Here is a 288,358-nt window from a genome sequence, read left to right on the forward strand (position 1 = left end):
CGCCAGGCATGGATATTGTAGTTGCATTAGTTTGTTAGTACCACGATCTAAGAGGCTTAAACAACAGAAATTTATTTCCTCACATTTCTGAAAGGTAGAAGTGCAAGATTAAGTTGTCAGCAGAGGTAGTTTTTTCTGAGGGCCTCTTTCCTTGGCTTGTAGACTGCCATCTTCTCCCTGTGTCTTCACATGGTCTTTCCTCTGTGCATGTCAGTGTCCTAATCTTCTCTTCTAGGGACACGAGTCGTATCGGACTATGGCCAACCCCAATGATCTCATTTAACCTTAATTACCTCTTTAAAGATGCTATCTCCAAATACAGTCCCATTCATAGTTTCTTCAGTGATGCTTACTTAGTCTAGCAGGTACAGAATGGTAGGGTGGTAAAAGAGGGGCTTAATGAAAGACCTGCTGACTTAAGCAGTTGACAGGAATGTTCTGATTCCTTGAATCCTCTGGAAAGGAAGAGGATTCCAAGCATCTACCTCCTGAAGGAGGTCCAGCATTACTGCATTTGCTGAATGATTAGTATCTCTTTCCAGAGGGTACCACAATCAGGGTAAGACCCTACTGAAGTCCAAGCTGAGTTATGTAGCATGTCAGCATGTCCTTGTGTGTCCTGTGGCTCCCAGGAAACGCTTGCAGTTGACTTACATGGAACTGGCATTCTCCCTCTTACTCAATTCCTGGCTGAAACCCTTTCCCTCTCCTGTGTGGCTGTGGCTCACCTACTTTCAGTGTTTTCAGTGTTCTCTGCAATGCCAACAGCCAGCATTCTGCAAGGTGGCAGCATGGGGGCAGTGGACCCATCTCTGATCTGGGACTCACCTGGCCTTGTTCTACTCCATTCTGACACTGGACATTGGGTGTCTGTGAAAACCACTGCGGGGGAGGCTTTTTTTTTTTTTTTTTTGCGGTACGCGGGCCTCTCACTGCTGTGGCCTCTCCCGTTGCGGAGCACAGGCTCCGGACGCGCAGGCCCAGCGGCCATGGCTCATGGGCCCAGCCGCTCCGCAGCATGTGGGATCTTCCCGGACCGGGGCACGAACCCGCGTCCCCTGCATCGGCAGGCGGACTCTCAACCACTGCGCCACCAGGGAAGCCCCTGGGGGAGGCTTTTTTAAAGCCATCAGTGTGATTCAATATCCACAAATCAATCAACGCAATACACCACATTACCAAAATGAAGGATAAAAATTAGTTGATCAATGCAGTAGATGCAGGGTGGTATGAAAGACATACAGACTGCTAGCAAACACATGAAAAGATTCTCAACATCAGTAATCATCAGGGAAATGCAAATCAAAACCACAATGAGATATCCCCTCACACCTGTTCGAATGGCTATTATCAAAAAGACAAGAAATAACAAGTGCTGGAAAGGGTGTGGAGAAAAGGAAACCCTCATGCACTGTTCATGGGAATGTAAATTGGTGCAGCCACTATGGAGAACAGTATGGTAGCTCCTCAAAAAATTAAAAATAGAACTACCATATAATCCAGCAGTTCCACTTCTGGGTATTTATCTGAAGAAAATGAAAACTAACTAAAATTCAAAAAGATACATGCACCCCTATATTCATAGCAGCGCTATTCACAAGAGTCAAGACATGGAAACAACCTAAATGTCCATCAACAGGTGAACGGATAAAGAAGATGTGGTGTGTACACACAATGGAATATTAGCCACAAAAAAGAATGAAATCTTGCCATTTGCAACGACATGGATGGACCTAGAGGGTATTATGCTAAGTGAAATAATTCAGACATACAAAGACAAATACCGTGTGATTTCACTCACATGTGGAATCTAAAAAACAAATAAACAAACAAAACAAAATAGAAACAGACTCATAGATACAGAGAGCAAACTGGTGGTTGCCAGAGGGGAAGTGGGTAGGGGTTGGGGAAAATAGGTGAAGAGGATTAAGAGGTACAAACTTTCAGTCACAAAATACGTCATAAGGATGTAATTCACAGCAAAAGGAATATAGTCAGTAACACTGTAATGACTTTGTATGGTGACAGATGGTTACTAGACTTATTGTGATCAATTCACAATGTATTTAAATGTCAAAACACTATGTTGTACATCTGAAACTAATATATCATATGTCAACTATACTTTAATCAAAAATTTTAAAATTAATAATAAAAAATCATGAAGGCCAGGCTCCATCCCTGACCAATCAGGTTGGCTCTGGAGGTGGGGCCCAGGCAACCCTATTTTCTAAAGCTCCCAGATAGATTTCATGTGCAGTCAGAGTGGAGAACCACCACTCTGATGCGAGTCTCACTTTCCTCATCTGTAGAAAAAGACGTTGGTAACTGATGAGTCCCAAGACAGTGTGCTATGAGCTACAATCCGAAGTTCTATTTCAAAATTACCAGGACACTTCCTCTTCCAGTATTTCTTCCACTGATGGAGCTACTAAGATTTTCTTCCCCATAGCATGTTTACAGCGTCACTGATGTCTGTCTCACTATTTAAGTTTGGTAGGAAGTAAAGTGATTTTTCCCCTCCAAAGGAACTAAAAATGAAGGGGCAAAAATATAACTCAGTGTTCACTGAATGGAAAGAAAAGCACCATGATCTTTCCCATGCTCACTGAACTTGAACGCTCTCTGGCGTGAATTTCAACGCCATTTCATGTCTCTAATCTCATCCCTTGAGCACAGAGGTCTGAGTTCCATTGCTGCAGCTGGAGAGAGCAGGAGAGACACGGAGTTGAGCCAAACCAGTTTTTCGTTTTTGAAAAAGAACATGTCTGGGACTCAGAAAAACAGTTCAGATCGGAATCTACCAAGTAAGCCTAGAATAGATTTGAGTGGGCCGATGAGCAGAGCAGAGGCCACAAGGTTCTCGCCACAGGCCAAACGCTGAGTGAAGTAACAGGAGCACTTTGGCAGAGTTCTCAACAAATAAGATGCTAAAATTCCATGCTCGAGTTACTGAATAAAACCCTCCTTGGTTGATACATACCAGGTCTTCTTCAGGTAAAAGTAAGTGGTGAGAATAATTTAGATATACCAGTCAGCAGTGGTCTAAAGAGACTCTTTCTAGCTGTCTGATAAATGGAGTTAAAAAAAATGATCCCCTGCTAACTTGATAGGTCCAGGCACTTGGGCCATGGACTGCACGACGGATAAAATATATAGTTGACCTCTACCCGCCAAGATACAATGTTTTCCAAAACTGTCAGTAGTGAAGAGAAAAGCTGATGGAAAGAAGCTCTGACGAAAGTCTGAATTTGGGTCTAGGACCTTCCAGAATGTATGAGAAGTTTGGCAGGACTGACTAGGAAAACAGCCAGCAGTTATTGCAATTTGCATGGACAGCAAGTGACACTGCGTGACATCTTCCCTGATTCCATGAGACCGGATCCCAGAGGGAAAAAAAATCAAGGCTGGATAGAGGGTGTTGTCCACGACAGACAGAAGCAAGCAGACAGAATGCATCTACACAGGTAAGAATCAGAAACCTTGGGGTGAGAAGGCAGAACTGAGAAGGCCGGGCTCAAAGACTGGGCTCCAACAGTTGAAGGACTCATTGAGACTCTAAAGTGAGACAGAAACTTACTCAGGATTCCAGCAACAAAAACAGAGTGATTAGTAAAGAAACATCTGGGAATCAGGGGCTTTCTGATAGGATGACTGAGACTTTCTGAGTTTTAGCAGTCAAAGTCCTACACCTAGGCCAACCTCTCAGACCTGGCAAAACAGGGGCGGTAGAGCACCATACTGCTGTAAAATCCTGAACCAAGACCAGAGGTTTTCCGAGTGAGAGGAAGCCTATTCCAAAGAAGATTATTAAAGTACACAGCTGCTTTCAAGGTCAATGTCATAGAGGGGCTAGGGAATCAAGAATGCTCCTTAGAGCTACCATACCTGGCCATGGGATCTTCTAAATGTCCTCTCATCCCTTTGGATTTCAGTTTCTTTATCTGCAAAATGATTACTTGGCTTTCAATCATTTTTATTTTCCTCTTTTAAGAGTAGCAGAATCCTTTCTTCAAATGATATCTTAACCAGAAAGGAATATATCCAGGAGCTAAAGCAGAGCCACTGGGTTGAAGCCAGGTTGGGGGTGTATAACCCAACCACTTTGCTCTACACTCAACCCTTCCCCATTCTGCCCCAGACAGCCCATGAAACATCTGTGCTGAACCTACACAGCTCTGAAAAGCTGACTTTTAAAAGCACCAACTGGATGAGTTTCAAGATCTCTCTGGGTCAGAAATCCCACGATGCCTTGGCCATCTGCAGCATTATCACTATTTTTCAGAACTGGATTAGCTGCCCCTACTTGCAGAGTCCTGGCCTCAACATCTCTCTTTCTCTCCAACGCACACACTACTCAGAACACAGTCAAGGAACCAGCTTGATTGGGCTTTGCTTACCCTCCAAGTCAAATAACGTATAGAAAACATACTGAAATAAGCATCTCTGGATTGTGGGAACATGGGCGACTGATTTCTTTTGATGTGTGTGTGTGTGTGTGTGTGTCTGTGAGTGCCTTTCTGTATTTTCTATAATTTGAATGGAATACTTATCCCTGGGGCTTGGACACACTTTGGCCTGGTCTATCACATTTGACCTACTACCTCCCCCTGCTCAGAGACTCTCTTTCCTGGGCTCCTCCCTTTGGTCTGGCATCCCTACTTTGACAGTGCACTTTCTTCAGTTTCTCCTATATCACTTTCCGTCTTGCATTTCTTCTTCCCACTTTAGCTGGCAATGTGAGTTTCTATTATTAGCTTCAATGTCCCCTGCTCTCAGGGGACTGATCCAGCCTTAAGACACCACATTTTGTCTCCAGTGGGTCTCCCTAGGTGCTAATTCCCTGGTGAGGTCCTCTTGTTTTCCTGCAAATAGCTTAGTAACCACTCTGTGGCCACCTCCCAGCCTTACGGGGTGATCTCCTCCTAGTTCCATTGTGTTTCTCTGTAAAGCGGATGTTCTGATGAAGAGGAGACAAGTTCTTGAATTTGTTGACCCTGGATAGTACACAATTTGGTCTCCCTGAGGATAAAGACCCTCCAATTGAGCCTCAAGTGGCATCAAAGGATGTTTCCTTCCCTTTGCCATGTAAAGTGTTATGGATAGACGCTGATGACCTTATCGCCTTTAAAGAATCAGGACCACTGAGTTATAGTGAGATCCAGATAGTACATTGGAAGGTGGTAGAAGAATCAGATGACAGCTGTTAATAAGAATATCTTTGGATGCTTTAGGAAAAAAAGGATGCTTAACAAAAGGGAAATCCTTTTTTCCAGTTTTTTTACTGGGGTAGTTGCTTATGAAGAACACTCCATAGCCTGGCAACAAATTCAGTTTCAATCATTCTTATCTTCAATTACCTAGTACCTGACTCATGCCTCAGCTGGTTCTCCTGGTCTTTTGCTTCCAGTATTAATTTATGACCTTGGCCTACTGGACCCGATCCTTCCTGAGGTCATTATCTATCGATAACCCTGCATATTACAAACTATCCAACATTGCTACGTGCCGACCCTTAAGGAAAGATGGTGGTGGACAGATGTGAGTCAGGAAGAAACATTCCACCAGTGATGGATTTTGTGACTTTCAACCTATGACCTAAAGTCTCTAAACCTCATTTTCCATCTGCAAAACAGAAAAGAAGAACTGCCTCACAGGACTGTTGTGAAGACTAAATTATGATATTTATAAAATATTTGCCATAATGTCTGCCCATTAAAAGGTGCTGCTTATTATTTACATAGAACAGGGCTAATCAAAGTGTGGTTCATGGACCAGGGCTACCTTTTCATTACCGGTCTGTGATGAAAAAAAGAGTACAGAAATTGAGAGTTAGCATTCAGAAACTTTTAGACTAGAAATTTCCTTTTTAAAAATAAGTCAATTCCCAACTCTACTTAGAGAAGCACTGATATAAATGGGACCTCAGTCGAGGAAATGTCTGTTGCACAGATTAGCATACGTCACCTGGAAAGACATTCTTAAGAAATATTACATGACCTCTTCCCTTTCTGCTGGCCAGTTACCTTCGTGGTATTGTTGATCCTTGAAAGTCCTCCTGTCACACCATCACATTGGTGAACGACCTTTTTAACCTCTTCTGCTCATCTCTCGGTGTCTGTTAAGAAAACACAAATTAACATTAACATTTGTTCAAAACATAACTCAGAAAATCTGTTTCAAAAGCATGCAGGATGCATTCCAAGGCCAACTGGCACTTCTCATTTGTGTTACCCATGCCATCTCCCAAAGCTGTCAGGGGATAATTAAAAATCAGAGGGGAAAATTTAATTCTTTTCATGTTAAGGTATAGTGGCTGTAGTAGAGAGAAAGCATTAACATTTTCAGGGGAGGAGGGGGAGAGTGCTTGATTAAATCCAAAGAAAACAGTCAATTCTAGGCGTATGCTGTGGTCACTTTATCCATTAGCTTCGGGACAAGAGTGGCATTTGGAGCACAGTCTTTTCAAGGCATTGGCACCAGGCCATTCCTGAAGCACACAGTCATTATGGAGACATTTAATTAGTGCATTTTGCATGACTGCCTATGGACACAGGCGGGCAATGTGCCATCTAGTCCTTTTAGGGTCAACTGACGGCTGGAGAGGAGGCCAGCCTGCAAAGTCATGGTAAATTCGATGAGGTTAGGGACTCCATATTACTTCCATTTTTAATATCCCCCATGCCCATAATAGAGCCTGGAACACAGCAGGCACTCAATAAAATATCTGTTGAATGAATCCATGATTTCAAGGTCACCAAAGCTAGAATCCCTCCAGAAACCTGGTTTCATCCAGCATGCCTGGTTCTAGTAAATGACCGAACCAGGATTCAAACCCAACTCTGGAGTTCAAGGCTCATGCTACTACAGCTTGCTGCAGAGATGATGTCAGAAACAACTGCCATGCCCTCCATAATTGGGGTGGCCCCAGGATGCCCCCTCCCCAGACTCCATGGGGCTTAGTTACCTGCCACTGCTCTCACTCCTCCCTAAAGAGGGGTATAGAGTGGTGCCTCTTAAGCTTATTACCAGGAAAATAGAATTGGACCCTTCTACTGTGAGCAAAGAAGTGCCCCCTCCCTCTATGATCCTCCACCGAATGTGTTCTGGCCATATCTTGAAGAACATAAGCTGGCCCTCGGGGGCACAAAAGGAGACAGTACTGTAATAAACTGAAGTATAAAGCCAAAGTGGAATACGGTTCTAAAAATCCATTCCAGTCTCATCTTCATCATCCCTGGTTCAACAGCCTCATGTACTATGACCTTTGAGCATCTTTCACGTGAATTTTTTAAAATACAGTGTAAGAACTAACAACGGTGTTTAAGTAAACATGAAAGCACTTTCCAAGTAAACCGACCTCCTTTCTTTGACCAGCCCCCCCCCAAAAAAAGTTTAATATGAGCTCCGTGTTGTGCCCTGAAGGGTGAAAAATTCAGACTTTGTTACATTGAGAGAGCAACGGACTTTCAGACTCATAAACTCAGAGTCCTTTGGTTTGTCATCAATAATCCAATTTAGCGGCTTTATAAAGGGATGCTCAGGACTTAGAGGGCTATAAGAATTGGGTCCAGGAGAAAAACAGCGATGAAGGCATGGGTTAAGACTGGAAGAAAATAAGGAAGGCTAGTGTGAAGTAAGTCAGAAAGAGAAAAACAAATACCGTATGCTAACACATATATATGGAATCTAAGAAAAAAAAAAGGTCATGAAGGACCTAGGGGTAAGACGGGAATAAAGACACAGACCTACTAGAGAATGGACTTGAGGATATGGGGAGGGGGAGGGGTAAGCTGGGACAAAGCGAGAGAGAGGCATGGACATATATACACTACCAAACGTAAGGTAGATAGCTAGTGGGAAGCAGCCGCATAGCACAGGGAGATCAGCTCTGTGCTTTGTGACCACCTAGAGGGGTGGGATAGGGAGGGTGGGAGGGAGGGAGATGCAAGAGGGAAGAGATATGGGAATATATGTGTATATGTATAACTGACTCACTTTGTTATAAAGCAGAAACTAACACACCATTGTAAAGCAATTATACTCCAATAAAGATGTTAAAGAAAAAGATGTGGCACATACATACATGGAATATTACTCAGCCATAAAAAGAAATGAAATTGAGTTATCTGTAGTGAGATGGATGGACCTAGAGTCTGTCATACAGAGTGAAGTAAGTCAGAAAGAGAAAAACAAATACCGTATGCTAACACATATATATGGAATCTAAGGAAAAAAACTGTTCTGAAGAACCTAGGGGCAGGACAGGAATAAGGACGCAGATGTAGAGAATGGACACAGGGGACATGGGGATGGGGAAAGGTAAGCTGGGACGAAGTGAGAGAGTGGCATGGACATATATACGCTACCAAACGTAAAATAGACAGCTAGTGGGAAGCAGCCGCATAGCCCAGGGAGATCAGCTCAGTGCTTTGTGTCCACCTAGAGGGGTGGGATAGGGAGGGTGGGGGGGAGACGCAAGAGGGAAGAGATATGGGGATATATGTATAGCTGATTCACTTTGTTATAAAGCAGAAACTCACACACCACCGTAAAGCAATTATACTCCAATAAAGATGTTAAAAAAAAAAAAGGAAAGGTTAGAAAGGAAGAGAAGCAAATCAAGAAATAAGGAGTTGAAATTTCAAATATTGCTGCTAATTAGTGCCTCCTCCTGGACTAAAAGCTATGAGAAGTATAAAGAATGGATTTCTGTGTCATCTTTAGGTGAAATATGTCTTACATTTAACTAAATAATTATATAAGAATTTAAAACCAAGTGCAAAGTCATAACAGAGCATAGAAAACGTGCTAGAGCTGATAAGGAAGAAGAGAAAGTAAAGTTGAGTCACACCTTACAAAACAGAGGTAAAGAAGAAAAGGAAAGGGAGTTAAAGGTCAGAGAGAAGAGTTTGAACTTGATCTCATGGGCAATGGTGGCTTGTATGTGAAAGCGTCCTGGCTGGGAACAGAGGGTGTACTCAAATGAGTTGATAGAAGAGGGTTCACTAAAAGGGCTATTTACAAAGGCCTGTGGTCAGGATTAAAGGAAGTCAATTAGAACAACAACAACAGCAGGGAGCTGTCACCATCTTAGGCCTGAAGGCACAAGAATGGATCCATTACTAAAAACTGGAAAGAACTATAGCTGTAAGAGAGCCCGACCTTCCAGGAACTCTGTGGGGGGTGTGTGTGTGTGTGTGTGTGTCTTTTCTGTCTATATACTTTAATTGATATAAATGATACATTTTTCATTTGTATTTTTTATGTTATGATTTTAGCTTTTAACGTTTCTTTCCTTTTTTGCTCATCCATATTTTTTGTTTTGTGCTACAAAAGTTTGGTTTGCAACTTTTCTATCCATTTTCTATTGAGGTATACTTAACATACAACTATACTAGTTTCAGGTGTCCAACATCACGATTCAATATTTGTATACATTGTGAAATGATGACCACAGTAAGTCTAGTTAACATTTGTTACCATACATAGTCATAATGTTTTTTTCTTGTGATGAGAACTTTTAAGATCTACTCTCTTAGCAACTTGCAATACAGTATTATTGGCAAACATGCAACACGCTATTGTTAACTACAGTCACCATGCTGTACCTTATATCCCCGTGACTTATTTATTTTATAACTGCAAGTTTGTACCTTTTGACCCCCTTCACCCATTTTGCCCCCCTCACCGCCCCCAAACTCTGGCAACCACCAATCTGTTCTCTGTATCCATAAGCTTGTTTTGTTTTAAATTCCACATATAAGTGAGATCATATGGTATGTGTCTTTCTCTGTCTGACTTATTTCACGTAGCATAACGCCCTCGAGGTCCATCCATGTTGTTGCAAGTGATAAGATTTCATTCTTCTTTATGGCCGAATAATATTCCATTGTATATTTTCTATCTGTTTTAAATTGAGGTATAATTCACCCATCATAAAATTCACCCTTTTGATACACACAATTAAATGGTCTTAGTATATGTGTAAGGCTTTCAACTATCACCACTATCCCACTCAAGAATATTTTTATCACTCACCAAAGCCCCATATGCATTAGCAATCATTCCCCATTTTCCTCTGTCCCAAGTTGCTGTAAACCACCCATCTATTTTCTGTCTCTTTGAATTTGGCTTTCAATAGAAAAAAAAAAGCCCCTAGCAAATTTCTGCTCAGCTGGGAGGGAGGTGATGGAATAAATATTCCAACTCTCTTTCCTTCCCAACTCTGATCTCCTGCTGGTGCCTCCTATTGGCTGAAATCGACTGGAAATCAACTGGTCAATAAAGCCTAATTTGTGTAACCCACTGACCAGTCTCCAGAGGCTGGAGGGACGTACAGGGAAAAGAGAGTGCCCAAGGGCCCTATAGATTCTTGAGAAGATGCTAGGAAGAGAATGGATTGCCCGACAGAACTGGAAAGTAGAAGGGGTATGCAATCCTGGTGCAAGAAGCTGTGACTCCACGGTGAACCGACATGCCCCTGGGGATAATGGGTCTAGTCAACATAATGGAATCAAGGGGTCTGAAGTCCACACTAAGATTGTTTTCAATGTCCTTATGTAACAGAAGATTAACAATGGCATCGTTTCACCTTAATTTTTAAGTGGCTTCTGGAGACCCAAGAAAATGATTCATCATCCATTATTCATATTTCATTTTCATTCTTATCTGTATCAGTGTGACTTTGTATACATGACATTGAGAATTGCATTTACCATTTCTTTATGGTATCCTATAAATAAATAGAAAAGCTTATTTTCTAATTATATGATGGGAGCCTGTGCAACTAGATTTGTCTAGTATTTACTTAAAACCTGATTTAGTTTTACAATATAATTTAGCCTTATCTTGAAAGCATTGCAAACCCTAACAAAACTAGATTTCCTTAAAAGGAGAAAGATGAATGGTTACTCAATTGTTTCCATCTCTTTAGTTGATTACATTTCTTGGTGCCCTGGTCAAGAAGCAAACACAATATTTTCCACAAAGTCGGTCTAATGTTTACGTTAAAGTATCTGCGAGGATTGAAGCCATGCTAAAAGGGAAGATTACATTTTTAGCATGTCTTCAATCCGTGCTAATCTTCCCTTTTAATAAAGAGGGAGTGTAAAAAACTATACCTCAATTTAAAAAAAAAAGAAAAAGACGGAAGCATTTTCTTCCTTTTTCTAGGAAAAAAAAATAAAGAGGGAGTGGGCAACAGTTTACAGCTAGATTTTAATCATATTGCTGTTCATTGCATTTATTTTTATTTATTGGTAGTAGTAGTATAGGTTTTCCATTTATGGTAAGGACAACAATGATTTCATTTTCAAACCTATGTCTTTTAGTAAATAAAAAGAATCAGTTTTAAGAATAAAAAAATAAATAATCTCCAGCTCCCTTCAAAAATTTTTCTCTGCCAAGAAACCCTTTCCTTTGTGTCAATTTAATTCTCCCCTCAATTCATATTTAGCAATTTATCCAAGTCATTTGGCATGATTACTCAACATACTTTATATTACTAAAGTTAAGAACATAAAAGTTGAATTAGGTTTTCTTTCCAGAAGCTCATATGATAATTTCCCATCTGAAAAATAAAAGGATCTTGTTTTCTTCATCCATATGTTTTGCATATACTATCCAGCATCACTGAAAAATACATCTCTCTCTTTTTCTATTTTCCTAAATTAATGTGAAATGTTGACTACAAATTATAATCCTCTCCTTAGAATTAAATGATTAAGGACGCTATTACATAAATGGCCTCATGTGACTGTGATAATGAAAGCATTTATTCAAGAATAACAATAGCTTACATTTATTGGAGTCCTCGAAGTTGATACAGCCCTCTAACCCATGTCATTGGATCCTTGCTACCACCAGTGGGGGTAGACAAGGAAGGTGATACATCTCTCATTTTACTGAAGGGAAGCTGGAGCTCAGAGAGCTAGTAATCTGTCTATACTGTAGAGCTAGTAAGCAGGAACTAGAACTTGGACATACATCTTCTCAGTTCTCAATATCGTGTACCATAGATGCACAAGCCTGGAGGGAAATATGCAGGTGTATGACAGACCCACACTTTTTTTTTTAAAGGCTCTGTTAATAGAGATTCCATCCATTTTTCCTTGCCTGGTACAACAGTCAACCATTTGGCAGGAATAACCACCATTTATGTATCCTAGACCCATGGCCCCCATACGGCTGTCCTGAAAGATGGAGATACGCATCTTTGGCATATTTTAGAAAACGGGACTTTATACTCTTGAAGGGCAACAATTACATTGTCCTTTAACGTTCTTATATGAAGTGAACTAATTCTAGCATCTTGGTCTCTGAGAACCTGGAGTTAAGAGAGGGAGGGGGAGGAAGAGAGGGAGGAGAAGAAGAAAGAGGAAGAGGGGAAAGGGGGGGGAAGGGGAAGGATGAGGAAGACGAGGAGGAGAGAAACCTTTGATGAATATGTTAAACCTATTAACATAGTTAACTATGTTAATCCTATTTAACTTTTTTCTTGGCATTTAACAACTTGTCAGAATGCCCCTCTGACCTTCTACTTCTTCTATTATTCTCTCTGCTCATCTTCATCCTCCTTAAGTTTTCTTTCTGCTCTATTCCAACGCAAAAACAAAAACCAACTTATTTTGTCTGAAATTAATATATACCATTATTATTTATTCATATTTACCCATTTGTATAGCAATTTCTATGTTCACTACTTTTACTTGCTTCTTATACCTTCCTTCTGGAGTCATTTTCTTTTTTCTTGAAATAGTCTTTCACTCTAAATTGTATTTCTCTTTTATTCCTCTCTTGACATTTCCATTGTCAGTAAACAGTCTCAGTTTTGTTTGGAAATATATTTATTTCACTCTTGCTTTTGTGTCTAAAAGAATGATGCAGATATATAATTCTAGATTGGCAGCTATATTCCCTCAGTATATTGAACAGTTTCATTATCTTCTTGTCCTCTTATTATTGCTGAGAATTCAGCTGTTAGTCTAATCGTGGCCACTTAGTAATTTTTTTTTTTTTTTCGTTTTTTTGCGGTACGCGGGCCTCTCACTGTTGTGGCCTCTCCCGCTGCGGAGCACAGGCTCCGGACGCGCAGGCCCAGCGGCCATGGCTCACGGGCCCAGCCGCTCCGCGGCATGTGGGATCTTCCCGGACCGGGGCACGAACCCGCGTCCCCTGCATCGGCAGGCGGACTCTCAACCACTGCGCCACCAGGGAAGCCCGAATTCTAAAATAAATTGATTTCTGACTGATTTCAAGGTCTCTTCTTTGTCTTGAGTGCCTTCAGGTTCACTTTCACTACAATTTATTTAGGTGTCATAGATTTTTCATTTATTCTGCTTGGATTTCATTTGAATTTCTGATTCTGATGCTTCAAGTTTTTCATCAATTCTGAAAAATTTTAGTCATTGCTTCTTCACAAATCACCACTCCTGAAATCTATTATTTCTTTGAAACACCTACTTGTCATGTGTTAGATCTACTCTCTCTATCCTCTATGTTTCTTTTTTTTTTTTTTTTTTTTTTTTTAAACATCTTTATTGGGGTATAATTGCTTTACAATGGTGTGTTAGTTTCTGATTCACAACAAAGTGAATCAGCTATACATATACATATGTTCCCATATGTCTTCCCTCTTGCGTCTCCCTCCCTCCCACTCTCCCCTTCCCACCCTTCCAGGCTGTCACAAAGCACCGAGCTAATATCCCTGTGCCTTGCGGCTGCTTCCCCCCAGCTATCTACCTTACTACGTTTGTTAGTGTGTATATGTCCATGACTCTCTCTCGCCCTGTCAAAACTCACCCTTCCCCCTCCCCATATCCTTAAGTCCGTTCTCCAGTAGGTCTGCATCTTTATTCCTATCTTACCCCTAGGTTCTTCATGACATTTTTTTCCCTTAAATTCCATATATATGTGTTAGCATACGGTATTTGTCTTTTTCTTTCTGACTTACTTCACTCTGTATGACAGATTCTAGGTCTATCCATCTCATTACAAATAGCTCAATTTCATTTCTTTTTAAGGCTGAGTAATATTCCATTGTGTATATGTGCCACATCTTCTTTATCCATTCATCCGATGATGGGCGCTTAGGTTGTTTCCATGTCCTGGCTATTGTAAATAGAGCTGCAATGAACATTTTGGTACATGACTCTCTTTGAATTTTGGTTTTCTCAGGGTATATGCCAAGTAGTGGGATTGCTGGGTCATATGGTAATTCTATTTGTAGTTTTTTAAGGAACCTCCATACTGTTCTCCACAGTGGCTGAACCAATTCACATTTCCACCAGCAGTGCAAGAGTGTCCCCTTTTCTCCACACCCTCTCCAGCATTTATTGTTTCTTGATTTTTTGATGATGGCCATTCTGACTGGTGTGAGATGATATCTCATTGTAGTTTTGATTTGCATTTCTCTAATGATTAATGATGTTGAGCATTCTTTCATGTGTTTGTTGGCATTCTGTATATCTTCTTTGGAGAAATGTCTATTTAGGTCTTCTGCCCATTTTTGGATGGGGTTGTTTGTATTTTTGTTATTGAGCTGCATGAGCTGCTTGTAAATTTTGGAGATTAATCCTTTGTCAGTTGCTTCATTTGCAAATGTTTTCTCCCATTCTGAGGGTTGTCTTTTGGTCTTGGTTATGGTTTCCTTTGCTGTGCAAAAGCTTTGAAGTTTCATTAGGTCCCATTTGTTTATTTTTGTTTTTATTTCCATTACTCTAGGAGGTGGGTCAGAAAGGATCTTGCTGTGATTTATGTCATAGAGTGTTCTTCCTATGTTTTCTTCTAAGAGTTTGATAGTTTCTGGCCTTACATTTAGGTCTTTAATCCATTTTGAGCTTATTTTTGTGTATGGTGTTAGGGAGTGATCTAATCTCATACTTTTACATGTACCTGTCCAGTTTTCCCAGCACCATTTATTGAAGAGGCTGTCCTTTCTCCACTGTACATTCCTGCCTCCTTTATCAAAGATAAGGTGTCCATATGTGCGTGGGTTTATCTCTGGGCTTTCTATCCTGTTCCACTGATCTATCTTTCTGTTTTTGTGCCAGTACCATACTGTCTTGATTACTGTTGCTTTGTAATATAGTCTGAAGTCAGGGAGCCTTATTCCTCCAGCTCCTTTTTTCGTTCTAAAGATTGCTTTGGCTATTCGGGGTCTTTTGTGTTTCCATACAAATTGCAAAATTTTTTGTTCTAGTTCTGTGAAAAATGCCAGTGGTAGTTTGATAGGGATTGCATTGAATCTGTAGATTGCTTTGGGTAGTAGAGTCATTTTCACAATGTTGATTCTTCCCATCCAAGAACATGGTATATCTCTCCATCTATTTGTATCATCTTTAATTTCTTTCATCAGTGTCTTATAATTTTCTGCATACAGGTCTTTCGTATCCTTAGGTAGGTTTATTCCTAGATATTTTATTCTTTTTGTTGCAATGGTAAATGGGAGTGTTTTCTTGATTTCACTTTCAGATTTTTCATCATTAGTATATAGGAATGCCAGAGATTTCTGTGCATTAATTTTGTATCCTGCTACTTTACCAAATTCATTGATTAGCTCTAGTAGTTTTCTGGTAGCATCTTTAGGATTCTCTATGTATAGTATCATGTCATCTGCAAACAGTGACAGCTTTACTTCTTCTTTTCCAATTTGGATTCCTTTTATTTCCTTTTCTTCTCTGATTGCTGTGGCTAAAACTTCCAAAACTATGTTGAATAAGAGTGGTGAGAGTGGGCAACCTTGTCTTGTTCCTGATTTTAGTGGAAATGCTTTCAGTTTTTCACCATTGAGGATGATGTTTGCTGTGGGCTTGTCATATATGGCTTTTATTATGTTTAGGAAAGTTCCCTCTATGCCTACTTTCTGGAGGGTTTTTATCATAAATGGGTGTTGAATTTTGTCGAAAGCTTTCTCTGCATCTATTGAGATGATCATATGGTTTTTCTCCTTCAATTTGTTAATATAGTTTATCACATTGATAGATTTGCGTATATTGAAGAATCCTTGCATTCCTGGAATAAACCCCACTTGATCATGGTGTATGACCCTTTTAATGTGCTGTTGGATTCTGTTTGCTAGTATTTTGTTGAGGATTTTTGCATCTATGTTCATCAGTGATATTGGCCTGTAGTTTTCTTTCTTTGTGACATCCTTGTCTGGTTTTGGTATCAAGGTGATGGTGGCTTCGTAGAAGGAATTTGGGAGTGTTCCTCCCTCTGCTATATTTTGGAAGAGTTTGAGAAGGATAGGTGTTAGCTCTTCTCTAAACGTTTGATAGAATTCACCTGTGAAGCCATCTGGTCCTGGGCTTTTGTTTGTTGGAAGGTTTTTAATCACAGTTTCAATTTCAGTGCTTGTGATTGGTCTGTTAATATTTTCTATTTCTTCCTGATTCAGTCTTGGCAGGTTGTGCATTTCTAAAAATTTGTCCATTTCTTCCAGATTGTCCATTTTATTGGCATAGAGTTGCTTGTAGTAATCTCTCATGATTTTTTTTATTTCTGCAGTGTCAGTTGTTACTTCTCCTTTTTCATTTCTAATTCTATTGATTTGAGTCTTCTCCCTTTTTTTCTTGATGAGTCTGGCTAGTGGTTTATCTATTTTGTTTATCTTCTCAAAGAACCAGCTTTTAGTTTTATTGATCTTTGCTATTGTTTCCTTCATTTCTTTTTCATTTATTTCTGATCTGATTTTTATGATTTCTTTCCTTCTGCTAGCTTTGGGGTTTTTTTGTTCTTCTTTCTCTAATTGCTTGAGGTGCAAGGTTAGGTTGTTTATTCGAGATGTTTCCTGCTTCTTAAGGTGGGCTTGTATTGCTATAAACTTCCCCCTTAGAACTGCTTTTGCTGCATCCCATAGGTTTTGGGTCGTTGTGTCTCCATTGTCATTTGTTTCTAGGTATTTTTTTATTTCCTCTTTGATTTCTTCAGTGATCACTTCATTATTAAGTAGTGTATTGTTTAGCCTCCATGTGTTTGTATTTTTTACAGATCTTTTCCTGTAATTGATATCTAGTCTCATGGCGTTGTGGTCGGAAAAGATACTTGATACATTTTCAGTTTTCTTAAATTTACCAAGGCTTGATTTGTGACCCAAGATATGATCTATCCTGGAGAATGTTCCATGAGCACTTGAGAAAAATGTGTATTCTGTTGTTTTTGGATGGAGTGTCCTATAAATATCAATTAAGTCCATCTTGTTTAATGTATCATTTAAAGCTTGTGTTTCCTTATTTATTTTCATTTTGGATGATCTGTCCATGGGTGAAAGTGGGGTGTTAAAGTCCCCTACTATGAATGTGTTACTGTCGATCTCCCCTTTTATGGTTGTTAGTATTTGCCTTATGTATTGAGGTGCTCCTATGTTGGGTGCATAAATATTTACAATTGTTATATCTTCTTCTTGGATCGATCCCTTGATCATTATGTAGTGTCCTTCTTCGTCCCTTTTAATAGTCCTTATTTTAAAGTCTATTTTGTCTGATATGAGAATTGCTACTCCAGCTTTCTTTTGGTTTCCATTTGCATGGAATATCTTTTTCCATCCCCTTACTTTCAGTCTGTATGTGTCTCTAGTTCTGAAGTGGGTCTCTTGTAGACAGCATATATAAGGGTCTTGTTTTTGTATCCATTCAGCCAATCTGTGTCTTTTGGTGGGAGCATTTAGTCCATTTACATTTAAGGTAATTATTGATATGTATGTTCCTATTTCCATTTTATATATTGTTTTGGGTTCGCTACTATAGGTCATTTCCTTCTCTTGTGTTTCGTGTCTAGAGAAGTTCCTTTAGCATTTGTTGTAAAGCTGGTTTGGTGGTGCTGAACTCTCTCAGCTTTTGCTTGTCTGTAAAGGTTTTAATTTCTCCATCAAATGTGAATGAGATCCTTGCTGGGTAGAGTAGTCTTGGTTTCAGGCTATTCTCCTTCATCACTTTCAGTATGTCCTGCCACTCCCTTCTGGCTTGTAGGGTTTCTGCTGAGAGGTCCGCTGTTAACCTTATGGGGATTCCCTTGTGTGTTATTTGTTGTTTTTCCCTTGCTGCTTTTAATATGCTTTCTTTGTATTTAATTTTTGACAGTTTGATTAATATGTGTCTTGGCGTGTTTCTCCTTGTATTTATCCTGTATGGGACCCTCTGTGCTTCCTGGACTTGATTAACTATTTCCTTTCCCATATTAGGGAAGTTTTCAACTATAATCTCTTCAAATATTTTCTCAGTCCCTTTCTTTCTTTCTTCTTCTTCTGGAACCCCTATAATTCGAATGTTGGTGCGTTTCATGTTGTCCCAGAGGTCTCTGAGACTGTCCTCAGTTCTTTTCATTCTTTTTTCTTTATTCTGCTCTGCAGTAGTTATTTCCACTACTTTATCTTCCAGGTCACTTATCCGTTCTTCTGCCTCAGTTATTCTGCTATTGATCCTATCTAGAGTGATTTTAATTTCATTTATTGCATTGTTCATCGTTGCTTGTTTCATCTTTAGTTCTTGTAGGTCCTTGTTAACTGTTTCTTGCATTTTGTCCATTCTACTTCCAAGATTTCGGATCATCCTTACTATCATTATTCTGAATTCTTTTTCAGGTAGATTGCCTATTTCCTCTTCATTTGTTAGGTCTGGTGGGTTTTTATCTTGCTCCTTCATCTGCTGTGTGTTTTTCTGTCTTCTCATTTTGCTTATCTTACTGTGTTTGGGGTCTCCTTTTTGCAGGCTGCAGGTTCGTAGTTCCCGTTGTTTTTGATGTCTGTCTCCAGTGGCTAAGGTTGTTTCAGTGGGTTGTGTAGGCTTCCTGGTGGAGGGGACTAGTGCCTGTGTTGTGCTGGATGAGGCTGGATCTTGTCTCTCTAGTGGGCAGGTTCACGTCTGGTGGTGTGTTTTGGGGTGTCTGTGGCCTTATTATGATTTTAGGCAGCCTCTCTGCTAATGGGTGGGGTTGTGTTCCTGTTTTGCTAGTTGTTTGGCATAGGTTGTCCAGCACTGTGGCTTGCTGGTCGTTGAGTGAAGCTGGGTGCTGGTGTTAAGATGGAGGTCTCTGGGAGATTTCCGCTGTTTAATATTATGTGGAGCTGGGAGGTCTCTTGTTGACCAGTGACCTGAAGTTGGCTCTCCTACCTCAGAGGCAGAGCCCTGACTCCTGGCTGGAGCACCAAGAGCCTTTCATCCACACGGCTCAGAATAAAAGGGAGAAAAAGTAGAGAGAATTAGTAGAAGTATGAGGAAAGAAAGAAGGAAAGGAGGAAAGGAAGGAAGGAAGAAAGAAGCAAAGAAGGAAAGAAAGGGAGGGAGGGAGGGAGGGAGGAAGGAAGGAAGGAGGGAAAGAAGGAAAAAAAGACAGAAAGAAAGATGATACAGTAAAAATAAAATAAAGTATAATATAGTTATTGAATTAAAAAATATTTAGAAAAAAAAAAAAGGGACGGATAGAACCTTAGGACAAATGTTGGAAGCAAAGCTATACAGAGAAAATCTTACACAGAAGCATACACATACACCTTCACAAAAAGAGGTAAAGGGGGAAAAATCATAAATCCTGCTCCCTGAGACCACCTCCTCAATTTGGGGTGATTCGTTGTCTAAAGGAGGGAGGGAAGGAAGGAAAGAAAGAAAGAACGAAGGTAAAGTATAATAAAGTTATTACAATTAAACTTAATTATTAAGAAAAAGAATTTTTAAAAAAAAGTCATGGACGGATAGAGCCCTAGGACAAATGGTGGAAGCTAGAGTATACAGACTAGATGTCACACAGGAGCATACACGTACACCTTCACAAAAAGAGGAAAAGGGAAAAAAATCATAGATTTCGCTCCTAAATTCCACCTCTTCAATTTGGGATCATTCCTTGTCTATTCAGGTATTCCACAGATGCAGGGTATATCAAGTTGATTGTGGAGCTTTAATCCGCTGCTTCTGTGGCTGCTGGGAGAGATTTCCCTTTCTCTTCTTTGTTTTCACAGCTCACAGGAGCTCAGCTTTGGATTTGGCCCTGCCTCTGCGTGTAGGTCGCTGGAGGGCGTCTGTTTTTTCGCTCAGCCAGGACGGGGTTAAAGGAGCCGCTGATTCGGGGCCTCCGGCTCACTCAGGCCGGGGGTTGGGGGATGGGGGTAGGAGGGGCACTACGTGCGGGGCGGGCCTGCAGCTGCAGAGGCAGCGTGACGTTGCGGCAGAGGCCGGCGTGACGTTGCACCAGCCTGAGACCCGCCGTGCGTACTCCCGGGGAAGTTGTCCCTGGATCCCGGGAACCTGGCAGTGGCGGGCTGCACAGGCTCCGCGGAAGAGGGGTGTGGAGAGTGACCTGTGCTCGCACACAGGCCCCTTGGTGGCGGCAGCAGCAGCCTTAGCGTCTCCCGCCCGTCTCTGGGGTCCGCGGTTTTAGCCGCGGCTCGCGCCCGTCTCTGGGGTTTGCGCTTTCAGCCGCGGCTTGCGCCCGTCTCGGGGGCTCGCGCCCTCAGCCGCGGCTCGCGCCCGTCTCTGGGGTTTGCGCTTTCAGCCGCGGCTCGCGCCCGTCTCGGGGGCTCGCGCCCTCAGCCGCGGCTCGCGCCCGTCTCTGGAGTTCCTTTAAGCAGCGCTCTTAAACCCCTCTCCTCGCGCACCAGGAGACAAAGAGGGAAGAAAAAGTCTCTTGCCTCTTCGGCCGGTGCAGGCTTTTCCCCGAACTCCCTTCCGGCTAGTCGTGGTGCACTAACCCCTTCAGGCTATGTTCAAGCCGCCAACCCCAGTCCTCTCCCTGAGCTCCGTCCAAAACCAAAACCCGAGCCTCAGCTCGCAGCCCCGCCCGCCCCGGTGGGTGAGCAGCAAGCCTCTCGGGTTGGTGAGTGCTGGTCGGCACCGATCGTCTGTGCAGGAATCTCCCCGCTTTGCCCTCCGCACCCGTCGCTGTGCACTACTCCGCGGTCCCGAAACAACCCCCTCTGCCTCCCGCAGTCTCCGCCCGCGGAGGGGCTTCCTAGTGTGTGGAAACTTTTCCTCCTTCACAGCTCCCTCCCACTGGTGCAGGTGCCGTCCTTATTCTTTTGTCTCTGTTTTTTCTTTTGCCCTACCCAGTTACGTGGGGAGTTTCTTGCCTTTTGGGAGGTCTGAGGTCTTCTGCCAGCCTTCAGTAGGAGTTCTGTAGGAGTTGTTCCACGTGTGGATGTATTTCTGGTGTATCCGTGGGGAGGAAGGCGATCTCCGCGTCTTACTCTTCCGCCATCTTCAAGGTCCCCCCTCCTCTATGTTTCTTAACCTCTCTTCCATGTTTTCAAATTCTTTGTCTCTTTGTGTTATTTTTCCAGATAATATCTTTGGTCTCCCTTCCAGTAATCTTTGGTTTTCTTTTTCTTTTTTTACATCTTTATTGGGGTTTAATTGCTTTACAATGGTGTGCTAGTTTCTGCTTTATAACAAAGTGAATCAGTTATACATATACATATGTTCCCATATCTCTTCCCTCTTGCATCTCCCTCCCTCCAAGCGTCCCTATCCCAACCCTCTAGGTGGTCTCAAAGCACCAAGCTGATCTCCCTGTGCTATGCGGCTGCTTCCCACTAGCTATCTATTTTACGTTTGGTAGTGTATATATGTCCATGCCACTCTCTTGCTTCGTCACAGCTTATCCTTCCCCCTCCCCATGTCCTCAAGTCCATTTTCTAGTAGGTCTGTGTCTTTATTCCTGTCTTACCCCTAGGTCCTTCATGACCTTTTTTTCCCTTAAATTCCATATATATGTTTTAGCATACGGTATTTGTCTTTCTCTTTCGGACTTACTTCACTCTGTATGACAGACTCTAGGTCCATCTACCTCATTACAAATATCTCAATTTCGTTTCTTTTTATGGCGAGTAATATTCCATCATATATATGAGCCACATCTTCTTTATCCATTCATCCGATGACGGGCACTTAGGTTGTTTCCATCTCCGGGCTATTGTAAATAGAGCTGCAATGAACATTGTGGTACATGACTCTTTTTGAATTATGGTTTTCTCAGGCTATATGCCCAGTAGTGGGATTGCTGGGTCATATGATAGTTCTATTTGTAGTTTTTTAAGGAACCTCCATACTGTTCTCCATAGTGGCTGTACCAATTTACATTCCCACCAGCAGTGCAAGCGTGTTCCCTTTTCTCCACACCCTCTCCAGCATTTATTGTTTCTAGATTTTTTGATGATGGCCATTATGACTGGTGTGAGATGATATCTCATTGTAGTTTTGATTTGAATTTCTCTAATGATTAATGATGTTGAACATTCTTTCATGTGTTTGTTGGCAGTCTGTATATCTTCTTTGGAGAAATGTCTACTTAGGTCTTCTGCCCATTTTTGGATTGGGTTGTTTGTTTGTTTTTTTTTTTTTTTGGTATGCGGGCCTCTCACTGTTGTGGCCTCTCCCGTTGCGGAGCACAGGCTCCGGACGCGCAGGCTCAGCGGCCATGGCTCACGGGCCCAGCCGCTCCGCGGCACGTGGGATCCTCCCAGACCGGGGCACGAACCCGTGTCCTCTGCATCGGCAGGCGGACTCTCAACCACTGCGCCACCGCGGAAGCCCCTGTTTGTTTTTTTGTTACTGAGCTGCTTGTAAATTTTGGAGATTAATCCTTTGTCACTTGCTTCATTTGCAAATATTTTCTCCCATTCTGAGGGTTGTCTTTTGGTCTTCTTTATGGTTTCCTTTGCTGTGCAAAAGCTTTGAAGTTTCATTAGGTCCCATTTGTTTATTTTTGTTTTTATTTCCATTTCTCTGGGAGGTGGGTCAAAAAGGATCTTGCTGTGATTTATGTCATAGAGTGTTCTGCCCATGTTTTCCTCTAAGACTTTGATAGTTTCTGGCCTTATATTTAGGTCTTTAATCCATTTTGAGCTTATTTTTGTGCATGGTGTTAGGGACTGATCTAATCTCATACTTTTACGTGTACCTGTCCAGTTTGCCCAGCACCACTTACTGAAGAGGCTGTCCTTTCTCCACTGTACATTCCTGCCTCCTTTATCAAAGATAAGGTGACCATATGTGCGTGGGTTTATCTCTGGGCTTTCGATCCTGTTCCATTGATCTATATTTCTGTTTTTGTGCCAGTACCATACTGTCTTCATTACTGTAGCTTTGTAGTATAGTCTGAAGTCAGGAAGCCTGATTCCTCCAGTTCCGTTTTTCGTTCTCAAGATTGCTTTGCCTATTCGGGGTCTTTTGTGTTTCCATACAAATTGTGAAATTTTTGGTTCTAGTTCTGTGAAAAATGCCAGTAGTAGTTTGATAGGGATTGCATCGAATCTGTAGATTGCTTTGGGTAGTACAGTCATTTTCACAATGTTGATTCTTCCAATCCAAGAACATGGTATATCGCTCCATCTATTTGTATCATCTTTAATTTCTTTCATCAGTGTCTTATAATGTTCTGCATACAGGTCTTTTGTCTCCTTAGGTAGGTTTATTCCTAGATATTTTATTCTTCTTGTTGCAATGGTAAATGGGAGTGTTTTCTTGATTTCACTTTCAGATTTTTCATCATTAGTGTAGAGGAATGCCAGAGATTTCTGTGCATTAATTTTGTATCCTGCTACTTTACCAAATTCATTGATTAGCTCTAGTAGTTTTCTGGTAGCATCTTTAGGATCTCTATGTATAGTATCATGTCATCTGCGAACAGTAACAGCTTTACTTCTTCTTTTCCGATTTGGATTCCTTTTATTTCCTTTCCTTCTCTGATTGCTGTGGCTAAAACTTCCAAAACTATGTTGAATAAGAGTGGTGAGACTGGGCAACCTTGTCTTGTTCCTGATCTTAGTGGAAATGCCTTCAGTTTTTCACCATTGAGGACGATGTTGGCTGTGGGTTTGTCATATATGGCCATTATTATGTTGAGGAAAGTTCCCTCTATGCCTACTTTCTAAATGGTTTTTATCATAAATGGGTGTTGAATTTCGTCGAAATCTTTCTCTGCATCTATTGAGATGACCACATGGCTTTTCTCCTTCAATTTGTTAATATGGTGTATCACATTGATTGATTTGTGTATATTGAAGAATCCTTGCATTCCTGGAATAAACCCCACTTGATCATGGTGTATGATCCTTTTAATGTGCTGTTGGATTCTGTTTGCTAGTATCTTGTTGAGGATTTTTGCATTTATGTTCATCAGTGATATTGGCCTTTAGTTTTCTTACTTTGTGAGATCCTTGTCTGGTTTTGGTATCAGGGTGATGGTGGCCTCGTAGAATGAGTTTGGGAGTGTTCCTCCCTCTGCTATATTTTGGAAGACTTTGAGAAGGATAGGTGTTAGCTCTTCTCTAAATGTTTGATAGACTCGCCTTGAAGCCATCTGCTCCTGGGCTTTTGTTTGTTGGAAGACTTTTTTTTTTTTTTTTTGTGGTATGTGGGTCTCTCACTGTTGTGGCCTCTCCCGTTGCGGAGCACAGGCTCCGGACGCGCAGGCTCAGTGGCCGTGGCTCATGGGCCCAGCCGCTCCGCGGCATGTGGGATCTTCCCGGACCGGGGCACGAACCCGTGTCCCCTGCATTGGCAAGCGGACTCTCAACCACTGCGCCACCAGGGAAGCCCGTGTTGGACGATTTTTAATCACAGTTTAAATTTCAGTGCTTGTGATTGGTCTGTTCATATTTTCTATTTCTTCCTGATTCAGTCTTGGCAGGTTCTGCTTTTCTAAGAATTTGTCCATTTCTTCCAGGTTATCGATTTTATTGGCATAGAGTTGCTTGTAGTAATCTCTCATGAGCTTTTGTATTTCTGCAGTGTCAGTTGTTACTTCTCCTTTTTCATTTCCACTTCTATTGATTTGAGTCTTCTCCCTTTTTTTCTTGATGAGTCTGGCTAATGGTTTATCAATTTTCTTTATCTTCTCAAAGAACCGGCTTTTAGTTTTATTGATCTTTGCTATCGTTTCCTTCATTTCTTTTTCATTTCTTTCTGATCTGATCTTTATGATTTATTTCCTTCTGCTAACTTTGGGGGTTTTCTTGTTCTTCTTTCTCTAATTGCTTTAGGTGCAAGGTTAGGTTGTTTATTCAATATGTTTCCTGTTTCTTAAGGTAGGATTGTATTGCTATAAACTTCCCTCTTAGAACTGCTTTTGCTGCTTCCCATAGTTTTTGGGTCATCATGTCTCCATTGTCAGTTGCTTCTAGGTATTTTTTCATTTCCTCTTTGATTTCTTCAGTGATCGCTTGATTAAGTAGTGTATTGTTTAGGCTCCATGTGTTTGTATTTTTTACAGATCTTTTCCTGTAATTGATATCTAGTCTCATAGCATTGTGGTTGGAAAAGATACTTGATACGATTTCAATTTTCGTAAATTTACCGAGGCTTGACATGTGACCCAAGATATGATCTATCCTGGAGAATGTTCCATGAGCACTGGAGAAAAATGAGTATTCTGTTATTTTTGGATGGAATGTCCTATAAATATCAGTTAAGCCCATCTTGTTTAATGTATCATTTAAAGCTTGTGTTTCCTTATTTATTTTCATTTTGGATGATCTGTCCATTGGTGAAAGTGGGGTGTTAAAGTCCTCTACTATGAATGTGTTACTGTCGATTTCCCCTTTTATGGCTGTTAGTATTTGCCTTATGTATTGAGGTGCTCCTATGTTGGGTGCAGAAATATTTACAATTGTTACATCTTCTTGGATCGATCCCTTGATCATTATGTAGTGTCCTCCTTTGTCTCTTGTAACAGTCTTTATTTTAAAGTCTATTTTGTGTGGTATGAGAATTGCTACTCCAGCTTTCTTTTGATTTCCATTTGCATGGAATATCTTCTTCCATCCTCTCACTTTCAGTCTGTACGTGTCTCTAGGTCTGAAGTGGGTCTCTTGTAGACAGCATATATATGGGTCTTGTTTTTGTATACATTCAGCCAGTCTGCGTCTTTTGGTGGGAGCATTTATTCCATTTACATTTAAGGTAATTATCGATATGTATGTTCCTATTCCCATTTTCTTAATTGTTTTGGGTTTGTTTTTGTAGGTCTTTTTCTTCTCTTGTGTTTGTTGCCTACAGAAGGTCCTTTAGCATTTGTTGTAAAGCTGGTTTGGTGGTACTGAACTCTCTCAGCTTTTGCTTGTCTGTAAAGGTTTTAATTTCTCCATCAAATCTGAATGAGATCCTTGCTGGGTAGAGTAATCTTGGCTGTAGGTTTTTCTCCTTCATCACCTTAAGTATATCCTGCCAGTCCCTTCTGGCTTGCAGAGTTTCTGCTGAAATCAGCTGTTAATCTTATAGGGATTCCCTTGTATGTTATTTGTTGTTTTTCCCTTGTTGCTTTTAATATGTTTTCTTTGTATTTAATTTTTGACAGTTTGATTAATATGTGTTTTGGCGTGTTTCTCCTTGGATTTAGCCTGTATGGGACTCTCTGTGCTTCCTGGACTTGATTAACTATTTCCTTTCCCATATTAGGGAAGTTTTCAACTATAATCTCTTCAAATATTTTCTCAGTCCCTTTCTTTTTCTCTTCTTCTTCTGAAACCCCTATAATTCGAATGTTGGTGCGTATAATGTTGTCCCAGAGGTCTCTGAAACTGTCCTCAGTTCTTTTCATTCTTTTTTCTTTATTATGCTCTGCAGTAGTTATTTCCACTATTTTATCTTCCAGGTCACTTATCCATTCTTCCGCCTCAGTTATTCTGCTATTGATCCCATCTAGAGTATTTTTAACTTCATTTATTGTGTTGTTCATCATTTCTTGTTTCATCTCTAGTTCTTCTAGGTCCTTGTTAAATGTTTCTTGCATTTTCTTTATTCTGTTTCCAAGATTTTGGATCATCTTTACTATCATTATTCTAAATTCTTTTTCAGGTAGACTGCCTATTTCCTCTTCATTTATTAGGTCTGGTGGCTTTTTGCCTTGCTCCTTCATCTGCTGTGTGTTTTTCTGTCTTCCCATTTTGCTTATCTTACTGTGTTTGGGGTCTCCTTTTTGCAGGCTGCAGGTTCCTAGTTCCCACTGTTTTTGGTGTCTGTCCCCAGTGGCTAAAGTTGGTTCAGTGGGTTGTGTAGGCTTCCTGGTGGAGGGGACTAGTGCCTGTGTTCTGGTGGATGAGGTTGGATCTTGTCTTTCTGGTGGGCAGGTCCACGTCTGCTGTTGTGTTTTGGGGTGTCTGTGGCCTTAGTATGATTTTAGGCAGCCTCTCTGCTAATGGGTGGGGTTGTGTTCCTGTCTTGCTAGTTGTTTGGCATAGGGTGTCCAGCACTGTAGCTTGCTGGTTGTTGAGTGAAGCTGGGTGCTGGTGTTGAGATGGAGATCCCTGGGAGAGTTTCGCCGTTTGACATTATGTGCAGCTGGGAGGTCTCTTGTGGACCAGTGTCTTGAAGTTGGCTCTCCCACCTCAGAGGCACAGCACTGACTCCTCGCTGCAGCACCAAGAGCCTTTCATCCACACGGCTCAGAATAAAAGGGAGAAAATGTAGAAAGAAAGAAAGAGAGAGAGAGAGTGAGAGAGAGGGCGAGCGAGAGAGAGAGAGAGAGAGAAAGAAAGAAAGAAAGAAAGAAAGAAAGAAAGAAAGAAAGAAAGGAAGGAAGGAAGGAAGGAAGGAGGAAAGGAAGGAAGGAGGGAGGGAGGGAAGGAAGGAAGGAAGGAGGGAAGGAGGGAAGAAAGAAAGAAAGAGGAAAGAGGATAAAATAAAATAAAGCAAGATAAAATAAAATACAGTTATTAAAATAAAAAATAATTATTAAGAAAAATATTTTTTTAGAAAGAAAAAAGAACGGCCGGATAGAACCGTAGGACGAATGGTGACAGCAAAGCTATACAGACAACATCTCACACAGAAGTATACACATACACACTTATAAGAAGAGGAAAAGGGGAAAAAATAGTAAATCTTGCTCTCAAAGTCCACCTCCTCAATTTGGGATGATTCATTGTGTATTCATGTATTCCACAGATGCAAGTACATCAAGTTGATTGTGGAGCTTTAATCCGTTGCTCCTAAGGCTGCTGGGAGAGATTTCCCTTTCTCTTCTTTGTTTGCACAGCTCCCGGGGGTCGGCTTTGGATTTGGCCCTGCCTCTAAGTGTAGGTCGCCGGAGGGCATCTGTTCTTCGCTCGTAGAGGATGGGGTTGAAGGAGCAGCTGATTCAGGGGCTCTGGCTCACTCAGGCTGGGGGGAGAGAGGGGTGTGGATGCGGGGCGAGCCTGCGGTGGCAGAGGCCAGCGGGACGTTGCACCAGCCACAGGCGCACCGTGCGTTCTCCTGGGGAAGCTGTCCCTGGATCCCGGGAACCTGGCAGTGGCGGGCTGCACAGGCTCCCCGGAAGCGGGGTGTGGATAGTGACTTGTGCTCGCACACAGACTTCTTGGTGGCGGCAGCAGCAGCCTTTAGCGTCTCATGCCCGTCTCTGGGGTCCACGCTTTTAGCCGCGGCTCGCACCCGTCTGTGGAGCTCCTTTAAGCAGCGCTCTTAATCCCCACTCCTCGCGCACCAGGAAACAAAGAGGGAAGAAAAAGTCTCTTGCCTCTTTGGCAGTTCCAGACTTTTTCCCGGAATCCCTCCCAGCTAGCCGTGGTGCACTAACCCCCTTCAGGCTTTGTTCACTCCGCCAACCCCAGTCCTCTCCCTGCACTGCGACCGAAGCCTGAGCCTCTGCTCCCAGCCCCGCCCGCCCCGGCACGTGAGCAGACAAGCCTCTCGGGCTGGTGAGTGCCAGTTGGCACCGATCCTGTGTGCGGGAATCTCGCCACTTTGCCCCCCGCACCCCTGTAGCTGCGCTCTCCTCCTCGGCTCTGAAGCTTCCCCCCTCCGCCACCCACAGTCTCCGCCCGCGAGAGGGCTCCTAGTGTGTGGAAACCTTTCCTCCTTCACGGCTCCCTCCCACCGGTGCAGGTCCCGTCCCTATTCTTTTGTCTCTGTTTTTTCTTTTTTCTTTTGCCCTACCCAGGTACGTGGTGGTGGGGGTTCTTGCCTTTTGGGAGGTCTGAGGTCTCCTGCCAGCGTTCAGTAGGTGTTCTGTAGGAGTTGTTCCACATGTAGATGTATTTCTGGAGTATCTGTGGGGAGGAAGGTGATCTCCGCATCTTACTCTTTCACCATCTTCCCGATTCCCCCTCTTCCAGTAATCTTACATGCTACATCTAATATAATATTTAAATAGCTCATTGACTTGTAAATGTAAATTACTATACTTTTAATTTCCAGGTACTGTATCTGGTTCTTTTTGAGTCACTTATTTCTCACTCATTCTTTGCTTCTGTAATTGTTAAACATAATTAATATATTTATTCTAAGTCTGATAATTTTAATATCTGAAGTGTTTGAGTATCTTCCTTTATTATTCATTGCTTCTGCCGGCTCTTACTTTTGGAGGCCTCGTTTTGTCATATGTTCTGTGATTTATATTTGCAAATCATACCCATTATAACTTTAGCTGAAAGAAAACTTTGAAGTGTGTGTTGAAATTTGTTTCTCCCAAGTGCATGAGCATTGCTTCCACCAGAGATACTTGAAGTCACCAACTCAGAACAACTTTAAATACATTCTTGGTTTGAGGTATTTGCATTATAGATTTAGGATCACAAGCCCATATGATGTTTTCCTGTGGTTACAAATTCTCAGATATGTTTTAGTTCCATTTAGAGTCACGTTTTGGGTAGGCAAATGCTTCTGTGTTATCTCTCCTTTTCTGTGATTTATACAGAGGGTCTCCAAATAGACCACCCAGCTTGTCTGGGCTCTAGGCCTTCTCTCTCACTCTCCCTCTCCCGTCCCACCAAGCTGCCATTAAAACCGAAGTCATAAATCTTGGGGGATAAAGAGATGCTCTAGGATAACTCCTGTCTTTAGCATTTGAATTTTAGTTCGGATTCATGCTCTCATGTTTCGGGTCTCTGAGAATTTCTCTTAATTCATGGCCAGTTCATCTTTGTTTTTAAAAACATATTTTATCCACAAATTTTAGGTGTTTTGTCTTGAGAGGTTTTTTTCAGTCTATCCACTCTTCTTTATTGCTTGAACTGGAAGATGACACAACAGTCTCTGTAAACATTAATACTGACAATCCTTTGACATGGTTGCTATAGTTAATCTTCAAAGACAACTGCCCAAAGAACCATACCCTCTAGTATTCACACCCTAGAGAACTTCCCTTCCACATTGAAACGGAGCTGGCCATGTGTAACCAGTAAAATGCAGAAGTGACGCAGCATGACTCCCAAGACTGGGTCATAAGAATCCTTGCAGCAGTATTTTCCTTACTCTCTTGGAATGCTCACTGTTGAGACACACCTTCTCAGAACCCAAGGCACCATGTTGTATGAAGCCCAAGTCCCAGGGAAAGGCCATGTGTAGGTCCGCTGGTTGACTGTTCCAGCTGAGTTCACATCCAATACCCAACAAGTAATATCAATACCAGTCAGGCAAGTAAGCCATCTGGAAGTCTGACCCAATTGAGCCCTCAGATGACTCAAGCCTCAGCTTCCATACAACAGCTTGAGGGACCCCAAACAGGAATGTCCAGATGAACCCACTCCACGTACAGACCTTGAGAGACAAATAGTTGTTTTAAACCATAAAAGTTTGGGGGTACTTTATTATACAGCCACACATTACCAGAAGAACACTTAGGTCTTTTTGGATTAGGAGCCATTTTATCTCTTTGAAGCGCCTTTGCAAAATTAGGCTCTAATGTGTTGTGCTGATATTATAGGGCATTTTAATTTCCAAATTCTTAGAAGGACAGCACCTGGTTCCTGTTTTCATATATGATCTACACCTATCAATTAACAACTAAAAGTGCATGACACTCACACAGACAATTAAAATAGACAACATTTGCTCTAGGTATTAATCATTTAAATGTGAACGATATTAAAAACTTTGAAGATAACAGAAGAACACATCTTCACAATTGCAATACTGATACTTATATTACAAGACAAAATAGCAAAAATCTTAAGGGAAAAATTAATAAATTTATATTAATAATACGATAAAGAAAGTGAAAAGCCACAAACTGGGAATAGATATTTGTAACATATATGACTAGCAAAAGATTGCTATAAAATAGTTTTACACAAAAATAAGGAAAAGGAAAAACCTAATTGAATAGTTTTCAAGAGAAATAAACAGATGTTTCACAGACATAACACAAATGGTCAGTAAACATATTGAAAAGGTACTCAGGCTCATTAGTAATTAGATAAATACAAACTGAAACCACGACATGCTATTTAACATTCTCTAGATTGGCAAAAATTAAGAAGTCTGACAATGCCAACTTTTGGTGAGTATATAAAGAAACTAGAACCTTTCTCCACTATGGGGAGAGTGTAAATTATTAGTACACTGTAAGAGACAACTTGGCATCATCTAATAAAATGAAGCTTTGCATACCTTAGGATTCAGTAATTCTTCCTCTAAATATGCACATGTACAGGAGAAGAAAGGTACAAGAATACTATGCAGCATTATTTATCATAGCAAAAAACCTGGAAACAACTCAAAAGCCCATCAATCAACAGTGAAATGGATGAATAAATTGTGGCATGCTCAGAGAACAGAGCAACACAGTATGAAAATGAATGACTTCTTGCTACATGGCAATAATATAATATGGACCAAACAAAACAAGTCACAGAAGAATACAAACAATCTCACTCAATTTAGGTACAGGTTAAAACATGAGAAACTAAACAATATGTGTGTATTGTGAGTGTCAGAATAATAAAGCAAAGCAAGAAAATGATGAGATTAGTAGATTAGCATTTAGGGGGCTTCAGAAGTGTGGGTTATTTTCTATGTCTTATGCTATGTGTGGTTACATAGAAATTTGTTTTATCATTATTATGTATATTTTATAAATATTCCAGATATATGTTTTTATAAATACCCAATACTTCATAATACACCATTTTCCAAAAGCAATTTAAGGTAATAATTAGCGGTGAAGTTTAATTAGAAATAGAGCATCAAAGAGAGAGGTCTGAGAGCTAACTCAAACTCCAATCCAAGGAGTGAATAATAACAGATAATATAAATGTTCATAATGGGTATCATGAAGCTGGAGATGGCTCTATCAGTCTATTTGAGATAGGTTCTACTCAACTTTTTCACATTTCAACCATATGGTCAGATGGTTGACTACAGCTCTGTAACTCTAACTTCAAGTTTATCATGAAACCTTCCTAGGCAGAATGCACCCAAGAAGCTTACACATCATTCAATCCACATGGGTTACTTGGCAGCCTGATAGCTACATTTTCATTCTGGTTTATATGTCAGGTTTATATGACATATAGTTAGTATGTCACATCCTTGATTAGTAACATATTTGGGGCACAGACAAGATTAATTTTGTGAACCTGCCAAGCTAAGAACCAGAGCTTAAACGGTGAAGAATCCATAGGTGAATGCCACATTTTCAAGCTCTTGGGTGTCAGTAAGCTGACCTCCCCAGATGATACCCTGACCTAGAGTCCTGATCCCATAATATTTATTTTTCTTACCTTCACACACAGATCATAAGTCCCTAGAGGGCAGAAATAATGTCTTATATTACTTTGCCTCATCTTCAGAGAAATACACAGTACTTTGTAGTAAATGCTCAATCAATATTTGTTGACTGGTTGATTGACAGGACTGTTGATTACCTACGTCCTTTCCCATTAGTATCTATGCTATGCTTTACAACAACAATAAAAATGTTGTCATTGAATATAATGAGTGGAACTCCACTTCAACTGCCAAGGGCTAGCTTACTTGCAAATATAAAACTATTGCTATTGTCCAACTTAAAATAATTCACTCTTTCAAAATCAGCTTCTTTTTAGTCTTCTGTGAACCAAGAAGAGGCATTTTATATGGGGGGGGGGGGACAAACATTATCAAGTCAATAATAAAAATTTAAAATCTGAGAACTCTCCAAAAGAAAATTTCAGCAAGAGTATCATGATATTTCAGGTGATGTCGAGGCGGTTTTTGTGTCAGTTGTAGAACCAAACCTAGGAGATTCTAAGACAAGTGGTACTGCAGCAGTCAATCTTCCTGTTATTCGTTATTTTCAGTTTGAGAATTGTGGCAAAGAAGGAACCTTTCCAATACATTCGAGTAGGATTATATTTGATTTATCCTCCAAATTATTGTTTGCCTACTTGGTGTTTATGAAAAAGAAATGCTGCATTTCTCACGTTAGCCAACAGAGAAGCAATCACTTGTATGAATCATCACTGGAAGTAGAAATTGTTTCAAGTGCTGGACACATTTGTGGTCTATGAACATTGAGCACTAATAAGCAGAAGAATTCCAATCCTAAAATGATTTTTCTGACATCTAAGTCATTTAATCCAGAAATGCTCTGGACAGACATCCAATTGTCTGCATGGAACCTGGAAGAGCAGTGATTTCACATTTACACTTCACGGCCTTGAAGCTTGCCTCTCTGCGTGCTGAGCATCTTTATTCATTCCACAAGATAAAGAAGAGAGAAGCAAGCTAGATTTCTAAAAGTTAGAGAATAAATGCAGGGTGACAGCAGCTCTTTAGGCATCCTTGCTCTGTAGACAATGCTGGCCATTGAAAACTGCTTTAAATTCATCAGCACTAGTGCTTGCAGCAGCCTGCACAAATCAAAATGTGGGAACTACAGTTTTTTACCTCCCTTCAAAAATTCCTGTCCTGGGGCTTCCCTGGTGGTGCAGTGGTTAAGAATCTGCCTGCCAATGAAGGGGACACAGGTTCGAGCCCTGGTCCGGGAAGATCCCACATGCCACGGAGCAACTAAGCCTGTGCGCCACAACTACTGAGCCTGTGCCCTAGAGCCTGTGAGCCATAACTATTGAGTCTGCGCTCTAGAGCCCGCGTGCCACAACTACTGAGCCCATGAGCCACAACTACTGAAGCCCATGCGCCTAGAGCCCATGTTCTGCGACAAGAGAAGCCACCGCAATGAGAAGCCCTGGCGCCACAACAAAGAGTAGCCCCCGCTCATCGCAACTAGAGAAAGCCTGCGCACAGCAGCAAAGACCCAACACAGCCAAAAATAAATAAATAAATTTATAAAAAACAAATGGGGCTTCCATTTGTCATTTGTGTGTATGAATTTAATGGAGACCAAAATTCCATCAACAAAGGGGCACTTACTACAATGGACTCATAAACATAGTTATTAAAAATAGTGTGGGTATATAGTAGTTTCTCCGTGACTTGAAAAAATCAGTCATACATATGATGAGAAATAAGTCTGTTCCCTGGATAGGAAATATAGAAAGTGTGACTTTGTCACTTAATAACCATGTGGACTTGGGAGAATTGATCAACTTGCATGAGCCTTAAATTCCTCACTGGAAAAAATATAGTGATTAATCATTGTTCTGCCTACTACATGGTATGGGCATTTTGAAAACTACAAAGCATTACGTATGTGTTAGAGATTTATCAGTGTCAGTAAATGATACTGATGTTCAAACGATTCTGATGTTCATAAGAAATGTCTATTTGTTTACATCTACTTAGAATTCTTTAATATGTGGCATCATATAGACCAAATATTGTGTATTGATCCTTATGATGTTACAGGATGGGTCAGAAACTTCTCATTTTTCTGATAAGAGTACAAAACGAGGGTGCCGCATGCCTCAACCAGCTGTGAACTAGAAGCTTAGGTGGATTCACCTTCAGGATTCTATTGCATTGCAAATAAGAGCTTTTCCAAGCTTCTGAGACTTACTGTCTTTGAAAGTGGAATTGTCCAAGGGACAGTGAAAACATGAATTGTAGCAGTCAATAGAGGCTCAGAACTGAGATTACCAGCCTAAAACACACAGTCCGCTATGATGTGATAAGACTTTCAAGAGTATTCCGTATTTTTTGTAGCAATAACATCATCTGTCTTTTACATATTATGACAGTGAGGCTCAGTGGTACTAAATGACTTGCCCATGGTCATATAACTGATCAGTGTTAGACAGAGGTGGTACCTGGATTAAGGACATCAGATTAATAGTCTCCTAGTTGTATTTTCATCTCATGCTACAGAGTCCTGAGCCACTGAGCTAGGTTTCCTTTCAAATCATCATAGTTCTCAACTTGGTAATTCCCTAACAAGTCATTTTTTTTAAGATTTAAAATGATTAACAAGTAATTTTTGACAGAACGATACATATGTAAGTATACTGGGTTTTTTAAGCAGCACTGCTGGGTGCATTAAAAAAACTACATTCTCATCACCATCAATACCATTATGATTCCTGTCATTAACACTGAATGGATGGATATACCATGGTAGACAAAACCAGATGCTGCCCCTGTCCATTACAAAGCTCATTATCTAAGCAATTAATCATACACATGTATATGTGCAATGGTGACAAGCTCTTTGAATCAAAGTTGCTGAGTAGTAAGGGAGCCTGTAATAGATAGAGGTGTGCAGGTCAGGAAAGTCCTTCTTGAGAAAATAACACTTGAGAAGAGATTTGAAAAATAAGCTGAGGTTAACAAGACAAGATGGGAGGCACGAGCGCTCTCTGGGATTAAGCAAGATGGCAAGCACAAGGGACTAAAAACAGGCCGGTATGGATAGAGGAGAAGGAATGAGATGAGTAGCAAATGAGATAAGAGACAATGTAGGCACAGGCCAGACCACGTGGAACTTTTATTTTTTATTTATTTTTTTTTTTTTTAAACATCTTTATTGGTGTATAATTGCTTTACAATGGTGTGTTAGTTTCTGCTTTACAACAAAGTGAATCAGCTATACATATACATATGTTCCCATATGTCTTCCCTCTTGCGTCTCCCTCCCTCCCACTCTCCCCATCCCACCCTTCCAGGCTGTCACAAAGCACCGAGCTAATATCCCTGTGCCTTGCGGCTGCTTCCCCCCAGCTATCTACCTTACTACGTTTGTTAGTGTGTATATGTCCATGACTCTCTCTCGCCCTGAACTTTTAGATCATGTTAAGTAGTTTTCTTGTTCTACCTAAAGATCAGCGGCAAGTCATCACGTTACTCAGAGGGTATGACGTGATCAGATTTTGATTTCTGAACAGTCGTTGTGGATGCAGTGTGATCATGAGGTGGAGGGGGATCTGCTGTTGGCACAGGTAGAGGAGCTGGGTAACTACTGCCGCAGTACGAGCAAGAGATCAGGGTAGCTCAACTAGGGTCATGGAGGCTGAGAGGGAGAGAAGTGGACAGACTTGGTAAATATGTGAGAGAAAATCAACAGAGCTTCGTAGAGAACTGAATATGGTAGGCGATGGAGAGGGAGTCTTAGCGTTGATGCCTTGGCTTTTGGTTGGTGATAATGAAACAGGCACAGCAGAAAAGAAACAGGATTTGAAGGAAGTATTAAAAGTTTGGTTTTGATCTGTGGACTTTGTGGAGCCTTTGAGACATTCAACAGGAATTGTTTAGGATGTGCAGGTCTGGACAGAAATATATATTTGTGTGTCATCTGCACAAAAGGAAAATGCAAGTTACAGATGTGTATAATATTGTCTAAGAGAGTGTAGTATGAGAAGATAAGAGGACCTCGAATACAGACTTTAGAAAATCCAACTTTTCCAAGCCAGGTAGAGGAGGATATGGCTGCCAAGGAGACAAGACAGGAGGCAAGCCAGGAGTGTACTGTGTCACAGCGTCGAGGGAAGAAAGCCCTTCAAGAGAGCAGAATGGTGGCTCTTAGGGACAGAAGAGAGGGGGAAATGAGGAGCTGCTCATCAGCGGGTATAGTTTCAGTGATGCAAGATGAGTAAGTTCTAGAGATGCACTGTACAATATTGAGCCTATAGTTAACAACACTGTATTTTACACTTAAAAGTCTGTTGAGAGAGTAGATTTCAAGTTAAGTGTTCTTTCCACAATAAAATAAAAATAAATTTAAATAAAAGAAGGGAAAAGAGCTCGATGATGCTAAGTGCCATGTAAATGTCAAGTAAGATGACAACAGCAAAAATATCTTTCGGCCTTAGTTCCAAGGAATTCATTGGCAGACTTAGTGAGATCTGTTTCTGTAGATTGACGGAGCTGGAATCCAAACTGAGGAGAGCTGAGAAGTAAAATGAGGAGGTTACACTAGATCCTCTCTAAAGTTCCTTCCAACTCTAAAATAATACGTGCTTTGATCTCATGCTGCTAGCCAGAGTCTCCCTTTGTCACAGGTTTCCCTACTCACCCTACTCTTGTTTAATAACAAAACTCTGCTACTGAAAGAAATGACTTGCAAAGACTGTATTACTTTAAGCATCATTACAACCTCAAAAAATTTAGAACAAATCATTTTCATATACTTTTACATATACATTTTCTCTTTTGGAAAGAATCTTGAGCACAAAAAAATCTTGTATGAGTTTTCCATAGCACCAGTTGAAGAAATGTATTTCCAAGAATTGATTTTATTTTTTGGGTCAGGACTGCAGGGATAAAATCAGGCCTAGAGTTTCCATGTGGATGAATTCGGAAGTGAACAGATTCAAAGCTGCAGTCCAGGGATGTCTCACCCTACACCGTACTGTTTTCCTTTTAAATTGAATCACTTTTTCTGGGCTTTGGGAGTTAAGAGAACACTTCCAAAGAATTGATTTTGTATGTAAGCAGAATGCTTGGGCACTGCTGCTTTTCATCTAAAGAAAGGTCCTATATTCTCACTGTCTTGGTGGGATACATCTCTGATAAAAGGGCATACAGACCATTGCTACTTGACGTGTGATCGGTGGACCAGCAGAAACGACCTCAGCTAGGAACTTGTTAGAAATGCAGAATCTCTGGCACCACATCAGACCTAAATGCAGATTAGAATCTGCATTTCAACAAGCTCTTCAGGTGATTTATGTTAAGATTAAAAGGTGAAAAGAACACGCATTTTTTCTCAGAATCTACTTTTTAAAAACACAGAATTCTTTGTTACTCTGCCATAATATTTAAACTTATCCATGGGCATATTAGTCATTTATGGACTGAAAATTAATCATTTTATTTTGTTTTAAAATTAAGATCTGCAGTGGAGTGCCAAGGTGACGAACAAGGTACATTTTACAGACAAAAAGTAGGTTACACACCCAGCTCATGGCAGAACATGCATTTTTCATTCCCCCTTGCCAGAGCTGATAATTACTTACACTGAACTTATCTACCCTTCCTCTTTTTTATTAATAACAACATTTGTAAGTTTAATTTGAAATAGCAAGGTTACCTCTCATGCTTTTGTACAGGATTTATAAACTTTCACTATTTTCTGTCTCTTTAGCCGATTTAGGAGAACATTTACACTTTATTACCTGACTCCTCCCTGGTGATTAACATCTGGAATGGGCAGATGAAACTCCACCCGCAGTCTCACCCTTCCTTGCTCCAGCTCTTACTCCGAGCCCTACTCTCTAACCTTTAACCAGGTCAAGTAAAGATTGCTACTGCCCCCTGCCGGCCCATTGTATTCTTCCTCCTCTACAAATCCGTGACTTGAAGAGGATGCCCAAGGATTTTGAGCCGCTGAAGAAAGCTCAGAGAAGGGGCTTTCCCTAGTAAAAAAGTAGAGAGATCCTTTGGGAACCGGCAGCTAAAATCAAACGAAAACACTCAAGGGGCGAGGAAGGTATAAAGGGCTTCTAAATTAAATTATCGATCCTCATGAACCATTCTCCGCATATGGGCTTCTCTATGCCAATGAAATGTCCCCTCCTCTTCAGCACAGGATTTCTCTTTTGCCTCTAGCTTTCACTGATAACGAGTAGACTACCCACTCCCCTATTATAATTTCAGTACTCTAGATCCTGTTCTCTGCTTCGCCCAATTTTCTTTTCCCACGCCTAGACCTTATTTCCCTTCTCTTTTCTGCTTCAAACTCCCGTCCCGCCCACTCACTGACAGACTCGCATTTCCAGGAGCTCAGACCCTAGCCTTCTTCACCCTCTCCATCTACCCTGACCTCTGCTCTTCCCTGGTCATCACCGCGCCCCTTCAGCACCCCTTCGCGCGGAACGGCCAGTCACTCTTTGCCTTGGAATAGCAGGAACGTCCCCTCTGGAATGCCTCTCCCCGACCCCCGCCCCAAGCGACTGAAAAAGGAAACATGCGCACTTCAGAGCTAGGAGCTGTCCGAGTGCTGAAATTTATAGGCTCGGTAAGATCACGTCTCCGTCTTTCTGTAGCCCTCATTCCAGCACAGGATTTCAGCAATTTTGCCCTCTTCTTCCTACCCACTCCAGCACGCAGAGTCCTTTCTTCTCCCTCGTTTACAACTTCTTTTAAAAAGAGAACATTTTCTAGAGAAAAGGGATTTGCTAAATAGAAAGGACATAAAACAAAAGCTACAGCAACCCGACTTCCAGCATGGCATTGTCACCAGCCCCCTTTGCATGGTGATGCGATTAAGGTAGCAGCATTTTTATTATTCAGGAAAAGCGGCTGGGGGATCCATCAGTTCTAAGGCTTTGTCTTTCCTAGGTTAACTGATGGTCCTAAGCCCCCGTCTGACCTGACCATGATGCCCAGTACTGGCACTTTTTGTTTTTTCTCAGCAAACTGTACAAACCCAAATCTCTTTTTGATTTTCAAGGAAACTAGATTCCTGCCAGATTTTGAGTCTGGACAATAAATAGATACTTTGTCCTAGCTTCTTTCTGGAATCATTTCGGGAATATTTTCCACAAGCATCACAGACACAGGAATGAACCGGCAGCTAGTGAACATTTTGACAGCCTTGTTTGCATTTTTCTTAGAGACAAACCACTTCAGGTAGGTGAAACGACTTTGCATGCTGGTATTTTCCACATGAAAACTGCTTGAAAGAGAACGTGTCATGCAATTTTTATCTATTTCTCTATGTCCCGGACCACATTATGTTATTTTTATAAAGGAGAGTTAAGAGTTCTTTTGTTCTTTTAAAAAGCTTAATTATGGTGGGAAGGTGGTAAATTTTCACAAAGGCAAGTTTTATGATGCGTAATCCCACTCTGTGCATTTCAACGTATTTTCACAGCCAATGTGATATTAAGATACTCTGATGAGTTGCATGCTCTTTACATTTCTATATAACGGTGATTTGTTTTTTCTTTTTTGCTTTCCAATTCTTCTGTAAGTCATTTAAAGGGATTACTGAATGCAGTGCTTTTCATATGGTGGAAGTGACTGAATTAATTTGCCAGGAGCATGCTCATTTTATGTAAAATATAAAAGAACCCGAATTCTTAGCTAACTTGGGACTTCTATTGTATTTCAGCAACCAGATGCATACTATGAGAACTACAATTCAGGAAATTTCTTGAAGTACCAAAAACATTTAAAATCTCATTTTACCATTCAGTATATTTAGAAATGTACTGCCTATGAAAACTGAATTAATATGACATCTCTGTGTTCATGCATGCATGAGAAATGGATTATGCATAATTTTAAAAAGTGAGAAATCATTATTTGCACGCTTGCATTTTCTACTTAATTTACAAATCGTCTAATCAATTGATACCTCAAAATACCAGATTATTACCAGTAAGTGAAATAGCCATCCTAATGGCTAAGAGGTTCTAAGACAAGATAGAGACAAGAGATGTCCATACAACAAAGTGTAGGACTCTTCATTTGATTTTCACCACATTTTATGGTATTTTTTCACAGAACCAAGAGAAATGGAACATATAGCAATAATCCTATGAGTACTGGGAAAACCCACTATGTTCCTTTCAGGTTCACACCTCCTACTATGATTAAGAAAAACTGTAGGCTGGGTTTTATTAGAATCATCATCATCATCTTCATCACCACCACCATCACCATTATAATCAAATAATACTTGATTAATCAGATGAATCTGCATATGGGAATGTGAGTATTTCTAGGTGACTGTATCAATTCTTAACTCTTACCAAATGTTTATATCATCTTTGTACTTATATTTAATATTACTTCTTTGAAAAACCGGCAAGAATGTGGTATTTTCCTAGTGATAAGAATTAACAATATTATTTGTCAAAATACTGAAAAGAAAGCTTGTAAAATATATACTTTATGGAAGAAATCAACGTTCAGTCAACCACTATGTATTGTCAAAGAATTCATTTCACTATAAACCATATATGCTCTTTTTATAAGCCTTTTAAGGAAAATGGAAGTCTGAGAAATTTTCCAATTACCATTTAGTGTTTTTGATAATGCAAAAGACAAAATGCTTTAGAAGTTCTTTTTCACGAATACTAGAGAGTCAACAATTTAAATGCTAATATATAAATAACAGCTGATAAAATGATATTAGTACAGACATGCTCATTGTTGACCTATTTCTTTTAGAAAACACATTGGGAATTATTAATAGCTGAAAGCTGGAACAGAATCTAGCAGGTGACAAAATAAGCAATGGGATGCTTAGTTCATGATTTACTTTGTTCTGCCCATCTTATTATGTATTTTTTATAAAAAGTAGAGGACATATTAAGGGCCGAAATGCTGGAAGAATGTTTTGGAAGTCATGGGGAAATAATTTAACACAATCACATAAATTTTAGAAATTATCTTATTTCTCTGATGACACTAGAAAGAAACAGCTTTGTATATCTGTAAAACCTACAACCTAAAGCTATGCATGTTGTATCATCTTAAACATCTTACGGCAAAGTTTGGTAACTTAGGAGATATGACTCAGGATTTATACCTTTCATCACTTAAAGTTAACTCTAGACCGTGTACAAGTTAGGAAGTTGACCAAAGAGTTTATAATTTTCCTTTTCTTCTTCTTAACATATCAAATATATTTACAAAACATGATGTCAAACATTCTGTGAGCATTAGTTCTCAGGTGATAAGAATGTAATTGTTGCTAAAAGAGTTAATGATGTGTTTAGGGCAGCTTTCTGCAAAGACCATGACTCCAGGTCTGGAAAACAACCTTCGCAGACCCTATCTCCTTCAGATTTCTTGGACAAATTAATGGGAAGGACATCGGGATATGACGCAAGAATCAGGCCAAATTTTAAAGGTAGGTTTCACTGAAACTTACCTTAATTAAGCCTGTGGGAAATCTAGATGTTTGAATACTCTGAAAAATTTTTTTCAGGGCTTTTTATTACAAAATGAAAACAACAAGCATAGTATTCATTTCATTTTGGCATTCTTTGCAACTAGTTGATTTAATAGCTTAAATTTTACATGTTGCTTGCCACTTTCAAAGACTTTCCTCATTTGTGTTACGCTGCACAAAGAAAACTAACGTCAGAGATTATTGCCACATTTCCTATGTTATCTAAAGTGGGAGTGGGACTGGAAATGAATACAAGAACAAATGATGCACTTGATTTGTATGAATCGTTCCACCAAAATCTTTGGTTTGGGTTTTAAATACGTACTCCCAAAATGAAGTTTACATCTCAGTATATAACATGCCCTTTTATACACTTTCAGGCCTCTCTCATTTTTAAACCTTGTGAGAAAAGGCTCTAACTGAATATATTACAAAGTTTTGGTTTCCTCTTGTTTAAACATTCTAATTCTTTATTTGAAATTATTTATCTGAAGTTAACAAAGAAGATCATAGAATTGTAAAGTGCGTATGTCAAAGATGGTGGATACTTTCTTTGTTCAATTAGAAACAAACCAAAAAGTTTGGTGTCTTTGTATGTTTAACATTACAAAAATGTAATTAATAGAAATTACTTTTTAGAAATTACCTTTTATCTATTTGATTTATTTTTACTCTGAATCAGAAAAATACTGAAATAAGAAAGAACCTACTAATTGAATTGTTTTTGATGTTTTAATTTTTAGATACATATTTTAAATAAATGCATTTTATCTTGTAATTTAACTTAAAATAATGCATTGTGAAGTGCTTATATTTTATAAAAGGATAAATCTATAATATTCTAGGTATTATGTCATAATTCATGCATCGCTTTGGTTTTGCTTATTAGCTATTTAATTGGATTGCTTTCCTTGAGGTTTGATTAATTTTTATTATTGGCAAATATGAGCATGAAAACTAAATTCAAAATTCTTTTCTTCTTTAAATGCTGCACCTCTGAATATACCCAGCTAAGGGCACATTTCATAAAGAAACATGTCAGAATTTTGACCAAACAGATGTTTTTGACTTATAGAGTATTTCCAAAAGAGACAACAGAACTTAGTTCAAAAGCTAATTGCTGAAAACAATTTTCATGTTTGCCCAATTTCATATTAATTTTGTGGTCAATGGAAGTCAATATTTGAAATAAAATCCTATGAGCAAGTATTCGAGAGTCAGCTTTTTCAATGGGCCTGCTCACTTGTACATTTATTCACTGAGGCATTCAATAACTTTTGAGTCTGAACTACATAAAGCATACTAACTACTGCATGCTTTGAAAACTTGAGAGTTGAAACAGGTTTCGATGCTACCACCAAAAATTTCATTGGACAGAGTAGATGTTACATGAATACTTATACAATAATATATAATACTAGATAGAAATAGTTAAGTAGTTAATGGTTAAGTAACATTAGGAAGTACAGATAAAATACTACAGGACTCCAACAAAAGCAGAGACGTTTTCCTATTAAGCTATTCATGGAAAGCTTCATAGAGAAGGACCAGAGATGGAAAATTGTTTCAAGTTTATGAGCATCTTGTTTAATAGCAGCTATTATTCATTATTTTCTAGAAATAAGTTTTTTAAGGGGAAGAAAAGTGCAAAGAGTAATAAAACAAACACCCATGTTGCCAATGCTACTTTAAGTGACCACATAGGATGAGCAATAATTTCCACACACAGCTTTTTTTTCTGGTTCTTCTGGGGATGTCACCCTTTGGAAATAACATCTCTCATGATTCTGAAGAATAAATAAATGAGGAGAATATCAAGCATAGCAAAGCATGGCCATGTTTTTGAGATCTGTCCTAAAGACCTGAGTACAGGATGTTTTAAAGACTTATAAAAGGGAAATGGGTGAATATAATTTAAGACTCTAACGTTAATGAACTGTACTGACTTTTGGCTCCCTCTTCCCTTAACTCTCCGATTCAATGAACCCTGATATTCTTTCATAACTTTTACTTACATGGACCATTTATAGCAGATCAATTATCTAACAGCTCTCACAATTCTCTTTACTGTGAGGATCTTGGCTTTTCCTAGATGTAAAACATTCCCCATTATTTTAGACTAAAACGATTTTTCCTCCTTGGTGTTCCCATGAAACTTTCTAAGTCTAATATAGTTCTTTTGCATATTTATGTTTTATCAACTCACCCCCGCACCACATCTGAGAGGGCAGGGAGGTACCTTATTTATATATATATAATATTATATATATATAGTTTATATATATATAATATTATATATAGTTTCAGGTGTACAGCATACTGACTCAGGGTTTTGGTTTTTTTTTTGCAGATTATATTCCATTAGAGGTTATTACGACACATTGGGAAGGGGTGGGAACTTTTGAGGGATGAACCAGTGGTCGTAGTGGCTGGCTAGCAAAGATGATTTTAGCTGAGCTGAGGAGAAAGAAATAAAAGAAAGAGATAACAGGGAACTTGTAACAGCAAAGAGACTAGGAAGACTACAGTACTTACTGCAGTTGATTAGCAATGTATCGATGAGAAATTTTATAGAGTAGGTAGAAATGGAAGGTGATTAGGAAATGTGATTGTATCTGGAATAGTGATAGGCTCCCTGTAAATGCCAAAAACCAAACTGACGATGATAACAATAAACATGGTGATGATGATGACAATGATATTGAAAATAACAATAATGGTGATTGATAAGAAGACAAAAGGGCAAAATTTGACAAGTATATAAGCAAGAGCCCAATATGGGCTGTTGAGATAAAGGCTATGGCTTTTCTTGAAGTCTTATTAAATATTAGCACATTTCTCTGTTTTCCTTGCTGCCATGCATTGGCAAGGGAAAAGAAATGTATATGCACAATTTTTCTTACTGGAAGGAATTTTTCCTGCATCCTTTCAAGTCAGTAAAGTATTTCATGTCTATTCCATATCCCTGATGGGCTCTGAAAAATGTCATAATGGGCATATATACAAGAAGGAAGATGGATGTAAGCTAGAAAAGGGAACCAGAAATGATTCAGACTTAGACTCTAATTGAGAGTCATTCTTAGAAGCTATAGGGAAACAATGGCTTTTCTGATGTGCTGGAGCACAAGCGTATAAACAAAGTCGTGAGTCAGAGTTGCCAGTTGCATTCCATCTATGAGAGCCATGGAGACTTGGATCAGACCTCGTCAAAACATAAGTTTTCAAAATCCTCAGTTCAGATAAAAACACGAGCTATGTCCATTCACAATTACCTGTTTCTGAAACCATGGTAAATGTTGATTCTGTGTCAACAGGGAAGCCTCCTTCCCCACTTGGGTGATTTGTCTCGTTGTCGGTTGATTCCTCATGGTGTTATTCCATCGTCCTAACAGATATTCCTTTGTCAGTATTATTGTATCTTGAAAATGCCACTTTAAACATTAAGCTTTTAAAGAAGCCAAATGAAATGCTCAAACCTGGGCAAAATGCACTAGTTCTGATTCTCTCTCTTTGAAACAAAGCCTTTATCTATTTTAATGAAATTTTCTTTGAAAAGAAAATTAACTTAGAGTTATATCCTAAGTTTCATCCCAATGTGAATAAATACATTTCACCAGAACATTCATTTTGGGATAGGATCTGGAATAGATAATGTGATGTGTGATATTAAAACCTACATTTGCATGCAGTATGGTTTCCTTTATTTTCCAAGGAGTTATCAGCTCAGAAGGTGTTTCAGATATAAGTAAGAAACAGATGCACTTCCAAAAAACTAGAGGTCTTCACGTTTCTCCCCTTGGAAAGTTTCTTGTCTGTAGCCAAGTGGAGCTCAAGCTCATGTGTTGTGCTTACCAATCCCTGGAGGGGTGACTTGAGCACAAATGTCCAGCAGAGACACTTGGAAAGAGTGATTCTCTCAGTTGGTGATAGTGTAGCCCTAGCGTGATCATTTCTTTGATAACTCTGGCAGATGCGGGCATCAGATATTACCATGGGTTCTGAGAAAAAGAACAGAATGCTTACAAGTCTCAGAAGTTGTTTTTTTTTTTTTTTTTTGCAGAAGTATTTGACTTGAGTGCAGAAAGTAGTGGAAACCTTCAGGCACCTGAAAGGGTACAGTCATTTTATATAGAATAAGACAATAGGAGATAAAAGGGGGGAAGTGATTATTGAAAGAAAAAGCTGAGTGCATCAAAGAGAAATTTATATATGACAGCTTTGCTCAGGGATGATGTTGATGAAGATTTTTGAATTTCCAAAATCCACTGGCTGTGTCACAATTTATTTTAGCTTTTGTGTACTGTATGTATACCAATCAACACATTTGTATATACTAGGCTGCTACGATGGGCCTGCAAGTTGCTTGTCAGGGATTTGAGGTAACATCGAGAAGGAGGCACCTACAGCATTCTAACACACTCTGGTAAAGTCTATTCCAAAGGATAAGTTCATTTATTGGAGTACGTCTTCCATTCCATGGTGACAGAGCAGTAGAGTGGGAGGGGCCTTGGACTTGGATCCAGAAAACCCAGGTTCATGTCCTGGTTCAGCCACTTTGGAGAAAAGATGTGTCCACCTCTCCATGACTCAGGTTTTCTTCTGACTTTGCCCACCTCATTTGGGTTGTTCTGAGCATCAAATGAGATCATACGTCTGAATGATTTGTTTCCAACTATTAAAATTATTAAAAATAATTTGAATTATTATTACTAGTCTTCTATTTCTCTTTGATAACTGACACTGACTACGTATTCTCTTAGCCTTCATGGTGATTGGGTCCTTAAAGTTGTTTGAATGTTTTTTAATGGAAAAAAACGAGTCAAAGAAGTTCTAGCATTTTAGAGTCCTACCACAGTAACCAGGATGTAGATGTCACATGTCTCAGTGGGTTCTCCTTTATTAGTCTGGTGGGAAGATTTCCAACCTGAAAGGGCTATTTCGTATTTCTAAATATGAGACAAAAAGGGAGCCGTGTGTGGGAAGGAATTATCTATATCCATTCAAATCTTACCCCTGATTATTTTCTTAGACTCATTTTTTAAGTGAACCAAGTAAAAGACATAGAACCAATTTCGCTTGGTCCTAGAAAGGGCTCTAAATTTAATGGAAGATATATGACTGTCATTTCTGATGTATTTTCTTGTCCAGTTACTGCAGTTGCAAGGGTCACTGCACAAACGTGAATTGATTTTCTATTTTAGAATAAGAATTTTAAGGAGAACATTTTGTCTCTACAACATGGCAGGTTAAGAGCACTGGAAATGGAAGCCCATAATTTAGTTTTTGAGAATGTATTGTTCCTTGGTTGATTCTGGGTGAGTTCATATCCTTAATTTTCATTATTAAAAGAGCCTAAACATTTTATCCTGAGTTCTGTAGTGCTTTCTGTTACTCCCCATGCTGAAGAACAGTTCAGTCCCTTTTGCTGATAATCTGAGACTTCATTTAAAAAAATAATGGCATATGTATCAGGGTATCTCGGTACTTAGAGAGTGGACATTATAATGTGTCCAGTTGGCACTGTCAGGCTCGGAGAAAAAAATAGTTATTAGCTCGTTCTTGGTGGTGTTGGGTATTTTTCTTGGTGTGTTGGATCAGACACGTTTGGAACAGGGTCTTAGAAATGAAAATATGGTTGATTAAGCCTCATAACAAGGTCTTTGGAAGCATGCTGTGTTCTCCTTGGAGTTAACACCTAAGAGGCTGTCTCGACTGCAGGATGCAGCATATCCCTCATTGACTCCTTTCTTGAGAGGGCTACTCTGAACACTTGTGACTGACTGCAGACACTTTTAGCCATGTGAAGCCCATTAAAGGAAGGACCTGAGCAAAAGGAATAGGTCTCTAACTGGTATTCCTAAGTGTGAAGGACCTGTAAGAATAAAGTCACTAGATTTCCATTTTGGAGTCTAGCCTGGCTAGCCAACCAAACGTGGTCATGGGGCAAGTATGAGAGGGAAACTGGACACTCTCTCTGACTCATGCCCTGGTTTATGCACTCAGCACTCCTTTAGGAAGTATAATACATGAGTACACCAAATGACGGCTCTGTTTTATTAACATGTCCATCCAAGAGGGAAAAAGAAAATCCTGGATCGAGTCAAAATGTGGAAACTCAATAGGCAATTATCATGAATGTGACTGGATAAGTCTTGTTTTCTATTTTTCTATTTCTTCTTTTTTTTCTATCAGGAGGTGGCACATACTTTCTTGAGGACAAATAAGCTACACTTGCCCATGCGTTGTCAAAGCAATAGAATAAATTTGCAGCAAGGGAGCACATATGTGAGCACAAAAAAATTACATGTAAAGGTTTTCCATCTTTATATTTGAGTCTAAACACACAATTCGTTTGTTTATTCTTTAATAAATAAGTAGTGAGCAGTATCTATATGCCAGGCACCATGTTCTTGCTAAGTATACAGTGGTAAACAGAAATTTAAGCTTTTAAATGTCAGTTCTCACTTCAGTAAAAACCGGAACATAATTTGTAAGTTTAATGCTGTACCATCCAGGATCTTTGCAGGAAAGAAATGACACACTCCAACAGGTTGTGGGAGGGTTTGGAAAAAACCAATCCCTAAAGGGAGAATGTAGTACTCTGGGACTGCCAGCAATAGACCTGAAGAGGCAAGGGAGGGGGTAGCTGCCAGAACCTAGAGAAAGTGGCTCTACCGAGAGGCCACCTAATGAGATCTATGGAGCAATGGAGTCAATCTGTGCTGGCCTAGCGGGGGGGAAGCTAGGGAATAAATATTCTGACCTCACTCTCCTCCTGCATTCCACTTCCTTGCGGGAACCTCTCGTTGGCCAAATCCAGCTCGAAGTCTGAGGGCAAGGGAGCGCAATGACGCAAACCCGGAAGGTCAGCTTCCCAGAGCACAGAGAAGAACAGAAAAGAGGAGAGTCTCTGGGGGCAAATGGAAGATAATCAGCACAAAGTCAGCATACGAGCAAAGCCACCCTTCAACCTGGTGGAGCAGAAGCTCCCAAGCTGATAATCCGTTTAGTAAGTCTTCCTTTATCAGTCTTGGGAAAGCAGGGAAGTGAGAACGGGATATCATCTGGATATACTATCCCAATAGATAAATGATACCTCCAGATGCAGAGAAGAGAGAGGAAGATAGTGGAACGTGGTAGTTCTGTTTCCTAAGCAGACAACTGAAAGATGTGCAACCAATGGACGGGGGTGGGGCGGGGAGGGAGGGCGGGAAGGGAGGAGGGAGAGATCTTCCTGCAGAATATACGAAAATAATTAATATAGCTTCCTTTCTATCTGATTTAATATGTTAATATGTTTGCTAATATTGTCGTGTTTGCCCCACAGTCAATCCCCTCCAGGCTCTCCATGCTGGGATGGGTTGTGGACTTAGATTTGAGCGCAAGACTTAATGCCAAGTCTCTTGGGGCAGCATTTCTGAGACACAGTCTTTCCTCCGTGCTCTTCTGTCTATACAGAGCTGAAGTAGACGTGTTAGAAGAAAAAAGGACTGGGTGGGAGGGTTAGAAGAACAGGAAGCCCAGGGGCAGAGTACTGTGCATTGTGAGGAAATGGCAGGTCTAAGGGAGAGTTGCTTGTTTCCCACTCCTTGGTTGGTTTGATTACGCCACCTGAAATACAGCTACTACTCGTGGCAATTCTGCTACTTTAGGAAAACCTCAGAACCACTTTACCACCTAATTTTTCTTTCACTTTTAAAACCCAAGTATACGTAGACGATAATATAATCTATCTTCTTCTGATTTATTTACATCTAAATACTTCAAGATGTTGATTTCTAAGAACCAATTCATGCCCAGCAAGGCAGCTGGGATTTCTTTTATCAGGCTTTCTCTTAGAAATAGCATTCTTTGCGCCCCTCCGCCTCAAATGTATTCAGAAAACAAGGGGTCTGTTTATTTAGCTTTGAACGTCCGAGTCTCTGAAAAGTGAAGGATACACACATTTGGCAAACCACACTGTAACAACCCCAGTTAGAACATACAATTCAGGATAATTTACACACATACTGCAGTGCTCACGATGGACTTCTCATATTCTACTTTCTCCTTTGAATTAATTGTGTCTTTCATACTTGAACGTTGTATAGAGCACGCCAAGTCAAAGGACTTGGGATTTAATGCTAAACTAAACTGGCAACCAAACAGATGTGTTTCTCAAACCACGCTTTTCGGAATACCTGCTTTAGAGCCTGAGTCCTGTTAAAAAGGCACAGAGCTGGGCCCTGCATTTCTCCAGCTCTACCTCTCCAGAAACACTGAATGGTGGGATCTGAAAATACTGGCTTTAACGATTTCATTACTCCCTATAGTTTAAGAACTACAGGACTAGAATGAGACGTTTTTGCTCCTGTATCTGAAGAATAATATCTTGCTTATAGTATTTTTCCCAAGGTAGTGTGGGCCAGCATTGCCTTACCAAATAAAGGCGGGGGGCGATCCTACAAGAAAAAAAAAATCTAAACTGAGACTCACGAGGCCTTGTTTTAACTACACTTTTGCCAGCTGTGACCTAGAGCATGCCACCTAACCTCTCTGGGATTAATTCTTATCATCTCCAAAATAAAGGACTTGGACCAAGATGTCTAGGTCCAACTTTGATGGTCCCTAGTCTTTACAGTCTAACATCTTTGAGCTTGGATGCATCCAATCTTCCTAGAGAATTGGTCTCTGAGAAATTATTAATTCTATCCAGAATTCTTAGCAGTTGCTGATATCTTATTTCGACTCCCAATATTTCAAGGGTGATCATTATTCTCTGGAAGACTCTGGAAACTCATGAGAGGATTACTGAAGAAATCAGCCATTCACAATTTTTGCCTTGTTTTTGAAAGGTTCGGAGGTAGCAAATTCATGTACAGAGGTTGCTTCTAGGGAAAGTAGCTACCATGTTTCTTTACTTCAGCATCTGGCCAAAGATGTTTCTCGAAATGCTAGTCCCATGAGATGTTCTCAGATATAAGGTTTAAAATGTGAAATAAGAATGGAAATTCTGGCCTTCCCTGGTGGCGCAGTGGTTGAGAGTCCGCCTGCCGATGCAGAGGGGACACGGGCTCGTGCCCCGGTCCGGGAAGATCCCACGTGCCGCGGAGCGGCTGGGCCCGCGAGCCACGGCCGCTGAGCCTGCGCGTCCGGAAGCCTGTGTTCCGCAACGAGAGAGGCCACGACAGTGAGAAGCCCGCATACCGCAAAAAAAAAAAAAAAAAAGAAAAAACAAAACAGAATGGAAATTCTGCAAAACAGCCTCCAAGAGACTCCCAATATTCATTAGCATATAAAAATGTTTTGAGAAAACCTGCAGTAAAAATATACAAATAAATAGATATTTTAAAAACTTCTTTTACCCAGGGGCTTATCCTCTACTTATTAGATCATAGATTCCTTAAATGAGTAACATTCTGGGGAACTGGTGTTTCATGGAATACACTTCGGAAAATGTGGTCTTGGTAAAATCCATAAATCTAAAAGAAATTTTTTGCCATGAAAACAGGTGATGATGATGGGAAACCTACATACATATAAAATACGATGATCTGCTAGAAAGATAACATTCCTGAGAGTGGGAAGGCCCCAGCGTTCGTAAATGTGGCTTTCATTTTGATACATGGTCAACATTAGCATTCTGATGCCACAAGAGAATTACTCCACAAGTTAGATTATTATTACAGGCTATTTATCTCCTGCTTCATTTACATGAATAAATAAGCAAACAGTGGCATTTTGAAAAAACAAACATTGAAGGCAAAAGAAAAAACGTGTCAGTACAGCAAAACACTTTGATCTGATAATCACCTTCTGTTTTAGTCTTTATGATTCTTGAATGCTGGGTGACAAATACGCACTTAAACAAGTGACCTTTAACCCTGAACTAAAGACATTTTTTAGCAGAATATGACAACGTTGCATGCCTGTATGGAAAATTTCCTTTTGGACTGCCGTTCTCTTTTGGGCAGTTTTCCAGGAAATGGTTTCTCATACCATTTCCATTCAACTGTTTGTTGAGAATGTTTTTCCCCACCACTTCCTTGAAATTTTAAAAAATTTGAATCCATACTAAAAAAAACTTCATTTAATAATTGAAAGTATGCAATATTTATCTCAAATAACGTGTGTAGATTTAAGGTTAAGGTCTTCACTTATTAGTATTTTTTTATAAATTTATTTTATTTATTTATTTTTGGCTGCGTTTGGTCTTCGTTGCTGCACGTGGGCTTTCTCTAGTTGCATCGAGCGGGGGCTACTCTTCGTTGGGGTGCACGGGCTTCTCACTGCAGTGGCTTCTCTTGCTGCGGAGCATGGGCTCTAGGTGCACAGGCTTCAGTAGTTGTGGCACATGGGCTCAGTAGCTGTGGCTCACGGGCTCTAGAGCGCAGGCTCAGTAGTTGTGGTGCACGGGCTTAGTTGCTCCGCGACATGTGGGATCTTCCCAGACCGGGGCTCGAACCCACGTCCCCTGCATTGGCAGGCGGACTCTCAACCACTGCGCCACCAGGGAACTCCCCACTTATTAGTATTAAAATATATTCTAAGTTGGTCTGCTCAAAATTGATGTTTCATATAGTCAGATATATAAATTCCCAGGAAAAACTATTGAAAATTGTTTTCAATGAAGATGGATGCAGAAAGAGAAATGTCTTTGAAATATCATGAAATGTCTTGGGAAAAGAGTTATCTATATATAAAACTTGTTTATTACTAGTTCTTCCTTCATACTTTCTCTGAGTTTGTTAAATAAGCAAGTACGATTTTTTCTTCCTGTTTCTTACTCTAGGGTCCCAGTAAAATATAGAGAACAAAGTAGGGGGTGGGGAAATACTAAAGCTACCTTAGCCTTAATGGCTTCTGATCCACGTCATTTATAGTTGACCCTTGAACAATGTGGGTGTTGGGGCACCGAATCCCAGCAATTGAAAACGCATGTATAAGTTTACGACGGGCCCTCTGGTATTCACAGTTCTGCATGGGTGCATTCAACCAAACATGGAGCGGATTGTATAGTACTAGCAGGTATTTACTGAAAAAAATTTGCCTGTAAGTGGAGCTGTATAGTTCAAACCCACATTGTTCAAGGGTCAGCTATATCTCACACAGTAGATGAAGACACATTGATGATGGGGCCGCTACACATTCTGTATCAAACAAGTCCTTTATTTGAAACATTGCTTCAAGGTATCCATGTGATGGCACTGGCGTTGCTGATATTCCACAGTACTACCCACAGATAATGGAATACCGATGTTTAAGCTTTTCTGGTAGTTGAGGGTTGGCATATACTGGACCTTGAAGAGGAACTGAGTGAAGATTAACTATAAAGAAGTGATTTAGCACGCACTCTGTCTTGAGACTTTGTATCATATAGCCTGGGTGCCTGACTCAGATTCCTTGTTATCATTTGCTTCCAGTATCACTGAGGCTTCTGCATTTCTAGGAGGCAGACAGTGGCATCATAGTGGCAGATGGGGAGATGGCTTTGCTGAATCCTTAGTTATAGCAGTCATGGAATATGAATAAGAGGGTAACAGTTTCCCCAGCATTTTCTGAGATTTGATTTTAAAAAGAAGTATATAATGTCTCCTCAAAATATAAAAACTTAAGAAGAGATCATCTCTGTTTAAAAAGAAATGTCACACAGGCCCAATGCCATGCCTTGTAAATAGGAAACCCTGGCACCAAATTTCTTTTCAGGAAGATTTTTTTATAGATAAAATGCCACTCTGCTCGTTCTCTCTAAAACTTGAGGTCATAGCTTGTTACCAACAAGGTTGCTATGCTCTGCAGTATTTATTTTCTCTGGAATATTCCTATTATATTTTCTGGAGTTAGTGACCTCTCTGTGACCAGTGGCATACATGACCTGACCCTTGCCAGACTAATCCTATATTATCAGACATGTTTTCTCTAGTTCTCCAAAACTAGGAGGAATTACCCGCAGTCTGGGATACATATTCCTTTTATCTCCCCCAAGCACCGACATTTCCAACATTCACATTTGTTTATCGGGCACATATGCCTCATTTAAGCTCATCCTTTATTCACATCTTCTGAGCAGATATTCCCACTCAAAACTCAGCAGGCGGCTTCCTGTTCCATACATCTCATGATGCCAGCCGAGTCTGTAACATGCAGGGCTTTCAGCAAAATGTGTAAATTTCTGACTTGGGGCAAATATCCCAAAGCCCATTAAAAAAAGGATTTCCTCAGCAAGAGAATACACTTATCTCAAAGAAAAAATTCCGCATTTCTACTTGTCAACAAGACTCTGCAAAAAGCATAATCACAGGCACATTTTGTATTTTCCTCCTACGGGAAACTGGGCTTCTGTGAGCCCCTGGGTGGAAAGTCTGCTACAGTACCCAGATGCCCCAACTGAGTTCATTTAAGAGATGTCAGTGTACAGTTAACAGCAATATAGCTTGCGCGAAGGAGTCTTTGCAGAACTCAGTAGAAGTGGATGAACATGTGAAGCGTCCATGATTGTTATGAGTCCTTCACCACGGGACCTTTCTCACTCCTCCATACATTGAGAGGGCATAATTATTATATAAGAATCTGGAAGCAGGTGCTAATAATGTGCCATAATAACTGCATATGTAAAGTCCCAAGAAAGCAGGTATCCCCTCAGTGTCTGATCTTCCATACAAATGTCAGAATAAATTATGTGCTTCAGTGATGAAGCAAAGCAGTTGAGGGTATTAACAAAAAGCGTCCATCAGTGACATCGTGCAAAATGCCACGTAAACTGCAGAACAACGCCTCTGAAAAGTTACTGACTTCTGAGGGGGGATGTGGCAGGTGGAAAGAAAGCAAAGAAATACAGAGTGGATAATAAATAGATCCTTCAGGAAAGCTGAGATCAGAAATAAACTCCTATGCTTTTTTTTTAGAAAATCCATAGTGCAGCTGCTCCGGGTGCCTGATTGGTTATGCCTTTATCTGAACGCACAGGAAAATCAAGCTGAGCTGTCACCCAAGGGAGTGAAGAGCTCGGATACTAGTATCCTTACATTTCTAGGCCCCTCATGACTCTTGAAACTCTCCTGGGACTCCTCATCACTTCCGGATAAAGTCTATACACCTGTACATGGCTTGCCGGGGTTTTCACGGTTAGGCTTTTGACTACATCTGTCTGAGGTTGGGTTTCTGAGAAGCAGATGCTGTGTGGAAGTGATTTATTAAGGATAAGTGAGCAAGGGAGACATAAGAGAGTGATGAAATCAGAGAAGGACGTGGGGGGAAAGCCCAGTAAGGGTGTGATCTCAAGCAAAGTCCAACAGTGGATGAATTCGACCTGACCCCTCCGGGGAACTCTGGAGGGTAAGACACACCCCAGAGCTGTCTGAATGGAGGCAAGAGAGCTGACTTTTCATACCCCCTCTGTTAGTTATTGGGTAAAGACGGCCCTCAAGGTATGCATGGGGGGCACGGTAGGGAGAGTAAATTCCCACATGCTTCTATCTCTTCTCAGGTGGGTAAAGTGAGCTCCAATAGCTCTGGGACAGTCCTCTGTGAAAAAACACATGTTCTGGCTACTGGAAGCAAAAGCATGGAATTTTGCCATCTGCAGCAACATGGATGGACCTGGAGGGTATTGTGCTAACTGAGATAAGTCAGAGAGGGAAAGGCAAATACTATTTGGTATCACTTATATGTGGAATCTAAGAAATACAACAAACTAGGGAATATAACAAAAAAAGAAGCAGACTTACAGACCTAGAGAACAAATTCGTGGTTGCCAGCAGGAGGAGGGAAGTGGGGAGGGGCAATATAGGGGCAGGGGATTAAGCAGTACAAACTACTATATATAAAATAAATAAGCTACAAGGATATACTGTACAACACGAGGAATACAGCCAGCATTTTCTAATGACTATAAACAGAGTATAACCTTTAAAAATTGTGGATCCCTATATTGTACACCTGTAACTTATATAATATTTTACATCAACTATATGTCAATTAAAAAGAAAAAAGCATACTGAGGTGAGAGGCACAAAATGGTAAAGTGGGATCCAAGGAACTTGAGGGGGGAGCATCAATGTCGTCTTCTTCAACATCACCATTCCACGTGCCCAGCCATGCCCTCCCACTCTGTTCCAACCTCAGTGCCCTTTTTCCCTGTTCTCAAACCTTTTATTCCAGCGCTTTGCACTTTCATTTCCCTTCACCATGCCTTCCTTTTCACCAGACTAATTCCTCCTCATCCTACAGACTTCAGCATCAATACCATTTCCTCTAGAAAGCTTCCCTTACACTACTAAGTCCATCCTCTCCTACATGCTCAGTCTTCAAGCTCTCTTGTGATTGGCTGCTTCCCTGTCCCTTTCCCTCCTAGACGAGTTCAAGGAGGCCAGAGATTGGGCTTATCTCATTCTAACACCTGACAGTAGGTAGAAGCCAATAAACACGTATCAGGTGAATATAAAAATGTATAACACCAATCATTAATCACAGAATCTGTACTAATGCAAAGGTGGGTGTGAGCAATTGAACTAAAATAATAAATTATTATCTAATATCTGTGATTCTTTCAAAATGCACAAAGTCTTTTGCCATGTATGATCTCATTTCACCCCTTACACATTTCTCATGATGGAAAACAGCTGTAATTTTGTTTACCATTCTTGTTATTTAGGGGGGAGAAAAAGTTATCTTGTTACCCGACAGGACTTAGACCGACACTAGCTCTCCAGATACATAAAGCCTAAGATGGGGAGGAATGTAGGCCATCATTTAGAGAACGATGACAATGACACTCATTCTCGATCTGCAATACTTTATTGAAGGTATTTTTAACATAGATGTCCCCCCTTTTATTTCCAGGATGATTCTAATTTATCTTCAAAGTCGCAGGGTTTTGTGTACTTCCTGTCTTTGTAGGAGTTTAATAAATGTTTAATGTTGAATGAGATGAGTGGATTCATTCACATATAGACACATATCAAGCAGTTATTATGCGTATGTCACTGTGCTAGGCACCAAGTAGAGGAGAATTAAAAGGCAAATTGTTAACGTACCAGCTTTCTAACCTCCAGCCTTTCCATCCCAGCCCCTCTACTTTGCTACTATTTCAGGACCAACATCCCATGTCTAAAAAGCTTTATTTTCCATGCCCAATACTGAACAGGGATTATGGTGGCATTAAGGTTACCCAGATGGAATCCACTGGCCTGAGGCAACTCTCAGTGCATGAAATCTTTAGTGAATAAAATCAATACACCCAAATGTTAATTTTGGATATACCTGAATTACCAGTAATTTCCAACTGCTAAAGTAATATCAGATTTACTTCATGGTTATAGCATTTAACTCCTTCCAACCAGCAAGCCTGTGGTTGATTCTCCTCTAGAATTGTCCTTCCTTTTGAGCCTTATCTTCCATCTTCATCAAAACTTGCAAAGTGGTTCTCAAGTTACAGGATTCTCCCAGGTTATGAAACAATGGACCAAAAATCTTTATAAAGCCTGGAAGGCCCAACTAAGGTAGCTACTACTAATGACAACGTTTATATTTCTCTGGAGCCTTAAACATGTGAGAGCTCAATCTGCAGAAGAGAAGAAGAAGTAGCTCTAGGCTTCATATAGAAGATGACGCTTCAATTGGGTCTTGAGAGATGCACAGGTGTTCAAGGAATGGAAAGGGGGACTTCAGGTAGGGAACTCTCATGTCTGGGAAGAATTGGATTATTTGGGGGGGATAACAAAACATGAGTATAACTGAAGGAAGTAAAAGGACGGAAGTCATAGAAAATGGGGCTAGAGAATAAAGTTAGTCAGGGCTAGAGTGTTAAGCTGATTAAGGCATTAAGATCTAACCACAGGTAACGGGAAGTCAAATCAAGGTTTTTAAGCAGAGAAAGGGCATGATTAGATGTGGATTCTAAGTAGATAACTCAAGATGCCTTTAGAAGGGTATGCTAGAAAGATGGGGAATCATGACATTCACCCACAAGAGAGAAATGATGACAGTTCAGGCTTAGGCTGTGGGATTAGAAAGGAGAGGCTAAATTAACAAGATAAGTTCAAGCCATATTGCATCAGGCAAGATCTAGAGGGTACAAGAGAAAGAGTCATGTTTGACTCAAGGTTCCAGGTTAAGCAACTGAGCAGACGGTGTTCTCATTTACTCAAAGAGGAGACGTTAGAGGAAGAAGATGCTAAGGAAGATACGAGTTCAGCTTTGAGCATGTTTTTGAGATGACCGCCACAGATCCACATAGCGATGTCTCACCTGCTGTTGAAAATATTAATCTGGAGCCAAAAAGAGGTATCAAGGCTGGACATGTACGAATGGGAGTCATCAGATCATGAGAGTATTAACTAAGATCACTCAGTGCACATGTGCAGAATGAAGAGAGAGGATTAAGGATGAGACTCCCATGAACATGAACGCTGATGGAACGCGGGGAGAGAAGGACTCGACAAGGAGTATGAAGGAGTGGTCGCAACATCTGGAAGAGAAGCAGGAAAAAGATGTAGCCATTGATGTCAAGGGAAGAGAGAGCTTTGGGGATGAGGAAATCAAACCTGCCAAGTGCAGCAGGGATGTTGAATAGAAAGAGGCAAGGAAGTGGGCAGTTGGGTTTGGTCAGTGGGACGTTTTTGACCTTAGCGAGGGCGATATCTCTAGAGCACTGAGACCAAAGCCCAGATTGTAGCTCGTTGTAGAGTGAATGAGATTGGAGAAAGTAGGGGAAAGTGAGTGTGTAGACTTCTCATTTAAAAGACTAATGCCAGCATATGGTATTTGTTTTTCTCTTTCTGACCTACTTCACTCTGTATGACAGACTCTAGGTCCATCCACCTCACTGCAAATACCGTATGCTAACACATATATATGGAATCTAAAAAAGACAAAAAGGTTCTGATGAATCTAGGGGCAGGACGGGAGTAGAGACGCAGACCTAGAGAATGGACTTGAGGATACGGGGAGGGGGAAGGGTAAGCTGGGACGAAGTGACAGAGTGGCATGGACATATATACACTACCAAACGTAAGGTAGATAGCTAGTGGGAAGCAGCCGCATAGCACGGGGAGATCAGCTCGGTGCTTTGTGACCACCTAGAGGGGTGGGACAGGGAGGGTGGGAGGGAGGGAGACGCAAGAGGGAGGGGATATGGGGATATATGTATACATACAGCTAATTCACTTTGTTATACAGCAGAAACTAACACACCACTGTAAAGCAATTATACTCCAATAAAGATGGTAAAAAAAAAAAAAAAAAAAAAAAAAAGACTAATGCCAGGGAGAAAAAGGGAGAGATCAGATATCAGTTCACAAAGTTTGAGGGAAGAAAGGTTTTTGGTTTGGGTTTTGGTTTTGTATGAAATGGCCTCCATTTTCTTGGTGAAGAAGTGCCCTGTCGTCTGCCGCAGAGGGGCCACCACCACCGCCTAGGCTGGCTGGTCCTGAGTATAGTCAGCATGAAGCTGAAAAAGGGCACTAGGCTCTTGATGTTTTGTCTCGATGCCCTTCTTTACCATCAGGACAGATCGCCCAGACATTCAGGAAACATTTGTAAAATTTAAACACATTATAAAACAGAGTTTTCTACTAAAATACACTTCTCAGTAGGCTTATTGAGTAGGGAGAATTTTTAAAATATGAGACCCAGAAGATGAAGCCGGAAGGTATTAATTAGATGTAATACTCAAACAGATGAGGGGAAGAAAAGGGGCTCAGGGTCCAAGTTATCCATCATTCGCCTTCTTGGCCAACTCTTTATTCCTCACCGCATCCATCCGTATATTTCACACCATTTTAACTGTAGCAACTCAGAAAGCGTTAATAACGATAACATTATTTGTTTATATTATTTGAGTCCTTACCACGTGTCAAGCGTTCTTCTAAGTACTTTGCGTATTCATTCATTTACTCCTCCCAATAACCTTACAGAGAAGTGCATGCATGTTATTATTATCCCTGCTTTATAGATAAAGAAACTGAGAAAAGAGAGCTGATGTGTTTGCTCGTGGTTATATGGGTAGTAAGGACCCAGTGCTAGCTTTCAATCCCAGGCAGTCTGGCAGGCATCCAGCCTGTTACCAAGAGTAAAGGCCTGGAAGATTTGTGTTGTTGTACACCAAGTTCATGAGTTAGACTTGTATCTGTTTCTTAATTACAGAGCTATGCTAGGGGCTGTGAGTCTGGAGGCCTGCAAGAGCCTTTGGAGCATTTTGCCTCAAAATCTGTTTATTATTATTCAAATTTGCGTCCTCAGACTCGAGCACATCATTAATCCTCCACAAATGTTTGATGAATAATTAAATGAATGAGCCAAGCTGATTTCTCTCCAATCACCCAACAGCTTTCTGCTTGGAATGTATTGGAACCAGCTTGTAGATCGTTTTGGAGGGGGGGGGTTCCGGGGGGCGTCTGGTGTGTGGGGAGGCAGTCAGTGGCTGAGGAAAGGAGATGGGATACAGCAACTGCTACCTTCATGGGTTACACATTCTGTGATTTTGTCTCTGACTAATGGCATTTTCTAGTCATTTTTTTACATCTTCTTTCAGAACAAATGTGTGGTGCATTTAAATATATTCCAGGAAAATGCTGACTATGACATACCCAAAGCATGCCCTTCCATCTGGCATTTTCTCTAGTCCTATAGTCTGCTTCCTAGTGTACTTTATTATCTGGGCTCCAGGAAATGTTTTCATTTAATAATCTCCGTCAGTTAGGCATAGTGGGAGAACACGCTAAGTCTGAAACCTGAAGTTTGCAATTTGATTCTCCTTATGATTACTTTCCAACATATATGAGGAGTCCAAGCCTGCCAAGGGAACAGAGGAGGAAAGGTTTTGAGTGCTGCGTGCTTGCTGGGGTAGCATTCTTTAAGAATTGAGACTGCTCTCTCAAATAATGGAGGTGGTTGTTTCTTAAGCACAGGAAGTACTTAGTGCTTATGAACAATGTCAAGCTTACTTTGTAGCAAGGTACAAATGGATCACAAAGTATTTGGGAGAAACACTTAGGACGTGCCTAACTTATAGGGGCTTTGGGAACTTGCTGAAAGCAATAGCAGACAACCCCTGTCCTTCAGCAATGTGACATCTTGCAGAGCAAATGAAGTAGCACACAGAAAACAAGTCTGCGCAACACAAGCCAGCTCTTGTCTATGTAAACACGCAGCTACGTAGGGAATGATGTCACGGAAACTAGGATTTCTGAGTAAGGGGAGTTGATGATGGCTAAAGCATAAGGAGGAGCTAGAAAATGAGTGAGGACATGAAGTATAGGTGGGGTTTACAGGGAGAATGCGTGCCTCGTGATGTGGCAAGCAACATGTGAGGTGTGTTCCATGCATGATCTCATTCATTCCCGACAGAATTGATAAGCACTCCTGCTACCAATTCCCTTTCTCTAAATCTACGAACTCATATTCAGAATCTTTACAGTCGGCACAGCTGTGAGAGGCAGAGCAGCTGGCCAAATCCAGGCTATCTGGGGCTGGAGCCTGCACACGTACCCACCGCACTCTTCCTTGCAGTGGTCTAGGCGGGCTACCGGTGTCCAGTAGGGAACATGTGGAGAGGTATGCGTTGACCCAGGCTAATCCCCAGAAAGAAGACTCTCTTGGAAAGATGCTTGCCTTTTAACTTGAGGGACACGCTCCCTCCATTTCCTGAGAGTTTGAGAATGGGGCCATTTCTCCTCAAAGGATTTTCTTTGCTACAACGCTGCTCTATTGTGTTTGGTGCTACACACAAAATTAGAACCTTTTAAAAGCCTCAACAAATCTTCTCTCTAGTATGAAAGGGTTATGAGTACAAACCCCATTCTGTTTCTTTAGCAAAGCATTCACACTCCCATGTCTTCAAACTGTAAGCCTCTCGAGGTCCCAAGGTGATGACGCTGTGCCCACTGTCATGAGCCCACAGGAAGTGATGGCGTCTCCTAGGAGAAGGGCATTCTCCACTTTAAGTGTAGACTCAGCAGTGCTAAATGCGAGGAGGCCACTTAGCTTCCTGACTCTTGGAAGGACAGTCCTACTCAGCTCAGCATCAGAGATCCTGTCACACTGAGATGGAGGTGGAAATATATGATATTAAAATCCAGGGATAGGAATGTTTCTCCACAGCTTTAAAAAAATCTCGAACAATGCAAACTTGGGGGGACCTTCGAATTTCAAGGAAGATATACAATACAAAGATAAAATATGCAGGTAAAACTTTCAACTGCTGGTTACACTTTGCCTAGTGGTATGTACTTTTTATAAAATAGAGCCATCTCTCTCCCTCCCCTCCTCTGTATGTAAAGAAATTCATCAACATCCCTACAAAGAATCTCTCCTCTCCTTTCCCTTTCTCCTTTTCCCATGCCCGATTCATTGCTTCCTCTGCTACATTCCCTTAAAATGTTAGGCTTATTATCATGTTACATCGTAATTAGTCTAATCCATGTCTTTCTGCCATGGCAAATTGTGAGTTTATTGAATTCAAGGATCGGCTACATTTTGGTATTCCCAGCACCACAGAGACACCACTGTCGGCACCCAACCCATATCCCCAATCCCTTACCACATCACTGCACCATCTGACTTCCAAACACTAGCACTTGCATTTCTTTGCTTGAGGGCTTTCTCTGACCTAAGCCACTTTGCCCACCCTTGTGGCCGACTAGAAGTGAAGATGAATTAATGCCCCCTGAGAATACTCCCATCTAATGACAGCTGGGTGTAGATATAAAATACCCCAGCTCCTTCTCCCCTTGGGCAGAATAGCTCAGAAGAGTGTGTCTTCCAGAGTTACTTATGGGATAAATCTTCATGTGCTTTTTGGGATGGATAATAGACTTGCTACAGCACCTTTTCTTGGCTTCCTTCCCTACCCTGTATCTCCTCCCCACTTCCCAACTGGTGTATTATTCCCCTCCTTAATAAACTACCTTCACCTGAATTCTTGATTCGACGGTAGCCCAAACTAAGTAAGCACCTAATAAACAGAAGAAGTCCAGTAAATGTCCTTTTAATTAAACTGAGTTACAAAGCTGGCTAGTGTAGCATGAGATAAGAGAGATGGAAGCCTGTGCTACATAAACGCAAGGGGCCTATCCGTCAGGTGTGAGCGCACGAAAACGCAACAAGCACCATGATTTCAGGGTTTCCCTCTGCAGTAGGCAAGTGGCTGTCCTAGCTGTGAGCAGAGAATAATGCATGTTAGGAACTCTGGTTTCTATTTTAGATACCTTGCTGACATAGAAAACTTCTGTTTCCTCCCAGTGCAATGGTGACCTTCCTACCCTCTGAGAAATGGTGCAGAATGCCTAATGAGGAAACAGGTTCCCATTTGTGGAAGCCACAGACGAACAGAGCAGGGATGTGAGAGCTTAGGTACTATTCACTGGCAGACATGGTGCTGTAATATCTCTTTTGACTGTGGAACTGGAAGTGCTGGGCTGCCCAGCACTGTCATGGCCTTGAACAGGTTTAGGTCTTTAAGCTTCCACAGCCTGGCTCCGAATCTAACAGTTCCAAAGGGTAATAATTTCTTCTAACAACTCACATTAAAAGATAATTTTCAAAAAAGAAAGATAGGGCTTCCCTGGTGGTGCAGAGGTTGGGGGTCCGCCTGCCGATGCGGGGGGCACGGGATCGTGCCCCTGTCTGGGAGGGTCCCACGTGCCGCGGAGCAGCTAGGCCCGTAAGCCATGGCCGCTGGGCCTGCGTGTCCGGAGCCTGTGCTCAGTGGCGGGAGGGGCAGCAGCGGTGAGAGGCCCGCGTACCGCAAAAAAAAAAAAAAAAAAAAAAAGATAAAATCACGACTCTCATGCAGACATAAAATGAATACGTGTTAAATTTTCTTTAACTCATTCATCAATGAGGGAACCAGGCAGATGGCATAACCAGTTCAAAAGAAAATCTAAGAAACAGACACATTTATAGATCAAAACTATTGGCCTGAATGTGCAAATAGAGGCATAGAGGCAAAACCAGCCTCTTCACGGTGGGGGAGGGCAGTCACTTGAACCTCTGTGGGACAGGACACAGCAGGATTTGCATGACTCTAAGCAAGAGATATTTGCCATTGCTATGAGTTATACAATTTAAAGAGTTATAAAATAGCTCCCATAGAATGAGAGTCAGATGACCTGGAGGCGTGTACTATAGACAATCCAGAGTTTTCCCTTGAAGCACAATTTTTCCCTATACTCATGATTGCTAGATTCAATAATACACTCCTTCTCCAATAAGGAGAGCTCTTCTTTTTTGCTAGAGCCTATTTAAAATCCAGGTATTTTTCTCAACACGCGAGTAAGGGTGAGTATAATAAAATGTAGAGCAGAGATATGATGCTTGAGAAAAGTACATCTAATGGTTAAATAAAGGGAAAATCTCAAGGTTTAGGAGGAAGATCCTTCCTTGATAGGGGAAGGAGATGGTAAGAGAAAAGAAATAGGTGGCATTTCACACACATTGTCACACTCTGTCCTCCCAATGAACCTGTGAATTAGACGAAGATATTTCTTCTTTTATAGATGAGGAAGCTGGAGCCCAGAGTGATTAAATAGCCTACAGAGAGTTATACAAATAGTACAAAGCAGAGACAGCTTTTAAATCCAGTCCTAGCTCTGAAGTTTATGAGTTTTCCCTCTATTCTATGCTGCACTGGTGAGGGATAATGGCAGGAGGGAGGGCCACAGTCAAGAAGTTTCCCGATCCCCACCTCAAACATGGCAGTTCAGTAGTAGTTTCAGAGGGCCATTGGTGCTCATTGGTGACTGTCATGTTTTTGTCAGAATTTTATCATTCTTGTCGAGCGCTTTGCAGAGAGAGCAAACAGAATGCACTTTCTATTTCACAGGCTGAGATGAAATAATTGATTTAAATGAAGGACTTTTTGAATGAACTCCTCTTTGAAGCTGAAGGGATAGAGGCAACTGATGAGCTTAAAATGCCTTGTATTGAAAGTTGCTCTGAAATAGAATGGAAATGCACAGATTTCTTGGCATGCCACTGGCATTTACTTACACAAAAAGGCTTATATTCTGATCAACAGCATTCATGGAGCATTTATTGAATGCCTACTATGTGCTTAGTACTATATAAATGCCTTAGGAAACGCTACAGGGAATCAGATCTGAGCATACTGTCTAGGACATACTAGATAGAATTAGACAAACATGAAAAAAAATGACTATACTACAACATGGCAAGGATTATAGGGCTCTGGAAGTTCCAAGAAAGATGACATTCAAGTAGGAAGAATCATGGGAAAATTCACTGTATATGTGTGTGAATTGCACCCATCAATTTCATTATTATAACCTCAAAACCAGCATAGTTCCCTCTTTAAAAATTACTAATGCAAAACAAATCTATTTTCAATTTGTCAGGCCCTAACAAGTTGATGAACTTGCTATTCATTTTGTAAAGTAGTAGAGGGTTCAATTAACATGAGAGAAAGTCATCTTTAATCCTATTTTTGTTACTTGCTAAAATGAAAGGAAAGATCATTTGGGTTCATGAGAAATTCTCAGATCTCTTCATTTCAAAACTAATTCCAAATGGCATTTAAAGTCGTCTTCTTCTAAGGCTAAATGGGCCTTTATTTATTATCCACCCCAATCCCAAGATGGCAAGAATCTCACCTTTTCCAGCAATTCTCCATCTGATGACATTTTATTATAGCATAAATAGAAATATATGTCAATTACACTTACAAATTATTCCCAACATGAAGGTTTCCACTTAGTCTCTGAGATCTTTAAAATAGGAAATGAATTTTTTCACCACAAACAAAGAGCCCTAAATCTCCCAGAACATAAACTGCTCACTAAGGTCACTATGACTCTGCAAACAACAAAAAAGCAGCAGTTTGCTTGTATTAGAAAGAGGCTTAACAAAAATGCCCTCTCTGTGGTGCTTGGCTGGGCACACACTTTTTGTTTCATCTGACATTTCTTGCAGAATGAGTGAAGGGCTTTCCAGCAAATTGTTTCTGACTTGTCCTTAATGCCTGATTTTCTTATATCTTGTCCCACAATTCACCATCTAATTGTAAATGATAATTAGTACAAGACCAGGCACATAATGGGTACTCAATAAATGTTTGCTGACTGACTGAATGACTGAAGAGATATAAGACGGAAATGCACAGAATTCAGCAAGTGCCTGCAAAGAGGCACCGAATTTAATTTCTTGATGAACAAACCAAACAAAGGAGTACAAATTCCATAATACTGCCACTTACTCATCCAAAGTATGTTTATATATTTTTTAAAATCCACATTCTTTGTTGAAATACATAAGAGAGATGACTTCCTTATCAGAAATTCATATGACCAAAAATATTTGAACATGACCCTAGCATTTGCTTGGCTAAGCAGAAGAAAACTCTGAAGCGCATTTCATTGTTACATAACATGTAATCCTTGTTAAATTGCCTTTCCACTCATCCTGCACTTTTACCTGCTATTTATAATTTAGTAGTTCTCAACCAGGAGTGATTTTTGTCCCCCAGGGGGCATTTGGCAATGTCTGGACATGTTTTTGGTTGTCACAGCAGGGGCTGTGGGAGGTGGGGTGCTATTGGTATCTAGTGACTAGAGACCAAGGATGCTGCGCCACATCCTACAACTCAAAAGACAAACTCCCACGATAAAGAATGATCTGGCCCCAAATGCCAATAGTCCTTAGGTTGAGAAACCCTATTTTATTTTATTTTTTATTTATTTATTTTTTAAATTTTTATTTATTTATTTATTTATGGCTGCCTTGGGTCTTCGTTGCTGCGCGCGGGATTTCTCCAGCTGCAGCAAGCGGGGGCTACTGTTCCTTGCGGTGCACAGGCTTCAGTAGTTGTGGCATGCGGGCTCAGGAGTTGTGGCTTGCGGGCTCTAGAGCGCAGGCTCGGTAGTTGTGGGATCTTCCTGGACCAGGGCTCGAACCCGTGTCCCCTGCATTGGCAGGTGGATTCTTAACCACTGAGCCACCAGGGAAGTCCCTGAGAAACCCTATTTTAAATAAAGAAGCTAGCAGCAATGATCTCAAACCCATGGTGCTACATGGTTGTCCAGACATGAAGAATGTTTATGCATAAATCCTGAACGCAAGTTATACAAGGTGGTTGGATCCTGCTAAAAATTTCTACAGAGCTGAGAAAAAACAACTTATGGAGAGAAGAGAGGGGAAACTGGATGAGATGGGCATTATTTCAGGTAGAGCTTAGCATAGAAAAAGTTGGGAAATCTAAGTTGTAGTCTCAACATTTCAGTTTACTCTATATTAAAATGGGTTTAATGATGTACCTCCTGCAGAGGCATACTTTGACAATCCAATGAACTTGTAATAATGATAGTAATACTACTACTATTACTATGAATAAGCTTCCATTTATTTTACTGTCATGGGCTTTCCATACATTACTACCAATTCTCACAATTAACATCAAGGCAACCATCATTATTCCCATTTTACAGAAGAATTAACAGACCCAGAGAGTTTCTATAATCTGTTTAAAATTCACAGGTAATAATAAGCAGAGCTAGTGGCAAAAATAAGACAGACTGGTAGTTACCATACTGCAAATATAGCTTTGAGTAGTATGACCCAAAGTCCAGGTTTCTCAGGACAGTACTGACTTATGCCTGGCGTTCTTGTGTAATTATTAATAGCACCCAGTTTCAGCTCGGTGTTTTGTGACCGCCTGGAGGGGTGGCATAGGGAGGGTGGGAGGGAGGGAGACGCAAGAGGGAAGAGATATGGGAACATATGTATAAATGATTCACTTTGTTATAAAGCAGAAACTAACACACAATTGTAAAGCAATTATACTCCAATAAAGATGTTTAAAAAACAAAGTGATCATCTTGCATAAGATAATGGCCCCTGTCTTATCCCTTCTTTTTAAATCATGGAGAAATCCACAGTATGCAAAGATAGAAACTTGCCAGCATCCTCAAAGCCCTCTGACATGGATCTGAGCCGCGTGCACATCTGTCCATTCACTCATCCTTGTGTGAGAGCAGCTACCAAGTGGCAACCATTAGTGGAAGGACTCACAGAATCTGCCATTTGGTTCTCTGTATTCAAGCTACCTAAGCTTCTAATTAATTGCTTTGTCTGGCAGTTTTATCATTTCATCAGCATGGCTGGTCCAAAGTGAATGGTTTGCTGCATCAGGCTGTGGGAATCAGTAAATATCCAACCTTTTTTACTTATCTGAATAGTTTGCCCTCTGCACAGACCTGGATGTCAGCAACTAAACTGAATGTAGTAGGACTGATAAAATCGTTTTGACCGTGTGTTGGGCAGAAGAATCAATAATATATAACTCATTAGTGGTGAATTTTCAAGAAGATTTAAAAAATGCAATGGGTTAGTTTCTGTGACCATTTCTAATTAATATCATGACATTAAAAAACAACAACAACTTTCTCCATTCTTTGGGATTAGATGCTTCAAATCACCCCTCACAAAGGGAGTGCCACCATGAAAAGCCATTCCCTCCCTTTACAGCCCTCTCATCCTCCAAGACTCTCTCTTTCATGGGCATCAAATCAAAGTACCACGCAACACAGGAAGCCATCACAAGAAACAGTGCTTCGCCGTGTTCAAACGGCAAGTCTCTGACCGTTAACTATACATCTTCTTGATTTCTCTATGTGCTTTATTTTCTCCCTCTATCTCTTGAGCTAATGGTGAGAATCTTCCTGCGAGATAAAAATCTTCTTATTCCAAAAGAAATTGAATTTCTGTATAAATCAAGCACATATAGTTACTATTCCATTCCCATCCAGGGGCCCCACACTCAATCAGTTGTGATACTTGAGGACTCATTAAATTATTTACAAGGAATAAAATGCAAAATCAAAATGTCATTCTTGTCTATTCGTGACAAGAGAGAAAAAATAATTTTCATCTTAGTAAAATGCCCTCTGCTCTCAAGTCTTTTGCCCTAAAATGATGTTGGAAAATAACATAACTGAGGCAAAACTAATGAACAGTGACTAGTTGTTTTGCTGTTACACAGATTCTCTACTCTCTCCTAGTGCTTATTTTTTTTTTATCTTTGCTGCAGCCCTCATTTAAATGTTTTCAAGCTTTATTGAGATATAATTGACATATAACAATGTCAAATGTGTAAATTTAAGGTGTACAATGTGTTCAGCTACACACTTACATATTACAAAATCATTACCATGTAGCATTACCTAACACCTCTATCATATCACATAATTACAAATTCTTTTTTGTGGTAAGAACATTTATGATTCACTCACTTAGCAACTTCCAAGTATATAATATAGCATTGAGAACTATAGCCACCACGCTGTACATTAGATCCCCAGAACTTATTCATCTTATAACTGTGTGTACCCTTTGACCACCATCTCCCCATTTCCCCCACCCCCCAGCCCCTGGTCACCACCATTCTAATCTCTGTTCCTATTAGTCTGGCTCTTTTCGATTCCACAAATAAGTGACGTCATACGGTATTTGTCTCTGGTGATTATTTTTAAATAGAATCCATCACAAAGCTTTAAAAAATAGTATTTATTGCTAATTTAGAAAGCTTTGGTCAATACAAATATATATACGCTTATTTTAATTCAGTCACTATGAATAATAGATAAAATTTTCATTACCATGGTAGAAGTTATAAACATCAGTTCCAGGTTTTAAATATGCAAGATACAGAATGCTCTTACCATTGATTCATTTTTATGAGCAAGCCTGAGTCATATTAAATATAATTACTGAGTCAAATATTTGTCGTCCACATTATCTGTCCTGGCCCCATTTCTCTTCCATACTGCCTCCTAGCTCTTGTGATAGCATATTGGTCTGACTGGAAATTCATGGTTTTCACCTGGGCCCACCACAGTGCAGCTGGCCCAAAGGATATCACTTCCCATCCGCCCTTTCTGCTAAAGTGGATTTTATTCATGCCACAAAGCACAATATCAAGCTCATTGTAGACAGACCTACAGACAGTCCCTATGCTCCTCCATGGCCATGGCCAGTCCTCACTTCAAGATATGGAAAGATTATGGAATTCCAAAACCGTTTCTGTGGTTCTCCAACCTCCGACTCTAAGAGTCCAGAGCAGGGCCCAGCAAACTTGACCCATGGCCAAATCTAGTCCACCACCAGTTTTGTAAATAAAGTTTTACAGTAACACAGCCACGCTCATTTATTTATATACTGTCTATGGCTACTTTCACTACAAAGACAGAATTGAGTAATTGTAACAGAGACCTTATGGTCCACAAAGCCTAAAATATTTACCATCTGGCTCTTTACAAAACAATTTTGCTGACCTGTCATCTAGGCCACTGAGTTTTTAAGAGAACTCATCTAGGAATTAATACACTTACCAAATCTGATTACAAGCAGAGTTTGTGACTTGCATCCCTGCATTACATTCCTAGACCACAGGATCATTACGTAAGTTGAGAGTCTTAGATAGATAACTGGGAAAGGTTAAGCTGACCTTCACTGATTCTTTGTTCCTCTTCCATTACCTCCTCATCCCAGGCACCTACCCTGCAGCCCCCAATAAAACATTCCCTCCTTGGCAGGATCACAGGGTATGATAATACCTCTATAATAGCCTTTAGTTCTTATAGTTATATTACTATCATCTAATATATTTATTGTTCAACAAGAATTTGTTAATTGAATTAATAAATGAAGTAATGTAGATCAGCATTTTCAAAACTATGTTTTGAAGAATGCCTGCCATCTTTGAAATGTGCTCCATGAAAAGGATGGTCTATTTTACACAGAGAACAGACTTGTGGTTGCCAAAGAGGAAGGGGGGCAGGGGAGGGTTGGATTAGGAGTTTGGGACTAGCAGATGCAAACTATCATATAGAGAATGGATAAACAACAAGATGCTATTGTATAGCACCGGGAACTATATTCAATATCCTGTAATAAACCGTATGGAAAAGAATATGAAAAAGAATATATATGTATAACTGAATCACTTTGCTGCACACCAGAAACTAACACAACATTGTAAATCAACTATACTTCAATTTTTTTTTTTAACAAAAAGGATGGTCTATTTCAAAAAAACAAAAAATCTCCTATGGTCAAATAAAGTTGGGAAACAACAACACATACTTTATTCTCCTTTAGAAGCACCGTAATTCACATGACTGTGTTCAAGTTTTGCAGAGGAAAAGGTTGGCATCAACAAAATGGCAGAGTAGGCATCTCCAAGCTCTTGTTCCCCACACAGAAACATCAGAAAGTAAGTATAAACTGTCAGAAATAACTTGGTCAGAATTCCGGGAAATAGTCAGAGGTCTACAGCAAGCAAGAAAGTACTGAATCAAGAAAAATCTAACTTCAAAATGGCAGGAAAGCTTTGTGGTGTCTTTACTTGTCCTTGCCCCATCCCCTCCTCAGTAGTGGTTTTGGTTTTGAATCACTGGCAGCCTACATTCCCAGTGTGGAACCCCGGTCCCTCGTTCTGGAGGAGGCAAGGCAAACATTATTCACAAATTATTTTGTCTGTCTATTCTAACCTGTCTGTGTGCTACCAGAAGGACAGATGCAAAGCACTTGTATTAGTTTGCTAGGACTGTCATAACAAAATACCACAGACTAGGTGACTTAAACAATAGAAATTTACTTTCTCACAACTCTTTAGGCTAGAAGTCCAAGATCTATGTGATAGCAGTATTGGTTTCTCCCAAGGACTCTCTCCCTGGCTTGCGGGTGGCCACCTTCTCACTGTGTCCTCTTACGGTCTTTCCTCTGTGCACACACATCCCTGATGTCTCTTTTCTCCTCTTCTTTTAAGGACCCTATTTGTGTCAGATTAGGAACTACATTTATGACCTCATTTAACCTTAATTACCTCTTTAAAGACCTTCTCTCCAAATGCAGTTACATTCTGAGGTACTGGTGGTTAGCACTCCAACATATAAATTTCTTGAAGGGACACAATTCAGCCCATAACAGTGCTCAGCTTTGTTCCACCTAACGTGGTGGAACTCAGGATAGAAAAGCAGTAGGTATTGATCAAAAACACTGCAAGAAACACTAAAAACCTTCAGATGCCTGGGTAAAAGATTACAGTTGAAACATACAACAGACCATCTAAGGCCTGAGAGCAAAAGCTGAGGAGAGTTTCTTAGGGAAATTACAAAATTCAAAATCAGCCATGGATGCAGGCAGGAAAATTTAGAAAGCCATATGCATTCTCAGGGCAAGATGCATGCTCAGAAAAGACCTGAGAAGATTTCACCTTGGGCTGATCGCTAGGTTCAGTTCAAGAATGGCTATGTATTGAAGGCATGCCCCAGAACAGAAACGATCCATGAAAACTGGGAAAGGTATTTTTGTTTGTTTGTTTGGTAGATTTTTTTTAGCCCTTGGCATTCAAGAAAATTTCTTGAGAAACCCTAGTTGAATACAAGCTGAGAAACAGAGACTATAAAGGCCATACACAAGAAGGAACATAGTCTTTCCAAAAATAGTGTAGGAAAGTCACCAAATAGATGGCCTACAATAGCTATCAACAATAAAAACATCCAGCAAACCCTGGGCAAAGGGGGAGAATCTAATTTCCCCATTTTCCCTTACTTTCCTCTTGAGTTATCAGCTATAACAGCCAAATATCTAATTATCAACAAATATCACAAAGCATATAAAGAAACAGGAAAGTATGTCCTATTTGAAGATAAAAAATAAATTGACAGAAATCATCCCTGAGGAAGTCCAGACATTGGACTTTCTAGATAAATCCTTTAAAATGACTGTCTTAAATATGCTTAAAGTTCTAAAGGAAAACAAGGACAAACAATAAAAGGAAATCAGGAAATTGATGTAAGAATAAAATGAGAATATCAATAAAGAGCTAGAAATTATAAAAAGGAACCAAACAGAAGTTCTGGAGCTGAAAAGTGAAAAAACAGAAATGGAAAATTCACTAGAGGAGTTTAACAGTAGATTTGAGCAGGAAGAAGAACCAGTGAATGCAAAGATGGGGCAAGTGAATTACTGAGTCTGAGGAGCATAAAAGAAAAAGAATAAAGAAAACTGAACAGAGTCTAAAGGACCAATGGGATACCATCAAACAGACCAACATACACATTCTGAGAGTGAGAAAGAGGTGGGAAGAATCTTTGACTATTTGAATAGAATATTTGAAGAAATAATGGATTCTCAAATTTGATGATATATATAAATCTACAAATCCAAAACCTTCAATGAACTCCAAGTAGGAAAACCCAAAGAGATTCACACTGAGTAACTTTACAATCAAACTGTTGAACGCCAAAGACAATGAAAGAATTTTTAAAACAGCTAGACAAAAGCAATTCATTACTTACATGGGATGCCCAATAAAATCATCAGCCAATCTCTCAGAAGAAGCCTTGGAGACCAGGAGGCAAAGGATGATATATTTAAAGTGCTGAAAGAAAAAAAATGTAGCTGAGAATTTATATCCAGCAAAACTATCTTTCACAAATGAAAGATAAATTAAGACATTCCCAGATAAACAAAAGCTGAAAGAGTTCATTACAACTAGACTTGCCCTACAGGAAATGATAGAGGGAATCTTTCAGGTTGAGATGCAAGGATGCTAGACAGTAACTCAAAGCCTAATGAAGAAATAAAGGTCTCTGCTAAAGGTAAATACACCAGCAAATATAAAAACAGTATTATGGTATTTTTGGTTTGTGACTCCACTTTTTATCTCCTACAGGATTTATAAGACAAATTCATTAAAAAGTTATTAATTTATGTTACTGGATGTACAATAAATAAAGATATTATTTGTGACAAGAAAAACATAAAGGGAGGAGGATGTAGCTGTACAGGAGTAGAGGTTTTGTATGTTAGACGTTAAGTTGATATCATTTCAAACTAGACTGTTATAAATTTAGGGTGTTAAATGTAATCCCCAGAGTAACCACAAAAAAAAAAATTCTAAAAAGTATACCTCTGAAATAAAAGAGAATCAAAATGGTTCACTACAAAAAAATAAAAATCAACTAAATACGAAAGAGGGTTGTAATAGACAAAAGGAAAAACAAAAAAGCTGTAAAATATACAGAGATCAAATACCAAATGGCAGAAGTCATTCCTTAACAGTAATTATTTTAAATGTAAATGTACTAAACTCTTCAATCAAAAGACATAGATAGGAAGAATGGATAAAACAAACTATGATCCAACTATATGCTCTCTACAAGAGACTCACTTTAGATCCAAAGACACAAGTAAACTGACTGTGAAAGGATGGAAAAAGATATTCTATGCAAATAGTAACCAAAAGACAGCTGAGGTGGCTATACTAACATAAGTCAAAATCTCTTAAAAGAGGCAAAGAATGACAATATATATTGATAAAAGAGTCAAGTCATCATGATGATATAACAATCCTAAAAATACATGCACCAAACAACGGAGCCCCAAAATATATGAAGCAAACCTTGATAAAATTGATGGAAGAAATAATACTTTTACAGTAATAGTTGGAGACTTTAATACACCAGTTTCAGTAATAGATGGAACATCAATACAGAGATCAGTAAGGAAATATAGGATATGAACAACACTATAAACCAACTAGACCTAACAAACATAAAGAATACTCCACACAACAACAGCAGAATACACATTCTTCTCAAGTGTACATGCAACATTCTCTAGGACAGACCATATATTGGGCTACAAAATAAATCTTAATAAAATTTAAAAGATAAAAATTATAAAAAGTATTGTATCTTTTCCAAACATAGTAGAATGAAGCTAAAAATCAATAATAAAAGGAAAATCAGAAAATTCACAGATATCTGGAAAATAACACACTCTTATACAACCAATGGGTCAAAGAAGAAATCACAAGGGAAATTAAAGAAGAATGAAAACAAAAACACAACATACCAAAACTTATGGGATGCAGTGATAGCAGTGTTCAGAGGGAAATTTATAACGTAAATGCCTGCATTAAAAAAGAAGAAAGATCTCAAATCAGTAACCTAATATTACACCTTGAGGAACTCGAAAAAGAAGAGCAAACTAAACCCAAAGCTAGCAGAGGAAATAAATAATAAAGATCAAAGTGGACAAAAATAAAATAGAAAAGCAATTAGAGAATCAACAAAACCAAAAGTTGGCTCTCTTAAAAGATCAACAAAAATTACAAAACTTTAGCTAGACTGACAAAGAAAATAAAGAAGACTCCAATAATAAAAATCAGAAATGAAAGTGGGGGCATTACTACTGCCCTTACAGAAGTAAAAAAGAATTATAAGAGAAGATTGTAAACAAATTAGGTAACCTAGATAAAATGGACAAATACCTAGAAATACAGAAATTACCTAAACTGACTCAAGATGAAATAGAAAAATCTCGGACTTATAACAAGTAAAGAAATTGACTGAATAATCAAAAACCTTCCAATAAAGTTCAGGACCAGACGGCTTCACTGGTGAATTCTTACAAACATGTAAAGAAGAATTAACACCAATCCTTCTCGAACTCTTCCAAGAAATAAAAGAAGAAAGAATACTTCCGAATGAGGTCAACATTACCTTGACACCAAAGGCAGATAAATACACCACAAGAAAATAAAAACACAGACAAATAACCTTTGTGGATATAGATGCAAAAATCCACAACAAAATAGTATCAGAACAAATCCAACAGTGAAGTAAAAGGATTATACATCATGGCCAAAGGAGATTTATCCCAGGAATGCAAAGCCCTTTTCAATATAATGAAATTGATCAAAGCAATACACTACATTAATAGAATGAAGGAAAGAAAACATGTTATCATCTCATTTGATGCTGAAGAGGCAGCTGACAAAGTCCAACAACTTTTAACAGTAAAAAAGGAAAACCACTCAGAAAACTAGGAATAGAAGAGAATTTCTTCTACACAACAAAGAGCATTTATGAAAAATTCCCAGCTAACAACATAACTCAACTATATGCCTTCTACAAGAGGCATACTAAATGGTGAAAGACAAAGCTTTCTCCCTAAGATCAGGAACAAGACAAGGATGCCTGCTTCCACCACTGCTATTCAGCACTTTATTGGCAGTTTTTTCCAGAGCAATTAGATAAGAAAAGGAAATAAAAGGCATTTAAATTTGAAAGGAAGAAGTCAAACTATCTCTGTTTGCAGAGGACACGGTCCTATACATTTAAAACCCCAAATAATCCAAAAGAAAACTGCTAGAGCTAATAAATGAATTCAGTAAAACTGCAGCATACAAGATCAACACACAACAATCAGTTGTGTATTGATACAACTGCAATAAACAATCTGAAAAGGAAGTGAAGAAAACAATTCGATTTACAATAGCATCTAAAAGAATAAAATACGTAGGAATAAATTAAACCAAGGAGTGAAAGATTTGTACAAAGCAAATCACAAAACATGGCTGAAATAAATTAAAGAAGACTTTAAAAAATGGAAAGACACACCATGTTCATGGGAAGAAATACTTAATATTGACAAGGTGTAAATACTATGCAAAGCAACCTATAATTCAATATGACTCCTATAAAAATTCCAACAGCCTTTTTTTTTTTAAGAATTGAAAAAGCCAATCCTCAAACTCATATGAAATTGCAAGAGGCCCTGAATAGCCAAAACAATCTTGAAAGAGAAGAACAAAGTAGAAGGGTTCACAATTCCTGATTTCAAAAATTACGGCAAAGCTACAGTGATCAAAACAGTGTGGTACTTACATCAGCATAAACATCAGTTCTATCCAATGGAATAGAACTGAGAGTCCATACATCTATAGCCAACTGATTTTGACAAGGGGTAGCAAGTTCATTCAGTGAGGGAAATACCAGTTGTCAACAAATGGGGCTGGGACACCTGGATTTCTGCATGCAAAAGAATGAAATTGGACCTCTATCTCACATCATATACAAAAATTATTTCAAGATAAATCAACGGCTTAAATATAGGGCCTCAAGCCATAAATCTCTTAAAAGAAAACAGGAGTCAATTTTTATGACCATGGATTTGGCAACTGAATGTCTGTTTGTTTTTGATGACACCGAAGCATGAGCAACAAAAGAAAAAATAGGTAAGTTGGACTTCATCAAAACTAAAAACTTTTGGGTATCAAATGACATTACAAGGAAAGAGTAGAGACAATCTACAGAATGCGAGAAAATACTTACAAATTACATGTTTGATAAGGGTTTAATATCCAGAATATATAAAGAACTCCTGCAATTCAGCAACAGAAAGACAACCCACCCAATACAAAAATAGACTTTTCTCCAAAGAAGATAGCAAATAATCACATGAAATGATGCTCAATGTCATCAGTCGTTAGGGAAATGAAATTCAAAGCCACTTCACACCTACTAGGATACCAATTATCAAAAAATGGAAAGTAAGCACTGGTTAAGATGTGGAAAAATTAGAAGTCTTATACATTACTTGTGGCAATATAAAATGGTGTAGCCAATGTGGAAAACAGCATGGCAGTTCCTTAAAAAGTTAAACATAGAATTACCATATGACCCAGCAATTTCACTCCTAGATATATACTCAAAAGAACTGAAAGCAGAAACTCAAACAATTCATTGCAGCATTACTGACAATAGCCAAAAGTTGAAAACAGCCCAAGTGTCCACCAACAGAAAAATTTTTTAAATGTAGTATATACATACAATGGATTATTACCGAGCCATAAAAAAAGAAGTTCTGATACATGCTACAACATGGATGAACCCTGAAATCATTATGTTAAGTGAAAGAAGCCAGACACAAAGGACAAATATTGTATGATTCTACTTATATGAAATATCTTGAATAGACAAATTTATAGAGACACAGAGTAGATTAAAAGTTGCCGGGGGGCTGGACAGAGAGAAGTATGGGGCACTATTGCTTAACGGTTACAAAGTTTCTGTTTGAAGTGATGGAAAAGTTTTACAAATAGATAATGGTGACGGTTGCACAACTTTGGGTTTGACCTAAGAAGTTTTATTAATGGACTAGAGTTGACATTTCAAGGAACACTCATGAAAGACTGAACGAAACAAAGAAATGATTTTGATCTTGAAAGGGAGAAAAAATTGATCTGCAGGAACAAATCCCCTTTGTTAAAGTGAAGACCACTTCAGCAGGACTTGAGCGGGGCCTGAGTTTCTGGGACCAACAAGGTCCCAGGTGGTACTGATTCTGCTGATCTTCCAACTCTGGTGTGAGTAGCAGGGGACACAATAGTTAGGATGCACTATTCACAGTGATCCTATTCCCTCTTACAGCGAATTTGATCAATTGACCCAAAACTGAAGATGTTAACGAGCAATAATCAATAACTCTATTATCCCTCTCAAGTAGCATAACTAATTTTACTTGGGTTACCAAAACAAATGCCTTACTCCAAAGAAGACAGCCTGAGAGAGATATTTAGCAACAAAGAGGATCAGTATGGGATGAGGCTTGTTATACCTTGTGCTGGGGGTCAGGGAGGGGAGCCATCTTTCCAAATCCCTATGAAGTATTCTAAATATATTTTTTACTTCCATTTATACTTGAGTTATGGCAAGGTTGTTCTTTCTCATAAGAATAAGGCAAAAAATAAAGGAAGAGAGTGAGAAAGAAAGGAAAAGAGGGAGGGAGAGAGGGTAGACGGGAGAGAGGAGACAAGGAAGGAAGGGAGGGAGGGGAGGATAGGGATATGAGAGATTAGATGTCTACATAATTCTTCTTCCCAGTCAAAGTCTCATCCAATTCACTTTGGACTATCTTTGCTGATAAACCAATTAGATGAGGTTAACTAGTGTTAACTCTTTCTGCAGTTTATAGAACACATTCATTCGCTGGGGATCACATCTAAGAATGTGTTCTTGTTAATTAGAACACCTTAGCAGATTATTGGGCTAAAACAGAGGAAAGGTGGTGCTGGCACATGTCAGGATAACTCTTAAAAGTGAAAAATGATTCTATCATTCAACCCGAAAAATTTGCAGGCATATTCCCATATTTAGGTAACTTCTATCCTTAGAATGAGTCTATTGGCCTCAGGCATTTTATCCCTGTAGTTTAAAAAGGTATCCCTAAAGTTAGGCAGTTTCTGCCTCTTACAAACTCTGTGGCCTTTGGAAAATTAATGAATTTCCTTTATGCCTCAGTTTCCTCATCCGTAAAATGGGGGACATGGAAGCATGTAATTGCTGAAGAATGAAATAAGGCACTCATTGGCATGCAGCGAGGTTTTAATATATGTGGGCTCTTATTACACGCATGTGCTAATCCCTTATCCAAAAAAAGTTATTTTTTTTCTTCCCAAGGTTTTATACCCAAATGCAAATGAACCTTAAGGCAATGCCCAAGATTGAAGTGATCAGATGTGAAGGATTAAATTATCCCAGAAATGTACAAACCAATGGGAAATACCATGGTTGGCAGGTCAGAGGATATTATGCAATGAATCCAGCGCAGCAAAGGGGTTTAAAGTTCAGGTTTTTGGAATCAGAACGATGAGACATTGAGTCTCAGCTTCTCTAATTACTGTGGCATGACTTTAAGCAAGTCACTTAACCTCTCTAACTCCCAGTTTCCTCATCTGAAAATATTTATTGGAGCAGTAAAACAATTCCTCTTTTGTGAGGATTAAACTAGGTAATTTTTTTAATGTGCTTATAGTACAGTGTGTCAATATGTGGTGGCTTAAAAAATATTTTGAATTCTAGCAATATGCTCACACTGTCATTTACTGGGAACGTTAGAAACAGATATATGATGGTAGGACCCAGCCTTCTAATTGGTTTCAAGCCAGGTGGGGAGTCCAGACAATCAGATAATGTACAGTACGAGACAAACTACATTTGGATTTTCAAATTCTTCCTGTTAAGATGACATTTCTCTCTTTCCTGTTTCTTTTCCCACATCATTCATTTTCTACCTTGCATATAAAAATTCATGAAAGTTTTCCATCCTAAATTGGACCATCTAAAAGGAAATATTTTCTTGTGAACAGAGGAAAAAAAAGCAAAGATACATAATTTCTCATGACGTGCCTCTACCTTGTCTAATGTATTTCTTATTAGCAGAAGAATATATTTGTTATAGAATAAAATTCTATGGCCAAGAAAGAGACTCTTTTTGGTTTTCGTTTTGCTTTGTTTTGTTTGTTTTGAGTAACCGAAACAGAAAAACAAAATCAAGTAGAGTAGGAAGTGACCATGGAGAGGAAGTCAAGTTGGCAGATGCTGAATAACAGAGGGATGAACTAAAAGATGGAATATTTCAAAGATGCAGGCTGAAAATGCTTTGGTAATATGGTGGTGCCTATGATTCCACGCCTGCAAACACTTCTTAAAAAATAAACACATTGTTTTTTCATTAAAAACAGAAAAGTTAGTTATGTTAAAAAGAAAAACAGCTCAATACATCTCTTCTACCCAAACTCCTTGCTCCTTCTTTTACCAAAACTCCTTGCCTGGGGGAGTACATTAGCTGTTGAGTCCTTTTCCTTTCCTCATTTTGAGAACTCAACGTGGACTTGTACAAGTAAAAACATGGCGCTCAAGTGTGGCCACAGCTGTGTTTTACTACCAGCCTTTGAGGGAGGCCTCAAGTCAAACTCCTCCTCGTTCAGATCCTACTGGCTTGTTGGGTACTGAGCCAACTGGGGTGTACCTTGCACCAGGTTGCTGAGCCTTTGTCAAGTGAAAAGAGACAAATTTCCACAGGGGAAAGCAGTGAGTTCATGGCAGTATGAGCCATTTCTTATCTCAGAAAGCATTATGGGGAAACTACATGAGGGCAATAAACATATTGCTCAGCATAACATGAAACCGGAAGTCATCAGGAAGTGATTTATCTGTTGTCAAAGGGCAAAGAGTCTGTGGCCATACCCCTTGAACACGCCTGATTATACCTGATCTCTGAAGCTAAGCAGAGTCAGGCCTGGTTAGTGCTTGGATGAGAGACAAAGGGCAAGAGGAAAGAGAGTTAGTCCCTCCGTCTCTGGAGGAAAAAGTAGGCTCTTTGTTTATAGCACATTTAGGATTAATAAATCTTTCTTTACAGTATATTTACTGAGGCGACAATCTGGACATTAAGTGACACTGCTGTGTTTGGTTCTTAATAATGAGCTAATTTTCTTTGATTTTGTATTTCTGTGCATCATTTTTCATTGGGGGGGGTCACAGTATATAAAGAAGGAATAGGGTAAATTCAGAGGTATCAAGAGAATCAAACTAGATCCACTGATTTAAAGGGTATCGCATGAAAGGAGGTGGATATTCCTGACCCATCCACAGTTCAAAACACAGCTCCATTTGAACTCATAAACGTGGGCTATTTCATCACCATGGGCACCTACCGTTGACATCTACAATGTTGATGAGCCTAAGGTCAAAGAAAGCCACCCACCCAAAAGGCAATTTTGATAGCAACTACTGACAATGAATTCCGTTTAATAGTCTTCAGCTTATATTTTCCAAATCCAAAACTCTTCAGGGTAAGTTACTGCATAACTGTCGTTATTGGAAATGCTAGTGGGAATGCTATCACTGTTAAGCTCTCTGGGTAAAACTTTTTTTTTTTTTGCAATCTCACCATCATTTTAATTTTGTTTACATCTCTAGTCATTTGCACAGATGTTGATGGAGCTGTATTTTTGCTTCAATGTCTATTGCAACGTTCTTATTGCGTTCTGCAGGTCCTCCAGTAAACGTTACTTGCAATATTTTTATCAACAGTTTTGGATCAGTCACAGAAACCACCATGGTAAGTGCTACAACGCCACCGGCAAGAGAAAAACGTGACTTGATTATGCCATGAACACAACCTGTCAAATTTTCTATTTATTGTTCAACTTGCAGGGCCTCCTGTAAATGTTACCTGCAACATATTTATCAACAGCTTTGGGTCAATAGCAGAAACTACAATGGTGAGTGGGACTGAGCACTGAAGCCATCGTGTGAAGGAATGGGATATGCGATCAAAGAGTACTGTTGTATATTTGTAGGACATTTACTGAGTGCCAATTTCCAAGTTCACTCACCTCTAGAAAACAATTAGTTATTTACTTAAAATTCAATAATCTTTTATCCATCATGCCAGAGAAATTTTGGAAACACGTGATGTTCGGTTAGATTTAGGTAGAATTATCAGTATTAAGCATGGTTTACAGTTAAGGATATTTAAATATTTGCATCTCCAATGTTTCAGAAATACAAATTTCAAAGTTTGGGAGATATTTTTCATATAATAGGAAGTTTTAACATAAGCCTCAGACATGCTACATTTAAGACAGGGGTCCCCCACCCCACCCCACCCGGGCCTCACACTGTTACCGGTCCGAGGCCCGTTAGGAACCGGTCCGCACCGCAGGAGGTGAGTGGCGGGCTAGCGAGCGAAGCTTCATCTGCCGCTCCCCATCGCCCGCATTACCACCTGAACCACCCAACCATCCCCCTCCCCCCCGCCCCACCCCCGCTCCATGGAAAAATTGTCTTCCACGAAACTGGTCCCTGGCGCCAAAAAGGTTGGGGACCACTGATTTAAGATATACGCCAAGGAGCTGACCTTACAATGAACACACACACACACACACACACACACACACACACACACACACACACACAATTTGGTGGCAATAGAAAGTTGTTCCAAGTCCAAAGCAATTACATCACATGCATGGCTTTTCGAAAAAAAAAAAAAAACATAAACATAAAAAACTAATAAAAAACCATCACACTCTAAGTGCAGACATGTTTCACATACATGAAAAAGATCTCAGATACTGTAAAATCCACCAAGATTCCTTATCAATGTCAAGATGGTGTTGTTGCCTGTGACACAGCCTATTAGATAAGTAGGCTTACAGTGCTAGGCTACTGTGTGGAGATTACATTTTGGGTAAAACATTTTCTTGGCCCCCATACAATTTAAGTCCTAAGTCAATTGGCCGGTTTAAATTTTCACTACTACGTAAAGTATACAGTCATATTATTGAATGAGATCGAAAAAAACTATAGTTGAGCGTGACTATACTACTATGGTGGCCGATGTCCTAGAAACACTCAAGAAGTGAAATAATGAGCATAATGCCATTGAGAAGTAAAAAATAGCATTCCCCTGTGTTTATGAATTCTCTCTTTTAGGCTACCAGGATTGTGTTTAACAAATTACTGTACTTTTTGGTGTCCTTAATGTTATAAAAGAATAATTTACCTCTTATCACTCCTTTCTACTGGCAAGTCAGACATAATGCAACTCCACTACCCGTTTTAATATTATTCTGACACAGCATTGTCCAGAAACGAGACTTTTGGGGCTTTGACAGTATGTAGTGCATTAAGAATTTTACCCAACCAGGATAGTTTTGATGGGGTTATTAAATGACTCATAAGAAAAGCTGAACATGGAAAGGAGACTCCAACTCTGTACTTGGCATTCAGTTTCTGTCTCTCCCCTCCTGGTTTTATCCTGGTAACAGAGGGGCAAATCTTCCAGCCGCCCAAATCACTATCACCAGCTTTACACGATGGCATTCAATGACAATATGTGCACGACCTAACGCTGATTGCATTAATTAGACCCTTAAGTTGCTTTGATTAAATCTCCTTATTGCATTTTACCCTCAGTCAAAAATGTAAATGTGCACCTTTTCAGTGTGCATTAATGCAAGAAAAAGCTAAATATTTAAGGAGATGAAAATGGAAACGATGGATATCCTTGTTCTCCTGTGTCTTTAAGAGCTACTGAAGGTGTTTAATAAATGGGCTGCTTAGGGGCTTCTTGGCCACTTAGTAAGGTGTCCTTTGTCATGTTTCCTATGCAAAACTTTGGAAATCATTGTCCAAGCGTAATATCAACGGCCTGTCTATTCTGCTGTATGAGACGCACTGAATCGCATGATCAGAAGAATGATCAGTGTGCTGTGCTTCTTTTATTTATTTCTTGGCTTCTGATGTAATGACAAACTGAATTTGGCTTTTAAAAATATCTTTTATTTTCTTCAATTATGGCTTTTGTGTGAAACTAAAAAAAAATGTTTTTTGCAACTCCACCATGCTTAAATCAAAGAATAAATCATGTCATGTAGGGTAGGGACTGGCAAACATTTTTCTCTAAAAAGCCAGACGGTAAATACCTAAGACTTTGAGGACCAGACAGTCTCTGTCACAACTACTTAATTCTGCCCTTTTGGCATAAAAGAAGCCATAAACAATAGTAAGCAAATGGGTGTGGCTATACTCCAACAAAAACTACTTATAAACACAGGCTATGGCCAAATTTGGCCCACAGGCCATAGGTTGCCAACTCCGGGATCTAAGGCATCGCTATTTAAAATGGACATTATTCAGGGGCTCATGAGAACATGAGAATTGCTCCACCTTGAAAAGGTCTTACTTTCCCAGACCCCTTAGGCCCTGCCTGGGGACCTACCTGATGTACCCACAGGGTGTCATCACAGCCTGAGCTTCCCTTACCAAAACCCTGAGATTCTACCATCCACGAACATTCTCACAAAATGTGACTCAAAAGAATGGTCAAAAAAGTTAAACAGAAACAGATTCTTCCTTGAACTGTCTTTAGTTGGAGTCAAGACATCAGACCTTTAGGTTTTATGCACAGTAATATACGTAGTCATTGAGGACGTTGATTAGTGCTATGGGGGGGGATAATAGTTTTGCTTTCTCTATGTTTTCTGGAATGATTTTTTTCCAAGAATGTCTCAGAATTTTGAGTTTCTGAGCATGTTGATTTCCCTCTCTTCCCTCATGTCCCACTCTTACCCCACAACCCTTGATAGCATTATTGAAGGATTTAGTTTGGATGTTTGTTTCTAAATAAGAGGCAATCATTATCTGTTTTAAGAATGTGATATGACTTTCTTTTGGTTCTATCCAGTCTGCCCTCTTATGTTTGATGAAATCCCACTAAATTACTGTTGGTACTAACTGCCCACAAAGATTAGGCTCACTTACAGACACAGTATTGCCTCTTACTCCTTTGGTATGTCAGTGTTTAAAGACTGCTCACAGGACAATATATTTGTGTTATTCTAAGGAGTATTTCTATGGATCATTATGATCATGTACATTATTTCAAAACATGTACTTCTGTTCATTAAGAGTCACAGGGATCTGGTGATGTTCATTACTAGCTGACCCTGTGTTAAAAGTATTCAGTGGAACAGTTTTTTTTTTTCCTTATGATTCCAAAAGACTCAGAAGACCAGTAAGGGCTGTATGATGAGACAGGTTATCTTTCGGTTTCGGAACGTCAGTTTACCATTGCCTTTTCTTTCTTTCCCCTTTTCCTTTAGCTAGTGATGGCAAGTGAATTTACAGGATGAGGAGTGTATTTGCAACAGCCTCCTTCCTACTATAAGGGCATAGTTTGGGAATATCGATAATGTCAGTAAAGGTCAAGAGTATTTGCATGCCATCTGCATACAGCTGTCCCCAAGGTTGGGCCATTAGAGAATGGAGAAGAGATAGTCTCCTCAAAGCTTCCAAATGACTGCCTGGAAGGATGTGGGTGAATAGAGTGTGATTTGGACCTATGGGTGCTGGAACACTCCCCACGCTACGGCAGCAGACTCAGACCCTTTCCTCATTTAATATTGAGAGACTGCAATAGGGGGAAGGGGGTAGAAAGAGCTGAAGGTGTACAAAACGTGTCCACTTGGAGAGCATCTCCAGAATATGATTCCAGCTCCCCAAACTCTTCCCCAAATTCCACATGCTCTGCTGGTTACCGCTACAGGGTGAAGAGTTGTTTTATCTCCGATCTGAAATCACTTTCCTAAAGAACTGGATAAGGTGTAGACAGCCCCTTAGGAGAATGCACGCTACGCTGTAACTGCTGGAATGACATTACAGACCTTTCATTCTATAGGTGCATAAGCAACTCATAAGGAGATGCTAACTTACCAGGAATAGCAGGTAGCTACATTCCTTATTTCTGAATTTTTAAGGGAGAACCAAGAATCTACCTAACATTTTGTTAATCTGAGATATAAGGTGTCCTTGGTCTCTAAATTAACAATGCAATGTTAAAACCTGGATTCATCATAAAGCGACTGCCCCCCCTCCCATAATTTCCAATTCAAAGCTAACTTCCCATATTCAAAGCTAGCACAGACTCAAGATGATGAAAACTTCACTGCAGTGTAGCTAGAAGCTAAAACTAAAGTGCCATATAGGTCTGTGGGAAATCCACAAAGCATATCTTTGTCTATAATAACTTTATAACATAACTGGATTGAAAAATATATACCTATAAAAATAAAAAGAGAGCAGTAAAGTTTAATAATATTTATGAGACAGAGTGGCAATCTCTATGTACAAATGCTACACTAAATATAATAGTAACAAAATAATTCAATTTAAGGAAACAATCTTTGTGGCAATGGGCATAGAATTAGAAGGTACCAAGAAAAGTAAAACTTTAGAAATTCTAAATTTGGTATGAAATAATAGTATGGAATATAGGTACTTGTATTAACTGTGCTAAGAATATAATAAAGATTCTATGACTTACACATAGCTTTTGAAAAAATAAAAGATATGTGTATGTATTTACACACATACACATGTGCACACATACATATATATATATACACAATATATATACATACACACACACTTTTTAATTTGAATTTTTCTATTACCTAATCTAGTACCCAGAGAGTCAACCACAGGAAAACAAATTTTAATACAAGGAAATACGTCATTTATTTGAAGTAGAATCTGTCTCTGGAGAGAGAAGGCAGTATAAAAGAAAATTCAGTCTACACTTAAGCATGTCTCTTAATATTTACTTCTTTAATATTTCATTAAACCTAGAAGCAAAAATAAAGACAAAGAAAGGCTACAGAACAATATAACTATCTCCTGTGGTTTGGAATATCTTGAGAGAATAAACCTATCTGTAAATAAACAGAGGTGATACATAGATAAATCATGCATCAAATTTGTACCCTACATTGAAAATGATAGTGAACTGAAAGAATTACAGGGGCACAGCCCCGGAAAATCTTTGCTTTGGCTATCTACTTCTCTATATCCTTGGGCGTCCTTTTCTATTCTTAAAGGTTTTAAGGGTTGCCATTTATTTTGGAATAATGTATAGCATCATGGAAAAAATTATGGAAAATTTTAATTCCTATACATTATAAAGAACAAACACTCCCAAAATATCTAATAAAAGTCTTGTTTCATATAATTCCTGTCATTGTGGAGTAAAATGTATTTTCTCCTCTAACTTTTCCACTTATTCTTGCTTATGAATAGGCTAATTAATTTATTTTAAATTAACTGTTAGATATTTAATGGTTCTATTGTGATAAGATAGATTCAGTGCTCTTTTTAAAGTTCTGATATTGGGAGAACCTATTTTATTATTTTAAATAGATAAAATTCAAAATAGAAAAGCAGGAAACACTGGAGAAGAATACTTGTGGGAAAGACTTTTTAAAAAGACGTATTAATACATTAGCTGGGAAATTTTATATTGAGATTTTTTTTTAAAAGGTCAATGTTTTCATATTGTATGTCACCAAAGTAATATTCTCTAGAGTCTCTCAAAATGCATCTTTAAATCATTCTCAGGTTCAAAGGAGGACTGCAATGATGTTGTCCTGGTGATTCTGCCCCCCAGTGCTCGCTATCTGGCGTCTCATGGCCTCTCCCATTCTATGTTTCCTTCCTGGGTGGGGGGCCTCAATGGCCTCCCAAAGGCCTAAGAAATTTAACCCATTCACCTCTGTTATTTCCAGCTGTCATTACTTCTTGTACTTAGAGTTCTTCTACCTCCAGAATTGGCTAAGAGATGATGTCCTCTTCTTTCCTACTGAAACAAGCTCATAGACCCCCACACACAAAATTTTATGAAGGATAATTGGTTCCCACCCTAAGGGAAATAAAAGGGGTAGATGTCACACAGTGAAGACACTGCATTTTTTTCCTTCAGGAAACCTTAAGAAAATCTCACAGTTGATCTATCCAGTGCCTATTTATACGCAAATTGGATTATTATATTTTCAATAGCCCCTGTTTTGATTTTCTACAAATCACACATTCCCACTCTTTACTCACACAAAACTCCAAAGGTTCCAGTCACTCCTGTTGCCAATGAAACACTGAACTGGTAATCTCTTTCCAGTTACTACCCTCTGGTCCCTTTGGACAATCCCCAAAATGCAAAATATGTGATGGGGAGAACTTTGAGGTTCTGCCATCCTCTTGGCTCACTCATGGAAGGAGGGGGCAACCAGTGAGCAAACAGAATGGGGTGGAAGCCTGGCTGGCCTCACAAGAGCACCCTCTTAGGTCTGGGAATTTGCTGTGCGAGCCTGGTATAATCCCAAATAAAAGTCAGCTGATAAAATTTTCCAAGTCAGAAAGTCCTTATGTTGTACAACAAGGAAACGTACAGTTATTTCTTTTAATATTTCAGCTTTTCCTAATAAGCTGGGTTCTGATGACTGATTTTCAGAAGTTAGTAACTACTTGATTATTAGCATTCTTTAAACCCACAGTGGGCACTCTTTCTAAGAACTGCCATTTCCAAAATACTCTACCAGCCTGATCATCAGGATGGCTGTATTTGGGGGGCAAAGTCATGGGAATTTGGAGAGTTTGGTAATAAGCAGAAGGAACTGGATTTGAAGCTCTCTTGCATACACCCTGATCTTTATAACTTACTTACAGATTTTCTTTTGGCTCTAAAGGGATTGACCAAAACCGACCAACCCGAGGTGGTCTCCATTGTACCTTATAAAGTAACCAACCATCTGAGTTTTGCCTAGGACTGAGTGGGTTCCCTGAAAATTTCATGTTTACCTGAGGCTAAAATGGGAAAGTTCTCAGGCAAACCAAGGACATGTTTGGTCACTGTTAGAGAAAAGTAAACAATGACTCAAAATCCAGGTGCCCAAACAAAGATGTGGAAACAAAGCAAATGAAGGTGAAAAAGGTAAAGGAAAGAGAGTAAAATGGGATGAGTATATATCACCCTAAATGACCACAGTGGCAGATGTGGACCACTGTTAGCTCTGAACCATAGTCCTGCTTGACTAGGGAATACTGTTGAAGCCTTTATTGGGTCTGCTCTGTCAAGCGAAGCAACAGTTTCCATGAACCTAAAGACCTTTGAGTAGAAATCCTCTGAAGAGAAGTTACTGATTCATTAGCACAGAAGAAAATTCCCATGCCAAGTGGGAATGACAGGGTGTACCTGAGGCTCCCACAGGGAGGAACACCTTTATCAAAAGGTGCTCAGCTTAGGGAAACATGAAAAAGATTTCTGTTTTGAAATCTCCAGTTGACTACTGTAGATACAACCCATTCAGAGAAATGATAAAATATTTAAGAATTTCAAAAGTAGCTGTAAGGGAATTATCTTGTCAACATGAACCATCTTAATATTTATGTTGATGAATTTAAAAAATATTGGCCCATCATGTCAGAGTTTTATGATAAGATTTCTACTACCAAAATTACAGAGTGGGTTTTCTTCTGCCCAGAGCATCTGAGCAGATTGAAAATAGAGATCATGTCATTTCTGATTTGGAAAATGAATAGGTTTTATTTGACAATCTGCTATCACAGACTGACTCCTGTACTTATCATTACCTTTTTCTACAGCAAAATCAGATTGAGTTAGTATTATTTCCTTCCAGAACGATTAAGTGAAACAAAAATTCAACCAGCTCAACTTGTTCCATTAGTGTTCTGCTTTGGTCAAGTCTTCTTTCCTTCTCGTCTCTGTTCCCACTCCTAACAGAACTGAGTGGTTTATTTTGACCAAGATATACACAGCTGGGTTTACTCAGATACCAACACTGCATGCATTGAATCAGGCAGAAGAGTGAGGGGAAAATACGCCAGAGTGGGCAAGAAGTAACGCTTCTGCATGGCGTTTCTGTAGGACTACCGAGTGAATATTTTTCTGAGACAACAGTGGAATGATTCACGGCTGGCTTATAGCGAGTACCCTGATGATTCTCTGGACTTGGACCCATCGATGCTGGACTCCATTTGGAAACCAGATTTGTTCTTTGCCAATGAGAAGGGGGCCAACTTCCATGATGTCACCACCGACAACAAGTTGCTTCGCATTTCAAAAAATGGCAAAGTCCTCTACAGTATCAGGTAAGCTTCCTTCGGCTGCCCCCTGCTCCCTTCTCCATTTTTCTCCTGACCTAGAGCTGCACGGTTCTGCAGGGCAAGATGTATATGAATATTATCCTTTGTGGTCTCTTGTTTATTATTTAAACTTAAAGTTGGTGAGAGTGCCAGTGGTTCCCATGGTCTCAGAAGTGTAATTCTCCATAACCAAAATATATTAGGTAGGATGGTGGGTAGGTGATGGTATCATATAAATATCTGCACAAATATGTTTTTATTTATTTGTTTGTTTTATTTATTTATTTTTGGCCGTGTTGGGTCTTCGGTGCTGTGCACGGGCTTTCTCTAGTTGCGGTGAGCCGGGGGTACTCTTCTTTGCGGTGTGCGGACTTCTCATTGCGGTGGCTTCTCTTGTTGCAAAGCACGGCCTCTAGGTGTGCAGGCTCAGTAGTTGTGGCTTGCGGGCTCTAGAACGCAGGCTCAGTAGTTGTGGCTCACGGGCTTAGTTGCTCCATGGCATGTGGGATCTTCCCGGACCAGGGATCGAACCTGTGTCCCTTGCATTGGCAGGCAGGTTCTCAATCACTGCGCCACCAGGGAAGCCCCATAAATATGTTTTTGATTGGTTCAATAAAGGAAGTGCAGGCCCTTTAGTTCAATTACTGAGCATAACATACAAATTCTCATTTCAAATAATTATGCCATTCTATAGCATTTAAACACACACACACACATACACACACAAAGATTCAATGGCTCAGTATCGTCACTGACCGCATACTTTGAGCTCAGTGAACGGAAAACTGGTTCTAATCCCAGATCTACTTCTAACTAAACATGTGATCTTGATCTGTTAACATTTCTTGGGCTTGAGCTTGGGATAGAAAATTTCTCAGATGCATTTTTGCTTTTTTATTCAGATATGATCTTCACCAGAATATTCTCCAGAATATCACCCTACAATCAAAATAATCACTCCCTTTTAGGAACTCTCATAATAGTTTCTCTGTGAATCTGTAAGTCTCTGACTTCTTCCTATCCCATATTTTGGCTACTTCTGTACACAAATATAGCATAAGAACACAGACTTTTGGAATCAGACAAACCTAGAATTAAACCGAAGCTTTGCCACTTACTAAGTTACATAAGCTATAACCTTCAGTTACCTTAATTGGAAAAATGGGAAACACCATATTTAACTCAGAGTATTCTTGTGAGAATGAATTATATACAGCAGAGGTCAGCAAATATTTTCTGTAAAGGGCAGATGGAAAGTATTTTAGCTTTGCCAGTCAGACTGTCTCAACTCTGTCAGAGCTACTCAACTCTGCCATTATAGCACAAAACAGCCATAAACAATACTCAAACGATTAGGTGTGGCCATGTTTCAATAAAACTTTGTTTACAAAGACAGGTGGTGGACTAGATTTAGCTCTTTGGCCATAGTTTGCCAACCCCTGATATAGAGTAAATAAAAATACTTGCCACAGTTCATGACACAGAGTATGCTCTCAATAAATGAAATGATGGCTGTTTGCATTTTTTTTTGCATTTTTAAGTTAACATTCTTTCTAAATAATAAGCTCTTTAAAGCCAAGATATTCGGATTTTTCATCTTTTGTAACCCCTCCCAAAGGGCCAAGACAGTGTATTGTATATGAGAGAAATCGAATACATTGAATAAATATTGACATGTTAAAGATTCTTTAGAGAATTCCCCTTCTCTCCAATCTTATTACCAACAACAAAAAAAAGAGGCAGCTAGTGTCTTTGCAAATGATTTTCACAAGTTTGCAGACTCACCACCACCAAAAAACTGCATTTCACAACTCTATATACAATTTAGGTCTGTACTGTAGATTCCATTCTTAACCTAGTAATTTCACAGCTTGCTGGTTGCAGATAGCTGCAATGTCTTTTGGAAGGAAAGAGGCTGCTCATTTGTAAAAAGTGGCAAAGTCACCGCTTCCACAAAGAACCAGGGAAATTTCCCCCTTATTTTTAAGAAACTTTACACTTATTTTTATAAAAATTTTTAAGGAAACACAGAATATTCCACATGGTGATGCATTTGGTGTAAGATGCGGTATTGGGCACAACCTAAGTTGATGTGACCTGATGAAATGGGACATATATAGAGCATGGTGCTGGGAAGGAGAGTTATAAAAAGCAGCACAGGGTATCAGCTGCTCCAGCTAACCCTCTGGGCCTTGGGTGGCAGTTGCTCTAGTAAATACCTGGCATCATGCACTGCCGAAATAAAACCAGGGTTTTTTTTTTTTTTCCTTCTGTTCTATAAAGGCCCTTCCATTCTAGAACCATGAAGAATACAATGTCCCCGAGACTCGATCCAGAGGCAATTCTTCTATCTCTGGTTCCCAGTAGGCTCTGAAATACCCCACGACTGTTTTGGGATGGGTGGAGTTTGTCCTGTGGCAGGCTGGTTTAGACTTTTCCTTCACTGTGGGTATTCTATGAAATCAGGGGAAAGACCCTTGGTGCAGGAGAACTGGGCATGCCATTTTAGGGAAACACAGCTCTTGGCAGATTTGAATTGCAGGAATCTAATTGCTTGCCTGGAAGGGTTTTCAATGAGCCAGACACGGTGCTGGGCCTAGAGATCCAGAGGTGAGTAAAATGTGGTCTCTGTCCTGGAAGGGCTCCAGTCTAACCAGGCAGGCAGACATAAGATAAACTGAGTAGTAGGAATAAATAGGGAACAAGGAAAAGAAAAGTGGCTCTAACTTTGCAAATGAATTCTGTGACTCAAATATCGTTAGAATTTTGGGGTCGGCACCCACACTCCTGTTTACTTGAGTCACTGGACTCAATTTAACTAGAGGGTAAGGAGGAATTAGCGCTAATATAGGCCCAGCTGCAGGTCCAACTCAAGTTTAAAGTACAGTTTTTGGTGTCTTAAAGGTGCTGGAAAGTCCTTGCTGACATTCCATTAGGAAGGACTTTCCCTCAACTCTAAGGTTCACAATGCAAATACCCCCAGGAGAGGGAAAACCCTATCCTCAATTCATACTAAGCCATAAAGAGCTGATACGAAATTTTCTTTCTGATAGTAGGTTTAATGTCTGTGAAGAATAGTGACAGAGAGCATGTTGGATGCCTGAGAGGAAAAATCAGATAGGACGAAGAGAGTTAAGAAAGATAGAAGGGAGGCATACAACGGAAGTACCAAAGATAAACTCATGAATTGCCTCCACCTGACACATTTTAATACTTACTTCAACACTGGGCCACGTGAGAAAAATAATGTTCTATGGCTATGTTTTGTATTTGAATTTTCCTAAAACCTAAAGCAAATGGATGGTAGCGTTTCAGCCAGGAAAAGTTCTATGCTTTCTTAGCTTTGTAGGAGCAGAGGTAGAATTAACTCTGCATGGAAACCAAAGCCCAAGGCTTTGATGGCCAAGCAGAACACAGAGAACTCTGCAGCCCACTGACTTCATAACAAGCAAGGTCACACTTCCCAAGAGGTAATATATCTGTTTGCCCGAAGACCAAGATTTTTAAAAGGGAGTGACAATAGACCGGAAATCCATACATGTCCTGCAGATTCAAACACCTGAGGCACCTGAGTAAAACTTAAACAAATCTTTTAAATAGGAACCAAAGGTCTTAGCTCAGTGTTAGAAAATTTCCATCCAGTGATGCAGGACATAGTCTCTGATGATGATGTCAAGCCTATTTCTGTCCACTTATCCTCTGATTACTTTTTAAATTATTCACTTCCGTCATATGTTTGATCTTACTCTGTTTTCATGTTTTTTGTTGACCCACCCCATTAAGTGTTGACCATTTTTGACCAAAGTGTAAACAAGGACACACATCTTGCTTTGTATACCCTCTTCAGAGACAGTCAAATTCTAAATTCATATTACTTTAAAAGGCCTGAATCCACAGTGGAATAACGAGGTGAGCCTTGGGTATAATACATATTAGTGCTCAAACAATATTTACTGAATTGAATATAATGAATTGTAGTAGAAGTCAGGGCATCATGACCTATGGTATGCGATATGAAAGAGAAAAGGAGAGGGTGAGCATTTTTGTTTTTTTGTGTTTTTTTTAATTTTGTTTTTTGTCTTTTGCGGTACGTGGGCCTCTCACTGTTGTGGCCTCTCCCGTTGCGGAGCACAGGCTCCGGACGCGCAGGCTCAGCGGCCATGGCTCACGGGCCCAGCCGCTCCGCGGCATGTGGGATCCTCCCGGACAGGGGCACGAACCCGCGTCCCCTGCATCGGCAGGCAGACTCTCAACCACTGCGCCACCAGGGAAGCTCGAGGGTAAGCATTTTTAAAGAGGAGCAGCTGGTCTCATATGTCCACAATGTCTTTGCTAATATTTGTTTTCTTCCCTTACTTCCCACTGCTTCTGAGACTTTTCTGCCAAAACTCTGACTTTTATAGAAGCATAGGATTTTTTTTTAATTGAAGGTATTACAGGGCAAAATATCCTTGTTTTACTGATGAGGAAGTGACTTCTTTAAAAAGTTAAATGAGCTAAAATAATGGAGCCCATAAATAGGAAAGCTAGGACAAGAATCAAAGCTCTTGACTTCTATTTCAGAGCTATCATCTCCTACCCCACATTAATTCTTCATTTACTCCAACTCAAATCCAAAGACACAAACAAATACAATACCAAACACATGTCATTTTCGAACCAACCTTTTGGGGACTCAATTTTCAAAGGACTAGTGGAGGAAGAAGGTAAGATTTAAGATGAGAATACAAAGTATCTTAAAATTTCGCAAATGTCTAAAAAGACTTTAAATTCAAGATGCCACAGTTGACCTTCAAATAGGAAGCTCATTTGATAAGTTTTATACAGCATGTATAGCTTATATAGCATATCTACTTTCTGAAAACTTACTATCCCAGGGATCAAAGGGCTGAAAAGACCCACTAAAGTCATTAAGTCAACTCCTTACCTTCAGACAACCTGTTGAGAACTTATTCTATTTTTAAAGACCTTCAGAGAAGGAGATTTTATATTCTCTCCTTGGATCTTATAATAAGTTACTCGAACATTGTGCAGAAACTCCTCCTTATATAACTTAAATCATATTTGCTACAACTTAAATCAGTCGCTTTTTCCCACATTTGTTAACATGATAAACAAATGGCTACCATTTTTAGGAGGATGGAGGGATTACCTCACTGTTTTTGTTTCATTTTTGAAAATGAAATACATTTTCATCCCACCAGAGTTAGTGGACATATGTTTAGTCACCAAAACTATGTTGCCGGTTTAATTTTACAGTGTGTAAAATCAGCACCAAGATGTTCTTCATCTTGCAGTTTTCAGTTTGCTGTATGGTTCAGAGCGCCTACTCTGAACCTTATGATGTTGAATGCTATCCTGGTTCCTTCTGATACTATAGTAGACTGGGGTTTTTTTTTTTTTTTTTTTTTTGCGGTACACGGGCCTCTCACTGCCATGGCCTCTCCCATTGCGGAGCACAGGCTCCGGACGCGCAGGCTCAGCGGCCATGGCTCACGGGCCCAGCCACTCCACGGCATGTGGGATCTTCCCAGACCGGAGCACGAACCCGTGTCCCCTGCATCGGCAGGCGGACTCTCAACCGCTGCACCACCAGAGAAGCCCTAGACTGGGGTTTTAGAGTCAAACACCCTTGGGCTAGTGTCTCTGGCCTCAGAACTAGCTGTGTGACCTAGGGAAAATTTGTTCTCTCCCTGAACCTCTATTGCCTCAGCTTTCAAAAAGAGATGATTTGGTTAAGAGCTTTAGCAGAATACACTATATGCTATATGCATAGACAGTCAAAAGTGGCGTTGCCCTGTACTCTAGGGCCCTTGGTATTTTCTTGTAATTTCATGATTGTGCTTTCTGTCCCAGTCTCTAAGACGAAGAGTAAACTGACCAGGATAGATCCCCACGATCTCTGGACATTATTGTTTGCCTTCAGTGTCTTTTATTTTACCGACCCGGTACCTAGGGGCCCTATGCTACCTGCCAACTGCATAGAGTTCTCCAAACAATAAACAGTTATGGGACTGATCCTCCACAACAGCACCCTGCATCATCAAGACATCTGAGCCCCTCATCATCAAACTTTATCTGACCTGAAACTTATTCCTTTATGGTGTTAGAGGTGATTTACTTGTTAATTCCTTTTGATTCAATTCATAATTGCAGGTGTTGATGATTCAGTGTTCCACCATCCCAGTAGTATCTGAGTTGTCATAGAGAACTCTTGGGGATTGACATGCCTTCTACCTCTGATGATAGATTACAGGCACCACTGAGAGTAGGTGGGGTGTAGATTTCTAGACAGACATCCAACAGAGCTCCCCAAATAATCCTGTCTAATGACCAACTCCATCCACACACATAAAAGGCCAACTTTTCTAACAAAGCCTCCCACCCTTGACTCATCCTACAGCCTGATGCAAGAACTTCACAGATTCTAACTTTGGCTATAGAATGATTTTTATGGCATAGGAAAAAAGGACATTCTTTATTTAGACGTCAGAGCTGAAAACAGAATGCACAGTGAACTAAGACCTGCCTAAATGTCACCAATGGTGATACTTTGATTATCTTACTCTCAATTGTGATGAGACATGTAAGCCCATATTTTCTATTAGAAGGCAGCTATGCAAAGCTGTGATTTCTTCTCTCTGTGCATATTTGGACCATGTTTATCTTTATATCCTATAATCCAGGCAAAATTACATTCTCATCTTCCAAATCTGTGTCCAAATCCTCATTAGTTTTGGGACTTGACTTAATGCGGTAATTAATGACTGTAACATAAGCGCCCACATCAGAATTAAGCAATGAGGCTTCAGAGAAGTGCTGGAAAATGCCATGGAAACCACGATTCCCTTCTCCCTAGGGCAAGCAAGGTTGGGAGGGTGGGACGTGCTGGCACGCATATATGCCGGTGGCTTCAGCAGGAGCTGAGCTAAGTGGTGCAGAGGGGGCACTTTTGGACAGTGGTCCTCAAAAAAGATGCATCTGAAGGCAGAAGCATTAAAGTCTAGAAAGTGTGTTCTGTACATGACAGACTCTCTTAAAGTGCTGGAAAGCTCTGCTGAGCTCCTGATTGGGTTCCGAAAGACACATACACTCAAGGGCATAATACTGGTTCAAACACAACAGAGTAAGGATTTTACCCTTGTTTGAAGGGAAAAAAAGGGGGTTATGCAATGAAATACATGGCAGGCAGCATGACCACTTTTCCTTGACTGTTTGCCTGACTGGACTAGCAATAGCAACCAGCAGGTTTTTCTCCATTTGGAGGTAACTTTCCACTGCATTAACATTCATTAGAGTTTGCTCTGAAGGTGATGGTGCAAAGAACAGAATACCAAGAAGGTAGCTTAGGGCATCAGGAGCACCACACCTCCTTCCATCATTTACTGTATCCCCTAGGCTCAAAGACCAGCCTCTCTAACTCCATCAGTTTATTATTCTGAGTCTCGGTTTCCTTACTATAAAATGAGATTGAACCAGGAGATGAGATCAAGTCTGAGGCTCCTTCTAGCTCCGTCATAAGTCTCTAATAAGTCTCAAAATGATCTCCTCTTTCCCAAACCGCAAAATTCCTTCTGGATGAGGAAATAAGAGTGGGTCCTTCATGTCCCTTAGGGTTTGGGAGCCAGCAAGAGGGGATTCTGAATTGTAAGGTGCCTATCTCAAACTACTTTGGGATCTTTGAACCGTTTCCTCCCAAACTGAACATCTGAGGAGAGGAACTGATTTTGGAGTGGGCTAGGGAAGGTTGGACTACCTGTTGTTTAAGAGGCAGCCTTCTACTCAACGTATAGTTTACACCGTGACAAATACTTAACACTGAGCTCCCTATTGAGAAATTTCCCAATCGCAAATTAGATCATTTGTACCCTCTGATTCAACCAGCAGGAGCATCCGTGAGATATTATTTTAGAATGTGTTCATGAATTATGGGTTTATATACTTTCAGACAACTATACAAAGATGGTTGGCTAGGATAATTATTAACTGGATATATAAGACTAAAGGAAATCACCTGGTAGCTTGGAGCCAACAGAGTTCGAGGGCTAGTCTGCCATTATTAATCACCTGACTTTTCCTGTGGCAGGAAGCCAAAGGAAATTCAGAGGTCCTGGTGAACCTGCTCAACTTATGTTGACGTGGGCTTCTGCCTGGTCCACAGTGCTGCTTTTCAAAGGCTCCCTCGATGACGTTAATCTCAAAATAAACACAAATAATATCACCATGGCTCTTATGAAACGCATGAATTGCTTTAGTGCATTCTCATAGCACATAATTCAAAGGAAAGACACTCTGTTTTAAAATGGGAAAAAATCGTCTATCCTCAAAGCTCAACAGTCTTTCCAATAAGTCTATCCTTGCTCGTGGCATTTAAAATTACAAACCAACATCTGATACAACATTTATCACTGGACAGTCATTGAAAGACAATTAAGGACATATATAATTATGTGAAGTTCTACAACGTGACACACACTCAGAGGAAGGCCGTCCCATATGGGATTGATCATCCCTTTCCAAGGACAACAGAATAATTGTTTATCCGATGTTTCGTTTTAGTGGGGATATTTTGCTAAATATGAATAGTTAGATGAAAGAAAGCAACAAGTGAGCTAAGGGATTAAAGACAACACTAAGGGGGTGGGGCAGATGTCAGTTCTGAAGTTCAGGAGGCGGGGCTTCCCTGGTGGCGCAGTGGTTGAGAGTCCACCTGCCGATGCAGGGGACACGGGTTCGTGCCCCGGTCCGGGAAGGTCCCACATGCCGCGGAGCGGCTGGGCCCGTGAGCCATGGCCGCTGAGCCTGCGCGTCTGGAGACTGTGCTCCGCAACGGGAGAGGCCACAACAGTGAGAGGCCCGTGTACCGCAAAAAAAAAAAAAAAAAAAAAAATTGAAAAAAAAAATGAAGTTCAGGAGGACTTGGGTTCAAATCCAGTCTCACTAAGTGACCATGAGAAGTCACTTAATTTTTCTTTGATCTGCAGTTTTTCTCAGTCCCCGATAAATGTTCAGTGAATGTCATAATCACCCTGGGTTGGCTGTAGAATAAGGGGAGGGGAGTGGCGAGACAGTTCTCCCCATTCTTCCTAATCCATACACACGGACATTTCCTTACTCAGTACCTGTTACACTCAGGCTCCACTCACCTTCCATGAGTCCCAAGCAGATGACTACTCTCTGTGCCTTGGGTTTCCTTCCTTTGGGAGGTATATCGTTCCTAGCAGAAGTGACAGTTGCATCTTTTTTCAGCTAAGGGCTTGGGCCCCCTCTTCAGCCGCTTGTTAAGAGTCAACTAAGGAATTGTGCTTGGTTTCAAAGTGTTATCTAATCAAGAATGGACCATCCTACCATCTGACCAAGACTCCGTTCTTTCTCTCTCCAACCTTTGCCACCAGAAACAGTGGCCAGCAAGTCTCCGCCAGTTACCACAGCAGAAGTCTTAGTGCGGCAAAATACCAGCAAAGTAGCACAATTTTGCTCTCAGCTGTCAGCAGATGAAAAGTTACTTTGGTTTTCTTAAAACCATATCTGCAGTTCACAAGCACTTGTTCTTTTTCTCTTTCACCAAAAGTAAAAGGATCCCAAATAAGACACTGCTATACAGTGCTACTCCCTCTTTTTTCACCTCAGTGTCACCATTAAATAGCTGTGAACTGAGGCAACAGAGTGACTGTGGACAAGTCAGTTGTCATTATTTTAATGTGCAGGCTAATAACATTTTATCTTCATGAACATTTGGTTGTATAAATAAATACTAGCCGTGAAATGACTGAAATTTAAAATGTAACTAAACTGTGGGCAGAATTGGTTACATGAATCTTTGATAATTTGAGCTCTTCTTTCTGATGGTGTTCCATTTAGCCCTCTCCCATTTACCACCTTCAAAACATTTTCGTTCAGGAAATATCAAAACATTTGGAAAAGTTTTAGCTGCAGATTTATCAGTCGCTCTCCAAGTTGAATCCAATCCATATTTGGACTTAATTAACACGGGCCCACCATATGTGTGCACATTTTCTGAAGGGACCAGGCACAGATGGGAGCAGATATTGTATTTCTGTCCTTCCCAGCTAGTAGCGCTCAATGCATATGGGTATTTTCTGTGATGCCTTTATAATGTTTGGTAAACATGGACCTTCCTAGTCAGCCACTGGCATTTTAGTCAGGGGACAGGAGTAGAACACCTGATGAACCAGCAGTGTTGCCATTCATCTCCTGAAAATCCCAAGGTCAACATGGAAAAACAGGCTTTATATTTATTTGGAATTAACTAAGGGGATAGAGTCTAACTGCACAGCTTACGACCAACCTGGGGTTTACTTTCAGCCCTAGACAATATTGAAAAAATGATTTCTCTCTGGTGTCCTAGCCACAGGGTTCTGAGCCCTGTTATCCACCTAGGTTCATCCTTCCGTTTGATACTCTCAGTATCAAAGTCTGCTCTCAGGGATATGGGTAGGGAACCTGAGAATCTATCAACTCATATAGACAAAGGAGGAAATGACTAACGGTACTTAAGACACCATACTCTCCCTAGATTTGCATCTTAATAGTCATGGAAGCCTTTAGCTAAATGTCTATTAGCTCATTATACTTGGCAGCCATGAATTTTCAACCTTTACTTGTATAAAAAAGCACAGCCACATTTCATGCCTTGCATGCCTAGCCAAACTTGGACCAATTACTTTTGTCCTCTGTGGATAAAGATCCTTTCGCGGGTACCTTGAGTTTTGATTCAGGGTCATCAAATGATTATTGCAAGTCATACTTCCCTGACAGACCCAAAGGGCCCTCTCAGGATCTAGGTCTGGAAGGGTAGATTATCTGCTCTACCCAATCAGTGTGAGCGCTTATTTAGGCCCCAAGGGACAATGAATGAAAAGCCTTTTACTTGATTTAGTTCAACTATGTCTGATTTACATAATCTGGAAGGATTCTTTAAATGAGAATTTGAAAACAACTTTAAAAAGTTGAATAATAAATGCAGAACTACTGGGATAGACTCCACTGAAAGAATATATGTATGTACACACACACACATATATACACATATATATTAATATCTTAGTAATGTTAAACTACGATCTCCTTCAAGAGAGAAATTTATTTCAAGAGTCTGATAGCATGAGGCTCAATAAATGCTTGCCAAAAATTGCTAAATGGATGTAGTAGGTTACAGCCCAGGTGGAGTTCTGTTTAACACGAATCCCTCCTCACGAAAGACCTGGAGCTGGTCTTCCTCCACGCTCTGACCTCCTCCCTGCTCAGTACCAGGAGCTTTTGTAAATTTTTAGTTGGGGTTCATGCAGTGAATGTTGCAGCCACCACCCCAATTTCCTTTGAAATTTCTCGGCGGCTGATTTTTCTAGTCAGAGACCAGAGACAGCGCCCTGACTAGAGTTCCACTGTCCACCTTTGCACACTCGTGTGTGTTAATAAGCATCTGGTCTGGGTTCCTCTCTGCTGTACCTTCCACCCCTCTTAGCAGCGTTCCCAGTTTTCTAGCCACACCCACCATATTCTTGGTGCCAATGAACTGACCTTGTTATTACTGCCTTGACCTTACCAGCATGCCACGCCATGGTGACTGAGGCTCGTGATTAAGCCCCCTTGTCTCACTACCCCCGGTCCAATCACTTAGAAGCCTACTTGGGCCTCACTGGCCGGACCTGGTTTCAAGTAGAAAGTCGTATTTTCCAAAGAGAGTGCTAGAGCTACTGAAAAATCACAGACCCCTTTCTCAATCCCTTCCTATTCCCCTTTCAAATTTTTCTCCTTTTGGTCCATCACAGGGACAGTACATAAAAGTCCTCCCTTGGGACATGCTGAAGTAGAGCTTCTTAAAATGTGCTCCACAAGACCAGCATCAGTTTACCTGAGCTGCTTCTCAGGAGGGCCTGAGAACCTGCATTCCCACCAAGCCCTTCGGATGACACTTACGCCCACCAGAATTCGAAACCCACGGTGCTAAAGGAGATCTTGATCAGACAACCAGCCTGGTGGGGTCTTTTAATCCAATGACTCCTCTAACTCTTCCCTCCCTCTCCCCATATGTGTGAGTTGTATAAATGATGCACATCTGGGACTTTCCTGGTGGTCCAGTGCTTAAGACTTTGCCTTCTAATGTAGGGGGTGCAGGTTCGATCCCTGGTTGGGGAGCTAAGATCCCACACGCCTCGTGGCCAAAAAACCAAAACATAGAACAGAAGCAATATTGTAACAAATTCAATAAAGACTTTAAAAAACGGTCCACGTCAAAATAATCTTTAAAAAAAAATAAATAAGTGATGCACACTTAACTTGACTTCTAACTTGCCCCACGCTAATTTCATTTAAGGTCTAGGTAGGTTAGGAGGACACTCTTGTTCAATACATGATGCATCCTGTCAAATCTCCCTGACGTTAGAATGTCACATGGTTTAGAGATTTCCAGGTACACCTGAGAGGAAAGGGTCAACAGACCTACATTGTACAGTAAGGCTGTCCTTATGTTCTTGGAGAAAGAGTGGATAGCATTCTAGGATGTTGGATGACAAAGCCCTACGGGGGAAACAAATATCTCACCTATATACCCAGACTACCAGAAAGTTCCAATTTTAAGAAGCATTATTATTTGGACTTCAGGCTTTCATCATATTCAAGAGTGGAAATTCACCTATAAGAGGAAATCTTCATGCTGGTCACCGTCACTTACAGTTTAGAATCATAGAAATTTTGAGCAGGATGGGGTCGTGGGTGAGGAATGAGGCCCAGAGATTTAGTTAAGGTCAAATTGCTCTTTCTCTGTAAGCCTGGTCCACCACCCAGGTCCCTAGATCCCCAGTCAATGGTGCTTCTCCTCTGTGAGGTGGCCAGGAGAGGCTGGAGGAGTTTTTAAAAGGAAAAGTCATGGGAAGCCTGGATGCCTGCAGAAAAAATGAAAGGTCTACAACCTATTCTGCTGGCTTCACAGGCAAAAGAGGATGATAACAGATTCTTTTTCTAAGGAGGAAATGTGGTAGAGTGGAAAATAATAAATAAACTTTGACATCAATTAAAGTTGGGTTCAAATCTAACTTTGGTTGCTTACTGGTTTTGTGACTTTGGGAAAACGGCTTAACCTCTCTGAGCTCCACTGTGCTTATCTCAAAGACAGAGAATGCTGTGTGCCTCGTGGGATGGTACTCCATGACTGCAAAATAATGAGAGCACCTGACCTACGGCAGGTGCTCAGAGAATGATGGTCAATACTATCGACATCACTTGAATTTTTATCTTTCCTTATTAAGTATTTTGATCCTAAAAGAACACCACAGGTTCTGTCCCCTCTGATATTTCTGTGTACTGCTAGGGTTTGCAGTGTGCTACACAGAGTGTGCTAAGCATGGTCTCTGACACAGGAACAGCAGCAATATACCTGAGACTCTTGCTTTTCCTGAAACACAGAAGCATCCCCTTACCCCTCCTTTCCAAACAAGACAGACTACTACGACCATCAGAATTCACTCTCTCAAAAGAGGATGTTGGCAATCTTTGCTTTAAGCAGGAAGATCCCTAATGACAATTTGTAATTCCACCTGAAAATTCGTTTTCTCTTCAAGTGGCTTTTTTTCCCTCAAGAATCTTTTGCTGGGAATGGACTTCCACTTCTAATACTGAGTGCCTTATGAACGAGTAGTTGCTTTGTGAGTCAAGGAACCTCCCGTCCGCCATGACGTTATAAAGTTAAGTGATCAGTTCGCATGCTTCTAGCAATAGGAGAACAGTCCTGGCCGTGGACCCAGCTACCTGAGCAAGGCTCAAGGACAGGTGGACAGGGCTTCCGGGCTTTCTTTCAGCTTGATTTGCCTTATTTCTAGTTCCCACTAGAAATGCTAGCAACTTACAGAAAGGGCCAGGCCAGCTTTCTGGCTTCTTTTGCCAGTCTGGGAATTTGGCAACACCCCGTGGGCTCAGATGACCCTTCTTCTCTTCTAAATCCTCTGTCCTTTCCCACTTCTGCTGAATAAAAGCCTTACGTTCTCCCACAGAGCTTGAGGACGAAGATCCATTCATTTGCTCAACAAATATTTATTGAATACCTCATCTGTTGAAGGCATTATTTTAGATGGTGAAAAAGAGAGAGTTGTAGCCTTTGTGGTTCTTGCATAAGGGAAGAACCTTGCGTAGGAGAGAAATAAGTAAATTTAAAAATATATCTGATTTTAAAAAGTATAACATTAACTCAGTTTACAATGTCTGCATCTATCATTGTTTTAAACTTTAAATAAGGTATAAACCCAAGAGCTGGTTTGATGGCAAGGTGAACTGAATAGGAGAGCAGTAAGGAAGGCGAGGGAGATTTGGGCGGAAGCTGACTTCCTGTGCTTTGTCTTACCCTTTTGCCTTTAAAATCAAAATGTTCACTCAGCCTTCTTACTCTCTATAAAGAAGTAGGGCCTCTGTAAGGGAACTTTATTCCTTCCCTTGTGCAAACAGGAGCAGGGGCGCCCTGAATGCACGCATGTCGTCACAGTGACAGTGGGAGATGCGCGACAGTGCTTCAGCGAATGAGTTCTTTAAGAAAAGTCAAATGGAAGATGGGTGGCCTCAGCTCACTGCCTTCACACGCAATGGCCTTAATATTTTAGATGGTGAGGAAGAGGAGAGCAAATCTGACATGCTGTAGGCATTGTCTGCTAGCAAAAAATCTGACTTTCAATAAAAATACTTAATTCTGTGAGACCCCCCCCCCAAAAAAGATGGAGAGCCAGAGTAAAGGGGATAAAAATAGTTCACATTTTAGTATATGTTGTATGTGTCAGTATTATTTGGTGCAATTTCTGCATCTCTGTACAAAATAATATCGTCCCGTTCTTTCCCCAAAACTCATGTTTTTAAATTAAAAGATAGCTTTTAAATAAAGCACTGGTGGTTACTTTTGAAGGTTCTTGACTGAGAAGAGAGCACATGGGAATGTTCTGGGGTGATGGGAATATTCTAAGTCTGGTCTGGGTGCTTGTTAAACAGGTGGGTATAGATGCAAAAAGGTATCACGCTGTAACTTAAGATTTGTGTATTTTTACTGTGTTTAATATATGCTTCAATGAAAAGGAAAAAAATAAGTAAAAGGCAAGTCTGAGTTTTAGGCCTGCGGATGTGTGGTACACTAGACATCATAAATTATGGGCTCTGTTGGCCATGAAAGAACTGATTAGATCTTTCCAATCGCTTCCCATTTGCTCAGCGGATGACGTGATTTAGCAAAGTGGGGAGCTGTTAACTTGCCTCCTTGTTATTGGCACCCATTGAGTTCCCATACAAAACCTACCTAGAAAGGAAATTAGAAAAATAAATAAGGAAGAAGGGAAATACCCACTGAGTTCTCAGCTAAGACAAAATTCAGAGAGAGTTTCAGGCTCATTGGGAATTTCTCTCAGTGGGGTTTTCCATGGCTGTTAATAGTTCTGATCCCAAGAATTCTGGGTCCCTATAGGATTGTTAGATCTGCCGCAAAGGCAGAAATATCACGTCTGAAGCCTCTTCCCCCTAAATAAATGTGAAAAGTTCACAGAAGAATTGTATTCAGCAAACCTATGATTAAGAATACTAAAATTGCGTTGTTTCCGATAGCAAACAAAATACAACTGAATTTCCTGTTGCATGTTTTTAAGCTGTATTCATTTTTGCTATTATTATTTTCTAATTTCTCAAAAGTAAACTTTTCAAAATCATAATGAAATTTCCAGATTTTCTAGTTCTGATTCACTTAAACTATACACATGCCCTCTGATTATTTTTATATGATGGACATATTTTTGTTTGATGTAAGTACTTCCTCTTTAAAAAAATAGAAAAGAATAAATAGATTCTTACTGTGTTAGTAACAGTTTTAAACCCACAGATCCTTTTGAGATTCCCCTCCCTTAATAAAGTGTCAAATTTTTAAAATTTTTTGATTACTAGAGATTTTCATTTTGATTCTTTTACTCTTCCCTTACTTTAAAGAGTTCATGGCATTGATCTCAATGAAATAAAATCTCAAAAAAAAGTCTTTATGCTGGGAAGAAATGTAAATATCTTTAACTATATTTATACTGCTATCTCTAAATGAACTCCACAACTGACAAAAATTATTTTTCCTGTCTAAAATGTTGTTTTAACTCAGAAGTTTAGAACCCAAAACTATTGTTTTTCCTTTAGAAACATGGTATTTGTGTTCTCAGAATAGCTCAGAGAAGGTAGGTACTTTATTTAGCAATGAAATACTGTATGTTTGTGGCAAAATTTTAATATAATTATAATATAGCAAAACATTATTGAATAAAACATAATTTAATAATTTTACCCTCCAGCTATTGTTTAAGGAAAGGCATGTTTAATTACATAAAGACGGACATCTTAGATTAGCCTACACTTGTCAATATAAATAATGCAGAATGAACAGAGTAAAAAAAAATATGCATCATCCCACCAACCAGAACTATCTACTCTTAATATAGTGTTGTGTTTGATTCCAATATTGAAAACATATTTACATAATTGACATTATACTGCACTGTTCTGTATCCTGCTTTTCCCAGTCACTGTTGTATTTTGATGATTTTGAAGATTGTCAGCATGGATTCTTTGTCTAACCTCACTTCAAATCCCAAATCTTTTCTTTCTTTAAAGTAACTGGGCCGCTCTTTTTTTAATTTTGTCTTGGCTTGTATAGAAGGTATAACATGAAGCTGAGAAAGGAAAGAGAAGGGAACCAGGAGGGGAGAGCATGACAGAAAGGGAGAGTTTAGGTAATGGTGTAAAAGTCAGAGGGGTCTATGGATAGAAAAGATGTTTGAGAGAAAATGAACAGAAGTTGGAGCAGTGAACTTCAGAATAACAAGGATTCTAGTATTAGAGCTAGATGGCAATAAGCATCATTTGATCCTACCCCATCATTTGGTGAGGATGCGTGTTTATTGAATTTAAGGTCTTGCTTTGGGGACAGAGACAGTTGGAGGAAGTACTTGAAAGGGAACACAGGTCTGCTGATTCTCAACCTTAATTTCCTCCCTTGCATCTCTGAGGTATAGAAAAACTGAAGAGCAAGAGGTGTGTACCACTTCCTTGAGGACTAAAAAAGGAAATAGTAGAAAAGAGGTGGTGGCTTAATCAATATCCTGATAAAAGACTTGATCAGAGCTGGCTGGAGCTTGGAAAGTTAAGGAAAGGGGGAGCACAGTAGTCCCCCCAGGGTGCAGAGAAGAGAAGACTATGTATTTATACAAGCCACCATCCTCAAATGGTTTTGTTTTTTTTAGATCAAGGATTACCCGCTCCAGACTTGTCAAAATTCCAGAATGAATGCTACAATGTACAACTGACCTATCCATGTAGTTAGCAAATGAAAAGATATTGAAGTTTTTGCCCACCTGATGGAAGGAGAACGAATACTTATCACAATCAGTTATGCTTATCACATCATTTATTGTCCTTGAAGCAAAGGCCACCTGTCCAATTCTAAAGCAGTACAAACTTTACGCCTTTTGGACATCAGTGTTTGTAAGAAGAGCCCACGGTTCTTGTTACGCTATTTCTCAGTGCTCTTCTTGATTCTAGAATAAACTTGAGACCAGTGCCACTGGGGAGATGAGACTCAGAGGCTGGAAGATGGGAAATGGAGAGTAAGGGGTTACAGCAAAATTGTATAGTACTTTAAAAATTTACCAATGACTACTGTTCATTTGAAAATTAGAAAGCATTTTCCTGAGTGAGAGCTGAGACTTCATTACTTGAATCAGTGTCACTCTGCTTAATGCAAAATGTGTTTTTGGTTTGCTTCTCAAGAACCAGACCTCAAAAATTAAAAACTTGTTTTAAAATTTTGTTTTCTCTGCTAAGGCTCACCTTGACCTTATCCTGTCCCATGGACTTGAAGAATTTTCCAATGGATGTCCAGACGTGTACAATGCAGCTGGAGAGTTGTAAGTCACTACTACTGAAATGACCACCTGCTTGTTTTAACCAATGACCTGGTTCTTTCAATGTGCCATTAAGGAGAAAAAACCCGTAAGACTCATTCTCTACGTATTTAACAACTCCCGAGGTCCTTAAGGGAAGGACGAGCAAAAGTGAATGTGTGTGCATGTCTTATATCCAATAGAGAGAAGACCATTTTTCAAGGTAAAATGCCAAATAACTTGCCCTTCCTCAAAAAATGAGCCTGATTTAGTAAGCTTTTCTTTGAAATGAAAATGTCTCCTGGGAAAATCAAGATTATTAGTCATTTAACCTCTATAATGAATCACATTCTAGTCAGAAACTTGTATCTCCTTCTATCGCATGCTTGTATAGACCTTCACCCCAAAGGAATTTTGGCAGGAAGCGCTAATTGATTTGAGGACAAGATGCAGGGGCCTTAGCCAGAGGAGGAAACAAAAATGAGTGGCATGAGACGATAAGGAATAAAGGCATCTCCCTTAGATGGGCAATGGATATCCAAAGGCCAGGGGAAGGGAATAGGAAAATGCTACTACTTTGTCCCCTTTATGTCATGGCCCTGACGCCACTGAAATCTTTGACATGTGCCGTAAGTTGCTGATGCCTCCAAGGTAATGGGATTTTTAGACAGGAGACATGAAATGTTTCCTGGCTTGCTCTGTCAGTTCCTCTGTTTGTAAAATGCAGAGAATAATAAGTGCTACTGACCTACAGGGGTGTTAGGAGATTTAATGAGGCAGGGGCAAGAAAATACTTTTAACTTCTTGGTTTAGAAAAATAACAAATGTAAAAAGACATATCAACTATTATTAAAAGAGGCGGTGACAGGGTTTCCTTCTGATCATTTAAAATCACTGTAGACTTCCCTTGAAACTTCCTACAGAAATAAACAAAATAATGAAGCATCTTTGTTTGAAGAATTTGTCAGGAATAAAATGAGAATTTCTGGCTTACAATAGGCTTTATGTATTCATATTTTCCCTATCGCCCCTTCTCTTGAGAAGACAGTTAAGAAAAACTTTTTCCTACATAATGATTCCTTCTCTGTGACTTCTCTACTGCTCCCAACTCTCTCCTGACTCAACCCAACACTTAGTTTCTCTATAAAACAGCAACCATAGCTGTCATCTGAGGCTCCTCCAAGGCTTAAAAACTCCAATTAGTAAATATGCTTGGCCCTTGCAGGACCTAGAAGTAATGAAATGAAAGAAGCAGTGATGTGTTTACCACTGACTTTGACTGTGAAGGGTGGGAATTGCTCTCTACTTTTCTACCCTCATATCACGTCCTCCTTCCCCACATCTTTACCTCTTCTGTTTGCCCCCAGCTGGGGTTTCCAGGTGGCTGACAAGGACTATTATTGTAGCGGTCAGCAAGAAGCTGACCAGACAAGAACAGGGGGTGTTTGGCAAGTTTCTAGTATTTGGTGGAGATACTCAAGAAGGGCTCATGCAGCACTGATGTGGAAGACATAGGGTTGGCCATTCTCTCTGTGGACCATCAATGCTTATACGAAGTCCCCTTTGTGATTCCTTGCTTGTTCTTATTTTCTGGCTTTGAATGGAAAAGGTGGCCCAAAGAAAGAGGAAAGTAGATTCCAATTAACTTTGCCATTGATTTCTGGGTAGCTTTGGTGAGTCACTACCTTGCAGTAAACAAGAATAAGAATCTATAAACTTAATAAACTTGCTGAGGTTACCGGCCAGCCAAAACCTCACATAATAACCCTTGTCCTCCTCAATCTCCTTTAAGAGTTCCAATATCACAAATAAAGAAAGAAGGGGGAGAACTGATGCCTGAAAAAAGAGTAGCCTTCATTTTTCCGGGGTGTAAAAAACCCAGAAGCCCTTGACATAATGACCTAGTTAGCAGGAGCTTGGAGGCTAAGTGCTAACTTCGGTTTACTAAACTGGTAAAAAAGTCATATAACAATATGACTTTATATAACAGAGAATCTGTTTTACTCCATATTAATCATTGTGATGTGTGGGCCCCTTTAGCAAGACACCAGCACAAATGAATATGCTTGATTTGCATATCCCACAGCTTCCTCTTAGGTTACCTGCCTATAGCCTTCCCCGCTTGCTAAAGTAGCTGAGGATTGACCATAATGACTTGAACATAAACTTTCTCAAAACAAAGCTAATAGACCCTAGGAGAGGGGCCAAGTTTGCAATGGAAATATTTTAAGCAGGCCTGTGATAAATCCATTCTCTTTTTTTTTTTTAAAAAACGGAATGCCTTTCATTTGAAATACTAAGACTGGTGCCATGAACTGCATTGTCTTAATGGATATCCACAGACACAGCTCTTTAAAGTAAAGACAATCTTCAAAGGATTTTTGTTTGTTTACTTGTTTGTTCTTCAGAAACATTTAGTGGATAGAGTGGGCAGAAGAAAAATGGACTTTATAAGTTCCATTCTCCCATTACACAGAAGAAAAAATCATTCAGACATAGCTTGTTGTCTTCCATTTCTTTGGCTCCAATGACATGTAGTTGTCGTGATGATTGCAGCTCTTTTATTAAAAAATGCTCTTGAATTGATCGAGCATATGTCGCTTTAGATGATGTCCTTGTTTGTTTCTTTACGTGGCTAGACTTTCAAGCTTTCTTGGAAAGATGCATTCAATTTTTTACTATGATTTGTTTACTCCAGTTGGGTACACGATGAATGACCTGATATTTGAGTGGTTAAGTGACGGTCCAGTTCAAGTTGCTGAAGGATTGACACTGCCTCAGTTCATTTTGAAAGAAGAGAAGGAGCTCGGCTACTGCACAAAGCACTACAACACTGGTAAGTTTCCTTTGAGCTGCTAAACCCAAGTGGGCTCCATCTGCCGCTTGGAGTATATATCCCATCACCTTAATTGCCGCATATTTACCAAGAAAGTGGAGCTATGAGGCACTGTCCTGGGCTTGGGTCAAAATGCCCTCAACACATAAGATGCCTATATCCTTTCGAACAGGTCAGGGAGCCCAACAGATAATTTTTCCAAAAGAGAGAGAGAAGGAAAGAGATTTGGGGATCTTTTGCTGCTCTCTTGCTGACCATCTACTATCAAATGAGTCCGAGGAAAAGTGTATGAGACCTTGTAAATGGTGCAGGAAGTGTATGAATTCTCGCCCATTCCCAGCATCCATTCTTGACGTTAGCTCCCCGGGTCAATTTGCACTCTCTGCCTTAGTGGAAGACAGAAATAATAACACAGGTCTTTGCAAACCCAGAAATACAGCTGTTGTACTCTCCAGTCCTATAGACAGCGTGCATGAAAATCAGCTTGCGGGGAGTCAGCTGGCTCTAAAGTCACGCATTGTCTGTGGTGCTGACAGACACATGGGTCAGGGGGAGAATGTGAGGTAGTAGCAACAAGTGGGCATCTGTTGTTCCCCGGAAGATTATGCCCGCCGAGTAAAGCTGATGGCCTTTCCTATGAACGTCCTCGTCTGTGACGCCACACAGCTGATCAAGGAAAGGCAGTCGAGACATGATGGTTTGTTCAGTGACTGCTCTGGTCCATGAACACTTGTTCCAGAAGTCAACAGTGCTTCCTATGAAATAACTAAAACCGGACTCTAAGGTGTCCTTCCCGGCCAAGAAGAACCCAACCCTACCTCATAATTTGTGTGAGCTAAGCCGAATTACCTTCTGTGTTTCTAACTCCAAGCCAATTAAAGAGGAAGGAAAGGGGGAAGGGGCAGGAACATCGGTCTCTTAATAGTATGTCACAAGCTTTAATATCTTTCTATGCACGCTATTTTATAGGCAATGCAACACTGTAAACAGATTCTAGGAATATCCTACGTGTCCTCAAGCAATTACCCAGGAGGTTATGAAATTTTTACAGTGACTAGATTATATTCATGGTTTCTACAAATGTATATTTTTTCTTTTGCTATTGGTAACACAAAGATAGATACACAATTATCCAAATCCTTTAGGAGCCCCGTGTGAACTTTACTACTTAGGAAGGAATGGTTTCAACTATTTCATATTATATGTTATATATCATATGCTGTGTAGTATATGCTATACATATATGTTGTAGGTTATATGTTATAGCCTATATATTACATACTATAACCCCCACAAAACATGAATATTTTCTTTCCAATGGATAGTCTAGAAAATTCTGAAGCTCTGTCTAAATAATCAGGCTGCAACAAGCACAGATTTGAAAATTAAATATGCCACATGGTTTTGGTCCAGTGACTCTTTAGATCACTCGTTCTCACACTGTCATTTCCGTTACGGGTTGAGTTGGAAAAGAGTTGAATTGGGTGTGTAGTGTCAGCGTTTTGTGCAATCTTTCAAATCCATCGCTAATGCTCCTTTTTAATAAAAACAAAATGGGAGGCTGGAATGGGAAAGATAAATTCAAATTGGATTTTAAATCATCACTTCCTGTTTCCAGGAAAGTTTACCTGCATCGAGGTTAAGTTTCACCTGGAACGCCAGATGGGATATTACTTGATCCAGATGTATATCCCCAGTCTGTTGATAGTCATTTTGTCCTGGGTCTCTTTTTGGATAAACATGGATGCAGCCCCTGCCAGAGTTGCACTGGGCATCACGACAGTCTTAACGATGACCACCCAGAGTTCAGGCTCCAGGGCATCTCTGCCAAAGGTAAGAAATCTCCTCACTTGACAACAAGTGACCTGAGAGGTTTGTCAAAGGTCTTACGGGCTGGAGAATTCTGTGAAGACAGAAATGTTTGCTACCCTGCGGCACTGTTGGAGATGCAAATACAGTAAGAAGAGAATGGAAAGCTGAGTTTGAGAGTTAGAGCTCTGAGGACATGGGGGATCTTCATAATCAGATCAATTAGGGGAAAGGAGATTCAGGGTTGAGAGAGAAGAGGAATGAGTGGAGGCAGAAACATGTCTCAGGAATTCTAAGAAGCCCTCGAGTACGTTTGACCTCATGTTGTTTATGAGGCATGAAGCTTGCAAGAACTGGAGTAAGACTGATGCAACTTACGTTGTATTGTCAAGTAGTTACTGGGGAAGCTATTGTGATTCACGTGCTCAGTGAAGTCATTTACAGTAATAGAAGAGTGACTTAAGCTCCTGCAAATTTACAGAAAAGCCATATGCGATGAGTATGCATAAGAAATAAAGGTGCAGTATCAGGGTGCGTCAAATCAGACACACGGGTGTTTGCTATGCCTTAATTTACCTTCATGGCTAATAACACTACTATTTTGAGTGACACAGTTACCTAGAGAACGGTGGACTCACTGAAGATGGTGAAAATTCTGGCTACTGTGGCAGGTTGACAGAGAAGTGTGGAGTGGATACTGGGGACAGAAGGACATTTTGTAGCACCCTGAATAAGAAATCATAATGGCTACATAATCTCTTTTTATGTAAGAGCGGCCCTCTGCATTTGTAAATATTGCTTAAGCAAGTAATGATAAATGTTCTGCTTGTGAAATGCCCCAGCACCCCAAAATGTGCCTATGTGTACTTCCCCCTTTCACTGAGTACATTGAGCCATTAGCCTCAATTTTCCAGGAATCTGAGTTCAATTAGTATTCAGTATATACTGTCTCATACTGATTTAGCAGTCCCTCCAAAACTCAGTTCCAGAAAATAACTGAGATGTAATCCCCTATCTTGGCTGGCTTGGGCTTATGTTCAGTTGTGCTGCAACTGACATGACGAGAAATATTATATAATGCTCCACATTATCTCCTATGTTGGAAGATAAGATGACGTACAGAAGAGGCCTGTGGCTATAATGGAGTGGGGTTGAATAGTGGGAAAATAGTTATACAAATTTTTCAAGTTCCATGCCTCCAAAGATAAGCATTAGATTTTGTATGCTAATAGAGAAAGGAATAGATCTGTCTCCGATACTTTTTTACTTTCTAGAACAACAAATAGTACGAAATACCTGTGTCATATTTCTGTTGCAATACAGATGTCAAAAATGGTAACAGCTTTTTTTCCCCGCTACGTAATCACAAATCAATATTGCCTAATACAAATTCTAATCCCCTCTGTACCTCCTTCCAAACAGGTTCATTTGATTATATCCCGTTATTTATCAGCTACTGCTATCACTGTAATGCCACGACATTAAACACTAGGACACACAAATATATTTTACATTTTACTAGACAGCTAAAGTACTGGTGGCACACTGCAAGCAGATAATGTGAAAACATAAGACATTTAGCCTCCAACTACTCATTGCTGCCAAAAGAATAGTCATTTATTTTCAAAATGAGAGCTTGAGGTTTTTTACAAATTTGTTATTCATTCTTATTAGCCATTGTGATTTTACATGGTCAAAACTATTGTTAAAAAGGAGATCAATCAAGACGGTAGAATAGGAAGACATGGAAGTTACCTCCCCCCATGAACACATCAAAAATATATCTACATATGGAACAATTCTCATTGAAAACTGACTGGAAACTGGCAGAAAGACTCCTGTACAACCAAGGCTATAAGAAAGATACATATGGAATTGGGAAGGAAGGGAAGAAAAGCAATCAGGTCAGGACCTATGTCCCTGGGAGGGGACTCAGAGGAAAAGGGAGAACACATGAACAGACGCCCGCCTTGGGGAGTGAGCAGTGAGAACCACAATTGGAAGCCCCAGTCCTGGCATCCTACACAGGGAAGACAAGCCCCCTTGGCTGCTTGAAGGACCACTGGGACTAACAGGAGGGCTGGGGGGAAGCCTGGACCCCGCTCCTGAGGAACATGCATGTGCACGAGGGCTTGTGCACTGGCTTGCTCCTGGGGCAGGGCAGAGAGGGTGGTGAGAGGACTGCTCCAGTGGCTGCCAAGTTTCCCACAACTGCCTCGGTGCATGCTCCAACAAAGCTTACTCCACGTCGCAGTGTGGTATGGAATCTAGGGCTGCCACAACCAGAGAAAAAAACTTGGTTGTGGGATGCAGAGATGACCCAGTCCCAGGGCAGAGCCTGGGTAAGGCGGCAGTAGCCAGTGTTGGCACTCACTCAAACGTCATATCAGAAGCAGCCCAGAACTCCGATGATGGCCACTCCACCACAGCTTACCCTAATACACAAAGAGAGTCCACACCGGCCCCGCCTGCCCTGCAGTGCAGCTCCACAAAAGCGCAGGGATGGCAGAGACTGGGGGAAGTGATTAGCAGTGATGGACAAAGGGGACTTGGACCCGAGGCTGCATGTGAGCAGGTCGAGGGAAACAACTGCTGGCACCTGTACTGGCAGCACATCGGAGACAGCTCAGAAATCTGTCTGTGGCAAAAATGAGCCGAGACTCCACACGGGCCTCCCTTGCCTCAGCAATCCCCAGCTCTGGGGCAAAGGTCCCAGTGCTAGAAAAGGGGAAAGCAGACACTTAAAGGGAACAGAGCCAGATCAAGCCCAACCCTCAGGGCTTCTACTCCAGCAACTTGGAGGGCAGTGATGGCCACTGAGCAGAAGGGAAGTCCCACCCTACACCCGGCTACAACTCTAGCCCCTCCATCTTCAGCCTCATGTCCTACCAAGGTGATAGCTAACAGCACATCCTGAGGAAAGACGTGGCTTATGTCCACATCAAATCTGCTCTCCCACCAAAGGCGTTAGGCACATACAGTCTATAATATGAACACCCCTTCCAGACTGGAATAGATAACTGTTTCATTTAAATCCATAGAGGCAAAGAAAGTTAAGCAAACTAATAAGGCAGACGAGCTACTCTCAGCTGAAACAGCAAGAGAAAACCACTGGAAATACATAATTAAACAGAAATAAATAAAAACCAGATAAAGAATTCAAAGCATTGCTAATAAGAATGTTAATTGAATTAGGGAAAAGAATAGATGAACAGAGTGAGAATGTTAACAAGGAACAAGAAAATATTTTAAAAACCCCAATCAGAAATAATGAATTCAATAAGGAATGAATAGCAGACTAAATGACACAGAAGAACACATAAGTGATCTCGAAAATAGAGTAATGGAAACCACCCAATCAGAAAAGCAAAAAGAAAAACAAATTAAAAAAAATGACAACAGTTTATGAGATCTCTGACATAACATTAAGTGTACCAGTATTCAAATTATAGGGGCCCCAGAAGAAGAGAGAGAGAAGGGAATTGAAAATGTATTTGAGAAAATTATGGCTAAAGACTTCCCAAACCAGTGAAAAAGGAAACAAATGGCCAGGTACAGGAAGCACAGAGGGTCCCAAACAGTATAAACCCAGACAGACATATCATAATTAAAATGGTAAAGCTTAAAGATAAAGAGAACTTTAAAGGCAGCAAGATAAAAACAGAGCCATATACAAGGGAACCCCCATAAGGCTATCAGCTGATTTTTCTGCAGAAATTCTGCAGGTCAGAGGGAGTGGCATGATATATTCAAAGTGCTGAAAGGGAAAAACCTGCAACCCAGGATACTACCCAGCAAGACTGTCATTTAGAATCCAAGGAGAGGTAAAAACTTCTTGGTAAAGCAAAAACTAAAAGAGTTCATCAATACTAAACCTACCATAAAGGAAATGTTAAAGGGTCTTCTCTAAGTGGAAAAAAGTAAGAATCCATAGGAAATGGAAAATCCAAAAAGAAAAGGCAAATATATACTAAGGACTAAGGATCTACCACTTAAATAAGCCAGTACAAATATTAAAAGACAAAAAATTGTAAAAGCAACTATAACTACAATAAACAGTTAAGGGATAAACATGAAGATGTAAAATATGACATTAAAAACACAAAAGTTTCGGGAGGGGTGTAAAAAAATGTATATCTTTTATGAATGGATAAAGAAGATGTGGCACATATATACAATGGAATATTAGCCATAAAAAGAAACGAAATTGAACTATTTGTACTGAGGTGGTTGGACCTAGAGTCTGTCATACAGAGCGAAGTAAGTCAGAAAGAGTAAAACAAATACCATATGCTAACACATATATATATGGAATCTAAAAAAAAAAAAAAAAGGTCTGATGAACCTAGGGGCAGGACAGGAATAAAGATGCAGATGAACAGAATGGACTTGAGGATATGGGGAGGGGGAAGGCTAAGCTGGGACAAAGTGAGAAAGTAACACTGACATATATACACTACCAAACGTAAAATAGATAGCTAGTGGGAAGCAGTCGCATAGCACAGGGAGATCAGCTCAGTGCTTTGTGACCGCCTGGAGGGGTGGGATAGGGAGGGTGGGAGGGAGGGAGACGCAAGAGGGAGGGGATATGGGGATATATGTATACATATAGCTGGTTCACTTTGTTATACAGCAGAAAGTCACACAATACTGTAAAGCAATTATATGCCAATAAAAATGTTTTTAAAATGTAGATCTTTTAAAATGTGTTTGAACATAAATGACTATCAGTTTAAAACAAGTAGATATAGTTACAGTTCAATATATATGAACCCCATGACAACCACAAATCGAAAACCTGCAATAGATACACAAAAACTAAAAAGAAAGGCACATGAGCATACTAAAGAATATCACCAAACTACAGGGGAAGAAACAAAAAGAAGAAGAAATGAACAGAGAAAAACTATAAAAAAAACCAGAAAACAAGTAATAAAATGGCAATCAGTTCATACCTATCAATAATTACCCTAAACATGAATAGACTAAATGCTTCAATCAAAAGACATAGGGTGGGGACTTCCCTGGTGGTGAGGTGGTTAAGAATCTGCCTGCCGATGCAGGGGACACAGCTTCCAGCCCTGGTCCGGGAAGATCCCACGTGCTGCGAAGCAACTAAGCCTGTGCACCACAACTACTGAGCCTGCGCTCTAGAGCCCGCGAGCCACAACTACTGAGCCCATGTGCTGCAACAACTGAAGCCCATGCACCTACAGCCCATGCTCCGCAACAAGAGAAGCCACCACAATGAGAAGCCTGCGCACTGCAACAAAGAGCAGCCCTCAGTTGTTGCAACTAGAGAAAGCCCGCGCACAGCAATGAAGACCCAACACAGCCAAAAATAAATTAAAAAACAAATTTATAAATAAAAAAAGACATAGGGTGGCTGATTGTATTAAAAAAAAAAGACCTATCTATATGCTGCCTACGAGACTCACTTCAGAACTAAAGACACAGACTGAAAGAGAGGGAATGGGAAAGGATATTTCATGCAAATGGAAATGGCAAGAAAGCAGGGGGTAGCAATACTCATACCAGACAAAACAACTTTAAAACAAAGGCTGTAACAAAAGATAAAGAAGGGCATTATATAACGATAAAGGGATCAATACAAGAAGAAGATATTACACACATTAACATATACGCATCCAGTAAAGGAGCATCTAAACACAGAAAGGAAATATTAACAGGAATAGATGGAGAAATTGACAATAATACGATACTCGCAGGGAACTTAAATGCCCCATTTACATCAATGGACAGATCATCCAGATAGAAAATCAATAAGGCAACAGTGGTCTTAAATGACACGTTATACCAGTGGGATTTGATAGTACCTACAGGAAATTCCATCCCAAAATGGCAGAATACATATTCTTTTCAAGTGCACATGGAACGTTTTCCAGGACAGATCACAAGCTAGGCCACAAAGCAAGTCTCAGCAAATTTAAGAGGATAGAAATTATTTCAAGCATCTTTTCTGACCACAACAGTGTGAAGCTGGAAATCAGTTACAGAAAGAAAAATGAGAAAAGAACAAACACGTGGACACTAAACAACATGCTACTAAAAAACCAACGGGTCAATAAAGGAATGAAAGAGGAAATAAGAAAATACATTGAGACAAATGAAAATGGAAAGACAACTTTCCACCACAACTTTCCAAAATCTATGGAATGCAGCAAAAGCAGTTCCAAGAAGGAAGTTTATTAGCAATACAGGCCTTCCTGAAGAAACAAGAAAAATCTCAAATAAACAGCATAACCTACCACCTAAAGGAATTAGAAAAAGGACAAAAAAGCCCAAAGTCAGCAAAAGGAAGGAAATAATAAAGATCAAAGAGGAAATAAAAATAGAGACCAAAAGTAAGAAAAGAAAAGATCAATGAAAGCAAGAGCTAATTTTTTGAAAAGATAAACTTGATAAACTTTTAGCCTGGTTCACCAAGAAGAAAAGAGAAGACCCAAATAAACAACATAATAAGTGAAAGAAGAGAAATAACAACCAATGCCACATAGATACAAATCTCGTAAGAGAATACTACAAACAGTATATGCCAACAAATTGTGGACAACCTCGAAGAAATGGACAAATTTCTAGAAGCATACACCTGCCAAGACTGTATCAAGAAGAAACAATTTGAAAAGACCAATCACTAGCAATGAAATTAAATTTGTAATTAAAAAACTCCCATCAGACAAAAGTCCAGGACCAGACGGCTTCACAAGAAAATTCTACCAAACATATAAAGAGAGCTAATACCTATACTTCTTCAAATATTCCAAAAAACTGAAGTGAACACAACATTCCAAATTCAGTCTATGAAGCCACCATTACCCTGATACCAAAACCAGAAAAAGACACTACAAAGAAAGAAAATTACAGGCCAATATCACTGATGAACATAGATGCAAAACTCCTCAACAAAATGTTAGCAAACTGAAGCCAACAATATACAAAAAGGTTCATACACCATGATCAACAGGGATTTATTGCAGGGACTCAAGGATAGTTCAATATTTGCAAATTAACCAATGTGATACATCACATTAGCAAAAAGAAGGATAAAAATCACATAATCATCTCAATAGACCCCCCAAAAAACAGCATTTGACAAAATTCAACATCCATTCATGATAAAAACTCTCATCAAAGTGGACATAAAGGGAACATATCTCAATATAATAAAGACCATTTAGGACAAACCCATAGCTCGAGAGGGGGAAGATGGCGGAAGAGTAAGACGTGGAGATCAACTTCCTCCCCACAGATACATCAGAAATAGATCTACACGTGGAACAACTCCTACAGCACACCTACTGAATGCTGGCAGAAGACCTCAGACCTTCCAAAAGGCAAGAAACTCCCCACGTACCTGGGTAGGGCAAAAGAAAAAGAAAAACAGAGACAAAACAATAGGGACGGGACCTGCACCAGTGGGACGGAGCCATGAAGGAGGAAAGGTTCCCACACACTAGGAAGCCCCTTCGCGGGTGGAGACTGCGGGTGGCGGAGGGGGGGAGCTTCAGAGCCGAGGAGGAGAGCGCAGCAACAGGGGTGCGGGGGGCAAAGTGGCGAGATTCCCGCACACAGGATCGGTGCCAACCGGCACTCACCAGCCCAAGAGCTTGTACCTGCCGGGGCAGGCGGGGCTGGGACCTGAGGCTCGGGCTTCGGTCGGAGCGCAGGGAGAGGACTGCGGTTGGCGGCGTGAACACAGCCTGCAGGGGGTTAGCGCGCCACGGCTGGCCGGGAGGGAGTCCGGGAAAAGTCTGGACCTGCCGAAGAGGCAAGAGACTTTTTCTTCCCTCTTTGTTTCCTGGTGCGCGAGGAGAGGGGATTAAGAGCGCTGCTTAAAGGAGCTCCAGAGACGGGCGTGAGCCGCGGCTAAAAGCGCGGACCCCAGAGACGGGCAGGAGACGCTAAGGCCGCCGTTGCCGCCACCAAGAAGCCTGTGTGAGAGCACAGGTCACTCTCCACACCTCCCCTCCCGGGAGCCTGTGCAGCCCGCCACTGCCAGGGTCCCAGGATCCAGGGACAACTTCCCCAGGAGAACGCACGTCACGCCTCAGGCTGCTGCAACGTCATGCCGGCCTCTGCCGCCGCATGATCGCCCCACAATCTGTACCCCTCCCTCTCCCAAGCCTGAGTGAGCCAGAGCCCCCAAATCAGCCGCTCCTCTAACCCCGTCCTATCTGAGCGAAGAACAGACGCCCTCTGGCGACCTACAGGCAGAGGCAGGGTCAAATTCGAAGCTGAACCCCGGGAGCTGTGAGAACAAAGAAGAGAAAGGGAAATCTCTCCCAGCAGCCTCAGGAGCAGAGGATTACATCTCCACAATCAACTTGATGTACCTGCATCTGTGGAATACATGAATAGACAACGAATCATCCCAAATTGAGGAGGTGGACTTTGAGAGCAAGATTTATTATTTTTTCTGCTTTTCCTCTTTTTCTGAGTGTGTATGTGTATGCTTCTGTGTGAGATTTGTCTGTATAGCTTTGCTTTCACCATTTGTCCTGGGATTCTATCCATCCGGTTTTTTTCTTTTACTTTTTAAAGCAATTTTTTCTTAATAATTATTTTTTTATTTTAATAACTTTATTTTACCTTACTTTATTTTATTTTATCCTCTTTCTTTCTACTTTTTCTCGCTTTTATTCTGAGCTGTGTGGATGAAAGGCTCTTGGTGCTGCAGCCAGGAGTCAGTGCTGTGCCTCTGAGGTGGGAGAGCCAACTTCAGGACACTGGTCCACAAGAGACCTCCCAGCTCCACAGAATATCAAACGGCGAAAATCTCCCAGAGATCTCCATCTCAACACCAGCACCCAGCTTCACTCAACGACCAGCAAGCTACAGTGCTGGACATCCTATGCCAAACAACTAGCAAGACAGGAACACAACCCCACCCATTAGCAGAGAGGCTGCCTAAAATCATAATAAGTCCAAAGACACCCCAAAACATACCACCGGACGTGGACCTGCCCACCAGAAAGACAAGATCCAGCCTCATCCACCAGAACACAGGCACTAGTACCCTCCACCAGGAAACCTACACAACCCACTGAACCAACTTTAGCCACTGGGGACAGACACCAAAAACAACGGGAACTACGAACCTGCAGCCTGCAAAAAGGAGACCCCAAACACAGTATGATAAGCAAAATGAGAAGACAGAAGAACACACAGCAGATGAAGGAGCAAGATAAAAACCTGCCAGACCTAACAAATGAAGAGGAAATAGGCAGTCTACCTGAAAAAGAATTCAGAATAATGATAGTAAAGATGATGCAAAATCTTGGAAATAGAATAGAGAAAATGCAAGAAACATTTAAAAAGGACCTAGAAGAACTAAAGAGGAAACAAGCAACGATGAACAACACAATAAATGAAATTAAAAATACTCTAGGTGGCCTCAATAGCAGAATAACTGAGGCAGAAGAATGGATAAGTGACTTGGAAGATAAAATAGTGGAAATAACTACTGCAGAGCAGAACAAAGAAAAAAGAATGAAAAAAACTGAGGACAGTCTCAGAGACCTCTGGGACAACATTAAACGCACCAACACTCAAATTATAGGGGTTCCAGAAGAAGAAGAGAAAAAGAAAGGGACTGAGAAAATATTTGAAGAGATTATAGTTGAAAACCTCCCTAATATGGGAAAGGAAATAGTTAATCAAGTCCAGGAAGCACAGAGAGTCCCATACAGGATAAATTCAAGGAGAAATACGCTAAGACACATATTAATCAAACTATCAAAAATTAAATACAAAGAAAACATATTAAAAGCAGCAAGGGAAAAACAACAAATAACACACAAGGGAATCCCCTAAAGTTAACAGCTGATCTTTCAGCAGAAAATCTGCGAGCCAGAAGGGAGTGGCAGGACATATTTAAAGTGATGAAGGAGAAAAACCTACAACCAAGATTACTCTACCCAGCAAGGATCTCATTCAGATTTGATGGAGAAATTAAAACCTTTACAGACAAGCAAAAGCTGAGAGAGTTCAGCACCACCAAACCAGCTTTACAACAAATGATAAAGGACCTTCTCTAGGCAAGAAACACAAGAGAAGGGAAAGACCTACAATAACAAACCCAAAACAATTAAGAAAATGGGAATAGGAACATACATATAGATAATTACCTTAAATGTAAATGGATTAAATGCTCCCACCAAAAGACACAGACTGGCTGAATGGATACGAAAAGAAGACCCATATATGGTGTCTACAACAGACCCACTTCAGACCTAGACACACATACAGACTGAAATGGAGGGGATGGAAAAAGATATTCCCTGCAAATGGAAATCAAAAGAAAGCTGGAGTAGCAATTCTCATATCAGAAAAAATAGACTTTAAAATATAGACTATTACAAGAGACAAAGAAGGACACTACATAATCATCAAGGGATCGATCCAAGAAGAAGATATAACAATTGTAAATATTTATGCACCCAACATAGGAGCACCTCAATACATAAGGCAAATACTAACAGCCATAAAACGGGAAATCGACAGTAACACAATCATAGTAGGGGACTTTAACACCCCACTTTCACCAATGGACAGATCATCCAAAATGAAAATAAATAAGGAAACACAAGCTTTAAATGATACATTAAACAAGATGGACTTAAGTGATATTTATAGGACATTCCATCCAAAAACAACAGAATACACATTTTTCTCCAGTGCTCATGGAACATTCTCCAGGATATATCATATCTTGGGTCACAAATCACGCCTTGGTAAATTTACGAAAACTGAAATTGTATCGAGTATCTTTTCCGACCACAAGGCTATGAGACTAGATATCAATTACAGGAAAAGATCTGTAAAAATACAAACACATGGAGGCTAAACAATACACTACTTAATAGCGAAGTGATCACTGAAGAAATCAAAGAGGACATCAAAAAATACCTAGAAACAAATGACAATGAAAACAGGACAACCCAAAACCTATGGGATGCAGCAAAAGCAGTTCTAAGAGGGAAGTTTATAACAATACAATCGCACCTTAAGAAACAGGAAACATCTCAAATAAACAACCTAAGCTTGCACCTAGAGCAATTAGCGAAAGAAGAACAAAAAAACCCCAAAGTTAGCAGAAGGAAATAAATCATAAAGATCAGATCAGAAATAAATGAAAAAGAAATGAAGGAAACGATAGCAAAGATCAATAAAACTAAAAGCTGGTTCTTTGAGAAGATAAACAAAATAGATAAACCATTAGTCAGACTCATCAAGAAAGAAAGGGAGAAGACTCAAATCAATAGAAATAGAAATGAAAAAGGAGAAGTAGCAAGTGACACTGCAGAAATACAAAGGATCACGAGAGATTACTCCAAGCAACTATATGCCAATAAAATGGACAACCTGGAAGAAATGGACAAATTCTTAGAAATGCACAACCTGCCAAGACTGAATCAGGAAGAAACAGAAAATATGAACAGACAAATCACAAGCACTGAAATTGAAACTGATTAAAAATCTTCCAACAAACAAAAGCCCAGGACCAGATGGCTTCACAGGCGAATTCTATCAAACATTTAGAGAAGAGCTAACACCTGTCCTTCTCAAACACTTCCAAAATATAGCAGAGGGAGGAACACTCCCAAACTCATTCTACGAGGCCACCATCACCCTGATTCCAAAACCAGACAAGGATGTCACAAAGAAAGAAAACTACAGGCCAATATCACTGATGAACATAGATGCAAAAAACCTCAACAAAATACTAGCAAACAGGATCCAACAACACATTAAAACGATCATACACCATGATCAAGTACGGTTTATTCCAGGCATGCAAGGATTCTTCAATATACGCAAATCAATCAATGTGATACACCATATAAACAAACTGAAGGAGAAAAACCAATGGTCATCTCAATAGATGCAGAGAAGTCTTTCGACAAAATTCAACACCCATTTATGATAAAAACCCTCCGGAAAGTAGGCACAGAGGGAACTTTCCTCAACATAATAAAGCCATATATGACAATCCCATAGACAACGTCGTCCTCAGTGGTGAAAAACTGAAAGCATTTCCACTAAGATCAGGAACACGACAAGGTTGCCCACTCTCACCACTCTCATTCAACATAGTTTTGGAAGTTTTAGCTACAGCAATCAGAGAAGAAAAAGAAATAAAAAGAATCCAAATCGGAAAACAAGAAGTAAAGCTGTCACTGTTTGCAGATGACATGATACTACACATAGAGAATCCTAAAGATGCTACCAGAGCTAATCAATGTATTTGGTAAAGTAGCAGGATACAAAATTAATGCACAGAAATCTCCGGCATTCCTATACATTAATGATGAAAAATCTGAAAGTGAAATCAAGAAAACAGTCCCATTTACCATTGCAACAAAAAGAATAAAATATCTAGGAATAAACCTACCTAAGGAGACAAAAGACCTGTATGCAGAACATTATAAGACACTGATGAAAGAAATTAAAGATGATACAAATAGATGGAGAGATATACCACGTTCTTGGATTGGATTGGAAGAATCAACATTGTGAAAATGACTCTACTACCCAAAGCAATCTACAGATTCAATGCAATCCCTATCAAACTACCACTGGCATTGTTCACAGAACTAGAACAAAAATTTTCACAATTTGTATGGAAACACAAAAGACCCCAAAAGCAATCTTGAGAACGAAAAACGGAGCTGGAGGAATCAGGCTCCCTGACTTCAGACTATACTACAAAGCTACAGTAATCAAAACAGTATGGTACTGGCACAAAAACAGAAAGATAGATCAATGGAACAGGATCGAAAGCCCAGAGATAAACCCACGCACATATGGTCACCTTATGTTTGATAAAGGAGGCAGGAATGTACAGTGGAAAAGGGACAGCCTCTTCAATAAGTGGTGCTGGGAAAACTGGATAGATACATGTAAAAGTGTGATCACTAGATTAGATCACTCCCTAACACCATGCACAAAAATAAGCTCAAAATGGATTAAAGACCTAAATGTAAGGCCAGAAACTGTCAAAGTCATAGAGGAAAACAAAGGCAGAACACTCTGACATAAATCACAGCAAGATGCTTTTTGACCCACCTCCCAGAAAATTGAAAATAAAAACAAAAATAAACAAATGGGACCTAATGAAACTTCAAAGCTTTTGCACAGCAAAGGAAACCATAAACAAGACCAAAAGACAACCCTCAGAATGGGAGAAAATGTTTGCAAATGAAGCAAGTGACAAAGGATTAATCTCCAAAATATACAAGCAGCTCATGCAGCTCAATAACAAAAAAACAAACAACCCAATCCAAAAATGGGCAGGAGACCTAAAGAGACATTTCTCCAAAGAAGATATACAGACTGCCAACAAACACATGAAAGAATGCTCAACATCATTAATCATCAGAGAAATGCAAATCAAAACTACAATGAGATATCATCTCAGACCAGTCAGAATGGCCATCATCCAAAAATCTAGAAACAATAAATGCTGGAGAGGGTGTGGAGAAAAGGGAACACTCTTGCACTGCTGTCGGGAATGTGAACTGGTACAGCCACTATGGAGAACAGTATGGAGGTTCCTTAAACAACTGCAAATAGAACTACCATACAACCCAGCAATCCCACTACTGGGCATATACCCTGAGAAAACCATAATTCAAAAAGAGTCATGTACCAAAATGTTCATTGCAGCTCTATTTACAATAGCCAATAGGTGGAAAGAACCTAAGTGTCCATCATCGGATGAATGGATAAAGAAGATGTGGCATATATATATACAATGGAATATTACTCAGCCATAAAAAGAAACGAAATTGAGCTATTTGTAATGAGGTGGATAAACCTAGAGTCTGTCATACAGAGTGAAGTACGTCAGAAAGAGAAAGACAAATACTGTATGCTAACACATATATATGGAATTTAAGAAAAAGAAATTTCATGAAGAACCTAGGGGTAAGACAGGAATAAAGACACAGACCTACTAGAGAATGGACTTGAGGATATGGGGAGGGGGAAGGGTAAGCTGTGAGAACGCGAGAGAGTGGCATGGACATATATACACTACCAAACGTAAAACAGATAGCTCATGGGAAGCAGCCGCGTAGCACAGGGAGATCAGCACGGTGCTTTGTGACCACCTAGAGGAGTGGGATAGGGAGGGTGGGAGGGAGGGAGACGCAAGAGGGAAGAGATATGGGAACATATGTATACGTATAACTGATTCACTTTGTTATAAAGCAGAAACTAACACACCATTGTAAAGCAATTATACTCCAATAAAGATGCAAAAAAAACCCCCCATAGCTAACAACATACTCAACAGTGAAAAGCTGAAGGTCTTTCTTCTAAAATCAGGAACAAGACAAGGATGCCCACTCTTGCCACTTTTTAAAACAAATTTGTTTTTTATTTATTTATTTATTTTGGCTGCATTGGGTCTTTGTTGCTGCGCACGGTCTTTCTCTAGTTGTGATGAGTTGGGGCTACTCATCATTGTGGTGCGCAGGCTTCTCATTGTGGTCGCTTCTCTGTTTGCCAGGCACAGGCTCTAGGCATGTGGGCGTCAGTAGTTGAGGCATGTGGGCGCAGTAGGTGTGGCTCCCAGGCTCTAGAGCACAGGCTCAGTAGTTGTGGCGCACAGGCTTAGTTGCTCCATGGCATGTGGGATCTTCCCAGACCAGGGCTGGAAGCTGTGTCTCCTGCATTCACAGACAGATTCTTAAGCACTGCACCACCAGGCAAGTCCCTGTCGCCACTTTTTTAAACATGGTATTGGAAGTCCTAGCAACAGCAAACAGACAAAAAATAAAAAACAGAAGAATGAAGGAAGGAAGGAAGGGAGAGAGGGAGGGAGGGAGGGAGGGAGGGAGGGAGGAAGGGAGGAAGGAAGGAAGGAAGGAAGGAAGGAAGGAAGGAAGAACGAACAAGCATCCAAATTGGAAGGGAAGAAATAAAACTATCTCTATTTGCAGATAACATGGTACTTTATAGAGAAAATCCTAAGGTCTCCAACAAAAAACTACTAGAACTAATAAATGAATTCAGAAAAGTTGTAGAATACAAGGTTAATATAGAGAAATCTGTTGCTTTTCTACACACTAATAATGAACTATCAGAAAGAGAATGAAAAAAATCCTGTTTAAATCACATCAAAAAGAATAAAATACCTAGAAATAAAACTTAACAGAGGAGGTAAAAGACCTACACTATGAAAACTATGAAACACTGATGAAGGAAACTGAGGAGGATACAAAGAAATGGAAAGATATCCCATGCTCTTGGATTGGAAGAATTAATATTGCTAAAATGGCAATACTACCCAAAGCAATCTACAGATTTAATACAATCCCTATCAAAATACCCATGATAGTTTTCACAGAAATAGAACTAGTAATCCTAAAATTTATATGGAACCACAAAAGACACCAAATTGTGAAAGCAATCTTGTGAATAAAAACAAAGCTGTGAAATCACCCTCCTTGACTTCAGATAATACAACAAAGCTACAGTAACCAAAACAGCATGGCACTGGCACAGAAACAGACACATATATCAATGGAACAGATTATACAGCCCATAAATAAACCCATACACCTATGGTCAATTATGACAAAGTAGGCAAGAACATACAGTGGAGAAAAGACAGTCTCTTCTATAAGTGGTGGTGGGAAAGCTGGACAGCTACATGTAAAAGAATGAGATTAGAACATTTCACCACATCATATATAAAAATAAACTCGAAATGGATTAAAGTCCTAAATGTAAGACCTGAAACCATAAAACTCCTAGAAGAGAACATAGGCAGAACACGCTTTTGCAAAGGGTACCAATATTTTTTTGGATCTGTCTCCTAAGGCAAAAGAAGTGAAAGCAAAAATATACAAATGGAACCTAATTAAACTTAAAAGCTTTTGCACAGCAAAAGAAACCATCAACAAAACGAAAAGACAACTTACCGAATAGGAGAAAATATTTGCAAGTGATATGATCGCCAAAGGGTTAATATCCAAAATAAATAAATAGCTCATACAACTCAATATCAAAAGCAAACAACCGAAACAAAAAGTAGGGTAAAGACCTAAACAGACATTTTTCTAAAGAGGAAATGCAGATGGCCACCAGGCACATGAAAAGTTTCTCAACATCACTAATTATCAGGGAAATGCAAATCAAAACCAAAATCACCTCACACCTGTCAGAATGGCTATCATCAAAAAGTCTACAAATAACAAATGTTGGTTGGTGAGGATGTGGGGAAAAGGGATTCACTGTACATTGTTGGTGGGAATGTAAATTTGTGCAGCCACTAGGAAAAACAATATAGAGATTCCTCAAAAAACTAAAGTAGAACTACCATATGATCCAGCAATTCCACTTCTGGGTACAGATCCAGAAAAAATCAAAAACACTAATTCAAAAAGATACATGCACCACAATGTTCATAGCAGCACTATTTACAATAGGCAGGATATGGAAGCAACCCAAGTGTCCGTCAATAGACAAATGGATAAAGAAGATGTGGTATAAATATACAATGAAATATTACTCACCATATGAAAGAATGAAATTCTGCCATCTGCAGCAATGTGGCTGGAGCTAGAGAATATTATGCTTCATGAAATAAGTCATACAGAGAAAGACAAATACTGTATGATATCACTTAAATGTGGAATCTTAAAAGTAAAATGAATGTATACAGAAAAACAGAAACGATCTAACAGATATAGAGAACAAACTAGTGGTTATCAGTGGGGAGAGGGAAGCAGGTGGGGGAAGACAGAGGTATGGGATTAAGAGATACAAACTACTATGTATAAAATAGATAAGCAACAAGGATATACTGTACCTCACAGGGAATTCTGGCCATAATTTTGTAATAAGTTTTAATGGAGTATAATCTATAAAAATATTGAATCACTATGCTGGACACCTGAAACTAATATAATATTGTAAATCAACTATACTTCATTTTTTAAAAAACTACTGCTAAATAAATGGTCACTGATTAGTGACCTTTGTATGAGAGGCAGTCAGAAACTCAGATAAACCAAAAGAGGGTATAATACAAAATCATTTTATATTCAGCTCTGAACTCATCATGGTTACCCTTTTGCCATCACAGGTTTACCTTCCTACGTGTTTTTCTTAGGCTATTATTAAACACGGTTGGCTCTCAACTGACTGTGGGGAGTTGTGATTCATACGGATGACAGTAAGAAAGGAAAATGGGATACAAAATGAGTCACGGAAAACAAATAATTACTTACACACATACACACGCATTCTAATGTATAAACATGGCCCTCCCTGACAAGGTGCTTCACTGCACTGATTGTACAGTTGCTCCAGGGCCTAGGGCAACACCCTTTACAGAGTAGGCATGCACACTGCACCTCCTAATCTATAACAAGCAAGACATGCTTCTTTATATATACGATAGAAAACACAGAAAGTATCGTTAACGTTAACCAGCCAGTATACAACCGTCGAGTGTTTTTGCCACGCGCGTTTGTAGGCAAACCCCCACACATGCACACACAGGAAACTTAGATCTAACTTTTATACATTTCTATACTATGTCCTATTTCACATGGCATTAAAAATCTATCACGACTATAATTTGCAGTAACTTAATAGCCTATTTGATGTAGACTAAATAAATCAGCATTTATTTTACCGTCTTGGATATTTCAGATTTTTTTTGCATTTGTGAGTACGATCATTATAAATATATCTGTATATGAGTGTTGTATCTTTGTCTTAGATGACAAATGCTTATATTTTCTTAAATATTATTTTGCAGTGGAGAAAAAGAAGGAACTGAGTATGAGTAGAGTAAATGAGAGATGATCTACGGGAAGAGGCTAAATGGGATGTATGCTCCATTCAGGGAGAAACTTTGTCTTATCATGTTAACTTCAGCACCTAGAACAGTGTGTGACTTAGACTCGTTGATCAATAAATCCTCACCAGATGGATAAATAAATTAATGAACAAGCATGTTCCCTCATGTGAAACCACGTAGAAGATACAGAGTAGGCTTGAAGCAGAATCTATGGGTAAAGGTTTTCCAGAAAAATATTAGGGCTCTAATGTATGGAATAATATCATAATACTGTGACATATACTATAGAAGAAAGGAATTTCTCTAAAAGCGTATGTCTTCCTTTTCAGAAGTTCTCAAGTAGACTTTGGGAAGTTAAGAATATATCCACGATGGTATCTTAATATTTTGAAACACAGACAGGCCTGTACCTAAATCTTAGAGCCTTCACTTCACTCAACCTCTCTAAACCTGTTTCCTCATTTTTGAAATGAACATATTATTTTCTACCCCTTTCATAAATTAAATGAGGATAAAATAGGGCATTCTCTGCATACATTGTTGAGCTCAGTTTTTCTTTTACAGGGTAGGCAGTCAATTCCTTCTGGTATTTGCTCATTTTTCCCTGTCCATAATGTAATAGAAAAGACTGCTCCATGGGATGGGAGGTTGTATTAGAAGACTCATACAGGGCCTTACGAAGAGAAGACACCATGTTCTTTGGATGGCCCGTTATTTGCTTATAGTCATGCTGCCAATGTGATGAGCCAAAGTTTATCATATGTGTGCGTGTACATGCATGTGTGTATTTTTCATAGGTAGGCAGTTTATTGAATGGGTTAAGCTCTAGAGGGTCTGAATAAGCAATGGCTGTTTTGCTCCAATCACTGCGATTAAACAGTTGGTTCTGTTTACCCTGTCCCTGGGGGACTTCAGGAAGATTCCATAGATTCTCAGTCACTACATATTATGTCATTAGACCCAGAATGAACAAATGTGTGTTTTACCATTTAATAGACACCTAAAATATTGGTGATAGATAGTCCACTATCAGATTTTTAAAAAGTCATCTAGCCTGAAGCAAAACTTCAGTCTCACACCCAACTTCATATTCTTTCCATCCCTTGCCCCCAGCTCAGGCCTGCCCTTTGGCTTGAAGATATGCAGTGAGGCAGGCACACTGCCTGTTCCTTCACAGTTCCTCCCCTTGCTTTTCCAATTCTCCTCCCTGCTCCTGTTGCTGAGTTCACCAGGCTGAGGGTAAAAGGGTGGATGGAAGAAAGTTGTATGTGACTCGCACTGTTGTATTCTAACTCTCGCCTTCTCTAATGGCAAGCCTCCAAATGCCAGCTTTCTTGTGAATTGAACTTGATTTCTCCGGAGATTTCTGGGGGTCCCACATACCACGCCATCCCTGGATGAATAATGCACTCTGGCTGATGTCTTACAGTCTCCTCTTAGCTATCGTCTCCTAGCAGCATATTCCACACAGTTTCTTACTTGCAGGGCCTCCTTACTCAACTAGACAGCCCTCCTGGTTGGCATGCTTACAAGATTCACATCTGGCTACTTCCCACACCATTTATTTGGCCCACCAAGAACATGTGTTCTTGCCATGCTAAATAGTGGAAATGCAACTTAATTGGTAACCCTTCTGCCTTCACCCTTTCATCTTGGGTATTCCAGCTACCTACTGCCTTTGGAATTTATCCAGGTAAGGAAGAAGTACTAGTGTTCATACTTTCATACAAAACCCAACCTGCTGAGGGCACACGACAGGTTCTCCTAAGAACTCTTTTACTCTCCAATTCCAGGGCAACTTGGAATTTCTGCAGCTCAGCAGGTACGACATGTGGAGGAGAGCTCTTCTCTTGCTGTGGTGGGGTAACCACCTTCTCCCGACCCGCTTTAGGAGAGTAGGGAAAATGCCATGGCGCTGTCAACACGCACAAATTCCATGACTTCAATTAATTCTTTTCAAATGTCTAGTCTTCCAGAATACAGGGTGTCGGGTATAATGGTCTCTAGATAGCATTTCTTCTAGAAAGTCCTGCATCCTGCATGCATATGTGTAGATTCTCCCTCCAGAGTGAGGCTTTAGTCCAAATCCCATTCCCATACTACTATACTTATAAAATAAACATACCCGATTTTAGAGTTTTAGCCCTATGAGGGCAAGGACTCTTGATTTTGTCCATGTTTACCTACCCACCACTTAGTATAACACCTGGCTCATAAGAGGTGCTCGGTAAAGAGTTGGTTAGTGAATGAATAAACAGTGCTGAAAAGCCTTGTAGTCAAGTGGTATTCCAGGTATAATTTAATTGGCAGTTCATTCATCCATCATTTATTCAACTAACATTGATTGAGCATCTGCTCTGGGCTATTCATTATGCTAGGAGCTGGAGAAATCGAAGATAAAAAAAAAAAAAACAGTCCTTGCCCCTGCCTCAGGGGCTTGTAATCTGGTATGCCAGAGACAGATACGTGGAATGGTGATCATGAAACAATGTGGAATATAAGGACATCGATGAGGATGCCTAACATTATTAAATGGAGGAGGGGGAAATGGAGGGGGAGGAGGGAAGAGCAACAGGGGAAGGGAGTCAAAGAAGGAAGGAGCAGTGCTAGGAACATGGCCTGAAGGAGGGAGCCTGAGCTGAATCTATGAAGCAGACTAAACAGGTGGAAGTAGGAGGAGGTAAAGGTCATTCCAGGCAATGAGGACTTCGCTCATCATAATATTTGGGCTACACTTATAAAACAAGCTTTTCTAGAAGACAATCTGGGCAGGTTTCCAACATGCTTCACGAATTTTAAACACATTTCAAGTAAGAAACTTGTGTTTATTGATTCCAAGTTAATTCCCTGACTTCCTGCCAACCAAAGCTTTTTGTGGTTTTTGCTTCGTTTGGTCTGGTTTTGTTTGGTTTGGTGTTTAGAAGTTCAGTCTCTTCCCTCAATACAGAAAAATGAAATACTGGCATTATATCTGCTCCAGAGGTACCCTCCCATTTGAAGCTATAAAATTGGTTTTTAAAATACACATCTTTATCAACCTCCAAGAAGCTGTTTTGCTGGTAATGTTCTAACAGTTTGGTGCATAAAACCCCTAGTGGCAGTTATCACCTGACTGTAATATTATCTCAAACCTGGAAATCCCTGGGACTTGGGACATTTTAAAGATTTAAATAGAAACAAACTCTGGCTTTTAATAAGCTTTAAAAAAAAAAAAAAAAGGACTGAAGGCTGGGTGTATTGTCGTCTTTCTAACCCACAGGAAAATATCAGGATGAACTGAATAGAAGGCTGTGAGACACCAGGCAGGCTTTGAGTGTGGCCAAACGGAGTTGAACAATTCTTTTCCTTTACACTGTGTTTGTTATTATAGCTAAATGATTCGCAGCCACTCCTAAGTGTGTCTTGAGTCCCATTTGTGGCTACAGCCCAGAGGCTGTAGAGCTGAGAGCAAGCATTGATAGGGCACGGTTGGGATGCAGTGTGCAGGTGACTCTGACAGGTCCATAACCATCTCCTTGGAGCAAAGATCCAGAGGCATTATCTTTAGCCATTATTAATTGAAATGCCCTATTTCCTATATAAGGAAATTTTGCCTTACTTTTCAGCCATCTGGTCAACTAAGACCAGCTGGACCATTTCAAGAAGCTGCCAAACACAGGACAGCCTGGAATTTAAAACAAAAGAGTGCTGCCATGTTTGGTCTTGCTTTATTCCCCATGAGAATGTTTCTATCTAGAGACTGCAGCAAGAGGAACTATGAAAGCAGTAAGACTGATACCTACAAAAGTTCTGAAGTAAGGATTTTGGGGGGATGTCTGTTTTAACTCTAAAAAATAAAGATGAATGCTCCTTGAATCAGGTACGTCCCCAGCTAGTTGGAATGAATTTCCTAGGTCAGATCGGTATTTCTGAAAGAGGTGGGGAACAATTCTGTTTTGTGAAATCAGGATTTTACTGAGTTCCTGGATAAAAGATTGAAAAGTAACAAAGCCAAACTTTGGCAAATTGACCTGCAGGCCTGCTTACTTCAACCAGATGTCTGTATACGTGGGAGAATTCATAAACTTTCCCTTATGACATTTCCTGAGCCACAGCAAACTGAAGAGTCGTTGATGTAGTGACTGTGTGATAAAAATATGCAAAGAGATGGTGTGTGCAAATTCTCTTGGGACAGAGCTGGAGCACTACTGGCACTTTAGTTCAAGAATGTTGTTGGCAGCTTTTACAGGGAGCTGACAGTGGGAGAAGCTGCCCAGGCTGTGCTTCTGCTCACCTCCTGGTGAGGCTTATAAATATTGGGGGGATAGCATTTTGTGGTTCAGGATTATTTTGAACTCTCTTTCCATTTCACAAAATGGGGAACTCCATCTGGGTCATATAACCTAAATGTCTTCGGTTCTTATAAATGCCACACAGTGAAGAAAAAAATGAACTATTATGGAGCATGTACTACAAACTCAGGATATAGACACGAAGAAACAGAGTGACATATACATAAAATAGGAGATTATAATTCAGTAAAGTAAGGGCAATGGGGTAGACTTTTAACAAAAACTGGCTGTAATAATTCCCTTCTCTGTATCCATACCCTTTGGGTAATGGCCCCCTCCCACGTTGACTGTCAACTTGACCGTGTGACTTGCCTCAGCCAAAGGAACAATGGCAAATGTGACATAACCAGAGACTTGAAAAATGCTTGCACATTGTAGCTCACTTTCTTTTGCTGCTCTTGGGACCCTATGAACACCACCATGTGAAAAAAGCCAGGCTAGCCTGTTGGGTGATGAGAGACAAATGACCCAGTTATTCAATTACCAAGATGGCAGCCAGATAACTGCCACTTTCCTGCTCATTACTCCAGGCACACTGGCCTCCTTGCTGTTTTCCGAATATGGCAGGTACATGCTGTCATCCCTGGGCCTTTGCAATGACTGTTCTCTGTGCCCGGAATGCTCTGCCCCCAGATATTCACATGACTAACTTCTCCACCTTTTCCAAGTCTTTATTTAAACCTTATCTTCTCAGTAATGCCCGTTCTAGCCATTATCCCTTCACCCATGCTCTCATCCACACCCTGACCCAACTCAACTTTTTGATTTGTTTCCCCACTGTATTTTATCACCTTACAGCAACACTGATTCATATCAAATTCTATTACGGATTGTCTTTATTTTATACTGTCTGTTTCCTTCACCTTGAATATGAACTCCATGAAAGCAAAGATCTTCATCCGGCTTGCTCCCTATAACAGCACCTAGCCTGTAGTATACGCTCAATAAATGTGTGTTGATTGAATTAATGAATACATACATCTCTAACGTCTAGTCACTGAGAAAAATCCATCTAACCTTTCTCTAGAAGACAGAACAAATAAAAGGGGAACCATATAGCCAGGGGCCCATCTTTCCTTAACTGGCTATTCTTTACCGCCAAGAATCCTGGCTACCTACAGTATGTCACTCTAACAGAATATCATTTTCATAAGTTTTACTTCTCTGACAGATTGTATCAAGTAGTGTTATATTCATTCTTCTTTGACAGCTATTTCTTAAAGAGTAATATAAGCAAAGAAACAATAATAAAGCGGCAATGGTTTAGATGAGAGGGCATCCAGACAGGCTATTTTTATCTCAGTTTTGCTTCCTCAGCGCCGTCACAACCAATTTGGAGGTTTCTCAATGTGCCGAAGCAAGTGCCCATTTCCGCTTCCAGCTCCTCCAGTTTGTTTGGATGCAAATATATTCTTTGGATTCTGATAAAGGCGTCCAGAGCTCTCCTCAGCTGAACTCTCTACGGCCACTCTGGGCCAGAGGTGAAGCCCCCATACTCTTCCATAGGGGCCCAATCATCAGAAAATACTCCCTTTTCTTTACCTAACAAGAACCAAGTGGGTTTTTGCTTTCCTCTGATTTTAATGTGTCATTACAAAGTATCTGTGCACCTGAACTTCAGGATTGCTTTGGACTGCATCATCATCTAGGACTTGAGAAGCCCTGAGCTCCAATCTGAAGCAAAGTGCATGATATGCCTAAAGCAAACCATTTTCCATCCCTAAGGAGAAAAAGGGGGGTGACCCCAGTTTGCTTTCCAAAATTGACCATGCCTTAAGGAAACTGGAATATCCAAATATTTTCCAAACTACACAGGAACTGATAAAATCTAAAACTTTTGTGTTGTTAGCAGAAGGGGTCCCAGCAATCCTGTTAGGGATGGGAAAACTGATGACTAGGAGGTGTATTCACTTTCAATCTTTCAAGATCTGCTTGAAGTAGATGCCACTTCTTACATGAAGCCCTCGTGGATCCATCAAATATAAATGGCCTCTCTTCCTTACCTCCATGGTACTTTGTGTCTTATATCAGTCATTGCATTCAGACTTGTGGCTTAGTGACTAGGGCCCTATGTGCTTGCTCTAATGTTCTGTAACCTCTTTGTGGAGAGGACCAAGTATTGTTCAGCTCTGAATGACCTGAGTGACTTCCATAGGAGAGGCCCTCGGTAGTTATTATTATAAGGGGACTGTGTTCAATGGTTCCTGATGTTCTGTGATTGGAGTAGGAATAAGTGCAGGAGCTTAACTGGCCTCATAAGGGAGTGTCAGTAAAGCAGGGGGCCTCAACCTTTGCTGCACATTCGAATCAGCAGAGATGCTAAAGCTTTCCTATACTCCACCACAGATAAATTAAACTATCTGGCAGTAGGGTTCAGGCATCAGCATTTTTTTAAGCTGGTTTTAATGTGTAGCCAGGGTTGAGAACTGTGGCTCTAAGTTTTGTTGTCCTGGGAAGTGTTTTCACTGTGTATCGTTGGCCGGAATACAGATGCGTTTAAACTCCATGACAACACTATAAACTACATATTATTATTATCATCACTTTGTAGAGGAGGATACTAAGGCACAGAGGGGTTAAGTAAGTGCTCAAGTTCCCACAGAGCTAGACTTGAATCCAGGCAGTTGAGTCTGAGTTGGTATGATTCACCTCTTGGCCACACCACCTCCCGTTGTTAACGGTCACCGAGTTTCTTCACCATGCCCAGCAGTATACTGAAAGCCTTACGTAGGTTACCTCACAGCAAACGTATGAGATAAGTATTGATACAACTTCGCATCACCCATTTACAGGTAGGGAAACTGAAACATCAAGAGGTTAAGCAATTTGCCCACAGTTATGTTGCTAGCAACTGAAGAAGCAAGGTTCAAACCACTGGTCGGTTCAAATCCTCCCAGAGGAAGAACTAAGAATTTTAAGTTTCATCACGTTGTCCGTACCATGCTAACTACAGGTGGAAACTTTGGAGTGTGAGGTAAGTTATTTTCCAGGCTCTGTAATCCCTGTCTTTTGGCTGCGCAGATCGTATTCGCTGTGTATTACATGCAGTTGGCAACTTTGTTCACCATTTTGATGAAGAGACAATGTTTGCCTGATTGCCCTTTCTCTCTCATATTAAGAATAACATAATGATTCCTGAGGCTTCTGTTACACATTCATCCTCAGCAGACTTTCTAACTGAACTCAATTGCTGTTTATTGCTTGTATCAGCTGTAACCATTTGAACCATCATTTTCATCAGTGTGATTATGTTAAGAGCCCAACCCGGTAGAGGCTATTATCCATCATTTAATGGCAAGTAAAAGGTTGAAGGAAAGCAGATTGGATGACCATGAGCAATAAAATGGTTAAATTGTGGCCTATTCATACAACGAAATACTAGATGGAAACAAAAATGTAAGAACTGCAGTCACACATAACAACAGAGATGAATCTCTCAAATCTTACATTAAGGAAAAGTTAACAATCATAAAAAAAATATTCACAGGCAAAATTCATCTATGGTGTCCCAACTAGAATTCTGGTAGGATTTGGGAAGTAGCATGGGACTAGTGATGGGGATGGACCATGAGTGACTGAGCTTCAGGGGGCAAGAAATGTTATATTTCTTGACCTGGGTGGCAATTAGATGGGCATGTTCATTTTGTGGTCATTCGCTGGACAGTTGTGATCCTGGTGCTTTTTTTCTCCACTATGAATGGGACATCTTGTTTATGAAAAGATGAATAAAGTTTGTTTGGTAAAGCAAAGAAATACAGGTTCCCCAAATAAACTTAGAGGAACATTTTAGCACAAGCCCATTCTTTCTCCTCCTCTTTTTTTGATCCTGGTACTTTTAAATGTTTTATTAAAGAAGTTAACCCAGATCGCACCAGTAATGAATAAATAATAGAGGATACTCGTACACTTTAGGCAGTTTCCTCCTCTTCCTTTTTCAGAGTGAAAACAACAAAAGCTGATACTGATTGACTCTAGGCTCCAGACCTGCTACTAAGTGCTTTTCATTTATGTATTATTTAATCTTCTCAACAACCCTATGAGCTAGATAATATTGGCCCCACTTTCTAGATACGTAAATTGAGACTCAAGGTTATACAACTAATAAGTACCAAAGCCAGAATTCAAACTTAATTGGACCTCAGCTCTGCTCCTGTCTTACTTTATAGTCATTAATGTCCCTTCAGCCTGTAAAATCGATGTCCTTTATGCCTGCTGCAGTTTATACACTTGAGGGTTGATTGATGGAACTCAAAGAATTCAGTAACCTAGAGATTCCTTCCATATTCTTAAATTATGGTCCACAGTTTGGAGTAATCATAGTGAGTCTTCCATACAGTTCTGAATTCGCCCTGGAACAGTCCCACCCTTTATTTTGCTTTCCACTGCTGTTTTCTGCTCACTTCCTAAACAATCCTTTCTTATGGAAAGGGAAATTAGCACCTTTCTGTCATCGGAGAGAATCTGAAGGTACAAGACACTAAACAGAAATTGGTATCTATTAATACTTCTTGCCCCCATGTAACCCTAATTAAAAGAGGAATTGAAATAGGAATTAACATTTTGTAATTGGCTCATGTAGAAGACCATTCCCCACAGACCATACATTTTATTGTTGGTTCTAAATCGTATACGTGGATTTCTCTTTTGGGGAGACTCCAGAGAAAGGATGCTCTGCAAATATATAGGATTAGTTTGTACTCATTCATTCAGTTTACTTACTCTTCATGGTATATACTGTATTCTAAGATCCTTTCTTTTTTCCTATTTTCACAGCTTTGAGTTTGGGTTGTAGCTTAAAATTGAAGACAACTCAGTTTAATTGGAGATGTTTTTCTTTCTTAGTGCTGTGTAAAATAATGGTGCATCTTATAGTCACTGGCATCTTAGATTTAATGAACTACTGTACTGATCTTCAAGAGCCAACCATTATGCTTGGCACTGGGCACACAGAAGTGAGTAAAATAGATGTGCTCCCCACTCTCATATCCCACTGGAGTGACAAGTACTGAGCACGTAATTAGCTGATAATGCTTGTTAAGAAGTAATTCTGGGTGCCATGGGAGCATGTAACAAGTAAATGGGTGCTTGTCCAAGTGTCAGAGGACACTTTTCCCAAGGAAGTGAAGTCCAAGTGGGATGTGAAGGCTAAGTAAGAGGTGCCTAGATGAAGGTGACCAAGGATGATCCCAGAGGAAGAAAGAGCTGGTCTGCAGGATCTGAGGTTGGAAAGAGCCAGTGAACTTCAGGGAATTAGAAAGAAAGAAAACCTGACTAGAACGTAGAAAACTAAAGAGGAAGTGGCAAACACAAAGCCACCCAGGTCACACAGGGCCTTGTAGGCCTCAGTAACACGTTTGAGTTTTCTGACCGTAAGGATATGACATGATCTATCTCTTTAAAAGGGCTATGATGGCCACTCTGTGGACTAAGATTTGAGAGGGGCCAGGGTGGATGTAGGGAGACTAGATGGGGAACAATAGCAATAACAAGGGAGAGATGGCTTGGATGGGGTGTTGGCTGTGGGAATAAAGAGAAATGGATAAATTTTGAGAGAAATTTTGGAGGTAGAATTGGACATGGTAAGAAACATATGACCGTATGTAAGGAATTGGTGGAGACAGAAATGGAGCCAAAGTCAACGACTGGAGGAGAACTCATCCTAATGGAATTAAAATGGAGGGCCTAGAGGCTTGAACCTAGGAAAACATCTCAGGATTGGAAGAAGTAGGTGTTTTGAGTACAGCCTGGGATTTGTAACTCAGACATGAGTACTAGGGAAGGAAGGCCGTGAGAAACCACGGAAAGCCTCCTCCACAAAGCCCTGGGAGCACAAGCGGCACTGACGTGTAGCTAACATATCAAAGAGTCGTGTCATTGGGTGCCAAAGCGTACTTCCCATTTCGGGTTATCGGCAGAGCACAGTGGATTGAGTAGCGCTCGTCCGGACCAGAGAAGTAGCGGGAGAGCCCATGGCCTATGGTCGGCATCAACAAGAAACAGTAGCTGCCTCCCCACTTCTGTGACACCAGCAACCTGTCAGGTTCATGACCATTAGCCCTTAGCAGAAAACCCCACCCAGGGGTTTCTTAATTGGGAGGTTTAGAATATTCACACTTAATATGATTATTGATAAGGTTAGATTTAAATCTATCATGTTATTATTCATCTTTTATTTGTCACATCTATTCTTTAACCTTTTCACTCCCTTCTTTTGGATATAGTACCTTAGAGTGTTTTATGTGATATCTTTTGTTGGCCTGTTGTCCATGCTCTTTTTGTATTATTTTTGTGATTGCTTTAAGGTTTATAATATAAATCTTCAACTCATCGAAGTCTACCTTCAACTAATATTATATTCCTTCTCATATAGTACAAGAGTCCTACAAAGCAAACTTCCATTTCGTCTCATACAGCTTTTATGCTACTGTTGTCAAATCTTTTATTTTGAAATATATTATAAACCCTATATTATTTTTGTCTCCACTCAATTATCTTTTGCATGATTCTAATAATTTTAAAAATATCTTGTATATTCACCTGTAGAGTTACCATTCCCAGTGTGCTTCATTCCTTGGGTAGATATATAATTCTATCTGGTATCATTTTTCTTTTGCCTATGGGACTTTTTAACATTTCTTGTAGTGCAAATATGCTGGTGATGGATTCTTTCAGCTTTTGTATGTCTGAAAAGTCTTTTGTTTCGCATTTGTTTTGGAAAGATATTTTTACTGAACATTAAATACTAGGCGTTTTTTTCCAATCAGTACTTTAAAGACGTTACTCCATTGTCTTCTTACTTGCACTGTTTCTAATTTAAAAATCTGCTGTAATCCTATCTTTTCCTATGTACATAACGTGTCTTTTTTCCTCTGATCATCTTAACTATTTTCTTTCAATCCGTACTTTTGAGCAATTTGATTATGATGTGCCTCAAAGTCCTTTTCTTAATTTTTCTGGTGCCTTATCAAGCTTCCCAGATTTGTAGATTCATAGTTTTCACCAAATTTGGGAAAACTGTATCCATTAGTTTTTCAGATAAATTTTCTGTGCCCCTCTCTGTCTCCTCCTCTTCAGAGAATTAAATTACATATATATTAGGCCACTTGACCTTGCTCCACAGCTCACTGAGCCTCTTCTTGTGATCTTTCCTCTATTTCATTTTAGTTTCTATTGTCATATTTTTAAATACACTAATCTTTTCTTCTGTAAAGTATCATCTGTCATTAATCCCAATCCAGTATACTTTTCTTTTCAGGCATTATATTTTTCATCTCTAGAAGTTTGATTTCGGTCCTTTTTTTTTTTTTTTTACCTCTTCCATGTCTCTTATTACCCTGTTCAGTCCTTTCTCCAGCTTTTTGAATAGACTGAATACAATTAAAATGACTTTTAATGTTCTTATCTGCTAATTCTAACATCTGTATCAATTCTGGGTTGTTTTCAAATGGTTTATTTTTCTCCCAGTTATGTATCTCTTTGTGCTTCTTTGCATGCCTAGTAATTTTGTGTTAGATGCCAGGCATTGTATTTTTTACTTTGTTGGGTGCTGGATTTTCTTTTTCTATAAAAATTATCAAGATGCTCTGAGACATAGTTAAGTTACTTGGAAACTACTTGATCCTTTTGATCTTGCTTTTAAGATTTGTTAGGTAGGCTCAGAGCAGTAATTTAGTTAAGCAGGGCCCTTCTGAATACACTGTCTAATGCCCCATGAATACTCAGGTGTGCTAATCTGCCTTGTGGGAACAACAAGCACTATTTTCAGCCCTGTGAGAACTCCAAGTACTTTCTCCTCTAGTTTGATTTTTTTTTTCTTTTCGGCTGCGGTGGGTCTTCACTGCCGCGTGCGGGCTTTCTCTAGATGCAGCGAGCGGGGGCTACTCTTTGTTGCAGTATGCAGGCTTCTCATTGCGGTGGCTTCTCTTGTTGCAGAGCATGGGCTCTAGGCACGTAGGCTTCAGTAGTTGTAGCTCGTGGGCTCTAGAGTGCAGGCTCAGTAGTTGTGGCTGGCACACAGGCTTAGTTGCCCCACGGCACGTGGGATCCTCCCGGATCAGGGCTCGAACTCCTGTCCCCTGCATTGGCAGGCATAATCTTAACCACTGCACCACCAGGGAAGTCCCTGGGTTGTTTTTTTTTTTTTTTCTGTTTTGGTTCTTTTCTTAGCCTCAGCTACCTTCCTCACATGTATGCACTTATCACTACTTTGCTGACTGGTCCAAAGGAACCCTCTTCAGACTTCTGAAGTTCTCTCTCTTTCTCCCTCTCTCTGCAATTCTCTCCATTCTGGTACTCTACCCTGTCAACTCTAGCTACTGTGGACTCCCCAGATTCTCAGCTCCATCTCTTTAATTTTGGGAGTTTGTTGGGCTCTGCTTGGGTTCCTCCTCTCTGCATCATGACCTGGAAACTCTCTTAGGACAGTAAGTTAGAGCAATAGCAGGACTGACCTTGCTTGTTTTCCATCTTTCAGGGATCACTGTCCTTTTTGCCTAATGTCTAGTCCCTTGAAAACCACTTTTTCATGTTTTGTCCAGATTCTTTTAGTTGATTCAGGATGGAGGGTCAATCTGGTCCTTATTACTCCATCTTGGCCTTGAGTAGAAGTCACTGCCAAGGTTTCGAATCTTTTATTTATTTTTAAAATTAGACACAGCATGTAAATAAACTGAGTGTGACAATTTAGATAATTGAAATAATTACCAGAACCAGCATCAGGCTGTAAATGCTAAGAGTACAACTGTTCTAATCGATGAAATCTGCATTTATTAAATACATGGTCTATGAACTCTACGACTGAGAACAAATGTTTTGGAAAATAAATAAATAATTGGTATGTGTGGGCCAAAATATTAATACCTTAATGGGAAAATCGGTTTTGTTCTATAAGATGTTTCATCAAAAGATTTGCTTCAAAGCGATATATTCCAATATATTTAGGCTTCTAGCTGACTGATTATTCTTACCTCTTTTTTTTATAACACATTCTGGACTGCTTTGGGAAGAAAGGACCTTATCTCTCATACAGCAACTCCTCTTTACATGTCAATTTCTCTTAATGGTTCCTGCTTTTTGCTCCCATGGATGCAGTCCCTAAATCACATAGTTATTTAATTAAGTTCAACTCAATTCAATAAGTATTCAAGATATTACCTACTATGTTAGGTATTAAGTAGGTTTAAAAATAGTAAGATAGTCCCTGCCCTTGAGGAATTTTTAATCTAGTATAAGAGTCAGCAAATATTGTCTGCAAAGGGCCAGACAGTAAATACTTTAAGTGTTGTGGGCCATGAGGTCTCTGTCACAACGACTCAACTCTGCAGATGCAGCGCGAAGGCAGCGGTAGACGACGCACAAACAAATGCGTGTGGCCGTGTTCCAATAAAACCCGTGATCTAGTGGGAAGAAGCTGAGAAGTACACTGAGAAGTATATGTATTACAAAGGTGACCAGAGGCAAGTCCTATGGGATGTCAAAGAAGGGAGATTCATGTCTTAAGAGGTGGTTTGTAAAAACAACGAATGATTGAAAAGAAGCAGCAACATTGGAGTTGATGTATGAAGATTAGATAGAATTACAACAAGCAGAAGTGACAGGGGAAGATCTGAAATAAATATTAGAGATGAGTAAGCAATGAAGATTTGGGGGAAGAAGTAAGTAGCCCTGTTTATCTGGAATGTTAATTATACTCAGGAGTGAGGTAGAAAAAATAAGGCAATGTAAGGCCTTTGAATCCCCCCAGACAGAAAGAAGGTCTTCCTCCTCTAAACGGTTTAGCTCCTCTCTTTGGTCCATGATCTCATCCTGCCTTACAGTATGGTGGTTTCGGGACTTCTCTTTGTTTCTCTACTAGACAATTGTCACCTTTAGGGTGAGGATTATATATTGCTCATAATTATATGTTGCTCATCTTTGAATCTCCACTGTTTCTAGCACAGAGATGGAACACAGCAGCAGAGCAAAAATATCTGTGGGATTACTAAAAGAAACCATTCACTTCAGTCCAAACCACTTGAATTTATTAGACACTGAGGCACCGCAGAAAGAGTTTAAAAACTAGGTGACTGACAAGGAGTGAAAATGTTCACTCGTTACCACATGGCGCCTTTATTTTTCAACAAGGGTTCTGGCAAGGGATCTTGCAATTGCGCATGGGTTAATTCCTTTAATTCCTCCACCATGTAGATTTGACCGTAATTAGTAGCCACCTGAAATACAGCTTCTAAGGTGCAATTCTCCACAGTCTATTTCAAGGGGAAAATCCATATAGATAAGTACTGGGGTTTTATTTTCTAATCAAAAGGTTAATGAAGTGAATTAATCTTTATGTTTGAATAGATTTTTGCATGGAATTTGGAATAATTTAAATGGGTTAAAATCAAATCAGTGTAGTATTAAAATGAATAATAAAGCTAAGGGAACGAGTAAAAATCTTATGTGTTCTATTAATCATGCAACAGCAGACAAAACTGCCTCTGGCAAGTTTAACCTGAGAAGGCGGGAAAGCTGATAACGGTGCTCAAATCCTCTTGCAATGGCTAGTATCCCCACAGAAATCATTTCGTAAAATGTATAATGCTTCACAAAGACATAGCTTACGAGCAGTTCTTTAACGCGAAACACCAAGTGGTTAGCATTTAAATGAACCTTCTGAACTGCACTGACAGTAAATAACTGCAGAATTATAAATTGGCTTTATCATGTCCACTGAGAAAATGAAGACAGACAGCAAAAATGGAATCTGACTAAACACGGGTTGCTGAGAGAAGAGGAGGCCAGAGTCATTTACTGAAGATTTTCAAGGAGCAAATAGTGACACCATCCATCAGCATGATCTGTTTATGTAACACCTGTGTGTCTGTGAGAGTACGGAGGTGGTAGCTTATGAGTGGGAACCTTCTTTTGTTAGTAAATGTCACCAAATAAGCAAATAAGTTAAGAGAAATATGAGGGCTGCAGTCCATGTCACTATCCAGAAGGAAACAGAAGGCTATATTTATAAGAAGGATATGATGGACACTTCGTACACTTCACAATATCAGAGTGTAAGACAATTTCTGTCACGATCTTTGGGGGGCCTCTGGAGAACTGTTAATTTGTTGTTTATGTGACATTAACTCGGGCATGCGAGATACATATCTCATGTTCTCCACTGGAAACAACTCCTAGGGAGGAGTTTGGGGTACTGTGTATGTCTCCTAGCCCCAAATCATGGGGATCAAATATCAGTCTGAATTGAGAGCAAAGAGATAGAACTCCTCGTGCCCAAGTAGAATCACAGCTCCTGGTCTTCCCGGGCCATACGGAGATTGGGAAAAAGAAAGAAAGAAGGAAGGAAGGTGGGGGGAGGGAGGGAGGGAGGGAGGGAAGGAAGAGAGAAAGAAAGAGAAAGAGAGAGAAAGAAAGAAAGAAAGAAAGAAAGAAAGAAAGAAAGAAAAGAAAGAAAGAGAGGAAGAAAGAAAGAAAAGAAAAGAAAAACTCCTAACGGTAGAGGAATGTCAAAGGGACATAGGAGCCAACTGAATGAGTTCCCAGTGGCCAAAGCTGGAACAATTTAAGCAATAAAATAAAGTAGTATTGGATTATAACCGATATTATAAAACAAAATATCCAGGACTCCATACTAATATAAATAAATGATTGGATAAAAAGAGCTGAGGGATAGTAGACAAATCTCCCATGCAGAAGAATTCCAAATAACTTCTGTAGATATTCTACCCTCAAGGAGGTGCAGCATAATTCCCCACTTCTGAAGTGTGGGCTCTGTATAGTGACTTCTTTCCAAAGAGGGCAATATGGAAAGGGCAAAAAGAGGAGAGGAGAAACCCGACAAACACTACCTCAGCCAGATGACCAAGGTCAACATCAACAGTGAGGAGTCATGTTGACAGTATATACGCTTGATATGATGTGATGAGAAAGGAACTTTACCTCTGTTGTCTTCCTTCCTAAAACCCATAACCCTGGTCTTATCATGAGAAAATCATCAGACAGTTCCCAACTGAGGGGCATTCTACAAAATGCCTAATCAATACTCCTCAAAACGGTCAAGGTCATAAAAAACAAGAAAAGTCTGAGAAACTGTCAAAGCCAAAAGGAACCTAAGGAGATACAAGAGCTAAATATAATATGGTACCCTGGATTGGATCCTTGAACAACAACAACAAAAATTAGGCAAAAACTAAGGTATCCATATTGGTTTGTTAGGCGCAACAAATGTACTGTACCAAAGTGAGATGTTAACATTAGGGAAAACTGGGTGTAGGGTATATGGAACCTCTCTGTGTTACCCTTGCAACTTTCTATAAATCTAAAATTATTCTAAACTTCTTAAAAAAATTTTTTTGAAAGTGATACCTATTTTGAAACAACTGAAAAATCTTATGTAATCTAAGAATTGATGTGCACGTGGGCATCCAAACTGGACTGGAGAGATGAAAAAGAGTAGGAACCTCTTTGTCTGGCTCTAAATAAGGGATGTGATTTGTTCTGTTCTCTCTCTCCCTGCCCCCCATCCAACCCTCCCTCTCTCTCTCTCTCTCTCCCCCTTGTCTCTTATTTGCACACGGTACAGAGCCTGGCTACAGACTGTGCCAGGATGTTCATTTGTGTAATTCTAGGCACCTGGACAGGGACTGCTTTCTTTCTCGTCCAGTTCCAAATTCCCAGAGGAAAGGGTCATCTGCTTTGGGACAGGACTCCACCTCTGTTTTCACCAGCTGTGATAGGCAGAGTCAGGGATAGGACTCTGATCACCCGAGTTCAGGTTGTCTGTTCACTCTGGACAAATCAATTACCATCAAAGGAATAGTTACATGTATGTACATGGTCGCCCAGAGACCCACCCCTGTGGATAGTAGGGAACCATGAAGGAGGTGAGACAAGGAAGAGGAGTTTCTCCCAGGGTGGACAGCAGTGGGGACAGCAGGGACGCTCCCACCAAATAAAAGAATGACCATAAAGCATCTAAGATTGGGGGAGGGGGAGCAGACTTAATATAAAATGTAAATAGCTAGCACTTCTGAAAATGTACAGGTCCAAAATCCCTTAGCCACACCTCTGAAATCCCCAAAGCTCTGAAAACCAAAAGGTTTTCCATAGCTCATTTGGCAGCAAACCTGTCCTGAACTGATGGGAGGCTAATTACAGGGTCTACAGATCCCATTTAGTGTGAATATTCATACCGCTTGCCAAAGAAATATTGTGTTTGATTACAGGGTTGTCCCTAAGCCCTACCAGAAGTAATATGTAATAAATTGTATATGCTACAGCATTACCTTAATAAAATCTGGAAAACTCTGAATTACAGTGCTTCATTGCTCCCATGAGCTTAAGGGATACACATATAATAGTACATGTATTGAAGAACATAAATTTGTCAACTGCCAAGTGGCTTCAAAAACAAGAGCCACAAAGGAACCATAGAAAACAAAGAAAAAAACCTTTAAAACATTGAAAGGAAAGTACACAGTACCTATGCTGGTTTTGGAGGATAGGCTAACTCTATTAATAAGAATACATTTTCACATAACGCTTAGTCCTCAAATCTGTTGTTTTTTTAATCATCAAAACAAGTTTTGGACATAAGCAGGGCCGATGCCTATTATTGCCTTTTATGGATGAAAGAGTGGTACCTAGAGAAGATTTTACTATAAAAAGGGTAGGGTCTCAGTTGCATGTCTCCTAATTGCTAATCCAGTGCCCTTGAATTCCAGCACTCTGTGTCTCAGATGGAAAGGAGTTATTGAATTGGCATTTTCAGCATGTAGGTAAAAGCGTACCAAAGCTACTTAATGTATGGTTTGTTTGATGTTTGAGGACTATGAAAAGAAAGGTTTGCCAAGGATCCTTGGGAAGGCTGGTGGTGAGGCAGCCTCCTGTAGTAGGATAAAATATCCAGGGCTCAGATTTCCTTGGATCTGAATCCCTTATTAGCCGTAAGTGCCCTTGGTCAAGCCAGTTATTATAATAGCCCATGCTGTGGGGTCTCGCATGACATTCTATAAATAAAATGTCACATGGTGTATTCCATAAAAGGTAGTTCTTTTCTCCTTCAAACTCCTTTCTCAGGAAGTCACCCAAACTTCCCTTCCCGGGTGAATCTTAATGAAATCACGTCCGTAATGCTGAGAAATATGACACTGTAGACCATACACTTCATGAAGGCAGAGACCCATTGTGTACCCAGCATAACACAGAGCTTGGTACGAAGCAGGTGCTCAATTTGTATTTGTCGAATGAATAACTAGAGGAAGATTGGGAATTTCCCATTGGAGGAAATCTCACATCAGAGGCAAGGAAATCAACAGTTAATTATTTAAATTAGATGATTTAACACTCTTAGAATAAATTCCCTCCTGCACGGCAATTATTTATGGTTTTAGTTATTTGCTGACAATAACTTTAGCTTTTCATACTGACACTGAAATAGCTTTTCTATTTCAGCGTCAGTACGGGAGCCCCAGGGGTGATTGCTGAAGCCAGCTCCTCAGTTCTGGGCCCTGGGCCCCTCTGCTTTCTACCCTCAAATGCTGCCCATCATTAGCAACTCTGAGACTTGGGCTGCCTCTGTAAGATTCTAAACTCTTATAAATGCCTGAAAAATCCACAAAAAGGACTGAAATCTACCTAAACCTGAGAATTTAATTTAAATAATCCCCCATTTGTTCGCTATATTTGCTCTTTTTATCTTTAATGGGAATGTTTTCATACAACTTTTAAAAACTTGTATTATTTAGCAGAATATTTGTAATAATAAAGAGAACTACTATAACAGATGTCAAAATAGCCATAGTAAAAAAGAAAGTTTTTGCATGATGTGTAGAACAAGTACATCTTATATGTGAATTTCACATATTTGGTGATCCAAACAGCATCTTAATACTGAAATTCAGTTTTGATTCCTAATTGGGAGAATATTTTACAACACTTTTTCCCTACCACTGCATTGTTTCTTCCTCTTTGCATGGCCATAGTATAGTGACACCCTTAAAATGGATATAAATTTTAAATGTTTGTTTTCCTTAAAGATTTGTGTTTGTGGTCAAAAAATAAAAAAAGAAAAGCAGCCTATTGCTTTACCAAGACAGAGGCAAAATACAGCAGGCGTTTTAAAGGAAGAAAAATTGCAAAGCTTCAACATTTTTGTTTGGAAGATACCTATGTGGTAAATGCATCATAAGAAAAATAATCAACAAGTATTGCACCATGAGGAAAGGGGTATCATGCAAATGACAAGGAAATGAAAAAGCGCTAAAATGTCCTGTTCAACCATATGTAAAAAAACTTTCCCAGGCAGAAATCTTTTCCTTTTTTCTGGAGTTGAAAAAAAACACATACGTTAAAATGCCCTAACGTGCATTGTACTGCCCAATGAAATTTAACATGGATATACATTTCAGATCAAGATAGAGAACATTTCCAGTATTCCAGATAGTTTTAGTTCCCCTTCACAGTCAACACCTCTCCCCAGAAGTAACCACCGTTCTGACTTATTTAACTATTGATTAGTTTTGCCTCTTCTTGAATTTCATATTAATGGAATTTTACAGTATGTATTCTTTTATAACTGGCTTCTTTTGTAGGACGTAATGTCTGTGGGATGTATCCATGTTTGTGTAGCTGTAATTTGTTCCTTTTTGTTGTCCATTTTCCCATTGACAGGCATCACTTCCAGGTTTTAGTTTATTATGTGTTAAATCTGCTATGAACACTTGATATATAGCTTCGATGGATATACACATTCATTCATTGTAAGAATATATCTATGAATGGAATTGCTGGGCCACAGGGTATGAATATGTTTGGCTCCAGCGCATATTGACAGTTTTGCCAATTAGTTGAAACAATTCACACTTCCCCAGTAATGTACGAGAGTTCCAGTTGTTCCACATCTGTGTCAACACTCATCAGTGTCAGTCTTTTTCATTTTGGCCATTCAGACGGTATTTAGAGGTACTTCATTGTAGTTTTAACTTGCGTGCCCCTAATGACTAACGATGATTAGCACCTTTTCATATACGTAGTGGTCGTTTAATTATCTTCTTTTGTGAAGTGCTTGTTCCAAGTTTTTGTACGTTATGTTATTGCCCAAGCACGATTTTTGAGTTTAACTCGATTATCTGAGTACACTATGGTGAGTTCTACATAATTTTAGTAAACCAACCTAATAAGGTTTTTCAGGGGTAACAACTTTTACCTTTTAAGAAGCTCTCTGTGGTGGTTTTCAAACACCGATTTCAAAATGACCATTTTTTAGAGTGTAAAATTCTATATGATGGGGTTCTTATCCTGCATATATTATCAGAAGTGAGATAAAATCCTGCACAGTTTAGTAGTTCAGAGCATAGACTCTGAAGCCAAGATGCCTGGGTTCAAGCCATATGATGTTGGTTGTATTTATATGCCTCCGACACCTCATCTGTATAATGAGTACCGTGACGGGACTTGCCTCCTAGTGGAGATGATCGGGGTTAACCTATATAAAGCTCTTAGAGTATGCGCAGTGTACAGCAAGCTCTCAATAGCATTATTGATAACATTACTTGGCGGGTCAGAGTATGCCCTCACTGTGTCTGTTCAATCAAAAGAAGGCTAAAACATCATCCAACGAATTGAGGAAGCATTCACATGTGGATCTGGACCACTCAAACAAAAACTGTGAGATTGGATGTGAATCTACAGAACTGGCTATGTGAAATGACCACTGAAGTGATCACTGAAGCCTGTTGAAAATGTTCTTTCTGGTCCATTTGGCTTTGAGGACCCAACATATGCCTAATGGCTCCATTGGTGTATGAGTTAGGAGGGCCCAAGCCAAATTATACACATTCATGACTTGTAAATTGTTCAGCCTGGCTCTGAATAGGAACTAAAAGATTTAGGAGAAAAAGAACAGCTCCCCTTCCAGGCAGCCCAAGACCCAGGAGCACTTTAATAAAACGAGGACTTGGGTTCCACAAGAATCAATTTCTAAAACCTATAAAAAAATTAAAAATATAATAAATATATTATATAATAATATAATAAAAATACAATAAATAAAACATGGCCAAGATCAGGAGTGCCTTGACAGCTCCATCAGTGAAATGGGAACATGCTGACATCATACATCCTTTTTATAATACAAATATAATAAATAAAATCTACAAAACACTCCTCTAAAGGTTATATATTCAAGGATATCCAAGTGGCGAGAGAGCACAAGTCAAATGTGGCAGGGGAGAAATTGCCTAAGTAAGAGCACTTTCTTTCTGTCAGTAACGTAAAGGAGGCCATGAGCTTTTCCTCTCATTAAGTCCATCTGTCTAGGCTAGGTGCCTGGCAGTTCTTCTGCTAATGAGAATCTGCTCTTCCTGATACTGGAAGAAATAAGTCTTCATCTCTACTCCTTTGCATGTGCCAGCATCATGTCAGGAACAATTTTTCAGCAAAGAGACATTTCAAGGTACAACCACGTATGATCATTCAGTGACCAAGCCCCTCAGTCATTTGATGCGATGCAGACAGACGACAGTGCTGACTGACTGTCCTTCCTCTCATGACTCATTAGATTCAGAGGGGAATCACACCCTTATTATCCAATGCCATCAGAATGTTAGCTTCCCATAAATGCTCACAAAAGAACGTGCAATGATTTGCACTTGGTCATGATATTTTTTCTTTTGCACAATTCAAGTTATAACTACATGGATTTCTTGCTATTAATATGTCCACTGAGCAGATACTTATTTTTATTTTGCTTATGTTTTTTTAAAAAAACTTTCTACATCACGGATTTTAATAAAATGATTCTTGAGAATTATTTGGCTCAAAGGAAAGTCAGCCCTGGGACCCTTTTTCATATGCTCTTTGACCTGGTGTGGTAGTCAGAATTCTAAAAATGCCCTTCCCCACCAAGACTCCATGCCCCTTTCCCCCAGAATCTGTGAATGTGACGAGATGTCACTGCTGTGACTGTGTTACGCTGTATGGCACAGTTGACCCTGACATATGGAGATGATCTGGGTGGGCCAGATCCAATCACATGAGCCCTTAAAAGCAGAAACCTTTCACTGGCTGGTTGCAGAAGAGGAAGTCAGAGAGATTTGAAGCACAAGGAAGATTCAACTCTGGCTTAAAGATAGAGGAGGTCACAAGAGAAGGAGTATGGGCTGCCTTAAGGAGCTGAGAGAGCCCCCTGGCTGACAGTGATCAAGGAAACAGGTACCTCAGTCCTACAACTACAAGAAATTGAATTCTGCCAATAATAGGAATGAGCTTGGAAGAGGACTCCAAGCTCCAGATGAGAACACAGCTGACTGACACCTTGACTTCAGCCTTGTGAGACCCTAAGCAGAGAACCCAGCCATGCTGGGCCTGACTTCCGACCTACAGAAATCAGCTAATAAGTGGGTGCTGTTTAAATGCCACTGAATTTGTGGTAGTATGTTACACAGCAATTAGAGAACTAATAATTCTGGTTTCTTCTTTTTGCATTCTTTTAAAAGGCCAAGCAAGGATTGGGTAGAGAAAATTAAAAGGCCTAAGAAACACGCAGGGATTAACTCAGGTTATTAGAGATCATGGGGTCATCTCAAGAAGAGGAGGGTCCAGTTGATACCACCTTGATAGTAATTATCACAATACAATTAGGGCAAGGAAAAGAATATTGAGTCTTCTAGTGGGAGTATAAGAGAGTTCACCAGGTGCTGGGTTTGACAGTCATTTTTCCTCAAATTTGAATCATACCAGGAATGTCATCTTGCTTTTTGTGCTTCCCTTTCTTCCTTGACTTCGAAGGGCTTTTTCTCATTTCTGTAGCAACATGGCCAAGATCAGGGGTGCCTTGACAGCTCCATCAATGAAATGGGAACATGCTGACATCATACATCATTGTCATGAAATCCATTATTAAAGCCTACACAGCACAGGTGTCACAAGGTGTTAGAAAAATGGAAAGTGGGAAGTGGTGATAAAAAAAATTAATTTCCAGGATTACAAGAAAGTATAATATGTAGATTCAGGAATCTTCTCAGAAGAGAAAGAGGTTAGGAGTATGGGTCCTATGTGTGTTTAACACAGAGCAAAATTAGGAAGCCATTAAGCGAGGAATACACTTCTCCACCCCCTACAGCTTCTAGAAATGGCTCTGCGGGCCCTCTACTCTGGTGCAGATCACCCCCACTGGGCTCTGCTTACCCAGGTGTGCCACCAAAATACTGGATTTTCGCTACACTCCTGACCTCCTTTGCCCTTCTCTTTCTGTGGCCATTGGGAGAGCCCTTCCAGTTCTTAGATTTTTTTCCAGAGAGTTTCTTCATGATCATGCCCAAATGGCAGTCTTCTTTCTGATTTTCAGGGGCCTCTCCTCATCAGAGCTCACATCTCCTGCTCTATTTGATGGAAAACTGGAGTTTAGACAGACTAGTGGGATAATCAAAGAAAGGAAGTGAATTTTTTTAGCAATAGAGAAATTGAGGATAATGGATTTTAATAAACTAATGGGGCAAGCTAGACATTTGGAAAATCCTTCTTTCAAGTAATATTCCAAACTTTCTAAAAAAATAGAGAATTCTGTATGGGAAAAAAAAAAGTGAATTCAAAGCCTGTTAGTTCAAGCAAGGTAAAGAGGTATGGCATCCCCTAGAGCCAAAATCTCAAAAGGAAAAGCCCAGGACATCAAGTCAGAGTAAATTAATTTTATAATCCTAACTTACAGTGTTTCTTTTGCTGACATAAGGTTTCAGAGGATGGATTTTATTTATCTTTTTAATTAGTATGCTTTAAAAAACTAAACACCTAGAAGGTTCCTTGGTCTACCAAACAATAAACTTTATTTCCTACCTAAGTGAGTGGTTCTAAATTGTTTAAACTATTGCTCTGTCCTTAAACATTCTTACTAGTCAAATTAAATGCTGGTTTGAGGGAAAGGAATTAACAGGAGAAGATAATTCAGTTCAGTATTGGCTTTTGGCTTTATAGTTTGATAAAAGCAATTTCTTACTTGCTTGTTTATCCTATACCTTTCTAGTACTAATCACAGCACTTTAATGGGTATTGTAAATACTGTTCATTGTTCAATCTCCGAAAACATATTAATGCTTAAGCCCTCATCTTTGGGTGAAGAATTCTGATGGAGGCATAAATAAAAATGGCCCGAGCAACTTTCTTCTATGAGCATTAATGAAAAATACCGATTTTATACAACTGATATGACTTCTGTGATCCATAGTAATGGCATAGGCAGGTAAAGGTGAACAGCAAATTCCATGCCTGCTCTGCCCACGGTTTGATTACTCAGCTTGGGTAGATAAAAGGTAACTGCAAGGTGGAGGATGTATATTTTCCTTGATGTGAGCCATGGACTCTTTTTACCTACAGATCAAAGTGTCTAATAAATATTCCTCCTTTTCTTGCACTAGAGTAAAGGTGAACACTTAATTGATGCCCTCGTTTTTCTCTTCTCCATTCCTGATGGCTGTACATGATTCATTTTCTTATTGGGTTATATTTCCTAGTCTCTTCCTCTGGGATAGGAATTCAGTGATACTCTTAGCAATAGAAAACTGAGAAAAAGATGGAGAAATAACCATAAACTCTATTTTTGGGTCTTTTCTTCTTTGAGCCCATAATTAGACACTATACACAAATATGGGTGCAAATGGCAGCGTCATTTTTCAAAGAGAAAAGCTTTGAACACATGCAAACAAAACGCAGCTCTCAGTCCATTATCTTGCCTCTTTGGAATTAACCTAAAGGAAAGACTGGAACAAGGACTCATCACAGCTTTTGGAACAGAGTCCACCTGGGGCTTGCCGGACTTGGTGCAGTATTAGATGGCTGGTTTTTCCCACAGTGTGAGATGACAGATGTGCTTTGAAAACTAATTAAAGGGCTTTTATTTGTTGGGTTAATTTAAACTGCCCATTTGCTTGCCTGTTCCCTTGCTTGTCTTCCTTGTACAATACCTCTGTTGATCCTCTGTGAGTTGAGAAGTATCACAAATCTAGTTTATGCAAAAAGAGCTCTTCTACCTTCTGACCGGACTTTACGAATATACGATGAAAGCCATCCCTCTGGAATAAGTGGAGACATTTGGACAATGCTCCAGAAGACCATGATTAAATAATTAGGAAGGGGAATTCCAGTCAGCTAAGAAATAAAAGTATCCAATTCAAATGCATGCTTATTATGTACCAAGCACCGTGCTAAAAGTAATTTAATACATATGTTATTTAATGCTTAACACAACCCAATATGGTGAAGGTACTATTATTACAGATGAAGAAATTCAGCCTACAAAGATTAATTACCTAGACTTAGATTGTGTGGCCAAGAAACGGCAAAAACAAGATTAGAACATAGACAGTTAAAGGTGTGAAGCCATGTGCTTTATGTCTCTGTTCTAGGTTCAAGTCAATTAATTGGCATATAGCACTTGTACTAGCTGCTTACTTGGTACTGGGCACTTTAACAAATTCCTTATGTGATAAACTCATTAAACCCTTTAATAGACTCATTTAATCCAACAAGAAATGAGGTAGGGACTCTCAGTAGCCCATTTTACAGTTTTATAAACTGAGGCAAGAGAAGTTCAATAACTTGCAATCATCAGAAAGAGAGTATGGCAGAGCAGGAATTTGAATTCAGAAAATCTTGCACCAGAGGCTATGCTTTTAACCATGGCCTCTCCTCGTATCATTAAATAAACTAACTTGAACCTTCCCCGTGAGAGGGAGCCGGGAAAGTAGGTGCACTTAATTTGGGGAACCAGACTCAATCTCAGACCAATCCAGAGGGCTTGGAAGAAGATAACTGGGATGTGCAGGAAGACATGTGACAAAGGCGATTGAGGGTGACAACAGTCCAGAGGGGAAGGTTTAACGAAGGGGGAGAGGGCCCAATAGTCAAAGAAAGTGGGCAGCCCAGTTGCGATAACCTCGCAGTTAGTTTTGCCTGGGGAGGTACAATCCTTTGATGGTGTTGAAAACAGGAAGGGACTGTTCACTCTGGGCTTCAGCTTTCCTTTCCTGCCATCTGGATCCCTGCCCCTCATAAAAGACAGTGATAGCCACATTCAGGCCAGGTTTCACAACTACAACAACTTGAGTAAATCAGGCGAAATAAGTCATCATTCCCCTTCACATTAGCTGTAGAAAGCCTGTCAGGAGGAAGCGTGCACAGATGTTGAGTGTCGCACAGAGGGATGCAAAAGCGTCTAACTGAACATAAAGCAAAATGTAGGGAGGAACAAGAAGGTGGTGTTCAGGGCTCACCTAGGCCACAGGGAGGCTCAGGAGTTAAGGGCCATTTTAAGCAAATGCCATAAGTACACCCGCCCTAAAACATTCCTTCCAAATACATCTGTCTTCAACTGTGAGGGCTGAGAGATGCATGGAATGAAGCTAAACATTGATTTCAATAATGGTTATAATAGCTTGTGTTTCTGTGGCATGTTAAATTTACAAGTGACTTTCCCAGCCATTGTATTATTTAATTTCTAGAGCAGTCTTTAAAGGCAGGCAGGACTAGATCTCCTTTGCAAAGGAGACAATTAAGGGCCCAAGTCCCACCGCCACTGCCTGACACAGCTAGAGTTGGAATCCAGATCTCATGACTCTTTGTCTGAGGATATATGAGGCCAAAAGGGCAACTTGGAGGGAAGAGCATCAGTGAAGCAAGGGGAACCCACGAATCGAGGAGAGCAAGCACGCCACAGCCAGGAGCTAGGTACCAAGAGAAAAATGGTCTAAAGCTAAGGACAAACACCATTTTTTTTTAACTTAAGGTAAAAAAGATGGAGGTGTGTGGTTGTGTAAAGGAAGGAGCAGTCACATTTAGCCGGTCATTCACCTGGTCAGATCCTGGGAAGGTACATCAAAGTATTGGCTTTTGAGATGAGCAGGATATTCTCAAGCAGAGATGGGGTAGAGAGAATTTTAAGGTGGAAGAGATGAATGAATGTGAACAGGCAGAAATCAAGGGCACAGATAAAGAACATGGCCCAGGGCAACTGTTCCACTGGCTATGTGAAAGGGGATAGCAGAAAACAAAGCTGGAAAGGATAGGGGGAATAATATCATAGACAGTTCTGAATATCAAGCTAAATAGTTTGATCTTAATTCATTAGGCTTTAGAGAACCAATAACAGTTTATAAACATGGAGGTAACACAATGTCTGTCTCACAGGTTTCTTGTGAGATGTTAATGAAGTACTGACGCAAAAGTGCTTTGTAAAAATATGATTTAAGGAATTAATATTGTATAATTGCATTCTTTCATTTATTCATTCATTTCACAAGTATTGTCTGAAAGCCTATTATATATCAGGCATGGTCTAGGCATTTGGTATTCATAAATGAGTAAGACTTATCACTGTGCACTGAAGCTCACAGTCTACTGGGGAAAATAAACATTTAAATAATTGCAATTAAGTACTCTGAGATAAATGTACATATGGTGCTATGAAAGTACGGAAGGAAGGTTTGATGAACTCTTCCTCAAAGAGTCACAAGGAAAATGATACTTGAAATGAATCTTGAATAACCACAGATCTAAAAATCTAGGAGTTAAAATGATTAAACTTTAACAAAACACAGGAGAAAATCTGAAATATTGGATTAGACAAAGCTCTCTCAGACAAATCACAAAAAGCACAAACCATAAAATAAAAAATACTAACATGGACCTTATTAAATTTAAATTGTCATTTAAGCAAATGAAAAAGCAAGCCATAGACTGGGAGAAAATATCTGCAAGACATGTAACTGAAGAGAAAGCTTATATCTGAAATATAAAAAGAGCGGTACAAGTCAATAATGACAAGAGAAACAACCCAATACCATGATGGGCCAAAAAGTTGTAACAGACACTACAAAGAAGATATACAAATGGCCAATACACACCAGAAAAGATGCTTGACATCATTAGTCATTAGGGTGATGCAAAATCAAATCACAATGAGACACCATTATACATCTACTAGAATGGTTAAAGTTAATGAGACTGATTATACCTAATGTTGGTGAGAATGTGGAGCAACTGAAATCCTCGTGTGTTGCTGGTAGGAATGCAAAACGTGAAAGCCTGCTTGACAATAATATGGCAATGTATGGTAAAATTAAAGAGACACATCATAGAACACAACAATCCCACTCCTAGGCATTTACCCAAGAGAATAAGATATACGTCCACATAGAGACATGTATGTAAGTGTTCACAGTAGTATTATTTACGATATTCTAGAACTGAACATAACGGAAATGTCCACCAATAGTTGTACGAATAACCTCACTGTAGTACATCTATACCATGAACTTCAACAGTGTAAGAACTGGGAGTTGAGGAAGATGGCGGAAGAGTAAGACACAGAGATCACCTTCCTCCCCACAGATATACCAGAAATACATCTACACATGGAACAACTCCTACAGATCACCTATTGAATGCTGACAGAAGGCCTCAGACCTCCCAAAAGGCAAGAAACTCCCCACGTACCTGGGTAGGGCAAAAGAAAAAAGAAAAAATAGAGACAAAAGGATGGGGACGGGACGTGCACCGGGGGGGAGGGAGCCGTGAAGGACGAAAGGTTTCCACACACTAGGAGGCCCTTCGCGGGCGGAGACTGGGGGTGGCGGAGGGGGAAAGCTTCGGAGCCGCGGAGGAGAGCGCAGCCACAGGGGTGCGGAGGGCAAAGCGGGGAAATTCCCGCACAGAGGATCGGCGCGGACCGGCACTCACCAGCCCGAGAGGCTTGTCTGCTCACCCGCCAGGGCGGGCGGGGCTGGGAGCTGAGGCTCGGGCTTCGGAGGAGGTCAGAGCGCAGGGAGAGGACTGGGGTTGGCGGCGTGAACATAGCCTGAAGGGGTTAGTGCGCCACGGCTGGCCGGGAGGGAGTCCGGAAAGTCTGGAGCTGCCGAAGAGGCAAGAGACTTTTTCTTCCCTCTTTGTTTCCTGGTACGTGAGGAGAGGGGATTCAGAGCGCCGCTTAAAGGAGCTCTAGAGACGGGCGCGAGCCACGGCTGCCAGCACGGACCCCAGAGACGGGCTTGAGACGCTAAGGCTGCTTCTGCCGCCACCAAGAAGCCTGTGTGCGAGCACAGGTCACTCTCCACACCTCCCTACCCGGAAGCCTGTGCAGCCCGCCACTGCCAGGGTCCCGTGATCCAGGGACAACTTACCCGAGAGAACGCACGGCGGCCTCAGGCTGCTGCAACGTCACGGCGGCCTCTGACGCCGCAGGCTCGCCCCGCACTTCGTGCCCCTCCCTCCCCCCGGGCCTGAGTGAACCAGAGACCCCAAACAGCGGCTCCGTTAACCTCATCCTGTCTGAGCGGAAGAAGAGACGCCCTCAGGCGACGTACACGCAGAGGCGGGGCCAAATCCAAAGCCGAAACCGGGGAGCTGTGCAAACAAAGAAGAGAAAGGGAACTCCCTCCCAGTAGCCTCAGGAGCAGCGGATTAAATCTCCACAATCAACTTGATGTACCCTGCATCTCTAGAATACCTGAATAGACAACGAATCATCTGAAATTGAGAAGCTGGACTCCGGGAGCAACGATATATTATTTTTTCCCCTTTTCCTCTTTTTGTGAGTGTGTATGTGTATGCTTCTGTGTGACATTTTTTTTTTTTTCAGTACGCAGCCCTCTCTCTCACTGTTGTGGCCTCTCCCGTTGCGGAGCACAGGCTCCGGACGCGCAGGCTCAGTGGCCATGGCTCACGGGCCCAGCCGCTCCGCGGCATGTGGGATCTTCCTGGACCGCGGCACACACCCATGTCCCCTGCATCGGCAGGCGGACTCCCAACCACTGCACCACCAGGGAAGCCTTCTGGGTGACATTTTGTCTGTAAAGCTTTGCTTTCACCAATTGTCCTAGGGTTCTGTCCATCCGTTTTTTTGTTTTTTTGTTTTTACTTTTTAAAAAACTTTTTTTCTTAATAATTGTTTATTTTAATAACTTTATTTTATCTTTATTTTATTTTATCCTCTTTCTTTCTACTTCTTCTCCCTTTTATTCTGAGCTGTGTGGATGAAAGGCTCTTGGTGCTCCAGCCAGGCATCAGGGCTGTGACTTTGAGCTGGGAGAGCCAACTTCAGGACACTGGTCCACAAGAGACCTCCCAGCTCCACGTAATATCAAACAGCGAAAATCTCCCAGAGATCTCCATCTCAACGCCAAGACCCAGCTTCACTCAACAACCAGCAAGTTACAGTGCTGGACGCCCTATGCCAAACAACTAGCAAGACAGGGACACAACCCCACCCATTAGCAGAGAGGCTGCCTAAAATAATAAGGCCACAGACACCCCAAAACACACCACCAGACGTGGACCTACCCACCAGAAAGAAAAGATCCAGCCTCATCAACCAGAACACAGACACTAGTCCCCTCCACCATGAAGCCTACACAACCCACTGAACCAACGTTAGCCACTGGGGAGAGACACCAAAAACAACGGGAACTACAAACCTGCAGCATGCAAAAAGGAGACCCCAAACACAGTAAAATAAGCAAAATGAGAAGACAGAGAAACACACAGCAGATGAAGGAGCAAGGTAAAAGTGCACCAGACCTAACAAATGAGGAGGAAATAGGCAGTCTACCTGAAAAACAATTCACAGGAATGATAGTAAAGATGATCCAAAATCTTGGAAATAGAATAGAGAAAATGCAAGAAACATTTAAAAAGGACCTAGAAGAACTAAAGAGGAAACAAGCAACGATGAACAACACAATAAATGAAATTAAAAATACTCTAGATGGGCTCAATAGCAGAATAACTGAGGCAGAAGAACGGATAAGTGACCTGGAAGATAAAATAGTGGAAGTAACTACTGCAGATCAGAATAAAGAAAAAAGAATGAAAAGAACTAAGGACAGTCTCAGAGACCTCTGGGACAACATTAAACGCAACAACATTCGAATTATAGGGGTTACAGAAGAAGAACAGAAAAAGAAAGGGACTGAGAAAATATTTGAAGAGATTATAGTTGAAAACTTCCCTAATATGGGAAAGGAAATAGTTAATCAAGTCCAGGAAGCACAGAGAGTCCCATACAGGATAAATCCAAGGAGAAACACGCCAAGACACATATTAATCAAACTATCAAAAATTAAATACAAAGAAAACATATTAAAAGCAGCAAGGGAAAAACAACAAATAACACACAAGGGAATCCCCTAAAGTTAACAGCTGATCTTTCAGCAGAAAATCTGCAAGCCAGAAGGGAGTGGCAGGACATATTTAAAGTGATGAAGGAGAAAAACCTACAACCAAGATTACCCAGCAAGGATCTCATTCAGATTTGATGGAGAAATTAAAACCTTTACAGACAAGCAAAAGCTGAGAGAGTTCAGCACCACCAAACCAGCTTTACAACAAATGATAAAGGACCTTCTCTAGGCAAGAAACACAAGAGAAGGAAAAGACCTACAATAACAAACCCAAAACAATTAAAAAAATGGGAAAGGAACATACATATAAATAATTACCTTAAATGTAAATGGATTAAATGCTGCAACCAAAAGACATAGATTGCCTGAATGCATACGAAAACAATAGCCATATATATATATGCTGTCTACAAGAGACCCACTTCAGACCTAGGGACACGTACAGACTGAAAGTGAGGGGATGGAAAAAGATATTCCCTGCAAATGGAAATCAAAAGAAAGCTGGAGTAGCAATTCTCATATCAGAAAAAATAGACTTTAAAATAAAGACTATTACAAGAGACAAAGAAGGACACTACATAATGATCATGGGATCGATCCAAGAAGAAGATATAACAATTGTAAATATTTATGCACCCAACATAGGAGCACCTCAATACATAAGGCAAATACTAACAGCCATAAAAGGGGAAATCGACAGTAACACAATCATAGTAGGGGACTTTAACACACCACTTTCACCAATGGACAGATCATCCAAAATGAAAATAAATAAGGAAACACAAGCTTTAAATGATACATTAAACAAGATGGACTTAAGTGATATTTATAGGACATTCCATCCAAAAACAACAGAATACACATTTTTCTCCAGTGCTCATGGAACATTCTCCAGGATATATCATATCTTGGGTCACAAATCAAGCCTTGGTAAATTTACAAAAACTGAAATTGTATCGAGTATCTTTTCTGACCACAACGCTATGAGACTAGATATCAATGACAGGAAATGATCTGTAAAAATACAAACACATGGAGGCTAAACAATACACTACTTAATAGCGAAGTGATCACTGAAGAAATCAAAGAGGACATCAAAAAATACCTAGAAACAAATGACAATGAAAACAGGACAACCCAAAACCTATGGGATGCAGCAAAAGCAGTTCTAAGAGGGAAGTTTATAGCAATACAATCCCACCTTAAGAAACAGGAAACATCTCAAATAAACAACCTAAGCTTGCACCTAGAGCAATTAGCGAAAGAAGAACAAAAAAACCCCAAAGTTAGCAGAAGGAAATAAATCATAAAGATCAGATCAGAAATAAATGAAAAAGAAATGAAGGAAATGATAGCAAAGATCAATAAAACTAAAAGCTGGTTCTTTGAGAAGATAAACAAAATTGATAAACCACTAGCCAGACTCATCAAGATAAAAAGGGGGAAGACTCAAATCACTAGAATTAGAAATGAAAAAGGAGAAGTAACAACTGACGATGCAGAAATACAAAGGATCGTGAGAGATTACTACAAGCAACTCTATGCCAATAAAAAGGACAACCTGGAAGAAATGAACAAATTCTTAGAAATGCACAACCTGCCAAGACTGAACCAGGAAGAAATACAAAATATGAACAGACCAATCACAAGCACTGAAATTGAAACTGTGATTAAAAACCTTCCAACAGGGCTTCCCTGGAGAGATATACCATGTTCTTGGGTTGGAAGAATCAACATTGTGAAAATGACTCTACTACCCAAAGCAATCTACAGATTCAATGCAATCCCTATCAAACTACCACTGGCATTTTTCACAGAAGTAGAACAAAAAATTTCACAATTTGTATGGAAACACAAAAGGCCCCGAATAGCCAGAACAATCTTGAGAACGAAAAATGGAGCTGGAGGAATCAGACTTCAGACTATACTACAAAGCTACAGTAATGAAGACAGTATGGTACTGGCACAAAAACAGAAATATAGATCAATGGAACAGGATATAAAGCCCAGAGATAAGCCCACGCACATATGGTCACCTTACCTTTGATAAAGGAGGCAAGAATATACAGTGGAGAAAAGACAGCCTCTTCAATAAGTGGTGCTGGGAGAACCAGACAGGTACATGTAAAAGTATGGGATTAGAACACTCCCTAACACCATACACAAAAATAAACTCCAAATGGATTAAAGACCTACATGTAAGGCCAGACACTATCAAACTCTTAGAGGAAAACATAGGCAGAATGCTCTATGGCATAAATTACAGCAAGGTCCTTTTTGGCCCACCTCCTAGAGAAATGGAAATAAAACCAAAAATAAACAAATGGGACCTAATGAAACTTAAAAGCTTTTGCACAGCAAAGGAAACCATAAACAAGACCAAAGGACAACCCTCAGAATGGCAGAAAATATTTGCTAATGAAGCAACTGACAAAGGATTAATCTCCAAAATTTACGAGCAGCTCATGCAGCTCAGTAACAAAAAAACAAGCAACCCAATCCAATAATGGACAAAAGACCTAAATAGACATTTCTCCAAAGAAGATATACAGATTGCCAACAAACACATGAAAGAATGCTCAGCATCATTAATCATTAGAGAAATGCAAATCAAAACTACAATGAGGGGCTTCCCTGGTGGTGCAGTGGTTGAGAGGCCGCCTGCCGATGCAGGGGACACGGGTTCGTGCCCCGGTCCGGGAAGATCCCACATGCCATGGAGCGGCTGGGCCCGTGAGCCATGGCCACTGAGCCCGCGCGTCCAGAGCCTGTGCTCCTCAACGGGGGAGGCCACAACAGTGAGAGGCCCGCGTACCACAAAGAAAAACAGAAAAACAAACAAACAAAAAACTACAATGGGATATCATCTCACACCGGTCAGAATGGCCATCATCAAGAAATCTAGAAACAATAAATGTTGGAGAGGGTGTGGAGAAAAGGGAACATTCTTGCACTTCTGGTGGGAATGTAAATTGATACAGCCACTATGGATAACAGTATGGAGGTTCCTTAAAAAACTACAAATAGAACTACCATATGACCCAGCAATCCCACTACCGAGCATATACCCTGAGAAAACCATAATTCAAAAAGAGTCATGTACCAAAATGTTCACTGAAGCTCTATATACAATAGCCAGGACATGGAAGCAACCTAAGTGTCCATCCATCATTGGATGAATGGATAAAGAAGATGTGGCACGTATATACAACGGAATATTACTCAGCCATAAAAAGAAATGAAATTGAGTTATTTGTAGTGAGGTGGATGGACCTAGAGTCTGTCATACAGAGTGAAGTAAGTCAGAAAGAGAAAAATAAGTACTGTATGCTAACACATATATATGGAATCTAAGGGAAAAAAAGTCATGAAGAACCTAGGGGTAAGATGGGAATAAAGACACAGACTCACTAGAGAATGGACTTGAGGATACGGGGAGGGGGAAGGGTAATCTGTGACAAAGTGAGAGAGTGGCATGGACATATATACACTACCAAACGTAAAATAGATAGCTAGTGGGAAGCAGCCACATAGCACAGGGAGATCAGCTTGGTGCTTTGTGACCACCCAGAGGGGTGGGATAGGGAGGGTGGGAGGGAGGGAGACGCAAGAGGGAAGAGATATGGGAACATATGTATATGTATAACTGATTCACTTTGTTATAAAGCAGAAACTAACACACCATTGTAAAGCAATTATACTCCAATAAAGATGTTAAAAAAAGAAGAGTATAAGTATTGGTGGTCCTTATTTATCTGCAGAACTAAAACTAAATTAAGGCTATAAAGGAGAAAACATAGCACATAATGGCTTTATGTTTGACAGTGTAGATATAGAACAGCTAGCATAAATTAGAGGACAGTAAGTTCACTGCCTAATAATTTAAAAATATTTAAGCAGCTTTAAATAAACTTTATTTTTAATGCTGAGGGATTAAAATAACTTTTAAAATAAATAGAGTTCAAGATGCAATATGTCATCCTTCTCCCTAATATTTAAGTTCTGAGACCTGCCTCATCTGATTCCAAACATATATTCCTAAGTCTTCCTCTCTATCTCGTCAGGTATACATGGATTTTGATCACGTACTTTAAAAAACAAAGTAGAGCTAAAATATGTTATCCAAAACATTTGGATAACTGTTTGGATAACTGGATAACTTTTTGGTGAGTTCCAAAATTTTGATCTTTAAAATTCTTTATCGTTGTTTTGAATTAGTTAGTTGACAACTATGTAATGACTGTTCAATGCAAGAATTCTACAGAAGCCAAATAAAACACCGTTTTAGATTTATATGAAACATCATCTTCCAACCCAGGTAATGTTATATTGCACGTATTAAAGCATAGTAGGAATATTTTAGTTTCTGATTATGACAAGACTACTGAACTAGTCACCTTCAAGAACTAATCAAACATTGAGGCAAGGAAAACAAAATCTAAACACACCATGATGATTATAGGGAAATCTCTGATGAAATATTATTATATATAATAAATGACAATTTTGAAACCTTTCTCAAACTGTGTTTTAATCATGTTTGTCTCCATTAAGCCTTTAAGTTAATTAACTAGGCATACTGACTTGAGACAAGGAAATTGATTTTCTGCACAGGACTCCCTCAACAGAGTAGCAGACATAAGAAAAGGATCAATTTTTCTTCATGGTTTACAAATTAAGCTCCATGCAGGAAAAAAAAAATTAACAAAATCCCTGTTCCCTTCTGTTCTTTTGTTCTTTAGTGACATGTTAATCAAGTAAATATGGCAGAAAAGGAAAATACAATTGAATGTTCTTGTAACTTTCACCTTTGGGAAAACAAAGAAGTCTCCTGCAAAGAAGTCTCCTGTCTCATTAGAGAGCACCTCCAACCACTCCTCCCAGCCTCCTCCGTAATGGAGCCTGGGCATTGAAACCTAAAGAGTGGATCCCAGCTCCTTTCTACCCACCAAGGAATTCTAGTAGCCATCTATTCAGTATGGACCAAAAAAAGAAAAAAAAAAAAAAAAGAAAATGTGCCTTGTATATCGCATTCTTTTATTACAATAGAGACAACTCACTCCTTTGCCTTCTATTTCATCACAAGCTCACCTTCACCCCAATGCCCCCAAGTGCACAAAGGTCTCATTTTCATTTGCACCCTCAAAAGATACACCAGGAGGACCCACATTTGCCTGTAATTGTAAGGCTAGGGAAAGCTCAGTTGTGACATCCCAAGCTTGAGCTCTTTGATATGGGACTTTATTGCTTTAGTGACTTCATCAATGTCCACTTATAATCTGGAATAAGTGCTATGCTGTTTAACTAAAAATCAAAAGAATATGTTTTTTTGTGAACGTTGGTACTGAGAAGTGTGTTCTTAGATGGAAGGTAGAAGGAAGGATTTTTCCTATAGCCTTTTGATTATCTACATAATGATATTAGGAAAACTCTCTGTATTCCAGAAGATGTGTGTCAACAGTTTCACTATCATAGTGGAGTAGTCACTGTAGAGTATGTCATCTCTGAGATGACTGCGTGCGAACTTTAATATATTCTTTATTCTTCTCCTGTTGAATTTGAATAACAGACCTTAATCATTTGTGATAGTGGTATTATTTCATGAGGGAAGAATTTGTCTATAAATGAAGTTCAAGCAGTAGCTTTTAAATTCAGTTGATCCTTGAACAACATGGGTTTGAACCACACAGGTCCACTTATACGTGTCTTTTTTCCAATAGTAAATATTAAAGTACTACATGATGTATGGCTGGTTGAATCCACAGATGCAAAACCAAGGGTATGGAGGGCCGACTGTAAAGTGGTACTCGGATTTCTGAGTGCATGGAGGGCCGGCACCCCTAACTTCCAACGTTGTTCAAGGATCAACTGTAATTTCAGAAAACTGTTTTTCCCACACTTTGCAATTCCAAACCTGTGTATAGGGAGCAATGTGCTTTGTTAGATGTGAAGATCTGAGTGTTGAGAGATTTCAAAGTAAAATGATGCCTGATACTATACTGTATATTATAATATAAAATTCTATTATATAATTTAAAATATAAAATGATTTGTTATATTATATAATATTAAAATATACATTTATATTATATATATATCACACAATTATAGCTTAACTCCATGTTACTGTATTCAGATATCCCACAGTAAAATCAGGTTTGTTGAAATGTAAAGCTCCGAAGAACCAACCTAACTTAGAACACAGGCAACTCCCTTTGCTTAGCGTGCATTCTCAAGGCTGTCATCCAGTCAGTCCTTCACCTGCCTGAGCAGAAATCGAGTCAAGGATGTAAATGAGGGCAGAGAGTCATCCTGCTGTCCTTGAGGTGGCCTCCCTCACCAAGTTCTCTCTCCATACATACTTAGCATGTGGGCGTTTCTAGCCCTAATGCATCTGTAGTCTCTGAAATCAGCATCCACCTCTGGTGAGCCTACATTTATACTCAGTGCCTTAAGCATGACAGATACTGAACATACTTGGGGATGAAGGATGTGGCATCTCGGATTTTCAAGGTATTCCGGGATGTAGGAGAGAGACAGCTGTCTGGATAGACGCCAATAAGCCAGGTGTGATATCCACACTGAGCTGGGCCTACCTGCACAGTGGGAATTCTCGCGAGACAAGTTTAAGTGCCCACTTAGGTCAATCCCAGAATCTTGAAGTTTCATTTTGGAAATAGGAGATGTCGGGTGAAAACAAACCAGGAGAGATCAGAGCCAGGCTGGGTTGTGTGGAGAATCTGTGAGCAGGGAGGGGGGTGCCTGCCAGGGCTCTCTATTACTCTCGTGGTGGTGGGTACCCCTTCTCCCCCTGTACTCTGGCCAAGGACACCTGGACTGGGCCTTGCCTCACTTTCTCTTCAGCCACCCCTGATCTACTCCCTGCCGTAGATCTGGAAAGGTGATGACCAGATCAGATTCCCATGAGACGTCTGCTATTTTTGGTGAAAATAATCCAAACTGAGAGTTCCTGTATAAACCCCTCCTGACTCTTCAATGGACACTATTCCCTGGAGGAATCTGTAGTCAGTTTCCGCAGCTGCATTTACGGATTTGCTCTATTCCCAGAATCCATCCAGAAGAAGGTTTCCATAGCTTCGTACTTATTTTCCATTCTTAGGATATTTTATTTTTTTAATTTCTAAATTTATAAAAATTGAAGTACAGTTGATTTACTATATTGTGTTAGTTTCAGGTGTAGAGCAAAGTGATTCCGTTATATATATATATATATATATATATATATATATATATATATATCTTTGTTTTCAGATACTTCTCCAGTATAGTTTATTACAAGATATTGAATATAGTTCCCTGTGCTATACAGTAAATCCTTGTCGTTTAGGATATTTTCTTAATTGCTTCCCTCTACATGCTCCCAGTATTTGTGGGGTATGTTTTACAATGGGCTGAGCTGCTTGCATTTGTACACTGTTGTTTTTCAATTTTTTCCCAAATATAAGAGAACCTCACTATGAAATATGGAGTCTATGCCATGTATCCATCTATGTTATAGCATGGCTCTCTACATATCTATTTCATAACTATACACAGACTTTATTTTCTAACACAGATCACTTCCTACACTCGGGAACCTCCCTACTGTGGTCAAGGACCAGCAGTCCCGGCATCACCTGGGAGCTTCTTAGAAACGTAAGCTCTCAGGACCCGCCCCAGACCTACCACATCACCATCTGCAACTTAACAAGGTCCCCAGGTGCTTCATGTGCACATTAGCATTTGAGATGCACTGGGCTACGGCAATGGCTGTTGAAGCAGGGACTCTACATTAGTCACACAGAGGACTTAAAAAAAAATACCAAAGTTGCGTCCCACTCCTAGAGATTCTAATTGTAATTAGTTTGAGGCATAGCCCTGATATGGGGTTTGAGTTTATTTTTAAGTTTCACATTTAATTTAAAGGGAAACACATTTCATTTAATTATTCTGAGAAACACTTCTCTAGAGTAAGCAACATTAGGTAAAATTTGTACAGCTAAAAGCTGTGCATGTTGTGCATTCAGTGTTAGACTTCAAGATCCTTGAGGGTCAAATCCACCTCTTTTATTTTTTATTTTTTTGTGGTATGCGGGCCTCTCACTGCTGTGGCCTCTCCCGTTGTGGAGCACAGGCTCCGGACGCGCAGGCTCAGCGGCCATGGCTCACGGACCCAGCCGCTCCGCAGCATGTGGGATCTTCCCAGACCGGGGCACGAACCCGTGTCCCCTGGACCGGCAGGCGGACTCTCAACCACTGCGCCACCAGGGAAGCCCCCACCTCTTTTATTTTTTATGTGTTCTCCAAATTGCCCTTTGTACAGTGCTTAACATATGGTAGTGACTCAATTACATGTTCATGCTTGATGCGGTACTAAAGCAAAAGACTAGGGTTCATGCTCTGAAAGATATGACATCTTTGACCTCGGGCAGGCCCCTGAACTTGCTGGGAAGTCAATTTCTTTGTCAGTCAAATATGAATGACTTTATATTAAAGTAGCTATTAGTCATTCATTCATTTGTCAAATATTTACGAGCATCTATTCTGTTCTGGGTACTGTTCCAGGCATCGAGGATACAGGAGTAAATAACAAAGACAGGAAAAGCTCTTGTCCTCATAGAACTTACATTATAATGAGAGACATGAATAACAAACAAGCAAATAAAAAATAGAAAGCAGAATAGAGGCATAGATAGTCGTAAATACTAAGAAAAATGAAGCATAGTAAAGTACCAGAGAGTAGTAGACTGTTAGATGAGAGTGGGGAAAGCTAGCTCAGCCACGTAATCAGAGGAGACCTCTCTGAGGAGGGGACATTTGAGCAGAGACTTGAATGATGGAAGAAACCAGCCAGGGAAAGACAGGCTGAGATCCTGCAAGAATAACACCTCTGAGGCAGAAACAAGCTAGAAGTGGTCAAGGGGGAGACAGAGGGCAAGGGTGGTTGCAGCAGGATTCTTTGTAAATGTCTCTAGTCTATAACTTAAAGACTCAGGTAGATTTATTTAAGTCTTGAAACTGATCAAACCTTTAGCACGTTCATGGGAAACATAAATTACCTGAAGGCAAAAACATCTAATACTTGGGGCAGCAGAAAAGTAACAGAAAACCAGAGCGTCATCATCATTGGCTCAACTTCTCTACTCAGTATAATATTCTACTTTGGAATCTGCAGGAGTATGCTCCCAACACATACAGAGATAATATCACTGCTCTAGGCAGCGCCTTGAGTTCAGTGGATTTACTCCTGCTCTCTTGGGTGATGAAAAGGTCCATTTAGGCACTCTCCTGCTTCTGTCTCTTCTCCTTTGATTTATCAAAGTTCTGTGAATGGCTCAGAAAACCAGGATCAGGAGAACGCCAGCCCTCTGGGCCTGGAGTCCATGGCTCTGGTTCCAGACTTCATGAGTCTCTGGTTCCAGCCAAGATGCGGAACATCATTATATTGTTGCTAGCCTGCTTCTTCAACCACTTTCCCCCACCCCCAGATGTCATGGTTTTATTTCTACAGTTCAACTGCCAAAATCCATCTAGGATTCAGAGGTTTGTGTCCCAGCAATAGGAATCTTAATTGCAAAATCTTGAAGTTAGAATATAAGCCCCCAAAGAAACAATGCTTGATGATGATTCGTATGATGATAACGATTAACGTATCTATGATGGGTCTCCCCTTTTCCACATGCTATTTGGCTCCGTTAGTGCAGGTTAAATAGTCATAATTACAACAACACTGACTAACATAAGATAAACTTAACTGTGTTTCATCTCTCTTCTAAGTGCCTTGCATGTGTTATCAAATTTGATCCCCACAATCTCCTTATGCATTATTTACTGTCACCTTCATTCCCAGGAACCTGAATCACATAGAGATTGGGCACCTTGTCCTAAGACAACACGAAGCGACTGAACCAGGCCTGAAACTCTAGACTTTCTGATTCCAAAGCCTAAGCTCATGCTCATACCACTTACCTGCTCGACAAACACCTACTTAGCTTACAAAATTCAACGTAGGGGTCTACTCTCTATGTAGCTTTCCCTTCTCTCCCCCTCATCAGGTAAAAATACTATAACAAAAATGACATAATTCCCATTTTAAATTCTTACTCTATGTCAGGCTCTGTGCTTAGTGCTATACTTACATAACCCTTATAAAGTTAGGCTGCCTCCTGGCCAAGCAATAAAATGGTTGTATTTCAAGTCCTACGCTGTAAAATTAAGTTGTAGTTTTAGTCTTTACTGTACACCCTAAAACTCCAGAAGGAGAATTACATTCGTAACACAGAGCAACACTTCTTAGAATCCTTCTCTCCCTCCTTCCCCACCCCCATGCACCCCACGCACCCCCATACACCCTCCAGCCTACAAAGCCATGCATGAGAGCTGCCTCCAAGAACCCACCTCTTCCAAACTTCTAAAACTCTCCCCCTGAAACCCATCCCAGTATGGCTTTTGTTCTCCTTCCCCCTCCCTCCTAATGCTTTCCAAATCCAGATTTTTCTCTCTCAAGTAGCTTTGTATCCTTTCCAATATAAACCAGTCTACTATGTTTTAGGCTTCTTTTGCCTCAACCTTGGTTCTACAGAGCCAATAGATGAATGCTGAATCAACTGACCTCACCACAGAGGTAGAAGTGCTAACAACAAAAAAACCTTCCTCTTAGAAGAAAAGGAGAAAACACAGTGGCCATCCATATGTTTATATTTTGCCCTTGTCATATACATTTTCTCAATTTATTATCACCACTCTGAGATGGGTTAAAATTTTTGCCATTTTAAGATTTTTAAAAATGAGGGTTAACTCATTTACCCAATGAGATAGGTTAAATTAATGCAGACCCAGAATTTGAATCCAGTCTGAGTAGATAAAAACCCTTGAGTTTAGCCACAACAGACATTGGGTATGTGACCCTTCAACTTCCCTTAAGGGCTCCAGTGTCCTCTAGAACTGAGGTCAGCAAGGGTGGGCCCATGGGCCAAATCTGGCTTACTCTTTTTGTAAATAAAGTTTTATTGGAACGTAGTCACAGTCATTCATTTACATAGTGTTTACAGCTGCTTTTGCACTACAAAGGCGGAATTGAGTAGCTTTAACAGAGAATGTATGGCCCACAAAACCTAAAATCATTACCATGTGGCCCTTTACAGAAAAAATTTGCCGACTCCTGCTCTAGTAGATGACCCTCGTAGCATGTCTAACAATTAACTGGAAACAGGGCAATTCATCGCAAATAGTTTTTAAATAATTTTGGTAATTTGAGAAGTTTCTTTTTAATATGGTAAATTGGTCATTCGATGAATTTATTTGTTGCAAATTGGGTTCTGGCAAATTTTTTTTTTTTTTTTTTTTATGCGTTACGCGGGCCTCTCACTGTTGTGGCCTCTCCCGTTGCGGAGGACAGGCTCCGGACGCGCAGGCTCAGCGGCCATGGCTCACGGGCCCAGCCGCTCCGCGGCATGTGGGATCTTCCCGGACCGGGGCACGAACCCGTGTCCCCTGCATCGGCAGGCGGACTCTCAACCACTGCGCCACCAGGGAAGCCCCTGGCAAATTTTTTCAGTCAACAAATTCATTCAAGAAATGTTTATGGAGTATCTACTATGTGCCAAGTTCTCTTGGGATTTATGAATGAAAAAGACCCTCCACACTCTTACAGGTTACATTCCAGTGGGGCGAGACAGATAACAAACAATACATATAATAAATAAGTAAACTATATGGTACTTTAGAGGGAGATACGTGCTTTGGGAAAAGGGGAAGAAAAGTCAATGGGCAATTGAGAGGACAAATGGCAGGATGCAATTTTAAACACTGTGGTCTTCTCTCATTGAGAAGATGATACTGAGCAAGGACTAAATGGAGTAAACAGAAAGGCACATAGATATCTAGGAAAGAACATTCCAGGCAGAGAGAACAGTCAGTGCAAAGACTCTAAGGCAAGAACAACAAAGAAGACAGTGCCTCTGGAGTAGAGAGTAAAGGGGAAAGTAGTAGATGAGGTGAAAGTAATTATTGTGGATGGAGCATGTAGAACTTTGTTGACCACTAGAAGAATTCCAGCTTATATTCTAAGTGAAATATGGGCCATGGAAGGTTTTGAACAGAGAAGCAACATGATATGATTTATGTTCTAAAAAGGTTACTGCAGCTGCTTTGTTGATTATAGACTCTGGGAGAACAAGGGAGGGAACAGGGATAGTAGTGAGGAGTCTGCTATGTCATTCAAATGAGATGATAGAGAGTGGGACCAGTGGCTGGCAGTGGGGAGATGAAAAAATGGCCACATTCTGGTGGATGTATATTGAAGTAAAACCAACAGAAATTCCTGATGGATTGGATATGGAACTTAAATGAAAGAAAGTAGTTAAACTTCTTAGTATAGCCTCTAGAATGATGGAGTTACCAACCAACGTGACAGTGAGAAAGACTGCAAGTAGAGCCGGTTAGCACAGATGTTCGTTAGACACCAATGTTCGTTGGCATTGGATATACAAGTATGGAGTTAATAGAAGGTCCTGGATAGAGATACAAATTTCATTGATTGTAATGAAATGAAAAGCTCATGGCATTTGTTTCTTTTATTAGACTATAAATTCTTTGATGGCAGGACCCTGTCTCATTCATTTTTTTTTTTTTTAATCTCTAGCCCTTAATATGGTGCCAGGAGCACAGTGGATAACATTTTATTTTATTGATGTTCAAAAATGCTACAGGAATGAATGAATGAATGGACAGATACTTTCATGAGACTGATTTACACACTTTGGGAAAGGAGCATTTTCCATCTGTGGAAGGAAAAAACCTCAAATTGTCTCATTTACCATTAATGATATTTAGGAGGGCATGTTCAAGTAGGTGTCATGGTAAAGGATCAAATATGACCTTCAAATTTGGCAGTATACTGTCATTCCCATCATTTTAGTTGTATTGAGATAATGAATACATTGGCAGCCCGAGTTCTTGTTATTCTTGATGTAAGAGAATGGCTCGTATTGATCAAAGAAAAGTTGTCAATTTCTGGACAAGCTGGATGATCAGAGAAATTGAATTCCAAAACAAAAAAATAATTCCAGAAAAATTAACTCATCTGGGAAAAACTCTATAGTTGAAAATTATGCCAAGAGAAAAATAATAAATTCTAGGACGTATTTAGCTCTGCTAAAACTCAATTTTAAAATAGAAAAGACTTATCAACATCATCCAATCTAAGAATTAAGTACATTTTCAGAGATTACTAATAATTTTTGAGCTGAATAACATTAAGTTTATGATTTATTAAAATTTGCAACTCTATGCAAATAAACATAATAGCAATATAAATAGTTTATCACTTTTAATTTCCGTATCATATCTGAGAACGGGGGTAGGTAGAAAGAAATGAAGTGCCAGGACGTCTGGGATTTATCATTTTCCTGGATACTCACTAGTTTGTCACTGTAAGTCCATTTGGTGACTTGTGATAAATGAGGGAGAATTATACATTCTAAGATCTATCTCTAAAATTCATGAAGCAGAACAAAACATACATTCGTGCATGCATACACACACACAAACACACAGACACTCACACAAAAACCTATTAATGAAAATTCACGATCAACAAGACAATTTTACTTAAAGGGACAGATTTAACTTGATTTCAGAGTTCCAGAAAGCTCAGCTCAGATTTTTTCACATTAACTTCAAATTATATATTACTGCACAGAAAGATGAACAACACAATTCACTTAAACTAACTCAGTTTCAAAACTGTATTTTAGATGTGAATAATGACTTAAAAATAGAGAAATTATCCTGGTAAGAATTTCAGGCACCAAACAAAATATATATGAATGCTCAGGCTTTAGGTGTTTAGTTGTACCTGATTAATAAAAATATTTAATTTTCTGAACAGGTAATGCATTTGCATAAATACCCGTATAAGGTAATAAAAAAGTCTCCCCTGGGCTTTCCTGGTGGCACAGTGGTTGAGAGTCCGCCTGACTATGCAGGGGATGCAGGTTCGTGCCCCAGTCCGGGAAGATCCCACGTGCCGCGGAGCGGCTGGGCCCGTGAGGCATGGCCGCTGAGCCTGCGCGTCTGGAGCCTGTGCTCCGCAACGGGAGAGGCCACAACAGTGAGAGGCCCGCGTACTGCAAAAAAAAAAAAAAGTCTCCCCGACCCCATCTTCCACAGGCACAGGTCCTAAGTTTGTATCCCTCTCAACAGGTCAACATTTCATCTTTTTATCAGGAACACATTATAGTTACAAATTTAACCCATAAAAGGATTAAAACTTAAATGATATTGTACCATCCTACACAAGTCCATGGAATGTTTTTTCATTTGTTCAAATCAACTTTTGCATTCTTACATATTTCAAGTTTACTCAAATATTTTATTCTTTTTCTATTGCAAATATTTTTATTGTATATGAATAAAAGTTTTTGATTTCTATATATTAATTTTATACTTTGCTATCTTACTGAATTATCTTAATTCTTGTGGACTTATCAGTTGATTCTCTTGGGTTTTCCAGGTAGATTGTTCTGTCATTCACAAGTAGTTAGATTACCACCAGCGTTGCAATTTTTATACCTCCAGTTAAGTTCTTTTGCCTAAATGCTTTAATGTCAACCTCTAGTACAATGTTGCATGATAATGGTAATGTTGGCATCCCACAGTTTTGTTACTAATACTAGTTGTAATTCTACCAGTGTTTCCCCATTAAACATAGTTCTGGCTTTTGCATACATATTTTCCAAAAATTAGTATTATTAAATATTTTATTAAGAATTTATGTTGAATTTTACAAATATCTGTTTAGCATATCAGTAGATGACCTTATAGTTTTTCATATTAGATTTCACAGGTCCAGACGGTTTCACAGAGGATTTCTAGTATACCTTGAAAGAGTAAATAATTCTAATCTGTTTTGTCTCTTGCAGAACCTAGTGTATGAAAGAAAAGCTTCTAAATCATAAAGCAAACCTAACAGTGATGCCAAAATTCCCCAAAAAGATTACACACACACACACACACACAAACGAGAGATAACTGCAGACGAGTCTTACTTAGGAAAATGGACACAATAATTCTGTGTGGCAAACAATTCAGTAAGGCATTAAAAATAATAAGTTATGACCAAGTGGGATTTTATTCAAGAATGCAATAATTTGCTATTAGAAAATCTAATACTGAAATACTTCATATTAACTTATCATATGGTTATCTATATGCTGAAGAATGTAGCCCTTGAAGAAATGTCTCTATTTCTTCCAGGGAAATGGTCTACTTGATTTTTTTAAAAAATTTCTTCTGGGATTCCTTTCAGTAAATCGTATTTTTCTACAATATTGCCCATTCCATCCAGGTTTTGAAATATATATGTTTAAGTTGAACAAAGTAGTCTCTTATGAATCTTAATTTTCTTCCTTTTTAATTAATATAAAAATTCTGAGTACAGCTCTAGTTATGTCTTACAAATGATAATACATAGCTTTATTACAAGTTTCTAGATACTACGCAAGTTCAGTTTGTATTTCCCCTTTGATTCAAGGATTATGAGAAATTCCTTTTTCCCCCAGAAAGAAAAGACTTTTTATTTTCTGAGCTTTGCTGTTCTTGTTATTTCTAGTTTTGCAATATTATCATGAGAAAATGTTTGCTGTACTATTTCCAATGTTTGCAATTTATTCAGATCATCTATGTAGTCTAATACTTGGTTGATTTTGGTGAATATTCCGCGGGTGTTTACAAAGAAGCCATATTCTTTAGGGAGTTCAGAAAATGTCAGTTAGATCTTCCTCATTAATTACAGTATGAGGTCTTCCATTTGTGCTCGCTTCAAGTCTCAACTTACTGGACATTTCCTCTGAGACATGTTTTCAAACCAGGTACACCCTAAGTCCAGATAAGCTCTTTGCCTATCTGCTCCTCTAGCACCTGTACTTCCTGCTATTTTAACAATTCTTGCACTGTGTTATAATTGCTTATTTACTTGTCAATGGGCATTCAAGGTCCTTAAGAACAGAGAGCATGTGTTGTTCACTGTTGCATTCTCAGGACCTGACAGCTCTTGGCACACAGAAGGGCCTCATAATCATTTGTTGCATGAATGGATGAATATCTCCATAACTTTCCCTTTTTTAGAATTCCTCTTAGAGAAAGAGACTGCAAAGAAAATATTAAGGATAGACTGGAGGTGTCTGGCAAGTAGGCAGTCTTCCAAACAAGTCCTATGATTCCCATCCAGACATTGGCGGTCTACCATATTGGTACTCAGATGTGGTCAGTAGCCCAAGTGAACCAGGAAAAATGGCAAAGCGGTCAGTGTTTATCACCAGCATTTTCTACATCCCTTATTCTGTACCCTGCCCCAGAAGAAGCCACTAATCTCATATCACTGCTCTGGTTCCAACATTCAGAAACTTCCTCAGTCCTTTTTTCCCTTCTGCAATAGAAATTCCAGGTAATTAGGCCAGTCTAAGTTGAGTATTGGTTTTATTAAAGTAATTTGCTATGAGTAGTGACTGACTGTATCAACTTAATTTTTCAAGACATATGTTCATCCCCAGATGGAAGCCTGCTAATCTGTATCTTGAGCTAGTGGCTACTTATCTCTTCTGAATACCCCCTCCCCCACCATGCTTAATTATGCTTGCAAAATGCATGGAATCCACATGGTTTACAGCAGGCAGACATATACAATCTTCCCCTTTTCCTTGCCTTTCCTCATCTGAAAAATGAGGGAATCTGATTAGATGATCTAGAAAGTTGTCTCAGCTCTAAATTTCTATGATTAGTATTCTGTCATCTACCCGTTGCAAACTACTCTAAATAGATTCAATCACCATAGGAGAATTAGCAAGGACAACCAGGCAAATACTGAACTCAACAGACCCTCAAATTAGGAGAGGGGGTCATATAGTCAGTCTTTGACCATCCACAGCACTGCTGAATGGCAAAAATATCTTAGTGAATAAGACAGAAATCTGTTATCAATTATCAAAGACAAAAGAATCGGGAGGGGTCTAAGAGAACATCTGGTTCAAACCCTTTCCAGAGGCATACATTTCCTGGAAATAGGTATTGTAGGAAGCATTCTGGTTAATCGAATATTCCAGTTAATGGTTAGATCTAAGACACTAGGAAATAAAATGTTGAAAGAATTACAATACAATAAAAATATTTCAAGTGTTAAAACTAGAATGAATACGTGACACTACAGTGGAAATAAGATTAGACCAAGAATCCTGGTCCAGGTCTAGCTTTGTTCTTTTTTTTTTAACATCTTTATTGGAGTACAATTGCTTTACAATCGTGTGTTAGTTTCTGCTGTATAACAAAGTGAATCAGCTATATGTATACATATATCCCCATATCTCCTCCCTCTTGTGTCTCCCTCCCTCCCACCCTCCCTATCCCACCCCTCTAGGTGGACACAAAGCACCGAGCCGATCTCCCTGTGCTATGCGGCTGCTTCCCACTAGCTAGCTATTTTACGTTTGGTAGTGTATATATATCCATGCCACTCTTTCACTTTGTCCCAGCTTACCCTTCCCCCTCCCCGTGTCCTCACGCCCATTCTCTATGTCTGCGTCTTTATTCCTGTCCTGCCCCTAGGTTCTTCAGAACCAATTTTTTTTTTTTAGATTCCATATATATGTGTTAGCATACGGTATTTGTTTCTCTCTTTCTGACTTACTTCACTCTGTATGACATTCTCTAGGTCCATCCACCTCACTACAAATAACCCAATTTTGTTTCTTTTTTTTTTTATGGCTGAGTAACCTAGCTTTGTTCTTAACTGTTTTTTTGACATTAGGAAAATCTCTCAAGCTCTCTGAACTCAGTATCTGCATAACTATAGTATGTGGAGACAGAATGAATTATATATTGAAATATTTTTGAAAGATCAATGTACCCTACACAACATACATAATACTAATTGTTCATGATGACAACACGCCTCAGAATGTTAGAGAAAATTGGGTAAAGTTATGCAAATTTATCATTTTCATACTGTTACTCATAAACGAAATGCCTTCAATATTACCACCGTGAGTCATAATACTGGATAAAGCTCAACCAAAGTTTATAGAAAAGATCAAATTCAATTATGAATTATAAAAACATCAATGATTCTCTAAATAGCATCTGAGAGAATATAGTTTGCATCCTGTTTATCTAAAATTCCACAGGAATAATTTTTCCCAGTTCTCAGAAAATTCGGTTTGGGATTTAAAGGTAAAATTGAGCCATTTCAGGCCAAAGGGTAATTTTAAAACAAGACCAGTAGCAGGAAAATTAGCCCTCAGTGATAGCACTGATTTCAAGATACAGCAGTTCCTCGAAATCTCTTAAGTGCTTCCATCCAGAAAGAAGTCACACGAGACTGACTCCCACATTTAACTTTAATGAAGATCCTAAATTGGATGAAACTATTAATTAATCTAACTAATTTGCAGTACTCAAGGCATTGACTCTAATGGCAGGACGTGAGTCCAAGAAGTCAACTCCACCATGGTGATGAGAGCTGACGTGTTTGAGAACTTGCAAGGTACTGGGCCCAGTTCTAAGCACTACACGCTTGTTATTTCATGTGTATCTCAATCTTTACACCAACTCTATGAGATGGGCTTCATTATTGCCCCCATTTCTCAGCTGAGAAATCTGAGGCGCAGAGAGATTAAGTATCTTGCCCAAAGCGTACAGCTAGGAAGAGGCAAGACCTGATTTGGACCCTCAAAGTCGAACACTGGTGCTAATGGATTTTACCACCACGCCAACCCAGGATTGCTAGAGTACATGGCCATCATCTATTTTCTTGTCTTTCTTTACCTCTATAAAGCAGGTTTCTGAAAGGAATGAACCAAATGTCAATTATCTTTGTGTATCTCTCAGCATCTCACACATGGGGAACAGTTTACAATCATTTGTTGACTGACTGCTAAAAATATGCAAATCATTTTGGGACCCTATATCTGTACTGGGAACACAAAATTGAGAGAGAATGTAGGTAATTCCAGAAATAAAAATCCTACAGTGGAATGTCTTGGATTATGAACTATCCAGTTTTATTTTCTATGTTAACCAAAATCTAGAGAAAAGTTATTAATTCAGACTGCCTTGGATAGTGGTTACTTTGAATTATAATATATGATTAGATCAGGAGTTCATTAAAAATATGTTCTGTAAAGGGCTAGGTGGTAAACATATTAGGCTTTTTGGGCTGTAAGATCCCTGTTGTAACTACTCAACTCTACCACTTTAAGTAGAGAATAAGAGAGCCACAGATAATATGTAAAAGAATGGGCATGGCTTTATTTACAAAAGAAGGTAGCAAGACTGATTTAACCCATGGGCAACAGTTGGCTGACCCCTGGACTCCAGCATAGGTAAATTGATTTTCAATAACTACTTGATACATGTTTAAGCAGGGATCTTATTTGAATGAATAGATTAAAAGATATATTATGGTTCTTGTTCTCTTATACTGATTATCCTCACAGATATCTCACTAGTTTTCTTAATTAAACTTTCCTCTTTAAAAAGTCCAAAAATAAATCATCAAATCTTACCAAATTCTAGATTCATGAGGCCCAGAGTAAACAACTTATCTCTTCTCTCTCCCTCTCTCTCCTAAAGACACCACATATGAGTTATCTACCGTTGTCTGACAAATTCCCACCCGCCCCAATTCAGTGGCTTAAACAACAACATTTTAATCTCACAGTTTCTATGGGTCAGGAGTCCAGGCACAACTGAGCTGAGACCTCTGTTTCAGGGTCTCTCAGGAGGCTAAAATCAAGGTGTAAGCTGGGACTGCAGTCTCACATGAGGGCTCAACTAGAAAAGGATCCACTTTCAAGCTCACTCAAGTAGTTCTTGGCAAGATTCGGTTCCTCCTGGGCTGTTGGACTGAGGCCTCAGTCCCTCACTGACTGTTGACCGAACGCCACACTCAGCTCCTTGCCAGGCAGCCCTCTCCACCAAGGCAAGCAGTGAGGAGAGCCAGAGAGAATGCCAGCAAGAGAGCAAGTGCAAGCAGGACAGAACTCCATCCTTTATAACCTCATCGTGAAAGTAACCTCCCTTCACTTTTGCCATATTGTATGTTAGAAGCAAGTTGCTAGGTCCAGCCCACAGTCAAGTGGAGGGGGTTACCCAAGAATATGAATACCGGGAGGCAAGAATCACTGGGGTCCACTTTAGAAGGCTGCCTACCACACGCTAGTAAAACAAAGTCTTCATTGGTCTTCTAGTGTAATGCTATTAACATTTAAAAAAATTTTTTTATACAGCAGGTTCTTATTAGTTATCTATTTTATACATATGTCAATCCCAATCTCCCAGTTCATCCCACCACTACCCCCCGTTATTAACATTTTTAATTGATGTCCTGTCAACAGGAGTGTATGGCTGTTAGCACAACTGAGGCCATCTTGGGCCCTTACAGTTTCTCGTGTCCTTTCACGGACCCTACCCAGGACTGTACTGTACAGTAAAGCCCTTCTCTGTCAGGGGCTTTGTAGCTAATAGATATTGTTTAATAATCATTAGGACCAGGTGGCCTCTATGCTCTGTTAGTCCCCAAATAATGATGAAAATCTTTGCTGACTTATTCCTAGCATCCACTAGACTAGTTACCCATTCATGAATTTTGACTTAGGAATGCACGTCCTATTTCCAAACACCTACCCCCATACCCTAGGTTAACTATACAATTGTCCCAGGGGCCACTTGGCCGTGTGGAGTGCAGCTGCAAATGCTTCCAGATCGTTGTCTGCCTGATCCCGCTCCCACCCTGTGAGTAGGTTACCCTATAATAAACTGATTCATTAATAATATGGAGCTGCCTCCCTCATTTTTCGGTTTCAAGATGCCTTCTCAGTTGGGTGGGCATGTTTCGTTCTCTCCATTCTCCAACAACGAGTAATTTGTACCTTCATAATAGCTATATCCTTTTAGGCTCAAAATATAACTGTGATTCAATCTTCCTAACAAACTTCATAGCTAGCATGGAACAGTTTCTATGATGTTTCTACAAATAAGCTGCTCTCGTTATTTCCCTGACCCAAGGAGGGTTGGTATATGCGGGATGACTCTTGCATAGTATTAGATTGGAAATTAGTTTCTGTTACAGTTACACAATTGTAATTTTGTCAATTTAAAATTAGATGTGCAGAGCAAAAAGGGAAGTAATGGGTGTTAAATGACATGGGTAATATAGATCCCAAATTGATTTGATGCTTACTTCTCCAGATTGGTTTTTGAACTGTGTTGACACTCCATTCTCACTGATGATGAGGAAACCAGCCAGATATAGGGCTTTTGTCAATAGGAAAGGAATTTTCAGGAGGACCTGTGGTTGGTTGCTATCCTGGTTCTAAACGGTGCATGATGTGACGGGCATCACGTTTGTGTCAGCCTTCCCTGATCTAACTTTAGTTTTGGGCCATTTGCTTCAGTAAACTACAGACCCCATAACAAGTATCTGGGTGCAGATAGTTCATTTGGGAGGGGGCCTCAGGAAGGACAAGTGAGAGAGTATGGAGCGTAAACAAGGGAAGGAGAAAAAACAATAAAGTCTAGTACTGAGCCAGTTACCATGGATGGCAAGTATGGTTCAATCCTGCTGGGGATCCTCTGAAAAACCATATAGAATTCTTATCAGATTTATCCCACCAAGTAACTGGAAATCCGGCGTCTTTATCCACTAACTCCCATCCCTCTATGGTTGAGAGGCGTCCCCCTGGAGTGTTCTAAGCTTCCTTGTATGCAAGTTGAGAAAGTTATAAAGTGCCAAGAAATAAAACAAACAAACAAAAAAAACAACTCTCAGGCAGAAAAGCAGCAAGGTTCAGGGCTTGAGGTGAGTTGCTGATGGTTTACAGGAGACTTTCTCACTCAATTTGCTGGTGAATTTGCAGTACATCTGCTACACATAGTCTTATGCAGGTAAATGTTTTCATCAATGCACTTTGTTTCTAAGCAAGGAATTCTCCATTTTAGGCAGGTGCCGCCTGGCACACAGAGGTGCTCAATGAGTACGCATTACTGGATGACACTGAAGGTTGTTAGGACGGCACAGCAGAGAGCCAAAAGGCCGCTTCTTGTACTCATGGCCCTGATCACCTTGAGATTGGGACCCCATCCTGCTACTGACTTAGTTTCCTCCCTCATCACTTTCTCTTTCCCTTGAGTTATAGATTTTCAGAAACCTTAGAGATGATCATCCAACCCTTTTATATTTCCAAGAAGGAAACTGAGGCCCAGAAGGGTGAAATGACGTGGCCACCTTTGCAAAGTCTGCCAGTGGCAAAGCCAAGACGCACATCCCTGGCATCTTCTCACTGCTCTCTCCATCACAGCCCTGCCTCCTTTTCTTAGCTTCTGTAATGCTACAGGATTGATTTCCATCAAGGGACTGGGACTCACCTAAACTCTCTGAAGCAGATATATGCAACTAATGTATTAGAAATTGATGTACTCAATAAGCCCAACCCAAATCTTTCCACTTTCACAATTTATCTTTTGTTCTTTTTTTAGCAGTCTGTACATTTCCATATTGAAATATAGAAATGCCTCCTGATAGCACGGCCTTTTTCATTTCTTCAAAGAGCTTGCTTATCTATTTGTGTCATTTTATTCAAGAGGCTGTAGGATTTCTTTTTAATTACGAACAGATTCCTGCAGGCTCATATTTAGTGCAAATAAGTAGCTAATTATTATCGGGTGGTTTGTGTTTCTGGTTTTTGTGGTGAGGAGAAAGGCATGGAACTGGCTTGCATCAAAATGCTGCTCAGCTACAGGAAATGGACACAGTGGAGGCCAGCTCTTGGGTAATTTACAGTAACAAAAAGTGAGATCACCAGCCCAGCCAGACGCTCTTGTACCACGTTAATTCCAGGCCTCTGATTGACCCGGAGCTCTTTTTCTTGTTTTCTTCTCCCCACATGTAACCTTGAACATGATGGGGGCCTGATTCGCTTCAGGAGCTTGAGGTTGCCATGCCCCAGGCATGAGTGCCCAGGGTCTCAGGCCAAGAAGGGAAGGTTTCTATCAAGGTGGCTCCCGCAGAGCCCTCCTCACTAACCTGCTGCCTGCACCATGAGCTAACATTAAAGTGCAGAGCTGAAGCTAAACCAGGCCACAGGCCAGGGGGTGGGTGGTAAAGCTTCTTGGCTACCACTGACTGCCATTCAATAGATATAAATATCTCAGTTGTGAAACACTCTTGCCCTCCACCAAAGGAACATCCGTCTTCATCCCCAGGCTGTGGCATCCCAGGGCTCAGAGGATTCAGGTGCACTGCAGGGAAGCTCAGCACCTGGAGAAGCCTCTTCGCACCCCAGAGTCATCACAGGATCCCAGGTGCTCTTGAGGAAATGGCTTCTCTATCACTACAGGTTGGAACGGGCTTCTAAGCCTGCCACCATTTGTAGTCCAGGATCGTCCATTGCTCACCTATCTCACCCACCCCACCGAGCATCTCAGAAGTCCGCTTGCGTCACAAGTCCGCCATCGTGATTGCTCTGGGATGACCAAGAGCCCGCACATACCCAGCAATGGCCTGCCCGCTCACTCTGCTAAGGTTCTGGGCTACAAAAATGGTCGGGGTGAGAGATTTGGCCCGTGCTGCCTTCCTGATCTGGCCTCCTCATGCTACTCCAGGGAGCGCAGCCGACTTGGAAATCATAAGGCAACGAGCCCAGTCTAGGGGGTGGAGACCACCCAGCTTCTCCAGATTTCCCCTCCCGTCAGCCCCCTCTCTGGGCAGCAGCAGACGGAGAACAGGAGAAAACCACTGTCATCGCTACAAACCCTAGCCGCCACCCCAAGGCCTTTCCCTCAGCCTGAGTCAGAGAACGAGACTGGACAGTTTTTATTAAACTTCCCTCCTCTCCTTCCTTGTTCATAAGAATGAAATTTGAACCTGCGACGAGGTGGGTGGGTGAGTAAATAAAGAAGTGGAAACAGTACCCATGGCTGAGAAAGCAGATGAAGGGCAGTGTGGCTCGCTCTCATTTTCCCACATCTCTTTTCATAGTAGCTCCATGGCTGCAGGTGTGACTGTGCTGTCTCGAGCTCGCCCAGCCCGCTGCCTGCACTCTCTCACCTCTTTCACATCAGATGTTGTCATCTGGTGAAACCACAGTCTGTGAGTAATTCTGCCGACTCACTCCCTGGGGACGGTTTCCCTCAGGGGTCAGGGAGCCAGAAAAGCACAGAGGGTGGAGTCAAGCCAGAGGAGATGTGTGGAGCAGCTCACTCACTCTTCTGCCGTGTGATCTTGCTAGAGTTAAAGAGTAAACTCAGTTTTCTTATCTATATCACAGAGATAACTCCTAGAGTTCTGTGGCTGAAAGCTTTTCACTGATGATGGTGGTGGGAGTTTGTTGTTTTGTTTTCGTAACAGCACATCGCAGCCCCCCTGCATATAGGAGTGCTCGCTACAACGAGGTGCCATTTTACCTGAACTTAGCTTGTGTGAGTTTGAAATAGGGCAATATAAAAATACTGATAAAGCCTAAATGCACGCACAGAACATGAAATACAACCAAATTCTACTTTTTATGTATTCCTCTAGGGAAAATTGCCTTGAATTATGCAAGCTTTGAATTATGTAATATCTTCGAGAGCTCATTCCTGGCAAACCAATGTGACTGAGGGTCCACAATCTGCCAAATGTGTGTTAAGATTTACCGAAAGTGTCTTATGCAACCCTTCAATGACCCCATGACACTGGGATCCTTGGATCATTTCCTTCCTTTTCCCGTCTTCATATTCTCCCTGATTCTCTCTCTCTCTCTCTCTCTCTCTCACACACACACACACACACACACACACACACACACACACACACACTGACTACACAGATATCCATTAAGTGGAGCATCATCTCATTATCCACCAAAAGCCTTTGGTTGCCTTTCCAAACCTGATATCATCCAACTGGCTCTTTTCTTCATCATGGTTATTCTTACACTGCTGGGCAATTTGCTCCTGACTCCCAACTCCCTCCTCATTCCTGCCCTTGCCTAAGAAGCAATATACTACACTTCTTTTGTCGTTGAAGGTGCAGCCACCGGAAGCAGACTATGGAAGGAATCAGTATTCCTGTCCGTCAGCTGAGAATATGGTGAGACATGTGGCAGACGCAGCACGGGGAAGAAGCCCCACCAGCCCTGCTCCCTCCCCTTCCTCCAGATGCCACTCCTTCCTCACCTTGCCTCCCTCCCCCAGACACCTACATTTGCAGAAAGCTGAGCCTTGGGGCTGCCTTTCTCTAGGGTATCCCTATGATGAGTCTAACAGTGGCTGTCACCTAGGATTATTCGTGCATCCTGGGGCTGGCAGTTCTACCCTTCTCTTGCCTCTCCACTCACAAAACTCACATGGAGAGTGTGCTTTGGCAAGCAACTTTGAACACTTTTCTGACCACCATAATGGAGAGAAATTTATTCATCTTAAGAAATAATATCAGCTAACTAGACCTGTGTGCCATCCAACACCCAAATTATTTGGTCCCTGAGGTTGTTCAGGTCCTGTCCTGATGAAAGCTTTGTGGTCTAAGGAATGCCCTTGGTAACTAGTTGGTTCCTGCAGGTACAGGCTTGGAGACACTGCCACCCAATGGCTCTTTTTACAAACAGCAGCCTCACAAGAGTTGTGTTTATTCAGTACTCTACCCAGAACCTAGCAAGAGTGTAAGACATGGAGAGAAAACGGGGTGCGGTGGTTACACTGGGACAGGCCAGGTAGTCAGTGCTGCCACCATCCTTCTCTTCCAAGGAAATCTGATTTTCCTGACGTTGAACGGCAGATGTGAGCTCTTTAATTAGGCAATAAAAATGGCAACTTGGCAGTGAAATTGTAAAGATAAAATTGTACAACACCATGAATCTCTGGCACGAGGATTAATTCGACTGCTTATATTTTTTCTGATGATATTTTCTACCATGACTGAACGTAGGTAAGAGACAAAACAGAAAGTCAAAGCCAGAATTCTCATTTCCATCTTTGTTGCTTACTACCTGTATAAGATTTAGACATGCATTTAATAAACTTATTTTTCTCCCCCATAAAATGAGGATGGAGAGGGTGGTGGCATACTTCATAGCACTCAATAAAAGACGAATTGATTGGAGCTACCAAAGGCTTCTGTCCCATGTAATGAAAGCGCAGGTCAGGCTACTGTGACCAACGGCTATCCGTTTCAACAGCTGCATTAATCAGGGTTAATTAAGATTTGTCCTTCTAAATTGGATAAAAAGAAACTGTACTGTACAGAGCAGAAAATCTTCTATTCTGGTTTAGCAGGGGATTGTATGCATACTCTGAGAATAATTAAACACTGACTCAAGCAGGTGGGTGTGAGACATCATTCCACTTAAAGCAAGGAAAATACCTTAGTATTTTGACATTGTCCTATAAATTCCATTTTGTCTCTTTTCTATTAAAAAAATACTTGGTTTATCACAGTCATTTGTGATTTTTCTCTACTGGAGAGAACTTCTCTTCATACATGTTCATACCCATCCTCCTTGGCTGGCTGCTAGAGGAACGTGTCAGCTCTCTGGGGTCAGCCTAGGGGATGCGAATGTGGATATATTTCAGTTGGCACATTGTCAAATGGTAGTGCCTTGCCCATGAGGGATGGAGAGGGCACCCAAGCTGTAAGGACATTCAGGCAATCCTTATACAATGACGAGCCACTCTTCTATGATGGGGATAAACACCGGGTAGAAAATGGCCGAACCCATGAACAACTGGCTTCGTGACGCAGGAAATGGTGTAGTCTTTGAATGTAGACAAAACAAATTATGGGACTAAAGTAAATAAATTCATGGTTTGATTTTCCATTTTGAAACTGATCTCAGTATATAATTAATGAAAAAAATCTCCTCATGAAAAACTGCCAAGATTTTCAAAAATACCTAGATAGTGTTGAAAAAGAAAAAAAAACACTCATGAAAAGTATCTCTAAGAAATGTCAACATGATGCCAAAGTAACTGAGTAATGAGCTAAACTCCATCAACTAACTGGTCTGTTCAAATATCAGGTAAATGTTTATGTAGTGTCACAAAAACCTAAACAACTTGACTGGCTCTACTGTTTCACCAGATATGTTTGTAAACTACAGGAATTGAAAATTCAGCAGAATAACTATTCTTCTTTCCCTTAGTGAAAATAAATCTACAGTAATCTTAATATCATCAGCTATTGGCTTTAAAAGACGTGAGATAAATTTTTTCCCTTTAGTGATTGTGAAAGGAATTTGAATTTATATGCAGCTTGAATAACTTGTCAGTCAACAGAAACTATGGGGCATTTACTCAATGCACAAAGACTTGTTCTTGGGGGGTATAGATACAAAAGACATCCCTGGGTCTTTATCCTCCCATCCTATACTTTAACTAGGCAGATAAAACATGCAAACATGAAGCAAACATTCAACTGTCTGATGCTAACCACCAGTGCATTACAAATCCTAAAGATGGGTAAGACCACTGTGGGCTAGAATAGGCAGAGAAAGCATCACTCTGGAGATGGAGACTGAGCTACTCCTTGAGGAATTACCTGGAAATACATAGGTAGAGAAAGCAGGAAAAGGGAGGAAGAATTTCTATGCTGGGAGAAGAGTGTAAACCAAGATTTCTCAGGCTTCATACTATTAACATTTGGGGCTGGATAATTCTTTGTCATGGGGGCTGTCTTATGCATTGTTGGGCTTTTCAGCAGTATCCCTGGCCTCTACTCACTAGAAGTCTGTGGCAAAACCTCACTCCCCAGGTGGGACAACCAAAACCACCTTCAGACATTGCCAAGTGTCCTCTCACGGCAACATCAGCCCCAGCTGAGGACCACTGAACCAGGCCTGGATACCTGGGTTGGGGGCGGGTGCTTTCTCTCTCTCAGAGCTTATCAATCTCAGAATTATTGACATTTTGGGCTGGATAACTATTCACTGTGGGGACTGTCCTGTGCTTTATAGGATGTTTAGCAGCATCCCTGACCTCAACCAACTAGACACGAGTAGCACCTCCCCCTGGTTGTGACAACCAAAAATATCTCCAGACATCGCCAAACGTCTCCTGTGGTGCAAAATTACACCCATCTGAGAATGACTGAGATTCTCAGTAGGAATGGACTTGGCTTCCTCAGGGTAAGAAGAACTGCTTAAACAAAGCACAAGGTTCATGTTAGGAAAGAGTGGAATAAGACTGAATAACTAGGGTGGACACACGCTGTGTGAGATCTTGGATACTAGAGCCTATACTAGGCAGCCACAGTAGTTCTCAAGATGTGTTGCAAAATGAATTGGTGTTTAAATTAAATCTGGCAGAAGCAAAAGGATAAAGTGCCACGAGGAGGAACTGGGTACAGGGTGATCAGTTAGGAAGTTGTTATAATAACCAGGTGTAAGCGTTGATGGCCAGGGTTGCAGTGACATCTTTGGAATGGAGAGAAAAGGGTGAACCTAAGGGTGCTTTGCAGAAGTCAATGTTGAGCTTTTGCAACAGACTGAACAGAGGTGAAGGCAAGGAAAGAACTAACGGTGAAACTAGTGTTGCCGGTGGGAAGCAAGATTCAAATGAAGTGAATGGGAAGGTGGGACATTTAATGATTTTGCTTTTGCAAATCCTAACTGTGGGCCTTTTTATATATTTTTTGGCCATGCTGCACGGCACTGTGGGATCTTAGTTTCCAGACCAGGGATCAGACCCATGCCCCCCGCAGTGGAAGCACGGGCTCCTAACCACTGGACCGCCAGGGAATTTCCCAGGCCTTTTATTTTTTTAATTTATTTTTTTAAAATTTATTTTATTTATTTATTTTTGGCTGTGTCGGGTCTTAGTTGCGGGCTGTGGGATCTTCGTTGTGGCACGGGATCTTTCGTTATGGCATGTGGGTTTTCTCTTCTCTAGTTGTGGTACGCAGGCTCCAGGGTGCGTGGGCTCTGTAGCTGTGGCACACGGGCTTACTACTTGCTATTTAATGCCAGGAAAATCAGATTTCCTTGGAAGAGAAGGATGGTGGCAGCACTGACTACCTGGCCTGTCCCAGTGTAACCTGTTGCCCCGCGGCACATGGGATCTTAGTTCCCTGACCAGGGATGGAACCACCCACATCCCCTGCATTGTAAGGCGGATTCTTTACCACTGGACCACCAGGGAAATACCACCACCACCACCACCTCACCCCCACCCCACACTGGGCCTTTTATAATGAGCACAAGAATACTGGTGAGAGGTCAGGAGGTCAGGACTGAGTGATGGGTTTGGGAATGTTGGAAGTACAAAACCCTGAAATCTCCATGGCTTTAAACAATAAAAATTTATTTCTCACTCATATTACATTCCACTGTGAAATGGGTGGCCCTGCGTCTTTTAGGGATCCAGGCTTCTCCCATCTTATGGCACTGCCATCTTAGATGAGTGACACCCAAGGTAGCTGCAGAAAGGTTAAGTCCTAATGACCTCTTGGGAGATTTTAGAGGCCCTGAAGCAGTGTATATTACTTCTGCCCACATTCCACTGGGGATCCACCTGAACTGGAAAATCTTGTTTACTGGTGTCCCAGGAAGAGGAAATGGGATTCACAAGAACTTGGCCAATCTCACACACACACACACACACACACACACACACACAGAGAGAGAGAGAGAGAGAGAGAAACTATAGGAGTGGATGAATTTATTGAGGACCTGAAGATACAGGGAAAATCGAAGAGGAAAGAGTTCAAGGACCACAGATAAGAAATCGAAGAAGATTCAGCAAAGGATTCAGAGATGTTGTTAGAAAGCTTGGAAGAGAACTGACCCTGTGTAGAGCTGAGAGTGTCAGGAGAGAAGGTAAATTTCTATATGGAGGGAAAATGTCTACTTTTGCTAAGACTCTTGCTTTTGAGACAAAGAAATCCAACCTAATTAGAAAAGGCCTTATATAGCTATACCCCACCTCAAAACCATAATTAGCTTATCTTTACAAGCAGTCTGAAACCCAGATGCCTCTGCCTGGAAGTTGTGTTGGCCCAGCCCACCTGTCCATACCTCACCATGCACTTCCCCGGTACCCAGCACATCCCAGTCACTGGATTGCTGACCATCCTCAAGCCCACCTATTCTCTCCCATCTTCATGGTTTTGCTTTCATAGCTTCTTCCACGCATCAAAGTCCTGGCTTTCCTCAAGCCCTAAGTCAAATGCCCTGCCATCCAGGAACGAAGCCTTTTCTTTTTTTTTTTTTTTTTTAAACATCTTTATTGGGGTATAATTGCTTTACAATGGTGTGTTAGTTTCTGCTTTATAACAAAGTGAATCAGCTATACATATACATATGTTCCCATATGTCTTCCCTCTTGCGTCTCCCTCCCTCCCACTCTCCCCATCCCACCCTTCCAGGCTGTCACAAAGCACCACGAAGCCTTTTCTGACTTTCCCTGTCACTACTGAACTCCCCACATCTTCCAGCCACCTTTTGGTTTTTCCTCTACTTCGGCACATGAGACCACCTGCTTTGTATCAGTTTTATGTTCACTTGACTGTCTCCCTCACTAGACCGTGGTTTTCTCAAGCACCAAACAGGGCCACCAAGGTTTACATCCCCAGGACAAACCAGACAACACTGCAGTCTATGTCAGGGGCTGGCAAACATTTTCTGTAAAGGGTCACATAGTATTTTAGGGTTTCCAGACCGTATGGTCTCTGTCACAACTACTCAACTGTACCATTTTCCTGTAAAAGCTGCCGTGGACAGTATATAAATGAATGAGTATGGCTGTGTTCCAGTAAAACTATTTATCGAGCGTGGTGGGGCAGATTCGATTCATAGGTCCTAACTTGCTGCTCCCTGACCTATGTGAATGACGCTTTCTGGAGCACAGCATGAACAGGTTCCCCTGGGGTATCATCTGGGGAGTCCTGAGAAGAATCAGCGTGCATCTTAGTTATTCTTGTATCTTCTGCCCCACCTCCCACCAGCACCTACTACACTGCCTTCCACATAGTAGGCCCTCAGTGTTTATGTTTCTGAATTAAATATACCTGGAGAGATAACACTAAATGAATCATACTAGCATTCTGAGAGCTTCATTAATTTGAAAACTGTTTTGCAAGACTGTAGTAATGTAGTTCAGGAAGGGCTCATGTAAGCCCAGGAATCATAAAAATAATGTGACAGGAAAAAATGTGAGGTAAAAACATCTAAGGATTAGCAGCCAAAGGGAGAGAATGTGACAACAGAGCTGGATGGAAGTAACAAAAAGGCATTTCAATCCTGAGAGACCAGCACTGAAGGACATCCCATCGTATGTAATAGATGTCTCACAACACCACCTAAATCCGTGTGAATAATGCAGTTAATGCCAGCACTTCAATGCTGGAAAGATGGTCATGATTTGGAGGAAACTCGGAGAACAACCAAAATCATTAAGAGACTGAAAGGATTTGTTTATGAGCAGTTATAAAAGAAGCCAAATACGTGCCCGGCCTGCTGATGGCTAGAAGGAGGGGGGGAAAGGTTTACAAATGACTGAGTGCTGTAAACACTAGCAAGGGGAGGAATGATGGTGAGTTCTACTGCACTTAGCTTTTGGTATGGACATCTATCAGGCATTGACAAATTCTTCTCATTATTAGGTCTTAAAACATTCAAAGGCCATCTGAATAACATATAACCGGAATGCTGTGATTGGTAATGTTCGATTATTACAGGAGAATAGGACTGCTCCAGGACAGCAAATACAAGAAAATTATTGCTTATTAAGGAAAGAAACATTCCAGGAATGCTTGGTGAGCTGAGAGAATTTAAATGCACTAACAGTCCACTCTCAGAAATATCCAGTATGTGCAATTGTGGGTAATGTTATATAGTAAAGAATTGTTGAAGTTAAAGTACAAAAATGGAAAGATGGCCAGGTATTTCCTTCATTCCTTCCTTCTGTCATTCAATCATCCATTTATCCATCCATCCCACATATCTAATGTTTACTCACTATTTGCCAGGTCCTGGGCTGGTGATACAAAGAGTAATACTACACAGGACCTTTCTTAAAAAAAAAAAAAAAAAAAGTTTACAGTCTAGTGAGTCTAGTGGTTGGGTCAGGGAAGCTGCTGGACTGAAAAAGAACAGACAGGCTCAATAGAGAGTTATAAGGGAGCAAGGAAAAGTGGCCCCCAACCCAGATGAGACAAAAGTAGGAAGGTTAGGGATGCTTCCTAGAGGAGCTGGTATCCAAGCCAAGTCATGAAGGATTCTGAGTCATCTGTTAATCAGAAAGACTGAGAATAAGCATCCCAGGTGCTATACCACTTTGTCACAACATATGTGGGACTGCCAAGTAGTTCAGATTGATGGAGACAAATAGTGTAAGGCAGGTGGTAACCTTAAAAATAATAATTGGAATATATTAGGACAGTGGGCAGTTTTTATTTTCCTTGTTGATTTTTCTGTCTCTTCCAAGATTTTTCTATTAACAAAATCACACCCTTATGGAGTCAAATAATTGCAAACATTTATATAGCACTTACTATTCTAAGCACTTTGCATACATTAAATGATTTTATCCACATACCTCTACGAAATAGCTACTATTATTTTCCTTTATACAGATGAGGAGGGGAAGCAGAGACAGGTTAAACAATCTGGCAAAGTTAGAGTAACAACAGAGCAGTGTTTCTTACTTCGGGCATCTCATTCTAGAGTCTCTGCTTTTACATCCTCTATGCTCCTACTAACTTTCTAAGTCACGAGCATATTTTCTTAGCATTTACTCCCATAATCCCAGTCTAAAAATTGACCTAACAAATAATCAGAGATACAGTTAAATATCTGGGGAAGGGGGGAAGAATATTCATAGCTCCCAAATTTACAGTAGCATAAAATGAAACTAAAAATCACCTAAATATCCTATCATACAGAATGATTAATGATGGTATAGACAATTATACAAGCACTGGAAATTATGATTTAGAAGAAAGTTAAATTACATGGGAAACGCTCACTATAAAGGTCAAAGGGAAATGCGAGATACAAAAGGTATAATCCTAGTAGTATGTTTGTGTGTGTCCAGAAAGGAGATTCGCTAGTCAGACTGGGTTCCAATTCCAATCTTAGCTCTGCCACCTTTTAGCTTTCTCACTTTGGGTAATAATTTAACCTCTCTGTACCCCACTTTCCTCACCAGAAAATGGGGGTAATACAGTTCTCATAATGGTTAGAAAATTAATATATGTAAAATGCATAAATTCTGGATGGCAAACACTCAGTAACAGCTATCAAAACGCAGGAAACCCTATTTAAAAATTAAAACTAGATAGTACACATTCACATAGGCAGTTGAATAAGAATCGTTTGTAGTCTGTGGTCCAACATGTTACAACTTCATCTAATTATTTCCCCCCTCCTATTTAAAAATATAATTGGAAGTTGAGTGAGATGAAGGGAACTTTGCATTGCAAGTAAAAAGTATTTGCTTTCAGAATCTGCTTTATCAAATATGATGTACAAAGCACTCAACCAATCACAGGAGGGTCATAAAAGTTTCCTTTTTAACCAGATACCTTCCCAAGGCTACAGCCCTGATGTTTTACTTTGGTTGAATATCTTGATTTGTGATAGTTTACAACTATTTAACCTCAACATAATGAAAGCCATATATCACAAACCCACAGCTAACATCATACTCAACAGTGAAAAGCTGAAAGCATTTCCTCTAAGATCAGGAACAAGACAAGGATGCCCACTCTTGCCACTTTTATCCAACATGGTATTGGAAGTCCTAGCCACTGCAATCAGAAAATAAGAAATAAAAGGAATCCAAATTGGAAAAGAAGAAGTAAAACTGTCACTGTTTGCGGACGACATGATACTATACATAGAAAATCCTAAAGACGCCACCTACTAGAGCTCATCAATGAATTTGGTAAAATTGCTGCATAAAAAAATTAATATACAGAAATCTGTTACTTTTCTATACACTAACAAAATATCGGAAAGAGTAATTAAGGAAACAATCCCATTTATCATCACATCAAAAAGAATGAAATACCTAGGAATAAACCTACCTAAGGAGGTAAAAGCCTCTACTTAGAAAACTATAAAACACTGATAAAAGAAACTGAAGATGACACAAACAGATGGACAGATATACCACATTCTTGGATTGGAAAAATTAATATTGTTAAAATGATGATACTACCCAAGGCAATCTACAGATTCAATGAAATCCCTATTAAAATACTAATGGCATTTTTCAAAGAACGAGAATAATTGTAAAATTTGTATGGAAATACAAAAGACCCCGAATAGCCAAAACAATCTGGAGAAAGAACAGAGCTGAAGGAATCATTCTCCCTGACTTCAGACTATACTAAAAAGCTATAGTAAACAAAACAGTATGGTACTGGCACAAAAACAGACACACAGATCAATGGAACCAGACAGACAGCCCAGAAATAAACCCACACATTTATGGCCCACTAATCTTCAAGAAAGGAGGCAAGAATATGTAATGGAGAAAAGACAGTCTCTTTGATAAGTGGTGCTGGGAAAACTGGACAGTTATATGTAAAAGAATGAAATTAGAACACTCTCTTACACCATATACAAAAATAAACTCAAAATGGATTAAAGACCTAAATATAAGATCAGAAACCATAAACATTCTAGAGGAAAACATAGGTAGAACACTGTTTGACATAAATCACATCAATATTTGTTTTGGATCTGTCTCCTAAAGCAAAGGAAATAAAAGCAAAAATAAACAAGTAGCTCCTAATCAAACTTAAAAGTTTTTGCACAGCAAAGGAAATCATGAGCAAAATGAAAAGACAACCTATGGAATGGGAGAAAATATTTGCAAATGATATGATCAATAAGGGGTTAATATCCAAAATATATAAACAGCTTATACAACTCAACATCAAAAAAAAAAATAAACAACTTGGGCTTCCCTGGTGGCACAGTGGTTGAGAGTCCGCCTGCGATGCAGGGGACACGGGTTCGTGCCCCAGTCCGGGAAGATCTCACATGCCACGGAGGTGCTGGGCCCGTGAGCCATGGCCACTGAGCCTGCACGTCCGGAGCCTGTGCTCCGCAACAGGAGAGGCCACAACAGTGAGAGGTCCGCGTAGCACAAAAAAAAACCCCAAAAAACAAAAAATAAAACAACTTGATTAAAAAAGTGGGCAGAAAACCCGAACACACATTTCTCCAAAGAGGACATGCAGATGGCCAACAGGCACATGACAAGATGTTCGACATCGCTAATCATCAGGGAATTGCAAATCAAAACAACAGTAAGATATCACCTCACACCTGTCAGTATGGCAACCATCAGAAAGAACACAAATAACAAATGTTGGCGAGGATGTGGAGAAAAGGGGTGCAGCCACTAGGGAAAACAGTATGGAGGTTTCTAAAAAAACTAAAAATAGAACTACCATATGACCCAGCAATTCCACTCCTGGGTATATATCTGAAAAAAACAAAAACACTAATTCGAAAAGATACATGCACCCCAGTGTTCATAGCAGCATTATTTAGAATTGCCAAGATATGGAAGCAACCTAAGTGTCCATCAATAGATGTATGGATAAAGAAGATGTAGTGTGTATACAGACACACACACACACACACACACACACACACACACACACACACACACAATGGAATGCTACTCAGCATAAAAAAGAACTAAATTTTGCCATGTGCAACTAAGCCAGACAGAGAAAGACAAATACTGTACGATATCACTTATGTGTGGAATCTAAAAAATACAACAAACTAGTGACTATAACAATAAAGAAAAGAGGGAAGAGATATGGGAACATATGTATATGTATAACTGATTCACTTTGTTATAAAGCAGAAACTAACACACCACTGTAAAGCAATTATACTCCAATAAAGATGTAAAAAAAAAAAAAAAAGACTCACAGATATAGAGAACAAACTAGTGGTTACCAGTGGGGCAAGGGAAGAAGGGAGGGGCAATTTAGGGGTAGGGGATTAAGAGGTAAAAACTATTATGTATAAAATAAGCTACAAGGGGAATACAGCCAACATTTTAAAATAACTACAAATGGAGTACAACCTTTAAAAATTGTGAATCACTATATTATACACCTGTAACTTGTATAATATTGTATACTTCAATAAAAAAAAGAAGAAACTTGTTTCTGCATCAGTTAGGATCAAAAGCTGAATGGAAATTACAAATTGGTTTTTGAAGGACCCAAAGCCAGATATAGTTTATTTCTCATCCAAGTTTTGGAATTATCTTAATGAGTTTTTAAATGGTAAGAAAAAATAGAAGGAAATGAGCAGTTTCAAGAGTAGCACCCACTGTTTTACCTCAAAGTTTTTTCTTTCTTTTTTTTCACGAAGGCAGTTCTTGTAGTCACCTTTGGAGCTGGTCTCAGGGATGAGGCTACTTGAGCAGGTGGGCTATACTGAGAGAAATGGAACAAGGGCCTGGGGCAGGGGAGCATGTAACTTTCACTGCTCTGCCCAGAATCTGCAAAGTGGGATGGAAAACGCTTAAGCACTTTCTTAAGGAAAGCCTAGAAAATAATCCTTGATGAAGGGAAATGACGTTATTCTGCTGCTCACACCATAAGGAGCCTGGTTTCCCCACAAGTTTTCACGGTGTCTCTGTCTCTCCCTCTCTCTCAGGTCTCCTACGTAAAAGCGATTGACATCTGGATGGCAGTGTGCCTTCTGTTTGTGTTTGCAGCCTTACTGGAATATGCAGCAGTGAACTTTGTCTCCAGGCAGCACAAGGAGTTTCTGCGGCTCCGGAGAAGGCAGAAGAGGCAGAATAAGGTACAGTTGACCCTGAGTGCACACAAAGTCAGGTAGAGCTCGAGGTGGTTATCCAGGCAATGTAATTTAGAAAATAGAACAATACATAGTGAGCAAGAAGCTGAAGGTAATTTTTGTCCTGATTCAGCCTTCTATACTGAATTACTGCTCAGGTAAGTCCTTTAAAATTGGGACAGAGTTGTCACATTTAGCAAATAAAATTCATCAAGAGATGAATGGATAAAACAGATGTGGTGTATACACACACACACACACACACACACACACACACACACACACACACAATGGAATATTACTCAGCCATAAAAAAGAACGGAATAATGCCATTTGGAACAGCATGGATGGACCTAGAGATGATCATACTAAGTGAAATAAGTGAGACAGAGAAAGACCAATATCATATGATATCACTTATATGTGGAATCTAAAAAAAATGATTCAAATGAACTTATTTACAAAACAGAAATAGACTCACAGACATAGAAAACAAACTTATGGTTACCAAAGGGGAAAGGGGGAAGAGGGATAAACCAGGAGTTTGGGATTAACACATACACGCTACTATATATAAAATAGATAACCAACAAGGACCTACTGTATAGCACAGGGAACTATACTCAATATCTTGTAATAACCTATAAGGGAAAAGAATGCGAAAAAGAATACACACACAGGGCTTCCCCGGTGGCGCAGCGGTTGAGAGTCCGCCTGTCGATGCAGGGGACGCGGGTTCGTGCCCCGGTCCGGGAGGATCCCGCGTGCCGCGGAGCGGCTGGGCCCGTGAGCCGTGGCCGCTGGGCCTGCGCGTCCGGAGCCTGTGCTCCACAATGGGAGAGGCCACAGCAGTGAGAGGCCCGCGTACCGCCAAAAAAAAAAAAAAAAAAAAAAAAAAGAATACACACACACACACATACATATATATAACTGAATCACTTGGCTATACACCTGAAACTAACACAACATTGTAAATTTACTATACTTCAATTTAAAAAATATATAGGGCACACAGTTAAGCCTGAATTTCAGATAAATAATAAATATTTAGTATAAGTACATCCGAGGTGTTACATGGAACAGAGTTATATTAATAAATTATTTGTTGTTTATCTGAAATTCAAATGTAACTGGGAGCCCTGTGTTTCATCTAGCAACTGTAGTTGGAGATATATATTCCATATGACAAAATTACTTTAAAATCCTGTTGTTTTGAACATTGATAATTTGTGTGTGCGTCTTTGCTCACAAAACTGCTTTTTTATGAATTGCTCGGCTTTATGTAAATAAGGTCCCTACTCATGTTGATTTCAACCTGAAATATCCAATTAGACTGATCTCATTGTCTCAACTTTAATTTTAATGCAGAAACCCCAAACTTACATTATCTAGAAGTTTGAGGTTGGAAATACATGGCTCGAAATCTCCAGTTCAGTGGTTCCCAAACTCACCTGCACATTAGAATAGATTGGAGATCTTTCAAAAATCCCAAACCTTGGCCATACCCCATACCCATTAATCCCAGTCTCGGAATGGGGCACAGGTGTATCTTCTGAAGTTCCCCAGGCAATGCCAGTGTGCAGACACATTTGGGAAGCAGTGCCCTGGTTTATAATTTAATTTCGTATAGGACTCCAGAAGCCTTGCACTTGCTTTCAGTTTCAGATTCTGGGAGAGGAATATGCTCTTTGATACGGAGAACTCCAGTGCCTGTAACAATAATACTAGCGAACTGAAGTTAAAATTTTACATACAAGAGATGAGAGAGAGTTTTCAAAATCTGTTCCCCTTAAAAAATGATACATTAAACCTGCTGGGAGCCTAGAAGATAGCATGGAAGATAATGTGGGATCATGGGAGGAACCTTTTTTCAAAATGGAAAATAAAAGAACATGTTTGACAACAGGAATACTGTAGCAAAAAGGGAGAAATCAACAATGCAGTGAAAGGACACCATAATTTCTAGGAAAAACAAAAAACCTTTAGAAGATGAGAAAGGGAGAAATCCAGAACCAAGGGTCAGGGGTGGCCTTACACGGGGACAGATATTTCAGCCATTTTAATAATGACTTAAATTAGTGTCAGTTCATTGATGAGGATACCAAAGCACAGTTAAATAATTTGCCCATGCTCATGCGCCACGAAGTAGCACAGCAAGATCTGAGGTGTGATGCTGTGTCTCCAGAGCCCATGTGCTACACCACTGTACCGACAAAATGGGAGAATGACACTGGTAGCTGGATGATGGTACAACGTAGGAGCTCCTAATTGCTCCTATCATTTCCAAGGATTATGAGGCAGGTTACCAGCTGAAAATGGGATGGAAAGGAGGAATGTAGAAGGTTTAAGGAGGAAAGATATAGTATTAAATAGTAGTTTGGGAGAATAAAAAAGCCATTGCTCCAAGGAGAGAGATGGGGTCAGAATGCTGAGGCAGAGGTAGTGGGAGAGCCCATCTGAGGTGTGTGGTTATGAATTTAAAGTTTACGATTAAATTTAAAACTTTAATTAAAACAATCAGCAGGTGCCCCTTTGCACTCAAAGCTCTTACTGTCATTGACAATTGACTTTTGAAAAAAAAAAAAGGAGGGGGAGGCATTTCCAATTATTTGTCCCTTAGGAAATGGCATCTTTCCAAAGTAGCACTTTCCAATTTTTTTGAGTCTGAATTATGTTTAGAAAAAATGGTAACGAGAGCTCACACTGATTGAGGGGTTACTATAAACCATACTTTCCATACAAGAATTGATTTAGTCCCCACAACTGTGAGTACTGTGATCACACAGCCCAGTTTACTGCAGAAATCCTGTTCCTGCCTATTTTCCTGATGCCCTGTGTAATTTAGCATTTGTCTTCGATTATTCACTTTAAACCAAAACACTTATTAATAGTTGCATTAAAATAAACTCAGATGGGTTTGGTGGACCTCCACTCTATACATCTGCTTTCTGTCATGGTGTGATCTTCTGGGTTGGGGGTACACAGGTGCAGTACACAAGTTCTCACTTTAACATGTGTTGAAATCTAAAAAATAACCATCCCCATCCCTGGCCTCTGTTCTTGACCCTTTCCAGAAGCAATGTCATAACTAACACTCTTTCCAGGATAGCTGGAAGGGAGCTTGCTGATAAAATGAAGTGCACTCAGACACAAGAGGCTAGGGATAAATCTTTCTTTCTTTTGGTCTGTCAGTGATGAGATACTGCTGTCCTGCTGGCCATTTGGGGAACCAGCCTTGGCCCATGACATGGCATACAAAACCTAGAAAGCCACTAGGCCACCCTTTGGTGGGGTCAGTGGAAAACATGAGAAAATCCTAAGTTCAGTGAACATGAGACCAACAAAATAGAGGCTGAGCAGTCTTGCTGTGGGCATCTAAATGCTCATGATTGAATGGTTTTGTCATTTCTTGATGATTTAAATCTGTAATTGTCTTACTGTTTGATAATTACTGTAAAATAAAAAAGCATCAACATTATAGAGTTGGATCGTCCAAGCCACTTTCCACTATCAAAACTGTCCTTGTTGGGATCAATTAAGTGGTCATCCTGCCAATAATGAAGGCAGTGTTCTTATCTCCACTGTACAGATGAGGAGAGGAAAGCCCTGAGAGGTGAGGTAAAACGCCCAAAGCCACACACTCAGGCAGCCTGGCTCCAGCGCCCCGGGCCTCAGCTGCTGCTCTGCAGAGTTCACATCATTTTACATCTTACATTCTGATCCAGTATCTCTCTCCCACCCACACACTTGAAACAAACACCTCTAATGCACCCTAATATTTTCTATTCAGTTTTTTTAAGGCTGGTCCATCAGGGATGAGATTAGGGTGAGGCAAGTGAGATTAGTCACACAAGTACAGGGTCAGATCTTGTATTTATTTAAATTTGGTAGTTTTTCCCCATGGCTTTTTGCATTAATAAGGAATTTTTCAAATACTGCATTAAAATATTGACCTGAAGTACTGGGGTTTTGGCACCCCCTTACATTTTGCACCTGAGACCTTACCTTGCCCTAGTTCCAGCCCAGCTGGTCTTGAACCATTAGACTTTCACAGACCCTAATAGGTTGTGGCCTGAGTTTAAAAACAAAAACAAGGCCACCATGTTAAAATGCTCAATATTCCCAATAAAAAAGTCATCTCTTTAATTTCCCATTAGGAAACTGACCTCCCCAACACAATCCAGCCTGATTCTTTAGACGGTATAAGAAAATCCCAGAGCAGATTACTTCCCAAAGTGACACTGGCATGATGATTTGTTCAAGGAAGATGTTTACCGAGAGAGCCCTGAGATTACATTTACTTACATGGGAAGAGTGCCTGGTGTTTATTGAACCATCAAGTTATGAAACAGGGTCACTTTCAAGGAGGGGACCAGGCAATTTGCAACTAGGTGTATCTGCTTTACCTTTTCTACATCTCAAAAAGCAGCCAATTTTATCAAAGCAGAGTTTCTCAACAACAATCAAGCTGAGATCTTCACTGACAGAACTTGTAAATCCCTATGGTTGGGCCAACCGCAGCCTGTTAGAAGTTGATGTGCCCCAGGTCTAAGTAGTAAAATCCTATTTTTATGTTACGCCCTCAGCTCCAGTAACTTTTCACACCGTGTGGTGGTTTAACAACTTCCCCATAAGAACTTTAAAGCCTCACCTGCGCTTCTCTCGCCCTGTCTTTTTATATCTGGCCACACCACTCCTGACTTTGGCATTGTGCCTGATTTCAGGTTTCCAGTTACTCATAGAGCTCTGACTTCTTTATTTTCAGTGACTAAACAGAAATTGTAGCTGCTTGAGAACATGGCTGTGGCTTCTAGGCCACCTGAGGATGAGCTGCCTTTTAAAGGGAATGTTGGGAACACACTGTTTAGACTTCAACCTCCCAGGAAGAAAAGACGGGGCCTCAACCTAATTAGACAACAGGGTGAGAATGTGAGGCCCTGACCAAAATGTCTCACGTGACAGTAACTTGGAAAAGTACTCATTTTTTTTGCAATTTTCCCTTTCCCTCCCTTCATTTCCCTGTCCTTTAATTCTTAGTTAGATTGCCAATTTCCCGAAAGATAACTTCCTAGTAATCTGAAATATATATACATATAACTGAATCACTTTGCTGTACATCTGAAAGTAACACAAAATTGTAAATCAACTATACTTCAATTTAAAAATAAGAATTTCCTGATCCTACCGGGTGGAAATGATACCACTCTTTCAAGCACGCATAGTATGTAATTTGTTCCTTTCATAAGGTGTCACTTTCTACCCATTTGTTGTACGCTTTACAGAAGAATATAAAATTGAAATGTATTGGGGGGGTTTATTTAGGACACTCTACCTAGAAATACTTGAATCCTGCTCTTAACCAATCATCTTCCCTTTGGAGGGGAACTGGACCCCTCCAATTCCCCTCCATTGGACCTATTGGAGGGGAATAAACCTACAAGAACAGTAGCTATTTTATCGTTATCCAGGCTTTAGCCTCAAATCCCAGTGCACTGCCCCAGGAGGGGAACAACTTAGAAGCCCTGTCCCTCCACTCGGGAGGTCCAGAGCCCTGCACTATTTCCTCCTCAATGTTCCAAGGCCCTTAGATCTTCCCATTCCAGTGGGGCGGAAGCCCCACTGGTGAAGGCCAGAAGACAAGGACCCAGAGCAAATGGTCACCTGGGAGTGGCTTTTTCACACCCATGGGGTCCTGGAAAGTCCCCAGTCAGACCAACACTCCTTCCCCTTAAGGACCAAAGTCTCCTTCCTCTCTTTCTGGAGACACCCCTTCAAACACTTAAGGATGGTGAGCCGGCAGGTCTTCTCAAAGTTTCTGAGCTAAACTGACCTAGTCTTTCCTATGATACAGCTTCCAGCCTCTTAGCACACTGGTCACCCTTTCTCTAGTTCGCTAGTGACATCTTGAAGTATGAGTCACAGAATGGGATAGTGCAGGCATGATCAGCACGTAATACAGAAAAGCAGGAATATCCCCTCTCTTTATCTGCACTTTTGTTTTGTTTTGGTTTTGTTTTTGTTTTTGCGGTATGCAGCCCTCTCACTGCTGTGGCCTCTCCCGTTGCGGAGCACAGGCTCCGGACGTGCAGGCTCAGCAGCCACGGCTCACGGGCCCAGCCGCTCCGCGGCACGTGGGATCCTCCCGGACCGGGGCACGAACCCGCATTCCCTGCGTCGGCAGGCGGACTCTCAACCACTGCGCCACCAGGGAAGCCCTATCTGCACTTTTTAATAGAGCATTAAATTACAGTAGTGCTTTTCAGTAGTCATATTCCACGATTGGCTCATTTTGACGTTGCTAATGCTTGTTCATTTCCCAAGTCTTTTTTTTCCTATTAATACAAATAGCTGTCAAGTTATCTGCTCTTGATTATGTGCTTCATTTTTTTCAAACCTAAAGAAAGGACTTTATATTTATTGCTATAACTGTTCACCTCGTTGGATTTGGCCCATTTTTTAGAATGTAATAATCTTCTTGATAGTGATTTACTCATATGGAAAATTAGCTACTACTTCTAGCTTTTTAACACTGACAAATAGGTGTCAATGCCCTTCAAGCAAAGGCCACCAGGAACAAGCTGGTAGTTAAGTTGGGTTTACTATACTCTTTGCAGTGAGGGGGAACATAGAGAGGGCTCTAAACTGGGCGATTTGGGAGGAAAGACTACGGAAGCAGAGGTTTGCTCTAGACTGGATGCTGTCAGAAAGCAAGGGCAATTCAGTGATTAGGTATCTCAATAAATCTTATTTATAGGAGGGCAGACTAGAGTGAAAATAAAACTATATTTGGTAAAGAAGCAGCAGTCACTCATTTTAACTGAAAGAAAGATGTTTAGTATTTTCTGGGTGTCACAGTGACCTTGTTTTCATCTGTGCTTAGATAACATTATGAAGTGGCCTTGTTTTGTCTCACTCTGTCATGGTCTCAGAGTAACCCTGAGCTTGGTATTCTGTGAGATTACTACAACTGGCAACATTCAAATGGAGGCTCTGTAATTTACCAGCTCTGTGACCCTGGCAGGTTACTTAAAAAAAAAGAAAAAACTACCTGTGCCTCAGTTTTCTCATCTGTAAATAGAGTTAATATGTATTCACCTCATAGGACTGTGGTGAGAATAAAATGACTTCCCATGGGTAAAGCTCCTAAAATAGGCCCTGGTATGTGCTAAGTTCTACATTTAGTGATTGCTTGTTTTAGTATCCACTTTCTGCACCACAAAGGTATGTGGTAGACTCAGAGCCATAAAGGTTTTGCTCAATGTATGGGCGAACATAGTCTACAGATTAAAATCAACTATCTTAGAATACAGCAACAGACTGCCGACCTGCTCCCTCCCCCATTTTTACTCCTCTCGTCTCTCTTCCACAAAGGGAAATTAGACTGCACAGCAAGATGTCAGCCAGGTACAGCTATTTTTATAGTCATAGGGTTGAAATAATGAATTCGTGCTCTTACTCTACAGTGTCCAAACAAGAGAAGTAGAAAGATTGAGGCTAAGCTGAATTCTTCCATTTTACCTCCCACTGCTAAGATGTAGTTTAGCCACAGCCAGTCAGTACAAGGGCACTTTTCTCAAAGTTACAGAGCCCATTAAGACCCTGCCAACCCAATTAGAATGTAAACGGACTTTGAAAGAAGGCTGTTGAAAGGCAGATGTCACTACCACTAAGCCTAACCGACCAAACAAATCTAAGCAAACAGGGGACCCACTGAACTATATTCAGAGTAAGGTCAACCTTTGATAATCTTGCTTTTTAAGGTCTCTCACCTTTTACTTCCTCTCCAAAGGATTAGAGCAGTGGTTCTCAACCTGGGCTATTAGGCCCTCCCCCCACAAGGCACATCTGACAATGTCTGGAGATACGTTTGGTTGTTACAGCCAAGGGAGGGATGCTACTAGCCCCTAGTGGGTAGAGGCCAGGGATGCTGCTAAATATCCTACAGTGCACAGGACAGCGCCCACGACAAAGGATTATCCAGCCCTAAATGTTGCCAGTTCCACGGTGGAGAAAACCTTGGTTTAGAACATTGGTAGGTTACACTTCTCAGTACGAAACATTCTACGTTATTTTCTGTTTCTTGTATGTAAATCGTGCCACCCTTGCAAACACCCGCCCACCAAGGCAGGAGAGCACTTCCGGTTCTGCTAACATCAGTCAGAGTCAATTCCTGCTTGATTCACATACACGTGGGGCCCATTGGGCGATGGCCAGTTGTCTTTCCCTTACATTAGAAAAAGGCAAATTCTATTCAGCAGCCTACCTTCTAAAAATTGATTTATTTACTCAAATGCACACTCAACTGAGTAGGAAGGACAACTGCATCTGATTGGCTTCATTCATTAAGACACAATTCACGTGGATGCCTCCTACCCCCAAAAAAGATCTCTGATGCTATGATAGCTTCATGCATGAAGTAAGGCAGGGTCACATCTGGAAAATACTAGGTTCAGACTCTGAATTAACATCCTGATTCTGAGAGATGAAGATGCTTGTATGTGGGCAGGGAAAAAAATTAAGCTCTTTATCACACCTATTTAGGGAATGCTCATTGATGCGAAGAGTCATAATGTAAACTTATTTTTAGGATTAACACGTGAACATGTGTGGTTCGATAGGCGCACACATCCACGTTTGGTGTTAAAGAGAAAGGGAAGGCAGTAGGACAGCATCAAACAAGCAACAAAGAGTTTTATTCATTCTAGAGAAAACCCAGTGGGGAACTCTTAAAGTGGGTTTGTTCCTCAGATTGGGAGAATGCCTAGGAATCCTCATTCCGCAGACCAGCACAGGAGTTGAGAATAACCACCAGCAAGTGCATTTGTCCGGTTGCAGACTGCAGTGAACAGTTCACAGGCGGTGCTGGTGTATGGACTGCATCTTGACCATCCTGCTCTAGATCAGCACTTCTCCAACTCTGGTGCACGTGAGCATCACCTGAAGCCTAGGCAACACACAGAACTCTGGGCTCCAGCCCAAGAGGCGCTGACTCAGTAGGTCAGAGCCTGGGACTTTTGCAACATTTACGGGCCAGGTGATGCTGATGCTGCTGGTCCAGAGACCCACACTTTGAGTAGTGAGGCTCCAGAGAACTCTGTAAAACGGCTTTCGGTAAGAAAATGCCGTGATTACCTCATACCTTTGCTACTAACATGTCCACAGTCAGGTCAAGGACATTAACCTCAGAGATTCCACGTTGGGAAACTAGCCACTGAAAGATTAACAAACAGAAAATACTTTATGAAGGTATTTTTAGATTGAAGATCCCTACAGGTCTCCTTTTTCCTTGTCCTTGGAAGGAAGCTTTCTCTTTTCCTTTCAAGAAGAACACAGTGCAACAGTGTATGTTCTCTCTTGTCATTTAGCATTTTTTCCATATTCTGCCACATGTTTGCACAAAGTACTTAAAGAGGATTTCATACATCATTAAATAAGGTAACAACTGCTTCCTTAGCAAGCAGGATGTTGAAGAGGTTGTAGATGCTTCTCCTGGGAGGCAGGAGGCATGTTTGGTTTTTGTCTTAAAGGTTGAGGGGTTCAGATGAGGCTTTCACAGACCTGTGTGGATTAGGAGTTTGAACTTAACTGCGAAAGCCAGGAAGAAAAAAGAAATGTCACTGTACTTTGTAATTCCCCTATACCACCAAGGTACAGAGCTGATACTTGTCAGGGGTATAGAGGCCTCAAATATTTTTCAGTTGTTGCTTCTTCCATTTTGTTAGGTATTGTGACAGACTGTTCTTTTAGGGCATCCAGTATGGAATTCCCTTTTGCAAGATGCAAAGTGACTTGCAGAAGCAGCCTTGCAAATTAAATGCCTGTCTTTGTAGTGTCTCCCTCCGATTCCTTCTTTCATCTCGGGCTATTTCCCATTATCTCTATTTTCTTTACTACCTTCCTTCCTACTAGGTCATATTTTTCTGACTCTGATTTTGTTCTCTTCAAAATTTTCACTTTCCCTTACCTTCAGACTGTTTTACTGATTCATTCACTCATAGATTCAGTGTAGATGTATTGCACACTTTCTACAAGCCATCCACAAAGTCTGTCCTTGGGATGCTCACAGGCCAGGGAGAGACAGAAAACGTGTCGGCTTATTAGTCTATGCACATATGATATATTGTGATACAGACTCTACGGTAAACGCTGTGGACGCCCCACCCATATCCCCACAGCACTCTCTGCTTCTAAACACAGCGGTGGCTTCCTACTACAAGTTCTGCTCTGCCTTGGTGTGAGGAGGAGGGTGTCTTAGGCCCCAGAAGCATGCTCCAGTTTTGCAGGGCAAGCTGGCAACACTGAGGGCTTACTCCAGGAACAGCCCTCCATCAGTAACCGCTGGGGGCGAGGGTTAAATATCCCAACTTCCTTGTCCCTCGGAGGTATGTTCTACACTGGCTCCCAGGGGTTCCAAGTGGCCCTGAGCCCCAGTTGCCCACACTGTAACCTTTGTACCAATGCACCTTTGACATTGTTTCTTTCCCCACCTCACTTTCCCACTCCTCTACTGGTGCCTCCTGAGATCGCCTCCCGAGATGACCTCCCATATAAACTATCTGTACTCATATCTTTGTCTCAGGGCCTTCTAGAAAAAGCCAACTAAGACAGTACCAAGCCAACACGTGTGCTCCCTCAGGGTTGAGTAACAAGACAGGAAGCTGGAGAGGTGAACAGGTGCTAGGCAAGGAAAGGCTCCACACCATGCTAAGAGGGATGAACTTCCTCCTCAGGGCAATGGGGAGACACTAAGTTTTTAAGTAGGGAGGGGATGCCATGGTGAAATTTTCATTATGAAAAAAAAGTCCAGTTGGGCACTACGGAAAATGCTTCAAACAGAGCAGGACAGGAGGCAAGAGGAAGAGGAGAAGGTTCTTGTTTTAATCAATACCAGAGATAATGAGGGACTGAAAGGTAACAAGAAATTAAATAATTTCTAAAAAATTAAGAAGGCAAAATCACCCACTCTTCTCACTTTTATTCAAGATAGTCCTAGCCACAGAAATTAGGCAAGAAAAAGAAATAAAAGGCATCTAAATTGGAAAGGAAGAAGTAAAACTGTCACTTTTTAGAAAACCGTAAAGATTCCACCAAAAACCTGTTAGAACTAGTAAATGAATTCAGTACAGTCACAGAATACAAAAATCAATATACAAAAATCTGTGGCATTTCTATACACTAATAACAAACTATCAGAAATAAATTAAGAAAACTATCCCATTTACAGTTGCATTAAAAAGAATAAAATACCTAGAAATAAATTTAACCAAAGAGGGAAAAGACCTGGGCACTGAAAACTTTAAGACACTAATGAAAGAAATCAAAGACACAAATGGAAAGATATTCCATGCTCATGGATTGGGAGAATAGTTAAAATGTCCATCCTACCCAAAGCAATCTACAGATTGCAATCCCAATCAAAATTCCACCGGCATATTTCACAAAACTAGAACAAATAATTCTAAAATTTGTATGGAACCACAAAATATCCCAAAGAGCCAAAACAATCTTGAGAAAGAAGAACAAGATTCTGGTTCTGGTGGCGCAGTGGTTGAGAGTCCGCCTGCCGATGCAGGGGACACGGGTTCGTGCCCCAGTCCGGGAAGAGTCCACATGCCGCGGAGCAGCTGGGCCCGTGAGCCATGGCCACTGAGCCTGCGCGTCTGGAGCCTGTGCTCCGCAACGGGAGAGGCCACAACAGTGAGAGGCCCACATACCGGAAAAAAAAAAAAAAAAGAACAAAGCTGCAGGCATCACATGCTATGATTTGAAACTAAACGACAAAGCTATAGTAATCAAAACAGTATGGTACTGGCACAAAAACAGATCAATGGAACACAAAGGGCACCCCAAAATAAACCCACACATATATGGACAATTAACTAACAAAGGAGCAAAGAACATCCAAGGGAGGACACTCTCTTCAATAAATGGTGTTAGGGAAACTGGACAGCCACACACAAAAGAATGAAACTGGACCACTATCTTATACTATACACAAAAATTAACTCAAAATGGATTAAACACTTCAATGTAACACCTGAATCCATAAAATTCCTGGAAGAAATCATAGGCAGTTAGCTCCTTGACATCAGTCTTACTGAGTTTTTTTTGGTGGATCCGAATCCAAAGGCAAGGGAAACAAAAACAAATGAGACTACATCAAATTTGAAAGCTTCTACACAGCAAAGACAACTATCATCAAAACAAAAAGGCGACCTGTGCAATGGGAGATAGGATATTTGCAAACAATATGTCTGATAAGGGGTTAATATCTAAAATACATTAAAAAACAACCTAATTAAAAAATGGGCAGAGACTCTCAATAGACATTTTCCCAAAGAAGATATACAGATGGCAAACAGGCACATGAAAAGATGTTCAACATCACTAATTATTAGGGAAATGCAAATCAAAATCACAATGAGATATTGCCTCACACCTGTTAGAATGGCTATTACTGAAAAGAAAAGAAATCGCAAATGTTGGAGAGGATGCAAAGAAAAAGGAACCCTTGTACACTGTTAGTGGGAGTGTAAACTAGTGTAGCCACTATGGGAAACAGTATGGAGACTCCTCAAAAAATTAAGAATAGAACTACCATATGACCCAACTATTCCACTTCTGGATGTTTGTCCAAAGAAAATGAAAACACTACTTCAAAAAGATATGTACACCCCTATGTTCACTACAGGTCACATGCCTGTGAAGAGTAAGACTTTTGCCAGACAGAATGGATAAACAGACAAAAGTATGACTCATGTGATGGTCCAAGGAGAGGGGTAGAGAAATGGATATAATGTCAAGAGGAGAAGAAGGAGAATGAAAAGAGAACGAACATTTTCCACGTAGATGAAAATGTGACCAATACAGTAGTTACCCCCCACCCCTTTTTGGCAATAAAACAGTTACCCCAGGTCCTTAACATCAGTGATCCTCTAATTATCAAACTTAGTTGAAGTTCTAGTTTTGCACACAGACTCTTTTAAGAGACTTCTGCTATACAATTTTTTTTAAAGGGAATTCAACATTAAAATAAGAAAACTTGCATCACCTATTCTCCTTTTGGTGCTATGTGTGTTTTGTTTGCTAGGATAGACAGAGTCCCAGACAAATGATTTCAACACAGAGTGTTGTGTACCACATGAGAGGTTTAAGTGTAAGATTTCGTGATGACCAAGGAGAGAGCATCTCCTCCACTTAGTAGCACCAGGGAACTGACTGTTCACCTGGGTCTTGACACAGGAATAAGAACCTGACAGATGAAAAAGGGGTGAGGAGGATGTTCTGGCTGAGGGAACAGTTATGCAAAGGCTCCGAAGCAAGAAACAACAGGGTGCTTTCAAGTCATCATCAAGAGTTGGGTCTCAAATACCATATGATATCACTTATATGTGGAATCTAAAATATGACACAAACAAACTTATTTACGGAACAGAAACAGACTCACAGACATAGAGAACAGACTGGTGGTTGCCAAGGGGGTGGCGGGGGGGAGGGATGGAGTGGGAATTTGGGATTAGCAGATACAAACTATTACATACAGGATGGATAAACAACCAGGTCCTATTATATAGCACAGGGAACTATATTCAATATCCTGTGATAAACCATAATGGAAAAGAAAATATATGTGTATAACTGAGTCACTCTGCTATACAATAGAAATTAACACAACATTGTAAATCAACCATACTTCAATTTAAAAAAATACTTTCATAAGGATGAAAACAGATAATGAACTTAAAGCAAAAAAAAAAAAAAAGAGCTGGGTCTGGCCAAGTGTTGGGGACATGGAGGGATGAGGAAGAAAGACTACAGCTGCTCACGAAGTGGGAGCCACCAAAAGGTCTTAAAGATGCTATAATCAGAATGGAACTGTAGGAATGTCGCTCTGTACAGAAATGGAATGGATGGAATGAGGCAGTGTCAGGAAAATGCTGCTGCAGCGTTTCTATAATTAAACACTTTTAATTGTACACTTACCTAAAAGCCTCTCCCCAGAGGCATAGATTATTATGAATACACGTTTACCTTTTTGTAGTTTTGCTGCAACTACCTTTCCAAATCTGACATACATACTGTGACTTTAGCAAAGCTTGCCTTACGTAAGTGTAAATACGAAAATGCCTTTGCGGTTTGAATTATTTGCAGTAACACATGCTTCTCTCTCTTTTTTTAATATTTATTTTATTTAATTATTTATTTCTGGCTGCGTTGGGTCTTCGTTGCTGCGCGCGGGCTTTCTCTAGTTGCGGCGAGTGGGGGCTTCTCATTGCGGTGGCTTCTCTTGTTGCAGAGCACGGGCTCTAGGTGCACGGGCTTCAGTAGCTGTGGCATGTGGGCTCAGTAGTTGTGGCACATGGGCTTAGTTGCTCCGCGGCGTGTGGGATCTTCCTGGACCAGGGCTTGAACCCACGTCCCTTGCACTGGCAGGTGGATTCTTAACCACCGTGCCGCCAGGGAAGCCCTACACACGCTTCTTTTTTTTTTTTAACATCTTTATTGGGGTTTAATTGCTTTACAATGGTGTGTTAGTTTCTGCTGTATAACAAAGTGAATCAGTTATACAGATACATATGTTCCCATATCTCTTCCCTCTTGCGTCTCCCTCCCTCCCACCCTCCCTATCCCACCCTTCCAGGCGGTCACAAAGCACTGAGCTGATATCCATGTGCTATGCGGCTGCTTCCCACTAGCTATCTACCTTACGTTTGGTAGTGTATATACGTCCATGCCTCTCTCTCGCTTTGTCACAGCTCACCCTTCCCCCTCCCCATATCCTCAAGTCCGTTCTCCAGTACGTCTGTGTCTTTATTCCTGTCTTACCCCTAGGTTCTTCATGACATTTTTTTTTTCTTAAATTCGATATATATGTGTTAGCATACGGTATTTGTCTTTCTCTTTCTGACTTACTTCACTCTGTATGACAGACTCTAGGTCTATCCACCTCATTACAAATAGCTCAATTTCGTTTCTTTTTATGGCTGAGTAATATTCCATTGTATATATGTGCCACATCTTCTTTATCCATTCATCCGATGATGGGCTCTTAGGTTGTTTCCATCTCCGGACTATTGTAAATAGAGCTGCAATGAACATTTTGGTACATGACTCTTTTTGAATTTTGGTTTTCTCAGGGTATATGCCCAGTAGTGGGATTGCTGGGTCATATGGTAGTTCTATTTGTAGTTTTTTAAGGAACCTCCATACTGTTCTCCATAGTGGCTGAACCAATTCACATTCCCACCAGCAGTGCAAGAGGGTTCCCTTTTCTCCACACCCTCTCCAGCATTTATTGTTTCTAGATTTTTTGATGATGGCCATTCTGACCGGTGTGAGATGATATCTCATTGTAGTTTTGATTTCCATTTCTCTAATGATTAATGATGTTGAGCATTCTTTCATGTGTTTGTTGGCAGTCTGTATATCTTCTTTGGAGAAATGTCTCTTTAGGTCTCCTGCCCATTTTTGGATTGGGTTGTTTGTTTTTTTGTTATTGAGCTGCATGAGCTGCTTGTAAATTTTGGAGATTAATCCTTTGTCAGTTGCTTCATTTGCAAATATTTTCTCCCATTCTGAGGGTTGTCTTTTGGTCTTGTTTATGATTTCCTTTGCTGTGCAAAAGCTATGAAGTTTCATTAGGTCCCATTTGTTTATTTTTGTTTTTATTTCCATTTCTCTGGGAGGTGGGTCAAAAAGGATCTTGCTATGATTTATGTCAGAGTGTTCTGCCTATGTTTTCCTCTAACACATGCTTCTTATCGTTGCTATAATATCACCACAAACTTAGTGGTTTACAACAAGACAAATTTATTATCTTAAGTCTGGAGGTCAGAAGTGCAATACGGGCCTCCCTGGGTGAAAATCAGGTATCGGCAAAGTTGCATAGCTTCTGGAGGCTTGTGGGGTTGTCAGGATTCGGGGGCTGATCAGGGGAAACTGTGCTCGCGAGTGGCAGTACCACAGCACAAGCTGTAGGGATGGGCTTGAGCAGGACTGCACGGGGGGATGGGGGGAGTCCCTCACGGCAGGCACCGGGCCAGGGGCTGACAACGACGAGCTACCGACGAGAAGGGACGAGGAGATCCGAGAGCGGGCCTTATCTGTCTTGGTGGCGGCATTCAGCAGCATGCAGGCAGGGTCCCATTGGAGAGCTCCGAAGGGCAGCAGCGGCTTGGGGTCTTCTAACCACAGACTCTACCTTATCACTGGCCAGCAGACGCCAGGCATAGTTATATGAGGTGTGCGAAGCAGGCAGGCTCTAGGGGACTAACAATCTGCTTGTTTGGGCCATTTAAAAATTATTCAATGTGTAAAATTTGCATTTGGTGCCAGCAGGCTTTTGAGCTAACAGGTCTCAGCCTACAATGGAGAAATAAACAACCTAGGGGGCCAGTACGCGGTGGCCACCTGCATGTTGTTATGTAACAAAGTTCTAGGGGAGAATCTGATTTCTTGCCTTTTCCAACTTCTAGAGGCCACCGACATTCCCTGACTTACAGCCCCCTCTCTCCATCTTGAAAGCCAGCAACGCTGCATCTCTCTGACCCTCCTTCCACAGGCACGTATCCCTCTGACCACAGCTGGGAAAGATTCTCCACTTGTAAGAGCCTTGTGATTAAATTGGGCTCACCTGGATAATCCAGGGCCCTCTCTTCATCTCTAGGGCCTTAACTCAATCACACGTGCAAACTCTCTTTGCCCTGGAAAGTAACATATTCACAGGTTCCAGGGATAAGGACATGGACATCGTTGGTGGCCATTATTCTGACGACCACACATGGCAGTGGTTTCCTGCGACTGTCTGAGAGCGTCCACAGACCACTCTAGCGCTCTCCATGCATCCTTGAGGCAGGCCAGAAGTGCCAGAGCGGCTCTCAACCAATGAGAGCTGGGGTGTTGGGGGCCAAATACTCAGCTTCCGCAGCCCTTGGTAGGTCCAAGTCTGAGGCTGTGAGAGGTTTGAGCCCCACTTGCCAACACTGGTGATGGCTGATCATTCACACCCCCTCTACTGACTTTCGCCCTTGTCCTGTCCCACTTCCCGCCAATGCTACCTTCCAAATAAACTACTCGCACACAAATACCTTGTCTCAGGGTTGCTTTGGAGAGAACAAAAGCAACGCCTCCTGGGCAGAGGACTGATGACAATCACGGTCCCATTTAATCCCGTCCTCTGCCTCCTCACCAAATACCAAACAGATCCTGGAGAACTTTTGTGCCCAAAGTGTGAAAACAGAGGGCTAAGGGTCTAGAAAGAGCAGCGAGTGGGAAAATAGTGGTTCCTTCAAATTACAGATAAACAACTGCATTCCATCTATTGCAACCTACAGTTGGAAATGCTAAAATATGTTCGTGCTACTGGATTTTCCAAACAACTTGACAGGTTTCATGATACAACTCTATCTCTTTATGTCCCGGAAATCTAAGCCTGTGCCTTCAGCTCTGTTACTGTCTAAGACTGATGGCAGATATCTTAAACCTTCTCCTTTGACTGGATAGCTCTTAATTGCTGTAGAATTCTTCACGATGATGCAAGCTGTAGTTATTTCAACAGAACTGGATTCCCATAAAAAGATCAAACTAAATGAGAGAAGTCTGGTGCCTCTCTGACATTAAATTAAAGAGATGTGGGTTTACTAATCACAATATTAATTTGTCTTCTCTCAATAGTATTCTTGTTTGTAATAAACTCACTTGAGGACAAAACGCTTAAGTGAAGCTGGAGTTACTTCCCATCTGACTGATGCATGGTCATCAAAAGCAAGGGCAATCATTTACAAAATAAATGATCCTGGCTTTGCGCTGAAGCGGGTATAAAGAAATGGGCCGTTTTCTTAGTTTTCGCTCTAAGCTGCTGGACAACCCTAGAATTCATTTGATTAACAAATATTTTTTATAATGCTTGCTTTGTACAGAGTTATGTTTTAGTAACGGGGAGTGAGGCTATGAAAACTGCTTGAAACTGGCTCCATGCAGCTTCAGAGATCAATAAGAAAACAAATTAAATGCAAAAATTTTCTAATATGGAATAGAGAATGTTAAGAACCATAATGTAGTCGGAGTCATGGCAATTCCTAGGAAGGGAAAATACTCCCAGCTGACAAGGAGGGGCTGTTCCCAAGGAGGAAGTGGCACTTGTAAACTTCATTTCGTCTTGGAATGTTAAGTGTAAGGTATTCTCATATCATCGTATTATTGTGAATAAATAAAATAGAATTAGATATTCTATTTCATAGGTAATGAAAATTCCACTCTTGAAGTTGACGTTCAATGCTCACCAGAAAATGGTCCCGTCCTATCTTGCTGACAGTATACCTCTCATTTGCAATAGATGAACCTGGAGAGCTTCCCACACTGAGACGTTCAGGGTGAAAGCGAGAGTCAGTGACATGGAAACGTCCTTTAATCTAAAGCAGTGGTTCTCAAGCAGAGGCTAGTTCTCCCCTGCCCCAGGGGACACTGGCAATGTCTGGAGGCATTCTGGTGGGGGTGAGGGGGAGAGACTACGCGACGCTGACATTAAGTGGGTAGAGGCCGGGATGCTGCTAGGCATCCTACAACGCACAGGACACAGCACTCACGGCAAAGAACCATCTAGTCCAAATGTCAACAGTACCAAGGTTAAGAAACCCTGATCTCAGGGACAGAGACACACAGAGGGCTGAGGCTTCTGAGAGAAAAAAAAAGTTCAGCTTCATAATTACAATCTGCTTACAAAGATACTACTCAGGTGAGCAGTAAATAATTAGAACTGATGTAACCCAAAAGAAGAGCCAGAAAAACCTTTTAGTTAGGAATTTCCTCTTTAGTAAGTTAGCTCTTTATTCTATATAAGCTTCTATTTATACCAGATAGTAAAAAAAAAAGGGGATCCAAAATATGGTTCTTTGTCCTGGTAACAAGAGTGTGAACTTTGTTGGGCATAGAATTTAACTGCTTTTCAAGAAGTTGACGCAAGTGTAAACGTGAGGAGGTTAAGTTATTGAATGTTCCCACTTCATCTCACTCTGTCTGCTGTCGGATTTATTCAAGAGCAACAAAAGTCACATCAGAAATGAGTCCTCACATTTTCTAGAGACAAGATAGTGCAGTAGAGCAAGGTTCTCAATCCTGGCTACACAGTATAGTCAGCTGGGAGTTTTTGAAGATTTCCGCATGCCCAGACCACACCCCAGACCAATTAAGGCAATCTTTGTGGGGGGTGGGAATCAAAACATCTTGATTTTTTTTTTAAATCTTTACCAGCTGATTCCAAGGTGTAGCCAAGTTTGAGAACTACTTTGCTAGATCCTCGCTTCTTAAAATGCACCTGTTGACCAGCAGCACAGGCATCACCTGGAGCGGGTTAGAGATGCAGACTCTCAGGCCCCACCCCAGACCTACTGCATCAGAACCTGCATTGTAACAGGGGATTCACAAGCACACTGAAGCTCGAGAAATGCTGCTCTAGAACGTCTTGCAAAACAGTCCATTTTTTTAATGTACACATATTGCAGTATGCACAGTCTAACACAAGGCACGCTATTAAGGCATAGCAAAATGCCCCAAAGCGCTAAATAAAATTAATTTTCATGTGATGAGGAATGCTAAGTTCATCACTATGACCGCTCTCTTTTTCAGTAATCGTATTTATTTTTAATTATGAAAGATTTCAGTCATACAGAATAATTTAATCCTGCGTTGCTTATTGTCAGTTGCTTTCGTTTTTCCTAAGAAGAGCAGCTCTAGCTATTCAGTGGCCTAGGATTATCACCTGGTATCGAGAGCCAGACGGGAACCTACGCAACACCTTTTCCCATAACTGAGAAGGTGCCCTCTCTAAGCTCTGTGTTCACACGAGCGAGGAGGAGACCGTGTGAAATGCCATCCAATAGAATCCATGCCAGGGTGAGGAGTTTCACTGTGGTTAACAGGATTGAACTGCACACGCCTGTATGATAGTAAAACAGTTGTTCTAAATAGTCATACGACTTCTGGAAAGAACAAAATGCTTCGAATTAAGATAGCTTGGCTGTGGTATCTCCATAGGGAGTTTCTGAGGTTTGCTAAATGTCGTACAGACAGCCAGTTCCTGGCTGCCAGACCATAGATGACTTAATTCATCATAGTACCAACAAACGCTCTTTCACACTTCCAGTCTCTGAGGACAGATTGATGAAAAAAAACTTATAAAAATCTCTTTCATGAAGCCAGATTTTTTCATACCAGCCAAATATCCCCTCAACATGTTTCATTATAGCACACTTTTCTAGAATAATTCTGCCATAGAATTCCTGTCCTGTTTAAAAATATACACCTCTTCTCTTAAAATCATAAAAATAAAGAGATAGGAGACAATCATGGCATAGTGAAATGAGCTTTGGCCAGGCGTCCAGCTGGCTGAATCAAAATCCTGGCTGGTACTATACCTGCTGAGTGATGTGGAGCCGTGGTCTTATACTCTGGGTCTTAGTTTCTTCAACTGTAAAAAGGGTCTAATAAACCCTTTGTCACGGGGTTACTATTAGGAGGAAGCAAGATTATGCATGTGAATGAACCATGGTGCCTTGCACACAGCCAACACTCATCAAGTATTTCCTTTCTCTTCCCTTCGTCTGTTTTTAAAAAAAAAACCTGCAGGAAAATGTCATCAGAAATCTAACCAGCAAAGGCTATTACTCATCTTTCAATCTGAAGAGCCTGTCACATTGTCTGGTACATACTAGGTACTTGAGAAATGTTGAATGAATTGTGGGTTTCTACTCGGGGCTCATAGCTCAGTGGCCTGAAGGTGGGAAACCAGCCAGCACTAAGTCATCAGAAGTCATGCCATTTCTTATACGAGGCAGTTAAACATACAGAGCTGTGTCTTCCTAAGGATCCAGCCCACTGGCATCTGACTTCTAGCCCAACACACAACAAATCTGTGGGGAAAGGGATGGACAGCTACCTGGAATAGTATAATAGAGCTCTTGATGTAAACGTATCTCCTCATGCTCATGTACAATGTCCTCTGACTCTTGAAAACGATCCTATGTATTATTTTGACTAATTTCATCGCCCACTGTTTAGTGCACAAGAGACTCACAACTATAGTATTCAACTCCAACCTAATAAAGGCAAGCATTTAGGAGAGAATAGGAAAAGGGCATGGCTACTGCTACACAGAGGTGAGCTAAGGACGGAAGGCTGACTTGTCATTCAGCAGGGAGACAAGTCAAAGAGAATCGCTAGACACGAAGAACAGGACATGGAAAGGCCTAAAGATGTGGAAAAGTTTGGGCCACTGAGGGAACAGAGTTTCTAAAGCATAGGTTATGTCATGAGAAAAGATGGAAAGTGAAACTCGAACAGTCTGTTACGGCCTGATTATAAAGGGGCTGGCAACCTGTGCCAGCAGGATCTGCATGTTTATTCCGGAGGCAAATGATCAGTTCATGGATAACCAGAAAAGTGAATTCGGAATCCTTGATCACTGAAGCTTATTTCTTGTAACAGAAAGTTGCTTCTCCTGTGAAGCTCTAGAGGACTTGGAAGCATTTACTGCTACCTTATTGCTAAAATCAAACAAAAGCTGTATACATGTAGAGTCTAGGGCTCGGTAGGAAGTGGCAGGGCCTAGCACATGTCCTGTGCTACATACCTTCACGCACACTCTCTTAATTAGAAACTCGACTGGTTGACAATTAGATCAACAGATCCCGGTATTACTTTCGAATTGTGCCCAATTTCTGTCTTCTGGGTTTATTGCAATCAATCTTCCCTCTGGGCCTGCAGACAACTTTCTGTCTGAAATCTTAAATCTGGTAGCCATAGTAATGAAGCAGAGAGGAGGGGAGATCTTGGAAATGCAATACAGATAAAAAGAAAAATGAAAAAAAAAGAAAAAGGAAAAGGAAAACAAAACAAAACAAAAAAAACCCTTCCATTCTTTCCCGTTTTCCTTTTCCTAATTTTTTTTTTTTTTTTTTGCACGAGTTGCCTATAAGAAGCTATAGTTGAAGTACTAGTGAACAAGTGGTTGCAGGGAAGGTAGAAGAGAGCTGGGGCATAGATGATCTGCAGAACTAAATAATAATCCAGAAGGATGGAGCACAGGTTGTGTTTCTGGTTCACTTTGCTGCTCTGAATGTCCTTGGAAGAAGCAACAGGAAAAGTGCCTCCTCATGGTTTACAGTGTTCGTCAGCTGTTAATTTTAAAACAGAACCTACAGTCCATCCACACTCAACAGAGAAGACCTAGCTTATCAGGATCATTCAAATTCCAAAAGAAATACGATCGGCCAGAGAAAGCAGGTTTATAGTTTTTCACCTGGAGAAAACGTGTTTGCTCTGCAACTGTGGAAAGCAATGAAGTAATGGCCCGGGGACGTCTCTTTCCTCAGGATACGCCTCACTGCCCCTCTGTCAACCCTCCTAAGCCTTCTCCAAGTCACATCTGGGTGATTTCATCATGATGTTAACCTATCTTTTCAAAGTTGGGAGGAAGGGATCAAGGGCAAGAGCAAATATAGATCCAATCCTGTGGACTGAGTTCTCAGTTCTTGAGTTTATTGAGCTACCTGCAGAAATGAACAGCTCGCCAACCTTTGACAGCCAACAGCGTCTACTCCTCTCCCTCTGAGCCCCTTTCAGCAGAAACTGAGCAGTGGGAGGGAAGAGGAGAAAGAAAGAAGTGGCTATTTGGAAGGGTACTATTATGGCGTGGAGCCTCTAGGCTGTCAAAAGTGGCTATCATAAAGACAGGCCTCCACAAACATGTTGTGTAGACCTCTAAAAATACATCCATTCTGTGCCTAGTTTACATAATATGAGGTTGCACATTACTATTTGTGGTTTTTTAAATTATTCTGTATTATATATTTTATATATTCTATATTAGAATCTTCTTCAACATTATAACAGCAGCAAGGGACTTGCTGCTTAAATGAAACCCTTAGAAATGAGGACATAAAATAGTGTGTGAGTCAAAAATAATCAAAAGAGAAAATACACCTGAACCAAACTGTTGCTGTGGGTTGATCACATTAGAGCAGGATTTCTCTAAATGGGATCAAAGTGATCAGAAACTTCCAGGAGGTCAAGGAGGGTCATAGCAGGGCACAGCTTACTAAATACATCTTTCCTTCACTTGGGTCAGCACCTTCAATTTGGTTTTCCCTCCTGGACTTCTTACCTTACCAATTTTCATACCCAACCAGAGACTCCCACAATTAGAAGGTACATAAATGGTTATCTTGGCCCCTAACCCACATGTTACATCAATAGCAAACATCTCCAAGAAATGATCAAACACTTGAATATCTCCAGCAACAAGGAATCCGTTACCTTCCAAGATGTTGTACTCCATGTTCAGGCAGAGTTGTTTAAAGTTCTTTCGCACGTTGAGCTGAATTCTGTCTCCCTGTAACGTCAACCAATTGTTTTTGATCAGCAACCTTGGAATCATTAGTACAGATGCTCTTCCCTCTTCTGAAAACACCTGTTATATGAGCCACGCTTACCTGTTTTCAAGGCCAGCCTCTCTTGTTCCTTCTATGGTTCCTCGTGTGGTGGGCTTTCAGGAACACTCAGCACCCTGGAAGGGTTCCCTTGCCCCCTACCCTGCATTCAAGCTGTCCTGTTTGTATCTCCTACCCCTTTTCCTATCCGATGACTCAAGTACAACAGTCCATAAACTGGGATATCAGTGACATTCTCTCTTTCAAGAATTTGAATGAAGAGTGCTCTAATTAGTAACCTCTAATGGTAGTAAGGACCTGAGTTGAAAAGGTTCCCATAGGGTTGAGGTTCGGGTGGCCCAGTTGAAATATGCGTAAGTAAAGGAAGCTGAAAGGAGAAAAGCAGAAATGGGGGAGAATCACAGCTCTGAGAGATGGTGAATAATCTCGTTTGCTGACTTGCTTATTGGAGTTCCTGGACCGGTAGCCCTGCTTACACCACCATCAATATCATCATCGTTGCTAACATTTACTGAGTACATACTATATACCGGCACTGATACAAGCCCTCGGTGTGCATTAGCTCACTGAATCCTTTCAAAATCCCTAAAAGGAAGACGCCGTTGTTCTCTTTTTTTACTGCAGAGGAGACTGAGGCACGTAGAGATCTGAGTGACTTATCCAGCTCCCACACTGGTTAGTGACAGAGACAAGACTGGAAACCAGGAGTTCTGGATCTAGAACCCAGCCTTCTTACCTTTACAGGGCACTGCTTCTCTACCCTTGGTGACTCAAGAGATTTTCTTACAATATTTTTATAGTAATTTCCTAAAGAAATTCCCCCATTTAAGCTGTCATGAGCAGGTTTCTGTCCTTTGTAACAAATCCTCCCTGATTAAGATACAGGAAGATTAAAAGATACTAACACCTGGCCAAATGGCACAGACAAGTGTCCTTGAGCTGCTCTGTGGTTGCACTAAAAAGCAGGCTCAGTGAACCAAACGAGGCTGCCTTTACATTCGCTTTTCTGTAACATATCTGTAATATTCATGTATTCTTCCAGAAGCAGTACATTCCATGGTATTATTACAGAAAAAAGTGCCATCTAACTTTCCTTTAATGACTCTAGCCTAACATCACCTCTTCCATAGTATCCCGTGGCCTGTACATTCCTGTATCATAGCAGATATCACATTATAGTGGAGTCATCTGTCTGTGTCAGGGTTTCCCAAGCTCAGCATTATCGACATTTGAAGCTAGATAATTCACGCTTTGCTGTGAGGTGCCGTCCTGCGTATTGTAGGATGTTTAGCAGTGTCCTGGCCTCTACCGACTAGTTGCCAATAGCACCCTCTGCCCCATTGTGACAACCCAAAATGTCTCCAGACGTTGCCCCATGTCCCCTGGGGGGCAAAATCACTCCTGGTTGAGAGCCACTGGTCCACATGTTCTAGGCCCCCTCCACCAATCCCACACTGACTTCAAGGGCAGGGCTCTGTCTTTTGTGCCCTTATTTCTTTCCAGTGCTTGGTACGTTATGATGCTCAAAGTCTCAATTGAAGAAAACTACAGTAACTTGCATCAAGATGCTGTTTTGTACTTGTAAGCCTGGATTACCTGTATATCTGTATCTGGATGGGTTTAGGCAGGAAAACAGAGACACTATACACACTACTAGGATAAGGCGTTTATTATAGAAATTACGGTTTATATAAATATGAGAGTAACTGGGGGAAGGAAGGTCTGGAAGGCTATAGTCAGAGGACAGAACTTTAAGCTGAAGCTCTGGGGGGAAAAGCAGGTATTGACAGGAAAATCTGAGAAGCTACCATATCTGGCCTCCAAAGTGGAATCATAAAATGGGAGCCCACAGAAAGGTCTGTAATGCCGCTGTGTCTAACAGAGCATCTGCATCTGCCTCCCAAAGACTCCCCAAAATAATGGCCTCTCCTTCCCTTCTACCTTCCAAATCTCCCAAATTCCTCTCACCGGCAAACCCATACCTGGAACTAATCAAGGAGGGAATTCTGGAAAATGTAGTTCTTCCCAGCCGTAGGCAGGCACTTCTACAGGAGTGGAAGTGCCAGGTGAACAAAAGATCATCTCACACAGTAACCACTTTTTGACACCAAGTGTGTATGTTATATATAGAGATCAAAGCATGATAATGGTCTGAAGAAGTTGGCAGTCGCAGCCATCCACGTTAGAAAGCAAGTGAATGCCTGACGCGACGCGCTGCTGCCGCCGCTGTTACGCCTTTTAGTTCGGCAGTGGGCTCACCCTCTGACCACCTGTCCCCTCCAGTCTGCACTGTGTAGACAGTCTCAACATTCACTTTGTTTGTACCCTGAACAGATGGCAGACTACGCTAATCATCGAACAGCTCATACTCCAGATGGAAGGTGTTCACCTTCACGCTTCTTAGAATTTAGTGTGTCTTCCGAGCATTCTGGCCAGACCAGACTTGACAGGGACTACTAGGAAAGAATTTCCATATGCAAGGCACTGCTTCCCTCTGGGCATTGAAACATCACAACCGTGTAACTGATTTCTAAACTACTCTCTAAGACTGCAGCTGACATTAAGTGAATACATTTCTGCTTTACAGATTTTGAGCCAAAAATCAAACAATTATTTTTAGATAATTACTTCCAGTCTATTAAAAAAATAGGGTGCCGGAGGTGAGGTGTAGTCCAAAATAGAGTGAAGTACATAGTTCACTTTAGGAATTTAGATTCAAAATATGCATTAAAGGGACCTATACTTCAGGATGGCCCATGATGTCTAAGATATTTCCTACCTGGCCCTTTACAGAAAATGTCTGCTGACAGCTGGACTAGAGGGAAAGCAGCAAGAGCTGGGCTCTGAGAGGTAAAGGGGGGACATCACAAGGACTTGGACTTTACTGAGGTGAGAGCCGCCGGAGGTTCGAGCTCATGAAGATCTGACCGACTCACATTTTAACAGGATCCCTCTAGTTGCTGGATTGAGAAGAGACCTTCTTGTTGGGAGGGAGGGTCTAGAAGCCAGGGGATTAGGTAGAAGGTGATCACTATAATTCTGGTGGAAATGGTTCCGACGCGCCACTGTCAGGTAGCTCAGCTCAGCACGGAGTGGAGGCTCTGGTAAGAGGTGCCTAGATTCTGGCTTGGAGATTGAGCTGGTTAGACTTCCTGGTACTAGATGTGGCGCATGGTCCCACACAGGTGCAGGGGACGCTAGAAAATACAGCCTCCCCAGGTGCACATGGGTGAGCAGCTAAAGCAGGGCTTCATAAGTACGGGCAATTTTGCCCACCGAGAGACATCTGGCAATGTCTGGAGACACTTTTCATGGTCACGACTGTGGGGGAAGTGTGTGTTACTTGCTTCTAGTGGGTAGAGGCCAGGGATGCTGCTAAATATCCTAAAATATACAACATAGTTCCCTACCACAAAAATAATTACCTGGTCCCAAATGTCAACAGTGCCATAGTTAAGCAACTTGGAGCTCAAGAAAGACCCACCAGTGGAGGGAGAAAGAAAGATGGGTTTTCATGGATAACTAGGAGTCTTAGCCCAGCTCAATTCCCAATGCCCCAACCCCTGCAAGGCATTTGCGGGCTGGGACAACAGTAGTTTTGGGACCCCAGCTCACACCACAGCTGAGTTCTGTTTGTCCCCTCTTGCCCACATATCTTCCGCCTGTTATTGGAGGTGAGCATTGGCCCGAATAAGAAACCTTGCTGGCTTTTTTCTTTTCCTTTTTTTTTTTTTTTTTTTTGCGGTATGCGGGCCTCTCACTGCTGTGGCCTCTCCCGTTGTGGAGCACAGGCTCCGGACGCGCAGGCTCAGCGGCCATGGCTCACGGGCCCAGCCGCTCCGCGGCATGTGGGATCTTCCCGGACCGGGGCACGAACCCGTGTCCCCTGCATCGGCAGGCGGACTCTGAACCACTGCGCCACCAGAGAAGCCCGCTTTTTTCTTTTTATATACACAGAGAGGCTTGTAAAAATAACGTGTGATTGAGGCAATGAAAGAGATTTCGTGAAAGAGATTATGTGTACACTGTGCACAGCACCAGAGTGCAGGTATTAATGTGTTTTAAGAGATTTGTGAAGAAAAATGTTCCAATAATTAAAATTTCAAGACTTAAAACTGATATTTGGTGATGACCGTAGATTTATAGGAATTTTACTCTCTTCACCAAACCCAAATGGATGGCATATGAATTCAAATACCCTTAATATTATGCAAATACTCCTTAGTCTTTGCTATGGGTAATAACTGATAAGGTCTCATTTATTTGGTGAAATACTTGCAAGTATATAATACATACTGGCTTTTCATTTACTTAGCTTTATTATTTTGATTTGCAAATAGATGCATAAATGAAAAACTATTTCTCTGTATTCTGGAGTCTTTGTCTCTTTATTTTTTTTGCAAAGAAGCATGTATTTTTTGCTAAGATTGTTAATAAGATGGATCTAATTTTACATATTTTCACACTCTCTGGGCTGCTCACTAGCTTAACACTGGGCCAATCAAAATGGACAGTGTTTCAAATATAGATCATAAATACCTCAGTTCTTGAGTGGCACTGCTGAGCTTAGGTTTGCCCTAATTTTATATAAATTCAATATGCAAAAATAAACCATAAAATAAATAAGCTAGGAAATCATTTTTCATATCACAGAAGACTTTTTTCCAACATTCATTTAAGAAGCCTTTACCTTATATATAATATTCAACATAGGCAGCTTTAGCCAAATATTGTTCTAGGTACTGGGGCGATCAAGATATGCAAAACTGGGTCCTTCCACTTGAAGGTCACATAAAAGAGGCCGACAAGTAAACTATGATGACAGCAGGTTCCATTATGGAGGCATGCGACCCAGTGCTACAGGAGCTGAGGAGAAACCCAAGGCCCAGGCTCAGGGGTAGAGAAAAGGCACCCTGAATGGGATGAGTAGGGCTTTGAAGGACATGCAGGAGCTTGCCAAGTGAAGAGAGGTGAGGAGTATTCTATGCAAAGGATAAAGCCAAAGACCATGAAACCCCATGAGAGAAGCAGGTATAAGACAGGACATAGGGGGTCCTTGAGTGTCACAAAGGAGCTTAGGAGTGGTCATTAAGGAGATGAGAAACTCTTGAAAAGTATTAAGCCAGGAATGAAAGCAATGGGCCAATGGCATTCCTTTAGTTCCACTGGAGCAGAAAGCAGGGCTGGCTTCAAAATCTGTGGGACCCAGTGCAAAATGAAAACATGGGGTGCTTGTTCAAAAATCATTATGAATTTCAAGATGGCTACAGCAAAGCGTTAAACCAAGTGTAGTACCCTTCTAAGCAATGGGGCGAGTGAGGGCACAGTACGCATGCCCACAAGGCCAACCCTAGCAAAGGCATGAGAGCAGCAGGAGGAAGAAGGCATACTGTCTAGTCTGCAGTTGGGAAGAATGTCTTAAACATATCAACCAGCTAGAGATTAGTATCAAGGCAATATACTAGCCAGCATTATAGTCCTATACTCAAACTAAGAAAATGGCCAAATGGCTAATCTCTTCATTTTAAAGAGGAAATAGAAGAGCAAAAATGTTGAGGGACTGAGGGAATTCAATCTGAGTCTTTTAGATTCTATCCCAGTGTTTCCTCTGCTCCTCTACAATGCCAAGGCTGGTGAGTCTGCAGTGAAACGGATAGAATGGAAGTTCTTTGGGCAAGACTGATCCAGAGGCCGCAGAAAGGGCTGCAAGTGTCAAAGAAAGGGAAATCAGCTGGGAGACAATCGCTGTCCCCTCCCTTCCCCCAGGAAGCATGTCCTTTCTGAGACTTTTCTCAGAATCAAGAGGATCTTGCCAAGCACGGGTTTTGAATAACTCATAGGCCCAGCATCGTGCCAGGGAAGAGGACTACAGAGATGAGGTGGGCACACTCCTAGGAGCTTATCCTTTGGTGAGTAAAGACATTAGTGGAAATCAGCTATCATAATCCAGAGTCCCTGTCTACCTATTCTTTAACATGACTGGGAAGCAAAAATTTTAAATAATAATAAAAAAAGAAAATTGGAAATGAGTTCTAAACACCAATAGGTAGCTACAGAGTCTTTTTCAGATTAGGGGGATCATAGATGATTTGCATGTTGCCTTGTATATCTCAGCAGCATTACCGTCCGTACCCTCACCAACTCTAAAGGCTTCAGGCTCACCTGAGCTCCAATAAACCTTTGTACATATCTCAAGAATCTCTCTCATATAATTCTGTATTTGGTTCTGTATGACCCCCCACAAACCCCAGGTCTTATTCATCTTTTCCTTCCCTTGGTTCTTAAGATAAAGCTCCAAACCGTGATCCAGCCCCTGGTCTTTTCTGAAACTGTGTCTCACCCCACTTCCCTTCTGCATTCCACGAGCCATCCTACCATCTCTCAATTGCAGCAAACCTTCCTATCTCAGACATCTCCCAAGTCTGCTCTGCCCTCTTTAATGCCTCTCATTTTTCAGATCTCTAACGAAACATCGCTTCCCCAGGGAAAAGCTTCTCCTATCAGCCAGATTAGACCGGGACCCCCGTTAATACGTTCTCCTAACACCCTATAATTTCCCTTCAGAGCCCTTATCATAGCTAGTAATTCCGTGCTCATGTGATGCTTCCATGAATGTTTGTCTTCACCTCAAGGTTGGGAACCACGTGAAGGCAAGAGTCTGATCTGTCTTGCTCGCCACTGGATTCCTGCCAAATGGCACAGTGCCTGGCATGTCCTTGGGACTTTTCTGACCACTCAATCTAAATCATCCACTTCTCTGTCACTCATCTCTCTTAAGGGTCTTACCTTGATTGTTTTCCTTCAAAGCCTCCATCATTATCTGTGTGTGTGTGTCTGTGTATGTGCAAATGTGTGGGGTGTCTTATCTGTGTATATGTATGAATATGTAGTTGTGTGTGTGTCACATAATTACTCTACTTCTTACTGTTTTCCCCACTAGAATGTAAACTCCAAAAAAGAAGAGACTTCACCTCCTTGTTCACTGCTGTACCCTCACCACATACCTGGCACATAATAGGTGCTCAAGGAATCATTTGTTGGAATTATGAATACATAAATGGCAAGTGCTCAAGAAATGAACACCAGAAGTTCATTCTTCTTCAAAAATCAATCATAATGATATCCTGCACTGAAAAAGAGATGATCCACTGATTTGCTTTTCTTTTGGAAAAAATGCTATTCACTGTCTGCCCCAAAATGACACTGTGACAGTTTTAATTTATTTCACCACATGCCATTAAGCAACAAGGGGTTATATTTGGTTTACTTTATTTCAGATCTGTTGTTCTACAAATTTCAGTGCGATTCTTCTTCCATAATCTTGAATGGAAGCCATTTGGGGCTTGCTAGGGACAAATTCATAAAAACCAAAGACTTGCAGAGTCTTTGGAATCAGACAATTTGGAGATCTGACAGACCCGATTTGAATTTCAGCTTCAACATTTATTAGCAATATAACTTCAGGAAGCCACATAACTTCTCTCCGTCTCAATTTCCTCTGAAACCATGTGATTTGTAGGGATGGTTTGGTGATAGGACTGACTGTGGTTTTAAGTGCATGGTATATAATTATAATCAATACATGATATCTATTTATTATTCATATCTACTCCCAAGCCCCCATGATACAGAGGAGAAAACTGAGGCCATAAGAATTGAGAATTTCAGGGCTTCCCTGGTGGCGCAGTGGTTGAGAGTCCGCCTGCCAATGCAGGGGACACTGGTTCTTGCCCCGGTCCGGGAAGATCCCACATGCTGCGGAGCGGCTGGGCCCGTGAGCCATGGCCGCTGAGTCTGTGCGTCCAGAGCCTGTGTTCCGCGACGGGAGAGGCCACAACAGTGAGAGGCCCACGTACCGCAAAAAAAAAAAAAAAAAAAAAAAAAGAATTGAGAATTTCTCAAGGCCATCCCTCCTCCCCAAGGCTAGGAAGCCCAAGCAGGGCTACCATTAAGCATCACCCAGCCTTCATTTGCTCAGGGGACTTTTTTGGTAAAAACCTACTTGTGTTTGGACTCACACTGTTTCCTAAGGAGGGCTGGCGACTCCATAATGTCCTTGCATTGATTGAAGCTCACTGCAAACTTCAGTTCCAACTGGGCCATTTCCTATTCCAGTAGAAGGGCAAAGATTCAATCAAAGAATCTGGGTGAGAAATGGGATGGAAACAGTTTTCCCCTACCCCAGTTTATAGGAGTCCTTTTATTTCCTCCTTTCTAGGACATAAAAGAAAAATTGGAAATATGGGTCCCACTGAAATCTTTCATTGTATAAATCCTATATTCTTTAATTATATTGAAATTATTTGCTTAAACAATTCAGTACGATGCAATTCTGGTGAGTTTTAGGTTCAGTTTCACATCCAGACAAGAGTTATTCCAAACACAGGAATGGGTGAATTTTACAATAAGTACAACTGATGGATAAGATAAAATAAGATGATATGTCTCCAACGAATTGCACGGCACCATGGCAGTGCTTCCCACTTACAGCAGACAGGGTTTCAGGAGATTTTATCAAAGTGGGATATAGAAATTACATGTACTGAAACTTCAACTGGATGATTCATTTTCTGTGGGAATTTAATCAGTGAAAAACGAAACAGTGAGCTAGAAGTATTTACTGCTCAAAGATGCTGAAGGTGGCAGGTCAGTAGCAATAATTAAGTAATTGGTTTTCTGGCTAATTAGAAGAAATGGAGGATATATGCCTGCAATTCTTTCCCCACTGAGAGGATTACACCGACTGTCCCTGTGAATACATTCAACTAATCTGTGCCTACAGATTGTTCTTTATTTTAGCTTCAGTTTATCCATGACTCAAGTTCATCTCCACTTTGCCCTCATATAGGAATCTTGCCACATTACCATAACGTTTTTATTCTGAACCTGCTACAAAGGCAATTAGTCATTCATTATAACACAAAAATTCAAATTGGTTGCAATTATGTTTTCTGAATCAAGACCATACCCTCTGATGTGGGTAATTTAAGGTTCTATATTTAAAATGCATTGAATGAATCATAATGGTAAATAAGAAGACCCTTAAACTAGCATTCATATCTCCTGCACATGAAAAATTAAATGGATAAATTCTACCTGTGACAGATTTATTTTTGTGGTAGAGAATTTTAAAGAATTGATTTAATTAGTTGTAACTATGCTCAGAAGCATAATTTGAAATACTGTTGAATGAATGGTGAAAGTATTTTCAAGCAGAGAGAAACTCTCTTAAAATTCCCTTTGTTCATTATTCAACAAACGTTTATTGAGCGCCCACAGTTTGCACGGCAATGTACGACATAATAATAACCTAACCTGGTATCATTCTCCTCTGCTTCTGCTGGTTAATTGAATGAGTTAATCTCTTCAGCTGTCCATTCACAGTATGTGAAGAAAGACTACAGAAATTAAATGAATGAGTCAGTCTGAAAAGAAACACGGATGTGTGTATTTAGGTTTCCTTTTGTTTCACGTGCTGAAAACAGGTTACTAGCCAACTACTCTATTTCTTCAGGGACCCAGGAAATTGAAAAGAATCTTATCTCACTCAGGCAGTGAACTATACACTTATTCATGACTTTCTAAGTGTTTATAGAGGTGAGAACAGCAATTTGTAAGATTCTACAGATATGGAAAGGAAAAACAGCACAGTAAATTTAGGCAGATAAGGGGAAACGTATTTTGAGGGATTGTTTCCACTTGAAAAGTTATATTAGACTTAATAACATAGACTAGGTTAGAGCTGGACATTAGAGCTGATCTAGGCCACTGGTTTCCAACCTTTTGCATTAGAGTCACTGGATTTTTAAAAAAATATGGATTCTCAGCTCTCATTCCCAGAGATTCTGATTCAGTTGATCTGGAAGAGGCTGGGAGGAGAGGCAAGCATACATATACTTGTACAGGTTCCCTAGCAGCCAAAGCTGAGACCCACAGACCTAGTCCAGACTCAACAGTTTGGCATGAGGTCTCTGAGCCCTTGAAGGAATAAATATCTTGCCTCAGATCAGCACAGCTTATAACCCTTGGAGCCAGGCCTAGAACCCAAATAGCCAAATTCCTAGTCTGGATCTTTTAACTAAACCAAATCACACCGTTTCTACTTCTCTCACACACTGGTTAAGATCTAATTACCAGTTAGTAATAGGCAGGAAGAATAAGACTGCTTATAATCCATGTGCCTAACAAGTCCCCTCCTCCTAGTGACCTGTGTGCTTCCAACATTCTTGCTAATAAGTCTTCCAACGACACTGTAATGATTAATATATCTGTTTAGTCCACATTTTAAAATATTTCACGTATTTGAAAGTTTTGCACCCATAAAATATATCATTCCCATTTTAGACAAAGAAACCAGATTTACTCTTTGAATCTGAGTCCAGTTGAAGTCTTCATTATAGAGCTTATAGAGATGAGTACATGGAAGTACTCTAACATCTGGCTGGGTTTTCTTAGCCAGCTTCCCTATATGAGAATGCCTTTAGGTTGGCCACTTCCACTGGGTTCTGAAAGCTCCATGCAGGTAGGGCTCTTGTCCAACTTCATCAACTGTCTCCCAGCATCTAGCAAAATGCTCACCATAGACTCAACACACAACAGTTAATTGTTGAATGAAAAATCCTTATTACGTTTTGTTAACAAATGAGACAGAGTATCCTGAACCAACTTGTGCAGGACAATCTCATATACATAAAAGTACTGGGAAGGTGGTTTTATGAAGGAGTAGTTTTACAGTTATTTTATTAGAAGAGCTTTGGCCTGATTCTCCTGACCTAAATTTGCCCTTGCTGTACCATTTGGATTACGGTTGGGCCATCTCACATTAATATTACGTTAAAAGTCCTTCATTCAAATGATACAAATGAACTTATTTATAAAACTGAAACAGACTCACAGATTTCAAAAACAAACTTACGGTCACCAAAGGGGAAACGTGGCAGGTGGCGGGGGAATGAATTAGGAGGATGGGATTAACAGATACACACAGTACTACATATAAGATAGAGAACCAACAAGGACCTACTGTAGAGCACAGGAAACTCTACTCAATATCTTGTAACAACCTATAAGGGAAAAGAATCTGAAAAAGAATATAGATATATAGATAATACACGCATAACTGAATCACTTTGCTGTACACCTGAAACTAACACAATATTGTAAACCAACTATGCGCCAATAAAATTTTTAAAAGTCCTTCATTCAGTATATCTTTTATATGTGTGAAGGCACAACTGACATGCAATAAACACTGATGAAATAAAATTAATACAAATTTTACTGTCTTTTGGAAAAATAACCAAATTAATTGATATAATATTCTTCTCTAGCAAGATAAAGAGCGCAGTGTCTTTGGTGTTTCAAAGGGGTGACACAGTGTGTAGAAAACAGTAATCTAACTGCAAAAGATGATGATTCAATCGATGGCTATTTAGAACTAGATTTTTATTAAGCAGGTCATTTCAATCCCATCTTTTCAACCCAACCACGCACCCAAATTCCATACATTTGTCTCTATGTAGGGTATTTGCTCTTTACCATAAGGTTACAATTTTTCAGTCTTTTATCTAATTCATGTAGAAATAACACAAAAAACCACTGACATCAGCTAAAACGACGTATGTTCATATGGTAGATATGAATAGCCAAAGAATCAACGTAAAAAGTTGACACTAGAAAAACTAACCATGGTAGAAATATTCAACTCCAAACACTGAATATTTAATCTCTGCTATATAACTGAGGTGAACTAGAGGGCTGGAGAGGAAAGGTTACACATTTAAGCGGTTAATCTTAGATCTAACACAAACATTAAAGCCAATGTTAATGGAAGGAACTGGGCTATGAATGAGCCACAATACTAGAAGTTCCTGGCTCAGGGCCAGGTACAGGGCAGAGATTCAGTAAATGCTTTGTTGAATGAAAGAATGGGTGAGTGAATGAATGAATAGTCCTCTTCTTAGATTTAGAGTGTAATACTGGGATTTGGAGATTTAGCTTTAAAACAGTCTATTCAAAGCTGTGGATCAATAAACTAGAATTTGGGAACGTCAGTCAGTGCTGAGTATAATGTAGGTATTTCTGTTTGTTAATTAATTAAAATGACCACGGAGTCATTATTCTTACACTTAATTTCTCAGCCAGAAAAGTTAATGAACTGTATCTGTTCCATGAATAATTGAGTTGAACTTGAAAGACAACTCCCCATTCCAAAAGCCTTCCACACTACCAGTTAACTGTGATTTATCCTTTTACTTCTGAAGAATTTTAAGCACCTTCCATCTGATTTGACTGACAACCTATCTGTGCTTTCCCTGTCTTTATTCTTCCAGGAAGAAGATGTTACTCGTGAAAGTCGTTTTAATTTCAGTGGTTACGGGATGGGTCACTGCCTTCAAGTGAAAGATGGAACAGCTGTCAAGGCCACACCTGCCAGCCAGCTCCCACAGCCCCCCAAAGATGCAGATGCCATCAAGAAGAAGTTTGTAGACCGGGCAAAAAGGATTGACACGATTTCTCGAGCTGCCTTCCCATTGGCCTTCCTCATTTTCAACATCTTTTACTGGATCACATACAAGATCATTCGGCATGAAGATGTCCACAAGAAATAGATGTGCTCTTCAGACCGTGGGACCTTCTTGCCTAACTGTTGTGCTTGTAAATACACAGTGAAATTGTCTTTACATCACTTTGACAGAGGAGAAGACTGGGGGAGGGGGGAGGGAGGATCATGGGGGCGGGTTTCCTGGCACCTACATGAAAAAAGATAAGTTATCCGGGCAATGAAGGAAAATGTTTGCACAAAATTACGGTGTTGCAGAATCACGTGAGCATAATTCCCTTCACAGTCTTTCGCACTGCTCTTTCAGATGATGCATTAAATAGACATGATATGCAAAGTCAAGTACTTGACGGCTATTTGTCTTTTGGTTCAGTTTGGTTTGGTTTGGTTTTGACTAATTCTGGTACTGAAAAGACAGCTTAAACACACGCGTGTGCGTGCACACACATGCGTGCGCGCACACACACAAAAGGAAAATGCTTACCATCTGACCATAGTGACTAGCCTATAGTGAGTTGAGGACCAAACTTTTTCAGGAAAACGCTGCCTCGTTTTTAAAACAAGCGTGCTGAGCTACGTTCTTTACGATGTCCGTAATTAGTGCTTCACCTGAGGAATCCTTTTGTGGGTCATAAATAATTTCTACTTATCGAGAAAACAACAACAAAAAATAAATACCAATCACAAAGAACAAGTTTATACTTTACTGTCCGTGTAGGTGTGCATTTTAATACTCTTTTTCTTTCCTAGATGTAATTTGGGGATTTGAATTGTGTATTGTGAAATTGATTTGACCATATGTCCTCTTAAAAATAAATGCCCATTTTCTTTTAGATCCAAGTTAGCACCCTACATTTTTTTTCACTTTGGCTATATTTACGTGCAATTAAGTACTCAAGTGTGACTTAGCCGTCGCAGCCTCTCAGCCACAGTATTTATGGAGATGATGTGTCCTGAACGGTGTAGCTCATATTAGCTTGAACTTCCCATTTCTGCTCTCATTGTAGGTGTTACTATTAGTCCTAATGTCAACTGACCCATGATTTCTACTGTCAATCCAAGTGAATATTGTTGGAAATATCCTTAACTAACTTAAAGAATTTTAAAATTGTACTGTGATTTTCATAACCTGTTGCCTTTTTGGTACCAGAGCTACGTGGTTTGAATCCTGGCTACGTGTTTTAAGTAAGAAAAAAAAAAAAAAGACGTATTTTTGCTTACTCAGATAAAAGACAACCTGTAAAAAATATAATGAAAAAATTAAATTTTACATGTGCTGTAAAAGGGGTTATTAAAAATATTTGTTCAATTTCAATAAAGCTAAGTGTGCCACAGAAGCTATGAGTCTTTCCATTTTTGCATTACAATGTAAATAATTTAGATGAAAATGGTAACTTGGATTTTTGTTTCTGGTCTTCCTCATAAACTTGAAGCATTTACATAGCTATTATATTTTTGTTGTAATATAAGAGTAGCTTATAGTATCCCCGTGAAGAAAGAAAAAAGTACATTATTCTCATTGTAGAAACAGGGAAATGGAGACATGGAAGTATTAGTAGTCATTGCGAGCAGAATCTAATACTGGATACTTCATATGAGATATGGAAAAGTTCCAAGAGCACTGCATAATCGTAAAATACCAAAGGGAAAAGCAATTTAAAAGACCAATCTGTCCACCTATCCATCCTAATCTTGTCAGGAATGGAGTTCCATGATGAAAAACAATTCTGAGAACCCCAGTGAAATAGAGGTAACTCATCTTAGCCCTTGTAGATTTTCCTTAACTAAAGGTATCCTTCATAAAATTTTCAGGAAGACATGGATTCCTAAGTTGATGTTTATACCCTTTTAAACCAATTCAAATATTGAATCATTTCCATAGAGAAGAATATCACAGAATGGCTAAACACATGAATTTTGGAGATAGAAAGACTAGCTCAGCCACCTATCAACAGGGTTATCTTGGATAAGTTACCTGATTTTTCTGAGTAGCTCCTATTTCATAGAGTTTTAAGAGGATGAACCGAGAAAAATGCAAGGAAAGCCATGAGCTTGGTGTCTAACATATCGTAAATTCTCAATAACTAACAGATAATAATAAAATTATTATTATTATGAATTGCACTACACAGGCAAGAAGCTACACAATTCCTAGCTTTGGCAAGATTAGTGCCATGCTTTGTGCCTCTTTCCTAAAACACTAATTCTATCTTATTGCTCGCTTCTTTCCAAATAAATAAGGCAAAGACTTTGATTGGTCTCAATTCTCTTCCTCTAAAAGTAAGGCTAAAATGCCTCCCAAAGATAGGCCTGACCCCATAAGTGTCCTAGGAAGAGTCCCGATGCTACATACGGTGGGATGCGCGGCACCTTGGGGGAAAATCCTAAGCTAAACGATCATGTCTAATCAAAGTGTATACCGTATAATTTTCGCAGGCAGGGTGTGGTCCCCACATTAGAAAATTCTTTTTAATATTCACCTCTAGAGGAGGAGCTTCAAGATGGCAGAAGAGTAACACGCGGAGTTCACCTTCCTCTCCACAAATACATCAGAACAACATCTACACATGGAACAGCTCCTACAGAACACGTACTGAACTCTGGCAGAACACCTCAGACCTCCCAAAAGGCAAGAAACTCCCCACGTACCTGGGTAGGGCAAAAGAAAAAAGAATAAAGAGAGACAAAAGAATAGGGACGGGACCTGCACCGGTGGGAGGGAGCTGTGAAGGAGGAAAGGTTTCCACACACTAGAAGCCCCTTCGCGGGCGGAGACTGCGGGTGGTGGAGGGGTGGGGAGCTTCAGAGCCGCGGAGGAGAGCGCAGCAACAGGGGTGCGGAGAGCAAAGCGGCGAGATTCCGGCACAGAGGATCGGTGCCGACCGGCACTCACCAGTCCGAGAGGCTTGTCTGCTCATCCGCCGGGGCGGGGCGGGGTGGGCGGGGCTGGGAGCTGAGGCTCGGTTCTGAGCGCAGGGAGAGGGCTGGGGTTGGCGGCGTGAACACAGCCTGAAAGGGCTAGTGCGCCACGGCTAGCCAGGAGGGAGTCCGGGAAAAAGTCTGGAGCTGCCAAAGAGACAGGAGACTTTTTCTTCCCTCTTTGTTTCCTGGTGCGCGAGGAGAGGGGATTCCGAGCACCACGTAAACAAGCTCCAGGGACGGGCGCGAGCCGCAGCTATCAGCATGGACCCCAGTGATGGGCATGAGACGCTAAGGCTGCTGCTGCCGCCACCAAGAAGCCTGTGTGCGAGCACAGGTCACTGTCCACACCTCCCCTCCTGGGAGCCTGTGCAGCCCGCCACTGCCAGGGTCCCAGGATCCAGGGACAACTTCCCAGGGAGAACGCATGGTGCACCTCAGGCTGGTGCAATGTCACGCCAGCCTCTGCTGCCGCAAGCTCGCCCCGCATCCGTAACCCTCCCTCCCCCCGGCCTGAGTGAACCAGAGCCCGCTAATCAGCCTCTCCTTCAACCCCCTCCTATCTGGGTGAAGAACAGACGCCCGACGGTGACCTACATGCAGAGGCAGGGTCAAAACCAAAGCTGAACCTCAGGAGCCGTGCGAACAAAGAAGAGAAAGGGAAATTTCTCTGTGAAGCCTCAGGAGCAGTGGATTAAATTCCCACAGTCAACTTAGGTACCCCACATCTATGGAATACCTGAATAGAAAATGAACCATCTGAAAATTGAGGCAGTGGACTTTGGGGGATTTGCTGTATGCAACTGACTAGTTTCTGATTTTTATGTTTATCTTAGTATAGTTTTTAGCACGTGTTATCATTAGTGGATTTGGTTTATTGGTTGACTTGCTCTCTTCTTTTATTTTCCTTTAAAAATTTTTTACTTTAATACTTTTTTAAATTTTAATAACTTTATTTTATTTTACTTTTATTTCTTTCTTTTATTCTCCCTTTTCTTCTGAGCTGTGTTACTGACAGGGTCTTGGTGTTCCTGCCAGGTGTCAGGACTGAACCTCTAAGGTAGGAAAGGCGAGTTCAGGACATTGTACCAAAGACACCTCCCGGCCCCATGTAATATCAATCAGCGAGAACTCTCCTACATATCTCTGTCTCAATGCTAAGACCTAAAGGCGGGGCAAACCCAAAGCTGAACCCCGGCAGCTGGGCAAACAAAGAAGAGAATGGGAAATCTATCCCAGCAGCCTCAGGAGCAGTGGATTACATCTCCACAATCAACTTGATGTACCCTGCATCTAAGGAATACTTGAATAGACAACGAATCATCCCAAATTAAGGAGATGGACTTTGGGAGCAACGATACATATATTTTTTCCCTTTTTCTCTTTTTGTGAGTGTGTATGTGTATACTTCTGTGTGTGATTCTGTCTGTATAGCTTTGCTTTTACCATTTGTCCTAGGGTTCTGTCCAGGGTTTTTCTGGGGGTTTTTTTGGTTACTCTTTAAAAATTTTTTCTTAACAATTATTTTTTATTTTTAATAGCTTTATTTTATTTTACTTTATTTTATTTTATCTTCTTCCTTCCTGCCTTTCTTTCTTTCTTTCCTTCCTTCCTTCCTTCCTCCCTCCCTCCCTTCCTTTCTATTTGTTCTCCCTTTTATTCTGAGCCGTGTGGATGAAAGGCTCTTGGTGCTCCAGCCAGGCATCAGGGCTGTGCCTCTGAGGTGGGAGAGCCAAGTTCAGGACACTGGTCCACGAGACACCTCCCAGCTCCATGTAATATCGAACAGCAAAAATCTCCCAGAGATCCCCATCTCAATGCCAAGACCCAGCTTCACTCAATGACCAGCAAGCTCCAGTGCTGAAAACCCTATACCAAACAACTAGAAAGACAGGAACACAACCCCATCCATTAGCAGAGATGCTGCCTAAAATCATAATAAGGCCACAGACACCCCAAAACACAACACCAGACGTGGATCTGCCCACCAGAAAGACAATATCCAACCTCATCCACCAGAACACAGGCACTAGTCCCCTCCAACACGAAGCCTACACAACCCACTGAACCAAGCTTACTCACTAGGGACACATACCAAAAACAACGTGAAGTACGAACCTGCAGGCTGCGAAAAGGAGAACCCAAACACAGTAAGTTAAGCAAAATGAGAAGACAGAGAAACACACAGCAGAAAAAAGAGCAAGGCAAAAACCCACCAGACCTAACAAATGAAGAGGAAATAGGCAGTCTACCTGAAAAAGAATTCACAATAATGATAGTAAAGATGATTCAAAATCTTGGAAACAGAATAGAGAAAATACAAGAAACGTTTAACAAGGACCTACAAGAACCAAAGAGCAAACAAACAGTGATGAACAACACAAAAAATGAAATTTAAAACTCTCTAGAAGGGATCAATAGCAGAATAACTGAGGCAGAAGAACGGATAAGTGACCTGGAAGATGAACTAGTGGAAATAACTACCGCAGAGCAGAATAAAGAAAAAAGAATGAAAAGAATTGAGGACAGTCTCAGAGACCTCTGGGACAACATTAAACGCACCAACATTCAAATTATAGGGGTCCCAGAAGAAGAAGTGAAAAAGAAAGGGACTGAGAAAATATTTGAAGAGATTATAGTTGAAAACTTCCCTAACATGGGAAAGGAAATAGTTAATCAAGTCAAGGAAGCACAGAGAGTCCCATACAGGATAAATCCAAGGGGAAACACGCAAAGACACATATTAATCAAACTTTCAAAAATTAAATACAAAGAAAAAATATTAAAAGCAGCAAGGGAAAAATAACACACAAGGGAATCCCCATAAGGTTAAGAGCTGATCTTTCAGCAGAAACTCTGCAAGCCATAAGGGAGTGGCAGGACATATTTAAAGTGATGAAGGAGAAAAACCTACAACCAAGATTACTCTATCCAGCAACGATCTCAGTCAGACTTGATGGAGAAATTAAAACGTGTACAGACAAGCAAAAGCTAAGAGAATTCAGCACGACCAAACCAGCTTTACAACAAATGCTAAAGGACCTTCTCTAAGCAGGAAACACAAGAGAAGGAAAAGACCTACAATAGCAAACCCCAAACAATTAAGAAAATGGGAAAGGAACATACATATCGATAACTACCTTAAATGTAAATGGATTAAATGCTCCCACCAAAAGACACAGACTGGCTGAATGGGTACAAAAACAAGACCCATATATAGGCTGTCTACAAGAGACCCTCTTCAGACGTAGGGACACATACAGACTGAAAGTAAGGGGATGGAAAATGATATTCCATGCAAGTGGAAATCAAAAGAAAGCTGGAGCAGCAATTCTCATATCAGACAAAATAGACTTTAAAACAAAGATTATTACAAGAGGCAAAGAAGGACACTACATAATGATCGAGGGATCGATCCAAGAAGAAGATATAACAATTGTAAATATTTATGCACACAACATAGGAGCACCTCAATACATAAGGCAAATACTAACAGCCATAAAAGGGGAAATCGACAGTAGCACAATGATGGCAGGGGACTTTAACACCCCACTTTCACCAATGGACAGATCATCCAAAATGAAAATAAATAAGGAAACACAAGCTTTAAATGATACATTAAACAAGATAGACTTAATTGATATTTATAGGACATTCCATCCCCAAACAATAGAATACACATTCTTTTCCAGTGCTCATGGAACATTCTCCAGGATAGCTCATATCTTGGATCACAAATCAAGCCTTGGTAAATTTAAGAAAATTGAAATCGTATCAAGTATCTTTTCCAACCACAATGCTATGAGACTAGATATCAATTACAGGAAAAGATCTGTAAAAAATACAAACACATGGAGAGTAAACAATACACTAGTTAATAACGAAGTGATCACTGAAGAAATCAAAGAGGAAATAAAAAAATACCTTGATACAAATGACAACAAAAACACGATGACCCAAAACCTATGGGATGCAGCAAAAGCAGTTCTAAGAGGGAAGTTTATAGCAATACAATCCTACCTTAAGAAACAGGAAACATCTCAAATAAACAACCTAAACTTACACCTAAAGCAATTAGAGAAAGAAGGACAAAACAACCCCAAAGTTAGCAGAAGAAACCATAAAGATCAGATCAGAAATAAATGAAAAAGAAATGAAGGAAACGATAGCAAAGATCGATAAAACTAAAAGCTGGTTCTTTAGGAAGATAAAAAAAATTGATAAACCATTAGCCAGACTCATCAAGAAAAAAAGGGAGAAGACTCAAATTTCTAGAATTAGAAATGAAAAAGGAGAAGTAACAACTGACACTGCAGAAATACAAAGGCTCATGAGAGATTACTACAGGCAACTCTATGCCAATAAAATGGACAACCTGGAAAAAATGGACAAATCTTAGAAATGTACAACCTGCCGAGACTGAACCAGGAAGAAATAGAAAATATGAACAGACCAATCACAAGCACTGAAATTGAAACTGTGATTAAAAATCTTCCAACAAACAAAAGCCCAGGACCAGATGGCTTCACAGGCGAATTCTATCAAACATTTAGAGAAGAGGTAACACCTATCCTTCTGAAACTCTTCCAAAATATAGCAGAGGGAGGAACACTCCCAAACTCATTCTACGAGGCCACCATCACCCTGATTCCAAAACCAGACAAAGATGTCACAAAGAAAGAAAACTACAGGCCAATATCACTGATGAACATAGATGCAAAAATCCTCAACAAAATACTAGCAAACAGAATCCAACAGCACATTAAAAGGATCATACACCATGATCAAGTGGGGTTTATTCCAGGAATGCAAGGATTCTTCAATATACGCAAATCTATCAATGTGATAAACCATATTAACAAATTGAAGGAGAAAAACCATATGATCATCTCAATAGATGCAGAGAAAGCTTTCGACAAAATTCAACACCCATTTATGATAAAAACCCTCCAGAAAGTAGGCATAGAGGGAACTTTCCTCAACATAATAAAGGCCATATATGACAAGCCCACAGCAAACATCATCCTCAATGGTGAAAAACTGAAAGCATTTCCACTAAGATCAGGAACAAGACAAGGTTGCCCACTCTCACCACTCTTATTCAACATAGTTTTGGAAGTTTTAGCCACAGCAATCAGAGAAGAAAAGGAAATAAAAGGAATCCAAATCGGAAAAGAAGAAGTAAAGCTGTCACTGTTTGCAGATGACATGATACTATACATAGAGAATCCTAAAGATGCTACCAGAAAACTACTAGAGCTAATAAATGAATTTGGTAAAGTAGCAGGATACAAAATTAATGCACAGAAATCTCTGGCATTCCTATATACTAATGATGAAAAATCTGAAAGTGAAATCAAGAAAACACTCCCATTTACCATTGCAACAAAAAGAATAAAATATCTAGGAATAAACCTACCTAAGGAGACAAAAGACCTGTATGCAGAAAATTATAAGACACTGACGAAAGAAATTAAAGATGATACAAATAGATGGAGAGATATACCATGTTCTTGGATGGGAAGAATCAACATTGTGAAAATGACTCTACTACCCAAAGCAATCTACAGATTCAATGCAATCCCTATCAAACTACCACTGGCATTTTTCACAGAACTAGAACAAAAAATTTCGCAATTTGTATGGAAACACAAAAGACCCCGAATAGCCAAAGCCATCTTGAGAACGAAAAAAGGAGCTGGAGGAATAAGGCTCCCTGACTTCAGACTATACTACAAAGCAACAGTAATCAAGACAGTATGGTACTGGCACAAAAACAGAAAGATAGATCAGTGGAACAGGATAGAAAGCCCAGAGATAAACCCACGCACATATGGACACCTTATCTTTGATAAAGGAGGCAGGAATGTACAGTGGAGAAAGGACAGCCTCTTCAATAAATGGTGCTGGGAAAACTTGACAGGTACATGTAAAAGTATGAGATTAGATCACTCCCTAACACCATACACAAAAATAAGCTCAAAATGGATTAAAGACCTAAATGTAAGGCCAGAAACTATCAAACTCTTAGAAGAAAACATAGGAAGAACACTCTATGACATAAATCACAGCAAGATCCTTTCTGACCCACCTCCTAGAGTAATGGAAGTAAAAACAAAAATAAACAAATGGGACCTAATGAAACTTCACAGCTTTTGCACAGCAAAGGAAACCATAATCAAGACCAAAAGACAACCCTCAGAATGGGAGAAAACATTTGCAAATGAAGCAACTGACAAAGGATTAATTTCCAAAATTTACAAGCAGCTCATGCAGCTCAATAACAATAAAACAAACAACCCCATCCAAAAATGGGCAGAAGACCTAAACAGACATTTCTCCAAAGAAGATATACAGACTGCCAACAAACACATGAAAGAATGCTCAACATCATGAATCATTAGAGAAATGCAAATCAAAACTACAATGAGATATCATCTCACACCAGTCAGAATGGCCGTCATCAAAAAATCTAGAAACAATAAATGCTGGAGAGGGTGTGGAGAAAAGGGAACCCTCTTGCACTGCTGGTGGGAATGTGAATTGGTTCAGCCACTATGGAGAACAGTATGGAGGTTCCTTAAAAAACTACAAATAGAACTACCATATGACCCAGCAATCCCACTACTGGGCATATACCCTGAGAAAACTAAAATTCAACAAGAGTCATGTACCAAAATGTTCATTGCAGCTCTATTTACAATAGCCCGGAGATGGAAACAACCTAAGCGCCCATCATCGGATGAATGGATAAAGAAGATGTGGCACATATACACAATGGAATATTACTCAGCCTTAAAAAGAAATGAAATTGAGCTATTTGTAATGAGATGGATAGACCTAGAGTCTGTCATACAGAGTGAAGTAAGTCAGAAAGAAAAAGACAAATTCCGTATGCTAACACATATATATGGAATTTAAGGGAAAAAAATGTCATGAAGAACCTAGGGGTGGGCTTCCCTGGTGGCGCAGTGGTTGAGAGTCCGCCTGCCGATGCAGGGGACACGGGTTCGTGCCCCGGTCCGGGAAGATCCCACATGCCGCGGAACAGCTGGGCCAGTGAGCCATGGCCGCTGAGCCTGCGCGTCCGGAGCCTGTGCTCCGCAACGGGAGAGGCCACAACAGTGAGAGGCCTGCGTACCGCAAAAAAAAAAAAAAAAAAAAAAAAAAAAAAAAAAAAAAGAACCTAGGGGTAAGACAGGAATAAAGACGCAGACCTAGTGGAGAACGAACTTGAGGATATGGGGAGGGGGAAGGGTGAGTTTTGACAGGGCGAGAGAGAGTCATGGACATATACACACTAACAAACGTAGTAAGGTAGATAGCTAGGGGGAAGCAGCCGCAAGGCACAGGGATATTAGCTCGGGGCTTTGGGACAGCCTGGAGGGGTGGGAGGGGGAGAGTGGGAGGGAGGGAGACGCAAGAGGGAAGACATATGGGAACATATGTATATGTATAGCTGATTCACTTTGTTATAAAGCAGAAACTAACACACCATTGTAAAGCAATTATACCCCAATAAAGATGTTTAAAAATAAATAAATAAATAAAAATAAATAAAAAGTTTATAACCATGAAAAAAAAAAGATTAAATGAGTACCATTTTACATTTTGCTTACTCCATTAACATCAAATAAGTAGGTTCTAACCAAAACACAGCATAAAATTCCGTATCGTATGATTCACAGCTCTGGAAAAGAGAGAAAAGCCTCTTCAGAATATTTTTTAAGATTTTTGCATCTCCTAGTTTAAGCCTGAAGCCAATTTGTCGAATGAATGTAAACCATATATCTGCCAAATAACCTTTTTTAATGTTTTAACCTCTGCTTTAAACTTCTTATTTTCACCAATTTGCGTTTGCTTTTTTTCTTTTTTTTCTTCAGTATAGACTGAATGATTCAAGTAATGCATACTCTTCATAGATCACGAAGTAGAAGAATTAAAAATAACACCACAAGTTCATATTCATATAGTGCTTTCAACATATCAGCATGTTTTGATGTCTACAACAGCAACAGCATTCAATTCTAATAATTGTCCAAGGTGGCCAATCACAAAGGGTCAATAGATAAACAGACGCTCCATGAATCAGACATCTCACCCAAGCCACCTATCATATTCGAGGTTGAACATCTGGCATAATTTGCTTCCTAACTCCTCAGACTATATCCTTTCACTATATCCACACTGTCTAGGAAAATAAAAGCCTGGAAAGTAAAAAGTCATGGTACCACTGACCCACCCTCATGGATAACAAAATAAATTGGTAAAGGACAGCGTACAATAGAATATTTCTGTTGAACATGCCCAAGAGAGGTAGCTCAAATGGTGCATATAGTATTAAGAACATCTTCACTGACAGTAAATACCGTGTGTTATTGAATGGCCCAAAAGATACTGGAGTTGAATAAAAGACCGATGGAATTCATTTTAGAAGGTGTTTATTTCCATTTTTGAAGGAGGGGAAACGATCTTCACATCATCACACATGTCCCCACATAAGAAAAGATGGAATATTCCTATGTTGGTGCAAATGCATCTCAAAAAAAACAAGTAATATAGTTTCCCCCAAGCTGAGGGTAGTGTGTATTAGATGTTTTTAGACCACAAGTCAGCATTTAGAAAGTACATTATTACTTTGGCATAAATGATTCATAAATAGGTGAATGTGTCTTCAAAGAGAAGAGCAAAGCTCTGGGGTGGTCTTTGTGAAGTGTGTGCCATGCCAGCCTTTTTCTGGTAGGCCCTAGGGTTGGTCATGGAGTGGACAGCTCGGTCAGTCCTCACGCACACTGAAGCCTCATCAAAAGCTCCAGGTCCTCAAACATGATAGAATCAAGAGATAGGAGACCCTTCATATGCAAGGATTAGAGCTAACCAAGCCTTCATCACCTCAATGTATGATCACTTCTTAAGCTATCCCTGCTTTCTGAGGACAAAGATTTAGGGGCAGGGTACTGAGAAAGGCAGAAGAGATACAAGGAAGACAGTAGCGAGAAAGCTCCTTTCAAGGCATAAATCAGATCATGTCACTCTGCTTTAAACCTCCAGGGGCTTCCCATCTTACTCAGAGAATAAGCCAGAACCTTCACTGTGGCCACATGATCTGACCTTCCTCCCTCCACCCCACAACCCTCTCCCACCCAGCCCCACTCCCTCCAGGCAGACTGCCCAGTGCTTAAACATGCTAACCACACTTCTACCTCAGAGCCTTTGCACGTGCTATTTCTTCTGCCTGGCACCCTCTTTCCCTAGACCAGGAGTTGTCGCACTTTCTAAGGCCAGACAGTAAATTGGCTAGGCTTTGCACGCCATACCGCCTCTGCTGCAACTACTCGACTCTGCTCTTATGGTATGAAAACAGTTATAGACAATGTGTGCACAAATGGATGTGGCTGTGTTCCAACAAAACTTTATTTACAGAAGCAAGTGGCAGGCCAGATCTGTCCCGTGGGCCGTACTTTGCCAGCCCTTACTCTAGATACACTCAGGGCTTTAATTCACTGATTTAATCAACACATTCACTGATTGAATTCAGGTCTCTGCTCCAATGTCTTCTTATCAGAGAAGCTTTCTCTGACCATCCTATATAAACTAGTAGCCTCTAACCACTATAATCATTCCTGCCTTATATTTTACATAGCATTTGTCACTTTCCAAATGATGCTTTTATATACTTATTGCTTGTCTCTCTCTCTCTCTCTCTCTCTCTCTCTCTCTCTCTCTCTCTCTCTCTCTCCCCCATACTCCCACACACACACTTAAAGGACAGCTTCATGTAAGAAAGTAGAAACATAGGTTCAATGTTATATTCCCAAGGTCTAGATCTGTGCCGGGCACTTAGTAGGTGGTTAAATCAGTATGGTATTTCTTCAGTGAATATTGAATACTTATTAAGGACTTAATCGAGTGTTGCATGAGAGGCTCAGAGAACTAAGGAACCTATTACTAGCCAGTTAGATAAAAATTGCTGTGAAAACTTAAGCAGGTTTGGGGTCTGTAACAATGAAAGAATTGCACTAGATTAGGATTTTTCAAAGTGTGTTCTGAAAAACCCTAATTCTACAGATCCTTAAGGGTCTGGGACATTAGCAGTTCTGCCTGTATTAAGTTTTTGTAATAGTTTCCCATTGACCTTTTCCTTTCACTTTTTTATCAGAAGACATGGGCCTTCTAAGACATGGAGCTCTGAGAGGGGGTCTCCTGCATTTCAGATATATTTACATACTTTCCTTTATTCGCATCGTATAGTAGCAACTCAATTTCCTCTTGATCCTCAGGAACAATCACCCCAGCTAGCACATAACCCCCTTCTTTGCCTGTCAATTGCTGCAGGAGGAGCCCAGAGTGCCAGGTGACTGTCTCGACTTCCAGTGCCATTGCTGTGTCACTTGGAGGAAACAGAAGCAGAGATTCCAGAAAAGGCTATAGATTTGAGGCTTCCTAGCTAAAAACTCTTAAACCATAATTTTCAAATCATGACTCTCATACAAATATAAAATTAACACAAGTCAAAAATTGTATTTAACTTATTAGTTGATTTTAAAAAAACAGTAAAGTATTAAAACCAGCCCTAAGAGAATTTGAGAAGTTAGGTATTTATAAGCACTGTTAGAATAAAGTTTTCTGGCCTTAGAAACCAAACTGGTTGATGTCCAACAGGCCATAAGCAGTAACCTTTGGAGTTCTCTCTTCTTCAGACAGAAATTATTCAATTTCTACTGAACAAAATTCTGCACGTTCACCTCTGCCTCTACAGAGTGGTAAAATGGCCCAGATAATGCAATGTCAAGCCCAGCACCGCGCCGAAAGAACGCTTGTAACCCCCCCTTTTTTTTTTTGCCGATTTGCCTATTTCCAAGTTTCAGATAATTTTTCTGAAAGACAATTGCAGTTCAAACTTAAAGCTTAACTATTTTCTGACTATTAATACCATATCTTATCAGGACCAAAACACATAGCATTAGAGTGACATGCCTCATACCACACAGCATGTTAATGTAACTTTGGGCTGAGAAACCAAAACGCACTGAGTGCTATCCCAGTTCCTTTCTAAATACTCCCATCAGCTTTTGCCATGTATACCAGGTAGAAAAATTTAGAAAGGGAAGTTTTTCTCCTTCAAATTATTCTACCTCTATGTAGTTATTTGCCCATTCTTCTGGAAGGCAGGTGGCATCGTTGTAAAGGTATAGTTTGTGGAGTCAGATCTGAGTTTAAACTCTCCCTTGGTCTCATATTTACAGGCTGTCCTTGGGGAAAGCTTCAATGCCCCAGTACTGAAGATATTGTAAAATACATATAACAATAATATCTACCTTATACATTGCAGGTAAGGGCTAAATTGATTGGTACCCGAATAAACATGAGTTCTAACTTCCCTTCCTACCCACCTTTAATTAATAATGTTTTATTTCACTACAGACATCATTCAGAATCTATCACCTGTGAATGAAGTCCATTCTTGTGTGGTCTACTGTAACTCTTACAATTTTAAATTATCATCTAAACATCAAAAAGCCTGACTGAAAATGAAAAGACCCCATCTATAGACAGTCTGAATAAACTTCTTTGGTAAAAGGGGACAATAGAGTTTTTATTGTTTCACTTTGACCTAATACAGAAAGGAAAACATTTTCCGGATTTAAGTGTTGAAAATGCCTAAGTTGGCATACCAAGGCCAGTGGGAGGAATTAGGAGGACTTTTGCTGTATAGAACTAACATTTGTGCAGCACAAGGACAGTTTACAAACTGCTTTCACACAAATTCTGCCAGATCATCCTGTGATCACAGGAATGGTGGCCTCCGTCAGTTTATTCTCCTGTAAAATAGAGAAGAATGGTTTCCCATCAGAGACCCTAGCATGGAGTTAGCCTGTGGTACATGACAACCATCATCATCACTGCCATCAGCAGCAGCATCACCACCATCATTACCATCAACATCATCACCATCATCATTCTAGGGATAAGGAAAGTGAAACATAGTACAGTTAAGGGACTGATCCACTGTCACAGAGGCAGATCCATTCACCATGTCCTAGTGTGTGACTCTAGGCAATGTCTTCAGCCCATTTTTTTGATTGGGTTGTTTTTTTGATGTTGAGTTGTACGGGCTCTTTATACATTCTGGATATTAACCCCTTGTTGGTCACATCATTTGCAAATATTTTCTCCCATTCTGTAGATTGTCTTTTTGTTTCATTGATGGTTTCCTTTGCTGTGCAAAAGCATTTAAGTTTAATTAGGTCCCATTTGTTTATTTTTGCTTTTATTTCTTTTGCCTTAGGAGACAGCTCCAAAAAATATTGCTACGATTTATGTCAAAGAGTATTCTGCCTATGTTCTCTTCTAGGAGTTTTATTATTTCCAGTCTTACATTTAGGTCTTTGATCCATTTTGAGTTTATTTTTGTATATGGTGTGAGAGAATGTTCTAATTTCATTCTTTTTCATGCAGCTGTCTGGTTTTCCCAGCACCACTGACTGAAGAAATTGTTTTTTCTCCATTGTGTATTCTCGCCTCCTTTGTAGTAGATTAACTGACCATAGGTGCCTGGGTTTATTTCTGGGCTCTCTATTCTGTTCCACTGATCTATATGCCTGTTTTTGTGTCAGTACCATACTGTTTTGATTACTGTAGCTTTGTAGTACAATCTGAAGTCAGGAAGAGTGATACCTCCAGCTTTCTTCTTTTTCCGCAAGATTGCTTTGGCAAGTTAGGGTCTTTTGTGGTTCCATATACATTTTAGAATTATTTGTTCTAGTTCTGTGAAAAATGTCATGGGTATTTTGATAGGGATTGCATTAAATCTGTAGATTGCTTTGGGTAGTATGGCCATTTTAGCAATATTAATTCTTCCAATCCAAGAGCATGGGATGTCTTTCCATTTCTTTGTATCATCTTCAATTTCCTTCATCAATGTTTTACAGTTTTCAGAGTATAGGTCAGTATGACTTCATCTTAACTAATTATAACTACAAAGATCCAGTTTTCAAATAAGGTCACAATCTGAGGTTCTAAGTGGACATGAATTTTGGGGGAACACTATTCAATCCAGTACACGCACCAATTGTGTTTAATTTTTTACAGTCCTCTAGGCACGTAGCCCAGTGTAAGGTACATACAGATTCAGCCAGATATAGCTTAGTGGTTGGGCATGCAGGTGCTGGAGTGAGACTGCCTGGGATCAAATCTTTGTTCTGCCTTTACTAGCTGTGAGCCTTTGGGAAAACGTTCCAAACTTTCCATGCATTGGAGTCCTAACGTGAAAAGAGTAGTGATTTCACAGAGTTCTAATGAGATTTAAATCTGTCAATTCATGTCAAGTGTTTGGAACAACCATTAGCCTGTAACAAGTGTTCAGCAAATAGTATTAGCATTATTTTTAGAGGAAAAAACATAATATTTTTAAAATAAAATAATGAAATCAAGGAGTGTCAGAAAGCACTGAAAACAGCTTATGTTCAAGCTGTTGACATTATAAAATATTTTCACCTCAGCCCTTTGTCTGTGCACAGTCTTTTTAGAGCATGAATGAACATTCAATTTAAAAGAGAGAAGGGCTGTAGGAGAAAAGAAAGTGAAAAGGAAAAGCTTGCTTTTCCTTCTCCCTCAGGGGGAAAATTCAACAGAGCCATGGAGAAGCAGTATGACTTCTAAGAGACCAATGCTAGGAAAATGGAATGCTTTTCTGAAAGAAAGGAGATTAATACCTGGAGGGTCTAAAATGTAATTATGGTATTGATTTCAGGAAAGCCTTGGATGGATCTTTTTTTTTTTTCGTTTTTGCTCTCCAGTGTCATTAAAATGGGCTCACATGTAAGGGTCTGCAGACTGTAAATATCGGAACAGCACACATCAACACAGGTAAAAAAAAGTCCTGTTAGTGGATCCTGGGAGGTATCAAAGTGACATTCAATACATGGTGCTCCCATTGGTTCCCTCTTACCAGGAATTTTCTAAATGGCTTTACCGACTGGTTTAACAAGCTGTTAATGAAGCGGTAAGGCAACACCGGGCTGCAAATCAACCTGAAGTTACCGTGACCTAGATCCATCCAGCCTGTGTGTTGACTGTGGGTGAGAACCCTAAACCCACATAGCACAGGGAGATCAGCTTGGTGCTTTGTGACCACCTAGGGGGGTGGGATAGGGAAGGTGGGAGGGAGACGCAAGAGGCAGGAGATATGGGGACATATGTATATGTATAGCTGATTCACTTTGTTATACAGCAGAAACTAACACACCATTGTAAAGCAATTATACTCCAATAAAGACGTTAAAATTTTTTTTTTAATTTAAAAATTAAAAAAAAAAGAATTAAGGCTGACTTACAACTTTCCTTTCTAGCCCCACTGAGGAGATGACCTTTTCTTGATTCCAGCTATACCTTCACAGCTTCTTTGCTTTCCTAGCTGTTCGGAATCCAACAACGACAGTCACCTTTCCCATTTGGTTGACCAAACACATAATCCAATGTTTTGCTGGGAGCCTCTGGTCACCTCTAAACCCAATAAAAGCCTGCAGACCGATGACTGAGGACTCTGGATTTTTAAGAAAGTCAACTCATTATGAATATACTAGGGGTACTTTGGGGCAGTTGGTGGGCAAATTGGAGATGTACTTGACGTCTTTTGGGGATCTGACTCTATGGTTATATTTTTACCAAATCATTCGGTGAAAACTCTTAGTGTGCTACATCCTCCTTCATAGAGAAAGTACGCCAGCTGCAGATAGTTTAAAATGGCTGGATCTTATTCTGGAATGGGAATGAGAAATGAGGCTGGAGAGAAAAGCAGGGATGAAAAATATGAAGTCGCATGCCTGGCTAAGGACCTTGGGATTTCTCTTATAAGTAATGGTATGCCATTATAAGGTTTTAAGCAGGGGAGGAACAAGACTGATTTTGCATTTCAGAACATAATTTTGGTGGCAGAGTATAAAGGAGATCAGACAAAGATGAAAGAGGGGTGATCTCTAAAGTTTTGAAATTAAATATTCCTGTTGTAACCTGACAAGATCCATCTACTGCTGAACATAACCTAAGCAAAGGAGGAAAACTTCTGGCCTGAACAAAGACAGAAACAAAATGGACCCTAGAAACGTGGATAAATTTTTTTACTAGTTTCACCATGTTATCAGCTAAAAATTCAGCAACATTCCACTTCCACTTACAATCAAGACTTAAACATGGTATGCAAAACAATACGGTATTATCATTCTGTGGTTAAGAACTCAGGGTTTAGCATCGGATAGGACTGGGTTCAAGTCTCAAATGTGTCACTCTCTGTCCCTATTTGTTCCTGTTCCTTTGATAGGTTGCTTAATCTCTTACATTCTTAGTTCGCCCATCTATGATGGCAATAATGATGGCAACACCTGATTTGCAACGCCACTGTGAGATTCATGCACGTAAAGTGTTAGAACCTACAATACAGGGTTTTGTCTCAAGGGTCTTGTCTCCCTAACTCGGGGCTATCTTTACACGTGGAGGGAACTCACTAGGGTATTTCTTCTGGCCTCTCTCAGTCTCTCCCTGGAAAGGAAAAGTGACTGAATGTGATTGTGCAGTTTGAAAGTGTTTTCCTGCCCCCTCCTCTCTCCTTTCTCTTGGGGGGCCACCAATTTTCCAAAATTACATGTTGTGCTCTGGTCTTGCCATGTACTTTCAACCTAATAGAAATGTTTCCCATAAAGGAAATGTTTTCAACATTTCCCTTCAGGGAAAGCCCACGGTTCTCCAGTATTAAGTATGACTCAACAGATAAGTCTAAATAATTCTACAGAGCAGAATTTTATTTTACTTTATTTTAAGTTTATTTCCAGTTTACGATTCTGGCCTGAACCATCTTTTTTTTTTTTTTAACATCTTTATTGGAGTATAATTGCTTTAAAATGGTGTGTTAGTTTCTGCTTTATAACAAAGTGAATCAGTTATACATATACATATGTCCCCATATCTCTTCCCTCTTACGTCTCCCTCCCTCCCACCCTCCCTATCCCACCCCTCTAGGTGGTAACAAAGCACCGAGCTGATCTCCCTGTGCTATGTGGCTGCTTCCCACTAGCTATCTATTTTACATTTGGTAGTGTATATATGTCCATGCCGCTCTCTCACTTTGTCCCAGCTTACCCTTCCCCCTCCCCGTGTCCTCAAGTCTATTCTACAGAGCAGAATTTTAGAGCCTGCTCGCCCACAGATTTAAACCACATTTTCCAATGTCAGCACTATTTACAGTAAAAGTGACACAGGTATATACCACACAGAATGTATCTTTGGTTAATGTTTTCTCAGGAAAATGTCTCTTGGTTTTTAATATCCAAACTTCACCTGAATACTTTTCAGGGGAATGAGGGTTTTATTTAAAAAATTACATTTATGCCTTAAAAGATCAATACAACCTTTTAAACAAAAGAGCATGCAGGGAATGTCTCAAGTTTCACTCCTAATACAATTGGCATTTAGAATAAATCAAGTCTGGATGGATCAGAAGCACGCAAAGATACTGTGAAGTTCTCCAGAGCGTCAACAGAGGGGATTTGTGGCTAGGATGTCGCTGGCACTAAGAATGACGTGACTATAGATGAAGCAACTGCTTGTCAACAGCCATATTAATTATTTGGTGTCAAGTAAGCCATGTTTTAAGCATTTTACCTCATGATATGACAGTCTGTTGTTTACATAAGGGCATTTTAATGTGCTTTAGTTGGTTGGGGGTGTGGGTTGATTTGTAATGCGTAGTACTTTTTCCCATTTAAAATAACTGGAAAAGGTCTCCTGTAGAATTTTTGTGCAGAACATCTAATTTCATTAACAGAAAACCAGCATTAAGCAAGAGATGTCTGCATTTGGGCCTCCTATCTGCCTCACCTATCTGTCTGATTTTTCAATTAGTTCACAATTCAATGGAAAAAGCAGATGGCTATTTGCTGGTCTCCACTAATAAATAAAATATGGCAAAAGGGACAGGATGTCACTTCTGGGACCAGGTTACAAAAGACTGTGATTTCTGTCTTGCTCTCTCTGGTTCTTATTGCTTGCTTGTTCTGAAGAAGCAAGCCACCACGTTTTGAACGGCCCTATGGAGAGGACGATGTAGCAAGGAACTGAGGGCGGCCACTGGCCAACAACCAGTGAGAAACTCAGGCCCTTCAGACCTATGAGGCCTATGAGAAACTGAAGGCTGCCAACGATCAGATAAATGGCCTTGGAAACAAATCCTCCACCAGTTGAGCCTTGAGTTGATTGCAGTCCTGGCCAGCACTTTGATTCCAGCCTCGTAAGAGACTCTGAGCCAGGGGACCCAGCTGAGCCCTGCACAGATTCCTCGCCCACACAAACTGTGCAATGATACATGTTAATTGTAGTAAGCTGCTACATTCTAAGGCAATTTGTTGTGCATCGATAGATAACTAGCACATTCAGTAAATGTATGCTGAAGAAAGGATAAATGCATGACAATTTATTCCCTAAAGAGCTCAACTGATTAGGATCCTTAGGTACTTACTGCTAGGAAATAGACCAAGACTTTCTGAGTCTGCTCTGGTGTTGATGGAAAACTAAATAGGGCATGAGCCCCAAACTTGGCTGGATCCCATCCGTGTAAATCAAGCCTAAATTTAGAGAATTTCTGGCTGGAAAGGAACTTTGAGGTCATCAGCCAAATGCCCTTATTTTATAGAAATGGAAACTGAGACTCAGAAGCACTAAGTGACTTGTCCAGGGCCACAGGGCCCTTGGAAGTGTCAGGCTAGATCCAGGACTTCTGGTTCCCTCTTCAGGGCTCTTCTGCAGCATCCCATGGCAGTGTTTAGAGGACAGGAATATCAGAAAGGCTGGGGAAACCCTGACTATAGAAAGTAAGGCTCGGGAATTCCCTGGCGGTCCAGTGGTTAGGACTCGTGCTTTCACTGCCGAGGGCCTGGGTTCGATCCCTGGTTGGGGAACTAAGATCCCTCAAGCCGTGCAGTGTGGCCAAAAAAAAGAAAGGGAAAGAAAAAGAAACTATGGCTCAAGCAGGGCTTGGAAGAGTGGGTAGGATGAGGGAAGGCATTACATACACAGGATGCATGACAGAAAAACAGTGATGGGACTGTACCTCATGAGAATCAAAATCTCCATGGTTTCGTCAATTATCTTTTTCTTTTTAACTTTTTTTAAAATTTATTTATTTATTTATTTTTGGCTGTGCTGGGTCTTCGTTGCTGCGCATGGCCTTTCTCTAGTTGCAGCGAGCAGGGGCCACTCTTCGCTGCGGTGTGCGGGCTTCTCATTGCAGTGGCTTCTCTTGTTGTGGAGCACGGGCTCTAGGTGCGTGGGCTTCAGTAGTTGTGGCGTTCGGCCTCAGTAGTTGTGGCTCGTGGGCTCTAGAGCACAGGCTCAGTAGTTGTGGTGCACGGGGCTTAGTTGCTCCGCGGCATGTGGGATCTTTCCAGACCAGGGCTCGAACCCGTGTCCCCTGCATTGGCAGGCGGATACTTAACCAGTGTGCCACCATGGAAGTCCCTGGTCAATTATCTTGAGGCTCATATGAAAGGTAAGGGTGGGGAGGCCTTGCAAAGAAATGGTACCTACAAGGAGGAGAAGTCAGCAGAGAAGAAAGGACAAATCTTGGTGGACAGGCAAACCAAGGAAGGAATATTTGCATGAGACTTTATGGCAGGCAGCCAGAGTGACTCTGGAAGTAAGAAAAATGGGTAGGCAGGGGAGGAGGAACTAGATGAAGGCAGTCAAAAGGTACAAACTTCCAGTTATAAGATAAATAAGTACTAGGGATGTAATGTACAATGTGATAAATATAATTAACACTGCTGTTATATACAGAAGTTGTTATGAGTAAATTCTAAGAGTTTTCATCACAAGGAAAAAATTTCTTTTCTATTTCTTTAACTTTGTATGGGATGATGGGTGTTCACTAAACTTGTAATCATTTCATGATGTAAGTTAAATCATTATGCTGTACACTTTAAACCTATATGGTGCTGTATGTCACCTATATCTCAATAAAACTGGGAGGAAAAAAAGAAAAATGGCCAGGCAGGAAGAGATAGTGAGCATCAGAATTTGGGAAACTTGCTAGTTTCCCAGTCTTGAAGTAGAAGGAAAGAGGAAGGGCTTACACCTATAGATATAGGGCTCATATCTGTGCTTAGAATGTGCCAAAACCCTCACCTGGATCTTGTGGCAATTGTGTCATCATTGTATGACCACATCAGCTGCTAGATATGGTTATGTAGTGACCCACCTACCCCGCTGTACAACACAGTCCTGCGATAGGCTGACAAGGCTTTGGGAACTAACATGTAAAATTAGCCCACAAGAAGCCCACTTTAAAGAAATTAAGAAATTGATTTCTTCAAATTACTAATTCTTCAGAGCCAGATTGAACAACCTCACATGTAACAGCTGATCATAAAGAGGTTTGGTAGATTCTGCCATAATTCCCTGACTCCTGACACAGACACGGGGGCATCACAGAGGAGCCAAAAGGACAGCTGACTGAAGTCACTAGTCTGGTTTCTAGTTCAGCGTGACTGAACCTCTCTGCACTTCATTTTCTTCAACTGCGCAGTGGAGATAATAAAAGCTGCCTGTCTTATGTCACAGGGCTTCTGTGAGGGCTGAAGTTTGAAAAGCATAAAAGAGCTGTACAAATTCATGGCTATATACAAAAAGTTCCACTAAGTTTTCCATTGTTGCCACGAAAAGGCCTTTTTTTCATTCTGTACTGGCTTTCTTCACAAAGAACAAAGAGCTTCAGAGGCTAAATTACATTAAATTACATTACATTGTCACAGCACACGCAATAAATAATGGGGCTTAAGATGATTCACAAAGATAATCAGATCAGGGTCCTGCAAGAGCAGAGCATTTACTTCCTATGATTCTGGCCGGTAAAAAAAATCAGGGAATTAAGTCTTCAGGGTTTCAGCCATGGAAAAGGTACCAGAATCCAAATGAGGGAAGCAGGAGGAAATGGTGAGATGAGCCTGGAGGTTCACCACGTGTATTAGTTAAGGTAACAGCAGCTGCTGTAACATACAAGCCCCCAAATCTCAGAGGCTTGACACAACAGAAGTTTATCGTTCTTCACTCCTGCAAAGTCCAAATGGGCGTGGGTTTTTTTAATATTTATTTATTTGGCTGGGCCAGGTCTTAGTTGCGTCACGTGGGATCTTTTTTCTTTTTTTTTTGGCTGGGTCTGCATTGTGGCACACGGGCTCTTTGTTGCAGTGTGCGGGCTTCTCTAGTTGCGGCACGCAGGCTCCAGAACACAAGGGCTCAGTAGTTGCGGTGTGAGGGCTCTCTAGTTGTGGCACATGGGCTCAGTAGTTGCGGCATGTGGGCTTAGTTGCCCCGAGGCACGTGGGATCTTAGTTCCCTGACCAGGGATGGAACCCACGTCCCCTGCATTGGAAGGCAGATTGTCAACCACTGGACGACCAGGGAAGTCCCCCAAGTGGGCGTTTCTGATTGGCAGGTAGCTTTCCTCTCTTCCAAGCTGTGATTTGGGATTCAGGCTCCCTTGATGGCTTCAGCATCACCATGGACTTAAAGGTCCATACTGAATTCTCGGGGTCTGTCTGGTATGCAGAAAAAGATAGGGAGGAGGAGGAACACCTGCTTTCAACTATTTCTGCCTGGAGATGACGACACATCACTATCACTATTCCTGTAGTGAGAACTTGTCACGTGGTCCCACTAGATACAAGCAGGATAGGAAACATAGCTCCTGGTTTGCCAGCAGCAACTTGACACTACAATAGGGGAGCTCAAATTTGGGGGAAACAGGTAATATCTTTGTCTCACCTGGGAACAGAGAGAACACAGATCTTAACATTTTGCATCCTTTTCTTTTCCCAGCATTTCTAGGCAATACACACATCAAAGGTTTTTATAGCTAGAAATGTTTATAGCTAGAAATGTTACCAATAAAATAAATAGCATTGCTTGGAAAGGCACTACCATTTATCCTTAAATCATATGAAAATAGTCTGGCATGGTTCTAAATCTGAGATCAGAAACTTATGGGAGGGCATCATTTAAAACAACGACAACAACAACAGGCTCTGAAGTCAGGTCAGGCTGGGTTCTAATCTCTGCTCCAGTCCAAATAATAAGGGACTTGCACAATTTATTTAGCGCTTCGAAACCTCAGTGTCTTCAGCAGCAGCATAAGCTCAAGAATAAGATCCTGAAAGGATTTTGTGAAGACTCACTGAGATAGCATGGCAAGTGCTTGGGCCAAAAAAGGCATGTGCAAAATAATGCCCTCACAGCATCTACCGAAGCTGAGCACACACATCTCCTAGGGTCCAGCAATTTCACTCCCAGATATATAGCCAACACATACACATGTTTATCAAAAGTCAAGTACCAGAACATTCAAAGCAGCACTGTTCAAAATAGCTGTAACACAAAAACAACACATACGCCCACCAAGAATAGAATGGACAGACAGGTTGTGGTATATCTTACATGCGATACTACACAGCAACGAAAATGAACAAACTACAACTACATGTACCAAGGTGGATGAATCTCACACATGCTGAGTGAAAGATACGAGAGAGTGCCTACTGTGTGATTCCATTAATGTAAAGTTCCAAACAGACAAAATTAATATGCTGTTAGAAGTCAGAATGATGGTTACCCTTGGAGGAAACTACTGAATGGGAAGAGAGTGAGAATGGCTCGTGGGATGCAGGTAATGTTCTCTTCGGGAATGGGGGTGGGTGGCTGGTGACAAAGTGCATTCAGTGTGAAAATTCATTAAGCTGTACTTACATCAATACAAAGTTGTTGTTGTTTTTTTAATAGCATCCTTCCTCTGAGGGACTCCCGAAGTGCTTAAATATTGCTCACGAGTGGCACCAGCCTTTGAAGGGGTGAGGGGCAGTAAAAAGGGGCAGGAGGAAAGAAATGTGAAAGTAAGTCATTAAGAGGGAGGAGAGGTGGCGAGGATGCATCATAAAGCTGCAGGGTACCAAGAGCCAGAGATAGCCAGCACTTTTCTAAAAAATGCCATTTTGTGTTATGTATCCCAAATCCCTGACAATAACAAAAGGGTCCAGGACACTTTTCCACAGTGACACTGGCATTCTTATTTGGGCTAAGTTTTAATGCTGCTAAAAATACAAGTCTTACCTATGGGCAAGTCACTACATGTCTTCCAGATTATAAGGTGTCTTTCTGTTCCATATGCCACCCTGTCATTTCTGTCACTGTGATTCTTCGCTCCTGTGTCATTTTGGGGAGCTAGGGTTATATGTATGTGTGTACATTGAGGGGGAGGGGAGGGTGTCAATCCTTGCTAATCCCAGGCCTTGCAATCTGTATCACTTACCCTGATCACCAATGAGGGCCTCCAATGTCATGACTGTGCAAAAATCATTCTCTGCTAATATCACCCCCAGACAGCCTAGCTTCTACAGGGGCAGCCATGTAATAACCCAAGCCTATGCCCACTATACTTCTACTATGTAATGAGGCACCCATCTACAGCCATAAATATATGGCATGTGTAGCTACCACATAGTAACCAAGGGTCACTAAGATTACAACACTAGAAGTCACTGATCAACACATTTGATTTCATTTTATAAGTATTTTATAAATGTTAGCAACATTAAGAACCTTGAGAGATCACCTTCCCATGTAATCTAGAAAGCAAACTGAGGCCAAGAGAGTTGAATAACTTGCTTTAAAACTTAAAGATAGTTGTAGCAGAACCAAGACAAAAATCCAGATGTTCTGCTCCCTCTCCACCAGCCTCTTCACTACCCCTTAAAGGGCTTCTGTTGATCTCCAAGTGTCTTGGGCATAAAATGAACATGATTCTAGCATCCTCCATTTCCCATTTCAATCATAAGCCCCTAGATCTGATGTGTACATAAATACGTTTCTTGGCTTTTGCCTAAAACATATGTGTTGAGATAGTGTTGTTAGAGGGTTTCTGAAGAAAGCTACATCAGTTAATATTTTATTTCCTCAATTGTTGAGTTTTTCCTTTTTACATTTTTGAAGTATTTTTAAACTTAAAGATACAAGAATAGTATAAAGAACCTCTATATAACTTTACCCAGACTGATCAATTTTTAACTTTTGCCACAGCTGCTTTATAATTCTGTCTCCCTCCCACCTTCCTCCCCCTGTCCGTCCTCCTTGCCTCTGTCCCTCTCTCCCTCTTTCCCTCTCTCTCCCCCTCCCTCCCTCCCTTCCTCCTCTCTCACACACACATTACTATTATTATTTATTCTTTGAGAGAGAATATCATTCTTGTTATTTTTCTCTGAGAGTAGGTTGCATAAATCGTGTCACTTTACCTCATAACACTTCAGTGCGTATTTCCTAATAGCAAAGATATTTTCTTACATAGTCACAACATAATTACCAACTTTAAGAAAATTAATATCGTCACAATACTATTATCTATTCTATTGCCCGTATTCCAATGTTTTTCAGTTTTTCCCATCAATGTGTTTTAGAGCATTTGCCCCACTCAGTCCAAGACCCAATCCACTATGACGTGTTACATTTGATTTTCATGCCTCTTTACTCTTCTCCAATCCAGAACAGTACTTTTCTTTCATGATATTGACATTTTTGAAAAATGTAGGTTTTTTTGGTAATAGAACATTCTTTGACTTAGGTTGTACCAGTTAGTTTTTGCTATATAATAATAAACCATCCCTAAACTTAGAAGCTTAAAACAAAAGTTTATTATAAGAAAAATGTATCATTTCTCACAATTCAGCAGGACAGCTAGACAATTCTTCTGCTTTGCACCAGCTTGGCTGGGGCTGGATGGCCCAGGATGCCCTCTCTCACCTGTCTGGCAGTTGGCTGAATACGAGCTGGGGTGATGAGGATGACTTAACTATGTGTCTGTCATCATCTAGCAGGTTAACCCGGGCTCATTCATGTGATGGTGCCCACAGTTCCGAAGCTCAGCAAGAGAGTAAACCCCAACGCACAAATGCTTTCCAAACCTTCTCTCACATCATGGCTGTGAATGTCCCACTGGCCAAAGAAGTCGCGAGGCCAGCCTGGAGTCGGTGTGGGAGAGCACTCCCCTAGATCATGGACAGAAGAAGCAGAACTGTGGCCATTTTCACAATCTACCACAGCAGCCAAATGCAGGGGATAAAATTGTTGTTGCTGTTTTTAAGGAATAAAATATGCTATTAATGGAAGAAATGAGAAGACAAGCTAAAAGCCTCCAAAATAGGGAGGTACGAACACTTAAATTTATAATCTTGAAAGAATCTGAAATGAAGATGCTACACCAGTGAGGGAAAAGGGCCTATAACCCAAGCTGACTGGGAAAGGGTCTGTCACCTGGCTTCTTTTTATTGGTCAAAGGGGTCACATTTAAAAGCCTATAAATGAACTGGAATGATCACCCTCTGAAGCTATAATGCACTTAACACAAACAACTGAACGACAGAGAGAGCTCTGTGCAGAGTAATAGGTTCCTATTACAAGAAAAGCAACAAGGAGAGAATGTTGATAAAGGGAAACTGACACTCCCCCTCCCTGGGGGGCAACACGAGGGAGTCCTGGGACTGCGGGAACAGCGGCAGCCGTAGCTCCTCTATTACCGCTGAGTGCAGCTAGGCAGCAGTGGAGGCCCTGGAATACCAAGTTGACCCTTTTTTTTTTTTTAAGAAAATACTGAAATCTAGACTTAAGTGTGAAATTTCCAGACTTCTAAATTTGGTTTAAGTATTTTTAAGAGCCCATTTTCAGGCTGAGTTAGATCCAGAGGCCATATTTGAAATTTGAAAACTTGACTTTTCTCATCTAAAATCAAAAAAATCAAACTAGGGACTTCCCTGGTGGCACAGTGGTTAAGAATCCACCTGCCAATGCAGGGGACACTGGTTCAAGCCCTGGTCCGGGAAGATCCCACATCTAATCAACTAAGCCCGTGTGCCACAACTACTAAGCCTGTGCTCTAGAGCCCGCAAGCCACAACTACTAAGCCCACGAGCCAGAACTACTGAAACCCGCTCACCTAGAGCCCGTGCTCTGCAGCAAGAGAAGCCACCGCAATGAGAAGCCAGTGCACCGCAACAAAGAGTAGCCCCTGCTCGCCACAATTAGAGAAAGCCTCTGCACAGCAACGAAGACCCAACACAGCCAAAAATAAATAAATAAATATTTTAAGAATTAAAAACTTAGTGGCTTAAAACCATAAAAAATCTAACTATAAGAACAGAGAGGGCTTAAAAATTGAATACATGAAATGCTTATCTAATCCCCTTAGAGAGATATAATACCTCTCTTAACCTGTGACTGTGTAATATATACGTTGATTTGTCCTCAATAACTACAAGACTCAGCATCACGTATATAGCATGCCTACACCCTTATGTTCAATAACTGTCATTTTTAGCATGATATATCATATACAGCATAGATGATAGAACTCTGTTAATACTGGCATAGGCAGACATTCAAGACATAATGGAAAACTGACAAAGGATAAGACTGCCACACAATTTCTGAAACCAAAAGACTGGATTTCTTTCTTACTTACGTAAGGGAGAGCTTTACTGGTCAGGCAGAGTCTCCCTGAGCTAAACAAACTGCTCATTTAGGGGATGGGTTTGTTTTCAGGTTACATTTGTCAAAGAGACAGGAGTGGTCAGCCTTACAAACACGTGCAAAATCAGCAGCTTTCCTTCAGCTGACTGTCAAAGTGTGAGATTGTCGCTGATTGGCTGCCTTTCAGAGAGTAATCAGTGATGGATAAAACAGATCTTGTCTGGGGTTTCATTGTTACCATGGCTAGAGAGTGGACTGTCTTTCTCTGGGAGTGTGAGGGCTTTTGTGAATTAGCAGAACTGTGTAGAACAATGGGGGACACTGCAAGGGTTACACTGTCATGGCTTCACACGGGCATGGATGCTACTTCACAGTGGGCTATGAGCTTATTACCACATGGGTTATGGCTCCTCTGGGAAGTCATGGCTGCCCAAGTATAAAGTCTGGGCCACTTCTCATCTCAACCTAAGAAGAGGTCTATCAGTGTAGACGGGTAGATCTTGCTGCTTTGAAAGGAAATGTTCCCACCGTCATGAACTACAAAAACCATAAGTCCACAGAATGGTATCTTGTTGACAGCATAATCTCTTTGACTGCCCCAATACTAGCACAGACGGGGAGAATAAGAGAAAGTATGAGATACTGAAGAGGAGCAAAAGGAGAAAGACAAAAAGAAACAAAGGTAAAGGCCGTCTTGTGTCTTATTACAACTATGTGTGGAATCAGAGAATAGATTAAAATTCAGGCAGCTGTATAGCACTAACTTTTTATATACTTCTGTGAAACAGTTCCTGAATCCCAAGACTGACTTTTTTTCTTATTGATAGCGTGTCCCTAGCTTTAAATAAAATAGGATGTGGGGTATCTCTTTAGAAGTAAAGAGAAGCACAGGTTAGATCTCATGTGAGATTCCCCTCACCTGACTTCTCATGTAAAGAGAGTCATAGGTGGCCTTAGAGAATTGGAAGGTCTCCAAAAAGGACCACAGGCAGTAGGTGAGCCAAGAAGAACCTTTCTGGCTGTTCAGTGACAAGTGACAATGCCATGTATTCAATCAGTCTTATATCTGTCTGACACTTGCAGTGGGAAATCTGTCTCCCCTTTCCACAAAATGAATGGGATGTAAGAAATGGCCTTTAAAGCTATATGACAAGAGAATGTGTTATTTCTCACAATTGCTCATTCATCCATTCACTCCACAAACACTGAGCATTTACTAAAGGCACAGACTTCAGAGCACAACAAAATTCATCCCTGTGCTCAAAGCACCATAATCTTAAAAGGAGAAAAAGACACAGATAAACTTACATACCAGGTGAGTACAGAGATAAAATCAGTGCCTGAAGGAAGAAGGTATTTGAATAAGTAACACTTCCTGTGGATATGGAGAATTCACTGAGGTGATATTTGAATTGAGGAAAAGGTTTGCCAGGTAAAGGAAACTGCATGTCCAGGGACTCATTAGAGATTCATTTTGGGTAAACCACAGGATTGAGGTTCATGGTGGGAACTGGAAATTTTAAAAGTTAGGTCTGGCCTTGGATTTGGCAATAGAGTCTTAGTTATGACACCAAAAGCACAAGCAACAAAAGAAAAAATAGATTAATTGGACTTCATCAAAATTAGAGAACTTTTGTGCAGAAAGGGGCACTATCATGAAAGTGAAAAGACAAGTTACAGAATGGGAGAAAATATTAGCAAATCATATATCCGATAAGGGTCTCATATCCAGAATATATAGAGAACTCTTAAAACACAATTAACAAAAAGGACAAATCTATGGGTAAATGGGCAAAGGCCTTGAAGAGACGTTTCTTCAAAAAACATATACAAAAAGCCAATAAGCACATGAAAAAATGCTCAACGTCATTAGCCATTAAGGAAATGCCAGTCAAAACCACAATGAGATACCACTTCACATGCACTAGGATGACTATAATAAAAAAAACAGAAAATAACAAGTATTGACAAAGATGTGGAGATATTAGAACCATCATACATTGCTGATGGGAATGTAAAATGCTGCAGCCCCTGTGGTAGTTCCTCAAAAAGTTAAACACAGAGTTACTATATGACCCAGCAATTCCACTCCAAAGTATATATCCAAAAGAACTGAAAGCAGGAATTCAAATAAAAACTTGCACACAAATATTTATAGCACTATTCATAATCACCAAAAGCTAGAAACAACTGAAATGTTCATTCACTAGTAAATGGATAAACAAAGTGTAGTATACCCATACAATGGAATACTATTAAATAGCCATAAAATACATATATCGTTATAGAGGTAATCTTCAAAGGTTTTAAAGAGTAACATAGCAGTTTAGTATTTGAGGAAGAGTCTAGATAATTGCAAATAAATTACAGAAGGGGGGATGGTGACAGGGAGGTCAGTTGCAGATGATTCCAGAGGTGATGAAGGTCTGAATTAGGGCATGGCAAAAGAAGTGAAGGGGCTGGCATGAGATAAGCTTTTGAAAGAGAATGGACAGCAGTTCATGATTGGATACAGGGGTGAGAGATCAGAAGGAGTTGGGGACACAGCGCTGGTAGAAGTAGAAGGTATTATTACCCAGGTTGAGTGATAACACCAGGAACAGGTTGGAGGGGAGTCCCGGTACTTAAGCATGCACAGGCTGGGGGAAGGTGTGTAGACAATGGATTAGCAGCGTGATTGTGAGACCTGGGCAAAGAGTGAACTTTTAGAAGGCTAAGAAACAACTGCCTCCTTTGACCAGCCCCAAGGAACATGGGTCCATTCTGGGTCCATGCATCTCATCACTTTTCAGAACAGCGATCAACGGTTTTATAGTATGGGCAGCAACAATCTCAGAAACTCTAAAAGTGAATACGATTGTGGTGTAGGTGGAAGCAAAGTGTCAAACTTTGCGTTTTGTTTGTTCTTCTTTCTCTAGTTGCTTTAGGTGCAAGGTAAAGTTGTTTATTTGAGATTTTTCTTGTTTCCTGAGATAAGATTGTATTGTTATAAACTTCCCTCTTAGAACTGCTTTTGCTGAGTCCCATAGGTTTTGGATTGTTGTGTTTTCGTTGCCATTTGTCTCTAGGTATTTTTTGATTTCCTCAGTGATCCATTGATTATTTACTAACATATTGTTTATCCTCCATGTGTTTGTGTTTTTTACAGTTTTTTTCCTGTAATTGATTTTTAATCTCATAGTGCTGTGGTCAGAAAAGATGCTTGATATGATTTCAGTTTTCTTAAATTTACCGAGGCTTGATTTGTGACCCAAGATGCGATCTATCCTGGAGAAGGTTCCATGTGCACTTGAGAAGAAAGTATATTCTGCTGCTTTTGGATGGAATGTCCTATAAAGAAAGATCAATTAAGTCTATCTGGTCTAATGTGTTACTTAAGGCTTGTGTTTCCTTATTAATTTTATGTCTGGATGATCTATCCATTGGTGTAAGTTAGGTGTTAAAGTCCCCCACTATTATTGTGTTACTGTCGCTTTCCCCTTTTATGGCTGTTAGCATTTGCCTTGTATATTCAGGTGCTCCTATGTTGGGTACACGTATATTTACAATTGTTATGTCTTCTTCTTGGATTGATCCCTTGATCATTATGTAGGAAACCATAAACAAAACGAAAAGAAAACCCTCAGAATGAGAGAAAATATTCGCAAATAAAGCAACTGACAAGGGCTTAATCTCCAAAATATACGAATAGCTCATGCATATCAAAAAAACACAAAAAAAACAACCCAATCAAAAGCTGGGCAGAAGATCTAAATAGACATTTCTCCAAAAAAAGACATACGGATGGTTAAAAAGCACATGGAAATATGCTCAATATCACTAATTATTAGAGAAATGCAAATCAAAAGTACAATGAGGTATCGCCTCACACTGGTCAGAATGGCCATCATCAAAATATCTGCAAACAATAAATGCTGGAGAGGGTGTGGAGAAAAGGGAACCCTCCTACACTGTTGGTGGGAATGCAAACTGTTACAGCCACTATGGAGAACAGTATGGAGGATCCTTCAAAATCTGAAAATAGAGCTACCATATGATCCAGCAATCCCACTCCTGGGCGTGTATCTGGAGAAAACCGTAAAAGATACATACACCCCAATGTTCATTGCAGCACTATTCACAATAGCCAGGACATGGAAGCAACCGAACTGTCCATCAACAGAGGAATGGATAAAGAAGATGTGGTACATATATACGATGGAATATTACTCAGCCATAAGAAAGAACAAAATAATGACATTTGCAGCAACATGGATGGACCTAGAGATTCTCATACTGAGTGAAGTAAGTCAGACAGAGAAAGACAAATATCATATGATATTGCTTATATGGGGAATCTAAAAAAGGCTACAAATGTACTTATCTACAAAACCAAAACAGTTACAGATGTAGAAAATAAACTTATGGTTACCAGGGGGTAAGGAGCGGGGAGGAATAAATTGGAAGACTGGGACTGACACATACACACTACTATATATAAAACAGATAACTGATAAGAACCTACTGTATAGCACAGGGAACTCTAAGTCAATACTCTGTAATGGGCTACATGGGAAAAGAATCTAAAAAAGAGTAAATATATGTATTTGTATAACAGATTCACTTTGCTGTACACCTGAAACTAACACAACATTGTAAATCAACAATATCCCAATAAAATTTGTTTTTAAAAAAGACATTACTTTCTGGACATATGAAAAAAATTGAAGTAGGGTAGGTAGCCTGGGCAAGGAGGTTAGCTGGAGTCATTTTGTCGGGGTCACTCGAGAGATGCTGAGTGACTGAAATAGGGGTAGAAAATCAGCAGTAAGTGTGGGAAGGAAAAAGTGGTCATGAAAGGGTTTTCTGAGATAGAGTAGACAGGATTTAGTGAATGGTGGTGAGAAAGACTATGACAGACCGGGAAAAACAGCGGAGGATGGATGGTGGATACATGGGGAACAGACATGACACAGGTTTCAGACAGGTACAGTCCTTGCTGGAGAGGGCATATGCCTACTTACAGAGTGAGCTTCCTATAAAGGGAGTGAAGAAGGGGGTGCTCTGAACGTGTGCATGATGTAGACATAATGGCTAAGCCTGGTTGGGGGTTTATAAAGACAGCACGAAGGGGGAAGCCTAGTCGTAACATGGGGAAAGGACCATTCTGGGCGGAACTGTCTTAGTGTATGGAGGAGGGGGTGTTGACCACACATGTCTAACCAGAGAGAACGGACGATGCCCTCTTTGCACAAGCATAGGCCTGCATTTCCATTACTAAAGTACTGGAATCATGCTTCTCCTACTGTGGTCGCAGGCCCCACTCAGACAGTGGCCCTCGGACTTTTCCTGTGTTCTTTATAGTAAGCATTTGCAGAGTGACAGCCAACAAAAGCAAACCAGCAGCTCCACCAGCCTCCCCATTCTTTTGTGAAAAATGCCAGCTAAGTCTTCTGGCTGATCCAAGAAAAAACAATTAAATGCAAGGTCCTTTAGCAGAAAACATCAACACCGGACTCATTAAACCCTTACAAGATCAAATATGTCTGTTGTTCACAATTATTGACATAGTCAATTTGTCTCCCTGCACCAGACTTGCTTCCTTTCAATTCATTCTCTAAAATTTAGCCAGGAAGACATATTTTAAATGAATTTTGAGCTTTTACTTACTTTAAGCCTTTAAATGGCTCCTTGGAATAAAGTCAAATTCAAACGTGGCTTGCAGGGCAGGGAGCAATCTAGCACTGGCCTACCCTTCTGACATCTACTTAGATTACCCTCTCCTCTGAACACTCATATTTCAGAGGGCGGTCTAAGCCAAGCTTGGAAAGGTAGGCTGGTGCTAGCTTGCTTCATTCCCCATAAGTCACATTAGATGCCCCACTCCTTGATTTCAAACGGGGAACAACCCAGATCACCCAGATGAACGTGAAGCAATGTGGTCTCTTCTTAAAGGGGAATACTCCGCACCCATGAGAGAAAAGTAACTACAGCTACATGCAACAACAGGAATGAATCTCACAAACATAACACTGGGGGGTAACCCAGGTACAGAAGAACCTATGCTATATTAGTCTAAGCATGTGAACTACAAGAACAGTCAAAACTAAGCTATGGTGTTACGAGTCAGGACAGGGTTACCCTTGCAGAGAAGGAGGTCGGGTCACTCGCTGGAATGGGACACAGCGGGGCTTCCGGGAGGCAGGTAGGACTGTTCGCTGACCCGAGCGACAGTTGCAGGGGTGTTTGCTTTGTGAGGTTTGTCAAGCCGCACACAGGATTTAGGCACTTTTTCTGTCATACCGCAATAGTTTATACTTTCGAAAAATTCTCTGCCTTCATATTCCGCATCTCTTCTTTGTGCCTAAATAACTCTTCCAACTTTCAAAATCACTTCCTCCAGAAGCCCTTTCCTGAATTCCTAGGCTATTTTATTTTAGCTCACCCTACTGTGTGTTCAAAGTCCCCTGCTGTTCACCTATCGTAACAACTCTCCACATTTAATTACAACTACTTGTTGAATCAAGTTTTTGCAAATCGGCTTTCTGTCTCTTTTCAGGCACATTGTGAAAGCGCATACAGTTTAATAGAGGGCATGTGATGGGAGTAAGATTTACCAATACTCTCCCGAAGGTGGCGTGTCAGCCCCAATGCAGCGCCAAAGATAGAAAGATGAACTAGTGATCTACTGCTTTGTAACAAATTACCACCGGTCAGCAACTTAAAACAAGACATATTTATCTTCTCAGAGTTTTCGTGTATCACAAGTCCAGGTACAGATTAGCCGGGTCCTCTGCTTTGGGGTCTCACGATCAAGGCTGTAATCAAGGTGTCACCAGGGCTGCATTCCTTTCAGGAGCCTCAGGAGCCTCTCCCAAGTTCATATGGTGGTTGGGTGAATTTAGTCCCTTGCCACTGTAGGACCAAGATCCCCGCTTTCTTGCTGACTGTCAGCCAAGGGCCACTCTCTCTCTGCTCCTGAAGGCCACCCACCTTGCTTGTCATAGACCCTCTAGCTGACTTCTCAACATGGCAGCTTCCTCAAGGCCAGCAAGGGAGAGTCTCGCACTCTAGTAGGCTAAGAGGGACTCAGACAATGTAAAAGAATTATGAAAACAAAATCCCATCACCTTTGCCATATAACATAACCTAATTAACGTAGTGACATCTCATTACCTTTATCATATTCTCTTGGCTAGAAGAAAGTCCCAGCTTCTGCCCAGGGGAGGGTACGATACAAAGGGACAAATCATTAGGGGTTACCTTAGAATTCGGCCTACCAATAGGGTAATATTTGGAGATTGAGGAAGATTTTACTAGCAGCCCTGAAATTCCACAATATAGATGTGGGAACCAGCCTCCGAGACGGCACCCTATGATCAGACCCTTGGATAAACTCCTCTCACACTGTATCAGAGTTGGTCTATGTGGCCAACAGAAATTGGCAGAAAGGATAACACGTGACTTCTGAGGTTAGATCATAAAAGACAAAGTAGATTCCACCTCTCTACCACTCGTTCTCAGGAAGGCTGGCCACCACACCATGAGAACACTAAAGCAGCCCGGGAGAGAGGTTCACACAGCAAGGAAATGAGACCTGCTGCCAATAAGGTTGTCAGATGCAAAAAGAATGCCAGCTAAATTTGAATTTCTGATAAACAATGAATAACAGTTTAGTATAAGGATGTCCCAAATATTGCTTGTAACATACTTATACTACAGAATTATTTGTGGTTCATCTAAAATTCAAATTTAACTGGTCATCCTGGGTTTTGTTTTTGTGTTTGTTTTCTGCAGTCTACTAAGTTGACCTGCCAACAGCCACGTGAGTAAAACAAATTCCTCTGCCCAGCTTCAATCAAATCTTCATCTGACTGAAGCCACAGCTGACATCTCGACTGCAACCTTGGGAGAGACCCTGAACCAGAACCTCCTGCCTAAGCTGCTCCTGAATTCCTGACCCACAGAAACTGAGATCATATATGCTTGTTGTTTTAAACCACTAAGTGTGGGGAGTAATTTGTTACACAGTAAATGATGACTAATACGATAGATAACTGTCTACCCATTATCTTGGCCAGTGAGCCTGTCTCTTTCATGAGACAATAACCGAGAATGGTTCCAGCATTTAAGAAGCAAACCCCCTTCTCTAGTTGAAGAGTAAGAAGATAGCTCAGAAGTGACAGTTAAGTTCATCATTTATTAATGAAATGCCTCAGTATCTATTTGATTGAGTTAAATCTGTCAAACAGGACCTCTTGGTTAGGTAAGTCAGAAGGCATTTTTTCGTTGTTCTTGCTTACTGAAGTTGGCCACAGCAGCTTCAACATGACAAAGCCTGACAGATTGATTCAGCCCAAAAATGCTGATGACGGGCGAGCGATGTTTGTTGCACATATGAGGTCCTGCAGTTCCTCAAGCAAAGATGGGAATGGCAAATGCACATTAGACAACTGAGAGACGTGCTAGTAGCAGCTCAGCTGCTGGGGGAACGGAAAGATCTTTAGAAACAATTTACACATTATTAAACAGGCAGCTGGAGAGGAGGGAGGAGATGGGGAACCGAACGATCTTAAGAGCCGTGGCTCTCATCTGGGGTGATTTTGCCCCCCAGTGGACACTTGCCACTTTCTGGAGACATTTTTGGAGCAGAGGTGATGGAAGCTACTGGTATCTAGTGAGTAGAGCCCGGGGATGCTTCTAAACATCCTACAGTGCACAGGACGGCCCCACATCAAAGAATTATCAGACTCCAAATGTCATCAACGCCGAGGCTGAGAAATCCTGCTCGAGAGAGATATAAATGAACAATTTGTTATGCTGACAAGTCAGATTGCTATAATTCTCTGGTACTCAGAAAATCTCTCCTTTGTTTGGGATTGACATGTACACATTGCTATATCTAAAATAAAATGCCTTTCCATGAGAAAAAAAGAAGAAAATAAAAGAAAATTTCTCCTTTGAAAACATTTAGTTCATTGATGTATTCTACACTTTTCCATTTATTCATTCCATAGTCATTCATATACTCATACATTTATTTGTTCACTCAATAAATTTTTGAGGGCTTCACTGTGCCAGGCGCTTTGGGAAAACCTATTGTGTGACAGACAATTCATTCAACCATTAAATAAACTAGGAAGCACCTGGAAGTAATGTGGGGATGAATCAAATTTGTGTTCTTCCCTCAAAAGACATCAAATTTTGAGTTAATACTAAATGCAAACAGAAAACAAAGCAGGAAAAAAATGAAGCAAAACCCTGCTGACTTAACAATCAAAGCTTTGTGTGTCATTCCAATAATGGGTAATCTTCTTCAGGCAAACATTTAAAGAGCAGTTGTCACAAGTCCATAGGCTAGGCAAAGGATGCATCATTGGGCTTATGTGTGACGCTAGCCGGTCATGCGTGTTTTCATTGATTCACCTTCAGTTTTCTTTAATCTTATATAGCGTATAGCAATTTACAAAGAGGTTATTTTAAAAAGGTATTTTAAAAAAACAGCAGTCGAGTGAAACCCAACACTTCAATGATGATTGAAGAGCTAGCTCTAGGACATACACATGCCTTGCACAAAACTTCGGGTCAGAAGAAAGTCCAACCAAACTTTCAAGTTAGCAAAGGCGAGGGTCGTGAGTGCTCTGAACGTACCCCTTATGAAAGGTGAAGTATCACAATAGTGCTAGTCCAATCAGAAAATGAGAGGATCTGGGAGTCTTGGAAGAGGTTTCAAAGGCAAGAAAGACAAAGGTACAGTCATAAAGCACTGTGGCTGACATGCAGGATGCAGGGAGGAACAGGAGAGAAAGATACCTGTGGAAAGGCTGAGACTGAAATTTAGAGGATACTCAACACTCAGTAAGATCCTCACATCTAAACAAAGGCAGGGAGGGAAGGAGGGAAAATATCTCTTGTATTGCTCAGTATTACTTCAAGAAAAACTATATTTATATCACCTCACACCTGCCAGAATGGTTACTACCAAAAAGGTGACAAGCGTTGGCAAGGGTGTGAAGAAAATGGAACCCTCCTACAGTGTTGGTGGGAATGTAAATTGGTGCAGCCACTATGGAAAACAGTATGGAGATTCCTCAAAATATTAAAAATAGAACCACTATATGATCCAGCAACCTCATTTCTGGGTATTTACCCAAAAGAAATGAAATCAGTATCTTCAGATATCTGAATTGCCATGCCCATTGCAGTATTATTCACAATAACCAAGATATGGAAGCAATCTAAGTGTCCACAGACACATGAAGAATAAAGAAAATGTGTTACATACACACAATGTAATATTATCTAGCCATAAAAAAGAAGGGAAGTCTGCCATTTGTGATAATATGGATGAACCTGGAGGACATTATGCTAAGTGAAATAAGCCAGACATAGAGAGAAATACTGTATATTCTCATTTATAGGTGAACTCTAAAAACGTCAAACTCAGAAACAGAGGGTAGAACAGTAGTTGCCAGGGGCTGAGTGGAGGGGGAAATGGGAAGATGTTGGTCAAAGGGTACAAGCTTTCAGTATAAGATGAATGAGTTCTGGGGATCTCATGTATAGCATAGTGACTATAGCTAATAATGCTGTATTGTATACTTGAAATTTGCTAAGAGAGTAGATTTTAAGTGTTCCCACCACACAGGGAAAATAGTAACGATGTGAGGTGATGGATGTGTTAATTAATTTGATTGTATTAATCATTTCAAAATGTATATGTATCTTAAATCATTACATTGTATATCTTAAATATATATAATTTTTACTTGTCAATTATACCTCAATAAAGCTGGAGCCAGGGAGAGAACTATCTTTAGCGAAATGGGATTTCTTGGCTCCCATAACCAGCAAGAGTGTGATCCTAGTTACAGATACCTGAAGCTAGAGGTCCATGCCACCAGACACTCAATAGGTGTCAGCTTCCTTCTTTCTTGCTACGTTCCCATGAAGTGAAACCATCCTTGGTTATAATTCTGGGCTCACCACCCCACATTTCTATACCTGACGAGATTCCCAATTCAAAGAGATCCCAGGCAAAGAGTTTGACTGGCCTGTCTTGAGTCATAGATCCATCTGTTGAACCAATTACCAGGGCGTGATGAGGTTCTTTGTTTAATGGTCCTCAACCAAAGCACATGATTAGACTGAGATAGGAGCAATTACTCAAAAGAAGGAGGGTAAATAAAGATCTGACAAAACAATCAACGCCTACAACCTAAATATCCAAAATAGCATAATGGTTTGATAAATGAGGGTGTATCAGTATGAAAGAATATTAAGCAGCCATTAAAATTTTTTGATTGTGTTTTATAAATTTAATGAGATCCCAATGAATGCCAGGATTTTTTGTCGAGAGTTACGCAAGCTGATTATAAAGTTAAATGAGAAAATAGATGAGAATAGCTAGGCAAACATCTGAAAAATAATGAAAGCATTGAAGAATGACAAGTGCTATTAGAAATCAAAACATATTTATAATGGCACAATAATTTAAAAACATGGAAGTAGTGCACAACTAGAGATGCCAATATAACTGAACAGCCTAGAATTATAGGATAGAAATACACATGGGATTTAGTACATGATAGAAGGGGCATCTCTAACCTGTTGGGTAAAGTTGGACTTTTTAATCAGTGGTGTAGGGACAACTGGGTAGCCTTGTGACAAAAAATGAAGTTGGCTCCCCACTTCATGTTGTGCACCAAAATCAAGTCCAAATGCATCAATGATTTCAACGTAAATTTTTGAAATCTTAAAAGTACTAGAGGGGGGCTTCCCTGGTGGCACAGTGGTTGAAAGTCCGCCTGCCGATGCAGGGGACACGGGTTCGTGCCCCGGTCCGGGAAGATCCCACATGCCGCAGAGCGGCTGGGCCCATGAGCCATGGCCGCTGAGCCTGCGCATCCAGAGCCTGTGCTCCACAACGGGAGAGGCCACAACATTGAGAGGCCTGCGTACCGCAAAAAAAAAAAGTACTAGAGGGAAAAAAATGGACAAATTTCTTTACAACCTGGGAATAGGGAAAACTTTCCTATGATTCCTGGGAAGTATATAACTCAGCAGAAAAGTACAAATGTTTCAATATATATTTTCTTTCCTATTCCTTTCACAGGTTGCTACGGATCAGATTCCTAAAACCCTGGCCATGTCTCTATATTATCTGCAAACTAGAACATTTCCTTTTGGGACCCACTTCTGTCTCCACTCTGTTATTTCCAGGCATCTAACCCAATCTTTTTATTTTGGTATCATTTGGTACAAGCTTTCATAATCTGCTTCAAATGTTTTGAAAGAGGGTATATATTAGAAAATAAAGAAATGAATGAAGAAAAAGAAAAGAGAGGAAGGGGAGCTAGGAAGAATCAGAACAAAGAAAAGAGAGAAAGCATGCTAACTATAAAGGTTGCTGTAATAGCCTTAAATATTCATCACATTAGAATCTGAGGTTCCTAGACGCCAGGGCATGCAGGGAAAAATGAAATTACATATATTTGGTTTTCATGAAGGAGAGTGAACATCAGTTCCTCTGAGGACATATAGCATTTTCCTGGCACTGTATTTTCAAAGAAGTTAAAACCTTAGAATGGTAACAATGCCCAACACCCAAGGTTGTTAAGTGACTTAAGTATATATAAAAGCCTTTATCAACTGCAAACTATTATTTAACACTAATTAACATATCACTGTCTTTTCTATACTTGCAGATTTTCCTACTGCCAATCCTTCCCCCGCCCTCCTTACCCTGTCTTTCAATACAACCAATGTTTGGCCAGTGTGGATGGAACAGGGAACCCTCAGGAGAACTAGACTGAGTCAGAACATGAGATGATGAGGACACCTGGGAAGCCTGGCGCTGATAGGAAGCAGCAAGGAAAGGAAGCTGTCTATTCTGGATGAGTTCAGTGGGCTCGAGAAGATTCCAGCTCGTAGACAAATCCTAAGCTGTGAGAATTACTTTTTACAGCGTAGGGGACTCTCAGCGTGAGCGTCTCCTGGGTCACCAAGGGAATTGAGACTGTCTGGGCATGTCTGTGGGCCCAGAGGGTTGAGTCTTCCAGAAATCTCTTTTTTTGTTTGATTGTTTGTGGAACTAAGGCACCTCCTGGGACAAAACTTTTTTAAAACAAAATAAAACAAAAATTCCTACATAACCAGCTTGATCCAGATACCCAGTAACAGTGATCAGAGGGTTGGGGCCATTTTGAACACCACATGGTAAATCAGTTAGAGTCATCACTCTACCCAGCACCTACTATAGGACTTCATGAAGGGCTCCCGGTCACGTTCATTAAAAACTCTGCAAAGCTCCCAGGCACAAGAAGCTGCTATAGGGAGGATGACGGAGAAAAGAGAGATTCTCGGGCTTTCCTGGTGGCGCAGCAGTTAAGAATCCACCTGCCAATGCAGGGGACACAGGTTCGAGCCCTGGTCTGGGAAGATCCCACATGCTATGGAGCAACTATTCCCGTGTGCCACAACTACTGAGCCTGCGCTCTAGAGCCCGCGAGCCACAACTACTGAAGCCCGCACGCCTAGAGACCGTGCTCCGCAACAAGAGAAGCCACCACAGTGAGAAGCCCACGCACCGCAAAGAAGAGTAGCCCCCGCTCGCCACAACTAGAGAAAGCCTGCACGCATCACCAAAGACCCAACTCAGCCAAAAATAAGTAAATTTATTTTTTTAAAAAAAGTCTCCATGCACTCCACACCAGATCTCCAGGCAAGAGCAGCAGTGCCCAGTGGACAGGCCACCAATGGCCAGAAACTCAGCTGGGAAAAGGCAGAGCCTGAGATCAGCGAGCCTGCTGGGGCTCAGGAGAATGTGAACACAAACGGTGATTTGTTTGTGGGCACGTTTTATGTCCCCTGGTAGCTCTCAAAACCACAGTCGGGGGTAGGGAGGACGGGGCAGGGAGAGGTCTCCTCATGATGGGAGAAACTACGTATCATCAGCTTGGATGTAGTATCTTGTCAGAGAGCTTTCCAGCTCAACAATGATAAAGCAAATAGTTCAGACATCCTAGAGAAAATGCCTACCTGCTTCAAGTTTTCAAGAATATCTATCTAGTGGACATCTGGCCACGAGGGTTGGGAGGACCACTGAGGAAAGAGCACTGGGCCAGTTCAAATCTTGCCTCTACCAAACACAAGCAGTGTAACTTTGAACTTGTGCCTGTAACTCTTGGGGACTAAGTTCCGTATTTGTAAAATAAGGAGGCTGGACTAGACCAGTGATTTGCAAATGGTATTGAAAGGAATGCTCCAGTCTAGGGAGTGTCTGACCTGAGCTGAGAGGAGAGTCTTGAAGACTGGAGAGAGATGGCCCAGGGTCCCCTGCTTCTCCAAAAGCAATGGCACATGTGTCTTGTTTCACAAATAGGGGCTTAGTTGGTTTTATTTGAGGGGAATACTTGGCTGCTAAAATAAGGCTTGACAATCACTTAACCAGACTAGACTAGTTATTCATGAGAAAACAACAAAGTAAAGCTGTGAGTAGTGATGGACGTTAGCAAGAGAGGGGGTTGTTTATCTTGTGGGTGTGCCACTCTGAACCAAATAAGGAGCAAAATGGGACTTGCTAATACAAAGGCTGAAGATCTGCCATCTGGGCCACAATGGGTAGGGTTTTGGGCAGTCAGGGGGATGCAGCTGGGGGAAGAGGTTGAAAACAGAAGTAGAAAGAGGCAGAAAGGTAGGAGGACTCCTGGGTACCCATGTGAGGTGGGCTGGGGTATCTGGAAGGTGCTTACAGGGGAGTGGCCGGCGATGCTGGCCCGTCTACTGCTCTCTGCAGGTATTTCTGCTTTCCCACAAGTAAGAATAGGTTGTTTCAGAAGCCTTGCCAGGCACTGCTGGGTCTAAAAGCAGGTTTACAAAAATAAAACCAATCATTATAATGCTGAAATACTTAAAGGTTCACAAACCCAAATCCCCAAAATTCAAAAGCCTCTCTTAAATGAAGGTCTGGTGTAGTGTAAATTAGCTGGTTTTTCCCAGGTGTCTACCAATTAGGGCACCTGCTGGGAGCAGTTTCTCAGCAGTTACCGATCATCACTTTGGGAAAGCTTGAAAACAGCCAATTATTTTTCTAGGATGAGAAAGTAATGACTTTGTACCTGTTCAAATTCCTGAGATTACAATTTGCAATATGCAATATATTTTTTTTCAATTCTATCTGCTCCTAATAGAGATATAAATATTCAGTGGTGAAAACTGAATTAAGGGGATAATTACTGGATTAGGATAAAGTTGCAATTACAGTAATTTGATGATTTCAATTACTCTGGCTATCTCTTTGACAAGAATGACTGAAACAGTTGAAATTGGAACCCATAGGTCATATAAAGATAAGATTACTGGATGGCATTTCATACGGAAATATTCACTCCTAAATATGCCTCATTAGAATCACAGTCACAAAGCATTGTCAATCTTCCTTCTAAATAAGAAATTGGCACATCCTGTCTGACACAATAACACTCATTCTATTCCTCCTGTCCCCAAGAAGATGTTATCTAGGAAACCATCAATCATTACCCAATATCATAGTCTGTCAATGGCTGATTCTCAAACACTGGATGGAGCAAGGCAGTCTGCATTCAAATCCTGCCTCCTTCAGAGACTTGAGATATGATGTACGTGAGCTCTCTGGTCCCTGAGATCCAGCTGTTGCTCAAAGCATGGCTCCTCAAATTCTTGCATTTGAAATACATGAATTTCCTCCCTTTCGCCTTCCCCAATGCCAAAGCAAAGCAAAGCAAAACAGCAACGACCAAAACACAAAAACGATGCATGAAAACAATTGTATTATTTAAAGAGAAAAGGAACAGCATTTAAAAGGTACTGCTGTTGGGACTTCCCTGGTGGCGCAGTGGTTGAGAATCCACCTGCCAATGAAGGGGACACGGGTTCGATCCCACATGCCGCAGAGCAACTAAGTCCGTGCACCACAACTACTGGGTCTGCGCTCTAGAGCCCGTGAGCCACAACTACTGAAGCCCGCACACAAGAGAAGCCACCACAATGAGAAGCCCGCACGCCACAACGAAGAGTAGCCCCCGCTCACCGTAACTAGAGAAAGCCGGTGTGCAGCAACGAAGACCCAATGCAGCCAAAAATAAGTAAAATAAAATAAATACATTTATTAAAAAATAAAAGGTACTGCTGTTATTCAACCTGCATTGTTTCCAAGACTGAAATCAACTCTGCACATTTCCTAGGAATTTCTTTAATCCAGTGGTTCTCAACCAAGAGTGATTTTGCTCCCTAGGGGACATTTGGCAGTCTGGTGACATTTTTGGTTGTCATAACTTGAGGGAGGGCTACTAGGACGTACTGGGTAGAGGTCAAGGATGCTGATAAATATCCTACAGTGCACAGGACAGCCCCCCACCACTACAAAGAATTATCCAATCCAAAATGTCAATAGAGGTTGGGAAGTTCTGCTTAACCCAACTACAGATGATGCATCCTTGGTAATGGTGTTTAACTGGACTAAATAGAGAAGCTCATAATTCATTCCATGTGTCAGAGAATAGAGACTAATTCTAGATTATGGCCAGGAGAGCATGAGTTGCCAGAGACTGGCAAAGTGGAACAACTTCAGATTTGACACGTGTGGAAAACCTCTCGTGTGCTAGTTCCCTAGGTATCTTTTTTAATCTACAGAATAATCCTCTGAGGTATATAGAACTATGCTTACTTAAAGAAGCACAGTCTAAGAGACTAAGACAAGTTTAGACATATGACCAAAGTCCCTTGGTTGGGTAGGGAGCCAAGATTCGCTCCCAGGGCTCTCTCCTTCCCGTGGTATTTGAAAGTAGAAGGTGGTACCCGCCACACGACAAGCACATACTGCAGGAAACGATGTGATAGAAACTGAGCTCCCTCACCACTTCTGTGCACCCTTCCCTAGCTTCAGTGTGATTCTGCTTGTAACAGCTTGTAGCTGTGACTTTGGTTAGAAGATGCCCTTAGAGCTTAGAGTCACTTTGCCCGCATGCATGGAAAGCCCACAGTGCCTGGGGTCCTACTTGTCCCTGAGCGGCCCTTAGCCAGGAACTCAGGACCCTGAGAGCATAAAACTCTAGCTCCTACTCTGCAAGGCAAGGCAAAGGCTGAGAAGCAACGCCCACTCCAGAGCTCCCCCGCGGGATAAGGCCGATGTACCCTCTGTGAGACCTCACCTGCAACCCCACTCTTCCCTATCCTGCGTGCCCTGCTCCCTCACCCTTTTCTCCCAAGAGCACTCCCGTAAGAAATCACTTGCACACATAATTCAAAAAGAGTCATGTACCAGTATGTTCACTGCAGCTCTATTTACAATAGCCAGGACATGGAAGCAACCTAAGTGTACATCATCGGATGAATGGATAAAGAAGATGTGGCACATACATACAATGGAATATTACCCAGCCATAAAAAGGAATGAAATTGAGTTATTTGTAGTGAGGCGGATGGACCTAGAGTCTGTCACACAGAGTGAAGTAAGTCAGAAAGAGAAAAACAAATACCGTATGCTAACACATATATATGGAATCTAAGGAAGAAAAAAAAAAGGTCATGAAGAACCTAGGGGTAAGACAGGAATAAAGACGCAGACCTACTAAAGAATGGACTTGAGGATATGGGGAGGGGGAAGGGTAAGCTGTGACAAAGTGAGAGCGTGGCATGGACATATATACACTACCAAACGTAAAATAGATAGCTAGTGGGAAGCAGCCGCATAGCACAGGGAGATCAGCTCGGTGCTTTGTGACCACCTAGAGGGGTGGGATAGGGAGGGTGGGAGGGAGGGAGACGCAAGAGGGAAGAGATATGGGAACATATGTATATGTATAACTGATTCACTTTGTTATAAAGCAGAAACTAACACACCATTGTAAAGCAATTATACTCCAATAAAGATGTTAAAAAAAAAATCACTTGCACACAAATCATCGTGTCCCAGTCTGCTTCTGGGGGCACCTAATGCGTAAGAAGAGATAATGGAGGCCAGAAACGTTGGGGATGCTTCTCAGAGTAAGAGGACATTTAACTGGAGGATCATGGGAGATAAGCTCAGTGATATAGGCTGTACCCAGGATGAGTCTAACTAAGGAATCTGGATGCAGCCTGTGAGCAATGGAAAACTATTAATGATTTTTTTCAGTAAGGAAGAACATTCCACATGAAATAGAATCCACTACATTAATAAACCTTAGTTGATACTAAACGTAAGTTATTGGATATTTTCCAAATGCATTACTAAGTATTGGATAACTCGCAAATATAGCAAAATGTAATAAAGGAAAATGAAAAATTCTTAGGTGTTGATTACTTTCTGTGTACAAAGGGGCTTCGTGCTCTAGATATACATGAATAGATCAAATGACTTTGAACCATGATTATGGCCAACCGTGAAAAGGAGGCTTGTTTCCCTGTGGCCTGGGACCACTTATTTTACAAAATGAAACACTTCTCTCTATAACAAGTTAAATTTCTAACATAATACAGGAGAACTACTTGGTCTCGCAGAAAAGCACGGTCATTTTTCATTTGTTTATTGTTAAATATTCCCTACCTGCTTACTATATGCCAAGCACTCAGTAAGAGTACTTAAGAAGTAAATCGTAAGGTTAAATACTGAAATCGTTTTCTGGGTTTTTAAACTCTATGTTCTATACATACATCCAGAAGACAGTTTCCAACAACATAACATCTTAGTCTGATGTCTAAAAAGTAGGTTATTAATGATAATTGGGTAGAAATTCGGCTAAACTTTTTAAATGTCTAAAATATTCTCAAATAAATGATTTTGATGTAACATAGGTTAGATTTTAGCCTATACTTGATAATGTTACAATTCAATTTTAGTAGAACATGTATTGCCCAGATCCACAGGTCAGCAAGCTTTTACTGTAAAGCATTAGATAGTAAATATTTGAGATTTTGCAGGCCAGATGGTTTCTGTCACAATTATTCAACACAGCCCTGCAGTGCAAACGTAGATAATACAAACATTAATGGGCGTAGCTGTGATCCAATAAAACTTTACAGACACTGAAATTTGATTTCCGTATAATTCTCATGTGTCACAAAATATTATTTTGATTTTTTTCAATCATTTAAAAATGTGAAAAATCATTCTTAGCTCACGAGTGAGCTCTATAAAAACAGGTAGTAGGGTGAGTTTAGTCCAAGAACCTGGTGTCCCAGTTTTGGGTTTCCCCGAAGTTGGGCTGAGGCAAGGGTTTGGGGGTGCAGGTAGTTTATTTGGGAGGTGACCCCAGGAAGCAGGAATGAAGGAGCATGGAGAGAGAGAGATATTGGAAAAGAGATCTGTTACTGAGGGCAGCTGGACTCTATCCCACTGGGTACGCTCTGAGAAACTGGTAGAACGTGCCCTAGACATTCTCCTCTGAAGGATGGGAGATTGCTCCTGACGGCCGTACTGAATTTAAAGCGTGGAGAACAAAAGCCTCATATGCCTAAGCTTTCACCTCGAGGCACAGATTAAAATCAAAGATTTTCTATAACATGCTTTAAAACATTTTCTCTCTTACAGCAATAAAAATAAAATATCCAAAACTCTAACTCAGACCTTGAGTCTGATCAAATCCAAGTTTGCTTGCTGAATTACAGTATCAGTTGGCTTCATAGCCCTGCCACGTCTTTGATGTGAGTGAATGCAGTGCCCTGGAAAGAGTGCAATTCCAGCAATTTGAATGGAAATATCTGGAACACTTTGAAGAATACCCTGAATCCTCAACTCCCCATGAAGTGCTTCCCACTGGGACTCCTGAGTCTGCAGAGCAGTTCTCCTACCCTTGCTTAGACAAACTCTTACTTCCTGGCCTGTGTGCCCTCGTGGAACAAAATTAATATTTTGTAGCCCACCAGTCATTGTCACTCAGTCAATAACCATAATCAGATTCCAGCATACCCTGGGAGAGAGGTTGAGTGTGGCATCAAACTTGGGAAGAGAAGGCTTATATAATGGAAGACCTTTAGGAATTTGTTCAATTATAAGAGCAAAAATCAGAGGGATATTTGTGGGAACAGATCTTGAGGATTTTGAACCCAAAGGGAAGAATATATAAAGGAAGCATAAAAAAAGAATGTATTTCACAATAAAAACAACACATATTTCAGTATGGAAATGCTGGGGCATAACTACAGGAGAAGATACTCTGAAGTAGATGGACACTTGCCCCTATCACCATGCATGCAGCAGTTACAAATGCCCATGGATGCAGGCGTGCTATGTTAGCAATACATGCCTGTGTTAGTATGAGTTTCCTATTGCTGCTGTAACAAACTACCACAAACTTAGTGGCTTTTAAAAACAACACAAATCTATACTTTTACAACTGTGGAGGTCAGAAGTCTGAATTGGTCTCCTTGGACTAAGATCAAGGTGTCAGCAAGGTTGCATTCCTTTCTGAATGCTCCAGAGAATTCACCTTCCTGCCTTTTCTAGCTTCCAGAGGCTGCCTGCATTCCTCAGCTCATGGCGCCTTCTCCACCTTCAAAGCTAGCAATCTTAAGACCCTTGCGAATCAATGAAACAGAATAGAGAGCCCAGAAATAAACCCACACACCTACGGTCAATTAATCTATGACAAAGGAAGCAAAAATATACAATGGAGAAAAGACAGTCTCTTCAGCAAGTGGTGTTGGGAAAGTTGGAGACAGCTTCATGTAAATCAATGAAGTTAGAACACACCCTCATACCATACACATAAATAAACTCAAAATGGCTTAAAGACTTAAATAGAAGACATGACACCATAAAACTCCTAGAAGAGGATATAGGCAAAACATCCTCTGACATAAATTGTAGTAATGTTTTCTTAGGTCAGTCTCTCAAGGCAAAAGAAATAAAAGCAAAAATAAACAAATGGGACCTAATTAAACTTAAAAGCTCTCGCACAGCAAAGGAAACCATAAATAAAAAGACAACCTATGTAATGGGAGAAAATATTTGCAAATGATGCAACTGACAAGGGATTAATTTCCAAAATATACAAACAGCTTATACAGCTCAATATCATAAAACAAACAAAAAAAAAAACCCAATCAAAAAATGGGCAGAAGGCCTAAATAGACATTTCTCCAAAGAAGACATACAGATGGCCAACAGGCACGTGAAAAAATGTTCAACATCACTTATTAGAGAAATGCAAATCAAAACTACAATGAGGTATCGCCTCACACCAGTCAGAGTGGCCATTATTAAAAAGTCTACAAATAATAAATGTTGGAGCAGGTGTGGAGAAAAGGAAACCCTCCTATACTCTTGGTGGGAATGTAAATTGGTATAGCCCCTATGGAAAACAGTATGGAGGTTCCTTAAAAATAGAACTACCGTATGACCCAGCAATCCCATTACTGGGCATACACCCTGAGAAAACCATGATTCAAAAAGAGTCATGTGCCACAGTGGTCATTGCAGCACTATTTACAATAGCTGTAAGTATTAAATAACACTATTTCCAATAGGACATGGAAGCAACCTAAGTGTCCATCGACAGATGAATGGATAAAGATGTGTCACATATATACAATGGAATATTACTCAGCCATAAAAAGAAACGAAACTGAGTTATTTGTAGTGAGGTGGATGGACCTAGAGTCTGTCATACAGAGTGAAGTAAGTCAGAAAGAGAAAAACAAATACCGTATGCTAACACATATATATGGAATCTAAGGGAAAAAAAAAAGAAGGTCATGAAGAACGTAGGGTAAGACAGGAATAAAGACACAAACCTACTAGAGAATGGACTTGAGGATATGGGGAGGGGGAAGGGTAAGCTGTGACAAAGTGAGAGAGTGGCATGGATGTATATACACTACCAAACGTAAAATAGCTAGTGGGAAGCAGCCGCATAGCACAGGGAGATCAGCTCGGGGCTTTGTGACCATCTAGAGGGGTGGGATAGGGAGGGTGGGAGGGAGACGCAAGAGAGAAGAGATATGGGAACATATGTATATGTATAACTGATTCACTTTGTTATAAAGCAGAAACTAACACACCATTGTAAAGCAATTATACTCCAATAAAGATGTTAAAAAAAAATAACCACTTAGAGTTAAGCCTGTGAAAAGTTAGTAGCCTCTGCCCCAATCACCTTGTAAGGACTAGGTGCTTGCTACCCTGCTCTATCTCCTGCTGGCTTGTGACCTGGGGTGGAAGACTGTCCTTCCCCCGGCAGTCCCCCTTCCTTTGAGATAGTGCTCAAGTCATACCTTCTCTGCAACATTGTCCTGGCAACCTGAGACTACATTATCGCTGAAAGTCCAGAGCACTTTGGAAAAATTGGTTGCATAGCAGCCTTTATACCCTTTGCCTCCTCTACCCAATAAGCTCCATGAAAACAGGAGCCACTTCTTGTCATTGTTCTATTTCTTGCAAGACCAGGCTTGACACTGTTGATTCTTCCAGATTTCTTCTCCTCAGTAAAGACCTTTAAGTCCACCTCTTGTTCTTTTTTCTCTCTCACGGACATCATTTTCTTTTTTTTTTTTTTGTGGGTCTGCCTCCTATCTCTGGTTGCTGATAATACAAAAAATAGAACATACTCTTGGGAGTCAGACAGACCAGGTCTGCCATTTACTTGTTATGTGAGCTTGTGCAAGTAAGTCGTTCACCCTCTACCATTGTAGAACAGAGCTCTCAAGACCATTCTGATAATCAAAGAGGAAAGAAAACCCTCAGTCGATGTTCATTTTCTTTCTGTGATAGAAATTGACATCGGAGCCCAACCACCCCACCTCAGAAGACGTTTGATCAACAGAAGAGTGACTACCACTTCTGAGACAGGCACCTTAGACTCTGATTTCATTGCACCTTCAGGAAGAATAATGAGTAACTAGATCCTAGAAAATGAGGCAGACACTCTGATACCTTCCAAGCCTTCCCACAGGCCCTTTCAAGGCATCGTTCACTACTACCTCTCCTTCACCCCCTACATCCAGCCAACTGCAAGCCCCTGAACATTCTGCCTCCATAGTACCTTTCAAATTGATTTCAGAAGTAGTAGCCTATTTCAGGTTCCCATTGCCTCTCATCTGAGTCACTGCAACTCTTAGCTGACCTCCCTGCCTACCGTTTCTCCTGCTCGCACAGTCATCTCAAATGATCTTACTGATACACAGATACGATCACGCTCTTCCTCTGCTAAGAACCATCACTGGCTTCTCATTCCATTCAGTATGGGACCTGAGCTCCCCTGCTTCCTTCCCAGTGTCATCTCCTGTTCCATGGCTTCCCATGCTCCCTGTACTTTTGCAGGTTATGGTATTACTCACAGACCTTAGACTCTTCCATCTCCAGGCCTTCGTTCGAGCTCTTCCTTGTGAATGGAAGGCCCTTCCACCAGTAATCCATCTGTCAAAATCCTACTCTTCCTTCAAGATTCAATTTAAATCTTACCTTCTGCAAGAAGCCTTTCTAGGTTGCCTGGTAGTAAAGAATGGCCTTCTCCTTTGGTCCCCATATAATGACATTTGAACCCTAACTGTATTGTTCTCACCCTCTAGGATATATCCATTATTTATGGTATCAGTTTTCCCCTCTAGACTATGAGTTTCTGGAAAGCAGAAACTTTATTTTTTACATGTCTTAATATGACTTAAAATTAATTAAGCATACACAAAGTGCTTAAGGTAGCTCTTGGTTCATAATAAAGACACAACAAATGCTACCTATTTTTTTCCCCAACGCTTGAAATGAAGATACATGACCTCTCTGAGCCTCAGTTTCTTCATATGTAAAATGGGGATAATAAAATTATCTACCTCTCAGGGTCGTGAGAGGATTAAATGAGATAATGCACATTAAGTGCTGAACAGAGTGCCTGTTGACAATAAATGCTCTATACAAGGTATCAGTAACCATACTTACATTATTTTCATCGTTTTCATACTTATGCTCTTCACCCTCCTCCTTCCAGGCCCCAAGCCTGCCCCCATTGCTTCTAGCACAGGGATTTCACACGAGGTATGCTCAGTCTATGTTTTCTGAATTACTAAATTATCTTTTTTTTACTCCCGCGGGTTCTTATATTTATAGTAATACAGATCCAATAAGTAATCACAAAGCCACAGAAATTCGTCTTTGACAAACCAGCCACGTTCTTGGATTTCTGAAGGCTTTGAGCCAACTGATTAAGATGCCAGGTTTTCGCTTTACACTAGAAATGACAGGCTGCCCATAGCCTTACACACTCATGCACACCCTGGAACCTCAGAAGGCCTTTCTTTATTTGGAATAAGGGCATTGGTGGTTTCTTTCCCTGTTACCATTCACCTGCCACTTAGAGAATTTTGAAATCAAACTTCCCTGTGCTACAACTGAATGTAACAAATATATTTATCCTGAGTCATCCTCCTGTGCTTGGCATTATGCTGAAGGCTGTTTTCAAGAAGCTTACTGTCTAGGGCTTCCCTGGTGGCACAGTGGTTAAGAATCCGCCTGCCAATGCAGGGGACACGGTTCGAGCCCTGGTCCGGGAAGATCCCACATGCCACGGAGCAACTAAGCCCGTGCACCACAACTACTGAGCCTGCGCTCTAGAGCCCGCGAGCCACAACTACTGAAACCCGCGTGCCTAGAGCCCGTGCTCCGCAACAAGAGAAGCCACAACAGTGAGAAGTCCGCGCACCGCAACGAAGACCCAACGCAGCCAAAAATAAATTTATTAAAAAAAAAGACGCTTACTGTCTAAAAGGCAAAGGGCCAGACATGTAAGGTGCTAACTACACAAGCAGCAAAATGAAACAGGGCCAAATAGATGCAGAAGTAATGTGCTGTGGGTGTGTAGAGGAGGGAACTCTTCATTCTGACCAGAGAATAAGCAAAGATATCATCAAGGAGGTATCATTTGAGCTAAGCCTTGACGGCTGAGAGAATTTTGATATAGACAGAAAGTTGGAGAGAGGGTAGTCAGAATAAGGGAACAGCATCACCAAAGGCATGGGGAGGTGAAATTGCATGGTGGGTTGAAAGAATGGGGAGTAGACTAAGGTGGTTGGACCCCCGTTTCCCATTCTTCAGCCGTTTGCCTCCCACTTCTGGTTCTTTCCACAGCTGAGTACCACCTATGCTATTATTACTTAACATTTTTTCCCCAAATTGACTCATTCCTGTAACCTAAATTAATATATTCTTTTTTTAAAAAAAATTATTTATTTATTCATTTATTTAATTTTTGACTGCATTGGGTCTTCGTTGATA

The 288,358-nt window shown here is 40.6% G+C and overlaps 1 protein-coding gene across 3 annotated transcripts; it reads left to right on the forward strand.

Annotated features, from left to right (window-relative positions):
- Window positions 1-39,214: 39,214 nt before the first annotated feature.
- Window positions 39,215-234,847, forward strand: GLRA2 (glycine receptor alpha 2). Of its 3 annotated transcripts, none has more exons than XM_032620076.1 (9): window positions 39,215-39,653; window positions 41,753-41,886; window positions 81,714-81,781; window positions 89,779-90,002; window positions 107,838-107,920; window positions 110,595-110,732; window positions 112,351-112,565; window positions 198,535-198,684; window positions 234,455-234,847. In XM_032620076.1, exons 1-9 carry the CDS (start codon window positions 39,586-39,588, stop codon window positions 234,731-234,733), a joined length of 1,359 nt encoding a protein of 452 aa, XP_032475967.1. In that variant the 5' UTR covers window positions 39,215-39,585; the 3' UTR covers window positions 234,734-234,847. The 3 variants fall into 3 exon arrangements, with proteins under 3 accessions (XP_032475967.1, XP_032475968.1, XP_032475969.1); XM_032620077.1 differs by lacking the exon at window positions 81,714-81,781 and adding an exon at window positions 81,551-81,618 and having other exon boundaries at window positions 39,586-39,653; window positions 234,455-234,733; XM_032620078.1 differs by lacking the exons at window positions 39,215-39,653; window positions 81,714-81,781 and adding exons at window positions 40,720-40,739; window positions 81,551-81,618 and having other exon boundaries at window positions 234,455-234,733.
- Window positions 234,848-288,358: the final 53,511 nt, after the last annotated feature.

Source organism: Phocoena sinus, chromosome X, assembly GCF_008692025.1.
Source record: "Phocoena sinus isolate mPhoSin1 chromosome X, mPhoSin1.pri, whole genome shotgun sequence".
NCBI lineage: Eukaryota > Metazoa > Chordata > Mammalia > Artiodactyla > Phocoenidae > Phocoena > Phocoena sinus.

What these genes read in the sequence shown, in the direction of transcription:
- GLRA2 (XM_032620076.1), top strand. Translation starts at nt 39,586, where the DNA reads ATGAACCGGCAGCTAGTGAACATTTTGACAGCCTTGTTTGCATTTTTC. An exon ending in CACAAAGCACTACAACACTG is followed by an intron (nt 110,733 to 112,350) that starts GTAAGTTTCCTT and finishes TCCTGTTTCCAG; the next exon opens with GAAAGTTTACCTGCATCGAG. An exon ending in CCAGGGCATCTCTGCCAAAG is followed by an intron (nt 112,566 to 198,534) that starts GTAAGAAATCTC and finishes CCTCTCTCTCAG; the next exon opens with GTCTCCTACGTAAAAGCGAT.